This window comes from Doryrhamphus excisus, linkage group LG10 (assembly GCF_037039965.1).
Source record: "Doryrhamphus excisus strain RoL-2023G ecotype Guam linkage group LG10, RoL_Dexc_Guam_v1.1, whole genome shotgun sequence".
Classification (NCBI taxonomy): Eukaryota; Metazoa; Chordata; class Actinopteri; order Syngnathiformes; family Syngnathidae; genus Doryrhamphus; species Doryrhamphus excisus.
This window is the reverse complement of record NC_136366.1, coordinates 5739561-5996466: the sequence shown is the minus strand read 5'-3', so window position 1 is coordinate 5996466 and position 256906 is coordinate 5739561. Positions and strand designations below refer to the sequence as shown.

Below are 256906 nucleotides of genomic sequence, written 5' to 3'. Positions count from 1 at the left end.
CAGGCAAGCACAGGGACGTTTTATCAAGCCCTATCATGACAAACCAACCCGTCAACTCTTCATTTGATCTTTTTTTTTTTTTTTTTTACATATTTAAAAACTTGTGTTAAAAGGCATCAGCTTTACAGATCTAATAGACAAGATCCTTCATTATGCAGGTTAAAAAAGCCCCTTATTACCATACTGGGTCATTTTTTTTCCTGCCCCTTGCCCACATGGCCTCACCCCACCCTCTGCTTAGCTACCTCCGGTCAGGGTCGATCAATACTTCCCCCGTGTACCTTATCACTAATCCAGAACTGGCTGTTTGTCCACAGCCTGCTCTGTCTACATAAAGACTTGGACCGACCATGAATCACCTTAAAATCCTCCCACAAAAAAACACAAACCCCCGCCTGCTGTGAGCTTCTGGACTTTTAACCATTTTGGAAAGATTCTGGAAGCTATATGAGAGCGTGAGACTGTACGAGGACGGGATAGTAGCTGAAGGAACGTGGTGGGAAGAGGACGGCGTCTTACTACGATGAGGTGAAGTATTACTTTTTGTATTAAGACACATAATACAGCATATACAGTATATGTATTATCCGAGGGAACTATAACATCTGTCTGGCAAACACAACTGCAGACGTCCCATCAAGTCTGTTTTTCTTTGTTTTTCTAGTGCTGCCACGGATCACCCTAATTCCAGAATTCCTGAACCCGAGTCCTGTCCTGCGGAGCTGTGGAGTGTGACAATGGTGTTTGTGTCCTGTGTAATCAAACGCCATTATCACACTAAATAGCTACAGCGTGGAAAAAGAAACACTTGTTTCACCGTGTTGGAGCATTCTTTTTTTAATTTTAATTTTAATTATACATATATATATATATATATATATATATTATTTATTTATATTTTTATTATTTAAATGTTTCAGGCTGATTGTCCAACTTGCCACATGTAGTAAGTACAGTGTACAGTATGATGCACACTGCAAAAGATTCAATGTTTGACTAACAGTTTACCAATTTGCTTATTTTAATTAATATGGACTCAAATCTGTCATACAGCATATTGACACCAATGTTAGCTGACACTGACAATAAGACGACACCCTCTTTTTCACGACCTGTTTTTGGAAAAATATCTTTTCAGCCAAAATTAATGTATGATGTTTTTCAATATCGGTAAAATAACCTCTGTGTGAGTGACAGGAAGAAAATCCCTGAAGTTCAATTGGCAGCACCTTTAGGTTAGCATGTGTAAATCTCATGACCCAAATAAACCTTTTCGAATTTTTTTGGGTGGGTCCGGTCTGATATTTGGGTCAATAAAATACTTCCTGAAACACCCAAACTAACCTGGCAACATTTTGGTCTCCTTGTCTTGCAAATTGGGAAAAAATAACATTATGGTGAAGTCAAATATGTAAAAAAATCTATTAATGTTTTGGGAAACCTTGGGAAAACCCTCGTTTGGATAAGCGGTAGAAAATGAATGAATGAATGAATGAATGAAATGTAAAACAATCACGTCTCTAGTCCGTTAATCATCGCAATACTTCCTCACTAAACAGATTGCGAGATGCTTTCACTGACACCCTGAACATTACAACAACTAGTGAGCTGCATCTAATTTTTTCCGTTGTTATTAAAGCACAATTACATGTAAACTGGAAAAGGGCAATATATTTTTAAATAATTTAAACATTTGTCCAAATTACTGGTTTACTAGTGTCTATTCTCTTTAGTTGCTTTAAGTGAACGTGATTAAACGCAGCCCTCATTTACACCTCAAAGCACCAGGGCAGCGGAGCAGGTTTCAGAGTTGTCGTAACATTTGATGTCCAACTAACAATATGGGCTTATAAACGTGAGTAGCCCGATTATTTCTATAATAATTATAGAATTATATAATTTATATAATTAATTCAACGCTATATGATGGTTGCACCGTGATATTGGCGTGTGTTGTGATTCAGTCGCCGAGCTGGTGGCTAACTACTGAGCTAAGTTAGCTATTGCTACTAATGGATATTGTTAGCATGCTAGTTCAGTTTGTTTCGTGTAGTGATTTTTCTACCACTGTGCCGCGGCACACTAGTTGTGCCTCTAACCCTAATTATTATCCAATTATTATCATAAAAAATAACATTTATTAATCATTTTCTGAAAATATGTTATTGTCGAGTGTCCGTGGTGTAAAGACCGGCAGAGCAATGGAATACTCGTCCGTGTGGCAACACGTAGCTGATTGACTCGTTCCTCCAGTAGACTTCGTGATGCATTTGAGGTGGTTCGTGGTGTGGCGCAAGAGTTTTTCAATGTAAAAAAAAAACGTGCCATGGCTCAAAAAAGGTTGAAAAACACTTATTTAGTGTACTGGATGTTACGTTGCTGTGCTAACTGCTATATATAGTTAAAGACAAATTGGCTATTTCAGAGGCCTGTATCAAATTGGTAGCCCTTTTGCATTCATCAGGACCCAGGAAGTAACTCTAGGTTTTCAAAAAGGTTGTAAAACAGAAATGCAAATAAAAACAATAAGTGATATTCTCTTTGTAACGCTTAATGCTCAGTACATTTGTTCTCCAAAACAAAGACGTTATGTTTGACTTCAAGTTCAAAGTTCCTTGCAGTGTGAATGGACTGTCAAAAATGAGGCACCCAAAATGGTGTAACATCACTTCTGTATTCGGCCTTGTCTTCCTTTGTCAAAAGTGTCCTTGAACAACAACAAAGCCTCAACAATGCAGAGACAATTCAGTGTGTGTTGAGGGATGGGGCGGGGGACATCATATTTCCATATAGCAGATTGTCCTTTACATGAAATTACAAGCAACTGTTTTTTTTTTAATAAATGTGTACAAGTAAACCACCCACACTAAATTAGCAAACAACAATATGTCCTCCATTGTATGTTTCACAACCAGTGATGTTTTCCCCAATAAGTTAATTAACAAAGTTCTTTAATTTAATGAACTTAACAGCTTGAAAACATCACTAAAAGTAAAAAAAAAAAAAAAAAAAAAAAGCCAGTCTAAGACATCACAGTTTAACACTCCTGTTAGCCTCCTGTTAGGACTTTGCTTTCAGCGTTGGCCCAAATGTTTTTTTTTTGGCTCCTCCAGGAGGTTGAGGTTTGTTTTTTGGAGCACAAGAAGGTTTTTTCGCCGGTTTAGGCTGCAAAGACGTGAGGCCCAGGATCTCACAGTAGGAGTTACACTGGTGCAAGACTTTAAACTGGTCAATGAAGGAAGTGGAGCAGTTTCCTTTAAAGCCCTTATAGCTGAAAACAAAGAAGGGGAAAATAGTAGAATGACAAAATAATTCATATTATTCGATGTAACACAGAAACACTCACCCTTTCTTACATGTTGCGATTCCCACGTCGGTAAGCTTCATGCCGACGCCTGCAAAAAAAACATGCAGTCATTATTCAGACAGATTATTGTTTAAAACAGCTACAATGCTAAACATGTTCATTCATGTCTTGACAAAAGTCTAAATGAAGGAAATGTCACACAAAGCTTATTTTCCTTATTGGTATAATATTCCATAAATATAACCTGCAGAAAAAAGTCATATTTTTGTTATTCTGTAGGAAAAGTAATGTTTGCCTTTTTAGGCATTTTAGGAATTTTCGGAAAATCAAATAAAAAGTAAATGTATGTATTAATGTTACATTTATTGTCATTACATGAACAGTGGAAAAAGATATGTTTCTCGTTTTACTTGGAAATAAATTTATTGTGTTCTAATGCTCATAATTTTTCCTCAAAAAACTAATAATTATTGATGTTTTTTTCAGAAAACAAATGATCTTTTTTCTCGATAAACCAAATTGACAAATGTTATATATTTAAAAACAACAACCAAAATATTTGTCCATTTTAGGCAAATACCCAAGTGATATATATTATTCTATAAAAAAATTGAGATTTTGAAAGATTTCTTTATTATTATTTTTAAATAAATAAGCCATGTCATGTTTGTTGTTTTTTGTATTTCTGTCATTCATTTCAAGAAAAAAAACATGAAAATAATTAAAAAGGCACACAGTTGTCCCTTACGTGCTTTCACATTCTTATGTCTTATTCTTATGTTTACTGTATATTGGGAAATAGGAGTGTAAATGTGACTATAGGGTTGTTCTTTCACATCTAGAGGGCTCTAATAATCTTTAAAACCCTTGTTCAGAAGGTGGTAAACAGGTTTTCTGTGTTCTATCTCTAAAAATATTCCATATATCAATAATTTATTATGATAAAGTATAAAGTCCTGTCCTGGGTGTTAAGTACAAAATGGCTAGCTCAGTAAAAGAAAGGAGAATGTACATCTTGGTCCCCACCTTGCATGTCAGTGACCAGCAGGTTTCCGTCCGTCCTTTGGTAGACCCAATGCTGGAAGGCACAGCACTTGCGTCCCGCCTCAGAGTCCCGCCTCATCAGGTTGATCTCTTTGCCGTCCTTCACCGAGTACTTGACAAAGTCGCCGATCAGCTCCTCCTCCAGCGTGGCATACGGGATGTTGCTGGACGGGCGGTGAACCAGGTAGATGGGAATGATCCTAGCGGGAAACCATCATTTCAAGGATCATTTTGGTATTTCCCAAATACTTTGAAATTTCGCCACTCACTCTGGAACTTCACCGAAGGCTTCCACAGACTTGGCGGCGACCATGTACTCCTTGATGTACTCCCTGGCGGTGTTCTGAACATGACACTCCTACACAACAAAGGTCAAAAGGTCACTGTTTATTAGCATGTTTAATAACGGGGGGCTATTGTTATAAAGCAATGGAACATTCCATACAAGCACCACATTACATATGGTATTTTTACTATAGTAAAACTATACTCACAAATAGAATCCCATTCACTGTTTATAAAACTTTATTTGTAACTTACGTGACTGAGGGGGTAGAGCCATCCAAACCACAAATAATGATAAAAATATCATATACCATGGACAATCATACGTATGGACAATTCTGTTATCAAAATTGAAATTATACAGATAAAGAATTTGAATTATGTTAATGTAATCAATAATGACATAAAATTATTTTAAAAACTATGAAAAATGAAATTAAAAAATACAAATTAAACAGTCAAAAAATGAAATCTTGCACTATGTCAATAAAAAAAAATATAAAATAAAATAAATCCAGGCGGCACGGCGGACGAGTGGTTAGCGCGCAGACCTCAAAGCGAGGAGACCAAGGTTCAATTCCACCCTCGGCCATCAAATGTTCTCCACCGGGATCCAGAGGTTTTCCAATCGATTGAATTTATTCCAGGCTGCACGGCGGTCGAGTGGTTAGCACAGAGCTAGGGTTCAATTCCACCCTCAGCCATCTCTGTGTGGAGTTTGCATGTTCTCCCCGTGCATGTGTGGGTTTTCTGCGGGTACTCCGGTTTCCTCCCACATTCCAAAAACATGCTAGGTTAATTGGCCACTCCAAATTGTCCATAGGTATGAATGTGAGTGTGAATGGTTGTTTGTCTCTATGTGCCCTCTGATTGGCTGGCGACTAGTCCAGAGTGTACCCCGCCTCTCGCTCCAAGACAGCTGGGATAGGCTCCAGCACCCCCCGCAACCCTTGTGAGGATAAGCGGTAGAAAATGAATGAATGAATGAAAATAAATCCAAAACTAGGTATGTAATTCGTAGAAATCTGACCTTTGTGGTGTTTAAACGAATGGGAAATAATAATATGTAACTGCTTGAAAAGTATTTTTCCAACTGAGAGTGTAATATGTATTTGTTCATGTATTATTGCCTACCGTATACTACTCTATATGCAGGCCTTACCTCCACAGCCAAGCTGAAGTTCCTCTGAACGAGCTCTTCATTGTTCTTGGTCCCATAACTGACGGCATTGTGCACTTTGAGGACGCACGAGTGTCCCGACAGGAAGAGCGGCACCTGACCCTTGTGCAGCTTGGTCCGAAAAGCCCGACGGTGCATCCCTTCACCGAAGTGTGCCTTCTCTGTGACGATGCTGACGGGGTGGTTCTCCCCAAAGTACTGCTCTGACAGGAAGTCCTCTTTGAACATGAGCCTGGAGCACTGGACGTCTTCCTCCTCGGCACCCGTCTCACCAGATGCAGCTGAAGGAGAGAATCGTTTGTCAGGTCGGTACGGTGATGTAAAATAAAGAAAAACTCACATGAGATGGTTGTTGGAGACGCTGGGATGACAATCTCACAAAGTACTGTAGAACAAATTCACAATTTAAAACAACAAAATGCATTTTTCCTTTAAAAAGTATCAAGAATGACAAAAAATACCTTCATAAGTGAGTACATAGTCCAGTGTGATGGAACCATTTGAGCTGCTGAGGCAACACTGGTACTTTCCCAGGTCTTTGTGAGAGGCCTTGGAGATGGTGACACATGCTCGACTTTCGTCCCCTGCACTTCAAAGACACGCATAGTGTCACACGAACAGAGGTCACTGCACGGACGAGCGCAACTCCTTTGACAGAGGTAATGAATCCAGATACCTTTGCTTCACCTCCGCCAGCAGAGCGCCCTCTCTCCTCCACGTGATAACACGGTCGCTCGAGATGGCTGAGAACTGACACCACAGACTGAGACTTTGAGGGTCGCCGCTCACAGACGCCGCCTGGATGGTCTGCACCACCTTGGGCTCTGTAAGTCATGGCGTGCACTTTTATTTTGAAAGGCAGGGGGAGTAGCCATTACTAAACATTCATTCATTCATTTTCTACCGCTTATCCTCACGAGGGTCTAAGGGGGTGCTGGAGCCTATCCCAGCTGTCTTCAGGCGAGAGGGTCCACCCAGGACCCCGCCACATTCATACCTACTCACATTCATACCTATGGACAATTAGGAGTGGCCAATTAAAGCCACGCATGCATGGGGAGAACATGCAAACTCCACACAGAGATGGCCGGGGTGGAATTGAACTCGGGTCATTACTAAACATTTATTTATTATTTTTAATTGTAATTAGTAGGCCCCTACTTCCTTCAGTTTCTTCTGCAGCCCGTTTAGGTGGCAAACGTTATGTAAAGAAACCTTGTCATTTTCTTTACTTACTTCAGAGGTGTCCAAAGTGCAACCCGAGGGCCATTTGTGACAGGCAGCTGCTTTTATTGTCCCACAGCACATTGTAAAAATATTACGGTATTAATAGGGTTAATATTAGGGATTTCTTGTTCTTCTTCAGTACTTTTCTTAAAACTAATGTTAAATTTGCACGGCGGTCGAGTGGTTAGTGCGCAGACCTCACAGCTAGGAGACCCGAGTTCAATTCCATCTCTGTGTGGAGTTTGCATGTTCTCCCCCTGCATGCGTGGGTTTACTCCAGTTTCCTCCCACATTCCAAAAACATGCTAGGTTAATTGAGTGTGAATGGTTGTTTGTCTATATGTGCCCTGTGATTGGCTGGCCACCAGTCCAGGGTGTGCCCCGCCTCTCGCCAAAAAACAGCTGGGATAGGCTCCAGCACCCCCCATAGAAAATGTAGAAAATGAATGAATGTTAAATTGCCCCTCCGGTCTTAATAAAGTGTTTTATTAGAATTAATAAAAGAATTAGAACTGAATTGATGTATAAATGATCTTATGATTTCTTCTGGTACTCGTCTGGGCAGCAACAATTGTTAAGAAACTGTGATTTTCTTCAGTATGACTAGTTTGACTTCCTGTTATGATTTCTTCTGCACTCTGGTTAGGCAGAAAACATGCAAGTTAAAAATAGGACGTTTTGTGATACAAATACATTAAGAAGACAGTTGCACCCATGTAGTGTATTAAAACACAACAAGATATGTGTGTCATATTGTACGCTAACTGGAAAATGTATGCAAACCGAAACCAAACATGCAACGCATATGGTAATAGGTTCCTGTGTAATCAATTAAAAACAAAAAAAGCTTTCACATTTTTACATTCAATCACGGTTTGTTCCGCAGTCCTGTTAGGTAACATTCATTTATTCATTGTCGACTTCTTATCCTCAGGGGTACACCCCGGACTGGTGGCCAGCCAATCACAGGGCACATATAGACAAACAACCATTCACACTAACATTCATACCTATGGACAATTTGGAGTGGACAATAAAGCTAGCATGTTTTTGGAATGGGCTGAGGAAACCCACGCATGCGTGGGGAGAACATGCAACTCCACAGAGAGGGGTGGAATTGAACTCGGGTCTCCCAGCTGTGAGGCCTGCGTGCTAACCACGCAAAGATAGGTAACAAAGATACAAATAATTTCTTACCTTCTTTGGGTGTGCTTGTTTTGTGTTTGTCCACTTCAGGGTGCGCCTTTTTACGAGGCACTCCAACATCCGCCTTTGCAACGTCCACAGTCTTCAACTGAAAGGAGACACCCGGCTTTGTTGTCTTTGTTTCCAAAAACTTTACAAACTTATCCTCAGACAGGCGTCGCTTTTTATTGATGTCTTCATTTAGCCGGCTATTTTTGGTGTGATGCCTGTCTGGATCTGGATGCTTTTTCTCAACACTGTCCGATGTCTCCCTGTGGGTTTTGGCAGGTTTGGTGCCGAGTTTCGCCTCAAATGTTTCAATCCTTCCTTTAGCGCATTTGGCCTTTACGGTATTCTCCGTTTCGACCACAGGCTCGGCTGCGATCTTCGCCGTTGTCGTATTATGGTTGTGTTTCTTTTTTTTCTTGCCATGTGGCTTTGACTTTTCTCCACCAGTGCTTCCGATAATAGCTGTTTTCTCCTCGGCAACCGCAAGAGGCTGATTTTCTCCTGTTTCTTTTTGTTTGGAGGCTGTTTGAGTTGGAAGATGAGGCAAATTTATTATATTAGGAGCAGAACTACCGTGATGGTGGGCGGTGGATTTCTTGGAGCGAGATTTGCTCTCCAATGAGGTCTTGACATTTTTGTGAGGCGTCTTTGCTGCTATTTTCTGATTTACTTTCCCAGTGATGGGATTGTCCGGAAGAGTGCTTGCACCTCGGTTCTTCTCCGAAATAACAGTTGTGGTTGAAAGTTTCCTACAGAGCGCAGTCATCTCCTCGGTGGTTCTCACTTCGTTGTCTCCTTTGGTGGTCTCATCACAAACTGTCCAAAGACTCCACGCTCGCGGGTGAGTGTCATTGAATGCCCTTTTATTTTGATCGCCTTCCAAGCTGCTTCTGCGACACTCCAGGCTGGAGCTGATTTCTAGAGGAGCTACGGGCACAATAAACTTAGGACACCCCCCCTGCGGCACCATCTGGCGCACTCCGTCAAGGTCCATTAGAGTGTCGGACAACATGTTAAATTCCAGGCCCGGCACACCTGACACATAAGGGTTCATCAGCGTGGGATCTGCTGACGCTTCGAGTCCATTACGGTCAACCTCGGCTGAACCGTCGCTTGCATTGACGCACTGATCCCGAGGGACACTTTGGTCCTCTGTCACGTTAAACACTTCATGTCCAGACAGCTGGGGAAATGAAACATAAAGTAACATAAGTAAAATGACTATTGTTTAGATCTTCAGGTCCACCTCAAACTCGTCAGATGTTAATTTATTTAAGCTTCAATGTCAAGGATACTTAACACAAATAAGCCGTTCTCTACCCAATTGTCCATATAAATCAACACATACCTTCTGATTGAGCCGCAAAGGTGACCTTTACAAAACTGTCCATATCCAAGCCCTCGGGCCATTTGTCCTTTGCGCAACTATCTCCGCCGTGGACCTGATCTCCATTAAAAGCTAATGCAGGACCTGTTCTCCGTTCTCGTCCTTTTTAAAGACTACGATACGGCAATGGGTGTGTAGGAGTCGTGTTACAGTCCACAGCTGTCCTACCACCCCCCTCAAAGCATGCTATTATCATCCAACCCCTAGCTATTATTAGATGCCATCTCCGGTCATTGGATGTTCTCCTATACTATGCCCACCACCCACTATTTTGAATATGAATCCATAACATCCCGCAGAATCCGGGGCAAGGGGTACCAGACGAATGGTGGCAATACTTATGTAGATTTTTTTTTTTTACATTGTGTTCACCTCCATGGCCGCGTATGTCGGTATGATGGCGGCAGCCGCCAAGGGGAAGGAGCGAGTTTCCAAAGTGCATAACGGCATACTTGTCAGAGCAGGGTTCATGTTTATGTGTGGTTTTATTAGCGTGTGTGGCGCTGTCATTTGTTGTGAGCTATCTTTAGCTTAAAAGGATCTTTTTTAAGTACAAAATTACAACTAAAAATTTAGATTGGTTTTAAAAGTCATGACATTTGTGCTCCCTATGGTTTGTGCTGAAAATGCTTTGGAAAATGACAAAGTGTATACGACAATTACAGTTGTGTTCAATAATGTTAAACCCCCACTGCAATAATGCATTTTAGCAAGTTTGACATTAATTTTTTTATCTTGTTTACAAACAGATCACAGAAGGACAAATGCAACTTAAATCACAACATTACTTTTTGTAATATTCCAACAAATGTCCTTTCTGCGATTACCACTATGACAAAATTATTCAACCCCTTGGTTACATACATTCTTAAACACCCTTTGGCGTTAATAACATCCTTCAGACATGACAGATAGCTTGACCCAAGTATCTTGCAACGATCTCCAGGAATCTTAGCCCACTCCTCGTGGGCAAAGGCCTCCGGTTTACTGGCATTTTTGGCTTTTCATGCTGAAACTTCCTTCTTCAAGTCCCACCAGATATTCTCGATCAGATTTAAGTAATTGCAATATCCACTCCATAATCTTCTATCCCTTTGTCTGCAACCAAGCTTGGGATTGTTGTCCTTTTTAGATGGTCCAACGTCTCCCAAGCGTCGGTTTTGTCACTGACTACATAAATGTTTGGAGTGTGTGAGCGTATATTTAAAGTTTTCAAGCGGTTTCGAACATGTGCACCCGATTTTGTTGCTGATCAATGTATTTAAAATGGCTTACCTTTTTGTTTGTTATCTCAGGAGGTGTAGGTTGTTCCATCACGTCTGCATCCTCCACTATCTTTAGTATGATTTCTTCATTGTGGCTGTCAAAGTCTTCCTCAAAGAACTGGACAAAGTCAATAAGGTCCACATCTTTAGATAAGGAAGTCCGGGTAGAGTCGTCTTCTGTTTCCTTTTGATCGTGATCTGTTGAATCACCAACTGGATCGTTTTCCGGTAGAAATGTGAGACATCCTTGTCCCGATTCCTCCTGGGTGTTTTTTTCCACCGCTTGATCTTGGACTCCCATCTTGGATTGATCCACCCCTGTTCTTTTTGTATCAGCGCACGGATTTATGTCCGCTAGCGCCTCGGTCAGGGCGTCTATCTCAGCTCCGATCTCAGAGAAGGCGGCAGTGTGGTCTTTGGGTGGGTTAGAGACAATGACACTCCACTCTGACAGAGCGCTGGCCCAACTCTCCACTGAGGACCACCTCTCCACCGGTGGAGCCCAATCTGTGGTCCAGTCAATGCTGTCATGAAAGCCGTAACCTGATACCCGTGTCTCTTCCAGGGATAAGTGGCTCACGGAAGAAGGCAGAACATCCATCTTATCTGGATCCTCGCCAGCAAAAAACTGGCATGCATCCGCCCACAGCTCTGCAGGACTGACGCTCCTCGGCCCTTGTGGGGTGACATTGTTAACCTCAGCGGGTGGCTTAAGTCCTGTCATGTCTGACTCAGAGTCCGGTGTAGGCCATTCTTGAACATGTGTCACGCTCTTGGCTGAATCACACAAGGGAACGCAATGATCATGTTCTTTATCCTCAGTGGGTGACGTCCATCGTAAGGGTTTAGTCTGTGCGTCAGACCTCAGGATGAAGTTTTGCATGTCGCTTTCAAATATATACAGCTCTGACGTAGCTTTTAAGCCCGTGTCACTCTCCGAGCTATCCGACAACGACCTTACATAGGCCGTTCCATGTTGGTTGTAGCTTGGGGGAGAATCCCTGGAAGCCATCAATATCTCAAGCGTGGGTGACTCAGTCCGGAATGGGTGTTTAGTCTCTGCTATCACGATGGGATCACCGTAAATCTCAGATGACGGTGAGGTTAGGCCATGAGACCGGCGAGGCAGTAGAAGTTCTTATGAATCCCACAAGCCTCTAAGACTTTAATCTTTATCTGGGAAAGAAAAATAGCGTGAATCTTGAGTTGAGTGACTTTTTGGGAGAATGGAGGGCGACTGAATTTGGCCTTCTTTGTTGATGAGTGTCAGTTCCATCATGACCTCTTCAGACTTTGTGCATTGCGTTGAATTTTAGCTTCCTGCGAAGTAATGCCATAATGATAACCATCACTTATCTGCAGCTGTACACCAAAACAACTCCAACCACAACATGAAACTGTTCTCCATTTGTACACATCTTGGATATGGATATACTGTCGGTGCACGTACTGTAATGTGAGGAGTGGCTATCTCAAGTAGCATGTTTATCTAAGCCTGTACATATGTCCTCTTTTAGACGCTAAGTGACCGTGAACACGGCTAGAAAGATAACTACTGTTTATCCTGTGCTACCTGTGATTGGTTACAATAGTACAGTTGTTACAGTGACCGTACTGTCAAGGGGTTGTTACTAGCTTATTTAATGATAAAGCACTTTTGCACGATTGGCCTCCATGTCGGTGAAGATATGAGGTGTTGAAAGCGTTGCCAGAGCGCCGTGTTGTCCAAAACAAGACCTTTGATATGTATAGAGTACCGGACAGGAGCTGGCGGCAAAGAGGCTGGAAAAATACCAGAACATCTTCACCCATGGCCCGCATTTGTTACTTGCATGCCTCACTGAAGGGCACCTTGATGAGACGACACGCTACGCAACAACAAACTACCGATCAAAATCCCAGTTAACGGTTAATCTTTGGGACAGTTAATCCTGTCTTGGTGTTACAAAATGATGCCAATCAGTCCTTTGATGTGTCATTCACTGGATGGCTCCGTCTACGTCCTGACATTTCAGAAATAAACCGATAGAGCCGGCGTAAGCGTTTCGGGAAACACGTTTAACGACTTTGTCATTAGATCTCGACAACGAAAAAAAGCATGCTGCAGGCCACAAAGTACGTACCTCTTTCATAGACGTGTGCTTGAGGATATAAAGCTGTGATGCACTTGACTTGAGCTCTTCTGAGGGAAGGGGTTCACCTATTTTTAGGTACCCCCCACTGCCGCTGCCTCTCACCTCGCAAGAGCGAAGAGTTACCTGATAGTGCGGGCATGTGGCAATCCTCAACATCTAATACTCTTATCTATATTTACAAACCTCCATCAATATTGGCCTACTTTGCTGCCAGCCTCTTGGTGTCAACAAAGTGTTTTTGTTTTGGCTAGCTAGCGCGACCACTCAACAATGACAAGGGCGATTTCTATGAAAGTCTGTGCCCGGGTGGCTTATGTCCTGAGGAAGTAGAAATTAAATTTAGGTTCTGGTTCAGGCCGCTCCAAATTCGCATAACAAAAACATCATTCATTCATTTTCTACCGCTTTTCCTCATGAGGGTGCTGTAGCCTATCCCAGCTGTCTTCGGGCGAGAGGCGGGGCACACCCTGGACTGGTCGCCGGCCAATCACAGGGCACATATAAACAAACAACCATTCACACTCACATTCATACCTATGGACAATTTGGAGTGGCCAATTAACCTAGCATGTTTTTGGAATGTGGGAGGAAACCGGAGTACCCGGAGAAAACCCACGCATGCACGGGGAGAACATGCAAACTCCACACAGAGATGGTCGAGGGTGGAATTGAACCCTGGTCTCCTAGCTGTGAGGTCTGCGCGCTAACCACTAGACCGCCGTGCCGCCCCACAAAAACATCAAATAACGGCAAATAAAATTTCATAGTACAGGGAAGTTGTAGCTTACACCTTTCCGGACACAGAGCAAATCTGTTTAGCATGTAATGGCATTTAGATCAACAATACTATCTGCCACAATGGCTGGACGGGACAAAAAAAAATAAAATAAAATTTAGGTTCAAATATGTACAGATATATTTTTATTATTGGTTCCCTCTGCCCCCGATGGCAAATAATTATAACAGTCTTAGTTTGGAATTAACTTACTATGCACTCAATTGTTCAAATGAAATAAAACCATTACCATTAACATGTATAGTCGATACCTGCTAGCTAACAATTTTAGCATGTTTGCATTTTTCCACAAAGTATCCTTTTGGTGAATGGTGTCACCCCCTGGTGGCCGCTAACTGTTCATGGGACTGCACTCGTCAGTGCTGCCAGCACACTGGGGGCGCTGTGGTGGGCGGTCGGTAACTTGAAAGACGTCCCATCGAACAGGAAGTAGTCCTCTGTTGAAAAGCTGAGATGCCAGGAAGGAGAAGAACAAAATGGCGGCAAGGGAGCACAGCATGGCAAAGGTCTTGACCGGGAAATGCTGCACGTGAGTCCCGTCCTCCAGAGTGCTTCCAGGGAATATGATGACAGGCGTTAGGCCTATCAGGGGCTCACCGCACAGCAGCCGAATCAGGATACCCAGTACGGCCCCCAAGATGGCACCATAACTATTGGTGATGTGGAAGAAGAGGACGCAGACGAGCTGAGGGAAAATGATGTTGTAGGATATTTGGATGCCCACGAACCAGAACAGGACCATGCTGGTTTTCAATTTGGTGAATGCCGCCCCGGTCACGCCCACCACCACTACCGTGAGGCGGATCACATGCTGGATCTCTCGCTCGGACGCCTGAAAGCAGAAGAGCAGGAAAGTCACACCCCACCCTCAACTGTCAGATGCCAACACCCGACCTCACCTGCGGTCGCAGGATGTTCTTGTAGATGTTGGATGAGAACACGGACGCCGCGGAAAGCAGGGCGGAGTCTGCAGATGACATCACAGCAGCGGCCACGCATGCGATCCCCAGGATGGAGATGTAAGGGGGGGTGAGGTGTTGCAGCACCATGGGCAGAACCAGCGCCGCCTCCCCCCGCTCCCACGGTGATGGAGAACCGTACGATGTCGCGTTCCAGTCTGGCGGGAAAAACACTCAAGACACTTTAATGCGCTTTGTCCAGATGATAGGAAGTCTTACCTGTGGATGCCGCCACCGCCCCCAGCAGGACGGGAGGTATGCCGAAAATGAGGATGATGAAGGCGGCGATAAAGCACAGACGCTTGGCCATCATGGGAGACGCTACCGACAGCGTCCTCTGGTGGAAGGATTGATACCCAGAATTGCCCAGCGCCTGTCAGATAGATGTGAGGAGGGGCACTTTATGCAGGAAGCTAGACCACATCCACAGGGCGACGCCATCAGGCCTCCACACCACTAGCGTGTGTGTGTGTGTGTGTGTGTGTGTGTGTGTGTGTGTGCTCTTACCGTAAATAAAAAATTATCCAGAAGGATCCAGAAGTTGTTGGCATTCCAGCTGCCAATCCAGGGAGCGTGCAGCGTGTTGTTCATTAGTGTGGAGCCGATGTTGACCACGTGTTGACTCGCCATAGCGAAGGGAACACAAGCCCACTGCACACACACTCTGTTAAAATCTCTCACACACACACAGTTTGAAGCACACCGGTGTACAGACCAAACTGATGAAGATGAGGAGCAGCTGGACGACGTCAGTGTAGGCCACAGAGTAGAGCCCCCCCAGCAGTGTGTATGTGATGGCCACCCCCACCGAGATCCAAACGCAAACATTGAAAGAAAGGTCCAGAACCACACTCATGGTCACACCTGTGTCACAAACACACACACATACACACATTGTTGCTGCACTACAAACCACATCTGACCATGTGTAGTGCATGTTTGTGTGTGTGTGTGTGTGTGTGCACATCACCCAGGCCGATGAGGGTGGAGGGAAGCCAGAATACATCAAGCAAAATCGATGTCACACAAAAAGCCCCCGTCAGAACTTTGCCGTAATTGTGCTGGAAAAGATCCATCATGGTGATGCAGCGTCTCTCATGGAGCGGCTTGGCGAACAAGAGGCTACCTGTTCGAGAGCCACAAAGTGTGAGTCAAACCGTGTTGCATTTGTCCCTGTGGGACACTTCAACTCTGCTGTGTTGTTGTGCTAACAAGTTATTGATTGATTGACAGTGAAATCACCAATAATAAAAGAAGCGCTGTATCCCAGAATCACCGTGGTGGCCCAGGCCACGCCCATGGAGGGGGTGTACACTATCTCTGCCAGGCCCACAATGAAGCCGCCTCCCACCCACGTGGCTGCAGGAGGAACGGAGATGTCACCAAGGTCACCATTTACCATGCTACTGCCCGGAAAGAGCCTCACCCGTCAAGGTGCAGATTCCCACCAACATGCTGATGTGCCGATTGGCCAGCAGTGACAGCTCCAGGAAGGTGGTCGTATGTTTGCGTTTTTCCCGACGGCCCTTGAAGTAAGCCCAGATGCCGATGCCGAAAACCAGCACGTAGAAGAAGCACATGGCTATGGCTCCTGGAATGTTGACGGCCATCTTGGACTTGAAGGTGAACAAATACTCACAAATACTTCACATAACTCACTCAAAGCAAAAATTATTTTTTCATCCGTAACCAAAACTTATAATGTCTTTAATCATAAAATCATCATTATTCTTGCTAATCGGACAACAAAATACACAGACATGTTATATGGGCGGTGATCTAGTGGTTAGCTCGCAGACCTCACAGCTAGGAGACCAGGGTTCAATTCCACCCTCAGCCATCTCTGTGTGGAGTTTGCATGTTCTCCCCGTGCATTCGTGGGTTTTCTCCGGGTACTCCGGTTTCCTCCCACATTCCAAAAACATGCTAGGTTAATTAGCCACTCCAAATTGTCCATAGGTATGAATGTGAGTGTGAATGGTTGTTTGTCTATATGTGCCCTGTGATTGGCTGGCGACCAGTCCAGGGTGTACCCCGCCTCTCGCCCGAAGACAGCTGGGATAGGCTCCAGCACCCCCCACGACCCTCGTGAGGAAAAAGCGGTAGAAAATGAATGAATGAATGAATGTCATATGGGATTCACTTGCAGTATTGATGCATCCTGAAGGGGTCAGATGTACGTGAGTTGCAAGGTGCTTGTCATTCCGATCTTCCAGTGAGGAAAAGTTTTTTTTTTTAACTTTTTTTAAACATTATAAACTTTTTTGAGTCTTTGTTAAAATACATACACAGCACTGCCAGCTAGAGCTAGCTTTATAAACAAGTACATGCTAAATATTTGTATGCTCTACTGAATAAATACAGGGCTGCACGGCGGTCGAGTGGTTAGCATGCAGACCTCACAGCAAGGAGACGAGGGTTCAATCCCACTCTCGGCCATCTCTGTGTGGAGTTTGCATGTTTTCTCCGGGTACTCCGGTTTCCTCCAACATTCCAAAAACATGCTAGGTAAATTGTCCATAGGTATGAATGTGAGTGTGAATGGTTGTTTGTCTATATGTGCCCTGTGATTGGCTGGCCACCAGTCCAGGGTGTACCCCAGCCTCTCACCTGAAGACAGCTGGGATAGGCTACAGTACCCCCCGCAACCCTCGGGAGGATAAGCGGTAGAAAATGAATGAATATTTCTAAATGAACCAATATTGTCTTTGAATCGGCAACCACAAATTATGATACAAATTGAATCGTTATTAAAATGCATCATTACACCCCTCCGTCTTTTGTCAAACAAACAAAAAACAGATTGTGTATACATATATATTCATACTGTTATATTTTGTATCTTCATTTTTAATAGAGGTGTCTGCACCAACTTCACCACAACAAATTCCTAGTATGTGTATGATCATACCTGGCAATAAAACACTTTCTGATCCTGATTAGAAAGAGACTTTCTACTAAGATTTTACAGGCTGGTTTAACCACAGTGTAATACCACAACATCTGCAATTTCTGTCAATCAAAAATGATGTGTAATTGCCCAATAAAATAAAAAGTTATTTTTCCAGTCTTACCTTTGCAAGGTAATTCCGTGAGCTCCTGTTTGGTCTGTAAACCGGTTAGTACAATTTCATGAAGAACACAAATGTTTATCATATTCTTAGAATGAAGGGAGACAATAACCAATGTGCTGCATGAACGCAAATCGATTCCCACATCAAAATATCGATAATTCGCTACTTTTGTCATTTGAGGAAATGTATGTATATCATTAACAGGAACACAGTGGTAGCTAAATGATTAAGATCTTGTCTAAATTATACTTATTTAATGAGATGTATTTTTTATTCTGCTTGTTTTTAATGAGAGCAGCCTGGAGGACATACAGGAAGTTAGCCAGGAAGGTACTGGTGCTTCTGGCTTGGGCGGACCGATGGTCTTTTTTTAAAGACAAATATTTGTTATTCGGCTACATAAAATGTCTAACTTTTACTTTTCTAAAAAAAAAAAAAGTGCAAAATATAAGGGAATACGAATAAATCTACAAAAAACAATTACAACTTTTAGAATTGACAGTTATTTTTCTGCAGTGCACAAATACTTCAAAAAACAACCATCTCAGTCTGGCCGAAAACTGACTTTATCTCCAAGGCCTATCTAACATGTAATGTCCCTCTGATGTACACATTCCTGATCCTATCCATCCTGGTCACTCCCAATGAGAACCTCAGCACCCTCATCTCTGCTACCTCCAGTTCTGCTTCCTGTCTTTTCCTCAGTGGCGCTGTCTCCAAACCAAACAACATGGCATTGTTGCGGCAGAAGTGTATCCAATCATGACATCATCATTTTCTACCGCTTGTCCTCATGAGGGTCGCAGGTGTGCTGGAGACTATCCCAGTTGTCTTCGACATATAATCAAATTATGAAGTATTGAAGGTTGCTTTGTTTTGTTTTTTTCATGTATCTTTTTAGTCCATAATTGTGTTTAATGGTCAGAGTCAAATAAATAACAACACTTTCCATTTTCATTCATTCATTTTCTACCGCTTATCCTCACGAGGGTCGCGGGGGGTGCTGGAGCCTATCCCGGGCCAGAGGCGGGGTACACCCTGGACTGGTGGCCAGCCAATCACAGGGCACATATAGACAAACAACCATTCACACTCACATTCATACCTATGGACAATTTGGAGTGGCCAATTAACCTAGCATGTTTTTGGAATGTGGGAGGAAACCGGAATACCGGGAGAAAACCCACGCATGCACGGGGAGAACATGCAAACTCCACACAGAGATGGCCGAGGGTGGAATTGAACCCTGGTCTCCTAGCTGTGAGGTCTGCGCGCTAACCACTCGTCCGCCGTGCCATTTTGATAAATATAATTAATAATGGTGTGACGTTATGCCTTGATATGATGATGGATACATCTTTATTGGCGTCCATTGTGTGTTTATTTCTACCATATGATTTCACTTCACCGCTTCTAATGTGTGTCCCCTTGTTGCCATGTCCCCAAAAGGTGCGTACGCCAGTGAACACCGTTGAACACATTCTTTCACATTCACATTTATTTGCATAGGAAGTTGCATAGGCAACTTTCAAGCCCCGTTTTTGTGCCTAAGCAAGTTTTAGAAATGAGGCGCTAGCACTTCTAAATCTTGGAATTTGTTGATTTTGCAACTTCGGGCATAGGAAGATAACACTGGTCTTGGGGCAATGCAGGAGTTGAACATTTTCTATGCACACATGGAACCAGTACATTAGGTACACATTCATCTGCAATTATACTGGGCCACACCTCGCAGCTCCAGCTCAGACGAGTCTGTGCCCGTGTTGGCAGATTGGCGGCGCTGCATCTCAGCAGCTACGTGGAAGACGTCCCAGCGGACAGGAAGTAGTCCACTGTTGAAAAGATGAGACGCCAGAAAGGAGAAGAACAAGATAGCAACGAGGGAGCACAACGTTGCGAAAGTCTTGACCGGGAAATGCTGCACGTGAGTCCCGTCCTCCAGAGTGCTTCCCGGGAAGATGATGACAGGCGCAAGGCCGATCAGGGACTCACCGCTCAGCAACCGAATCAGGAATCCCAGCGCGCCGCCCAAGATGGCGCCATATCCGTTGGTGATGGGGAAGAAAACGACGCAGACGAGCTGGGGGAAGATGACATTGGAGGACAATTGGAAGCCCACGAACCAGAACAGGATCACGCTGGTTTTCAGTCTAGTGAGTGCCGCCCCGGTCACGCCCACAGCAACCACCGTGAGGCGGATCACACGTTCGATCTCTCGCTCAGAGGCCTGATAAAAGAGCACGAAAGTCACACCCCATCCTTAACTGTCTGGTTCTCACCTCTCACCTGCGGTCTCAGGATGTTCTTGTAGATGTTGGATGAGAACACGGACGCCGCCGAAAGCAGGGCGGAGTCTGCAGATGACATCACAGCAGCGGCCACGCATGCGATCCCCAGGATGGAGATGTAAGGGGGGGTGAGGTGTTGCAGCACCATGGGCAGGACCAACGGCGCCTCCCCCCGCTCCCACGGTGATGGAGAACCGTACGATGTCGCGTTCCAGTCTGGCGGGAAAAACACTCATGATGCTTTAATGCTCTTTACCCAGATGGTAGGAAGTCTTACCTGTTGACGCCCCCACCGCCCCCAGAAGGACGGGAGGTATGCCGAAAATGGGGATGATGAAGGCAGTGATAATGCACAGATGCTTGGCGGTCGCAGGAGACGTCGCCGACAGCGTCCTCTGGTGGAAGGCCTGATACCCCAGACAGCCCAGCGCCTGTCAGGCAGAGAAAAGGGCCCACCTTTGATTGTTAGTCCTCAGCTTTCTGGAACCCCTCCTGGTAGGGAGGGGCACCTCATGGCAGGCCTCCACACCAACCAGCGTGTGTGTGTGTGTGTGTGTCCACTTGCCGTCAAGAAAAAATTATCCAGAAGGATCCAGAAGTTGTTGGTATTCCAGCTGCCAATCCAGGGAGCATGCAGCGTGTTGTTCATTAGTGTGGAGCCGATGTTGACCACATGTTGACTCGTCATAGCAAAAGGAACGCACACCCACTGCACACACACACACTCTTAGAAGCTCACACACACACAGTTTAAAGCAGACAGGTGTACAGACCAGACTGATGAGGATGAGGAGCAGCTGGACAACGTCAGTGTAGGCCACAGAGTAGAGCCCCCCCAGCAGTGTGTATGTGATGGCCACCCCCGCTGAGATCCAAACGCAAACATTGAAAGAAAGGTCCAGAACCACACTCATGGTCACACCTGTGTCACACACACACACATTGTTGCCACACATCTGACCATGTGTAGTGCACGTGTGTGTGTGTGTGTGTGTGTGCGCATCACCCAGGCCGATGAGCGTGGTGGGAATCCAGACTACATCAAGGAAGAGCGACATCACACACAAAGCACCCGTCAGAACTTTGCCGTACTTGTGCTGGAAAGGATCCATCATGGTGACGTATTGTCTTTCACGGAGCTGGCCAGCAAACATGATGCCGCCTGTTCGAGAGCAACACAGTTTTGACTCAAGTCTTGATGCGAGATGTGTTTGCTTGCTGCAAGACAGTTCTACTCTTATGTTGTTAGCCGGGCTGCACGGTGGTTGAGTGTTTAGTGCGCAGACCTCACAGCTAGGAGACCAGGGTTCAATTCCACCCTCGGCCATCTCTGTGTGGAGTTTGCATGGTTGTTTGTCTATATGTGCCCTGTGATTGGCTGGCCACCAGTCCAGGGTGTACCCCGCCTCTCGCCCGAAGACAGCTGGGATAGGCTCCAGCACCCCCCTGCGACCCTTGTGAGGATAAGCGGTAGAAAATGAATGAATGTTGTCAGCCTCGCTCCTTCTGTGAAGACCAATCAACTGCTCAGTTGCTTCCAAGTTATTGATTGATTGATTGATTGATCAGTGTTTGTGTGGGATGTGTCAGGAAAAGTGGTCACCAATCATAACAGAAGCGCTGTATCCCAGTCCCACTGTGGTGGCCCAGATCACGCCCATGGAGGGGGTGTACACTAACTCTGCCAGGCCCACGATGAAGCCGCCTCCTACCACTGTGGCTGCAGGAGGGAAGAAGACACAGCAGATCACCAGGGGTTGCTACCATGCTACTGCCCGGAAAGAGCCTCACCCGTCAAGGAGCAGATTCCCACCAACAAGCTGATGTGCCGATTGGCCAGCAGTGACATCTCCAGGAAGGTGGTCGTATGTTTGCGCTTTTCGCTCCGGCCCTTGAAGTAAGCCCAGATTCCGATGCCGAAAACCAGCAGGTAGAAGAAGAACATGGCTATGACTCCTGGAATGTTGACGGCCATCTTGGACTAGAAGATGACTGAATGGACACAAAATAAATATTTATATAAAATACCATCGCAGTCTGGCCTCTCTGACTTTATCTCCAAGGCCTCTAACATGTAATGTCCCTGTGATGTACTCCTTCCTGATCCTATCCATCCTGGTCACTCCCAGTCAGCATGCTCATCTCTGCTACCTCCAGTTCTGCTTCCTGGGGTGTTATATGCCAGGGGTTGGCATGGCAATATGGGGACAAGCTCCCATTTCCCACTAAATGCTCCCACGGCCTGCTCAACTTTATAGCCTCTGACATCCAAGTCCGACTTCTGGCCTTCTTGAGTGTCTCAGTTATGAGTCTGAGTCCGGCGAGCCTGTTTCCACTGACGAGAAAGGGGCGAAGGCGGGTCATTGGCGCCTTAAAACTAGTCGCTTCGGGCAGATGGGGCTTGTTAGTCTGGGATGACAGCCCATCTAGGAGAAGGAATCTCTGATTTCAAAACCACCACTACCTTGCGGTGAACCCTTTTCGGGAAAGGCTATGGGAGTAAACCCAGACAGAAAATCAGGAGACGGAGTCCCGAAGGCGGAAGTCTGGTAACACAACGTCATTCCGGCAACTCCTGCGACGGCGTTGGTGCCCAATCTGTATCGACACTTGTCATTCCCTTGAATTTGCCAACTGCGTGGAGAGTGGGGGCTTGCTGCCTGGACAACAGCTCGTCCTCCAAACACCTTGCCCAGGCTACGTAGTTCCACTGGAGAGGACACTCCTGCGTCACTGAAAGGTGCCGACACAACACGGGACATGTGCAGATACCGGTTATAAGCCCAACTGATTAGTGGGAGGGACTATTGTAGTCCCAATGAACTGCTACCGCCCACTTGAAGCTGGGCAGCCCCCAGCCAGTTTGGTGCTGTTCCTCCATGGCTCATTTGCTCCACTGGGTTCATGGAGAGTGGAGTTCTTACTCGAAGAATGGGCCAAAAAACACTGCACCTGCTAAAAACAAAAGGAAAACTTTTGAAGATTCCATGTCTTTGCATAGCTACTTGGAACGTCAGGACCATGTGTCCCACCCGGCCTCTCCCCCCAACATCCAACAGGTTGACGATGCCAGGAAAATGGGTGTCATGTTCTCTCGGTTAGGTGTAGATATTGCATGCTTGCAGGAGACGAGGCTTGCAGGCAGTGGCACCCTTAGAGAAGAGAGCTACACCTTCTTCTGGCGAGGCAAACTCCCTGAGGAACCCCATCAACTTGGTGTGAAGAATACACTGATGACCTCCGTCCAGCCCCCTTCAGCAGGCACGGACCAGTTCTACGGTGCGTTGGATGACCACAAGGCTTGGCACTCGTGTCTACGGACGTAGGAAGATGAACGACAAAGGCCAGTACACTTCCATTCCTATCCTTGACCACCCTAACTTCCTGCACGTCATTCCCATCTCTGTCTTTCCGCCTTGCCAACCTGTAGAGATCCATCTCTCCTCTTGTTTGGCCTTTGCCACCTCGACTTTCACGTTACCGTTCATCTCCTGTCGACTCTCTTTAGTCCTCTCCTTGTCCCATTTCTTCTTAGCTAACCTTTTTTGCTGTACACAATCGATAGTTTCTTTTAGGAAAAGTCCATTTGGCCAAACAGATTTCTCTATTCCAGCTGCTACTGAGTGGAACCTCGTGGAACCCCCATGACCAATAGAACTTCAACATATTCAACACATTCAAGATCCAGTCAATGTAAATGTTTTATTAGTTGCATATACAGTAAACCTCAGATATATCGGACTTGGATATCAGAAATTCGCTCACAACGGACAGATAAAAAAGAACCAATTGTTCTGTAATGCATTTCCAATAAAAATTCATTGCATATATCAGATTTTTTATAACGGATTTCGCCTATTTCGGACAAAATCTCCAGTCCCGTTCCAATTTCCCTCGCATATATCGGATGGCCGCATCGTGGCCTTTGATCCATCTTTGATCCATGTTCACAGCCAAAGCTGAAGATTATAACATCTTTGTATGAATTACAGACATGTACATGAGCATGTAAATGTATGGGAACTTGCCGACTTGTCAATAGCCTGTGACGTCATTATCGTTTGCGTTTACGTTTATCGTTTGGTTTCTAAACCTCGCTAATAGCAACAAGAAGGCATTTCTACAGATTTGAGAATTTTTTTTTTATTTCGTTGTACATGCTCATGTACATGTCTGTAATTCATACAAAGATGTTATAATCTTCAGCTTTGGCTGTGAACATGGATCAAAGAAAGTTCCCCCATGGCATTGCGCGTCCGTGTAATGAATGTGGCGGACATTTTCCGGTATACGCATATAACGGATTTCGCTTATATCGGACAAAACCAGTGGGAACAATTGAATCCGATATATCCGAGGTTTACTGTATGTGTTTTTGTCTTGGTATGAAGTTGTTTGATTGTTAGTCTGTTGTGCATATCGACAGAAATGTTTATTATAATGCACTGTTCCTGTCAAAATAAATACATTTTAAAACCAAAAGGAAAATAATAGGCCTTTTTACAAAGATTTTAGAGACTGGATTCACCACACGAGCATTATCCCACAAAGTTTTGCCGCAAATTCTGCTAATCAAAAATGATGTTGTAGTGGCCAAGTAAAATAGAAAGAAAAAAAGTTTTTATTCAGTCTTACCTGTCAACACAACAGTAATCCTGGGAGATCCTGTTCGGACTGAAAACCAACAGTTGTAGTAACATTGAATGTGTACTTTACTGTATATGCTTGGAGTGAATGGAGGCAGGGCTTAATGTTGCATGTGTTTTGTGACTTCAAAAATGGAAATAAAATATAAATACAGTGCTATTTTAATCATTGGAGGTAATGTATTGCATATCATTAACAGGAACACTGTGAAAAATGACTAAATGATTGACATCCTGTCTAAATGATTTGAATGAGTTGGTGGGACTACCTTTTCTTCCGCCCGGGTAAGTGCGTAATACGAGCAGCCTGGAGGAAGTCTAGATTGGAAGACAGTGCTGGTTCTGCCACTGTATGATGCCCTGGGGGGGGATTGGCGCAACACTAATTCACACACCTAGTTTTTGTTTGGAGAGACAAATATTTGTTGTTAAACTTTATCTAAGATATATATAACCTGTACATTGCCACAAAAAGTACACAATATAAGAGAATAATAATAAGAAATCTGCAAAAAAACTATCACAAAAAATAAATACAAATAAATAAATAAATAATATATTTTTATGCTTCAAAAAAAATAAATGAACAAATGAATGTGAGTGCCAAGATGAAGGATTACCATATACTCAATCTAACCAGAGGGGTATTGCACAAAAGTAGGATAAAGACATCCAGGATATATGAGCAGACGCGGCTTGACTAAGCCTGGTGTGGATGTTTGGGATAAATGCGTGTTCACGGCTTTCTTAAAGAGACCACTAAGTCGATCACAGAATCATCGCTGGAACAATAGATCAGACACGTGTCTTCATTTAGAGCTGCTTCTTCAACAATATGAAGAACGAAAAGCCAGTATACACTCGAAAATATTGTGTCCACATAGATTTAATTTAGTGTTTATTGAGGTGATATAGGGGCTGCATGGCGGTCGAGTGGTTAGCGCGCAGACCTCACAGCTAGGAGACTAGGGTTCAATTCCACCCCCGGCTAGTTTGCATGTTCTCCCCGTGCATGCGTGGGTGTTTTCCGGGTACTCCAGTTTCCTCCCATATTCCAAAAACATGCTAGGTTAATTGGCCACTCCAAATTGTCCATAGGTATGAATGTGAGCGTGAACGGTGTCAATCAAACCTCTGACAGCATTTTGACAAGCAATCTTTATTAGTATTGCAACATAACATTAGGCTTGACAGTAATAAGACCAAATGACCAACAGTAAGACCAACAGTAAAGTCTTCATGTTTTTTGCGTATTTTTAAGAGACATTCATTCATTAATTTTCTACCGCTTTTCCTCACGAGGGTCGTGGGGGTGCTGGAGCCTATCCCAGCTGTCTTGGGGCGAGAGGCGGGGTACACCCTGGACTGGTGGCCAGCCAATCACAGGGCACATATAGACAAACAACCATTCACACTCACATTCATACCTATGGACAATTTGGAGACGCCAATTAACCTAGCATGGTTTTGGAATGTGGGAGAAAACCCACGCATGCACGGGGAGAACATGCAAACTCCACACAGAGATGGCCGAGGTTGGAATTTAACCCTGGTCTAGCTGTGAGGTCTGCGTGCTAACCACCTGACCGCCGTGCAGCCCTTCTGTCTGTTCCATTGTAGTCCAAATATTTAAGTGGGAATATATAATTTTTTTTCTTTTTTTCTCCTCTTTCATCATCATGTAGGATTTTTTAAAATATCTGTATTGTGTCGTACCTATATGACTGAGGTCAATTTTTTTGTATCTTTTTTAACCTTTCAGTGTTTTTGTTGTATTAATAAAAAAGCATTAAAAAACGTCTGGCTTCTTACTTTCATTGCTCAAATATTGTCTTTTTATAAGTGCTTTTGGTTTTTATATATAAACTATGCTAATAAATAATACAAAAACTAAAAGTCAACCAGCAAATGACATGATTACTGTTATAATATTTGGATGATGTGGAAAAAAAATTATTAGCCTGGTCTGGAGCAGGCGAGCTGCAGAGAATAAGTCACCATGGTCCAGGATAAACTTGGAGGCTAAGTTTAGTTTTGTGCAATACGCTTCAGGAGATCGTTTTCTATGCCGCTTATCCTCACTAGGGTCGCTGGTATGCCAGAGCCTATCCCAGTTGTCTTTGGTCAACCATTCACACTCACATTCATACCTATGGACAATTTTGGAGTGGCCAATTAACCTAAGATCCATTTTTGGAAAAAAATAAAATAAAGTAGACTAAGAAAACCCAAACTTTTTAACAAAAATCAATTATTATCTTCTTCTCTTGGTTACTCTCTGGTATTACTATTTCTAATATTATCTGTGTAAACATTTAAAAATAAACTTCAAATGAGTCAGTGCCTCACCGGATGTCACTGCTGTTGAGTCATTTGGCCGCAGGTTCTTATTACATCTCTGAAAAACCCTGCAGTCATGTCACAAACAAACCACAAAATGATTTATAAGACACCAGTCGGGTTTATTCAGGGTCAGCAATATCTTGACCTGAACACTATCAGAAGCACCGACCTACATTTACAACTTAGAATCCAGTATTTTTTTTCCATGAAATTGTATTAATTAAGTCTTAATTTTCTGGCATGGCTGTGTAAGGTACATAAAAGATAAGATATGGTTTAAAAAACTGTTAAAAATGCATAAATATGTTTTTAAAGCATTTAAGAGTAGTAATAGTTCATGTCATACATATAAAATTCAATTGTAAAAGAAAAAAAGACACCCTACTATTTTTTTTAATATGTTTGTTTCTAAAATAACCAAATCTCCATTGTTGGCGTTTGGGTGTAATACCGCGACGTCCACTAGGGGGCGCTGGCAGCGATGGTGGTATAGAATAGGTGACAAAACGACAGAAGAAGAATTAATCCTGAAGGTGAATTTACGTCAAGTCATCTTGGATTGTCTTCCTTATTCTGTACCACAGGTTAGTACAAAGTATTATATAATTTATACTAACGGCTGTAAAGAGTTTAGAAAGTTGCTACGGTAAACAAAATGCAAAATGTTTGTTAAACAATGTGTTGTAGAGCATTTGAACATTAGCGACATGGCTAATGCTAGCAAGCCTTGATAGCATGAAGCAGGCTAATTGAAATATGTGTGGAAACAAATGGGTAATTGTTGATGTAATCATCTTATTATATCTGAAGTGTTGTTATTTTTGAGAGAATAATATATCCTGAAGGTGTTTATATGCGTCAAGTCATCAAGGAGTCAATGCAGAACTCTCTCCTGGTTGTGGAGAGGCAACAGCTGTACTGTGTACATGTACATTTATGTGTTTGTTAGATGTTTTTTTTCTCATCAAATTTTGATTTTTCTGGCCCATATCACACTATTGATAATGGGGATGTTTCTTTAATCACTCACACTGCCATCTTTCAGGTGTACAGTAACATTAGCATTTTTCTCTCTTCTGATTGGTTAATATCTGAATGCGCTTGAATGTATCATCACTATAAAACCGCCATTTTGTTTAACATGCAGTAAATGTACATATGTCCTGTTTGACCCTCAGGTTACACTGTAGTTTGAGGAAAAACCCAGCGGTGTTGCAGTCGATGTGAAGGTGAGAACACAAGTAGGACCAAATATTGAGCAGAAATGGAGAAAGAAAAGCATATTTTAAACGGTAAATTGAGCTTCAAAGCCCTGGCAGATTGCTCTTATTGACGTCATTGAAGACGCCAGACTGAAGACTGAAAAGTGAGATAGTGTGTTTGGAAATGAAGTATAAGCTATAGCCTGACTGCACTACAGTTCCAGTTCTGTAAACTAACTGTTCTTGAGCATTCAAATTTTTCCGAGTTGTCAATATTCATTTTGGCAACACCCTGTTTTCATTCCGCTTAGTTGTTAGGTGTTTTGCAAAAGTTTATAATGTTAGTCACAATTATATTTCATGAGATGATTTGCTTAAAGAGTCAATGATGGCCAATTTACTTGACTAATGTCTACGTGTTGTACATTAGCCACGTTTACATGAGGAGTTTTTCTATTTCCGAATGGAATCTTTCCGAATGACCTTTCCGAAAGCAATGGTATACATGGAAAGGAATATTCCAATCGCGCGTCTACATGCGCCACTATAATCAACCAGAATAGTCAATGGGGCATGCGCAGTAAAGCGTAAACACCAACATCATGTGATACCGACTTCCTCCAGTTTTTCTTTCACTTGTTGGAATAACTCCGTATTGCCAGTTTTTTGTTCTTCCAGTCTTGAAATTTAGTTTGAATCAAAAACAAACATTCCTTAGCAGTCCAGTGCCGATTGCTTGCCTCCATTTTTTTTAAATCGAAGAACGTCTCGAGCTGCGTGTTACGTCATATCTCAGCATTCGCTGAAAGAACGCACCCGGGAACAGGAAAAGATAAACTTGCCAATATTTCATAATTAAGCTAAAATACAGCGGCATGAAAAGAAGAATTATTTTCTTTTTTAATAAAACTGGACTTGTGAATGGCGTATAGAAGGGTTTAGATTCTGTTCCACAGATGGAATAAACAACAGAAGAAGAAAAACACCACAAAGAAGAACGCAGTCTGACAACTTTCCGATTGAGCGGGTACAAGATACCTCAATCGGATTGGGGAAAGGAATATTCCACCCCTGTGAGTCCGATATATATATATATATATTCATTCGGATTGGCACTTTTCTTTCGGAATGAGGTGTATACAAAGGTTACATTCTTTCAGTTTGAGCAAATAACCCGAATGGAATTGGAATATTTGGGTCCATGTATACGTGGCTATTGTGTTGTTTTTTTTATACATTGAGGTCCATTTTGTGGTGAGCTGGTAAAAAAAACCAACTATTTAAAAAACAATTATTTGCATAATTATTTGCATAATTATGCAAATAACACTGCATTTGTAATATATATATATATATATATATATATAAAGTGCATTTGTAATATATATATATATATATATATATTGTGGTTAAGCCATATTCATCTTAATGTAAGCTTCTGAACCAGCATGTATTTTTTTTTTTTAATTTATTGTCCCATCACATCTGAAACATCACGCCCAAACTCAACCTGATGGCAGCTGACAGTGCAACACCCCCCCCCCCCCCCCCCCCCGCCCTAAATAAATGGCTTGTCGCCCCAAATCAACATTTTAGAAAGACACCTCCACTCACATCCAGCACACCACATCGCCCCTACCGCCCATCTCTCCTGCTGCGCCTGGTCTACGAAATTAGAGCCCAAATACAATATTTCTAAGGGTATTTTTCAATCTTACCTGTGAAAGGGAATCTGGTGTGCTCCTGTTCAGACTGCAAACTGGTTTCTAAAATTACATGCAGAACTTGAATGTTTGCTCAGAATGAATGAAGATGATGCCTAATTAATGTGCTGCATGAACTCAAATAGATCACCACCTCAAAATAGAAATATGTTGATATTTCTGTCATTTGGGGTATATCATGTGATAATGATAATGTATACCACAAACAGGAAACAGTGAGAACTAATAAATGATTGAGATCTTATCGAAATGATATGTGCTTGGTGGGAATTACTTTTTCCAATCATGGTTGTTTAGTGGACTATGGTCTGTTCTTATTCAAAAAGTGTAGAAATATAAGTACTACAGTATGTAGTATTCTGGTCAATGTATGGCTGGATTGTGAAGGTAATTATTCATTATATTGTTTTAGTTTATTATACTCATCCTGCACTTTGGCTTGATAGACCCACATGCCCGGATATAGACAACACTTAGTCGTGGAACACATCAGACTGATTAATTTATTTGAACTCGTTTTACTGGTTTAGTTACACACAGACATGGAACAAAGAGTGTCTGTGCAAAGCAGACATACACCCCCATGAGTTACGGGATGGGGGAGAGATCTGTTGCAGTTTTTGCAGGTCAGGAGGTCACCAGCGGCATCCAACTACAGGAGGAGTGGGAGTTCTTCTCCGATTGGACAACATCTGCCGCAGTCCAGGGCGGTGGCCACCAACGGACCTCACCATCCACCGGGGACGGGCAAAGACAAGGAAAGCGATGCAGCAGAGCATAGAGACCAGTGGTAGCAGACACCCAAATGCCCGGGAGAGCATCGGCCCCCTTGGCAGGCCAGACTCCGAGGCGCATGCCCCCCACCCCCACACGCTACCCAGGCCACCGTCCCCACGAGCGAGATCAGGCCCCATCCCAACACACAGCCCGGTCCCCGCAGCATCCACCACCGCAGACTTCAGGCCCCCAGCAGCAATTAAAAATAGGCCTGCACCAAAGGGCTGACCTATGTGTGCGTATGTATCATATGGAGTAATAAAAAGTGGAGGGAAGCTGAGCAGGCCCCCCGGCAGCAGCAGGCACCTGCCACCCACCAAATACGGCACCCCGTCTACCCACCACCACGAGAGACGGCCTGCACCGCCCCCCGGACAGCCCCCCACCAACCCCCACCAACCCCCACCAAACATGTTTCTTCAAATCACAAATTGTCACACAATCGGTCTGAACCAAAAACTACTAAAATATCATTGTCAACATGACCCCACCCCCCAATAACTTAAAGGTACCACATTCTAGCCAGAAGTGCATCCAATTCTACACAAGTTCCCAAGCCTTACTTACTTAACTGATTAAAGTTTCAACACCCTTAACATTAGCAAGCTAATGCTAACAGAGCCAACAGGGGAACCCCAACTGCAGAAGTAAATAGCAACTAATTATTGCAACTAGTTTCTCACAGAGAAATGCAGCTTTCTGATATTTCTTAATTGTTTCCGAATACAAACATTTAAAAAATATTTGTTTAAATGAATTATTCGTAAGAAAAGATTTGTGCCGTTCCAAATATCGTATTCGTGTTCGGCTCCACCCCTATAGCGCAGTACACTAGTTCACTTCTTGGAGCACAGCACACAAAAACATACATCTTTCCCAGAGTTGTTTTGAACGCAGCATAATAGTAGGATTGGACAGTAGTGGTTTGGGGGAGGAGCTATAACTGCATTCAGAGCCCTACCGCATCGTTACAATGAGTATCCTTTTTTTTCTGTTGGTCATAATGAAACGCCAGAGATCCGGCATGTGCCGGAATACTTTAAGCCCTGTCGTTATTGTCGATAAAGAAGATGTTGAATCAAAGCTTGTCCTTGTGGTCAATGGTGGCGCCCCCTGGTGGATGCTAGCTTCTCATTCAGCTTCTGCTGCTCATCATGTGCTCAGAAGCATCGTTGCTGCCGTTTGCACACCGTTGCCGCTGCTGTGTGGGGTCGGCCGTCTGGGCGGTCACATGGAAGACGTCCCAGCGGACAGGAAGTAGTCCTCTGTTGAAAAGCTGAGATGTCAAGAAAGAGAAGAACAAGATGGCGGCGAGGGAGCACAGCATGGCGAAAGTCTTGACCGGGAAATGCTGCACATGAGTCCCGTCCTCCAGAGTGCTTCCCGGGAAGATGATGACAGGCACCCGGCCCATCAGCGGATCACCGCACAACAGTCGAATCAGGAAGCCCAGCACACCGCCTATGATGGCACCGTAACCGTTGGTGATGGGGAAGAAGACAACACAGACGAGCTGAGGGAAGATGACGTTGTAGGCCACTTCGGCGCCCACGAACCAGAACAGGATCACGCTGGTTTTCAGCTTGGTGAGTGCCGTCCCGGTCACGCCCACCACGACTATGGTGAGGCGAATGACGAGCTGAAGCTCTCGTTCGGACGCCTGAAAGCAGAAGAGCAGGAAAGTCACACCCCACCCTCACCTGTCTGATCCCCCCGCCCCGCCTTACCTGCGGTCTCAGGATGTTCTTGTAGATGTTGGATGAGAACACGGACGCCGCGGAAAGCAGGGCAGAGTCTGCAGATGACATCACAGCAGCAGCCACGCATGCGATCCCCAGGATGGAGATGTAAGGGGGGGTGAGGTGTTGCAGCACCATGGGCAGGACCAGCGCCGCCTCCCCCCGCTCCCACGGTGATGGAGAACCGTACGATGTCGCGTTCCAGTCTGGCGGGAAAAACACTCAAGACGCTTTAATGCGCTTTGTCCAGGTGATAGGAAGTCTTACCTGTGGACGCCGCCACCGCCCCCAGCAGGATGGGAGGTATGCCGAAGATGAGGATGACAAAGGCGGCGATAATGCACAGATGCTTGGCCGTTGCAGGAGACGCCGCTGACAGCGTCCTCTGATGGAAGGACTGATACCCCAGACTGCCCAGCGCCTGTCAGACAGACAACAAGCCCCGCCCCCCATCTTCATGTCATTTCACAGCACCCGTTCATGGTAGGGAGGGGCACATCACCAAAACCAGCCCTGTGTGTGTGTGTGTGTATGTGTCCACTTGCCAAAAAGAAAAAATTATCCAGAAGGATCCAGAAGTTGTTGGTATTCCAGCTGCCAATCCAGGGAGCGTGCAGCGTGTTGTTCATTAGTGTGGAGCCGATGTTGACCACATGTTGACTCGTCATAGCAAAGGGAGTGCAAACCCACTGCACACACACACACTCTTAGACGCTCACATACACACACACAGTTTGTAGCAGACAAGTGTACAGACCAGGCTGATGAAGATGAGGAGCAGCTGGACAACGTCAGTGTAGGCCACAGAGTAGAGCCCCCCCAGCAGTGTGTATGTGATGGCCACCCCCGCTGAGATCCAAACGCAAACATTGAAAGAAAGGTCCAGAACCACACTCATGGTCACACCTGTGTCACAAACATACAAATTATTGCTATATTACAACCAAATCTGACCATTCTTTATGCATGTGTGTGTGTGTGTGTGTGTGTGCACATCACCCAGGCCAATGAGGGTGGAGGGAACCCAGAAGACATCGAGGAAAAGTGCCGTCACACACAAAGCGCCCGTCAGAACTTTGCCATACTTGTCCAGGAAAGGATCCATCATGGTGACGTAGTGTCTTGCACGAAGCAACCCACCGAAGATGACACCGCCTGTTTGAGAGCAATACAGTTTGCTTCCCCACCCCTTCCATGAGGACCAATCAGCTGCTAGGATGTGTTCTTCCAAGTTAACAGTTGATTGACAGTGTTTATGTTAAATGTGGTCACCAATCAAAAAAGAAGCGCTGTATCCCAGCGTCACCACGGCAGCCCAGGCCACGCCCATAGAGGGGGTGTACACCATCTCTGCCAGGCCAACGATGAAGCCGCCTCCCACCCACGTGGCTGCAGGAGGGAAGAAGACACCAGGTCACCAGGAGATGCTACCAGGTTCTGCTGGAAAGAGCCTCACCCGTCATGGTGAAGATTCCCACCAACAAGCTGATGCTTCGGTTGGCCAGCAACGACATCTCCAGGGAGGAGGTTGCCCGTTTGGTCTTTTCCCTCCGGGCCTTCAAGAAACCCCAGATTCCGATACCAAACACCATCAGGTAGAAAAAGAACATGGCAATGGTTCCTGGAATGTTTACGGCCATCTTGTACGAGAAGGTGACTGAATGGAAACAAAATAACATGAAATAAACACCCAGTACAAAAACGTCACAGCATACATTCAAGGCAGGAAGTGCCTGGTTTCAAGCAGAAACTTCAACAACAGGAACGAGAACGTGAAAAGAGCTGTGAAAGTGGAGTGCAAGGTCTGAGCAGGAAACCAGTCCGGTGTCTCGAGGACTCACCGGACATGTCATGAGGGAAGGTGGAAGATTGGGGAGCACAAAGACAGGGTTGATGATAGAGGGGCCCATCAAAGACGTCTACCGATTCAGAACCATGATAACAGGTCTGTTGCTGATTGGATTGGGCACTTTCCTGGTGTTTCACGGAATTCGTATGATGAAGGCCCACAGCTGCCCATCGTGAATGATTTGGTGGGCAAAGCCATTCACACTCTGACTGTGACTGCCAATCACAACAAGGATGCCATCTTGGTGAAGATTTCGGCTTTGCATAAGCAGTTGGATCAATGAGAAGACCAGAATGGACAATAGGCTGTTCTGAACTAACCCAAACAATATTCTTAATCTGGATTTCGGCGTCCCCACCACGGCTAACCAAGGTCGAGTTGTGAAAACAACTTCTCCCAAGACATTGCTGCAGCGGGACGCTCTGACCCCTCCATTATTTCTTCACGGACACCTGTTGTTTCTCTTCTCTGGGCCCACCACCGACTTCTCCATGGCAACTGCTATGTATCGCAATGACACCCTGCGAATTGAGCTCCAGGTTGCGCAGGGGAAGTGTCCCAGGCACTCACCCCACCTCCTCATCCAACACCTCGCTATATCCCCCCGGTGCGGGCATGACGGGTGGCTACAGGTAGCCTGGCTGGTCGTATTGGCTATTTTCCTTCGTGGCGCTGGTCTTGTGTCTATGTGTGTGAACAATGTTTTTACTTGTATGTCAAGGTTTTTTTTAACAGTCCCACACTGTGCTCCTTCATTTAAGAGTCTAGTCTTAAGAGTTCATTTAAGCGCCTTCTTGCCCCCCTTCATTGCCCAATCATCCCGTCCTGTCACCCCTTGTTTCACGGCATAGTATGTTGTATATGTATGGACGGATGCACTATTTCGTTTGTTGATAATGATGCAGTTGTGCTCATGTGACTGCTCCAAATCCATTTGGTTTCAGACACATCTCTTCACTGTGAAGCCATCCAGCCTTGTGAGATCTAGAATCCACTTTCTTATTCTTTTCACCAGATCGATCAACATTTCTTCATCCCAGGAGATCTTTCTGTCACAAAGTTCCTGTTGAATGATCTTTCCTGGAAGAATGACAGGTGATATAAATCCCAAAGTCATATATTGCACTCACGAATGAGAGGACCGTGTCCTTTACTTTGAACACGTCTGTCTCTGTGCAACAATTAACTCCAAGGACTCTCTCATCAGGAAATGAATCATGGGTTAAATCCAAATCCTTAACATGTTTGGCTCTTTGTGTCTCAGGTATGATGGAGGCAGTGACCGTTCTGCTGTTGCTCATCCACTTGGTAAGATGAAATCCTCCACACTTGCACACTGCTGTCCTTCGCCATGTCACATGCCTGTGCTTCAGTTGACACTGACAAGACAATCATCTACATAAAGGTTATTAAGAGCCTATGAAGAAAATGTTATTTTCTGAGTGCAAAGTTGGTAAAGATGTGGAGGATGTTGCCCCAAACAAATGCACAACCATCTTGTAGTCTTGCAAAGGTTCACTCAAATTTCCATCTGGCCACAAGACGAATCGAAGGAGGTCACTATCCTTTGGTGGAACCTTGACTTGATGATACATTGCTTCTATATCTGACATCAAAGCAATGTGATCATGCCTGAATCTTGTTAATACTCCAACAAGTGAGTTTGTCAAATGTTGGGCCTTGCGGCAGCTCGGCAGCTCTCTAGCAGTTTTCATAAACTGGACATCTTCTTGTTTCTCATCACAAACCATTTCTGGACAGTCATGTTTTCGGCATCTGCAATAGAAATGCGGTTCACAGAAAAATATCTAGCTTGTTTTCAGATGGAAAGATGATATTCTTTCTCAAAGGGCCATTTATGACTCAACCAAGAGTAGTTGGCACTGCATATGGACCATTGTCTTCACCGGGAATAACATCCCAAGGCTCCATAGCTTTATAAACATCACATCCTATCAAAAGTCCAAAGTCTGCATCAATCTGTGGCAAGTCAACATTGTGAAGATGTGGTCAACATTCTTGGTCCCATGAAACAGGAACGTCTTTATGCGTGTAGATCTCTGGCAAGTCCATGGAAACGGGTTCCTTTAAACCACATACCTCCATCCCAGAAGGTCTGTAGCTCGACTACAACTTTACCTGGCCCATGGTGCGAAGCAGGATCGGAGTTTTCTTGCCTTCAACGTCAAACTCTCTCAACGTTTCAGAACAAAACGTGACTTGGTTTCCGTTGTTCATGAACGCATGTTGCTTTTCTTTGACATGACACATCAGTTGTGGTCCCGGTAGCTCCACAGATCCCACCTGCGACATTTGATGATTCTTCATGGGTGACTGTTTCAGTAGTGTTTCTTTGACTACTGACAACTGTGTCTTTGTCTGTGTCTGAAGCATGCTTAGATGTTTCTTACAGCAGTAGTCACATGAAGCCCTTTTTCTGCGGTCCTTGCTCAGATGTCTTGGCGACAAACATCCGAAACACAAGCCTTTCACCCTTAAAAAGTCACTCTTGTCTTTGTAAGGCTGTTTTCTAATCTGGCTACATTGGTCCAGAATGGGCTGCTTGCAGGGTTTCTGAAAAGACCTGTTGGTACGGCATAAGAGGTCTTTAGCATGCTCAGTTAACCTGAAGTCACACTTGTAGCGAATGTACTTCCCTTTGGTCTTGATACTCTTGTCGTTCTTGAGTTTGCACAAGTCTTTCCCTTGTCCTCAAAATTTTTTATTTCACCAAAAACTGGATCTCTTTCTACTTTAGCTTCTCTGTTTATGAATCCGACCAAGTCGGCAAATGTCAAAGGCATAACCTTTCCACTTCTCTCTTATTTTGTATGGCAGCTTAGATATTACTGTCCTAAGGTGAGCTGGGTTTTCGATTTCTTTAGGCTCATTAATGTCTTGCATTGTATTGTTGCATCCAGTGAATAACTGTGAAGAGCGTTAGCATCATCTGGCTTCTTTTGTGGCCAGTTAAAAGTTCTTTTCATGTAGCAAGTTGCAAGTTAGTACTCCTTCCCATAGTGATAAAACAACAGTTGTTCAACAACACTGTAGCCTTGGTAAGGAATCATGTGCTGGGAAACCTCTTATCAAGTCTCGAGTGAACTGCTCGAGATAGTACAGTCTGTCACCGTCACGGTCAGTTTTGTCATGACTTGTGTGATCAATTGTGTGCCCTCATGAATGACCGAAACTCCAGTGGGTAACCACTGAAATATTGGGACATCTCTTTGCGGCAAGTATGCCAGTTTCTGCTGTTTCACCAACATTTCTGTGATGCCATTCTGCTTCAACATCACTTCACACAAATCAGGATTTTTATTGAAAAGTTCTGTTTCGCTTGGTTGGAGCCTACCTCTGCACTTTCAACTTTTACTCTTGGATTTGGGTTTCCTTGTTGTGGATCGGTCACGTTCAACTCAGGATGTGCCGCTGTATTACTTACTCTTATGACTTGAATATTCAAAGTCCTCCGATGCCTTTTATTTTTGCTGCAGAAGCAGCAATTGCCGCATCCATCTCCAGTTGGTCCTTCCTTACCTTTAATTCACACTCTTCTTTCTTCAACTGTTGTCAATGTTTCAAGGATGCTGCACGTGCAAGCAACACAGCATGCTCCGCTTGCTCCAGTCGTCACATCGATGATATAAAGGAGGCTGTGGATGAAGCTCGAGATGATCTTGAGAACTGCTTGTCACATTACTTCTTGCATCACATGCTTGTACGTCAACAGCAGACAACACTATCTTCTGGATCAACATCATTTTGGAAATGTTTTCTTGCTGTTTTTATCCATTCTTCTGTGTTATTTATGAACTTGATGAACTGTTCATGTTCATTCTTTGGCATTCTTCAGGCAACAGCAATAACACATCCTCATTCATATGGAAAAACTCCTTCAATAGCTTTGTACACTCTATTAATTGTTCATCAATAATGTCTGGACTTTTGTTTTCCACCACAAGTCGATTAATTGTGTTCGTTGATACTGTTAAACACGATCTTCTTGCCTTCACATGCCTTGATAAGTGATCTTTCAAACCTTTTTCTGTTTACTGCCCTCTTTTGGTCAGTTCTGGTACTGCAGCCTCCGGCTCTCTGTGATGCGTCTGCCATTGTGCTCGTTAAACAGCATCCGCTTTAACAGGTGTTCATAAGTAGAGATCTATGACACAAATCCTGCTGACTTTCACAATTAGTGTCATCTGAGCGAGATCAAAACTTCCTTGTTGTCTCCTTTCATCAAAAGCTGTACCTTTCTTTCTTGTGTCCTCCACACTTGATAATGGCGGCCGTCGTCGAACTTTCCGAGCTGGTTTTTTACTTAATGTAGCGGCTATTATTTTACTTGTGATTACTTGCCTGTCCCGAAACCTTACTGCGGTTCTAACCACTTCAACGTTTTGGCATGAGGAGAGGCGTTACTCTATTAGTTTACTTGGTTGAAGTCACACGGTAAACCTCACGGTGCTTCCTTGTTATTCTGTTTATTTAGCGCTTGGCAAACAAGTAGTGTGTCGGTCATGAACGAACGGGTCAAAAGAACTTCTTTTTTGAGAACCTGAATGAACGAGATCACCGCACCTAAAATACCTGTTCAGTCCGTTTTTATTGGCTGGCGTGTCAGTTCACTGTTCCTTTTGCAGGGCGTGACTAAATATATGTCATATTTAGGGTGAATTCTTAAGTTTCTCAATGCACATTTATCAAAATTTTATATACATTTTTATTTTCTTTATATTTTAGCTCTTATTTGTTTGCACTGCCGTTGAGTATTTTATTTTTTTATTGCACAAAGCACATATTTTTTTGCATCAACATTTTTATTTGTATTTTTTAAGAAAAATAAACAGTGTTGTGAACACAAAGACAAGCCTCCTTGGCACTTAATTGTACGTGGATGCCGTAGTTGTTCAATTTAATAAAGTTATTGTCAATCAACCACCATCATTCTCTCGATGTTTGGCAAAAGCGAAAATTATTTCAACACAAAAACATAACAATCCGTGAAATGTGTAACCAGGAATAGTTTGCAACTGTGGAATGGGCAGATTTTGCATTTCCCAGTATGCTTTGCTGTAGTTAAAATGATTACTTTTGACTGCCTTTTTAAGGCGTTACTTGTACAGACAGGATGTAATAGTCAAAGTGCTGCTGTTTTTAGTCATATACGGTGACACTTTTTGTCTGAATCTGGCACCCTTATTTAGCATGGTCATGAATTTTGTGTTATATGCAATATTGTTTCCACTTATTGAATCCAAATTCCAGAGGAAAAGTTTACGGAATCGTGTACTTACTCCGATCAGTCTTAGCACTATTTTCTAACAGTTTGGCCGGCTGGATACAGAATGCCGCCCTGGGTAATTGCCCATGTTTTTCTTCCCACCTGATGAGGGACCATTGTAACATTCTACCTTCCTTCTCGTTGACGCAATTCCATTTTATTGATGAGATCATGTTATCTTCTACTAGTCAAGTGAATCAATTTGATGAGGGTTCAGTGTGAGTAATACCAAAGTCACTAGTTATCCTCAATAAAGTTGATGTTGAATCATAGTTTGTCCTTGAGGTCTATGGTGGCGCCCCCTGGTGGATGCAAGCTACTCATCATGTGCTCAGAAGCATCTGCACTGCCGTTTGCACACCCGTGCCGCTGCTGTGTGGGGGCGGCCGTCTGGGCGGTCACGTGGAAGACGTCCCAGCGTACAGGAAGTAGTCCTCTGTTGAAAAGCTGAGATGTCAAGAAAGAGAAGAACAAGATGGCGGCGAGGGAGCACAGCATGGCGAAAGTCTTGACCGGGAAATGCTGCACATGAGTCCCGTCCTCCAGAGTGCTTCCCGGGAAGATGATGACAGGCGCCAGGCCTATCAGCGGATCACCGCACAACAGTCGAATCAGGAAGCCCAGCACACCGCCTATGATGGCACCATAACCGTTGGTGATGTGGAAGAAGACAACACAGACGAGCTGAGGGAAGATGACGTTGTAGGCCACTTCGGCGCCCACGAACCAGAACAGGATCACGCTGGTTTTCAGCTTGGTGAGTGCTGCCCCGGTCACGCCCACCACAACTACGGTGAGGCGAATGACAAACTCGATCTCTCGTTCGGATGCCTAAAAGCAGAAGAGCGGGAAAGTCACACCCCACCCTCACCTGTCTGATGCCCCGCCTTACCTGCGGTCTCAGGATGTTCTTGTAGATATTGGATGAGAACACGGACGCCGCAGAAAGCAGGGCGGAGTCTGCAGATGACATCACAGCAGCGGCCACGCATGCGATCCCCAGGATGGAGATGTAAGGGGGGGTGAGGTGTTGCAGCACCATGGGCAGGACCAGCGCCGCCTCCCCCCGCTCCCACGGTGATGGAGAACCGTACGATGTTGCGTTCCAGTCTGGCGGGAAAAACACTCACGACGCTTTTATGCGCTTTGTCCAGGTGATAGGAAGTCTTACCTGTGGATGCCGCCACCGCCCCCAGCAGGATGGGAGGTATGCCGAAGATGAGGATGACAAAGGCGGCGATGAAGCACAGACGCTTGGCCGTTGCAGGAGATGCCGCTGACAGCGTCCTCTGGTGGAAGGACTGATACCCCAGACTGCCCAGCGCCTGTCAGGCAGACGACAAGCCCCGCCCCCCATCTTTATGTCATTTCACAGCACCCCTTCATGGTAGGGAGGGGCCTTCACCAACACCAGCCCTGTGTGTGTGTGTATGTGTCCACTTGCCAAAAAGAAAAAATTATCCAGAAGGATCCAGAAGTTGTTGGTATTCCAGCTGCCAATCCAGGGAGCATGCAGCGTGTTGTTCATTAGTGTGGAGCCGATGTTGACCACGTGTTGACTCGTCATAGCGAAGGGAACACAAGCCCACTGCACACACACACACACACACACACACTCTTAGAAGCTCACATACACACACACAGTTTGTAGCAGACAGGTGAACGGACCAGGCTGATGAAGATGAGGAGCAGCTGGATGATGTCAGTGTAGGCCACAGAGTAGAGCCCCCCCAGCAGTGTGTATGTGATGGCCACCCCCGCTGAGATCCAAACACAAATATTGAAAGAAAGGTCCAGAACCACACTCATGGTCACACCTGTGTCACAAACATACAAATTATTGCTATATTACAACCACATCTGACCATTCTTTATGCATGTGTGTGTGTGTGTGTGTGTGTGTGTGTGTGTGTGTGTGTGTGTGTGTGTGTGTGTGTGTGTGTGTGTGTGCGCATCACCCAGGCCAATGAGGGTGGAGGGAACCCAGAAGACATCGAGGAAAAGTGACGTCACACACAAAGCGCCCGTCAGAACTTTGCCATACTTGTCCAGGAAAGGATCCATCATGGTGACGTAGTTTCTTGCACGAAGCGGCATACCAAACATGACACCACCTGTTTGAGAGCAATACAGTTTGATTTGTGTCAACTTTCCCCACCCCCTTCCATGAGGACCAATCAGCTTGTGTGTTGTTAAGTTAACAATTGATTGACAGTGTTTATGTTAAATGTGGTCACCAATCATAAAAGAAGCGCTGTATCCCAGCGTCACCATGGCGGCCCAGGCCACGCCCATGGAGGGGGTGTACACCATCTCTGCCAGGCCAACGATGAAGCCACCTCCCACCCACGTGGCTGCAGGAGGGAAGAAGACACCAGGTCACCAGGAGATGCTACCAGGTTCTGCTGGAAAGAGCCTCACCCGTCATGGTGAAGATGCCCACCAACAGGCTGATGCTTCGGTTGGCCAGCAACGACATCTCCAGTGAGGTGGTTGCCCGTTTGGTCTTTTCCCTCCGGGCCTTGAAGAAAGCCCAGATTCCGATACCAAACACCATCAGGTAGAAAAAGAACATGGCAATGGTTCCTGGAATGTTAACGGCCATCTTGGACGAGAACGTGACTGAATGGAAACAAATAACATGAAATAAACACCCAGTACAAAACAGACACAGACATAAAACATCAGTTCCAAAATATATGAACAAAAAGCCTACAATTGGCTGGCGGCCGGTCCGGGGTGTACCCCGCTTCTCGCCAGAAGACAGCTGGGGTAGGCACCAGCACCCCCCGAGACCCCCGTGAGGATAGGCGGTAGAAAATGAATGAAGTAATGAATAAAGTAAACAATATGAATCGATTCGTGTTTTGTCCACCAGGGGCCCCCAGAGTCAACCGAAACAAGCCAAGCTGAAGATGAAGAAGAAAGTGTCCTGTGATTGGTTGCTTTCAAACTCAGAGCGCCGCTTGACAAGCAGATGTTTTGTTTTGTGCGACTTCGGTTTGCTCTCTAGTGACATTTAATCGTTCTTTTATTGATCAGCGCTCACTAATGTGCCAGGTCGAGCTACCAGGTGAGTGTCTTCTTGTGGAATGTCTTTTCTTGGAATAGAATTAGAATATTTGTCTTTACGTCGATGAAGTGACGCAGAAAGCTCGTGTGTAACTTTAAGCTAGCTGGCTAATTAGCAGCTTCGCGCTACTTTTTAAGTTCTTACATCGTATCTGGATAGACTATAGGCGTAACATAAGCAACGAGTGATCTAAATTTAATTGTATTTTCCTGTTAAGCTACACCAGAGTTTGTTAGCTAGCTCATCTTTTAGCTCAAAGTGTAACAATGTTACCAAACACATATTTTAGCGATGAGAAAAATCTGCTAACGTCATTCAAAATATCATATCTAGTGTAGCGGTCCTACACAGTGGGTTAGTGGTTAGCATGTTGGCCACACAGTCAGGACATCGGGAAACCTGGAGTCGAATCTCCGTTTGCCTTCTCTTTGTGGAAGTTAAGTACAACTTAAATCATATGAAAGATATGTGGTAGATTATGGTACTTTAATATCCATTTGAAGACGAAATTTAATTTAAATTTAATTGTTTGAAACGTTTTTCTAGCATGTAGCGTTTGCATTGCGGTTCGTGTTGGGTGAAAACGAATACACGGCGTCCTGCTGTACTGCAGTTTGAGGAAGATACGTGAAAAACAAGACACGTCACTTTCTTCCCTGGACTATTTGATTATCAAAACGGTGAAAAAAAACCCAATCAGCCTCATTGTTTTGGGCCCTTGTGTGTGTCAGCTCCATTAAGGTGTTGTCTTGTGGCAGCATGATGGAGTCTTGTCAGAAGCATGAAGAAGACGTGCTTGACCAGGTGCTGATGGAGGACACTTCGACCACCTCAGAAGACATCCTGAGCCACTCCCACCACCCGGGTCAGGTACAGAGTCACCCCACAAACAAACAAATGTGATGTCCCAGGAGATGGACACGCATGCTCTGAACCGTGATTTTTTTTTCTACTTCCAACTCTGGTGGTGGTGCAGCCAAGCACATCGGAGGAGAGAGAACATCTTAAGGTCTACCTTCGTATCCGACCCTTCACAGCAACTGAGACCCAGAATGGAGAGTCGCAGGTGGAACCAAAAGTTGCGCTGCTAAAATGTGTTAAGCATGCATGTTAGCATGTTTGTCTGTGCAGGACTGCGTGTCCATGGATCCTCCTGACACCGTCCTGCTGAGGCCTCCCAGTGCAGCTCTCTCGGGCCGTCTCAGCGCCGACAAAACACTCCCATACACCGCTCAGCGCTTCCAGTTCTCTCAAGTGGGTTTCTCTAACTTGTGGTGTTTTTACTGTGTGTACTCTACTATACAAATTTATTTCTTGAAGGTGTACGGTGCAGACACCACGCAGAGGGAGTTATTCCAAGGAACTGTCAAGGATTTGGTCAAACATGTTCTCCAAGGAAGGAATTCTCTGGTTTTCACCTATGGAGTCACCAACGCTGGAAAAACGTTCACATTTTTGGGTCAGTACTGGTATATAATTCCGATGCAGGCCTTATCCACACGTAGTAGGGTGTTTGTAAAACTGCATATTTTAAAATATTTATATGCTCAGGGCCAATTTATGAAAAAAAGGAGCAAGGGGCAGCTCCTCGGCTGCACGTTGCACACCCGTTGCGTAGCCATCTGTAATGTGATTGTTCCTCAAAGGTTAAATTGAACAAACCTTTGCATGCATGGGTTAGTCACCAGTTTGCTATATGTTACATGCTAGCCGCTGGTGGTGGTCTTATATTTTTGGGGGTGGAAAAACAGTTCATCAGTGTCCTAACTGTCTTTATTTAGTGTAAGCCATGAGGCAAAAGCACTTCCCTGTGTAGCACTGTAGAGTGTGCATACAGGGAGGGGGTAGCTGTTTCCCACCACAATTAGTGGCCACATTAGACGTTACCTGTAGAAAACCTAACACAAAGATTTTAAAGCTACTTAACATTGAGAGACGTCTTGACATAACCTCTTTTCTTGAGACACTTGGGACTGTGCAGTCTCTACTTCCGGATCGGATTCGGAATCCAACACATATGGCTGTATTTAAAAAAAAACGACATTTTAAAAAACATATTGTCGTTTATTATCAACTCCTATTAAGTTGGGTTCGCAACTGGCGGCACAAATTGCAAGTCCTTTTTAAGTACTTGCGATTGTGACCAACCATAACGGAGTAGGCGTGCCTGGAATACATTAAAACAGACGGAACTACGAAATCCAAAGAAATCCAGCTGAATGGGTGCAGATTCTGGAAGAACTAGAACGCTTAATTTGCCTGGTTATTTTGTGTAGCTGCTCGATAGGAGTACGCAACTCAATACATAGGCCCGAAAAACTTGCATAATCCATTGGAATTGGATTACAAAATCCAAAGAAATCCAGTTGCATAGATTCTGGAAGAACTAGAATGCTTAATTTACCTGGTTATTGTGTGTAGCTGCTCGATAGGAGTATGCAACAAAATTTGCATAATAGGTCCCCTTCTGTTGTCATCTGACACTGTTTCGAGAATACAGTATGAACATTCAAACAATAAATCATAATAAAATTAAGTCCACCTTTTTGGGGGCGATGATGACGGTTGCTTGCAAAGACCAATAATGAGGGAAATGTTCTCCTCCTTCACATTACCTGCTTCCTAACCTCGTAACTCCAATCAGGTCCGGATGCTGATGCCGGTATCCTGCCAAGGTCTCTGAATGCAATCTTCAGCAGCATGGAAGAGAAGGTCTTCGCCGGGATGAGCGTCAAACCTCAACGCTGCACAGAGTTCACCAAGCTGAGCAAGGAGCAGCAGGCGGAGGAGGCGGTCTTCAAGAACAACCTCATGCAGCAGTTTAAAGACGTAACGTATACCACAGCTTGTTGTGGTCTTGCTGAAGATGTCTCACTCGCTGCTTGAAATGTTTGCTCTCTTAGAGCGAGAAACTCAACAGCAGCCTGGGGCCTCCCAGCAGTAAGTTGCTTCTTGAAGGTAAGTCTCAGTGTTGTGTTGTCCACACAAGAAGAACACAAATTTGTTCATGTTGATCGTCCTCACTGTCCCAGACTCCTACGCAGAAGACAGACTCAGCCTCGCCGTGGAAGCCGACACCAAGTTCTCTGTGTGGGTGTCCTTCTGTGAGATCTACAACGAGAGCATCCACGACCTCCTGGAGGCCATGCCCAGCGGAGCACCCAGGAGGACAGCCCTGCGTTTGTCTCAGGACGTGAAGGGCAACGCCTTCGTTAAAGGTTTGTGCCTAGCCACACATCACGTCAGCCTCTTGTTATTGTGTGGAGTTAACCATCGACCTCCATGCTGCAGACCTGCGCTGGGTCCAGGTGGACAGTGCGGAGGAAGCCTACAAAGTCATGAAGCTGGGCAAGAAGAACCAGAGCTTCTCTTCCACCAGGCTCAACCAGCTGTCCAGCAGGAGGTGACCCCGGCGCCCCTGCAGCTTCCACACTGACTATGAGAGTAGTCTTCAGTTTTAATGTCATCTTCCTCTTTGCAGCCACAGCATCTTCTCCATTCGCGTTCTGAGGATTAAGGACGCCAGATCGCCCCGCGTCCTCGGAGTCAGCGAGTAGGTGACCAGTTGGCGTGGACTGAGCAATATTGAGAACATGTGCATGAAGGTGTGTTGTCACTCGGCAGGCTGTGTCTGTGCGACCTCGCCGGCTCCGAGCGATGTGCCAAGACTCAGAACCAAGGAGAACGTCTGAAGGAAGCCGGCAACATCAACACTTCGCTGCTGATCCTGGGCAAGTGCATCAACGCGCTGCGACACAACCAGCAGTCCAAGTGAGCCCCCGCCTCATTTAACGCTGTTCATCCTCACCTGGAACGTACATGGACCTGGGTGGTGTTCCTCAGGCTGCTCCAGCACGTCCCCTTCAGGGAGAGCAAGCTGACCCACTACCTGCAGGCCTTCTTCTGTGGTCGAGGAAAAGCGTGCATGATCGTCAACATCAACCAGTGCGCCTCCATGTACGACGAGACACTCGGTGTCCTCAAGTTCTCCGCTGTGGCACGCAAGGTGCGGCCTCTTCCCGTCTTCTCATCCTCCTCCCCACACAGGAGCATGTGGCATCAGCCTTTGACCTCTGCCCAGGTTGTACTTCTGCCAAGCAAACCTCTTCCCATCACGCCCCTGAGGACCGACACTGAGATGCCCTTCATCAGCGGGGGCGGCAGGAAGACTGTCCAAAGTTCTCTGATTAGCTGGGAGAGCAGCCTGGAGGATGTGCAGGAAGTTATCCAGGAAGATGATGACGATAAAGTCTCAGTGGAGGGCACTTTGTATCTCAGTGATGACAACTTTGGAGACGTTGAGGATGAAACGCATAAAACGACCTATGAGGTTTGTCATATATTTTTTTTTGTCATATATTTGCATCCAAACACACATTCAATATCTCCTCAATGTTCCCTGCAGCAGCAGGCGGCACTGTTGAAGGAGCTTGAAATGGCGCTGAAGAAGGAGCGAGCAGACAGCATACTCATGGAAGCACAGGTCCGAGAGGAGGTCGGCGCAGAGTTCGCCAAGCTCTTCTCCGAAATGCAGAAGGACTTTGCGTGAGATGTTTGCTTCTTACATGCACTGGAACCGTCTGCTATAGCTGCTATTTCAATGACCTTGTGTGTTTTGATGCAGTGAGCGGCTGGTGAGAGAGAAAGAGCTGCTGGAGGAGCGGGCGGAGAAGCGGCTGGAGATTTTCAAGAAGCTTATTGAAAAGATGTCCACCTTTGGAGAGGGTCCCAATGCACAGAGCGCGGTAAGACAGCAGTTAGAAACCCAGTCAATTGCCTTGCAGATGCCACGGCCATGCTGAGAGATCAGTTGTAGTTAGGAATACTTCCTTGTATGGGCATGTGCTGTAGGCCAGATCCGCTCTTGAACCCTGGACAGAAGTTCTTAAACACTTTTCTATTAGCTCTCCAAAGGCTTTATTCATTTTTTACCAACTCCTATACCCACAAAATTGGAAAGGGGGCTTCGGCAGGAGTCCGGAAGTAGGGTACTTAGAAGCGTATGGGAGTGTGACCGATCTCAGCGGAGTGGGCATGCTCAGAAGCGGGACGTGGGTGTAAAAAATTCAAACAGCCTGTTTTGGAACTTCAAGGAAATACAGCTGTAAGAGATGCAGAGTCTCTCACATCTAGAAAGTTTTCTGTGCAGGTTATTGTGGTCATCTGCTCTATGGGAGTCCACAACTCAATACAAAGGGTTGAAAAGTTAGCATAATCGCCCCCATTTAACTCAAAATCATAACCAAACAACAAACAAAAAAATACACCCTGTCTCTCTTATGGGGAAAAACACTGAAATGAAAAAGGCACACAACAGTAAATAAAATGGATGACAAAATTGTCAGTTTTAACACTGATGTCCTTGTGGTTTTATTAAAACTGGCTTTGTTCCATTTGCATGTAGGAGATGCTAGCTGCTCTTCACAAGGAGACTGCAGGCAACAATGATGTCCTTGTTGCACTGGAGAAGAAGATCCTGGAGACCCTGCAGGAGGATAGGCGTTCTAAGGAGGAGGCCACCACCGCTACAGGCCAGCTGAAGCTCAGTGAGGAAAAGGAGCGAAAAGGCCAAGAGGAAGTAGAGCGGCAAGCCAGAGAAGAAATGCTCGCCGCTCTGCAGGAGGAAAGGAGCAGCAAGGTTACCACGGAGACAGTGAGAGCAGAACAAGCATCCACTCAGGAACAGCTAAACAACACGAAAGAAGTCCAGAGGAGCTCTGACCAGACCACCGTCAATGAGCAGCTCAGACAGGAAGTGCGCGCGCTCCAAAAAAGTCTCTCAGATGAAAGGGAGAAAAGTAAAAGTCAGATGTCAGAGCTCACACGCATTAACGAAGATGTGGCCCGCAAGAAGCTCTTGTTGGAGCAGCTGCAGGAGAAACTGAGCCTCCAGGAAGCAGCTGCCCACCACCAAGCTGAAGAGCAGAGAACGATGCTCCAGGAGCAAAGTGAGTCGACGACAAAGCAGGTCGCAGAGCTCAGTCAGAAGCTGCGACAAAGAGAAGAAACCTGTGAGAAGCAGCTGAAGGAACTGCATGAACAAAAAGCATCATGTGACCACTTCAGACAGCAGCTCGGCGAACAGCAGCACACAGCAGAACAGCTGAAGACCAAGCTAGAAGAAGCTAGCTCCAGCAGATGTTCCGCTGAAGAAGAAGTGAGCAGGCTCAACGCTGACCTTGCGTCATTAAGAAGAAAGGTCACCAACATGGAGGAGGAGGCACCGCCTGCTGCCTCAGATGTGGAGGTCCAGGTGACCGCTGAGCTGGAGAAGAAGCTGCGCGACAAAGAGGCGCACATAGCCACTCTACAGAAGAAGCTGCAGGAGCAGCGGGAGGACGGCGACAGCCAAGCCCTCCAGGAGGCGCGGCGTGTGGAGGTGGAGCGCCGCAGGGAGTTGTTGGCGGTGGCCCATGAGGCCATCGCCCTCAAGGACGCCGAGCTGGAGAAGAGTGCTCAGGAGATCATCAGGTAAGCACCACTTCCTTCTTTGGGGTGCTTGCGTAACGTCGTCATACAGCTTTTTGGTCTCTCGTTTCCTTCCCAGACTCAAGGAAACTTCCAAGCAGGACTCGGACAAAGTAAGAAGTCTGAGCCTGGATCTTGAGAGGAAAGAAGAGGACACTTGTGACCTCAAAGAGAAGCTAGCTGACTACAAGAAGCAGATTCAGCAGGTCCACAAAGAGGTACCGTCCTCAATCTCCTGAAAATGACTTGCTGATCACCACAACGTGACGGTGATACCCTGCAGATCTCCACCATGAAAGACGAGGAGAAGCTCTTAAGACAGAAGCTGTCCGATGTGGAGAAAGCGAAGAAGCAGCTCCAGTTGGAGCTGACCAACAGGGACAGAACCATCCAGCAACTCAAACTGGTCCGTTTGTTTCTGCCCGGGCACATTCTTCCTCATGGTCTGACACGCCGTCTTCCTGTCCTGTAGGAGCAGCCAGCAGAGACCAAGAGTGACGAGACACTGCAAAAGTACCACAAAGCCCGTCAAGGTAAGTCAAGGTCGTAACCCGCTGAGGCTGAGCAGCCCTCAAGGTCAATAATTGTGCTGTGAGCAGAGCTGGAGGCAAAGCAGAGCGTGATAGAGGACATGCGCTTGGCTCTCCTGGAGCAGGAGGAGACTCAGCAGCAGATGGAGCAGGTCCTGGAGGAGAAAGCCAACCTCATCCAGGAGCTCACTGGAGGTAAAATAAAAAGAACGAAAGAGACAGAAAGTGAGGACTGGAAAGCATCAATGTTGTCGTTTCAGAACTCGAAAGAATGAAGGAGCTTTTGAGGCAGCAAAACGATGAAAAGGATGCAACCCATCCCGCTGACGGCTCGTCACATGACCTTGAACGAGCCAATCAGGAAGCTGCTCGGGCTGTGGAAAACCTCAAGGTAACAAAGTGGATTGATATGTGTGCTGGTACAAACTGTGATGGTATTACCTGTCATTTCCGGTGTTTAAAGGGGAACTACACCTTTTTTGGAATTTTGTCCATCATTCACAATCCTTCTGTCAAACACAAACATATATTTCTTTCTTTTTCTGTGCATTCTAGCGTGAGAAAACAAGTTAATATGAGCCAGCTAGCAACAGACGTCATGGGAAATACCTATTGTGACACTAAAGGCCTCACAGCCTAACTGTATCTATGCTGCTGCTGTTGACAGAACGCATTACTATGTGTATCAATGCGCCAAGAAAATAAGCAAATCATCCAAATAGTGCAAGATACTGCAACTATTCCATGTTATCACCCATGTACGTGTGTAAGTGCATGATCACAGCATGGATATCAAACCATGCAACCTCAGTAGAGGTTTATTTAGAGGGCTTCATAGTGGAAATAGGTGTGTCCCAATGGCATGCATTGTTGGCTAGTTTTCTTGTCTTATAATGCACAGAAAAGGGAAAGACCTATTTGTTTCCGTTTCACATAAGGATTGTAAATGAATATATAATAAAATTCCCAAAATAGTGCAGTTCCCCTTTAAGCTGCACACACTAAATGTAGAGAGAAAAACAGACTTGCTCATATATGTATAAGCTTGTGGCACTCGTGGCAAGCACGAGTCCAGGACCAAGTAGCTCTTTATTGTGCAGGAGGCAATCATGAGCTATAAGAAAACTCACAATCTTTGAAAGCCATTGGAAATGACTGGTGTTTACTCACTGCCTTGCGTATTTAAAAGATTAGTAGTCGTCCTGAAGTAAAGGATATGTCACAAGAACATGGCCTTAAATTAGCCGCAGGTTCACAGTGTAATACAAAAAATTCACGTGTCTGCTTCTCTGGTAATTCATGACGGTGGCCACCGTGACCGACATGACTAACCTGAATTACTTGAGACACAAAGCCTGAACACAAATGATCAACATGAGCGGGGGCTAGTCGAGGGAGGGGGATCACACCAGAACAGCACGAATGGACAAGTGTGAGCACTCCCTAACAGGAGGCTTACATTTCGTGTTGGTTAATCTTTAATGTCTTGTGAAAGCTTAAAGTCAACTTGTCAAGACCACACACAGACATATTCGGGCTGTCAAAAATAACGCATTATTAAATAATGACAATTATTTCATGACATTTAATGTCATTAATGCGTGCAATGATGGAATGCCCCATCTCTCAGTTATGATGACAAGACAGACAGACACAGCGTAGCTTCCCCACAGTTGGAACCTAATGCTCTTTTACAACTTTTTTCTGACCTCTACACATGAACATCAGTGCATTCAAACGCTACATACTGTATGCAAAGTATCTCTGACATTTAAACATGTCTCTCAATGCTTGTTTGCAAGAAAAAAAAAAGTTTTGCAATTGGCCTTCAAATTTTGCTCAGGAGTATACTGTCCATGCATGCATGTGTTCAATGTCCTTAACAAGCCTTTTAGTTTGTCAGCATGTCAATGAATGTGGGACCCAGGTTGACTTTTAACATCACCTTACTCAGCATTTTATATGTGACGACTAGAGATGTGCGATACTATAGGCCACCGATAATTATCAGCCTAGAAGCCCGATATGGGCATATATGTATATCGTATTCCCTTTATGAGAACCGATGTAGAGGACTTAGCATGAACATTGCATTTGCGGAGATTGTTGCAAAATGCAGTTTACACTATGTTCCTCAAAAGGTTAGTAAGTCCTACTTCAGTGCGGGAAGGCTTTCATTTCAATGCAGACCTACCAACATGTACAAATTTATAGTACTCTAGAATATGCTATGCTCTCCATTTTGTGGCAAGTACACTCAAAGATACATGAGTAAATATTTGACATGACAGAATATTTTAACAATAATACTTTAATACTTTATTACTTTAATACTACTTGTTAATACTTTAACAAGGAGCGCAACGTGACTATGAACTCACTGGCTTGATTGAAATCGTTGGCAGGTTAATGTTTCACCTAGAATCCTTACTCGCTGTGTCTTCAAGTGTAAAACATCACACAGCAATGTAATATGGAGATAACAACAGACAAGGGCTCCTCCCGCATCGGGTGATGTTCCTCCCGGCCAAACTCTGTGGACACACGGCGGGATAGCATGGATGCTTCTGACCCGGCCATTGCACGTCCACATGTAACCCCCTGTAAGTCGGGGAGGCGTGAGAATTTTTAATTTTAATGCAAACCTACCCAGATGCTTGAAGTAGTTGAAGTACTCAATTTGACTCTTGACGCTGGGATGCTCTCCATTTAATTGCATTTTCCTGCTTCGGTTTCAAGTACAGTCGTACAGTACAGATATGTCAATAAAGATTATTACATTCTCCAGTATTTCAAATCAGGGAGGCGCGGAAAAATGTAGGGCATGGCGGAAAATAATTGAGAAACACTGCTCAATAAAAATCGGAAATTGTGAGTTTGATATCGGATATCCCTACTTAGGACATAATATTTGTACTGAGTACTCTTAAAAGCCCACCCTCGGCCATCTCTGTGTGGAGTTTGCATGTTCTCCCCGTGCATGCTTGGGTTTTCTACGGGTACTCCGGTTTCCTCCCACATTCCAAAAACATGCTAGGTTAATTGGCCACTCCAAATTGTCCATAGGTATGTGAGTGTGAATGGTTGTTTGTCTATATGTGCCCTGTGATTGACTGGCCACCAGTCCAGGGTGTACCCCGCCTCTCGCCCAAAGACAGCTGGGATAGGCTCCAGCACCCCTGCAACCCTCGTGAGGAAAAGCGGTAAAAAATGAATGAATGAATGCATACTCTTAAAAGCAGCATTATTCCCTCTTCAGTCTGAGTGTTGCTAAGTTAGTTTTTTTTAATCATCCCTGGTTCAGAAGCTTACCTTCTGATGGAAAGAAGACTGTAATGACGCTTGCCAATTTTCCTTGTCGTTATTAAAACTGTATGCTCAACAGGGTTCCTAGAGTGATGACAAGAAGAAAGATTGTGTCCAGCTGATGGTGTAACTTGTAGATACAGCCTACCCCAACAAAAAAAAAGCCTTTTTAGACCAGAAAGTTTATTTATTCTGGTCATAGTTTAACTTTTTGCCTTTTCGTGCCAGCTGTGGGAGGAGAAACAACTGGAGGAGCGCCACAAGTGGAAGGAGGAGAAGCTGGCTCTCATTGGCCAAATCAAAGAGGCGGAGGACAAGAGGAACCAAGAAATGAAGAAGTTTGTAGAGGACAGACAACAATACCTGGGCCAGCAGGCCCGCTTGGTGAGCCGATAATTGTCTTGAAGACTCTTCAGCATCAGCATGGTCCTACTCCTCGTCCTCATATGCTTATATTCTTCAGGAGGCCCAGCTGGCTGACCAGGAGCACACCATGGACACCTGGCGGAAGGAGCGAGACGCTCTGGTTGCTGCTCTGCAGCTTCAGCTTCAGAAACTGCTGGACAGCCAAGCTGACAAAGACAAATTGATCCAGCAGCTTCGCCAAAATCGCACAGAGGCGCCAGCAGAGGTCAGTATGACTTGGAGATGCTTTTCTGGATATCTCTTATGTAAACAGTGATAGCTAGTTTGCAGTTGTGAGCCGTTTGTAATGGTAATGGCGTGTTTCTTCTTTTAGGTGAGGGGAAATAGAAAATCCTGTAGTATGAAAGCCTGTTTCCGCCACATATCCCAATGGTCATAATTACTAATATATTCAGTCAAAAATATGAGATCAAGTCAGAATTCATTAGATAATTATGAAATTAAAAGACAAAATAATGAGGTGTATAGTTGTTAGATAATAATAATAATAATAATACATTTTATTTGTATAGAGCTTTTCAAAATACTCAAAGACACTTTACAGAAAAATCGAGTTGAATAATGGTAATGGTTTTATTTAATTTGAACATGCATCAGATTACAATTGAATGCATCACATAATCAGTTCACATTTCCACATGTCCAAAAGGAGTAGGAAGAAGCAAAGCTTATTAAATCCTACCCCTCCATCTGGTACTTTTACAATCAGTAACTGTTACATTTGTTCACTTCCTGCTTTCCATAATACAGTTTAAGGTTTTTTTTTTAAATAATGTACCTCGTACCGAAGTACAAGGTGATATAACCATCCCTGTGTCAATATAGTGATATATATGATATATATAGCACATCATGACTGGTTCAAGACTCTTCATCCTTGTATTTAGCAAACATCAACTGCTAAAAGCAAGTAAAGAGTAAAAGATACGTTAAAATACAACATGCGGGGCGGGGCACAGCAGTAAGGGTATAAAAAATTAGACATTAAAAACAGATTCAAAGAGGTGGGTTTTTAGTGTTTTTTTGAAGGAGGGAAGGTCAGGGCAAGCACGGAGTGAATTAGGGCAAAGAGTTCCAGAGGGTGGGGGCAGCGATGGAGAAGGATACGCGATAGATACACACTGAGGGCCATGTGGCGGAGGATTGCGGTCTTTTTCCCTGTCAGGACGGTTCCCCGCCACCAGAAGTCAATTCCCCGTGAAGCATTCGGCCACAAATATACTTTATTTATATTTGGAGCTTTTTATACAAGACTGCCGAATTAACATTTTATATCGTGATATTTCCCAAAAATATCATGACACATGTTAAAGTCTGTATCGCCCAGCCCTATAAACGTAAAAAGTAAAAATGGCAATACCGAAAGCTGGGATAGGATAGCGAGAATAAGCGTTATAGTAGATGGATGTATGGAAAAGGGAAAGACCGACAAAACTAAGGTCGGGAGGAGTAAGCAGTTTAACAGCTGAGTTTTAAGTTGACATTTGCAAATCTCGACACCAGTAAACGGATGTATAGAAAGGGAAAGTGTTCCAGTATCTGAGGGGTGATTAAAAACCACTGCAAAAGGAAGCTTGTTACGTTCCGGCTCCCTTCAAAGAGCCATAACTTTACTCTTTCACAAAAACACCTTCACTCAGGGCAGAGTCGCCAGTAGAGGTCAGTGTGGCTCAAAGCTTGGAAGAGAACATCTCATCCAGCTGGCTGCTCTCCATCTTTGGGCCACATGTTCACAGTCCTCACACTTCTTTTGATGTGGAATTCATTCACCAGCTGCTGTCGCACTATCAGAAGAGATATGTGGACATCTTTGAATCCTGTCCAAACACTACACTCACTCTTTTTCATCGTCATGTGAGATAAATGTAATAATTATAAAGATAATGTGTATTAGCATCTTCCCTTTTGTAACGTTTTACGCTTTGGAACATTTTGTACCGAGCGGTCTTGAAGGATGTGTCAAAATGTCTCCTGCACACTTTCAATTAGCATTGCCAGCGATTACCTGTTCCAAATGAACAACTTCCCCTTCCTGTCTGTGTTGTCGATGCGGTGCCCTTGACATGACCTCATGGTAATGCACTTAACTCTTCCACTTAAACGTCCTGTCTCAGGGTGGCGACAGCCTGGCGGCTCCTCTGGTGGAAAGAGAAGGTCACAGCTCGCAGCTTAAAGATCCGCTGGAGACTGGCGTGACACACAAAGATCAGCAGCAGTCCACCACTCAGGTCATCACTTTCTACTTTCCACATATGGCTCATAAAAAAAAAAAAATATCAGCCACCTAAAATGCCAGCGCCACAGCTTGTGAAAAGTGCCAAAGGTTTGCCAGAGACCGCCATGGCATCACACCAGCTGCTCCGAGCATGAATAAAGCACGAATAAAGTACACCTTGCTGGGCCACACCAGATGGCTCCTCCCTCTCCATACTCTGTTCTGCTGACATCCAAAGCGGCATATCAGCTGCTCAGAGCATGTGTCCAAACATAGTGCACTTTGCTGGGCCACAGCAGGTGCCTACCTCTGCTGGATCCTCTGGTTCTCCTGATGGTGGTGGTTATGTCATGATGCTTGATTAGAACAAATCAGCAGGCACACTTGGTCTAATCCCATTTTCTTCCAGTCCTCCTTGTGCACAAACTACAGTTGAATCTTAATAAAATCAGTTATCATAATCATATTGGTCTTGAGAAGCATAAAGCTATCTCTAGTTGCAATGTTTTGCAGCGTTTGTGTTGTTTTCAATTGCAATTTTAGTTGATTATTTTAACAGGAACAATGCACAAATATGGACACAAGATTCAGCTACAGGTACTTGACAGAAAAATGATTGGTCTGTTTTTCCTCAGGCACTTGCTAGGGCAGCTAAGATGTTTGTGTGAGAGCACCCAGTAGGCAACCATCCTGGAAAACATTTGGGAAGATGCCCTCTACACTTACCCTCCTGTCAAAATAACACATTTTGCTGATCATTACTGTCAATAAACATTAATTTAACGATAATATATGTGGCGTAATAATTTCAGTGCACAAAATCAAAACAGACAGACTTGAACATTGCAATTGAATGCAGAGCTTTAATATAAAATAAACACTTGCAGAAACATGATGTAAAACAATAGTGGCCTAAAGTATGGACACAAAAAAATTGATCAGTAGAATTATTTCACTTTTGTTATTAAATAACCCAGGCATACTCTGAACCTCGCATTGTTTTATCATCTTATTTGCATCTCCAATTCTGGGAGGAATACACTGTTTACGTTTAATAAGGTGCCATATTTTTGCCGAATTGTGAATGCTTTAATATACACATAACTGTAGTTTGTACACACCTGGAGGTAAGAAGGGCTCAAACCTTGTCGTCATCCAATATACCATACCACTGCTATCAGGAGAATTAGAATGGGACAAGTCACTAGGCGTGGCCCAGCAAGGTGCACTGTATTTGGTCACATGCTCCGAGCAGCCAGTGTGATGCCACTGAGGTCTCTGGCCAATCTTTTGTACTTTTCAAAAACCATGGCTGATAATAATTTATTGACGTGTCCTTCCACAGGTGAAAGATGGCGAGAAAGTCCAGGAGGGTGCGACCCCCAACAGGAAGTCACCACCAGGGAGTGAGACCAGGACATCGGTCAGCAGTCAGGTGACCTGTGATTTGGCTTCTTATGTTTACATAGCTATGCTGGACATCAGTGATTCTTAACCAGAGGCCCGTGGCCCCAAGCACCCCCTATAGGGCCGCAAAAAAACAGTGGACCGTGTTGGCCGCCAGATGGTGGTGCTAATGTGTCAGTTGGTTGTTTAACAAGCCCACAGAAGATCAGAAGAAGACATTCAACTAGCAATGGGGAAGGTTTTAAAACAAATAAATGAAGACAAAAGTGGTGCCAGACCCCTCCTCCACACACACACACACACACACACACAAAAGAACAACATTTTTACATAAATACACTCCTGACTTCAAGTACGGCTTTCTAAATGGAGGAAGCGAGTGTGTGGAGTGGTGTGACGCTATCTAACACTTTAAAAGTCAAATCCAAATATTGGTCTTTTTTTTTATTAATAAACCTGACTTAAGCCTCCGCATTTTTTCTTGCTTGATTTATTCCATGAATTATTAGCAAAAGTTAAGATAGGGTTTTTGCTGTGTAGATAATGACCTTTAACTTCACAGGCCTCCTCCAGCTGCCCCGCTGTGCTGGACTCCTCCCAGATTTCCACGGAGAACGGCAAGGCCAGCCGCTTCCCCCAGCCGGAGCTGGAGATTTCCTTCAGCCCTCTGCAGCCCAACCGCATGGCGCTGCGACGCCAGGGCCAGGACAGCACCGTCACCGTCAAAATCACACGCTCGGCTCGCAAAAGGAAGAGCAGCGAGATGGAGAAGGTAGGACCCATTTCCTCTGATATTCCTCAAATGTGGCTTCCCCTTTCCAGGCATTGCTAGCAAGTAAACAGAGAAGCAGAGTTTGGGGGAGGGCAGAGCACTTATCTGCTTACAGCCACGTCCATATAAGGATGTCCATTCTCTGTGATGTCACAAAGGGGCAGTTTTACCACTTCTTTCGAAACCGAGCATTTTGAGCCATCCCAAACTTCATGGGCTCACTTCCAAATGGGCAAACCTCCTGATCTGAAACATTGGCATGGTTTAACACCAGCATCCAACATTCTAACTACATTTGTAGGTCAGACAAGTGGAAATGCATCATTGGTCCCCTTTCACATTTTGATCAGGAGTGCATTTTCTGATAGATCTGGATCTAAAATTGATCTATTGCTGGTGCATCGCAGTAGTGCATTTATGGTCCGCTATCTCCTTTTAGCACAGGTCACAGACCACCCAGTCATTATACAGTAAAGTCTCGTTATATCGATCGGTTAAACGAATTACTACTTATTACGATACTATTTTCATTTCCCGGCAAATTTCTAGTCTTTTATGATATAATTAGCTCCGTTAGTACGATACACGGTTATTATGATAATCCGGTTACTAGGATGCCCTTTTCATCTCCCGCCAGCCAATTTGGTCTGCTTATATCGATACAAAAGCAGCTTAAATCAATCTTTGCTTAAAGATTTCAATACCAAAAAAGAACACGGCGAACGGCTGCTTCCAGTCAACTTTATTTTTCACACTTCCACCACCAGAGTGCAGAACACACAGCGGAAAACACCCGTCCCTCGCGCCTACCCCTCCGGGTGGCAACACCTTCCCTATCGATAGTTCCGGGGTGAATTATGTCCCGGTAACCGGTAATCACTACAGTGTAAGTTTATTTTTATTTACTGTAGTACAAAAGCATGCTAGATACGCAATCCATGAACTCAAGGAGAAAATTACATGCCATATCAAAGATCCGCCCACTTTTAATGCAGTTCGGCGCAGGATCGGATATATGGATAGTCCGGTTATATCGGTATTTTTTCCGACTCCCGAGAATATCGATATAACGAGACTTTACTGTATTTAAGTGTAAAGTACTCCCATGCTTTTGACATCCTATTGTGAGATCTTTTCCCCTGGCTTGATGCCACGGCCGCCATTTTTTAATTCTGAATGACGATGCATCATTCAGTCATTGATGACGCTGACGCGTTGTCCCACTGTATATCAATATCAGGTATATCTTGATTGTATCTGTTTATTTGTGTTATATTCTACAAGCACATTTCCGTTTGATGTCATTCTTGTATTCAGTATTTTATATGTCCGTTGTGCGTTCTGTGTATGGCGTGAGTGACTTAGTACAGGTATGATACATGTAGAAGGTCTGACCAAACTCAACTTGCACCACAGTCTAGGAGCGGGACTCGAATATACGTATTAAAAAAAAAAGTATATTAAAAAAATATGCACAAATGGGAGAAAAACTGCCATAGGTCTGTGTGAGCAAAACAAATGTTTAACTTCTACTTTTTTTTTCTTCAAGTCTTCTATTTTTAGGAGGAGAAAGCGTCCAACAATCATTGAGGTATTTTGAATACGAAATATGTAATTAGAATTCACCCCATTAGCATCCTAACAAATCTGTAGTACTCATGATTCATAATCATCCATCATCCTCCATCACGACACCTTCATCCTGATTCATGGCCTTACACTCGCCAACAAAGTCGTTATGGTGGAGCATGGTGCATGTGGACCGCGTAATACGCGCTCGTCTACTTAATGCAGAAGGGGTCCAGATGGTACGGTCCACACCGCCACATCGCGTGTGAGTCACTGACGCCTCAACACTTTTTTTTTTTTCTTTTTTGTGTCTCCAAGCTGTCCTCCAATGTTCTCCGCTCTCATTGGCTGTCGCCTCCACTTTCTTGTTACTGGAGCGAAGTGGCTGCTACACAATGCTATGTGACTGACGTCACACAAAAACCCAACAGTCAGAGCCTGTCCGCTGCTGTGAAGTGAACTTTTGAAGATCTTTCTTCTTGGTCTACTTCACCGGCTCAGGTCATGTGATGCCCGTCTGAGCAGGCGCGGCGGCGGAAGCTGCAAACGTGTTTGTCACAGCCGCTGCACAGATGTTTGCATGTCAACATTCTAACTGTGTGCGCGTGTGTGTGTGTTAGCAGGATGAAGTGGAGGCGGAGAATCAAAGAAATACCAAAATGACGCCAACACAGAGCATGCACCAACAAGAGGTGATGAGCAAATGGACACACACACAGTACACTTAAGAGTTGGTGTAAAAATATTCATATTTACATTGATATAATCGAGATGGGCAGATATTCACTTCAATATATATATATATTTTTCCAAACCGGGTTCTGATTCTCAAGACCAACATGGTCCCGATACCTGCTAACTCTTGAATTTAGATGTAACTGTACTTTGTGGAAGTAAGAAGGACTGCCCATGGACTGTGGATGTGTCCAGCAACGTGCACCGTCTTCGGGCACACGGTCTGAGCAGCTCGTGTGACGCCACCCTTCAAACCAGTTGATATCCCGCCTCATCACAAAGAATTTGGTTCAACTCGCAAACAGAATGCCTTCCTCGGAAAGGGAATATAGGTTTTTGGCTTGGGCCATATGTGGATATTTTTAAAATAATGATATTTCTTTTAAGCGCAATATCAAAAACAAGCATATGGTTCATATCTATAGAAACTGGATATGAGGCAGGGGTGTCATGTTTCAAGATGGCGCCGCCCGAGTGCAAGCTAGTTCATGCAGTTCCATGTCTTTTGTGGCGTTTTTGTTTACTAGTGCTTTATTTATTACTTTATTGTCTTTTTGCCATTAAGCAAGTGTGCAGCTGTGCATGTTCATCTCGTTACGTTTGTAGCTTGCCGCTTGCTCCATTGTTTACACACGGGAGTAGCTGTTAGCATTGAGCACCCCCCTTGCAAGGAGAGGCTGCATAGCGGAAGTGAACAGTGAAAAAGACAGTATAAAGGTTTCTGTATAAAGACGGTATAAAACATGTCGTCATGGGAACACAAAATGGAAGCGCTAGCGTCATTAACCCGGCTACAGAGACTACCTTGAGTGCAGCATGATTGAACATTAGATTTAACTTTTTCTATATTTATTCAAAAAAAGAATATATTATTTTATTTCAGTGGCTGTTTAGATATTTACATTTTTAATAACATTTTGCACTCGTATTTGGCTTTTGTGTACACTCACTTTGTGTAAAAAAAAAAAAAAATATGGGGATATATATCAAATATGGATACTCAGCCTAAATATATTGGGATACGAGTTTTGGTCCATATCGCCCAGTGAGCTCAGGTTAAGTTATAACAGACCATTAACATCACAGGCTGGAGGAAAAGGAGCGCTTGATTTGCTCACCTGAACAGTATGGTTAATCTCGCCTCATTGGAGCGGTTTTTGTTTTTTTTTTGCTTTATTTTTTTAAATTATCACTTATGAGCTATTTTTAATGTTAGAAGATTTATCGGTATGATGTCATAATTCCTAATTATCAGCACACTAATTATGATGCACCCCTATATATATATATATATATATATATATATATATATATATATATATATATATATATATATATATATATATATATATATATATAGAGAGCAGATTAAATACATATACGTATTTTTCTTGACGTCTTTTTGAGAGCACACATTGTACCTGTGCAGTTTATGTCAAATGATGACGCAAACGTGATGGGAATGTCATGTGATCAGCAGTCACCCCGTCCAGGTGCTCATCCCTCTCAGAGCAGCATTCGCTCCCGCAAGGAAGGAACGCTGCAGAAGATTGGCGACTTCCTGCAAAGTTCGCCCACGCTGCTCGGCACTAAAGGTTAGTGTGTGTGTGTGTGTTGTTCCATAATCAAGCTAGCAGCGGCAGGCCACACAAAAGCTAACAGCTTTGACAAAGTGTCTGGCCGAGGACGTCGCCTGATGATGGCCCCGAGCAGGGACATTGTCCTGCTGTCCTTCACTTTCCTTTCACTCCTCTTGGCCTTCCTCTACCACTGACCCCTCCTCTTCCTTGATGTTCTACCAATGAATAGAAAGCAATGAAGCACACCTTCCTACTAGACTTTTATTTTCTTGATCTTTAAATTAGCCAAGAAGATGATGAGTCTGGTGAGCGGCAGGAGCGCCACGGACTTCACCTCCTCCCCCTCGACCGCCATCACCTCCCCTTCCTCCATCAGCCTGAAGAACAAGAGAAGCAAGAAGAACAGAAAGCTTCTCCGGCCAGAGATCTCGTCACCCATGGACATACCCGTACACCCGGTGGGTTCGAGTGTGGTGTCATCGTCGCCATGGCGGCACACATACGTGCTGTGCTGTGACTGAGAACTTGTTCTTGCCGTTGTAGATTGTCAGTAGCGGGACGGAGGAGAAGGAAGGAGATCGTGCCACCATGCGGAGGCGTCTTCGCTCCACGAAGGCCAAATAATGGCCTCCTGAAGCCAGGTGCACGTGTTGCGTTTGCGTTTCAGTCAAGTATTTATTATTTCGAAGTAAATAATTAGTACTTATTTCGAATAAGTTGTTCTTTGACCTTTGGGTAGCCTAGCGTAGCACCTACGTGTTCGGCTAAGCTAATCGATGAGTTATACCGTTTTATCCATAGCTGACTAGCACTGACTTTATTTCAATGTTTAAAACGTGCAATTTTTACACAGTTGTGTTGCAGTTTGATGTCAAGAAGGAAAACTTGTGCACTTTAAATTTCCTGTTTGTCGTCCGCCATTCCAACGTTATTTGATGATTAAAATGTTTGGATGACACTCACTTTACTTCCTGATTGACACCATTGCACGGCTTCCCGCATCACGTGACATCAACATGTGATGCAGTGGCCCGCCTCTAGAGGACTCATCATCATTAAACAGGAAGTCGATGCCTTCATGTACAGCCGTGTCATTGACTGCTGTCAGTTGATGATGTCATCAGCCCACCCTCACATGGAGGCTACATGTCTGGATGTAAAACAAAAAGCTTGTTGTCATGTGACTTGTTCATCAGGTGTCCATGTTAGTCATCATGGCGGCGGCGGTGGTCGGACGGCGGGGCGGGGCTCGTACACCAGCTTGAGAGCCTCGTGCACGCCGACGGCAGACAGCTTGCGGTTGATGTTGCGGTAGCGGCAGCGCAGCAGGTTCCTGTAGGTGGCGCGCAGGTCTCGGTTGAAGAAGGCGTAGATGAAGGGGTTGATGAGCGAGTTGGTGTATCCCAACCACAGGAGCGTCCTCTCCAGCCACAGCGGCATGCAGCTGCACGCCACGCCACACGCGAAAGGTCTGGCTGTGGACAGCAGGAAGAACGGCAGCCAGCACACAATGAAGGCGCCCACCACGATGCCCAGTGTGGCCGCCGCCTTCTGCTCCCGTTTGAAGATGGACTGGTTCTTCCTGCCGCGGCGCCGCCACCGCTGCTCGCTGCTCTTGAGGAAGCGGGAAACACGCTGGCCGCACTCGTCCTCAACCTCCTGCTGTAGTTTCAACGCCACTGACACGCAGTCCACTTCCTCTTCCTCGGTCTCCCTTGCGCTTCCCGTTTCCGTGGACTCCTCCTCCCGGGGGAAGGCGGCAATAGTGTGTTTGGCGGCGCTCAGCTTGGCCGCACGGTAGATGCGCGAGTACGTGAAGAGCATGACAGACACGGGAATGTAGAAGGCCATGGCAGTGGAGTAGACGGTGTAGCCCACGTCCTGACTGATGAGGCACACGCGCCCGTCGTTGACGTTCTGGGCCCAACCGAAGAGAGGGGGAAGGGTGATCGAGGCCGACAGCAGCCACACCCACGCCACCGTCTTGGCCATGCAGCGGCCATTTTGGCGAACCGGATACGTCAGTGGCTTGGTGATTCCTAAATACCTGCAGAGAAGTAAAAAACAGAATGTTGTCATGCTGCCATGAACCCCTCCTACTTGGCACCTTGTTCTGGATCTGCACCAAAACTCCACTCCACATCAAAGATCTCAGGTGATTCAATGTTTACTAAGAAACTCCACTTGCTCCACTCCGCCCCTCACACAGGTCAAAGAGATTTTTTTCTTTTCTTCTTCTCACCTGTCGATGCTGATGGCGCACAGGGTCAAGATGGAGGCGGTGCAGCACATGACGTCCATGGCGATGAAGATGTTACAGAACCAGCGTCCGAACCTCCAGCGTCCGCCGCTCAGGTCTGTGACGCTGACGAAGGGCATGACTGCCACGGCGACGGAGAGGTCCGCGGCGGCCAAGGAGACGATCAAGTAGTTGGACGGCTGCCGGAGCTTCTTGACGGCGCACACCGAGATGACCACCAGCAGGTTGCCGCCGACGGTGCACAGCGTGAGCAGCGTCAGAGCCGAGCCGATCAGAACCTTCTCTGCGCGGCCGTGGCTCAGCATGGACTCCCCGCAGCCGGTCCCGTTGGATTCCACCGTATCACCCGAGGCGACAAGATCCAGCAGGCGCGACGTGAGCTGCCCCACCGGGACCGTGGGGTCCGGGGCTACTTTACCGAGCCGCTCGTCGATCATGGTCCCGTTCCCGGCTCCGATCACGACCATCCTGTGGCTCCCCCAGTGCAGTTTAATGCGCTCACGTGGGAGTGGAGCGTGTGCGCGGTAGACGCGCACTTTGCTCACCGTCAACTTCTTGTGCTCGCCGGTGCGCGCGCATTTTCGTATCGAGCAACGGACCCGTGACGTCACCAAGCACATTGCAGCACGTGCAAACTAAAGTTAATCGGGTTCTTCACCAGCACATGCGCACAGGCAGACATCATTTTAAAGCGATGCTGATAATGTAAACCCTCTTACGCCCTGTGGGTAAAACGTTTGCTTGAAAGCGGGAAGTCCAACTGTCAATCATCATGCCCGCAGGTGCTCAGTGCAACAGCGGCACTAAGTGGCTACTGTGCGCATTGCAAGACCTGATTCCTAATACCGTACTTACTGCTTCCATCATGAAGTGAAATAACGTGTGACGTCACGAAACAAAATATAATACCGCACCGTTTAGCGAATGTGAGTGCTAATGTACAGATGCTAATGTACAGAATTGGTCGGAGGCTGGTGTTTTATCGTTTTGAAGAAAATGTACTTTCAACGTCGCCATTTAGCGTTGTGAATACGACTTTTACTGTGAAAGTTCTGTTCAAACAGGAAGTCACGCTTTAAGTCGTCTCTGCTGTCGGCGTGGGCGTGTTTTTTCTAGCGATTGACAAGCACTTCCTGGTTTGCAGCCTCCGTGACGTCAGCGACTGTGTGAATCATCCTTCATTGCTCCTGGGGGGGCCAGGATGCTGACAGCGGACCTCAGAACCGCCAACGAGCACCCAGCGACCTCCGTGTGACCCCCACATACTCAGCCGCGGTGAGCTGCCATCATGGAGGATATCCTGCGGAGGCTCCACAAAGAAGCAGCCGGACACAAGCACAAAAACCTCCGTGACGCCTGCTTGCTAGCCTACGGTAGGTAGGCTAACACCCGGACTCCGTGTATATGTGGGAGCTGTGCAGGGGGCGGGGTGAGGATGGGGGAGGCTTGGTGGTTATCCACCTGCTGCTCTTTAGGAAGGTGGTGGTGGGCGGGTGTATCAATATTTGTATTGTGTGATTCTTTTTATTAATATTGGATAAAATGGTAGATATACATTCATAGGTGACCTTTACATTCTATTGCTAGAATACCTCATTTGTTTTTTCCATGTCAGTGTTAACTAGCTAACTGGCTAACGTCACTTAGCTGTGATTCTTCATGTCATTTCTATCGTTTATTTAGTCATACCTTCCTCCTGTGGAATCTGATTCACACAGTTTGGTTTCATAATGGATTGTTATTCATATTTCAAAAGAAATGCCACTCATAAGCAGATATCACAGTGTTATAATTAGGGACGTTAATCTCTTTGTGGGAGACGCTATACTTTTCTAAAGTGGGGTACGTGAATAAAAATCAACAATTAGAGCCGAGCATTAACAATTACGATTGCGCCTGAACGCCTTCTGGCGCGAGGAGACCGCTGCAGGAAGTAGACACCGTGAAGGTGTTCGTTCCTCAGTGTGCATCATATGAAGAAATAAGTAAGTTTGATCCACCCTCGGACGTCTCTGTGAGGAGTTTGCATGTTCTCCCCGTGTATGCTGGGTTTTTTCCGGGTACTCCGGTTTCCTCCCACATTCCAAAAACATTCTAGGTTAATTGGCCACTCCAAATTGTCCATAGGTATGAATGTGAGTGGGAATGGTTGTTTGTCTATATGTGCCCTGTGATTGGCTGGCCACCAGTCCACGGTGTCCCCTGCATACCCGGCTTATCTTATCTTATCTTAAGCTATGTCAACAATCTTAAGATCAATAAAGCTTAAAATGACAAACCAACTCCTAAACACTTACATCAGGTGGTGGGCACTTACGTCAGGTGGTGGGCACTTACATCAGGTGATGCGCACTTACATCAGGTGATGCACACTTACATCAGGTGATGCACACTTACACCAGGAGAAGCACACTTACATTAGGTGGTGCACACTTACATCAAATGGTGCACACCAGAGCACAGCACTGAGCTGGGAGGAACATGAATAACATCATTTGTTTTTGTTTTCTGCAGAAACTCTGGAGTCCCAGCATGCATCAGCCAAGCTATCCCCAGCTGACCTGCGGTAAGACGGGGTTCTGGAACATTCCATCATTCTGTGGTGTGTCTGAGCGTAACATGAGCCTTCCAACATGAATAAGTGATGAAGGATGAATGACAATGATGTCATAAGAGTGTATTATGGGTAAGACATGGAGTTGTTTGTGTTTGTCTGCAGGGGGCGCTGTCTGCTGCCCCTTCAGATGGCGCTGGAGTCCAAAAACGTCAAACTGGGTCAGACGGCACTGAGCGGCATGCAGGTGCGTAGCTCCGCCCTCAGCTCTGATTGGATATCATGCTCTGTTTGACGGCTCCACGTCTCCATTAGAAGCTCCTGTGTGAGGACCGTTTTGTGGGCGGAATCAGCAAGGAGGCAGAGCCGGTGGAGAAGCAGCTGCTAAGTCAGATGCTGGAAGCGGTCAGAGTGACGCCCTCGCTGCATGAGGACCTGCAGGTGGAGGTGATGAAGGTAAGAAGCTTCATGGCAAGGACCGTGTCTTTGTGGCGTTCCCTCCATGATGTTGTCTTGCTGCGCCTGCAGGTCCTCCTCTGTATCACATACTCGCCAAATTTTGACATCAACGGAGACTCCATTCTACGCATCGCTCAGGTGAAGATACCTAGCTGCTGCACCTTTCATCATGGTTGCCGATAACTATGATGTTGCCATGGAAACCCTATCACCAAGCGGCTGTGACTGTATTGCGTGTGTGTGTAGGTGTGCATGGAGACATATGCGTGCAGCTGTCACCAGCGGAGCATCAACACGGCAGTGCGAGCCACGCTCAGTCAGATTTTGGGAGATTTGACACTGCAGCTGCGACACAGACAGGAGGTCACATGATCACACACACAGAAACACTTGCTGTGATGAGTTCAGGGTGGCTGACAGATGACATGTTTATAAATGCATGATGATGATGGTGTTGTCCTCCACAGGAAGCGGAAGGAGAGGAGCCGGCTGCCCTCCCTCTGCAGAGAAGAGGTACACCCCTCCTCGGCCCCAAAGTGGTACGGTGCACACATTGTTGTGGACGTTTTGACTTACAACACGTGTGTTTTTGGCATGCAGAAGTGTCACCCACCAGCCAGGCGCTGTGTGAAGACGTGGTCATGGTCCTGACATGTTTCTGTGACAAGCTGGAGTCGGTGGACTGGTAAGTGACCAGTTGCTCGTTTCCTGTTTCTTTTACATGTGTCATGTGATGCGCTGATGATGTCACACCACTGTCCTCCTCCAGTAGCAACCAGCTGCTGCAGCTGCTCTACCTGGAGAGCATCCTGTCCATGCTCAGTAGCTGCCCCCCCACTATGCACCTGTCCAGAGGCTTCACCGACCTCGTATGGTACGCACGCAGTACGGGCAGCCATTACTTCAGAGAATCTGCGTCGTAGTGTAATAATACATCTGTCGATGTCATCGTTCTCCTAGGAAGCAGCTGTGTCCGTCCCTTGTGGCCATCATGGGAAACCCAGTCAGCGACAAAACCATCACCTCCCACCACGGCCACGTGGGGGCGCCAGAGGCCGAAAGACTGAGCCTGGGTAAGTTCTCATGCTGTGTTGTTGTCATAATGGAGAACGTTGCGTCCTGACAATGATGACATGCACGTGTGTTTTCCCTCCAGGACCGAATCTGGACTTGGAGACTACCGTCGGAGCGGTGTCCGATCAAGGCAGAGGGTCGGGCTGTTCATCCAGCGCCCCCGCCAGGATCACGGCGGTGGTGCGCACCGTGTGCTATGTGGCGGCCGAGCTTGTGCGTCTGGTGAGCTGCGTGGAGTCCATGAAGCCGGTGCTGCAGTCCCTCTACCACAGAATCCTCCTCTATCCACCTCCTCAGCACCGCACCGAGGCCATACGCATCATGAAGGAGGTGGGGGGGGCGGAGCTGTTGATGCTCGTTGTGTCAGTCTGTAGGAACGTTAGAATCACCATTGATGTTTGTGTTTCAGATCCTGGGAAGCCCACAGAGATTGTTTGACCTGGCTGGGCCGTGCTTGGCCGAGCCTGAGAGCAGGAAGCGCTCCTTCTCCAAGAGGAAGTCTCACCTGGACCTGCTGCGGCTGTCTGTACCTCCTTGATGTTTCGTCTTTGTGTTCTTTAGTCTGCTTCTTGTAAACTTGTAACTTGAAAATGCTAATAGATAAATGAGAAAAATCATCAGTATGACCAAAAGTATAATTGTACCTCCTGTCTTAAATATTGACGTGATCATAACCATCATGATTTGTGTGCTTATGTCTCAGGGTAATGGATGGCATGACAGAGGCATGTGTAAAGGGGGGCATCGAAGCCTGTTTCTGGTCCGTGTCCTGTACGTGTGCTCTGCTGAAAGCGTTGGAGGACCTGTCACGGGGACGGGGCCTCACACCTGAGCAGGTAGGCCGTACCATGTGACCCCAGTGCTGCAGCAGAGACGACCACAGTTGCATCTCCGCAGGCCTGCCTCATCCTGCGGCGCGCAGACGAGCTGAAAGACGGAACGGAGTCGACGCGTGAGTCCATGGAGGTCAACGAGGCAGACTTCCTGTGGCAGAGGCATCTCTTGTCTGAGGGAGCGCCCTGGGACGCCTCCGCCAACATGGCTGCCGCAGTTGAGCGCAGCCCCGATATTAGCATTAGCATCACCACAGACACTGGCCACACCACTTTGGACTTTGAGGCTGGACTGCCGCACCTGAGCCAAGCCCCTCCCGAAGAGCACGACCTCTCGTCGCCCTCTGGTGGTGATCTGGAGTACGGCAAGCTGGAAACAGAAAAGTTGGGAGGAGATGGGAAGGAGCTGGACGGCAAGGGCGGGGCCCAAAGAGGAGGGGCGGTTCCTCCTGATGTGGTCCAGAGAAGCCACGCTCTCGTCTACCCTGACATCACCAACTTCCTGTCTGTGGAGTCCAGGACCAGGGCTCACCATGGAGGAGGCTCGCGTTACAGTGAGAGCAACTTTAGGTGTGTGTGCACACGCGTGTGCGTATGTGTTTAGTGTTTAAAAATGTCATACACGTGTGTTTATGTTGGCAGTGTGGAGGAGCAGGACTTGTCTCGGACCGAGCTCGACTCATGCGACCAGTACTCGATGGCGGCCGAGAAAGACTCGGGTCGTTCTGATGTATCAGACATGGGTTCTGACAATGTGTCACTGGCCGACGAGGACGAGCACACTCCTCGGGAGTTTTTGGGTCAGCGTTCTCTGCGCACGGCTGCACTCTCGCTCAAGCTGCTCCACAACCAGGAGGCGGACCAACACAGCGCTCGCCTCTTTGTGCAGTCGCTGGCAGCACTGCTGCCTCGCCTCCTGGCATTGAGCACCGCCACAGAAGTGGACCAGATGCTTCAGAATTTCTCCCACACGTTCTGTTCCGGACTCCAGGCCGGTTAGTGCATGTGCACGTGCACGGCTGATGACCAGAATAATGAGTGTGCACGTTTGCAGGTGGCATCCCCTCACCGGGAGTGGAGGCGGGGCTAATGCTGAGCTGTCAATCGCTGATGAATGCGGACGGAATCTACCTGCTGTCCTTCTACGCTCTGCTGTTCAACCTTAAACTCTGCAAGTGCAACTTCTACCACCGGAGGGCGCTCCCTCCCGCCCTCGGCCTGGTGAGGGGCCACCAAGCACACCAAGCAGCTGCTGTGTGTGGCATGCTCATGTGACCATGCTCATTTCCTGTTTGTTGTAGAAAGAGTTTGTGCGCATGATCCAGAGCAGCGGCGTGATGGTGGTCCTGTCTCAGGCCTGGATCGAGGAGGTGTACCACCAGGTTTTGGAGAGAGACCTCCTGGGACAGGCGCGCTACTGGGGTGCACAGGAGGAATGCACGCAGCCTCTCATCACCATGCTGAGTGGTACTGCCACACACACACACACACACACACACAAATGTAATGGAAGGCAATTGCAATGAAAACATGCTCCTCCCCTCAGACATTGATGGTCTGGGGAGCAGTGTAATTGGTGGTCAGCTGATCAGGATGTCCAGCCAATCAGCCCTCTCCTGCGACGCAGCACCTGCCGACACTGTCACAGCGGGTAGGTGGCTCACTTGATTGACTGGGCAGGGCGGTTGGCATGGTAACACTCTCCACCATTCCAGGAGGCGCCGTCTTCTCCCGCTTCATCCTGTCTGGAGTGTGGAAGAACCTGATGGACGTGCTGTCCACGCCGCTGACGGGCCGCATGGCGGGCAGCTCCAAGGGCCTGGCGTTCGTACGAGAGCAGAGCCAAAGGGAGCGAGATGCCATTTGTCTCAGTTTGGATGGCTTACGCAAGGCCGCCGCACTTAGCTGCGTCCTCGGTAGGTCACACCCAAACAACGACATCGTTGTGTGATCATGTGATCACGACGTGTGTGTCCTCAGGTGTGGCTGCCAACTGCGCGTCCGCCTTGGCCCAAATGGCCGCCGCTTCCTGCGTGCAGGAGGAGCATGAGGTGAGGGAGGGTGCAGAGGTGGGAGATGCCATCACGCAAGGTGGGGACATCACTCAGGAGGGATCTTTAGTGGCTGACGTGCAACCTGCAACCACCTGATGTGTGTGTGTGTGCGTGTGTGCAGTGAAGCAGCGTCTAGAGCAGATGGCGCGTCCTCAAGGTGTTCGCTTGCACACTGCGCACGTCCTGTGCATGGATGCCATCTTGAACGTGGGTTTGGAGATGGGCAGTCACAACCACGACTGTTGGCCGCACGTCTTCAGGTGTGTGCACGTGACCCCGCAGCACAATAACATGCGTGTGTTTTGGGCCCCCTTCATGATGTGACCCTGCATATGTCCCTCAGGGTGACGGAGTACATCAGCTCTCTGGAGCACAGTCACTTCAGCGACGCCTCCTCTCAGTCGCCATCGCTGCCCACCCTCGCCCAGCGCAGTCAGCAGGCGGCCCCCACGGACGGCATCCTGGAGCCCACCTACGAGCCCCAAGATGAAGCATTGGAGTCTGGCTCCTGTCCGCCAGTCATGAGGCCGCCGACCATCCAGGAGCTGCTCGGTGACGGCGGGAGAGGAGGGCGGGGTCTGGACCTGAAAGGTGGCAGTCTGATGACGGGGCCTGGTGCCGCCAAGGCAGTTTGTACGCTGTCAACGCAGACGGACAGGTGGGACCGAGGAAGAGCAAAAACTAAATCATAACAACTGCTGCTCCACAGCCTTCAGGTGGCAGCATGACTGCAGACTGTATTTAGAAAAGAACACTCACACACACACACACACACACACACACACACATGCAGGATCATGTTGTTATATAAGCTGCTTTTAGGAGTCATTCCAAACATTCCTAAATCTGTCTGATCTTTGCAGCAGATGGACCAAACACATGTCCGACAGCATACACACACTTGTCGTTGTCAAAGTCACAGAGTCAATAAAATGTGTGTGTGTGTGTGTGTGTGTTGCAGGTTGTTTGAGGAAGCTGCCACCAAACTGAACCTGATGGCTCTGGTGGGCTTCCTGCAGCAGCTGCGAAAGGCATCTCAGTCTCAGTTGTTTGATTCCGTCACAGAAACCGGCGACTATTCACTGGCCATGCCTGGTATACACACACACACACACACACACATGCTTTCTTCATTGTTGATTTGCACTCACAAGGTGGTCACATATGATGCCTTCAAGGAAAAGTGCCCCAAATTAGGAAAAAAGTACAGTTTTCCTGCGTGGCCCATTTAGTTTGTTTTTGATTGGCCCTTAGGATATCTTGACTAAAATGAATGAATTATTAATTACTGTATATATTACGGGCGGCACGGTGGTCGAGTGGCTAGCGCACAGACCTCACAACTAGGACACCAGGGTTCAATTCCACCCTCGGCCATCTCTGTGTGGAGTTTGCATGTTCTCCCCATGCATGCGTGGGTTTTCTCCGGGTACTCCGGTTTCCTCCCACATTCCAAAAACATGCTAGGATAATTGGCGACTCCAAATTGTCCATAGGTATGAATGTGAGTGTGAATGGTTGTTTGTCTATATGTGCCCTGTGATTGGCTAGCGACCAGTCCAGGGTGTACCCCCGCCTCTCGCCCGAAGACAGCTGGGATAGGCTCCAGCAACCCCCGTGACCCTCGTGAGGAAAAGCGGTAGAAAATGAATGAATGAATGTATATATTACACTAAAGATATGATGTTTTGTTTCGATAATTGAGCATGTATTTACTTACACCCGTTTGTTGGGAGAAAAGAATGAAATGGGAGAAAAGAATGTTTGGGAGAACAGAGTACCACAAGCTACCCAGCATGCCTTGTAGCAGGGATATTTATTTGTATGCCCTCATGGTGCACTAGTTTGTGTGTTGATGTGTTGTGTTGTGGATTGTTTGTTTTTTTTACCTACAGTTTGGATCCGACACATCTGCGTGCCACAACAGCAAGATGTGTAGCGGGCCACAGTTTGCCCACTGTGCCCATTGTGATTATTTCATTGCGTGTAAGCTAACTTTTATGACTATTCCTATTATTGTTACGTAGGAGAAGCAAAGTCCATATTGGAATGCCACAGCGCCCTCCATCTCTTCCGTCTTGGGGAAGCCATGCTGCGTATCGTGCGGAACAAGAATCGGCCGCTGCTGCACATGATGAGGGCCTGGAGTGTGGTGGCGCCACATCTGGTGGAGGTAAGGAACAGCAGTGGGCCCCTGTTGCTGCCGTGGTAACGGGTTGGTGCTGATTGGGAACATTGACAGGTGAATGTGTGTGTTTGTGTTTGCAGGCAGCTTGTCACAAAGAGCGCCACGTTTCCCAGAAGGCCGTCTCCTTCATCCATGACGTCCTGACCGAGGTTCTGACCAGCTGGGTGGAGCCCCCGCATTTCCACTTTAACGAAGCGCTCTTCCGGCCCTTTGAGCACATCATGCAGTTGGAGCTGTGCGACGAGGACGTCCAAGACCAGGTGACCCCTTTGCTTGCAGGCTACTTAGCAACAAGTACAGAAAAGGTAAAGCGGTCATGCTTGTGGGCAATTCGGTACAGGTGGTGACGTCCATCGGCGAGCTGGTGGAGATGTGTTCTCCTCACATCTTGTCGGGATGGCGGCCTCTCTTCAGTGCTCTGAGGACCGTGCACGGCAGCAAGGTGGACGCCAAAGACTACCTGCTCGGAGATTATTCTGTGGGTGGGTGTGACATGGTGAGCTTTGTGTCCTTTTGGGAGCGCTCTTGGCGTCAACTAGACTTCTTTGGTTGGCGCAGGCGTCAAGTGTCAGGCACCCGTCTTTGACGTCTTTGAGGCGTTCATCAGCACGGACAACATCCAGGTGTTTGCCAACGCAGCCACAGATTACATCATGTGCCTTATGAAGTTCGTCAAAGGCTTAGGTCAGTGCTCTTGGTGCAGCATGGAGGGTGCATGTGGTGCCATGTGACAGGAAGTCTTAACGAGACCTCTCGCTGACCTTGTAGGCGAGGTGGACTACAGGGAGATCGGCGACTGCGTCCTGACGTCCTCTGCCAGCTCGACCGACCTCTGCCTGCCAGCGCTGGACTACCTGCACAGATGTTCTCAGGTGCAACTTCCTGTTTTTGGCTGCCAGCTTCCTCAACATTGGTCACATGACACCCGTGCTGCTCTTCCTCACAGCTGCTGGCCAATATCTACAAGATGCCGTCCAAGCCCGTCTTCCTGGGGGCGCGGCTAGCCAGCCTGCCCTCCAGGACGCACGAGCGCTCAGTGGGCAGCGAGGACGGGATGGACGGCGTCCTGCAGGAGTTTGACGACGACACGGGTGGGGACAGCGTTTTCTCCGGCTGCGGTGAGTCTTCCTCGCACCGCTTTTGATGAGTGACGGCTCCGTGGTGTCCCACAGGTCTGATCCAAGTGTGGATCCTGCTGCTGGAGCAGCTGACAGCGTCGGTCTCAAACTGTCCTCGCCAACACCAGCCGCCCACCCTGGAGATGCTCTTCCTGCTGCTGAGGGAGGTGGCTGCCGTGCCAGGTTACCTTTTTTCCCGCCACCTGCTGTAACTTTCCATCCGTGAACACAGAATGGCTCAAGTCCCTCTCCGCAGGTCCGGGCTTCGCCATCTTCGCAGTGGTTCAGCTGCTGCTTCCTGTGATGTCACTGTGGCTGCAGCGTAGCCATGGCGACTATGCCTACTGGGATGTGGCGGCAGCTAACTTCAAACACGCCATCGGCTTGTGCTGCGAGCTGGTGGTGGAGCACGTCAACACTTTCATACACACAGGTGACGAACCTCACCTATCGTTTTTACATGGCCTCGTCCCAGCCTGAATGACACGTGTGTGTGTGTGTTGTTGTGTGTATCAGATGTAGGTTGTGAGTCTCTCATCAACGTGATGCTGAAGGACGTCTTCAAGCTGCTGGTGGCTTGTGTGTCTCAAGCAGCAGAAAGCATCTCCAGAGTGGGCTGCTCCTGCATCAGGTTACTGTTTCCTGTGTGTGTGCGTGTCCGTGTGCGTGTGTGCTAACATGTATTGTGGTGGTGTGTTGGCTGTAGGTACGTGCTGGTGACAGTGGGTCCAGTGTTCACAGAGGAAATGTGGAGGTTGGCCTGCTGCGCCCTGCAGGAAGCCTTCTCTGCTACCTTAGAACCTGTCAAGGTACACACACACAATCAGTGAAGAAGCACTGTGCATTATGGGTAGTTGAGTTTAACGCTGAACACTAAGCTGTCGAGCTGTATGTGACACTGCAAATGTAAAAGAGTTAAGCAGCTTTACAGCTTACACGCACATCTGTGTGCAATAAGGTCAATGTCCTCACATGTACACACACACACACACACATACATACACGTGCTCACAAAGGTCACCTTGCATGGGAACTGTCCTGAAGAACATGCAGGTAGGTACCACGTTCAAGACACTATCGCTACATGATAGTCTTGCGTGTCTCCAGAAACTTCTGGCGTGTTTTCGGAGCGGTTCCGACAGCTTCTGTGGAGACGCCTGTGAGGTCAAAGTGGCCGCCCCCTCATCCTTGCCATCAGCGGAGGCCGAGTACTGGAGGATCAAAGCCATGGCCCAGCAGGTCAGCCCCTCTTCCAGTCCCAAACCCTGGACCACCGAGGGTGCTCGTGACATGCACGTCTAAGTCGTCTAACCGCGTTGCAGGTCTTCATGTTGGACACTCAATGTTCTCCAAAGACGCCCAATAACAAGGATGGCTTTGAGCACGCTCAGTCGTGTGTTTTGATCATAGAGCTGCCTCATGACCACCTCTCCGCTGGACACCCTCAGAAGAGGTGACCTACACACTCATCACACACACACACTTCCAGTCAAAGCACACAGTGGACACTCCACAAGGCTGCATGTTCAAGCAGGAGGTTGTCTCAGGACAAACGTAGGACACAGTAGATGATCCCTGGCTGGAATAAACTACTGCTGTCATCTCTTTAGTGTTCATGAAGACACGGAATGTACCAATGTCACTAAATGATGTCATTGTTTTTTTCATGCTGCTCACTAGGAAAGTTGGGTAAGGACCACTGTGTCACACACAATGTGTGTGTGAGAGAGTTGCTGTGTGTTTGTGTGTGTTGAGTGTGTGTCTGTGTGTTTGAGTCAACTTGGGTCAGCTTACCCTCTATACTCTGGTTCTCCTGATGGTAGTGAAGTGCTTGTGGTAGTCGCATAGTGGTAGTAGTAATGTCATGATATTAGTAGTACAGTGGTAGTAGTAATGCCATGATATTAGTATTAATGTCATGATATTAGTAGTATAGTGGTGGTAGTAGTAATGTCATGATATTAGTAGTACAGTGGTAGTAGTAATGCCATGATATTAGTATTAATGTCATGATATTAGTAGTATAGTGGTGGTAGTAGTAATGTCATGATATTAGTAGTACAGTGGTAGTAGTAATGCCATGATATTAGTATTAATGTCATGATATTAGTAGTATAGTGGTGGTAGTAGTAAAGTCATGATATTAGTAGTTTAGTGGTAGTAGTAATGTTATGATATTAGCAGTATAGTGGTAGTAGTAATGTCATGATATTAGTCCTTTAATGGTGGTAATAATCATGTCATGATATTAGTAGTATAGTGGTGGTAGTAGTAATGCCATGATATTAGTAATAATGTCATGATATTAGTATTATAGTGGTGGTAGTAGTATTGCCATGATATTAGTAGTGTAGTGGTAGTAGTAATGTCATGATATTAGTAGTATAGTGGTGGTAGTAGTAATGCCATGATATTAGTAATAATGTCATGATATTAGTATTATAGTGGTGGTAGTAGTAATGCCATGATATTAGTAGTGTAGTGGTAGTAGTAATGTCATATTAGTAGTAGTATAGTGGTGGTAGTAGTAATGCCATGATAGTAATAATGTCATGATATTAGTATTATAGTGGTGGTAGTAGTAATGTCATGATATTAGTATTAATGTCATGATATTAGTATTATAGTGGTGGTAGTATTAATGCCATGATATTAGTAGTGTAGTGGTAGTAGTAATGTCATGATATTAGTAGTGTAGTGGTAGTAGTAATATCATGATATTAGCAGTATAGTGGTAGTAGTGTCATGATATTAGTACTATAATGGTGGTAATGATCATGTCATGATATTAGTAGTATAGTGGTGGTAGTAGTAATGCCATGATATTAGTAGTATAGTAGTAGTAGTAGTAATGCCATGATATTAGTAGTATAGTAGTAGTAGTAATGTCATGATATTAGTAGTATAGTGGTAGTAGTAATGTCATGATATTAGTAGTATAGTGGGAGTAGTAATGCCATGATATTAGTAGTATAGTGGGAGTAGTAATGCCATATTAGTAGTGTAGTCGTTGTAGTAATGTCATGATATTAGTAGTGCAGTAGTAGTAGTAATTCCATGATATTAGTAGTATAGTGGTAGTAGTAATGCCATGATATTAGTAGTATAGTGGTAGTAGTAATTTTTAAAAGGTAGATATTTCAAAGGTGTACCATATCGGTACCATATCTGTACCATATCAGTCTTACTCCCGAGAACCAGAAAGATCTCTAACACAAAGTACGACTATTACTATTCTCCTCAAGTAGTACTTCAGGTGTTGTTTGTGTTGCTGCAGGATTCCCTTTAGGACCATCGTGGTCAGCCTGCTGTCCCATCAGGTCCTGCTCCAAAACCTTTCCGACATCCTGCTGGAGGAGTTCCTCAAGCAGCCTGAAGGGCACGAGAGGGCCACGCCCGTCACCCCTGACCCCGGACGGCCCACGGCAGGCTTCCTGCGCTACGTGTCCATGACCAACCTGTGCATCATCCTGGACCTGCTTCTGGACTCGTACAGGTGAGTGTGACACCCGTGCCTGCTTGGCATGGCACGGCACAGCACGGCAGCCGCTCCAGCGTGTGCATCTGGTCCCACAGGACGGCGCGCGACTTTGACACGCGCCCGGGCCTCAAGTACCTGCTGATGAAGGTGTCAGGCGTGTGCGGCGCGGCCAACCTCTACCGCCAGTCGGCCATGAGCTTCAACCTTTACGTGCAGACGCTGCTGAGCGCCATCTTGAGCCAGGCGGACGCCATGACGGCCCAGCAGGTATGGGGGTAGTTAGTCCCGCCTCCACTGCATCTCATAGATATCGATATCTCACTTTCGCTTTTTACGTCAGGTGAAGAGGATGCTGTACGAGGAAGAGGAGGGAAGCTCTGACTCTTCTCGTCCTGGCTCAGCTTCCTCGGAAGACGAAGACATTTTTGAAGAGACGGCACAGGTGACATGCTAACACAAAGCTATGCTAACACACACACTGATGTATATGTGACTCCCTCAGGTGAGCCCCCCCCGCGGCCGTGACCAGCGCCACCAGTGGCGAGCCGCCATGACGTCCCTGAGTGTGGCGCCGGGGGGCGGGGCTGACTGGGCATGGCTGGTGAGGCGTCTCCATAAGCTGTGCGTGGACTTGTGCAGCAGCTACATCCAGATGCACCGTGACCTGGAGAGCGCGCTGGAGGACACGCCCCCGCCGCAGCTGCCTCGGGGAGCGGGTCACGCCTTCTTCCTGCCGCTCTTCCAGTCTGAGGCGTCCACTCCAACGTCAGCGAGGGAAACACCTTCCGAGGAAGGCGGCTTCAGGAGTCAGACAGCGGAGACGAGTACGGCATCGCCGGGAGACACGCCCACACAGAGTCCAGAATACAGGTGAGATGTGGTGTCGTGTGAGCGTCTTTCCGTGTGAGCGTCTCACCTGCTTCCTGTCTGTCCGCAGCTGCACAGGAAGTCTGCCCCAGAGCTTCTTCAGCGGGCGCGAGGCGTCATGGGGCCGGAGAAAGGAATGGTGGGAAAGTGCGGGGAGCAAACTGTACTCCATGGCGGCAGACAGGAGCTTTGGGAAGCTGGTGAGCGACTACAAGCGTAGGAAGCAGCAGAACCTCCTCCACCGCACCACCAGGGAGAGGAGGTGCCCTACGGAGCCCCCACAGAGGCCCCAGCAGCTGGTGGACCAGCAAGGACCCCCCTTGAGGCACTCTGTCAGTGCGGGACCAGAAGTCCTGAGGCAAGAGACCCGCTCCCGTTCCGGCTCCACCTTCAGCTCTCACAGCGTGTCCCTGAGGGACGCCGAGGCCCAGATCCAGGTAAGAGTCACCTTGTTGTCAAGGCAACCGTCTTTATTCACTGGGCAATAAATCTGTGCCTCCGTGTCCCACACTGGCAGGCATGGACCAACATGGTGCTGACCGTCCTCAATCAGGTCCTCCTTCTGTCCGACTCGTCCTTCCTGGCACTCCAGCCGGCGCTCTACCCCAGCCTAAGCCAGCTGGCGTGTCACGTGACCGACGCCCGCGTACGCCAAGCGCTGCGTGAGTGGCTGGGGCGCGTGGGAAGACTCTACGACATCGTCGCCTGAACGGTGAGCCCAACTCGCTCCCGCCACGTTTGTACGCTTTAGCTCCCTGAAAAGACAGCCGGGATGGTCAACACATGACCCAAAGATGATGATGATGATGATGATGATGATGATGAAGATGTCATACGCTATGTTAATATTAATTATCATTTCCTGTATTTCTTGTCTTATTGGACAGTGATTGTCTACGTTATTAAATGTCGTGATGAGCAGCACATTCACTCACTCACACGTTCATTACAGTACAGCTCAGACCGTATTGAGGGCAGACGGGGGGGCGGAGCCTGAATAGGTGACGGTCTGTATGGAGTTCATCATGGAACATTCGAGCTGCTAGGTTAGGGTTAGGGTTAGGGTCAGGGTTAGGCGGGAGGGTCAGGGTTACAGTCAGGGTCAGGGTTAGGGTCAGGGTCTGACTTCATTGCTGGATGTAGCGAACGTTAAGGAACATTCGATTTGCTAGGTTAGGGTCGGGGTCAGGGTCAGCGTTAGGGTCAGGGTCTGACTTCAATGCTGGATGTAGCCAACGTTATGGAACATTCTAGCTGCTAGGTCAGGGTCAGGGTCAGGGTCTGACTTCAATGCTGGATGTAGCGAACGTTATGGAACATTCGAGCTGCTAGGTTAGGGTCAGGGTCCGGGTTACGGTCAGGGTCAGGATCAGGGTCAGGGTCAGCGTTAGGGTCATGGTCTGACTTCAATGCTGGATGTAGCGAACGTTATGGAACATTGGAGCTGCTGGGTCAGGGTCAGGGTCCGGGTTACGGTCAGGATCAGGGTCAGCGTTAGGGTCATGGTCTGACTTCAATGCTGGATGTAGCGAACGTTATGGAACATTGGAGCTGCTGGGTCAGGGTCGGGGTCAGGGTCAGGGTCAGGGTCTGACTTCAATGCTGGATGTAGCCAACGTTATGGAACATTCTAGCTGCTAGGTTAGGGTCAGGGTCCGGGTCTGACTTCAATGCTGGATGTAGCGAACGTTATAGAACATTCAAGCTGCTAATGCTGAAGCTAACAGCACGCCTGTGAAAGTGTGATGTTGGTCGAGAGGGGTCACTTAGTCCAAAGTGATGACGTCTGCTGACACGGCGCCTCGCATTCCTGCTGGTGCGGCAGGAAGTAGGCCACCGTTGAGCTGTCAGTTTTGTGTGGAGCAGATGTGCGGGCACGAGCACGCACAGAGGATTTACGGGTGTTGAGTGTCCACTGCAGTGTGTCATGGTGTCATGAAGCTTTGTGTGCTTTCAGCACAATGTTCACTTGACTATTAGGATTAGAGATTTACACACCAGTGGATCATCCCAAACGTAAGCAGCTTTGATGCTCCCCAATATTTTGGCGTGAACGTCACTTTAAGCCACACATAATTTTGTAGCGGCTTCTGGAGCAGACGAAGCCGCCTGGTGATTAAACAGGACGCGAGCCCAAGACGTTTTAATAAAGTTTGGAGTGGGGGGGCAGCAAAGCAGCTTTGACTCCACGGTGTGTATATGACATGTGACACACTTTCAACATGGGGGGCGTGGCCAGCGTGTAGCGCCACGACATAGCTGTTACTTGTACATTTATTTGCTTAGATATTATTATTATTATTATTATTATTATTATTGATCTACATTCTACCATCAAAGACACTGGTTCAATAATAATAATAATAATAATAAAATGTGAGCATGTCCTCATGGCTGCTCATTGGTTCTCATTGCAGCACTAAGTACAAAAACACGCACCCCCTCCTCCTATCAGGACCAGTGATCCTGACCCCGCCCCTCCCCTTCATGTTGGTGCAGATGATGTGCTGACAGCTGTCAGTGTTCCTCGGTCGCAGATTCGCAGATTGGTTGTTTTTTGAGTCTCCTTGCCCATCTGAGCACGCTCAGTGCCTGAGGCTCCTGAAGCTCCTGGCGTGTCCACCCTCCCTATCCACTCCATTTGGCCTCCCACCATGCGGACTCTGCTGGAGAGCAGCTGGACCAAGTTTGGACCAGCAGGTCGAGACTCACTGGACTGGTGGACTGGGGCGTCTGCGCTACCATCCACTGACAGACAGCCTGCCGTGAGTACATTATGTGCTATGTGCATGTGTGGGTCTATACCAGGGGTGGGCAAACTTTTTGACTCGCGGGCCGCATTGATATGACAAAATTTACGGGGGTATAATAATAATATTATAATAATAATAATAATAATTATTATTATTATTATTATGTGCTTGTGTCCCTTTTTTCAGGAGCACTTTGTAAACAACAGACCATGTCAAAAAACGAAATTGATAAAACCATCAAAAGGTTGGCTCAGGCCATGATGCCAGGTTGTATGTTGAGTTTAAATGAAATACTTTGGAAAGATTGGGCGGGCCGTATTCAAACACTTGGCGGGCCGGATGTGGCCCCCGGGCCGTAGTTTGCCCACCCCTGGTCTATACGTATGTATGTATGTATGTATGTATGTAGTGCCTCATAGTCAGTGATACACAACAATCATAATCCTACTGTGTCTTATAATCATGAGTATTCACCCCCTTGGAAGTTTGACACTTTTATGGCCTTCATAAATCAGCTATGGTCAAAACAATTTGGCTTTTTTAACACTAAAATTTATTGGAAAAAAACTCAAAAACAGACTTCTACAAAGTAATATCCATGAGATAAAAATATATCAAGAAATATGATTGCATAATTATTCACTTCCTTTTGAATAGAATGGTCTAATTCAATAGAGGTCCATCAATTGTTGCCAATAGTCACAATTGTGAAAAGAAGATGACCTGAGCGGTGTGGGGGGTGTTTTCAAGTGATCTGGCATCAAACACAAGCGTCTGAAGGGTCCAGAGACTGCTTGGTCCGTATTCCTGACTCCCACTACATCGTGAAGACACAAAAACACTCCAAGCAACCCAGGGAAAGCGTTATTGGAAGGACAATTCAGGGGATGGACACAAAAACGTTTGCAGGTCATTGAACGTCCTCCGGAGTTCAGGGAAATCAATCATCAAGAATGGAAGGAATATGGCTTGTGTGAATCTACCCGGATCCGACCACCCTCGTAAGCTGAGGGGACTAGTGAGAGACGCCACCAAGACCCCTAGGTGATGGGGAAGCCACTGTTGAAGAGAAGGTTTGCCACAAAGCATGTGGAAGACTCCATGGTGAAGTGGAAAAAGATTCTTTGGTCTGATGAGACCAAAATTGAGCTTTTTGGCCATCAAACAGGACGTCACCAAAAACACACCATCCCCACTGTGAAGCATGTTGATGGCAGCATCATGCTGTCGGGGGGGGGGGGGGGGTGGGGGGGGGGTGGGGGGGTTCTCAGCAGCTGTACCAGGAAGGCGTGTAAAGGTAGAGGAATGAATGAATGAATGCTGCAAAATACACCAAAATGTTTGACCCTCGGCCCCCACTGTTGTTTGATAGAAGCACGGTAACTCTGTAGCCACAAGCTGGAATAAATATTGATGCGAAATGGAGAAACAAAAGAGTATTTAGATTGGTAAAGTTAGCTTCAAAGCCCTGGTAGATGGCTCTTGTAGCAAGACCGAAGTTATTTGGATCTACTGTTGCTGTGTTTAGACTTATCACGGACTCCATGGCCTGCCAGAGACTGGAGCAGTGGGGCTGTGCATTATCTTGCTGAAACATGAAGTGATGTTCATGGATGTATGGCACAACAACGGGCCTCTGGAGCTCATCACGGTATATCTGGGCATTCAAAATGCCATCATAAAATGCACCTGATCCATCGGCTTATGGTGGAGACATGAACATTCAATGCACGAGCAACAGATCTGGTTGACATTCCTGCTGTCAGCATGCTAATTCCACACTCCCTCAAAGACATCTGTGGCTTTTTGCTGTGAGACAAAACTGCACATTTCAGAGTGGCCTTTTATTGTGGCCAGTCTACGGTCCACCTGTGCACTGATCATGATGTCATATCTGCATTTTGATGTGGCACACCAGTGAGGTGGGATGGATTATCTCAGCAAAGCAGAAGTTCTCACTATCACACATTTAGACAGATTGGGAACAACATTTGAAAGAAATATTGTTTGTCTGGAATGGAATTTAGATCTTTGAGTCTATCTCATGAAAAATTGGAGCAAAAACAAAAGTTTTGTTGTATACAAGTATGTTTATAAAGGTAATTCTTAACGTTCTTAACTAATAAAGTGTATGAGTGATGAAAACGTAAAGAGGAACTTGCTGTATTTTCCCATTGACACTTAAAGTAACATGTTGCTTCTAGTGTTTATGTCCCCTCCCGGAAGTGGTCACGTGGAGTACTGCAATAGTCGTAGCTGTGCTTTGAGCGCCCTCTGCTGGCCAACCCTCCAATGACACCACACAGCGCTCACCATCATTACGACGTGTGATTTCAGGGTCCAGGCGGAGAGGCCACCCTCAGCGCAGCATCCATCACCTACATCGCCGTAGCATCAGCCGCCTCCATTCTTCTCTTCCTCGTCGTCATCGGCCTCGTGCTGTGGCGGCGTAGGCGGGGCTTGGTTTTTAGCGGGAAACTGGGATTGGCCAACGTGGTCGCTCTGGAGGACCTCCAGGACCCCGAGAGGAACTGCGAGCTCCTGTCGTCCCTCCGCCGAGGCCAGCAGCAGCGGCTGCCGAGCTCCGCCTCCGAGCAGGACGCCTCAGACGGCGTCTTCCTCATGGTGTACCTGCCCTCGCCCTACGAGCACACGCTCAGCAGGATCGCCAGAGCCGCCAGCACCAGCAGCTCCAAGGACGGCGACCTGCTGCCCCCCAGCCCTGGGCCGGATGGAGGGGGGGTGAGGATGACCACGGGGTCAAAGATAACAGAAGTTGACGAGGCTTTGAACCGCTGAGGGGATTCTAACCTGCGCACCTCGTGTCACATTAACGCAGTCCCGTGGCCCCGCCCCCAAAGACGACACCATTCAATTGTTTTTGGGGGAACCTTTGAACATTTAGACACCAAATAAAACATTACCCCATAAAGGAAGAGGGTCAAGTGGGCGTGTCCACTGCTGAATGAACGTATCCAACGTCGTCATGTTATCATTTTTTTGTTGTCTTATCAAGTCAAGTCAAGTTTATTTATATAGCCCTTAATCACAAAAGAGCCTCAAAGGGCTTAACAAGCAGGCAACAGTAGAAGACAGACAATAGACGACAGACGACATCCCCTGATCTGAACCCCCATCAGGGCAAGGAAAAACTCAAAAACCCATTAGGGAAAAAGAAACCTTGAGAAGGGACCGCAGATGGGGGAATCCCCCTTCTAGGATGACCAGGCTGCAATGGATGTGGAGAGGTTTACATGTGACAGTTAAATAAAAACATAGAGTATAATAGTCCAGGTCCAAGATGTGATGCCATTAGGACAGTTGGGCAGCCATGGGTCTTGAGATGATCACTATCCCTCTGCTGCAGCGCCTCCAAGGTAGGCCACGTCCGATGTCCAATTTCGTCAAGGCAAACTTCCAAAACAGCCTCTCCTGGACCCGCCCCCTCAGCCGGAGGGGCGGTATGGGAGAGAGAAGGAGCGGCAGTCAAAGCAGGCGGGGAATATTTTTAACAAAACGCTAAAGTATAGAAATGAGTCTTAAGTCGGGACTTGAACATTTCTACTGAGGTAGCAGCTCTAATATTAACAGGTAGATCATTCCACAACGTTGGGGCCCGAATGGAAAAGGCTCTAGAGCCTGCATACTTCTTTCTGGCTCTCGGGATAGTCAAAAGACCGGCGTGTTGTGAGCGTAGGTTTCTAGACGGAGCATAGGGTACAATTAGGTCCACCAGATAAAAAGGTGCCAACCCGTGTAATATTTTGTAAACCAGAAGCAGTACCTTAAAGTCACATCTTAAGTGAACTGGGAGCCAGTGCAGGTTGGCTAGTATTGGTGAAATATGGTCACACTTACGTGTCCTTGTAAGAAGTCGCGCTGCAGCATTTTGTACTAACTGTAAGCTTTTGAGACTCGCCATTGGAAGACCAGAAAGCAGTACATTACAGTAGTCAAGGCGAGACGTGACAAATGCATGGACTAGGGTCTCTGCATCAGAAGTTGATAGAATAGGTCGTATCTTTGCAATATTGCGAAGATGAAAAAATGCTGTTTTAGTAACATTCTTAATGTGTTTATGAAAGGATAAAGTCGGGTCCAATATCACACCCAGATTTTTTACAGAGTCACTTTGGGAAATTATACTATTATCAAAACTCAGAGTGGTGTCCTTAAACAGGCGGCTCTGTTTAGCAGGGCCGATAATCACCATCTCAGTTTTATCAGAGTTCAGGAGTAAAAAGTTACAGGACATCCAATGTTTAATATCAATGAGGCAAGCCTCCAAATTAGAGCAGTCGTGCGGGTCAGTTAACTTTAGTGGGACATAAAGCTGAGTGTCATCAGCATAAGAGTGAAAGCTAATCTTATGTTTGCGAATGATGTCGCCAAGCGGTAACATGTAAATGTTAAATAAAAGAGGGCCGAGCACTGAACCTTGTGGAACTCCACAAGTGACATCACAGAACTCTGAAGTCATATCATCACAGACGACACGATGCGTCCGATCCTCAAGATAAGATCTAAACCAAGAGAGTACCGGACCAGTAACACCAACATATGTTTGAAGGCGTTCCAGTAAGATAGAGTGATCGACAGTGTCGAAAGCAGCACTGAGATCAAGTAATAACAATATTGTAGATGTGTCACAGTCCATAGAAAGAAGAAGATCATTTGTCACTTTTGCAAGGGCTGATTCAGTGGAATGGTTTCCCCTGAAACCAGACTGAAAAGGTTCAAAAAGATCACCCAGAGCCATGTGGTCATTGAGCTGTTGTGCTACAATTCTTTCAAGGATCTTGGACAGAAATGGGAGGTTAGACACCGGCCTATAGTGGGAAATACTCCCGGGGTCGAGGGTTGGTTTCTTCAGCATGGGTCGAATCACTGCAGTCTTGAAAGCTGCAGGCACAGTGCCAGATGAGAGTGATAGATTAATTATATTTAAGAGTGAGGGGGCTAAAATTGGGAACAGCTCTTTAACAAGTTTCCCAGGAAGCGGGTCAAGCAGACATGTTGTCTGCTTTGCTGCGCTGACAAGTTTTGTAAGCTCATCCAGAGATACTTCCTCAAAGTAGGAGAAACTAGTGGGACAGAGGCTGGAAGTAGTCCCAGCAGCGGTCATGGCGGTTGACATGTTAAGCCCATCTGGCGGTAGGGTGTCCTTTATTTCCTTCCTGATGAGCTCAACTTTATTTGCGAAGAATCGCAAGAACTCGTCGGCTGAGAAGGGGGAACTACTAGGAGAGGTCCTCTTCTGGGTTAGCAATGCAACTGTGTCAAATAAGTATTTAGGGTTATTTTTATGGAGGTCGATTAGTCTAGAAAAATAGTTGTTTTTTGCCGCAACAAGAGCCTGTTTATATTTAGTCAGACTATCTCCCCATGCCTGTCGGAAGACCTCAAGTTTAGTTGCACGCCATCTGCGCTCCAATCTCCGACAAAATTGTTTCAGCCTTCGAGTTTCAGCTGTAAACCAGGGAGTAAGTCTTTTGGCATGACACTTAAATCTCAAAGGTGCAACAGTATCAAGAGCTTTACATAACACCTTGTTGAAATCATTTGTAAGGTTGTCTATAGGACCCTTATAGGAAGGGAAGGAGGAGACCACTGAGGGCAGTAACTCAGCAAGTGCAGTAGCAGTCGAAGAACTAATATTACGACTGCTAGAGCACTGGTTCCGGTCCAAGCGCTGGCATTGGGTCAAGATTTCAAATGTTATAAAGTAATGGTCAGACACAGTGGTTATGTAAGGGAGGACTGTTACGTTGGAGGTCCTAATACCTCGAATTAAAACCAGATCCAGGGTATTACCACTGATGTGAGTTGGCTCATTAATTAATTGAACAAAACCAAAGGTATCGATTATTGTCTGAAAAGCCACACTAAGGGACTCTTCAGGAGAATTGACATGGATATTGAAATCACCCATGAGTACAATATTGTCTGCGTGGGTTACCAGGTCTGCAATAAATTCAGAAAATTCATCCAAGAAGCCCGAGTACGGACCAGGAGGACGATAGAGAAGAGCTAGATAAAATGGTAATGATGCGGTCGATCGCAAAACGAGGACCTCAAATGTTTTAATTTCAGATTTTGACCACGTGCTGAGGTTAAGAGCAGATTCATGGATGAGGGCAACACCCCCACCTTTCCTATTAGGACGTGAAACCTGAGAACTCAAAAAATTAGGTGGAGATGCCTCATTAAGGGATATAAAATCGTTTGGTTTTAACCAGGTCTCGCAAAGACCGATTATGTTGAGATTATGATCTCTTATCAGATCATTAATGAGCACAGCCTTTGAGGAGAGCGATCTAATATTCATAAGACCAATTTTCGTAAAGGTTGGCTGACTGAGGCAGTTCACTCCCAAAGAATTAATAGTAGTAATATTAACAAGATTGCTCCGTCTAGAACCCATGCCATATTTTGACTTGTTGTACACACGATAAGAAGTCAATACCATAGGGGTCTGATAGTTGTTTGTTGACTCATCACTAGTACAAGAGGGAGGTTCAAGTTTATCACGAGGCCCTACCTCAGTAGAAGGCAAGACAGACTGTGGTGCATTTATGGGTTGTGAATCTGTATGCATAATATGTCGCTTTATTCTACAGAAAGGGCTATGTGTATTGTTCAAGTCCGGCATAGCGCCAGTTAGCCATAACCTTACAGACTCCACACCCATTCTAACAGGCTCGCTAATCACCTGTCCCCCGACTTGTTCTAGTGCAGGATGTCATGTGGGACTTAAACAGTAATCTATATTTCTGGAAAGGGTAAGAGCACCTTCCCTATTAGGGTGAAGGCCATCTATACCAAACAGTCGGGGGTTCCTCCAGAAGGAAGGCCAGTTATCTACAAACTGAAAACCCTGTTCGTTACAGAAGCCAGCCAGCCACCGGTTTAGCGAGAATAATCTACTATACCTCTCATCATTGCCTCTCGCAGGCAAGGGACCAGAGACAACTACTCGATGCCGACACATCTTTCTAGCAAGATTACAAGTCCTTGCTATGTTCCTTTTTGTAATCTCTGATTGCCTCATCCTAGTGTCATTGGAGCCGACGTGTATCACTATATCAGAGAAACTAGTGTTGTTTGCTTTATGTCGGTGTTTGGACCTGTTGCGAGTCAGCTCCCTAAGGCTAGCTTCAATATCGGGTGCTCTGGCCCCAGGAATACACATTACGGTGGCTGGGTTCTTGAGCTTAATGTTACGGGTGATGGAGTCACCTATAACTAATGTGCGGGAGCCAGTAGACTGTGACATAGTGGGGCTTTCTAAGGGAGTAAAACTGTTATGCGTCTGAAATGGCTCACCGCGGTTAGCCGGCCGCTTAGGGCTAATGCTAACCAGACTAGTAGGTTGGCTACAACCTACGCTATCCGGTGTGCCCGCCACATCTATCGTTACGAAATTACTCTGCTCTAGTTGGCGGACACGTTCCTCCAGCAGGGAAAGCCTCTCAAGGAGGAGGGAGCAGGAGTTGCAAGAAGCCATACTCACGTTTCTTGTTGATCGGCGAGTTAGTAGGAAACTTGAAGAGCAACTCCGGTGACACCGCTGGAAGTCCAACTCAACGAGCAAGCTTGGTCGAGTCAGTCGTTTTAGTTTATAAAAGAAGAAAACTAAAATATTGTTTGAGAAAAACAAGTCTAGAAGAAAAGATCTGTTGAAGATCGGAATGAACGGAGCTAGCTTAAACCAACGAGCGCGCGCGCGAGCGGTCTGTCAACACAGGAAGTGACGTCAGGAAGCTATCTTTAATAAAGTTTGAGTAAAACATTATGACGTCACTGACGTACTTGGAGTATTGGCTGTGAGTAAAAGTGCAATATCACAATCATAGAAAACATTGTCATAATCACCGATGTGGGTCCGTCCAACATCTTGTGCTATGACGTCACACGGTGCTAGTTAAAATGATGATCATGACGTCATGTTGGTTGGCTTCTTATGGTTATTTATAATTTTACGTACACTTCCACTAGTCATGCTTCGTTCAATGGTCATTTTAAAGACATAAGACTCACCCTTTCATGTAAAATTACTACAATGAAGCGGATCCATACCGCTGCAAACAAAGGTTCCGCCTTTTGAGTCGTCGGACAATACAGCACGTCGGACCAGTTGATCGCAGAGTGCCGGAATGGTGGATTTGTCCTCAGCTTTTTACCTATAAATTCATTTTAAAATAATATCTGCAAAAGTGTGTTGGAATGTCGGAGGAGAAAGAGACGAACAACAAAAAGGTGAGCGATGAAAGTGACACATCTACTGACGTTAGCTTTGTGTTAGCTGCCTGCTAGCGTCCTTGAGCGTGAAGAGGATAAGTTGTTTTCTTTTTGGTTGAGCTTTTACATATTTACACTGATTGTAGAGTATTAATATTCAACCATTCAGTTTTTTGTCGACCACTTTTTCAGCGACACAACCTACTTGTTTATTTTATTGTTTTGTGTGTGCAAATAAGATATCCCAAGAATAGGATGCGTCTTGTTATGTGAAGCGAGTTAAATAGCCAGTTTTGTAAGGCTAGCCTACGCATGCGCACAGAAGCAAAACAGTTGTCTTTTCTTGGAAGCTGTACAAACAAGTTTTGAGAGCTAAATACAATTCATATGAAGAACAAGCTTAAGTGACATGTTTTCTATTGTTTTTATTTTTGTTGTTCTTATATTCAAGCAATAGCCCTCGCACATTCCTTTCTTTATTTACTTTTTCTTATTTATGTTATTGTTCTGCAGAATTGCACTTTTATGTTCCTGTAATTCTGCTTATACTGTTTTATAATGTTTTGTAATTGAAGTTTGTAAATAATTAGTGATGATCAGAAAAAACAAGTTTTGAGAGCTGAGCATATATGTCCGCCATTCATCCTGCTGAATAGAATACAATCCCATCGAACATATGAAAACGCCACACGTCCCTAATGAAGTGGCCGACAAAGAACAAAACAAAAACATTGTCGTTCGCAAGATCCACAAAATAATTTTTGGGTAGTTTAAAGTGGGTCCCTAAAGGTTTGTGTGTGTCTGTGTTGCACGCATGCAGGGCTTCCGTCTGTTGGGAATTCTGGATGTGCAGAATACGCCGTGCGCTCGAGAGGCGGTTCTTCACGGAGCTGGAGGTTCTGTTGTTGCCGGGCTCGGACACTTTTTGGCAACCAGTGAGTTTGCGCGTGTTACTGTCTCACGTGACCTTCCACCCCTGTCTGGAGTGGGAGCAGACACGTTGTATCGATTAGTCATGCCTGGACGCTCACCTTGCTGACTGTGTGCAGGTCGTGTCAGGAGGTCGTTCGATGTCGGCATGGCGGGCTTCCTGTTGACCACCTTGGCTTCCTGGTCAGTGTTGCTTTCTCTTATAACATATATAAACTTTGTTAAATCTAATTTACCTTTGACAAAAGCTTAAGCTAGTTAAGACACATTGCGGTTATCGTCACTTCCTGTTGAGGTATACGTGCTTGCAGGTGTTACTGTCGGATGAACAACGCCAAGCTGCGAGTACAACAGAGGATGATCCAGGACGGACTGAAGAACAAGGTGGTCTACGAGGGAACAAGTCTGGACCCTGCTGTCAGACCCGGAACAGATGCCTCGTGTGGCCCCTCGTGATCTCAGAAGAGATGGACTTGTTCATGAACACTGAGCTGCTAATCCTTGTTGCCATGGCAACATTTTGGACCCTGACTGAACGTGGAGCGTCTGAAGCTGAGGGATGATTGGACTCTGGCAGGAAGTGATATTTATGCCCATAACAAAGGATAATAAATGTCTTTGCGGACGAAGTCTTTGTGCTTTTCCGACGTGCACGATATGCTGTTCATTGTGTTCTCGCATCTTTAGAAATCATTCTAGTACAAAAAGTAACAGTTTTAATTTACGAAATTCAGCTCACTGAACTGTACACGGAAGTCGTACTAACGCGTGACGTCACCAGAAAATATTTTTTAAAACAACTTTATTCACTCACCGGAGAACGAGGAACAGCGTGACGTTCACTGAGCCAAACAATTGACAACCCGGAAGTGATTCGTCATCTACTTCCGTATTATCCCCTGCGCGGGTTTGGTCGCCATGATGGTGAGCAGACTCCAGAAGCATTGCATCGTAAACATGTCCTCGGCACACTTGCTCAGCCTAGTCCAAAAGACCGGGTTTACAATTTTTCAAGTTCCCCAAAAACAAAGGTATGTGTGATTTTTATTTAAAAAATCTATACTTATAAAACTTTATCACGTGTGTAAATAAACAGGACAGTGGAGCAGACATAGTGGGTATTCTGCTTCGCTAACCCACTAAACTCGCTAACTTGGCGATTTTTTTTGCCGGTAGATATGGCGACATTTCAACCTCCTTTGACAACATATTGTCCCAAAAGTGACTAGCGACAAGTCTGGCGACTTTTCTGGGGTCCTTAGGGATATTTTGGGGCTCAAAGTGACAGCACTGATTTATTATACTAGCTACACCCTACCAGTCTTTTCATTTCATTGCATAACTTTGACATTTTAACACTTATATATTTAAGAAATAGATACAAAAACACGAATTATTGGAACATAACATTAGATTGGTAAGCTCATACACAAATGAAGCCAATCATAGAAAGGGTATTTAAAGCGGCCAATGGCAAGTTGCATCTTCTCTGAAGAGTAGCACCATGGTAGCCTCAAAACAACTGTCACGTGACCTGAGAGCAAAGATTGTTCAACATCATGGCCTAGGGGTAGGATACAAAGCTAGCTCAGAGATTTCAGTTGTCAGGTTCCACTCTGAGAAGAGGAATGCAGAGGAATAAGTACAATGTTGTGGAATGGCCGTCTCAGTCCCCTAAATATTATATTATTATTATACTACTATGTAGAGTTGACAGCATATAACATAACTTCATTTAATAGAGCACTACAACAAGATTAGTGTGAGATTTCGGAAGAATATTTCAACATGATTAGTATGTGTTATAGACGGTTTCATAGAAGCAGTGTTACTATGTAGAGTTCAGAAGTGTTTTGGGATTCAGTAATCATGGAAGTAAATCATTCAAGTGCCTCAAAATAAATAGTTATTAACTATAAACTATGACTACAAATCATCTATCCAGTGAGTAATTACACGTATAGCCCATGGAAAATAATGCAGTATTCACCAGCAATGGAAAAAATGGCGCCTCTGTTTTAGCGAGTCATACATAGATGCTGTGTAAACCAAGTGTCCCTTTGGGCCCCGGTAGGGTGAGGAAACGCTATCTTGTCTGTACAACCGTCCCAAAAGGACCCTGCAGTCTGTCATAGCTACGAATAAACACTTTCACTTTTAGTTGGTCATTTCCAAGGAAATCAATATAGTCCAAAAAATGACATTTTTTTGTCTCTCCCAGGAAGACTGTCCTCACCAGACAAGGCCCATGTGTCCCAGGAACGGGAGGACCAAAGAACAACATCCCAACTTCCCAGGGCCAGGTTTTTGTACTTTAATGTTGTACTTTTGCTGGATATTATCTCGGGTAAAATATACCCGACATTAGTGATAGTGTGGCTAATTTGAACATTGGTGTTCTAGCCTTCCAGTAGTATGTGTTGTTTAGTTGTATTAAGTTATGTTATTTCCATTTCAAGTTCACTGATCATGCAGTGACCGCAAAATGGCGCTAGGCGGCAGTGCAGTACCAAGTCCAAATTGTGTAAAGCTGCAAAAAAAAAAAGGTTGGGGGACTCACAACGGCAAGGCAAAGTTAAAACAAGAAATGTTTAATTTATATTCAAGTTGTAACAGTCTAACACAAGCAAACATTGATGGAAGAAAAAGTAAAAAGAAGCTAAAGGGATTCTTGACTATTGGTGGGCGTGGCTAGGGCGTGGCCAATGCGAGCAAGCAACATGTGTGCGTGCGGTCACTGTGCGTTGGGATGAGCCGTGCCGAGGAAATCGCTGCAACACACAAAAATAGACATAAGTCAAACAGGAAGTGAGGGAGATGGTGGCCAAGTGGTGGTTCGGGTCCTACCTGAGGATGTGAGGCAGCTGGGGGCTCCTGTAGATGAACTTGTGCTTGTAGGCCAGCGACGAGGAGAACGGAACAAACTGGACCCTGTGACCGCTCAGGCTCTTGGATTGGGCCGCCATATTGTACAGCTGCGTGACAATCGGCGAACATGTGACCTGAGCTCATAATCGGCCGTCAGTGACACCCCATCAGCCCCGCCTACCTTCTTGCCAAGGTGGAACGGAACCACAGCGTCGTCCTCGGCGTGCAGGATCAACACGGGACAGGAGATGTGATTGACGCTGCACACAAACACACAAAGCTGTACTTCTTCTCACATCCACTTGAGGCCGCTGCTCCCTCTGAGCCTATGACATCTTGGAAGGTCAAAGGCAACTCACTTGTCATCGCTGGCGAAGCGGATGTTGTTGGCGCTGATGGTGTCCAGGAAGAACCAATCAAAGCCAGGCAGGTGTCTGTACACCTGAAAGAGCAACACTGGTGATTTGGGGTGCAGGATGTCAGGGATTTATGACTTCATACCAAGAAATCCAAACATTCAAAATACCTTCCACAACTGACCATTAAAAAAAAAAAACGCTGCAGTGAGGCAAGCGAATCAAGCGCTCCTTTTCCCTCCAGCCTGTGACATTAGCGCCCTGTCATAACACACACCGCAGTACAATGTATACTGTATGTATTGCCATCCCACGTCTCTACTGCTTTTCTGTCACATTCTCCGTACAAGAACGCCAGATGCATTCAGGCACTGTCACGATCTGCAAGTTAGCCTATGTGACAGTTTAGTTAGTTTCCGCTTCTATGCCTTAGTTCCTATTTTATGCTCTTATTTTGGTAACATTTCCTGTTTTGTCTGCCTGCTTTGCTTTTCCCTTTTCACTCGCACCTGTTGCTATTTGTGTTCCCCTCCTATTTAGTTCAGGTGCGTGCACCCTAGTTTGTTGTCGCTCCCCACGCCACTCCAACCATCTTCGCTCGTGTCCTGCTGCTGTATATCAGCCATTTCTATTAATAGACTTTTAATCTGCACTTGGGTCTCCTACTCCCTGCATACTGGGGTCGTGTCACAATGCCAAAGCCAAGACGTAACAGGCACACCCCTAACATCACAAAAACGGCTTAATAACCCGCACATGTATGTAAACAAGCAAAACATGAATTGGATATTCTTATCGCTTACTTCCTAAATCTTAAGCAATTGAATGAGATTCAAGCGTACGGCTTCTTTTAGCGGCAGCATTGCTGCCCCCAGTGACACAGTAGTTCACTGTGGAACTCTGGATGGCAGGAAAGGACAACCCAAGACAACATACGGTGCGTGTAGCACGAGTGGTCAAACCACCGTTATGGTGGTGGGGGGATAGTTGGGATGGGGAAAAAAAACGCGGAAAACGCAGCAGGAAAAATACACTTCTAATGAAGGGGGAGGCGGAGTTGTGTTCAAGACCCACTGTAAATGATGATGATGATGTTGATGGCTGCGTTGGGTGAGAGATAAGAGTAGATGAGCTAAATGGTGGAGACAGGGACCTGACCATTTATGGACATTAGGGGGGTGAATATACTCCCATCACTAACTTGGGGTCATACTGGTGATTTGCTCTCCTTCATCTGTAACCATTTTCAACATGCAACCATTTCAAGTACTATTATCAAAACAAAATATTTTCTGCATAAAGTGTTAATGCAGATGTAGAGTTTGCTACATTTGAAGTATGCTGAAATGACCTGAAACTATGTGATCCTTGATCATTGCTCATAATAGCAGTTTAAAGTGAGAAATGTTCTACTACTATCCAAGAGACTGGGATTAGACTCATGGAATTTAGCTTGATGGGCATAGTCAGTTCATTTGGAGCTCTTAATACATAATGATATATATCAGCATTTATCTTTCTATTCAAAAATACAATAAAATGGGCATATTTCAGAATTAGTTAATGGTGATTAATCATGATTAATTTGTCCAACAATCTGATTAAAAAATGTAATCAGACCTATAAAAAGTAATCGGTATCATATCTGTCTCGAGAAGCAGAACGTTGTTGGTAACGGTTTGAAAAAGCAATTAGATAAGGTGGTTATGTGACTTCCTGCTGTCAGCAGATGGGGGCGTTACCATAGAGAAGGGGTGACTGCGGGCCTCCTCACGGATGTTGGTGAACGGGCTCTCCAGGATCAAAGCGTCAGGAGGACTTCCTGGAAGAAGATGGTCTTCTTAGGTGTTGCGTGACCACAGCACGTGTGTGGTGTGTGTATGTGTGTGTATGTGTGTGTTACCTCTGTCACACAGCCGTCTAACCAAGTTGGTGGCCACCCTACAAAAAAAAAAACATGTAAACATAGTGGGCTCCAGACAGCGTGTTGCATTCAAGTGCAGTATTACCCAGTGCCCAGCGAGTGTCCCCAAATGTATAGTGGCCGTTTGTTCCGCCTCTCTTTCAGCCAATCATACATGAAGAGAGCGTCTGATGTCATTCCGATCTCCGAGGGCGACCCGTCTGAATCCCCCCAGCCTACACACACACACACACACACACACACAAGTAGTCAATATGAGGGTGTAGATGCGTTGATAAAGTGTGTCTCTCACCTCGGTAATCAAACGTCACCACGTGATAGCCTAACGAACTGAGGACCTGAAAGAAGACAGGTGGTATGATTCAGGTACGCCGACGCCCCTTGCTGGGTCAGCTGTCACCTCATGTGAGGAGGTGAAAGGTCAGGTGTTACCTTGTACAGCTGAACTCTGTGGTCGCCTCCTCTGCACACACAGTCATGAAAACAAGATGGCCAACAGTTGGTTGTGTGTGTGTTTGCATGTGAGCTAGTCACCTGGTCCCTGCGTTTCCATGGAGATAGAGGATGGCTGGGTGGGCGGAGCCAAGCGTGGAGTCAAACCAGTCTCCCGGTTTGTCCTCAGCGTCTCGCCACATGTCAGCAGGAACTGTGTGCCTGACACACACACAGTGTTACGTTGAATACAGGGTGTCCGTCAAGGCTGGACATGTAGAACACACGGCACATACTCAACAATGACTTCAATATTACACACCATAATACACTTAATATATGGAATATATAAATGTGCACTACTTTGCGCTTTTTTGGAAATTAATAATTGGGGTCGACTGCACGGTGATCGAGTGGTTAGCGCGCAGACCTCACAGCTAGGAGACAAGGGTTCAATCCCACCCTCGGCCATGTCTGTGTGGAGTTTGCATGTTCTCCCCGTGCGCGCGTGGGTTTTCTCCGGGTACTCCGGTTTCCTCCCACATTCCAAAAACATGCTAGGTTAATTGGCGACTCCAAATTGTCCATAGGTATGAATGTGAGTGTGAATGGTTGTTTGTCTATATGTGCCCTGTGATTGGCTGGCCACCAGTCCAGGGTGTACCCCGCCTCTCGCCCGAAGACAGCTGGGATAGGCTCCAGCACCCCCACTCTGGTCTACTACTAGTCAAAACATACAGAAATACGTGTTAGGTAGTATTCTGGCCACTAGGCGGCAGGAATGACACCAAAAATTGAGACATTATCCTACATTACGACCCAACTACATTACCTTAAAACTGCACAAAGTCACAAATTCAGCCATGGCATGTCCGACATGATAGTGTGTGTGGGGGGGCCATGTGGAAGTGGTAAATTTTGGCTTCTTAAAGGGGGCCTATTGTGCTCATTTTCCCTTTGTATTGAGTTGTGGACTCCTGTAGAGCAGCTACACACAATAACCAGCACAGAAAACTTTCTTGATCTTCCAGAATATGCACCTATTCCAGCTGTCTTTCCGTGGATTTGTGCTTTCTCACACACTTATTTTTCAATCTCACTGAAACAATACCATAACATTGATGTTTTTCTCTCCATGTTAGCTTGTGATGACTGGTGTGGTAACTGGTTAGTTGGACAGAGCATATGTGGCCAACAGTCATGCCCATAAGGAAGCATGCTCCACTGTGACGTCACAAAGGAACAGTTTTGCAACGCCTTGTGAAACAGAGTGTTTTGAGCCATCCCAAACTTTTTTCAGGGCTCACTTCCGAATGGGCAAACCTCGTGATCTGAAACGTTGGCATGGTTTAACACCAGAATCCAACATTCTAACTACATTTATAGGTCAGAGAAGGGGAAAAACATCATAGGTCCCCTTTAAGTTGCAATGCGGTGTAAACAATGACTAAAAGGACTGGAAAGGGAACTATAGGGATGTTATTTCAGGTCTACAGGGCTCTAATAATGTTAAGAACTGTAGGTTTTCTATACTCATATTCAATTAATTGACATTGGCTCCTGTCTGGTGAAAATTCATTAAACACGGTCGGGGGTGGAACCAATGAAGCGCTATAAACGAGGGACGAGGGTCCAGACTTGAGGGCCACACTGTCCCATCTGGTGGTGACATGATGACTGACCACACTCCGATCTTGAGTCCCCCTTCAGGCTCCAGGTAGAAGTTGTGTGTGTAATTCAGTCCCACGTCTGAAGGTCGTTTCAGGTCCACAAAGAAGGGAATCTTCACTAAGATGGAGAGGGGGTGGGGTCAAAGGTCACATTTTCACCACCATCACAACTTTCAGGATGTCACCATCACGACAGTCACGTGACTCACCAAAGTTGAGGAAGATGAGTTTGGCCTGTATGGACGGACATAGCTTGACGATGAAGGGGATGCAGATGTAGACCACCAGCAGCCACGATGCCACCCTCCTCATCTTGGACATCACACCCATCCTTGACGGCGGCGAAAGACGAGAACGTCACAGAATGTTCCGGAATGAAAGCCGCCACACAACAATGTCATTGAGATCAAAGTTGAAGACGGTCATCACATGACCACCAAGAGAGGAAGTATCTTGTCAGGCGGGAGCTTAGTGGCGTCATGGACACCCGGCTGACTAGAATAGAAGAGCTTAGACTCAAAGAGGACTTTGAGGACTAGTGGGCTTGGATGCCCTGCTGAGCACTTCACTTCCAAACAGGAAGTGACACAAGGAGAAGACACAGCAGGTCCAACCAGTCAGACGACAAAGTTGAAACAGGTCCAGCCAGGTCCAGGCGCAGCTTGTATTAAAATTGACAACAGTCAGCTCTGATTGCTGTTACGCTCTCAACTACGACCTTGACGTGGTAATACGAGCTTTACGAGTACAAATAAAAACTCCAACATAACGTGATAGATTCAAAGCGTCTGACCTCCTGAAAGGCTTCATGCTGTGCTGCCGATCGGGCCCACCCAGCCCATCAACCCCTTCAGAGCCTGTCTGCCTCACATCCGCCTCGACTGGGCTCTCTCTCTCGTGGTCCGCAGTCGTCGACGTTTTCCGCTTCCGCATAGCTAAAAGACCACCATCAAACGTCTCCGAGTGGAAAGCGACCGGCGAGGTGGCGCTGCGGACTGGTCGCCGCCGGCTGACGGAGCTTCATAAAGCCGGGGGAGCGTGCTGCCGAGTCCCCCGCTGCGGACCGCAGCGAGCGTCTGATCAGCAGCCAATCAGAACCGAGGTTACAGCCATGTGACCGCACCGTGCTGCATCCACTGTCCCGAGGGAGCGTCAGAGCAACCGCGATTACCACACAACCGCCAAGGCTGTGACGATGCCTTCAGGATCGTCTAGTTTATTTTAATATCAAAAAATGAAAAAGAACCAGAAACTCTTTACTAGCTAAATAAGCAGCAGATATTTGCTCTATAAATATCACAAATCAATAACTTATGCATGCTGCCGGTGCCTTTCCACTGAAAGTGATACCATGTACTCATGTTCCAGTGTAAGATACACCACAGCTAATCATTACAACACACGAGCTGCGTAAAGCAACACAATGACACAACAACTCAATTGTTTTTGCAGAGGAGGAAGGTAGACATATTGTGTGTCCAGGAGACCAGGTGTAAAGGTAGCAAGGCTAGAAGTTTAAGAACAGGGTTCAAGTTGTTCTATCATAGTGAAGATGGGAAGAAAAATGGAGTATGATGAGTTGGTTAATAATGTCCTGGAGGTAAAAAAGCGTGTCAGATAGCGTGATGAGTCTGAAGCTAGAAATTGAAGGTGTGTTTTCAATGTTGTTAGTGGGTATGCCCCACAAATAGGATGGGAGTTGGAGGAAAAACTGAAATTGTGTTTGGAAGGGAAAGAGTTGTCATTGGGGCAGAATTGAATGGACATGTTGGTGCAGGAAATAGAGATGAAGAAGAGGTGATGAGCAGGTTTGGTATTCAGGAGAGGAACGCAGGACAGATGGTGGTTGACTTTGCCAAGGTTGGCTGTAGTGAATACTTTCTTCCAGAAGAGAGAGGAACATAGGGTGACCTATAGGAGCACCACTGGGGAAAAGACAGGAAGCAAAACTGGAAGTAGTAGAGATGAGGTTCACATTGGGAGTGACCAGGATGGATAGGATCAGGAACGACTTGTCATTGGGGCAGACTTGAATGGACATGTTGGTGCAGGAAATAGAGATGAAGAAGATGTGATGGACAGGTTTGGTATTCAGGAGAGGAACACAGAATGACAGATGGTGGTTGACTTTGCCAAGGTTGGCTGTAGTGAATACTCTCTTCCAGAAGAGAGAGGAACATAGGGTGACCTTTAAGAGTGCCACTGAGGAAAAGACAGGAAACAGAACTGGAAGTAGCAGAGATGAGGTTCTCATTGGGAGTGACCAGGATGGATAGGATCAGGAAGGAGTACATCAGAGGGACATTACATGTTAAAGGTCTTGGAGATAAAGTCAGAGAGGCCAGACTGAGATGGTTGGGACATGTCCAGAGGAGAGATAGTGAATATATTGGTAGAAGGATGCTGCCAGGTAGGAGGCATAGAGGAAGACCAAAGAGGAGGTTTATGGATGTAGTGAAGGAGGACATGAGGGTAGTTTGTGTTACAGAGATAGATGCGTAAGACAGGGTTGGATGGAGATTGGTTTTGGCCCAAAGAGAAAGAAGAAGCCTGACTTACATTACTGCTAGTAAGTCCGAGTCAGTGCCTAACCTGTTATTGGCGGTACACCGGTGCATAGTCGGCATTCTAAAGGTTCCGAAAAATTCCAAACATCTACACAACATCATCATCTGCAGCAATCCGTGGCCAATATTTATCTAATAACATAGCAAAAATCTAAAACCTTTTCAATGAAACATCAATCAAACTAACCAGAGATGACAATTTCCTCAATCTCAGCTGTGTGGGCGTATCCTTTTCTGATGAGACTGTGGGAATAAATATAATTGAATAGAACAAATACTACAATTTGAAATGTAGGTCGGTGTTTCTGGTAATGGTTAGGCCAGCACAATGGGCCTAGCAGGCCCATTTTTAATAGAAACAACTCCTTACTGCACAGCCTGTATGCTATGTTATGTTCTCTTATATCACAATATTAAGATTCAGTCCGACATGTTACATAGTCATGTTTTTAAAACTACTTAAATGCTTTACATTGTCGAGATTTACATACTGTTTTGTGGTTGCCCAGTTGCCATGGCGATGAAGCTTCAGTCAAACTGTTAGCATGGTCCGCACTGTTAGCACTGAGGCTCTTAAAGCGACAGCTACGCTAAATGAATGAGTTCTTCATGGTAGTTGTCGAGTACGAGTTAGCCAGAAGGCACGAATTTGGTTTGTGTCTATCAAATAACGTATTTTTCACGAATGACGAGAAAAAAATGTATCCTTGTCGGATAGGGTTTGTACACAATACGAAAGCGCTGAGGGTGAAGCAGACCTTAAGTTTGTCTTAAAGCGGGCACCGTAACATCACGTGATCACAACACAGGAAGTCGCCCTTGGCGCCAAAGTCAAGCGTCCTTTTCCTTTTCTTCCCGAGTTAATTTGTTCTCATTTTTGGACCGCTGTTTGTTATTAGGGATGTTCTGTGAGAAAGCCGTCGAGTTGATCCGAGAACTTCAGCGTATGAATGACGGCCAGCTTCCTGCATTTAATGTGAGTAACAAAGTATTTTGAAGATTGTGACGATCGTCGACGAAGTTTGACGCTTACGTGCAGAATTCTTAGTCAAAGTGTATTTTAAAGGACGAGTGTCATTGTTGACAACTACAATCCCAAACGTTGGTAAAAGCTCAAAGCATGAATTGATTTTAATAATAATACATTGAGTATTTTCGTTCTTACTGCATAGAAAACTCATTGCCATTAATACAGCCCTTTAAACATGAAATAACATTCTTATAGTAGTAATGTTGCAAAATGTGTCAAATCTAATTAAAGCTATCCGATAAAGCATGACTCCACTTCTCTACCCCAAATATTAAATAAGTTAGAGCAGAATTTATACCGGAAAATACTGCCTTTGCTTTAACACAGAGTCAAGGCAAAAGCTACAAAATATATAATACCGTAGGCTATTTTAAATGTCAACCGACAAGAAATGTACGTTGTTTTTTTATATCTTTCATGGGTATGCCTCACTGTTGTGGGAGAAATAATAATAAAATAATAAAAGACGTTCAAGTGTGCTCCATGTTACTAGTGACACCTAGTGGTCAGTGTAGACTACAATTCATTTACGTTTCATGGGCCTGTGAAAGCCTGGAAATAATGCACATCAAAAGGACGCTTATTCTATTTAAGTATTTTTAATATTATTTTATTGTATTATTCTTTTTATTTTCAACTTTTAAATGTTTTTAATCTTTTATTTGTAACAGCATTGTTAAAGTTTATATAGTTATTATTTTTTTTAAACTTTAATTATTTATATTAGGTTAAAAAAAGATTTTTCTTGCTCAATTTGTACATTTTGGCAATTCTTTTAAATGGAAATTTAAAAGAAATATTTTGAAAACTATTATTTATTGGTTATGTCATATACAAAATATTTTTTATAATGTAAAATATTTTAACATTAAATATATATTTAAATATTGAGTAAAAAATCATACAATTTTTTGCTAAATGCATTTCATTTTATCAGAAGGGTTATGTTTCACTGTCAGTGTAACATTTTTATTATGAATATTGTACATTTTTTAATATATATATAATATATATATAATATTTTAATATTAATATTTAAAATTGTATACATAAAGTGCATCCGGAAAGTATACAGAGCCCTTCACCTTTACCACATTTTTTTACACACAGCTGTATTCCAAAATGGATTCAATACAGTTTTTTCTCCAAAATTCTACCCACAACATCCCATATTGACAATGTGAAAATATTTTTGTTTAAAATGATAAATTCTTACTTCAATGATACAATAGTTGTATACTAAAATATGAGTTAGTACCTTGGCTTTCCAGTGTCTGTTTGATGGTGAACAACACAAAGTGAAAATGATATGAAATGATGAACAATAGATCTGCATTAGAGTGTAAAGAAGTTGGACTCGTGCGCCAACTTTATTGTGTATTGTTGGGTTGCCATGGACGTATGTGACGTCAAAAGTGGAAAATTATTTTGTGCAGGAGGATGGCGTCCGCCAGGTGCTGCAGGAGATGGAGGCTCTGTACGACCACAACCAGAGCGACGTGTACGTGCCCCTCACTCACCCCCACACCCCAACCGACAAAGTGTGATTGATCAGGTGATCTTAATCTCCTAGGAATGAGACCAAAAGTGACCACCGAGCAGATTTGATTCCCTCCATCAGGCTACGTCACTGCTGCCTGCTGCGGAACCAGCGCTGCGTCACAGCCTACCTGTAAGCAACATGCACACGTTCGCCTCTGTGGACGCTCTCGGGTCACGTGACACCCCTCTCTGCTCAGGTACGACCGCTTGTTGAGGATCCGGGCCCTGCGGTGGGAGTACGGCAGCGTGCTTCCCGCAAACGTGCGCTTCCACATGAGTGCCGAGGAGGTGAGTGCCACTTCCTGTGTGAGTGTTTGCCGTCACTGTCCTTGAACGTCACGTCGACTGTGTGCAGCTGCAGTGGTTTGCGTGCTACAAGAAGTCTCTGGCGGCCTTCATGCGCTCTCTGGGAGGCGGCGGCGGGCTGGACATCACTCAGGACATGAAGCCTCCGAAGAGTCTTTACATCGAGGTGAAGCACTTGTCCTTCTTTGTTGTTCTTGAGATAACGGCGCCAAGATTCACGGTCATTGATAAGAGTTGGTAACTTTTCATGCAGGTAAGGTGTGTGAAGGACCACGGTGAGCTGGAGATAGACGACGGGACCGTGATCCTCCTGAAGAAGAACAGTCAGGTCAGCCCTTCTTCAAACGCTCTTCTAGCTTCTCCGACAGGAAGTAACACAGCCTGGTTCTGTCCACAGCACTTCCTGCCGCGATGGAAATGCGAGCACCTGATACGGCAAGGTGTCCTGGAGCACGTGGTGTCCTGAAGACTTCTTTTTCAGACAGAATACTCAGTGACGTGAATAAATAAATGTTTGTACTACCGAGCAAGCAGCAGGTGAGCTTAGTTAGCATTTGCATAGGCAAACGGCATAGACTGCTAAAAAGATCATTTAATGGGACATAATTACCATTACCATAATTCCAGGTGAGTGTCAGAGCTGGTTGCAGCACTAGGAGGTGTCACTCTGACTATCACCAGGACCCAAACAGACCAGTCTCAAGTTGACATTAAAACATATCAAATTGACATAACACTGTTTCTAGAAGATGGCATGTTCTTCAGCAGCTACGTGGCGAGGGACGCTGGCACGATCTCCCTCAGCAGCTTGTTGAGGGCGCCGACCTTCTCCTCCAGCTGGAAGTTCTTCTTCTCTACGCTTTTCTGATGCTGCTCGCTGACCTGCAGCGCCTTCATGAGCTGCGAGTTCTCCACATACAGATCCTTCAGCATCACGCTGGACTTGACGTTCTTGGCCATCTGTTCACGAGAGTGCATGGAAGTCAGGAGGTTCCAGGAGCTGCAACGATGACCTGCAAGAAGACTGACCTGCTCTTTAAGCTGCTGGACTTTCTCCTGCAGGACCGTGCGCACGCCCTTCAGTTTGCTCTCCAGCTCCTCCGTCCTGAGCTGCAGGGCCGCCATAGCTTTCTCGTACTGCTCCTGAAGGCAACACGCACAAGCGGCCGTGTTCATAAACAGTGATGTTAGTGCTAGCCTGTGAGGATGTTGCTAAGCTAGCCACCTGCTTCAGGCTGACATGGGAGGAGCTGTGCTCTGCTTGGAGCTTAAGCTCCTCCTCCAGCCGATGAGTCCGCCTCTGCTCCTCCCGCAGCTGAGCCAGCAGCTGCTCTGCCCGCTCCCTATGCCCCGCCCCCTCCTGCTGCACGAGACCAAGCGCAGCATCCGCCTGCATGGCGATAGTCAGATGCAGTGGACCATGCAACCATGATTGTGATGATGATGATGAAGACGTGCCCTCACCTGACCCTCAGCCTGCATCTTGGCAAGCTTCATCTGCTTCAGTTGGTTCTTCAAGCTCTGCTGGTCAGTCTGTGGAATATGGACAATGATTATGATGACCTTTCACCCCTTCTACTGTAGACTTCATGACGACCTGCTGCTGGAGGTGCTGCCTCTGCTTCTCTTGCTGCTCCTCCTCCATCAGCTTCCTGGCACCGGCCTCCGCCTCCTCGGTCTGCTCAAACCCATCAAACAGGCAACAACGGAATGAGGGGGCGTCGTTCCTTAATGGGCGGCTACAACCAATCACAGCACGCTTCTCACCTTCCTTTGAGCATCTTGCAGCTTCCTGTGCAGGGCGGAGACTTCCTGGGCGTGGCCAAGGTTCTCCTGAGTGACAACGTGGAGCTGAGAGCGAAGGCGCTCCGCCTCTTCCTGCAAGGAGAGCGCCTCCTGCTGGAGCTTATTCACCTGAACAGGAAGGAAACATTCAACGCATGTGACAACATGTGACGTGTTTTTCAGTACCTTCATGCTAAGCTCCGCCTCCATCTTCTGCTGCTCGTCAGCTGCCACTCTAAGCTCCGCCTCCAGCTGCGACAGCTGAGATCCCAAAGAAGGTTGGGAGAAGTTGTAGCGCGTTACATCATCATATTGGACTTCATCTGCTGTGACAGTCCAGAGGCCACGGCCACACCAAGTGGCGATGTCACAGGCTCCTCCTACCTTGTGCCTGCAGGAGCTAAGCTCCTCCTCCAGCTGTAGTCTCTTATGCCTCCATGCTGATTGCTGCTGCTCCGCCTCTTCTTGCACATGCCGCATCTGAGAGCAAAGGGAACGCCGAGTCATTCATTGGTCTCAAACCTTTATTTTGAAATATCCCTCTCACCATGGCTCCGCCCTCTTCCTGTTGCTTGGAGACGACTGCGAGGCGCTCCTGCTCGACACGAAGACGCATGCTTAGCTCGCCATTGTCATTGCTCAGCTGCAAGTTCCTGCTGCTCAGACTCAGAACTTCCTGTCGGTAGTCCGAGTTCTGCCGCCGTCACAAGAGGTCAGAGGTCAGAGATTCGGGCTGTCTGGAGCATGGCGTCTGTTCTCACCTCCTCATGCAGCCGCGCCTCCTCCTGCCTGCTCCGCTCGTCTTTGTGCTGCATCTCCTCCAACTTGGACCTGAGGACCACGTGGTCAGGCTGGTGGGGGTCAGAGGTCATGTGAAGGTGACGCTCACCTCTTGCTGGCGACGTCGTCCTCCAGCTTCTCAACTTCCTGCTGCAGGACGCTCACACGCTCATGCAGGGCGCTGTTATCCGAGACGACTTCTTCGAGGCGCGTCCTGCGGACACACACGTGTCATTTCCATGTACAAACAAAGTGTGTGCTCAGTGGAAAATGGCGGAAAGCAAGATGGCGGCCATGCGAGGTCATTGGGTTAGTGATGGCGTTAGAGTCGGTCCATCAGCAACTTCTACCTGCGTGATCACATGACCGCGGCAGTTAGTCATCGGAGCATTTCGGCGGCCCGTGGAGGGTTAGACGCGGACCTTGGAGCTGCGGTCTCATGCTCCACAAACCTTTGTGGGCTGGCCGGGTCCATCACCTGCTCCAGGACGAGGACCAAGTGCTCCATCTCAGTCAGCTGCTGCCTCATCTTCTTCTTCTCCTGCTCAAAGGCATCCTCAGCGGTCCTGAGTTGGGTCTGGGAGTCCAGCACGGCCAACTGCAGCTGCAGGTTCTGGCCTCTGACCAGAGCCAGCTCCCCGGTCTTGGACTCCAGTTGCTCTCTCAGCTGCTCAACGACACTGGATTTGAGATCATCTGGGAGCAGGTCAGACTGGACCCTGGAACTGAGACTTTGCAGAGCGGACATCTCCTCCTCCATCTGTACGATCTGAGTGGAGAGCTGCTCGGCCATGCGGCTGTAGACATGCTTCTCCTGGCTCAAACGGACCACCTCTTCCTGAAGCTGCAGGACTTGGGTCTGTTCCCGCTTCAGATCTTCCTGCAGACCGTCCACCTGCATGGCCTGCTCCTTCAGATGTCGGATCAACCCGGAGTGGTCCGTCTTCACAGAGTCCACTACCTCCTCCTGCTGGAGGACGTTGTCATCCACAGAAACCGCTGAAATGTTCTCTTCCAGCTCACGGCACCTCTGGCCACAGGCCCGGAGCTCCTCCTCCAACTGACCACAGCGACCTTGGAACGCCCCCATGCTGTCCTCAGACTGGCTGAGCTGCAGCCTGCAGGTCTGCACCTCCCCCTGCAGACTACAGACCTGCTCCCTCAGGAGACGCTCTTCTGGTCCCCTCTGGACTCGCTGCCGCTGGCGCTCCAGGTGGAGCTGGTGGAGGAGACGACGCTGACCCTCGGCGTGATGTAGCTTCACGTGGGAGAGCTGAAGCTCCGCCTCCTCCCTGCTTGCAACAGCACACTTCCTGTTATGCACTTCCTGGACACTAAGAGCACATCTTCTGCTCTTACGAGGGGCCTTTTTTTAACATGTCATATGACCTGTGATACAACCAATGAACAAGCAGGTCAACGCAACAACGATGATGTCATCACCCACCTGACCCGCAACACTTCCTGGTCCATCTTCAGCTTTAGCTCCGCCTCCAGCTGGTCCTTTTCAGCACTCAGCCTCTGGACCAGGTTTCCAATCTCTCTGGCAAAGTTCTGCTCCAAGTCGGCCCGCTCCCGTTGCACCCTGGGAAGAAAAGTCACAACCTGGCTGTGAGCTGCACACAAAACGGTGATGACAGCGCTTCCTCACCTGCGCTCCTGCTCAGAAGACCATCCTCCATGTTGGATCTGGTTCTGCAGTTTGTCCAGCGCTTCCTTCAGTTGCCGGGCTTGCTGCTCCGCTTCCATCTTCTGCTCCTCCAGCTCGTTGATCTCCAGCTGCGGCATCACAGGAAAAGTCACGTGACATGTCACATGACAAGGCGGGCTTGTGTGGCGTTCACCTTAAAGGCCTGAGCGATGTCCTTCCGTTCCACCTCCATGCTCTGCCTTATCCTGTCCAGAGTGCGCTCATAGTAGTTGACCTGAGGAGGAGTGAGAAGAGAGCAAGTCGTCCCGTCTCGTTGTGGTGCGAGTAGTATTTTGGTACCTGCGTCTCCAGCTGGATGTTGAGTTGCTGCACCTCCTGGTTGTGTTTGTGCTTCAGTTGCTCCACAGCAAGTTCAGTGTGAATACTGACGTCTGCCAAGCAAAAGGAACACAGTCAAGTGTGAATTCTTGAGCAGAATAGGACCGATGGGAGCCATGTTGCCATGCACTCCTTCAAAAGGGGATTTTTCACTCCATCATGTCAACGTTTCATGCGTGTAGCTTGAAGGTTCTTGAGGTCACGTTGTTAGCTGGGTCTTTTATTGTGAGTTTCACGCTGGTAAAACAGTGACTAGTGTAGCTACAAACAGCAGGGGGCGCTCATCCGTTCATTACTTAGTGAATTAAATGTTCTTTCAGCCTGCTAAAACCTAAAAAGTAGGTGTCTACCATAATTATCAGGCCGACATCATACTAATAACATTAAAAACTCTATACTCTGGTTCTCCTGACCTCCATATCAGCCGCTTGGAGCATGTGTCTGAATACAGTGCACCTTGCTGGGCCACAGCAGGTGGCTCCCTCCCCTCTATACTCTGGTTCTCCTGGTAGTAGTGATGTGCTAGTAGTAATGTCGTGACATTGGATTTGGACAAATCTTTCAAAATTTGTTCCAGTCCTTACCTCCAGGTGTGCACAAACTAGTTACATCTAATAATAAATTATCAGTTATCGTATCATATCCACCTTTTAGAAGCAGAAAGTTATTGGTATCTGTTTGGAAAGCCAAAAAAAGACACCTTGATGCTTGCACCAAGGCGTCGTACAAACTCACTCGTATCAGCTGGATCCATTTTGGACCGCAGAGGCGGAGACGATCGACGCTTCATCTCGGAATCGTCTGGAGAGAAAATAAACAGAAAATGAAAACAAACATTGCTGATTAAGACAACAACTGAAGCACTCACCGGCAGACATGATCAACTCTGACATTGTGTGTGTGTGTGTGTGTGTGTCCTGTCCGACAGGCTCAGCAGGAACCTGGCATCCTTTGTTGGATTTAAAGCCAACCTTTCAAAGTGTGACAGCAGTGCAGAGGACAACCCAAGTTGAGAATCAAAAGGTGGTGCCACCTGCTGTCAGGTATGTGTACAGTATCCTGAGGATGAGGACGAGGTTGAAGGTAAACGATGAAGAGGTGACCTCACCAGAGTCTGACTCGCTGGCACAGAGCGGTTCGTTCCAGGTCAGTGTGGCGGCAGGCGTCTTGAGTGCGGCGGTGCGTGCGGACTTCCTGTCACTCCTTTGACCTTTAATCAGCTCCAGTTCGGAGCTCAGTTCATCATTTTTGTCCTGTAGCTCCTGAGCAGGTCACAACCAGTCGGCTCGTCATCATGGAAATGTGACCCGATGCCAGGCCTGCGGCTGAGGTGTGAAAATAAAGAGGAAGTCTTACTCTGCACCGTTGCTCGTACTCCTTGATGAGCTCACACAGTCGCTCTTCAGGGTTCGGCCCTGCGCCCCCTGCCTCAAAGCTGCCCAACTGTCAATCAAACCCAAAAGAGAGTAGTTGGAATTAGAAGTCATCATCGGTGGCCAGCAGGAAGCTCATCAATCTTTCATCGCTGACCAGTCACCTGACACCAGCACACATTCACCCGAGTGGCCGTCTTTGTCCAGCAGATGGCGGCAACTGGTCGTGTACCTATCGTACCTTGTCCTGCAGCAGCTGCTCCAAGTCTCTCTGCAGGCGCCCCGCTGAGCCTTCCACTTCAGTCAGTCTGCTCTTGACGTCAGCAAGCTCCTCCTCCAGACGCCGGTTCTCCTAAAACACAACAGCACGTGGACTGAACTGTGCCGTCGGAAGGACGGACGGGCGCCGTGTGATCTGCACGCACCTGTGTGGCACTGTCGAGCTCTTCCTGTAGCCCCGCCTCCTGCATCTTCAGCAGACGTAGCTGTTCACGCAGAAGGCTGCATTCTCGCTCCAGCTGCTGCAGCATGGCATCGCTCTCCTGCTCCGTTTGACTCCGCAGCGCAGCCAGCCTGTCACGGAAGTCCTGCTCCAGGTCTCTGCCAATCACAGAGCTGCTTGTTAGCGCCACACACAAAAAAACAAAAAAAAAAAGTTGTGCATCACCTGATCCTGCTCTGGTTCAGCGTCTCCATGCTGGCATGGCGGTCATCCGCCTCCCGAACCAGCTGCAGGTTCCTGCTGTCGACCAGGTCCAGGTCGGCCTTCGCCTTGTCCCGCTCCTTGCACGCCTGCTCCGCCGCCCCCCTGCAACCACGCCACAAAGACCCCATCTATTGTCCTCATAGCCAACAGAGTAGAAGAGTTCAGACTAGATCCCTACTGCAGGTGCTGGATCTCATTCTTGTAGGAGATGAGCGCCGCCTGGTGGATGCCGTTACCGCTGACCAGCAGCTCGTTATCCAGCGCCAACGTCAGCTCGGCCAGACTCAGACGCTCCTCCAGAGAGAAGTCCAGCATCTGCAACCAGGACCAACACTTGAAAATATTCCAACCTCATGAAATATTCATACCCGTTCAAGAACTCAAGATAAAACCCAGAGCAAAGACCACGGATCTGACCTGCAGGATGTCCCGGCTGTTCCGGATGCCCTCCTCCGTCCAGAGGGTGACCACTCGCTCGGGGCTGGCGCATCCTGAGCCGTCGTCCAGTCGGCTGAGGACTCTGGGACCCAGCGTGGCCGTCAGCAGGGACGGCGAGGTGGAGCGTGGCGGGCGTCCCTCAAAGGCCTCCTGAGGCTGCATGTGGAGCACAGCACAGCGTCAGCCGAGGCCAGAAGCAGACTTGTAATGGCGCCCCGTTTAATCTGGATTAGTCAAACCGTGGGACACCACGTGGCAGACTAAGAACTTTGTCCCATCAAACAGCAGGTCACCTGACCCGAGGGTACTAGCCTAACATGGAGGCTAAATGTCTCCATGACGCACATCACCTGAGCGGAGAAAGAGCCCGTCCTCGCTGTCCTGGCCCACGTTAAAAAAACGCAGGCCGCCATCAGATCGGAACTGCACAACATTGTGACGTCTGTTTGAGCACGTTCACCTGCAGCACATGGCCAAGCCCCGCCCACCTGATTGGCCAAGTGACTGACAGCTGCTGGCTAATCACCTGATTGGATGCTACCACATTTCCATCATCGGGTCACATGGAAGTAGGAGGGGCGATGGAGAGGTAGGAGCAGCTAGTTTGAACAGTTCCATTATTCATTCATTCATTTTCTACCGCTTTTTCCTCATGAAGGTTGCGGGGGGTGCTGGAGCCTATCCCAGCTGTCTTTGGGCGAGAGGCGGGGTACACCCTGGACCGGTCGCCAGCCAATCACAGGGCACATGGAAGTAGGAGGGGCGATGGCGAGGTAAGAGCAGCTAGTTTGAACAGTTCCATTATTTTTTGGAAAATGAGTAAAGCTGCATGGCGGTCGAGTGGTTAGCGCGCAGACCTCACAGCTACGAGACAAGGGTTCACTTCCACCCTCTGCCATCTCTGTGTGGAGTTTGCATGTTCTCCCTGTGCATGCGCGGGTTTTCTCCGGGTACTCCGGTTTCCTCCCACATTCCAAAAACATGCTAGGTTAATTGGTGACTGCAAATTGTCCATAGGTATGAATGTGAGTGTGAATGGTTGTTTGTCTATATGTGCCCTGTGATTGGCTGGCCACCAGTCCAGGGAGTACCCCGCCTCTGGGCCGAACACAGCTGGGATAGGCTCCAGCACCCCCCACGACCCTCGTGAGGATAAGCGGTAGAAAATGAATGAATGAATGAATGAATGAATGAATGAGTAAAGCCCTTTGAACCTAGTTCGGGGAGAAACAAAGCTTTCATCGTGTGTCTCACCATGAGACGTAGAGGTGTCGAGCAGGACACGGGGCCGGAGCAGCGCAGGGCATTCCGGAATTCTCTGAGACCAACTCCGTGCTCCAATTCCTGGCCCGCCGGCGCCAGCGGCTCCTCCTTTCCTGAAGCCGCAGCGCAAGACAATATGTTAGCAGGCAAACTGCGGGTGGCGCTGTTCCTCACACCGCTACTCCTGTTGTCCCGTGTACCTTTAGACTGAAAGGGTGTCTGGGTGACATCCTTGGGACTTCCTGGCTCGTCATCAGACTTCAGGCTCTGCAAAGACAACACATCAATCACGCCGTGTGCGTCCGCCTGTTGGACAGACGCTGGAATCACAGTGTGGATGTTTTGTGTCCCTGTCAGGACAAGTTTGCCTTTGACATGAGGGTGCTCAGCCGCATCACATGGCTGCTGTGTGTGTGTGTGTGTGTGTGTGTCACGCCAAAGAGCTTAGCATAAAACAAGCAGCAGCTGTGGCATCTGTGGGAAAAAAGATGCCCCGAGGCATTTAAACAGAAGTTATTTGCTGCAACATTATATATAACATATTCCATACGGGGGAAGGAATTTAAACACGTTCTCTCCTCAGGGTGGTGCCGGAGTAGAGATGGTTCCTGACAATCAGGAAGTTATGTGTACAGCCCCTCCATAGCGGTTCATTGGTTCCAATTTCCGCGGTATTCAATGTTCATTCATTCATTAATTTTCTACCGCTTTTCTATCCCAGCTGTCTTCGGGCGAGAGGCGGGGTACACCCTGGACTGGTGGCCAGCCAATCACAGGGCACATATAGACAAACAACCATTCACACTCACATTCATACCTATGGACAATTTGGAGTGGCCAATTAACCTAGCATGTTTTTGGAATGTGGGCGTGCAGACCTCACAACTAAGAGACCAGGGTTCAATCCCACCCTCGGCCATCTCTGTGTGGAGTTTGCATGTTCTCCCCGTGCATGCGTGGGTTTTCTCCGGGTACTCCGGTTTCCTCCCACATTCCAAAAACATGCTAGGTTAATTGGCCACTCCAAATTGTCCATAGGTATGAATGTGAGTGTGAATGGTTGTTTGTCTATATGTGCCCTGTGATTGGCTGGCCACCAGTCCAGGGTGTATCCTGCCTCTCGCCCGAACACAGCTGGGATAGGGAGCACAAATCCAAGCCAAAAAGATCAGAAGGGCCGTCCTTGGCAGTGAAGGCCAAAGGGATCAGCAGCGTTTCTAAAAGAGGAATAGTGCCAGGAAAAAAAGCTGGAATGCAACAACGTAGAAGGAGGCAGGCAGACATCTCGGATCTGAACCAGCAGCTGCCAGCAGTCACATTCCTCATGATCCCACTTCCTGAACAAAGCCCCGCAACTCCCAACAGCACCCCCACCCTTGCAGGTACTGAATGTCAGAGCGTGTTTCCCTACCTCCACGCTGTCCAGAGACGTAGATCGGCGTACTTTGGGCCTGCGGACACCAGATGGTGACGAGTTCCCGGTATGGGCATCGGACAGTGGCGACGCATCCGAGTGACATCTCAACGCAACGTCTGGCCGCGAGCGTCGACCGTAACGCTTTTCACCCTTCACAAACTTTGGCTTCACCTCTTCCGGGACAACTACAAAGGCACACACTATCAACGAACATGACCCAGACCCTAATTAGCGTTCATCTGGTCCGGCCCCATACCTGGCTCCAGGTAGCTGCTGTCATCCTCCGACGTGCTGACGTCCAGGGAGCGAGACAGGATGTCCACAAAGTTGTCTTTAAACTCCTCAAAGTTGACCTGCATGGCAACAGTACAGGTGACGTCAATTTCATTTATTTGTAAATTTGTAATGTATTTTGAGATGTCCTTTTTAAATGTACATGCACCCCTGGAGGTAAGAAGGACTGTTGGTTTGTCCTCATCAAGTATGATGACATCACTACTAGCATATCACTACTACCAGGAGAACCAGAGTATAGAGGGGAGCTACTCGCTTGCTGTGACCCAGCAAGGTGCATTGTATTCGGGCGCTTGCTCCGAGCAGCCGCAATGACGCCACGGAGGTCTCTGGCAAACCTTTGGAACTTTTCAGATGTCGCGGTGCTGGTGTTACAGGTGGCTAAGAATGTGCTCAATGGGTTTTGCCCCCCCCCCCCCCCCCCCCCACACACACACACACACTTGAAATGTCTTCCTCACAAAGCAAATGTTTGTTTACAAGTGAGCTAAGGGGAAGTTCCGACTTCATTTGCTCACAAAATGCTGAGTCTGAGTTTTTGTGTCATGATGTCAAATTATCTACACCCTTCCCTGGCAACCCAACACCTCAGGTAGATTGCAGCCCTGTGGGAAACTCTGCCTTTCATCCACTAGGGACTGACGGTGAGGCTCACCCTGGCGTAGGTGCCTCCTCCTCCCAGCAGCGAGTCCAACAGCAGCGGCAGGTGAGCGTCCAGCTGCAACTTCCTGCACAGCGCCGTCACCTCTTCTCGGTCCAGGAAGCCCGTGGATGTCGTGTCACAGCTGTCAAACTCCGCCTTCAGCTGAGCGACGTAGTGGCTTGGCTCCGCCTCCTCCATCCCAACGCATCACGCTGCCGCACCATGAGGTACAAAAGAGCGTGTGTGTGATAACATGAGATTATAGGGGATGATCCAACATGAGATTATTACGCAACAGATGTCATTTGCTGTCAAACACTCTCCCAATATGTCCATCCATCCTTTCTTTTCACTCTCATCTCTCATCTGCTGTACCAACTCGGCATCAGAATCAAGTACCACAATCAATATTTCAAAATCAAGCATCATAACTGTCTTTTAAAACTAATGTACCCCCCCCATATTTTAAAAAAAGAAGCTATCATAAAAAACTAACACTAATAAAAAGTAGCCTTATAAGAAACAACCACTGCAAGGTTAAGAAAATAAACCCTAGCCATCATAACAAACAGCTTTACCAATCATCACTTCTTCATAAACCAACATTATAATAATATATCATTACTCCATCACAGCTAACTACTACCACTAAGTAATACTAATAGTAGTACTGTTAGCAATAACAATAATAAAAGACCACAAATAAATCATACTAATCATAGTCATGACAACAAACTAGCACTAATAAATAATGGTCATAATAACAAATAGTTATAATAACAAACTAGCCCTAATAAATAATGGTCATAATAACAAATAGTTATGATAAACTAGCACTAATAAATAATGGTCAAAATAACAAATAGTTATGATAACAAACTAGCACTAATAAATAATGGTCATAATAACAAATAGTTACCATAACAAACTAGCATTAATAATGGTCATAATAACAAATAGTTATAATAACAAACTAGCACTAATAAATAATGTTCATAATAACAAATAGTTACCATAACAAACTAGCACTAATAAATAATGGTCATAATAACAAATAGTTATAATGACAAACTAGCACTAATAAATAATGGTAATAATAACAAATAGTTCTAATAGCAAACTAGCACTAATAAATAATGGTCATAATAACGAATAGTTATGATAACAAACTAGCACTGATAAATAATGGTAATAATATCAAATAGTCACGATAACAAGCTAGCACTATTAAATAATGACAATAATAAATAGTTATGACAAACTACTAACAGCCATGAAAACAAACTTGTACTAATAACAATGACAACAAAATAGCCATAATAATGTAGCACTGATAAATAATAATAATAATAGTCAATACTAAACAATAAACTAGTCAATGATCTGCGTCAGGGGTCTAGCGGGCTGATGATCTCCATGGTAACGAGGCGCGCGCAGCGGGGACAATGGAAAGACAAAAAAAGGTGGACAAATCAACGTGTCTCTTTTGTCCCTCTTGTCTCTTCTCCACATCCACGACTGTTCAGCGACTGTCCCGGTAAGGACTCCAGACGAGGACGGCATAAGTTAGCGGTTAGCTCGTCCATCCCCAGGCTCTTACCGAAACAAAGTTGCCTTCCTCCGCTTCCGTCCCGAAATAAAACTTCAGGTTTCGTCCATCGTTCTTGTCCTGCAGCACCAGACAGTCCTGCGTGAGTCCGCCGAGACCCGGAGAGACTTTTAACGGACTACACCAGTACGGACCGACGCACCAATTACACCCCCCCTAAAAGAAAAACTGTGTGCCACTTCCGGTCAGTATCCAAAATAAAGTCAGTAGGATGCCGGAGCACCGTACCGCTGTGTTTTGGTGACAAAAGCACCACCCGTCACAGAATATGTTTACATAATCCCGAAATGCAGCTGTCACTCATCATCATTCACCTTATTTTCTGTGTTAAATTTCGACTCTTATATTTTCTAAACTTCCGCTATTCGGCTATTTTAGTTTGCTGTAAAGTGTTGCAATGCAGGTTTCCACCGCTTGAGGAAGCATCATAATTGACTATCGTGGTGTTGACATTTTGTTTTAAACGCATTAAACTTTTATTTTAATGCGAGTAAACAGGGTTGTTGTGCATTATATTTACTGTATATTATATTTAGATTAAACTGTCTAATGCCACACAGTAAAAGCATGACGAGAGCCCGCCCTATCCGGTGGGTGGGATGACGTGATTGGTGGGCAGCCACTGAGAGAAGTCCTGAGGGGGCATGACTGTTGCAATTTGAAAAGTCAGGCAACAAACTTGTACAACCGCAGTTGGTGAGTTTTTGCTGTCATTCTATGAAAACCTAACATTTATTTCGTTGATTTCGTCATATTTAAAGGGTCAACTGTGGGATTTAAGTAGAAAGCGCAGAAAAGCCAGAGTTGAGTACACATATACTGTCGCTTTGGTGCTACTTTGTTGCTAGGTTTTACGCCACATCCGGTTGTCGGCCCCGCCTTAGAGAGATGGCGTAAACCAGCGTGTTCGGAAGTAGAAGTTCTGTAAAATTAGAGAAGAAAGGCCGTATACGGCTACAATTTATACTGACATCAACGTTAAAGCACTGCTGGAACTCGACAATTCCGCTTCAGCTTGCCGGCTAGCTTCTAGCATCCCGGAAGTAGTGCGTAAAATGCGGCGAAAAATTGGCTCTGGAGTTCAAACAGTGCAGCGAAACATATACACGAATGTATTCGAGCAAAGTGATTTGGTGTAAGCACGCAAATTATCATGTGTGATTATGTCCGTCTTTCAGCGACTAATGTCTGCTTTGCACAATAAAAAGTCAAGGCAAAACGCCCCTGACATAACCTAAAGCCTCCTTCTCAGCTAGTGCGCGCGCATGCAGGGATGGGCGCTCAGAACTCTTCAGTGGAGGGCGTGCACGTGGTGGTGGTGGGCGGGGGCTTTGGGGGCATAGCAGCAGCCCAGCAGCTGAAGCATGGAGGCTTGAGCTTCACTTTGATTGACATGCGGGACGCCTTCCATCACAACGTGGCTGCCTTAAGAGCGTCCGTGCAGCCAGGTACGATTCCTCCTCTTGTTGGCATCGCCATCATGTCCTGTGGATGTCCTAAAGCTGGACTCTATAACTCACCTGTGACCCTGCCCAGGATTTGCCCGGAGGACCTTCATCCCGTACGCTGACACATTCGGAGACAGTTTTCTTCAGGGTCGGGTGGAGCGAGTCGACACTGAGCGCCAAGTGGTGGTCCTGCAAGGAGGGAGGGTACCACCTGTAGTGTGTAGCACCCCGTTACACTCCAACACCTAAAGATTCATGACCGTGTACTGTGCTGCAGGAAGTCCTCTTTTCACACCTCATCCTGTGCACGGGAACTGATGGGCCCTTTCCCGGGAAGTTCAACACGGTGGCGTCGTATGAGAACGGCATTCAGGCTTACGAGGACTTTGTCAAGCAGGTGTGTTTGTGCGTGCAAAAAAGACTATTATATCATTAGCTTAGCATGTGTGTGTGTGCGTGTGTGTATCAGATCCAGACCGCTGACTCCGTGCTGGTGGTGGGCGGAGGCTCGACCGGCGTGGAGATGGCGGCTGAGATCAAGACAGAATATCCACAAAAGAAGGTGAGGGCAGACTCAGCCGACTTCTTTATCTCTAAAGTCACCACTTTGCAAAAAGGCATCTGATATAACATTAGTGGTTTCATCAGGTGGTTCTGGTCCACGCCCGAGTCGGCCTAGCTGACCCGGACCTCCTGACCAGCGTGCGGCGCCAAGCCAAGGAGGTTCTTCTGGAAAAAGGAGTGGAGCTCCTGCTGGGTCAGAAAGTGTCCAACCTCTCCAGCCTGACTTTAAATGTGACTCAGAAGAACATGGAGGTCACCATGGAAAACGGAACCACACTGACCACGGACCTGGTCATCAACTGCAGCGGACTGAAGGTCAACTCAGCCGCCTACGTGTCCAACTTCGGTGAGTCCAAAGCAGCACGCCACACAGCACACCTGGACTCCCCAGTAAACTTGTCTTCTCTTGTCTCCAGCTGGAAGTTTGGCACAAAATGGCGCTCTGAGGGTCAACCAGCATCTGCAGGTGGAAGCCTTCTCCAACATTTACGCCGTGGGTGACTGCACCGACGTGCCCGAACCCAAAACGGCGTACCTGGCCGGGCTGCACGCCGCCGTCGCCGTCGACAACATCATCAAAAGTGTGAATGGGAAGCCGCTGACCTCGTACCGCACAGGTAAATGCCGCCTCTCTCCATTGTGTGGCGTCACTTGGTCTGAGCGGCCTCTGTTGCTAGGCAACGTGACCATGCTGCTGGCCATGGGACGGGACGACGGCGTCGGCCAGTTTAACGGCCTCAGGTTACCTCGCTGCCTGGTTGCCATAGCGAAGAGTCGAGACCTGCTGGTATGGAAGAGCTGGAAGGACATGGGCCAGGTGCAACCCTGACACGTACATTGATTGATTGATTGATTGACATTTGCTGTGCACACATGAAACCCGAACAAAGCAACTTCCTTTGCTCATGTTGAATCATTGATCATTAATGAACCTGCTCATCACACAAAGTCACAAACAATCAGAAGAAACTCTTGAAGACATATCCAGCACGGAGCCATCATTTGTCTTTTGAAAACAGGAGGCATCGTGTTACCATGGCAACATGGCAGGCAAACAGCAGGGGCATTAAATGATCAGTAAAGTCACTGGAGGACAATTGGGGGCAGTTAGTTTAACTGCCCCCAATCTGGGGCTCTGTGAAATGGGGTACCTCTGTCAATCATCACTACTACTACTACTACTACTACTACTACTGCTACTGCTACTACTCAACTATGTTCTACTTCTGTCTGCCACCGGCCCTAAACCTGGTTTATGCTTCTGCGTCATCACTTGCCGTCCCTTCCAACGCCAATCCCTCCAATTTAACCCCGCCCACACACGGACCCCTCCAGTGCCGTCTTTCATCTGTTGTGGCGTGCAATTCCCTGGCAAAACATCGGGGGCAGCGTTTGAGACAAGCCAGTGAGCAACCGCAACTCTCACTGACTATTTAGCTGGTTAGCTTCCTTGGTCTCCAGTGAACAAAGAGAGAAGCTGGGTTTATGCTTCATGCATCAGCCAAGTTAGGTCACTTTTGCAACTTTTGCAACCATGCCCCTCCATGCACCTTGGAAATCTTCCAACTTTGTGGACGAGCAAGGTTGGAAAATACAGAATCTTAATGATTGGGCTCATAAAGATCTCCGATATCAATTGTCAATAATTATTGGAGAGAAATTGCTGCTTGGAAGATACGAGAAGAGGTGGTAAAAGAAAGTTGGAGAAATTTAAGAGACCGATATGTGAAGGCAAGGAAGGACGCTAAAGGGAAAGATCCAGGAGGAGCATGAATGCATCACCAATTCTTAAAGAGACGGGTTGGCTATCATCCTTTATCAAACAATGAGAAAGTTTGAAGTTGAAACGCTTTCTACTTCTAATCATGTATATTGTTGTACACATGCTGTAGATGGACTACACCACCCCTATCGTCTGGGAAAATATGCGCTAACATGACGCACCGACTATAAATGTTGCTAACGTTGTCTCTGAGTCAAGCATGCTAAGCTAATCGATACGTTGCAACATTTTGGTTGATTTATGGTGTGGTCCAAAATGCTTTCTGCTTTCCAAAATAAAAGTTCTTCAATGAAACATACAGGAAGCGAATGTAAAAGACAGGAAATGACAGGAAGTGACTAACATTACTCATGCTCCAGGATGCTTTGCAGTTTTTACCGACCCATGCCTTAAGCCCCGCCTACTCGGCCTTGCCGCACCTGCGGGGCTGAATGTATGAGCGATAGAAGAAGTGGGAGAAGAGCAGCAGGTAGCTGAGGTACATGAGTGCCCCACAAGCGATGTTGACCAGGTGGGAGGGGCAGTCGCCATTTTGCATCCAACGGTACACCAGCCCAATCACCGTGAGGCCCGCTACCATCTGCGCCAACTGAGCGCACGTGACCACCACGGCCACAACGCGAGGCACACGCAAACCGGCGGCGCGCGCGGCGTAGTAACTGTACATGAGCGCGTGCACCGTGTAGTTGATGGTCATGAACCAGCCGCCGCCCGCCACCATGTCTTTGTAGGAGTACCAGGAGTAGAGCAGCACCGTGATGTGATGGTACCAATGCAGGAAGAGGAGGCGCTGCTTTCTCAGCACAATGAAGAACGTGTCGCCTGACAACACACACGTCACATGTGCAGTATTCGTGATTACGTGGCTGATGGCAGACATGCAAACAGGAAGTGGGACTCACCCAGCTCGGGCACCTTGCTCAGCATGAAGGCGTAAGCCCAGAACTTGGCGACGGGTCCGTTATAGAAGATCTGGTCACACACGGAACGCCGGAATCCACCGCTGCTCAGGATGTGAAGCATAACGGAACCCGTCCGAACGGCACCCATGATGCTGTACGCACAGAGCCAAAGAAACTGCATGTGATTGGTCGCTCAAGGCCATGTGATCATTCTTTACAGTACCTCCTACTCAGTCACTGTCACCATGGAGATAAAAGTTGCTAAAACAGACTTGAACTCTGACCTGAAGAGGGCTAGGGCAAGTGACCAGACAGCCAACGGTCCCCTCAGGTTCATCTTAGGGCGGAACCTCATGTAGTGCTGCCCTCCAAACACCAGGGCGGCATACACGGCGCTGAGTATGAATGCTGCACCCCTGCAGGGGACCCAACGCACACTTGAGCCACTTTCACAGAGATCAAAGTATCAGAACCGTAGCAAAATTGTCAACCCGGCAAAGTGGGGCATTGCTATGTGTGTGTGTTTGCGTGTGTGATCGTTTATTGCGTAACCCTCACTCCCTAATGCCTTAAGAGCTGCGCTGGACAATGAGTTCAAAGCCCAGGGCTGTTAGATACTCTTTCGGGTTCAAGTCCTGGCATGTGCATGTGTGTGTCTTCACACACATGATGATGATATTGTAAAATATTGTACTTTATTTCGCTCTGATTGGTTGGCTAGGGGGAGGCACGGTGGTCGAGTGGTTAGCGCGCAGACCTCACAGCTAGGAGACCAGGGTTCAATTCCACCCTCAGCCATCTCTCTGTGTGGAGTTTGCATGTTCTCCCCATGCATGCGTGGGTTTTCTCCAGGTACTCCGGTTTCCTCCCACATTCCAAAAACATGCTAGGTTAATTGCCGACTCCAAATTGTCCATAGGTATGAATGTGAGTGTGAATGGTTGTTTGTCTATATGTGCCCTGTGATTGGCTGGCCACCAGTCCAGGGTGTACCCCGCCTCTCGCCCGAAGACAGCTGGGATAGGCTCCAGCACCCCTGCGACCCTCGTGAGGAAAATCATTAGAAAATGAATGAATGAATGGTTGGCTAGGTCACACGTGGGCGTGGCCTCACCTGGATAGACCAAATATGAAGTCACACACATTCCTAGATTGAGTGATTGTGCGATGACACAATCACTCCGAACTTTTCTTGTTCTTTGTGTGCTTCTGCTACACACGTCTCTCATCTAAAGAAAAGATGAAGAATCCCAAACCAGAAAAGAAAGTGATAAAAGGAAAGGAGTAAGACTGCCTGACGTGTGATGATCATCAGAACGGCCATGATGGTAGTGAAGTTGATTTCACTTCTTCAGTCAAAGGAGTCAAAAGGAGTCATTCTCACCAGTTGTTCTTCATCCAGGAGACAGCTCCACGCTGGTCCAAGTGTCTTTCAAAGTCCAACTCTGTCAGCATCATCGTGCGGATACGAGCCAGGACCCGTGTGAGTTCACCTGCTTCCCTTTGGCCGGAGTGTAGACTCCCTGCTGGGGGCGTGGCCTCCCAGACCCACCTGGAACCAGATGGACTGGTTGAGAGAGTGTGTGAAGGGGCATATGGAGATGCCGGATATTATTTATCTAGACTTAACAAGACGCAAACCAAGCAAAAGTACATTCCTGGTCACAGAACTGAACTCGCGGCACCAATTGAGGGGGCAAGTCACTGTTGCTGTAGTACAATCCCAAGTATCCCTTTGAAGCGGTAAACTACAATGTTCTTATCAATTATGGTAAAAGCATTGAGAGATTTGAAGGACTTTATCTTGCTCAGGATATGGGATAATTTAATCACGAATATGAAAAAAAATCTACTAATTTAGGAGATGATAAACATGAATATTTCAAATTATTTTTGGGAGCGTCAACATGTCAACATGACTATGCACCTATAGCCACATTGAAGACCTTGTTTTGAGATGAGAGTAAAACTTCAGTCAGTGCGGTACCAGGATGTAGAGGGCCCCAATGCAGTACCGGGTTTGCCTTGGGGCCCAAAATGAGTAAATACGCCCCCGATTTCAGCATGGGAAAAGCATAACAATTTAAAATGTTGGAATTTCATTACTTCCCTGCGACACAATATTAAAAAAAACGTTGAGCAACACAAACAAATATTGCAACAACGTACATGAAAGATGAATGAATTTAATTTGGGGCCATAAACGGGGGGGGGGGGGCATGTCATGTTCACAGACAGTAGGAACTCACTAAACTCTGCAACACTGACTGCCATGCTCACGACAGCAATTCAGGATAAAGATGGTACTGTAAGCTTGTAAGGACAAGGAGGGGCCATCCCTACATGCAACCATCCTCCCCATGGGCTCATGTCATGTTCACAGACAGTAGGAACTCACTAAACTCTGGAAAACTACCAGGTCATCACGCTATCCCCATCCTATAAAAGCACCAAAGGTTTTTACTGTCTCATGTAATTCTTGTGTTTAGTGTTGTATACTGTATTTTATGTCAATCATTTTTTGTGTACAGTAAGTGACTTAGGTTAATTTAGCTCTAAAATCAAACTTACCAACACTGAAACGACTTTCATCACAATCTAGGAACAGCAGCGTTTCAAACTCAATGAAGGGGGTTGGGATCGTGTTCATAATGCCGCCACCTGCTGGCGAAAACAGGCAAGACATACCAAGGGAGATGCTCAAAAAAACAAAAACTCCGTTCAGTGTCCAATACAAAAATCACAGTTATTAATTTATTAACTTATTCCAACGTCAAAAAATTACCAGCCAGCGAAGAGTGTTATATAAAAAAAAGTTCACACAGAACGACAACATTCACGTGTGCTTGTTTCTTACGTCACAGTGACGTCACAGGCTGGACGCGGAAGTCGGAGTCACCGTGGAGAAGGTAAACTAACCACACCACCTTCCGCCCTTCCCGCCATGTAACACAACCGAGCGGGCCGCCGATCCTCCGGTACCGATTCCCGGTCCCTTGTCGGTAGGACCGGTGACACGGACCGACAGACTGGTCCTGACCCGGAGCCGCCGCGTCCTCATTGTCTGCTCCCGAGGTAAGCCTAACTCCTTGAAGTAGAACTGGACTCGTTAGGTTCCTTGGGTGTTGGTTTGGTCCTGCATATGTTCTGGTTGTGTTGTCATTGAGCTTCTGCAAAGAAAGAGCCTTCGCATTAAAGAATGAAACAGCGGTTAAAACAATTTAGACCTGTTCTGCTCTTCCTCGATTCAGAGCCAAAGTTGTCAGTGAAGCCGAAAACGGGCTTCATGTTTCGGTGTGGACGAGCCGAACTGTAGCGTGGGTGTTTCTCGTTCGTGAAAAGTTCCGTCTGGAAGGAAAACAGCAAGTCTGGTCCCCCAGGGTCCTTGCCAGTTTGAAATCAATTCATTTTCCAAAGGAATTCGGCGTCCATGTCTGAGCTTGACTAGGTTAAAAACTCAAGACGTGTTCACGTGCGGAGAAAATGAGAGTTTTGGGTTTGGACTGATCAGCAAGCAGCACAGATGACCACCCAAATGAAGTATTTATTCAATGTATTTATTTATTTAACAGAAAAGCAGTTATGGCATGGTACATTATTGCATGTGATGGTACCTTACTGTTTATTGCTGTACATGATCTGTACATGATGGTAGATGGTATCGATCCTAGTTAGTTGTAGGACTTACAATCATTTGGACTGAATTAAGAGTTCTTTTTACTTGAAACTTGAAATGCAAAACATGAAGCTTCTGCTCACACTTCAGCTTCTCTAAGTTCAGTACCCGGACCCGGTCTGGGACTGGGCTAGAACTGTGCTGGAGCAAGTCATGATTATGCTGCAGCATCATTTTAACGGCTCATTTTGGGAGGCAATCCGGAAATGATGAAGACTCTGATGATGGTGCATCCCTCCAAGATGGTGTTGTCCGTGTTTATCTTCAGTGTTTGGCTCAGCTGTTGGCCATGCCCTTTCAAGGACAGTCTGCGGGTAGAATGATGGGAAACATCCAGGGAACCAGGAGTGGAAACATGGAGGGAAACACGGACGGAAACGTGGAGGAAAAACACGGAGGGAAACATGGAGGGGAAACATGGCATCCCATGTAGGGGCAGCGACCACACCCTCATGCAGTATGACATCACACTTGGGGGTGTGGCCTGAACAACCGAACCGGCAGGTGCGTTAAACATACCGGACCACGGTGGAATTACTGTCTGCTCCCTTCACCTCACCCCCCCACCAAACGGCCACCCTCCTCCCGGGCTTTGTGTCAGCACTGCCTCTCATTGGCTGGAGGGACAAGCACCAGTGGACGTGATTGGCTGGCACGCCGCCCGGAGGAAAAAGGCAGGGCCGAGCCGATTGATAAAAGGAGGAAGAGGAGGAGCTGAAGCACGATGAGTCGACGGCGTGCACACAACAAGTGTTCAGAGAGACGGCAAGAGGAAGAGGGGGTTACCACGGCAACACAGAGGACACCACCACCAGCAGCAGAGGACAAACAGGTAAGGTGACATCTCCATTGGCAGCAATACACCTTTTAGCATATGTGTGGCACTACTGTGCAGGCCTGTCTGTGTGTGTGCGCACGCACGTGCGCGTGTGTGTGTGTGTACAATCCTATTAGCTTTCTATTTGTGTTGAGGAAAAGTAGGACTAAGCGTCTTCTTATCTGTGTGTATGTGTGTGTGCTTGGTGTGTGTGTGTGTGCATCGCGATGGTCTCTCCTTCAGTCCGCAAAAGTGACCTGGATTGGCTTGTTTGTGAGGCAGTACAGTGAGGTCAAAGTTCAACGATGTGTTGTGTTCACTTGCAGTAGGTACCTTTTGGCTGGCAGTTTCATGTAGCTTTTCTTTGAATTAGTCATATAACAGCAAGGTTCTCTTTTTGGCTTTTAATTGGATAAAGCCCAGCAATCATTTGAACATTGATTGACAGGTGGTGCCACCCAAGAGGGTGTGGCTTCGTCATCTTCCATCAGTGTGTTAGTGAGGGAAGCAGTTGAAGCTGGAAGTAGAATCTTTCAAACGAGTGACCCAGTGGGGTCTTGTTGGGTAGGTAGTCCAACAAGAGTTGATGTCGTCTTTTTCACCTGAACTCATCTAAGGCTGCTTTCGCTCATCTATCAATAGACCAGTCTGCTTCCTGCACCATGCTGGGAACTTCTAAGTAGGCTAAGGTCTAATGATGCCTGAGAGGTTTGTGATTTTGATAAGGTGATTCAAGAACTAGCAGAGTTTTGATTCCCTCTAAGATCCTTAAAACCACCAGAATGTGTCTTGATAGGGATGGAAGGTCTGGCAGCTCAGCCAGGAACCCGTCATTGGACAACATCAGAAAGAACATATAAGACTATATTCTAAATAGTATTATCAGGAAAAGTAACAAGACAGACTACCCTAATTATTTCATGGTGGTGGTATTTCACCTATAATGATGATATGGATGACACAGTTGAAAAGTTCAATAACTACTTTGTCAATATTGGTCCCAAACCAGAAGAAGGGATTCCGAAACAAAGGACAAGCGAGGAAAGGAATGAAACAATAGAAAGGAATCCTAATTCTATGTTTCTGACAGATATACCAAAAAAGGAAATCATCGACATTGTCACAAATTGTAAAGCAAAAACATCAACTGATTGTAATGGAATCAAAATGGTAATGGTTTTATTTCATTTGAACATGCATCAGATTACAATTGAATGCATCACATAATCAGTTCACAGTTCCACATGTCCAAAAGGAGTAGGAAGAAGCAAAGCTTATTAAATCCTACCCCTCCATCTGGTACTTTTACAATCGGTAACTGTTACATTTGTTCACTTCCTGCTTTCCATAATACAGTTTAAGGTTTTTTTTTTTGTTTTTTTTTAATAATGTACCTTGTACCGAAGTACGAGGTGATATGACCATCCAATGACATAATGGGTACCATAGTAAGTGTCAATATAGTGATATACGTATATAGCACATGCTAAATACATCTTCATCCTTGTATTTAGCAAACATCAACTGCTTGTATTGTTTCTTGAATTGGCTCATCGTTGTGCATTGTTTGAGGTCCTTACTCAATCCATTCCATAGTTTGATTCCACATACTGAAATGCTATGGCTTTTTAACGTAGTCCTAGCATATAAGTGTTTCAAATGTAGTTCTTCCCTGAGATCATATTTCTCCTCTCTTGTAGAGAAGTATTGGATGACATTTTTAGCTAATTGGTTATTTTTAGCCTTATGCATTATTTTAGCTGTTTGAAGATGAACTATATCAGCAAGTTGAAGTATTTGTGATTTTAGAAATAAGGAGTTAGTATGTTCTCTGTAGGCGGCATTATGAATTATCCTTACTGACCTTTTTTGCAGTACATTTAGCGAGTGAAGATTGCTTTTATAGTTATTACCCCATATTTTGGCCACACTATTGACCCCTATAAAAACGGTAGTCAACGAGATCGTAGAACCGCTGATGTATATCAGTAATTTATCTTTTCAGACCGGAAGATTTCCCCAAGAAATGAAAAAAGCTAAGGTTGTTCCAATTTTTAAAAATGGTGACAAACATCAATTTATCGGCCAGATGCATTCAATTGTAATCTGATGCATGTTCAAATGAAATAAAACCATTACCATTACCATTACTACCTGCTTATCCACTTTTGGCATGTCCACTTGAACCACTCCAGCCTCCAAAGTGATCACACAGTGATTGACTGTTTGACGAGTAGAACCCAAGAATGCAAGTTTAGAAGCCCTTGACTTTTCTGTCTTTAGAGTTTGTGTCTTACCTTTGATAATCAGTGAAAGCTTTGAAGTCTTGTCTGTTTGGTTTTGCAGCCAATCAAGGCATCCATCTTTGTTATGTCATCATTTGTGTTGATGCTTTTCTTGTGTCTGCTTTCCGCTGCAGATTGAAGAAATGCCAGGCAAACAGTCGTGGTGCTGCAGTTGCACCTCCGACCTGCATCCAAGCCCTCGGGAATTCACTGGAGACCAGTAGGAACATCAGCAAAAGTCCTGAGAATAAGGATATTTTTGGGAATTTGGTTGGCAAAGGTGCCAACATGTCCCAGGCAGGCAAAGTCCTTCACCTGTATGTTGAAGTGAGGTCTGTGCCTGAGGAAGATGGGAGGACTCATGGAATTGAAAATGATGGAAGAAGTCACCTGATCCTTCAGTGCCCAGATGTTCTCCCTCACTCTCAAAGGAGCTCCATCCATTCCAGCCCCAACCGGAGTCCAGACCTTTCCCCGCTCACCCAGCGCAGAATGCTGGACGGATGCCACAGCTCGTCTCCCTCTAACTCGTCTTCAAGGCACTCAGTCAGCCCTCAGGGTCAACACGCCGACGCCATGGAGTCCTGTGCTCACGTCCACCAGGAAGATATGTTACCAAACAGTTTTGAAGATTTGCTCCAGGTGCTCACGTGTGCAGGAACCAGTCCAGGTCCTAGCTGCTCACCAGCACCCATGTCCTCATCGGATGAGTATCCCTATCAGAGACGGGAGCTTACCAACTTACCTCAGTCCTCTTTTGGGAGACTTACTCCATCTTCTACACCCACTTGCGGCCGCAGGACTTGTGAGGTTCTAGATTCAGAAGAACAGGAAAGGAAGACATCAGTGGTGACCTTTGGTTATATTGAGAAATCAAATGTTCATATGATGGGCGGCCGTTGTCCGTCTTTGTGCCAAATCGAGGCTAAAGGTAACCGAAGGGAGGAGCAGTTTGTGCCCGCCCACCTCAGGAAGAGACTAAGTGATCCAGTAGGGTTCAGTGCTCGGGCCGGACAGGGTGAACTTTGCTCCCCACACGGCTCACCTTTCCTGCATCGAGAGGTGGTAGCAAGAGATGCCACACATCGGGCCTTGGAGGAGTTCGGATCGCCGGAACTGAGGCGTCGCTATTCAAGTCGCAGCCACGAGAACAACAGCCCAACTTTACCGCGAAACTATGTGTCACCTACCTGTCACTCGTGGGAAGAGTCACCCGTCCAGCCACGCATCACGCTCACCTTGCCGTCCAATTCTCATCTCCGAGACCTCGACAGGAGAGTCTGTCAGAAGTCCATCAATGGATTGCCGAGAAGCCCCGCTACTGATCATCTGTGCGCACACACTGGCTTTCCGTCCCACGCGGTATCTTCAACTCCAAGACTGCATTCTTGCAACCCTCCGCAGAATCAGCAGTCATCCTGGTCGAGGGAAAACAGTCCCAGACTGTGCAGCAGATTCCACGCTCCTTTACCCGCTGGAAGACCTACAGATATCCAGCATGAGGTCCCAAGGAACAAAAGCAGTCATGTGACCAGTGCTGGTAACGGCGGGAGAAGCTCCTCTGCCATGACATCCGCTGAGATTTCTGTGGGACGGCGAACTCCTTCTCCGACACCGACTCCGACTGAGTCACTGAGATCAGTCAGTCCAAATATCAGAGGGAAATTCTCGAGAACATCCCAGCCGTATTCCGGTCTACAAGAGGAGCTGTCAGTCAGTCCGAGACAAAAAATGGACAAATGCAAATCTCAAATCCGACCAGGATATGTCTCACCTGTCTTGGATCAGCTCAGCTTACCTGAGAGGTCTCTCATCTTAAATTCACACCAGGAACACAGTTCAAAAGACAAACGCCAACACTCCGCTGGAGACCACAAACCTCCATGCTTGGACTACAAGAAACTTGATACCTCACACAAAATATCTGAGGCTTCTTCATCTTTGAGTTGTACCTCCTCACACCAGGAACGAAGGAAGATCAGTCCAGTCCAAGACAGCATGGAAGCCTGTAAGGACAAATCTAGAAGGTTTCATTCTAGAGCCAAAGAAGAGTCTTGCCAAAAGAACGACAATAAAGCAATACAGGAGCACAGCAAATCGGTTCTGGGTTCGTCCAAGACCCGGAAAGAGGACGCTCAGGCTGACAGCAAGGTTGGTGGGTCTCAAACCAGTGCAGACCAGATACTGCCTAAGGATCCAGGTTGGCTGACTGGGAGCAGGAGTCGTGATCTTAAGACCACCAGAGTGCTCACCAAGCTAACTTCTTTGTGTCGTCTCATTCAAACATTTGCTAAAACTCTTACCAGTGGTATTTGTTGAAGTCTACTTCCTGATTGAGAATCTACATCGACACAACTTCATTTTTTACTTCTCCCTCAACCTTTGTCATCCCGCAGTCTGACAGATGTGAAGCCGTGAGTCCATCTTCAAGATCACAAAAAATCGCCCAAGCCAAGTGGGATTTCCTGTTCGGACAGCAGACCCAGGAAGCACGCGGCAATAAAGGTGAAGAAGATAAAGCTAGAATAACAAAGTAGCAAAGCTGCGTTCCATGCGGCGCATGATGGACATGGGAGAGAGCAGATCAGGAAGTGACATCATTCACAGTATTTCTAGACTTCAGTTCAAATGGTTATTCATGGGTGAGTATGCATGACATTTGGACGTTGTCTTGAAGTTGCTCAGTTAAGTAGCGGCTTCAAAGCTTCTAAGCCAATTAGCTGAAGCTCAGCAGCGGTATTGCTAACTTCCCACTTCCTGTTCTTCCACTGTCCACCTGTAGCATGTCCAGCATGTACCGATATTAAAGAAAGACAACAACAACTGAATTGGTGTACCTACACAAAACTGAATTGACATACCTATATTAAAAAAAATAACTGAATTGACATACCTATATTAAAAAAAATAACTGAATTGACATACCTATATTAAAAAAAATAACTGAATTGACATACCTATATTAAAAAAAAATAACTGAATTGATGTACATATATTAAAAAAAACAACTGAATTGATGTACCTATATTAAAAAAAACAACTGAATTGATGTACATATACTAAAAAAAACACTGAATTGATGTCCATATACTAAACAAAACAACTGAGTTGATGTACCTATGTTAAAAAAACAACTGAGTTGATGTACCTATGTTAAAAAAACAACTGAATTGATGTCCATATACTAAATAAACAACTGAATTGATGTCCATATACTAAATAAACAACTGAATTGATGTGCATATACAAAAAACTACTGAATTGATGTACCTATGTTAAAAAAACTACTGAAAAACACAACTGAATTGATGTACATATACAAAAAACTACTGAATTGATGTACCTATGTTAAAAAAACTACTGAAAAACACAACTGAATTCATGTACCTATACTATAAAAACAACTGAATTGATGTACCTATACTATAAAAACAACTGAATTGATGTACCTATACTAAAAAAACACAACTGAATTGATGTACCTATACTATAAAAACACAACTGAATTGATGTACCTATACTATAAAAACACAACTGAATTGATGTACCTATACTATAAAAACAACTGAATTGATGTATATATTAAAAAAACAACTGAATTGATGTACATATACTAAAAAACCAACTGAATTGATGTACCTATACTATAAAAACAACTGAATTGATGTACCTATACTATAAAAACAACTGAATTGATGTACCTATACTATAAAAACAACTGAATTGATGTACCTATACTATAAAAACAACTGAATTGATGTACCTATATTAAAAAAACAACTGAATTGAGTTGCTGTCACGGAGCCGACTGTGACGTGGTTGCATATTTTAGCCATTTTAGCCAACCAACAAATGAAATAATTGATACATCTTATCTTGTCGTCAATACAGGTGTTTTGTCCACCACACCCCAACCTGTCCCCAGCCCTCCCCCCTCTGTCCATCCCAAGCCAGCCAATCAGAGGTGGGGGAGGGCCGACCAAGCTCAGAGGTCATCATCACATCAAAAGGTTCGGAAAATCGAAGTGGAGCTGGTCTCCGCTGACCCCAGAGGCTCCGCCCCCAAGACGGGAGTCATACGGCGAAGCATCAAATACTCTGAGACGGATCTGGACGCCGTGTCGTTGCGCTGCTACCGGGAAACTGACCTGGACGAGGTGATTTGTCTTAATGTCGTTTGTGATGTGGTCTAGAACGTTTTTTGCTGACTTGTATGGATGGACAACACAGGTGATGCGAGCGGAGGCGGAGACAGCCGAGGAGGTGGATTCGGCCTTCGGGAGTCATCGCAGCGTCCGAGGAAACTCCAGTTTCAGTCCTGCTGACGCTTCTCTGAAGGAGGATGAGGAGAACAGCGTGGCGAGCTGGGCCAGCGTCCTCATGCAGGGGGACAACCAGAGGCAGAGAACCGCCGATGACGAGACCTTCAGTCTCCTGCTGAAAGGGTGAGAGGTCACATAAGGTCACAGTAGGTCAAGCTGTACGCTGATTAAGACGTTCGCTTCCTGGTCAGGACTTCAGAGGTCAAGTCTCCAGTGGCTGTAGGCGTCCCCCGCCGGCCCTCCGACAGCAACCTGGACTCCTTCAGTCGCCATTTTGAAAGCATTATGGAGTCTCACCGGGCAAAAGGAACCTCCTACAGCAGTCTGGACAGCGTAGACCTCCTGACTTCTGGATCCACGTCTGTGTTCACCTTTGACCTGCCCACTCTCACACCTGAGATCCAGGTAGGGGAGGTTCGCTGTCCCAAGACCTTGTTTCCTTGTGAGACTGATTCACGTTTGTGCGTCCAGAGTCAGATCTGCGAGAGCGCCAAGAACATCATTCAGCTCGGTTTCGCCCCTTTGGCTTGTCCGGATCCGACCGGCCCCTCCGAGATGTCTCGCTCTGAAATCAGCCTCAGTGCGTCGCGGACGCGAGGGGATGCCAAAGACGACGGCGCTGCTCCAGTCCGGACCAGGTCACAGAAAGAACCGTGGCGGCGCTCCATTCTCAAAGATGGCTTCCAGAAAGCCAGCTCGGTACCGTCGCTCCACAGCACTCCGAGGTGAGGCACCACACACACACACACACACACACTTCTCGGCCATGAATCAGCGTGCGTGATGTACACATCATATATGCCACATCCGTGGGAGAGTGTGGGGGTACTGGGGTGGCCCCCTGGTCCCTGATGTGGGGGGGCTTTTGCAGCTTCTGTGTGTGGAGGAGGTATTAACCTTGGCTAGTGTTTTGGGGGGGGTGAGAGATGTTTGGTGTTTGCAAAGTCATACCAAAATAGAAACTGCTACAGTAACACAGCTCAACCACAGGGGGGCACCAGAGAGACATGAAACTAGTGTTTCCTTCCACACACACACGTTGTGCAGTCAAGGGGTCTCTGTAATCTTAGAGTTTTTTGATGATTTCAAAGACAAGGAAAGGTAGTACCACTACTAGGTACTACTACTAGTAGTACAACTATGGTCATGGTATTATTGGATATATTATCGGTTGAGTCACTATTGTGAAGGAACGGTAGAAAGATGTTTCTCTTCCTACGCTGGGTGTGGACTCCCAAACGCAGATTCCAGTCCAACTTCAACATTCCCAGTTGGAATTCAAACCTAGGAATGAAAAACACAATCCCTCCCAGCAGCCGAGCCAGCGTCTTGACTCCACCCCTGAACTCCCAAACAAACGCCACCGTCGGCTCATGGAGGGAAATTCCACATGCAGGAGGCAAACCTCCCAAAGGGGGTCTCCTGTTACCTTTGACCTCTGGCCTGTTGCTCCTAGAAAGCAAAGCTTAGGAAGAAGATAGAAGATACTTCTTCATATAAAAAATACTTTCCACGTTTCTCTGCGGGAGAGCAAATAGGAAACAAGGTTGGAGTGGAGAGGATGCAAACTTCCTGGAAGCTGGAATCACACAAAGGAGGAGGAGGAGGAGCGGTCCGGGTCAAACAGAGGAGGACACCCAGAACTCCTCCCCCACCCGTTAACACGAAGTAGTAGAGCGCCCGAGAGGGAAGAATGAGAGACGTTGCCGTCATCACCAGGCTAAGAGGATGAAGAACTGAGGAAGGCTTCCCTGCTGCGATGTCATCGCTCGCCGTAGGTCACGTCACAGGCGGCGCGTAACGGTGGGGCGGGGCCGGGTGGACATGGCACGCTACCTGCTGTGCTGGGGGGGCGGGTCTCTGGAGGACGGGTACCTGAATGCCCCCCCCTACCAGGCTGTGTACAGGTCAGCTGATTGGACGTTTGTTTACATTTCTTTGTGCTTCATAGTAATACTAAGTACTAGAGATGTACTTATTTAGTTTTAGTTTTTTTATCGATAACTCTCAAGAGCAAACTGGGTTTAAGAAACTGTACTGGTACTTTGTCCTCATCAAATATTTTGACATGACTACAAACGCATCACTACTACCAGGAGAACCAGCGTATAGAGGGCAGGGTGCCACCTACTGTGGCCCAGTAAGGTGCACTGTTTTCGGGCACATGCTCCGAGCCGCTGGTTCCTGATTCTACGGTGGATGATTACGGTTTTTGTGTACTTTGTGTTTTTAATCTATTTTTAATCTTATCACATTTATCGGTATAATTCCGTCATATCGTGTACTGGTTTCTACTGCTAAAATGTCTCCATTTTTTACTGGGTTTAGTACTACTACTGGTCCGAATGAGAGTTCTACTGAGTTGTACTTTGTGTTCCAGTCAAAGGGTTGCAAAGCCAGACGGAAGGGTGTGTTCCTGTGTCCTGGTGGACTAGAGTCAGTCTTGAGACCGTGTTGCGGTTTTTGTATTGTGGTTTTTGTGTGCAGCAGCGACTCTTTCATTCGGTCGTTCTTTCCTGCTCCTCGTGGCTTTGGGCGCCGCCACGGCCCGCCAAAAGAGCAGAGAAGTATTTCCTGCATTGCATCGCTGGGATGCACGTTTGTGTCGTGATGCGGCGGAAATAAAGCTTCCTGTCTGATGTCCTCCATGTTTGTTAGCGTCTCAGAGTCAGGACGCAGTGTCGCGTCCCTGTGAAGGAAACGCACGGATACAGCTTCCTGCTGTCATTCTTCATGTCTGATGTCAGCCAATCAGAGGGCAGTAACCTCTTCCCTCCCACTTTGCTTCATCATCGTCTCTTTCTCACGTCTTCCATCAACTTGTGACAGTCTCTTTGAGCTCACACTGTTTCCATGGCAACGCTGCCAACACACACACACACTCCCGATGTGGGTTGTAACCTTTCACCCCGTGAAATGAATGAAAGCGTGTATTCCCGGCAGGAGCAACAACAAATAATAATGGGTTTTTTTTCTTCCCTCAGGGAGCGCACGGGGCACCGCCCCCCGGAGCTGCTTTACCCGCAGGCCGACGTGGCCGAGCGACTAGCGCACGGCGGCAGCGACGACGCGCTGGCCAACGGCGCCAAGGCCGACCTGCAGGCCGCCAAACGCCTTGCCAGGCGCCTCTATCAGCTTGACAGCTTCAGGAAGTCTGACGTGGCTCGACACCTCAGCAAAAAGTCAGTGTGTGTGTGTGTGTGTGTGTGTGTGTTAGGGGTGTGAATCTCAGCACTGAGGACGATTCGATACACATCTCGATGCACTGCCAGCGATACCATATTTTAACTATACATGGAATTTTCTGGCAATATGATATGATGCGATTATCATTTAGTTCATATCAATGCAATCCAATATGATATGGTGCAATTTCTTGCCATATGATGCAATTCAACAAAGGGAAAAGTGTAATTCAGTATGGTCCTACAAAAAGGATTTGGCTTTATTCTTTCTAGGCACTTGGCAGTAAATTCTACTAAAGTGCAGTTTGTCTTTTTTACTATGCACCACTTCATCATTCTTTTTGACATCTTAAAACAGCAACAACTTTTCAAAAACAACTATAGAAACTTCCTCGCTGCTGCTTGTGTGCGAACGTCCATGTTGTTTTACTAGTAGTTGTATGTGCCTCACGGCTTCCATTCGTATTCAATACAAAAGGCCAAATAATGATGGTGCATTCATGGCACCTGGGGAACAGCATATGGGGCGAAGTTGTACATTAATAAAACGGGGCTTGCATCAGTCCCACAAACGCATCGCGATGAATCTCGATTTCACCAAATCAATTGCATCCATACCCAGTGAATGAGCCGATGCACTCGCATCGCGCGCATGCACATCAATGTATCGATTAATATTGATTATTTTCCACACCCTAAGTGTACGTGTACGTGCGCACATCCACTGGTGTAATGTGTGTGTGTGTGTGTGTGTGTGTTTCCACAGTAACGAGTTCAGTCGTATGGTGGCTGAAGAATACCTAACCAACTTCGACTTCTACAGTCTGACCATCGACCAGGCACTCAGGTTGGCAGCACATCATTTCATCTCATTTGACCTCATCTCACCTTATCTCATTTCATCTCATTTGACCTCATCTCACCTCATCTCATTTCATCTCATTTGACTTCATCTCATTTGACCTCATCTCACCTCATCTCATTTCATATCATTTGACCTCATCTCATTTGACCTCATCTCATTTCATATCATTTGACCTCATCTCACCTCATCTCATTTGACCTCATCTCACCTCATCTCATTTCATCTCATTTGACCTCATCTCATTTCATCTCATTTGACCTCATCTCATTTCATCTCATTTGACCTCATCTCATTTCATCTCATTTGACCTCATCTCACCTTATCTCATTTCATCTCATTTGACCTCATCTCACCTCATCTCATTTGACCTCATCTCACCTTATCTCATTTCATCTCATCTGACCTCATCTCATTTCATCTCATCTGACCTCATCTCATTTCATCTCATTTGACCTCATCTCATTTCATCTCATTTGACCTCATCTCATTTCATCTCATTTGACCTCATCTCATTTCATCTCATTTGACCTCATCTCACCTCATCTCATTTCATTTGACCTCATCTCATTTGACCTCATCTCACCTCATCTCATTTGACCTCATCTCATCTCATTTGACCTCATCTCACCTTATCTCATTTCATCTCATTTGACCTCATCTCACCTCATCTCATTTGACCTCATCTCACCTCATCTCATTTGACCTCATCTCACCTTATCTCATTTCATCTCATTTGACCTCTGCATCTCATATAAATCAAATAGAATGTGCAGTGTCCCCAATGCATTTGTTTGCATTAGAATAAATTAATTAGAAGAATTTTGAGGTTTACTCACCTTTTTAAACACACTGCTATTACTATGAACATAACTGTAAATATTATTTGACTTTACCTCATCTCATTTCAACACACTTGTCCTCATCTCTTTACATCTAAATTTACCTCATTGTACCTAATCTCATCTCATTTCATCCCATTTGACCTCCTCATCTCATTTCATTTCAACACATTTGACCTCATCTCTTTACGTCTAAATTTACTTCATCTCACCTCAGCACATCTCATTTCATCTGATTTTACCTCATTTCACATCATTTTATCTCACCAAATCTTGTCATTTTACCTCATGTCATTTGATTTGATCTCATCTCACTTCATCTGATTTGTTATATATCTCACCTCATCTCTGATATCATGTCATCTTTACCACACTAATTTTATTTCATCTCATTTCACCTTGTGTTGTGTCACCTCATCTCATCTCACCTTATGTTGTGTCACCTCATCTCATATCACCTCACCTCATTTTGTGTCACCTCATCTCGTCTCATCTCACCTCATTTTGTGTCACCTCATCTCGTCTCATCTCACCTCATGTTGTCACCGCACCTCATCTCATTTCACCTCATATTGTGTCACCTCATCTCGTCCCATCTCACCTCATGTCGTCACCCTATGTTGCGTCACCTCATCTCCTCATGTTGTCACTTCATCTCATCTCATTTCACCTCATGTTGTGTCACCTCATCTCACCTCATGTTGCGTCACCTCACCTCGTCTCACCTCATGTTGTGTCACCTCATCTCGTCCCATCTCACCTCATGTCGTCAATCCATGTTGCGTCACCTCATCTCATTTCACCTCATGTCACCTCATCTCGTCTCATCTCACCTCATGTTGCGTCACCTCATCTCGTCTCATCTCACCTCATGTTGCGTCACCTCACCTCGTCTCATCTCACCTCATGTTATCACCTCATCTCATCTCATTTCACCTCATGTTGCGTCACCTCATCTCATTTCACCTCATGTTGTGTCACCTCATCTCGTCCCATCTCACCTCATGTCGTCACACCATGTTGCGTCACCTCATCTCATTTCACTTCATGTTGTGTCACCTCATCTCGTCTCATCTCACCTCATGTTGCGTCACCTCACCTCGTCTCATCTCACCTCATGTTGTCATCTCATCTCATTTCACCTCATGTTGTGTCACCTCATCTCGTCTCATCTCACCTCATGTTGCGTCACCTCATCTCATTTCACCTCATGTTGTGTCACCTCATCTCTTCCCATCTCACCTCATGTCGTCACCCCATGTTGCGTCACCTCATCTCGTCTCATCTCACCTCATGTTGCGTCACCTCACCTCATCTCATTTCACCTCATGTTGTGTCACCTCATCTCGTCCCATCTCACCTCATGTCGTCACCTCATCTCGTCTCATCTCATCTGACCTCATTTTGTGTCACCTCATCTCGTCTCGTCTCATCTCATCTCATCTCATCTAAGTTTGCCAAGTGAAATTGCCGCATGCCCTTGTTCCTCCTTCCAGAACGTTCCTGAGCAAGTTCACCCTGATGGGAGAAACTCAGGAGCGTGAGCGAGTCCTTGCTCACTTTTCCAGACGCTACGTGCGCTGCAACCCAGATGCGGACACCACGGAAGGTGCTGGTGACGCCACACGTCCCGTAGTCATTATCCTGGTGGTGTGTCCTCATGTCCTCTTGTGTGTCTGGCAGACAGCGTCCACACTCTCACATGTGCAGTGATGCTGCTGAACACGGATCTCCATGGAAACGTGAGTTGTCATTGCACATGTTGACACACACACACGTTGCCTTGTGGGACCGACATCCTTGTGTGTGTGTGTGTGTGTGTGTGTGTGTGTGTGTGTGTGTGTGTGTGTGTGTAGAATGTCGGGAAGAGGATGTCCTGCAGTCAGTTTGTCTCCAACCTGGAAGGTCTCAATGATGGAAAAGACTTCTCCAAGGACCTGCTGAAGGTAAAAGTCACCAATCACGCAGCAACAAACACGCACGACTTGACATTTGCTGTGAGGTGTCTTCTGAACGCAGTCCTGATTGACAGCCGAGGCAGCAGGGGGGGGCGGGTTGCAGCTGCCGTCTCCACGCTCTGATTGGCTGCAGCTGCTGAGAGAAAATGCGCAGTGAGAGAGTGGGGGGGGGAGCATCTCTCCTCAACACTTGAGTCAGACCAGCAGGAAGAGGAGGAGGAAGAGAAGGAAGACTTCGCTCCATTTTCTCATCTTTTCAGCCGTCTGTGAGTAGGTGTGGCCTCGCTTGCCCCGCCTTCTCAGGGCTGTGAAGACACGGGCTGGCGTCACGCAGTCGGATGTTTTAGTCGGGAGACTTGACGAGCGGCGGTGCGCAGTGGGGGTGTGGCCAGCGACTCGTCAACAAGGAAGGTGTCCGACCACCACAAGAACGCACGACTCCTGGTCGGATTCCGACAATCGCATCTTCCACAACTTGACACTCTTGCAGCGGACCGGCTGAGGGCGCCACCGCCTTCAGGACGCCTCCCCTCGCCCCTGGCTGCTTCCTGCCGGAGGCGTCCGCACTTTGTCGCCTTTTAGAGGTCATTCTGTCCTTCACTTTGACTGTTGAAAAAGTTTTTTCCCTGCATTCCATGGAACCATGATCGGCGTCAATAGCATCCACTCGTCCAGCCGCATGCGCTCACGGTCGCTCGGTTCTGTCCGGAGTGGGCGGGACTCCAGGGACTCGGACTGGTTGAGGCATTGCAGGACGCCTCGCGCTCAGGATGAAGCGCAGAAGAACGTGGACAAGAAGAAGCAGCAGAAGAAGAAGAAGAGGAAGAAGGAGGAGGAGGTACAACAGATTCAGGAAAGGCCAAAACTGGAAGACAATTAAAGTCCAAAGGAACACACTGAATTTGTCGTGAAAGGGGTGGAGGGGGGGCAGGGGGGTGTACACTGTAAGAAGTCATCTAATGCTAAGCTAACATGTGACTGCTTTGTTTGCAGACATTGTACACGTCCATCAAGAACGACAAGCTTCAGTGGACCATGTGAGTGTGACTGTTGCCATGGTAACCATTCCCTGTTCATGTCCGCGCTGCAATCACTGGCCAAATGTCTCTCTCACACACACACACACACACACACGATAAGTTAACAACACGATGATGAGTAAGCTAGCACAGTACATTCGACCTTGTCTTTTTTTTCCCTTCTATTGAAGCGATGAAGAGGAGTTGAGGAAGTCCATGTCAGAGTTGGCAGACGGCCGAACAGACTCCGCCTCCCACACCATGAAGCGACTCGGGAGCAGCGGCAATCACCTGGTGGGCGTGGCTCAGCAGGCAGACGGCGAGCTCTACAAGAGCGGCTTCCTGGTCCGCAAAGTCCACGCCGATCCAGACGGAAAGAGAAGTACGCGCCCGCTCATCATCCTTAACCGCCGTCTGCGGTGTCCTCTGTCGACCCCTGGTGGTTTACATGTTGCTAGTGCAACTTCTTTCATGAGTTGTTTCCTCTGTCGTCATCTAGTGGTTAAACGTTGCTAGTGTCACTTGTTGAAAAGGTTATTTCCTGTGTCGCCCGGTCCCCAACGGACCGGACAGGGTCTAATTCCTCTTACTGTGTAAAAACTAAGACAGGAAGCTAAATTAATTAATTTCCACATGGTATCAAATATGAAGTGAAAGAAAAATGGGGAAAATACAGTAGCCAATATTAGTCTATCCCTACAGAGGATGGCACACTTCAATGGTAGGTTCAAGGAATGGTGAACAAAGTGGGACGAATCGCTACTCGCAACAAAAACATCTTTAACTGTATATTATTTATGTTTATAAAATTAATATGCATGTAAATATACACATTTACTTTTAATGTTCCGGGTCAGAACATTGTGGTGGGAATCCCTGATTGAGATCATTCCGAGATGCCATGGAATAAGCTTTCCATGTTGGTTTGTGTTGCAGCGCCGCGTGGAAAGCGAGGCTGGAAGTCTTTCTATGCCATGCTCAAGGGTCGAGTGCTTTACCTACAAAAGGTCAATGTCCCAAAAGTACAGTACCCAAAAAGCCTCAAATGGTCACCTGACTGTTCTCCACTTTGATTGGCTTACAGGACGAGTACCGTGCCGAACGCCAGCTGACTGAGGAAGACGTGAAGAACGCCGTGTCTGTCCATCATTCCCTCGCCATGAGAGCCGTCGACTACAGCAAACGTCCAAACGTCTTCTACCTGCGAACGGCCGACTGGAGGGTGTTTTTGCTGCAGGCGCCGTGAGACCCGACGTCACCACCCGTGTTAGCACGTTAGCATGTCGCTGACATCTTGGATATTTTCGCTGTCAGGAACGCCGAGCACATGCAGTCGTGGATCACACGCATCAACGCTGTGGCAGCCATGTTCTCAGCGCCGCCTTTCCCGGCAGCCATCGGCTCTCGGAAGCGATTCAGCCGTCCTCTTCTCCCGGGATCAGACAGCAAACTGTCGCAGGTTGAAACACGCATGTCTGCATTCGGCGAGGTCCAAGCCAGGTCATGTTGACAAAGGTTGTGTGCTAACAGGAAGAGCAGCTCAAATCCCACGAAGGTCGTTTCAGGGCCGCGGCCGCCGAGCTGGAGGACGTCTTGGCATCCACCGGCCAGAACAAGGTGAAAGGTCGCGAGCTGGACGAGCAGAAGCTGCGTCGGGAGTACTTGGAGTTTGAGGTACCGAGACGCAACCCACATTTGCTTCCTGCCAGCGGCGTCACGGCATGGCTTTTCCCCAACAGAAAACACGTTATGGTACGTACGCCATGCTGCTGAGGGCCAAGATGGCAGCCGGCGATGGCGACGACTTGTCGGCATTCGAAGCGCGGCTCCTTGAGGATGACAGCAGCGGCGGCGGCGGCGGCATCCAGAGGGCACGCTCCAGCCCTACACTGCCGCAGGAAGTGGACAACAAGGAGAGCCGAAGCAGAGACGAAGGAGGAAGCAGGAAGAAGAGCAAGCCGCACTTGAGCGGCCAACAGGCGGCACCGTAAGCGCACCAGGAGCACGTACAAAAGGTCAGGCTTTTCACAATAAAAGTTTCATTTGTGACAGGAAGTTGCCGACTGACGCGCTGACAGACGGGGAGCAGATCGCCATGACAACCGCCTAAGATGGCTGCACCGCGGTGGTGACTGTTGGAGAGACACGCCACGTACGCAAAGAACGTGTCCCACGGTCAGTTGAAATGGAATATTTTGAGGATTGTCCACCCCCGCCCCCTGCAGGACAGGAAGTGAACTGCACCTTTAGGACACTTTATTCATTATTATTATTCACCACGGAAACATGACAACGGAAAGATCCAATAATAATAATAATAATAATAATAATATTAAAATAGGAAGATCATTTTCATCTTACTTTCATGCATTTTGCTGTTTTTTGTGTCCACTTCCTGTGACCTCTGAACTGATGACAAGTCGTGATTCCTGCTGCTCACTGATTGGCCACAGGCGGCTGCTCGTCCTCCACTGGCTGACTGCTGAAGCCGCTGTCCACCGTAGACTCTGATTGGACGAAAAGCCGTTAACACACAACGTCCGTTTACATGCTCGTTAACACCCCCCTCCCCGCTGGCGTCACCTGTGTCGTGCTTGTCGCCGGGACGCTCGGCGGCGCTCGTTAGCAGTCGCGCTCCATCCGTCAGGCCGAGGGACTGAAGAGCTTGGCGTAAACCTTCAAGAGGACCGCCGCCGAGCTGCACACCAACACACCACCGTGATTGGACGTCGTCAAAAAGCCAGCTTAAGAAAACACAGAGGGGCGGGGCTTGACCTGGTAGTGTTGCAGCAGGTGCTGGCAGGGGGCGGGGCTGTCCTGGTACAAGTGAGTCAGCGTCATCATTCCCAGCTTCTCGGCCAGTTTCCTCCACGGAATGTCGGAGCCACTCAGCACGTGGAGCAGGCGGGTCAGTGTCTCCTGGTCCAGACAACTAGACTCCGCCCCTACAGCGGTCACAGGAAGGAAGGTAGGTAACAAGGTAACAAGCCTAATCAGGTGACAGGAAGTGGAGCACCGACCTTGACCGGCGTCGCCTTTGACCTTCTTTCCGAGTGGACGGGAGGACGTGGAGGACAGCAGCTTCCTCACCTGAGCACAGCGGCACAAAGTCACATGACCTGCTCTCTTCCGCTTGACCTTCGCTTACTAACGACCTTGTGACACTTGGCCAGGTCCAGCGGCGTGTGCCCGCCCACTAGTCTCTTGCGACACGTGACTGACGGCGAAGCGGCCTTTGCGACATCTTCCTCCTCATCGGAGGACGAGCTGAAGACGAGCGGCTCGTCGTTCTCCGCCTCCTTGTCAGCGCCTGCACGTGTCAATCAAAGGGAGTGTGTGCGTGTGCGTGTGCACACATTGCACGTGTGTGAGTGTGTGTGTGTACCAGCAGCGACCAGCATGGAGCACAGCGTGTGCGAGTGCACGGCGGCCGCCAGGTGTAAAGGTGTGTTTCCTCCAAACGTGCGCGCGTTCACATCCGCCTTGAGCTGCAAACGACAAACAGGAAGGACATTGACGGCGACGCGTCGCTGTGACGTCACCCGATGGTGACATCAAAGACATCAACGCTCGCACCTCGGTGATGAGAACGCAGGCCGTCTTGAAGAGGTTCTCTCTGACGGCCAGGTGCAGCGCCGTGTGACCGCCCTTCAATTCGGGCGCGTTGATTTTGGCTCCGCCTTCCACCAGCAAGCGAAGGCAGCGCTCGCCGTCCCTGCGCACGGCCAGGTGGAGCGGGTGAAGACCTGAGTGTTGCCAAAAAAACACTTGTGAGATTTAAGCCCTGGCCCGCCGCTGCGTGGCCCCCGCCCACTCACCGTGGTAATCTGGCAACGCCAACAGGTGGGCGTGGCCTTCCCCGAGGTGAGCCAATAAGGGCCGGAGCGTGGCGCTGTCTCCGGCCAGCGCCGCCAGATGCAGGGGGCTGCGCCCGTCTTTGTCCAGCCGGGTGGGGTCGGCCCCCGCCCTCAGCAGCATCTCCGCCACCTTGGCCTGGCGGGTGATGACCGCCAGATGGAGCGGCGTCTGCAGCCGGCACAGAGCGATGTGTCAGTCACGTGACAGTCACATGACCTGAACTTGTCGGGGCCTCGCTGGCCAGTTAGCCACCTGCTGCAGGTGGTTGGTGGCGTTGATGACGTGCGTCTGCTGGTTTCTAAGCAACGTGTCAGTCAGCTGTTGGACGACGCCTGTCTGCTGATAGATGACGGCCAGGTGCAAAGGACTGTGGGGAGGGGCGGAAAGGGGCGGGACATTAGAAGGGAAGCGGCGAGCGAGAGCGTGCTCTTTAAGCCGGACTGACGTGTCTCCGTTGGTGTCCCGCATGCTGCACAGGTGTCTGTGGACCTCCACAAGGACCCGCGCATCACCGCTGGTGCAATACTGCAGGAGGGCGGCGGCCGTCTGCCGGGCGCCGCGAGATGCTCGGGCGTGGAGGGCGGCGACTGTGGGGCGAGAAAGCAGGTCGCACGTGAAGAGGCGTGACCGAGGGAGGACTCCAAGGCAGGTGATGTGTTGTACCCATGTGGGACAGCTGTCTCTGCGACTGCTGGGGGGCGGAGCCTGACATCTGGGCCCCCCCGCCTCCTCCGCAAAAGCCCATAAAGTTTCCTGGAGGGAAAACTCCTCTTCCTCCGCCCCCCGCCGCACCGTTCATGTGTTGATTGAAGTGAAAGCCTGAAAGTAAGGGACGTTACGAACCGTTTTTCCGACAACAAGCTCAGTGCCTCACCTTCGCCCCCCGCCCCTCCCCCTCCAAAACCACCAGCTCCTCCTCCTCCTCTTCTTGCCCCTCCCCCTGGCCAGGGTTCATGGTGTGGGAGGGGCTTCTGCTTCTTCCTCAGCACTTCCTCTTTGTCTGAGAAGGAAGAAGAAGGCGGCGTGAGAAGAGGCGTGCCAAGTGGGTGAGGGCAGACGGTGGGCGGAGCCTGTCACCCTGCACGTGCGGGATGTACGTGAAGTGTTTGGGGTCGCTGCAGTCGCCCGCCTTCTTCCTCTTCAGCTGCAGGAAAACGGTCACGGGACGCTCGATCTCAGCGCTGTGATAGGGCGGCGTTTTGAAGACAATGGCGTACTGAGGAGAGAGAGAGAGAACAGCGGTCACGTGACTACTTGCGGTCATGTGACTCTGAGCCTGGGGGACCACTCGCCTGCTTGTGCACGTCCGTGGGGGCAAAGTCGCCGAAGGCCTCCCAGCCGCCCTCCTCGTCCTCGTAGAAGCGGATCTCGATGTCGTCTGCGGCGAAGAAAAAGCCCGAGCTATTGAGAACGAGAACGAGCATGTCACATGGTCTCCGGTCACCTGACCTTTCTGTACTTTGTCGCACAGCAGGAAGATCTCGTCTCCTCCGAGCACAGAGCCGCACGTCGTGTCCATACGAGAGATTTTCAGGTTGGACGCGTTGGGAGACTCTGGAGGGAAAGTAAGACGCTGTGTGGGCCGGCGGGTCAAGATGGTGGCCGACGGTGGGTGTGTCTTGTGCACTCACTGCTGTCGTAGATGGCGTTGGACACGACGGGCTTCAGCGCTCGGCTGAATCCGCCGTTGCTGTCCTTGAGGAAGGCGGTGAACTTTAACCTCACGATGTTGAGGTCCATCACCTTGGACAGCTCCTTGGCCTCCTTCAGCACCGCACTCTCCTCCGATTCTGAAGGGCGAGCGAGGGGGCGTGGTTTGCTGTCATGTGAGTCTTGGAGGTCTTGGTCTTTGAAGTGCATGAGTGCACACTTGTGTACTTAGGCTTTGAGTGCACACTTGTGTACTTAGGCTTTGAGTGCACACTTGTGTACTTACACTTGGTCTTTGAGGTGCATTATTGCAAAGTTGCATATTTACATGCAAGTGCACACTTGTGTACTTATACTTGGCTTTTTGAATGCATTAGTACTTACATGTAGTTCACAATTGTGTACCTACGCTTGGTTTTAGTGCATACATCCACACTTGCATACTTAAAGGTAATCTTGATTGCTCAGGTGCACACTTGCATACTTAAACTTGGTCTTGATAGCTTCAGTGTAAACTTGTGTACTTCCACAAGTACACCATGTGAACTTAGTGTAAGTGCACTGATGCAAGTGTTCCATTTGAGACACAACATCAGCATGAGTGGGTGTGTGTGAGTCACCTGTCAGGTGGGCGTGGCCTCCTCTCTGTCGCCTCCACTCATCTCGCAGCCTTCGCGTCAAAACCTCCACGACGCCTTTCTTGGTCACATGGAGGATTCCCAAGTTACTGAAACTACAGGAAGCAACATGGTCACCAACTGTGACATGCGATCCCACACGGGACGCTCTGGCGAGGGCGGCGGCACTAACGAGGCAGTCAGGTCGTTGGGACCGATGTCGAGCGTGCACGTGCCGTTCTCGTTGCAGTGCCGTCCCACCAGACTGTGCGCATGCACGCGGGGAGGCTCAGTGTGGGTGACCAGCTGGACCTCCACACGGGCGTGACCCACATAGTTGTTGATCTGACACACGCATAACACGTTGAAAAAAACAGGAAGCAGAAGGGGGAAAAAGTGTCAACGAGTCTGACCTTGACTGTGGGGTACGTTCTTCTGTTCTTCTCGCTGGACGCTCCCGGCAGACCACCGTGGGACGGACCCTCACACTCATAACGAAAGCGAAATCCACGCTGAAGAAAAACACAAGATGTCAATAGGGTTTTGTGAAAAAAGGGGAAGTCATTTTTTCTGAACATACTGCAATTTTATGGGGGGAGAGTGGGACCATAACCCCCCTCCCCCGCCCTAAAAACAAAAATAAAAAATTATTGCAATGTTACCAAAAAAATTTAGTACTTTTGTGAGCATTTTTATGATGAAATACTGCAATTTTATGAGGAAAGAGGTTTGACTATTACTCCCATAAATGTGAATTTGACAAGAAACAAATCTTTCAAAAGGTTTAACATCAGAAACATTTAGGAGAAATTGGTTGCAACTTCTCCTTTATGAAAAAAATTGTGAGAAAAAGTTTTTATGATAAAATTTTACATGGAAAAAAGTTGAAATATTACCTCCCAAAAAAAATCTGAACATTAAAGAAAATTATTGCAATTATACACAATCAAATGTAAGGAAAATCAAAAAAAATCTTGAAAAGCTTTAATATAAAAAAGTCATACATTTACGGAAAATTTGTTGCAATTTTGCAACATGAAATCTGCAATTTTTATGTTAAAACATTTTAATTTTGAAGTTTAAAAGTTGTCACATGACCATGTCACATGGCCATAATTTCAACATTAGCTCGTTAGCTCGTCACCTGTTTGGGTTCCTCGATGATTTGGATGTAAGGGCCGTGTGCTGGAACACACAAACACACACACACGAGGTCAGGACGGCGATGATGTCATGACGGCGAGGGGCCGAGGGTGGTACCTGTTTCAGGTATGTAGGCCTCAGTCTTGATGTCCACAGGAGGGATGTAGTCATACGGCATCAGGTTGAACTGCAAGGCGACATAATGATGGCACACGCCGTCATTGGAGCGTCGCCGGTGCTTTCAGACCTCCATGAGCAGCACTCACCTCACTGTTGTCGTAGACGTTCATGAACTGCGCGTCTGTCATCCTGCATGTGCGTACGAAGGAGGGGGGGGGGTGACAAAAGTTTCACTTTCAAATGACGTGTACTTCCTGCAAAATGCCAGAATAGGAAAACCCCCAGAATTCCAGAAGAGCAATGTCATCACAGCTTTTTTGTTCTTTTGGGGTCCATCTTTTACTCTGCGCTTTACTCCACGTGTGTGACCTTTGACCTTTGCTGCTTGATGGCGTGACCTCTGACCCCCAGGTCATTGTTGCAATGAGGTCAACCTGACGTCGCCACGGTAACCACTCACTCGCATCTTTCTCCTGACACACGTGGACACGTTTTTTTTGTACGGTTATTGATAGCTTAAATATTAGCTTATTGAGGCCGCACGGGCTAGGGTTAGCTCAATAGCATCTTATTAACACAAATACTGTCGCGTTGTTGACTGTTTGGTTCAGGCGCGAAGATGTTTTTTATACGTTATTGAAGCGTTAATGAGGAGGAGTAGTGTTTGTCTGAAGTTATTGACGAATCACTGCCGAGTTACTCGCGAGTTGCCAAACTGCGTGGTGGTGAACGTTAACAACACAAACACAAACATTTTACTGAATAAACTGATCGACAGAGACGAAAAGCAAAAAAAAAGACAGAAAAAAGTACGTTTACCTGCCTGCAGTTGTCTCAATCCTGACTGTTGGAACTCTTCAAGTGTCGCAACAGAAACAGCAGGAAATCATATCGATGTACTTCCTAAGACTGCTTTCAAAATAAGTGTATTCAGGCTATGATAACGACTTTGTTTATATTTGTAGCGATATTGTTGATATTGCATGAAGCCACAAAATTCGTGTTCCACTTACGACGAATCGGGTTTTGGGCGAGTCGTCTGCTTTATTTTTTGCTTATTTCCATGTACCCTGTTCAGCAAAAACGTGTGCACTTTGCAGGGAGATATTTTAAAACTCAAAACAACTAGTATAAGTGTTAGACATTGTAAAAATGCTCATCAAATTATCAACAATCGTTGCTGTCAAAGGTTCCAGGTTCTTATTTTGAAAGGGTAGCTGGAAGCAGGGATCCTGACAATTACAGCAGTCTGGGAGCAGGCCCTGTGGTTGCCGTGGTAACCAACAGCCTGTCAGTCAGTGCGGAAAGCCCCGGAGATGGCGGGGGAATTCCGGCCTCACGTGGCAATCCCAGCGCTTTGATTGGTGAAAAAACTTTAGTCCCTCCTACCGGAAGTTCTCTCGCTCCTTCTTAAGTTCCTTAGTACACAGTGGTGAACGTATGATACGCAAGAAAATGACAACCATCGTGTTTCATAGCTATTTAAACTGTGATATGTTAAGCAGTGAATAGATGAATTATTGTATGTGTATCCAAGTGCCTTTACTGTTTATATAAACCAGCGAAGAAATTAATGATTGTGTATCAAAGTAAATAGCCACAAGGGGGCGCCAGATTGATGTAATGACTTTTGTTTGTTTCTTTCTTTTTCCTGATTATGGAGTCGCCACAGCGGATCGCATTAAGCTAAATAAAAGCACTGAAGTCAACTTCTAGAAACACAAACGCACAAAGCGTCAGTCTTTTATTTCGGAGAAATATATATATATGTGTGTGTGTGTGTGTATACACATGCATACATACACATTTACACAAACCAGTAAATGATTGTGTGTGTACAAAAGTTAACTGTTTGACTGGGCTGGTGGAGGGGGATGATTGACATGAGAGAGCAACTTCTCCTTGAAAAAGACATGACAAAATATATTTATGGAAGTCATATTAATATTATATGATCCTATCCAATAATAATAAATTTGCTTTTGTCCCTTTTTGGTGTTTTTAAGACTTTTTAAAAAACAAAACAAGTTTCATTCCACACACACACACGCGCGCACACACACACACGTAAAGCCAAGTCGGGCGGACAGCTACGTGAAGATGAGTCCCGCCTCACTGTAAACTTTAAAGACTTTCTCGATGGCGTTGACATAGGCGGCGGTGCGCAGGTCCAAGCCCAGCTGGTACTTGTTGGCTGTTCTCATGATTTGCTGCCAGGGGGCGGAGTTAAAGCATGATCAGAAATCAGTACAGCGGTTCACCAAGTCACATGATGCATTATAAGGTTAGAGGTCAGGATGTAGCGGCGGTGCGAGTTACCCTGGCTGAGCGTTCCATGGTGAAGGCCAAGCCCGAGTGAACGATGTCCTTCTCAGATGCCCCCTATAGCACAGCAACATGTGATATACAACATGTGACCAGCAGGGGGGCAGAGCGGTCTTGGCGTCGTGTACTCACAGAGATTCTCGCTTGGAACTCTGATGTGGGAACGATTGGAATGGCGCCGCCGTGTTTCCCGAACTTCCTCTCCAGACTTTCCTGGACCGACACTGCGGAGAAAAAGGACATACGCGTTTTCGACTCTTCCCCACGCCGGTACATGTGGGTGGAGCTTACTCACTCAGCAGGTGGTAGTTGGAGTCACGCTCGTATTTGAACGTCAGTCGGCCGTAACTGACGTGGTTGAGATTTTTCAGCCACTCGAAGTAGGACACGGTCACACCCCCGGCATTCAGGTACATGTCCTGCAAAGTGAGGGGGGGCAGAGCAAAGGTTAATACGGCGACATCACTCTCTGCATGTTTGGAAATCGGGCGGAGTCAACAGACCGGGATGACTAAGATGTTCCTGTCCAGGAAGATGCGGTCGGCCTCAGGCGTGGTCGGGCCGTTGGCTCCCTCTGCGATGATCTACAAAAACAAGATGGCCGACACAAGACCTGTTTGTATTTGAATGGACACCACTATCGATCGACGAATCAAAGGCTGTGAGTGCAAAACCTTGGCTTTGATCTTGTGGGCGTTGCCTTTAGTCAGCTGCTTCTCGCTGGCAGCGGGAATCAGGATGTCACAGTCGGCCTCCAGGATGCTTCCCTCATACGGCGTGGACTTCGGGAAGCCCACCACGGTCCCGTTAGCCTGTAGACACGTGGACTTTGTTTTCAGCTCACTGTACAGTAGTTCTTCCTTTATCACGCTTTATTGGTTCCAGACCCGGCCGTCGGATTAGTCAATTTCAGCAAAGTCGACATTAATAACGGAATATTTTCATAGTTATGTCATAAGATGGTTTTTTTTTTTGTAAATACGGGTTTTAACATGATTCGAGCCCCATTCATTCATTTTCTATACTGCTTATCCTCATCAGGGTCATGGTGGTATACTGGAGCCTATCCACTTCAAGCGAGAGAGTACTGGTGGCCAGCCAATGGCAGGGCACATCTAGACAAGCAATCATTCATGCCAATGGACAATTTGGAGTCGCCAATTAATCTAATCCCTGACCTAACCTACGCAGTGGGAGAACATACAAACTCCACACAGAGATAGATGCATAGCGGAGAATCCAACCCAGGTCTTCCCATCTCCTGACTGTGTGGCCCTAAAACTCCTGTTATACGTGTTACGGTAAATGTGTCCCGATAGGAACAGGTGAACGGCTGTGTGGAGGACAGGAAGTGACTTTGGAGGTTCAGGGTTGAGTTTTAGCTTGTCATGAGTTACGGAGCCAACAATTAGTCCATGCTGTTATTATGATTATTACGTTATTGTGTCAAGTTGTGAGATCATTTCAACCTGTAATAGATGCCTTTTCCAGCCATCACATGACTGCCATTCATTTGACACTTTGTCATATTTTCACGCATTTTCGCCCCATTGACCGCCATTCATTTCACACTTAGTCTGATTTTCAGACATTTTTCCCCCATTGACTCCCATTCATTGTCTCACCGTGTGGCTAATGTAGACTGCTACATTACAATACATCTCTACAACCAATACAGACCAGTTTGTAGTCCTCCAGCTCTTTGGGATCGATGCCTTCCGGGTTCCAGATGCTTCCGTCAACTTCTCCGACTCCGATGCACTTTGCCCCAAAGCGATGAAGGTATCTCATAGAGTGTAGGCCCACGTTACCAAAACCCTGAAGCAGAAGAAAGGACTCAACTTGGAGGCTAATGCTAATGCTAATCGCCTTGTCATGTGCAGGTAGTTCCTAACAAAGGGACACACAGACTTCTTTTCTACCTGGATGACGAAGGTCTTGTCCTGGAAGCCGGGGCAGATTCCCAGCTTGCTCATATATGCCGCCTCATTGACAAAGTTCTCGATGCCATGGAAAACTCCTCGTCCTGTGGCGGAAATCCGACCGTGGATCCCTCCCTGGCTGATGGGCTTCCCGGTGACACAAGCGTGAGCGTTGATGTCCTAAAGACAAACAAAGATACTTGTATATGTCCCAAATAAGAAATGTCCCTCCGTGGACTCACATAGTGTCCCATGGTGGTGGCGAATGTGTCGGCGATCCAGGACATTTCCCTCTCTCCGGTACTCATGTCTGGAGCAGGTACGTCTATTCCGGGTCCTGCAGAAGACAAACAAGTCCTGGACTTCCTGTATGCGTGTGCAGGTGTGTCTTTTTTTTTTTTTTTACTGACCAATGAAACCTTTCTTGGCAAGCTCCAAAGTGAACCTCCTGGTGATCTTTTCCAACTCGTTGTCCTGGAAATGAGTCATGTGACTTTAAAGAAGTCGGCCATCTTGAGTGCTGTTGGTAACTTACTGAATAGTTCTTGGGATTGATCTTCACGCCAGCCTTGGCGCCGCCAAAGGGAACATCTAAAAACATCCCGTGATTTTAAACAAGCGATTTTGTGCATCTTCACCACGCCAGTGTCATCGTACTTACCAACCACGGCGCATTTGTACGTCATCAGCGACGCCAGCGCTTTGACCTCGTCGACAGACACGTCCATGCTGTATCGGATCCCTGGAACACAAAGTCACATGACCACAGCGGGTCGAGGTTACCCTTCAAGTTGACATCAATGTATCACTTGTGTTCTGGGAATGCTGGGAGACATCCTAGTGTACACAGTCGTCACATGTCTCGTGCTTTCTTCTCATGCATGCACGCACGCACGCGCTCACACACACACACACACACACACACACACACACAAGACCAGAGTGTCAACATTCCTGATCAGGGTGTTAACTTAACTTGACTCAACATTCAAACAGGTACAGACACACGTATAATAACAGTGCATGCACGCACACACAAAACATGGCGAGGTCCACGTGAGTGGCCAGTAACCCACAGTTGTCACCCGACCCGACCCGACCCCCCCCCCATCCTGACCTCCTTTGCAGGGCGTCCTGTGCTGGCTGTGCTGAGCCCGGCAGCCCTCCACCACCTCCCACTCTCCGTTGTCTCTCTTTATGGGGAAACTGACGCTCAAGACGTGGTTACACGGCTTAATGATCCGCAGGATCCCACGGACCCTCTTCCGTTTATTCTCGTCACTCTCACGAGTCTTCAGGTCTTCCACTAGCTTGTCCTCAACGATAGCGGCGCCGCGGTCGAAGAAACCCTCCACCATAGTGAAGAAGTTAGGGTCGTCGTCCCGGTCCACGGCCTGGGAGTAGTCTCGGTACCGCAGCCGAGACGACGACGCCGCCGGGAGAACCGAGTCCACGGCGCCCGGCCAGCCGCTCGTCCCCCGGGCGAGCAGCCCTACGAAGTTCCGGTACATTTTTATGATTTTAAAGCTTGTCAAACAACTTCAACAAAGAAGAGAGAAAAGTCACAAAGTCAGCGAGGAAACGGAACAAGGAAACTCCTCCCCCTTTTTCTTCATCCGACTCTCCCTCCTCTTCCTCTCTGTCACACCGCACCTGGACGTTCATTCAACATCTGGAGCTTGGAGCTGCCGTGTTAGCTTAGCATTAGCTTCCAAGGCTAACTTTACCATCACACTCTTTTGTGTAGGAACTTTTAGCGGTAGCTTAGCTTTGAGGTATCTTAACTTTAACTTCACTCTGAAATGTGAGAGTATCGTATTTTGAGCATTTACCGTGGCCTAGCTTAGAATTAACATTATCGCTAACGTTTGTGTAGCTTTGACTAGCATTAGCTTTGAAAAGTGCGACGAAGTGACGTCGACACCCCCCTCACACCAAATGGACATTTCTCACAACTAACAAGTTATTTTAGTCAGTATGTTGTTATCTTTCATATTAAATGTGATTAAAAATAACCCTTGTTGTAATTGCATTAAAAATGTACATGTGCGTTGTATATTGTTCTTACAGTGAGACCAGAGATACTTCCAGAACTTTGTCCTCTCAGGATGTGTGAGCGACCAAAGATCCATGTCTTCTTAGGGGCACCTCCCTCCACGCCTGGCCCAGCCTCAGCATCTAGCCGTGCCATGGAGAGGGATGGGGGACCATCCGGCCGCTGGCGACACCTGGAGCTCACCTGGCGTGAAGGCCGGCTCCTCCCTGCCGGTGAGGCACTTGGAACCAACACGTAATATTGTATTCCTAACTCTCATCTATCATGCGGTATTAGGGTGTACTATCATTATCGCTCTGAAATGAGGGAATTATGACAACTGATAAATGCAATAACATAAACATAGTTCTCATAACCGATCAAACGTACCCATACTGTGTGGGTGAGCAAATCCAGCGCTATTTTTTTCCCGCCTGTGATATTAACTTCTCCTGAGCTGACTTGTAAACAAACGTTCGCTTTCTGAGGACATTTGTGTCCGAGTTGTATCAAATTCTTTGTGATGAGGGGTAAAAACCCCCATCGAGCCCCCATCGGTTTTGTAATGCGGAACGTTATTGATAGCAGTCTGAAAAAAAAGATATCATGCATCTCTAATATTTTTCTTTAGATGCAGAAGAAGAAGACCAAAACAACACTAAAACCACAGATCAGGATGGTCCAGACTCAAGAACTGAACAGACCACAGAGACATTTAAAAGACATCAGCCAAACTCCGATGAGGAAGACCAGTGTACGGTCTCTGTTCACGAGTATTTGGACTCATGTTTCCCTGCCGCACACCGAGAACAAACTGGAGAACCACAGCCCAGTACTACAACCCAATACCTCGCTACCTGGACTCTAAGTCAAGCGTTAATTCTGAGAGGTTCCCAATCAACCAGCAGCCTCTCTCAGAGCCCACAAAAACACACCCAAACATCACCAGAAGACTCCTCCAGTACACCGGACCTCTTCAGTCCGTCACCACTGTGGTTTACTGGAGGTTCCGATGAGCTCTTCAGTCCGGAGCGGCGTGCCGAACAAGGGGGCGTAGTCCTGGAGGCCACTTCACATGGAGTGCTGTGCTCCCAGGAGGACAGCGGTTCGCACTCCAGTCCCAGACATAAAAAAACGCGTCTCGCTGAGGACGTCAGGACGGAGGCGTCAGCTTCAGATGGAAATATTGCAGCTGGGCTTCATGGTTCCACCACGCTTCTCAAACAGTGCGCTGAAGTGGGGGTTCGGTATCGGGTTCTGGTCGCTGTCGTCCATCCGTGTCAGCTAAAAGAAGTGAAGGTGAGTTGTTGACGTTCATGTCCCCTAATCTAACAGAGAGATGCAGAATAGTACAAAAATTAAAGGCTGTTGTTGTGCTTCTAACATTGAAGGTGAAGTCTGGACCATCCACCGGGACCCTGGTCCCTCTGGCCACCATGGTTGTGACTGACCAATCAGCCATGGACATGAAGGTGGTCCTGTGGCGGCGGGCAGCATTCTGGGCATTGACAGTCAGTGTTGGAGATGTTGTATTTATCACAGGTACACAAACATGAAAAGGCAAGGGTACTTGATACTTGAAGACCACCTAGCCAATCAAGAGTTTGAAGTTTTTTTTCAGGCCTGCAGTTGCACGAAGACACCTGGAGGGGAGAGAAGGTACTGCAGTCCACCTTTGGCAGCAAACTGCTTAACTTGGGTCACATTGGTGCCCCCAACTGTCCCCCAGGTAGCAATTTACAGCCCTACCCTACACTCAAAATTAGATTAGATTAGATTCAACTTTATTGTTATTGCTCATGTCACTTGTACAGGACAACAAAATGCAGTTAGCATCCAACCAGAAGTGCAAATTTATAAATACCTTATTAGTAAGTAAATATAGAAATAGAATAGAGCTGTAAATGGACAGATCTATGTACAAACTATAACAGGCTGTGACTATGATACAGTGCGGATATATATACAGGAATATAAATGACTATAATATGGCTATTGCAGATTATACAGATTATAAACAGTATGCACAGTGTGAATGTGACAATATATAATAACGGTAATATGTACAGTAGTGCAATGAAGTGACTATGATACAGTGTGGATATATATATAGGGATATAAGTGACTATAGTATGGTTATTGCAGATTATACAAATTATAAACAGTATGATCTATGAATATAATCCATGTTATCCTCAGCAACTTTCTCTCTTTCTCCCCACATTAGGCGGTCATCAGGTTCATGCTCGCTTTGTGGCGTCTCTCTGTGACTTTCTTCGAGAGCGGCGCCCCCTGCTGCTGTCTGTGCCGCCCCGGCCACCTCAGGACCAGAGGCGGCTGCCATATGCCTACCTCTGGGCGCTGAAAGTCAACAAACTGGTTCACGCCCTGCTGCGTGTCAAGCATGCACACATGAGCACAGGTGACGTCAGATGATGGTTTTGGTGCTCGCTTGGGTTAAAGGTCATCATTCGTGATGTATGTTGCAGAGTGGCGAGGAGAAGCGGAGTCCTGCTGCAGGTCGGCTCTGGAACGTCAGGTTGTTGTGACCGTGGAGCAGGCAAACAGCCAGCAGGGGGCACTGCTGCTGTGGGGGACAGCTGTAGACTGGCTGCCACGCTTTAGGAAATACAAAGGTTTGGTTCTTGTTTGGACCACTGAAGGCTTTATCTTGACAAACCTGTTCATCACCTTATCGATTTTAGATGCCGTCTGGGATGTCCGATTCCTCCTGGTCAGGGAGTGCTTGACATCTGATCTTCCCGAGCTTCACACCACCCCATGGAGCTCCATACGGCTTGTGGATGACACCGACCGCAGGCTGCAGGACTTCATGTGTGGAACTTCCAGCTGTGTGGATCTGGACCTGGATACGCTGCTCTCCCAGAGCTACTCAGGTGACCGTAAATAATGTGCAGGACGCCAGGATTGAGCATGTCTGTACAGTAGGTATCAGAGTTGTTATGATATGCTGTGATGTGTTTTTGCACAAATAAGTTCACAGCGGAGGACAACCTGGACAGTAAGCATTCTAAAACTGTGTCGTCCCTTAGGAGATGTGCTTCTCAGAGTCCAGGTCATCAGCTTCCGCTTCCAGCCTTCACACAATGCACCACAGCCGACCCTCCACTGCTTCACGCCGCCGCCTGACATCCTAGCAGCGCTTAGTGGCGACATCACATACTCGGGCTGTGGCCGCTGCTCTGCTGAACTCGACACGGACGCCAATGGAATTTACGGTTCTTGCTACCCATGCCTGCCCTACACAGCCGTACGTCGCTACTACAGGTGAGTGACATGATCATGTCAGAGGCGGCAAAAGTCTTTGACTTGTGTGAAATTCTGTGTATGTGTCATCAGGCCAGGGGTGTTGACAGTGAGTGGGCAGAGCAACCGTAGCGTGTGCATTCAGGTTCCTGCTCTCGCTCTTCAGAAGATTCTCGACGCTCCGCCTGATGAGCTACACAGAAGCTCAGGTGAGGCCTAAACAGTCAACGTTGGTGGTCTCTCTCTCTGTCTGGTCTTGAAAGTCTGCCTCGTACCTCGATTGGCTCTCAGCTCCAGGTTCCGAAGTGAAGCACATCGAGGTGGCCGCACAGAGGCTACAAAACCTCCTGAGCCTTCCCAGGAAAACCATCACTGTCACGGTACGCAGCCTCTTCCTGCGTGATGAAAACAGCGTGCCCATCAGTCAGGAGCTCACACTGTTGGACCTGCAGATCTCAAGAACGTGACGGGTCACTTAACGGACCTGATAGACCACTTCAGGTCAGGTCAGTTGCGGCCATTTTACAAGATGGAACAACAAATGTGGAGATGATTTTTTTTATGTTGCTATAGCGGCTGCCCGCCCTCATGAGATATAGAATATCACCCAAAAATAGAAAAGCAGAAGTGGAAGACTATTTTTGGAAATCCTTTATTTTAAATGATCCTCAGTGATACATTCTTAGTCCACAGTGGGACAACAACAGCCAAATAAGAAATATGTCAAAATAAAGTGAGGCACTTGATTTCTCCACACTGACACCTCGGACCAGTAAGAAGATTTAGGACGCCTTGGTTGATTGATGAGGACGTCTGCTGAGTTCTACTTAAAAATATTAACAAATTTCTGTAGTCCTATGAGAAAGAAAGGCAAGTTAACTTTGAATGACATCACCGCAAACAACATTGGACACCAAATGTTTGGTAAAAGCTGAAGATTTACCATCTCCACTTTCCTCCTTTTTGCCAAGAGACATGAGGTCTCCAAGAACCCCTCCTTTGTCGTCATCGCTCTTGCCGCCAATGAGACTTCCAAAATCCAGTCCTTTTTTCTCCTCTTTCTCCTGCTCTCCTTTTCCTCCTCCCATAATCTGATTCACGACATCTTCTGCAAGGTCTTCTGCAAGACACATTTTGTACCACATTGCCTTGACATCTTGGTACTACTTAAAAAGTAGCCAGTTGACAGAAAATAAACATTTCCAAATATTTACTAACCTACTTTGTCTTTAACCACCGTGCCGATGATCTTGTTACGCACCTCGTCTGGTAGAAGTTCCATGTTTGATAACGAGTTGGAAGGAGGAAGGTTGCTCTTATAGTGACAAGTGTTCACAGAACAGCAGGTGACGCCCTGCTGAGGAATCAGGTGGGGCCGTTGGCAGTCACAACCCAACCGGTGATACAGGTTGACAATGCGACCTTCTGGGCTCTTCACATGTTCTTCATGCACGCTCACATGTTTGAAAGACCAAAGATCTGGTCCCACGGCAACACAGAAGAGTTTAAGCAATCTTTTACACCGAGCATTCATCAAGGTGCTTTGTACACCTGATAAATATGTTCCTCTTACATCCAACAATCAGAACTGGAGAAAGACCCAGGAGGAGGACATTCATTGAATTCAATTGATTGGAAAACCTGTGGATCCTGGTGGAGAGCATTATACAGACTCATGCTCCTGGGAGTCTCTGCACAACCACCCCAAAGCGCATAAGATGCACATTAAATATACTAAATCAACCAGACATTTATTTCCAGGGTCTCAGCCACGGTAGCATAAAATATAAAACAAAATAGACAATAGACATTGTACGCTTGCTTTGTTATTGCACACAACTTGATATGAACAGAATGTTTGTCACATTTCCAGTCTGTCTTGGATCTAGCCTCGAGCACACTTTGCTCTTCTACAGCGTACGCAGTTTCATTGTGCTCTTGGGGGGGGGTGGGTGTACATGCAGAAGGTTCTAAGGCAGAGACTCCCTAGGGTGAAGGGACAATTTTCAGTGGGTTGCGGATTGGTTCTCAGCGGGTCACAGATCTTTGCCAAAGAAATCATAGGAAAATAATCTGGGGTTGCGGATACATTGTCAGCAGGTTGTGGCGCTTTGCCAAAGAAATCATAGGAAAAAACCTAGGATTGCATGTTTGGATCCGGGGGGTTACAACTCTTTGCCAAAGAAATCATACAATCATACAAAATAATCTTGGGTTTCAGATTTGTTTTCAGTGGGTAGTGGATCCATTTTTGGGTCATGGAAATCATACAATAATAATTTTTAAAAATCATACAAAAACAACCTTGGGTTGCAGATCCTGTTTCAGTGTGTTGTGGCTCATTGCCAATGAAATAATGCGAAAATAATCTTGTGCCTTTATTAGTCACATGGGCGTAACGGGAGCAGTGGGGCCCGTGCATGCCTCAGCAGCAGCAGCAGCTTGGGATTGCTGTGCTGTAGTGGCCGGGGTGTGTTGTGGTGAGGCTTGGTCTCGCTCACGGGGACCGGGTGGCAGGCAAGGAGTCTGTGGACGGGGGCGTGCGCCTCGGGATTGGGTCTGCTGGGTGTGCGTTGCTCTGCTGGGCAGTTGACCGTTTGTCACTGCTGGTCTTTGTGCTTCGCTGCTTTCCTTGTCCCTGTCCTGGGTTGGCTTTGCCTGCCCCCATCGAGACAGTGGGTTTCTGGTGGTGGGGGCTCAGCCTACTGCTTCACATTGAGAGGAGCGAGATGAGGTGGCTTGGGCATCTGGTCAGGAGGCCTCCTGGACCTCCCTGAGGAGGTGCTCAGGGTACGCCCGACCAGTAGGAGACCTCCCAGGTACACCCAGGACTACTTGGTGAGACTGTCTCTCAACTGGCCTGGAAATGCCTCAGGATCCACCAGGAGGAGCTGGACAAAGTAGCTGGATAGAGGGAAGTCTGGATTTCCCTGCTCAGGCTGTTAGATAGACCCGGATAGATGGATGGTTTCTCGTTGCTATAACGACTGCTCACCCTTGTGAGATCAAGCTTATACTCTCAGCATGAAATATGAGACATGTTTTAGTTGTGTACATTATATTTATAATTCCATCAATTACAACATGATAGCAGTCATTCAAACTCATCTGTCGATGTCTAAACAAGATTCAACAAACCATTCTTGACTATGAGCTGACTGAGCTACCTTAGCTCCATGCTAAGTTAGCATGTCTATGAAACCCTGTGGCGGGCACATGAAACTACAGCCGTCCTTCATTTATAGTGGTTGATTGGTTCCAGACCTGACTGTGATAAATTTAATATCAGTGATACAGTATTCAATGTTAATAAATGGAATATTTTCGTACTTCGAGCATAGAAAACCAGTTTTTAAATATTTTTTTAACATTACAAATAGGGATGTCCGATATTGCCTTTCTGCCGAAAACCGATATGCCCATACTGTCCACCTCTCAATTTCTGAGACCGATATCAACCGATACGGATATTTTTAACATGACATATCTCCTGTGGTGGAATAACTACAGCATTTTTTTAATGTCGGTTTTCATGATTAGGAAAAAATTGGGACCAATGTCGACTGATATCATATATTTATGCTGATATCCAGCCGATAATTATCGGACACCCCTAATTAAAACTATTAAATAGACATGAAATGCCAGAAGTCACCTTTACACTCATGTTATTCATTGTTTACGACACTTTGCTCAACTCTTACACTGTAGGGATTCCTGACAGCCGCTAACTAGCCAAGCTAACAAGCTCAAGAGCTAACCGGTTAGCCTCAAATGTATTTTTTCTAAACTTAAAAAGCCAAAAACTCACCACGTCCGCACAAAATGGGAGGAGAATTTTGTTTTCACTTGGGACACACCGTGGCTGACTTCAGTGTTAAGGTACTGTGACGTAAGGTAATGTAATTAATGCCTTAAAGTAATGTTCTACTACACATCACTTTGACTAACAATAGACCATAGTCGACCGCCAAGCAGCCATTATTCATTCATTATTTTCTGAATACTAATACTAATGTTTATTGTTTAGGCTAGCTGAGCTGTCAGAGACCACCTGACAGTACAAATGTTCTTTTCAGTCAGCTGGGATTCCAGCCGCTCTGATGAAAAGTGGTCCAAAGGTTGGTGATGTTCTCGTCTTCTTAATCTCCTTTGGATGTTTCTTCTGCCACGCTCATCAGATCATCAAACAAATCTGCACCGAAAAACCAAGGAAGTTAAGGAAGTTTGAATTCACATGTGAGGGAGGGCTTGATTTGGATGATCATAAAAGTATAATAGCCTGTTCCCGCCACTATCCCAATCATATCCCAGTCATACTCCTGAGATAAAATAATCCAAATTATGAGGTAAAAAGTCAAAATTATCAGCTAAAAACAAATCATAATTATTAGATCAGAATTCTCCATTTTGAATTAAAATTAAAAATTTAGATGAAAAGTCAGAATTATGAGATAAAACATTGAAATTACGAGATAATGTCCATTATGAGATATGAAAGTCATAATTATGAGATAAAAGGTCAAAATTCATAATTTTGACCTTTTATTTCATGGCTTACAATGTCAAAATGATGACTTTATATTGTAATTTCAACACTATCTCATAGTTCCGATTTATGTCATAGAACTTTCCTGTCTTGTTATTCTAATGTTTTATCTCAGAATTTTGACTTCTTATCTCATAATCATGACTTTCCTATCTTAAGTATTTATCATGACTTTTGTATTTCATAATTTTGACTTTTTATCTCATAATCATGACTTTCGTATTTCATAATTTTGACTTTTTATCTCATAGTGATGACTTTCCTATCTTAAGTCTTTATAATGACTTTCATATTTAATAATTTTGACTTTTTAGCTCATACCTTTGACTTTTTTCTCACACAATCATGACTTTTTATTTCATAATCATGACTTTCCTATCTTGGGTCTTTCCATCATGACTTTCGTATTTAATAACTTTGACTTTTTATCTCATAATCATGACTTTCCTATCTTAGGTCTTTTTATCATTACTTTCGTATTTAATAACTTTGACTTTTTATCTCATAATGATGACTTTCCTATCTTAAGTCTTTATAATGACTTTTGTGTTGAATAATTTGATAATCTTATATATATAAATTATATGTATATATGTATATTTTATTTCTTTCAATGGCAGAAAAAGGCCTCCTTATAAAAGCCATGCTTCTTACTGCCCTGACCTGCAGAGGTCGCTGTCTGCTATAATCCCCACGTACCTCCATCACTGAGATTGACGCCTTGTTGTCCTCCTCCTCCTCCTTCTTGCCAACTCCCTCCTCCTCCTCCTCCCCTCTGGCCTTCCTGCTCATTGAACAATCCTTTGAAGCCTGATGGCTTCTGCTTCCTGTCGTCATCGTCGTCTCGGTCAAAAATTTTGGAGAAGAAGCCTCCCTTGTCGTCATCGTCTTTCTTCTTGTCATCACCAAACGAGAACATGCCTCCCTTGTCCTTGTCCCGATCGTCGTCTTTCTTATCTCCTCCAAACAGGGACAGAAAGCCTCCTTTGTCTCTGTCTCTGTCTTTGTCTTTGTCTTTGTCCTCTATACCCAGGGCGCTCTTCACTGCGTCCTCCACCATGTCACCTGCACACAAAGTGTCACATGCCAAAAGCGTTTGACCCTTTCCTCCACATGCAACCACCCCGACATCCTTGCTAAGTTGTGTAACTTGTGAAACCAAGACCCTCGTCCTGGTAAGATCACAAGTGCCTCACTGTGACCAAAAGGAGGCACTTGGAGGAACATTTCTTCAACTCACCCACTTTGTCTCCCACCATCGAAGCCAGCATATCCATCTCACAGTTCTTTGTGTGTGTGTGTGTGTGTGGTTGCTAGCGTCCGTACAGGTGAGGCTCTTCTTTTAACCACAGCTCACTTTGTCGGCAGAATAAAAAGTAGGCGTGTCCAGACTGGGCCAACCTGTTTCACCTGTCTAGGCACATGTTTTTTTTCACATCAACACTCTCACTCAAACACACCCTTTTCAAATGCCCCCAGAAACCTTAGAAACTAATGAATTTGGTTGAAGTCACAGCCTCACCCTTGTTTTCATTCGTATGTTTAACAGGGTGTGCTTTTGTTTACCTGCTAAAGCTGTTCTTTACTTTTTATAAGCAGTCTTGCCAGAAAAATAGGAATTAGCATAGCATATCGCAAACAATATGAAAGCAGAAGTGGATGACATTTGGAGGTAGCATTGGAATAATTTATTTCAAATGATTCTTTATGATACATTCCCAATTCACTGCGGGACAAACTTTTCCGTCAACAATAGTCAAATAAGATGTATGTCCAAGAGGAGTTGCTTGTTTTCCCCACATTGACAGCCAGGAAGATTTGGGATGTGAAGCCTCACTTGATCGGGGCCGATGTCTGCTGAGTTGTAGTTAAAAAAAATTTCCAACGAGTTTCTGTAGTCCTGTGAGAAAGAGAGGCAAGTGGATGTTGAAGTTTGGGTGATGTCATTACTTTCATCATGTGTTGAGTAGGGATCGACCGATATGGTTTTTTGGGGGCCGATGCCGATACCGATACCGATTTTTTTTCCATTCCCTTAGCCGATGGCTAATTTTGCTTGGGCCGATATTTGTGGCCGATACTGCTTTTGATCCCTCAATTTACATGAAGAAATGACCATGATAACAAATATTTATTGAAATGTAAACACTGAACACAGTAGGATTCAACTTTCTTAAACACACATTTAAACTGCTGACTGCTCCTCCACAGCGGTGGAAAAAAAACATCGACGAACCCAACGCGCATATCGGCCAATACCGAAACAAGGAAATAACGCAAATATCGTCCGGCCGATGTATCGGTCGATCCTTAGTGTTGAGTGGTTGGCGGGTGCCATTGGACACCAAATGTCGATGGAGTTGAGACTCACCATCTCCGACAGGTCCTCCTTTGTCGTCGTCACTCTTTCCGGCAAACGACAGGAGGTCTCCGACAGGTCCTCCTTTGTCGTTGTCGTCATTCTTTCCGGCAAACGATGACAGGAGATTTCCGACAGGTCCTCCTTTGTCGTCACTCTTCCCACCAAACGACAGGAGGTTTCCGACAGGTCCTCCTTTGTCATCTTGAGCCTGCTCTTTTCCTCCCGTAATCTTATTCACAACATCTTCTGTAAGATCTTGTGCAAAGTCACCTGCAAAACAAACTTGACTTTGACTTCTTGTCCACATTGCCTTGAGCTGTAGTTGCTTTTTACAATGTTGTGACACTTGATTAGAAAACGCGTTTATTCAAGCGCTTTACCTGCATAAAATTGCAAGCATGCATTGATGGTACTCACTTGACACAAAATGTAAATTTGCCAATATTTACTAACCTGCTTTCTCTCCGATAATTTTGGCGAAACCCTGGTCACGCAGTTGATCCATGCTTGATGACAGACAGAGCGAGGAAGGTTGCTCTTATAGTGACAAGTGTCCTCCCAACAGTAGGTGACACCCTGCTGAGGAATCACACACCAACCGGTGGTACAGGTTGGCTGTATGAACCTCCGGGCTTTTCACATGTTCTCCAGACACGAAAGACCGTAGAGATCTGATAAGCGACAACACTGGAACGTTTAGGAGCATATTTCAAGGTGATTTGGGCACATGAGAGAGGTGTTCCCGACCCAAGTGGAGGAATAAATTAATTCATTTTCTACCGCTTTTCCTCACAAGGGTCACAGGGGTTGCTGGAGCCTATCCCAGCTGTTTTTGGGCGAGAACTGGTCACCAGCCAATCACAGGACACATATAGACAAACAACCATTCACACTCACATTCATACCTATGGACAATTTGGAGTGGCCAATTAACCTAGCATGTTTTTGGAATGTGGGGTAAAACCAGAGTACCCGGAGAAAACCCACGCATGCATAAGGAGAACATGCAAAACTCCACACAGAGATGGCCGAGGGTGGGATTGAACTCGGGTCTCTTAGCTACCCACTCGACCGCCATGCAGCCTGGAATAAATTCATTCATTGATATTCTACCGCTTTTCCTCACAAGGGTCACAGGGGTTGCTGGAGCCTATCCCAGCTGTCTTCGGGCGATAGGCGGGGTACACCCTGGACTGGTGGCCAGCCAATCACAGGGCACATATAGACAAACAACCATTCACACTCACATTCATACCTATGGACAATGTGGAGTGGCCAATTAACCTAGCATGTTTTTGGAATGTGGGAGGAAACCGGAGTACCCGAAGAAAACCCACGCATGCATGGGGAGAACTTGCAAACTCCACACAGAGATGGTCGAGGGTGGAATTGAACTCTAGCTGTGAGGTCTGCGTGCTAACCACTCGCCCGCCGTGCAGCCCAAAATAAATTAAATTGATTGGAAAACCTCTGGATCCTGATGGAGAACATTTGACAGACAACCACCCCAATGAGAATAGACATTAAATACAAATAGGACCAGACATTTATTTTCACTGTCCCAGCCACGGTAGCATAACATCGTACCCTCGCATCATTATTGCACTTTAGTTGGCCACATGCACACAACTGGAGCGCACTTAGCTACTCTTTAGTGTACTCAGTTTCATTGTGTTCTTGGGGGGCGTATGCAGAAGGTTCTAAGGAAAACCTTGTGCACAGTCGAACACATCTTTTTTGTCCTGCGCGGTCTTGGCGCGCCCATCGTCAACGTCAGCTGCCTCAGTATGGCATCATCAAAACTTGGCTCGTCAGAAAGTAAAGCCTCCACCAACATCTCTGTGGAGTGAAACTCTTGCTTCAGCTCCTCGATGACTGCCTTCATGACCTTGTTGACGCTGTAAAGGTTCTTGTCAGTGATGCCGCGCAAGTACTTGTCCTGCAGCACTTTCCTTGAGAGACGCTGGATGATCGGCAGGGTGTCGACAGAGTGAACGACTCTCATGGTTCTTTTTGGGACACACGTGAGCAGCTGTACGATTAGGACTGACACCAGTGAGGCCACCATCTCCTCCTGCATGGAGGCTGAGCGGACCGGAGGAAACGAAGCACCGTCCACCTTGTCTGAAGCCGAGCTCTTTGACAGGGAAGTGTCTGTATCATGAGTCTTCCCCTGTGCAGAGGGTGGGCGCAGTGGCGATGGCCAAGCAACGCGTATCACACCAGAGAGCGAGGACTTTTCTGGTGTGGCGTCCGATTCCATCTCTTTCTGCATGGAGCTTGTTGGAACCTGTGAGGGCAGAGCTTCTGACCTTCCGTCGGACACAACCAGCTTTTTTTGTTGGATCATGGTTCCTGTGATGAGTGTGTCGATGTCCTTCAAACAACCGTACACCTGATCTGCGTGTTTTCCCCTCATTATCGGTTCCATTTTGAGCCAGAGGAGAAGTTGCTGAACAAACTTTGTGGAGGTATCCTCCACGATCTTGTGCAGAACTTGAATATTCTCAGGTTTTTTGTTGTCCACCTCCAAGATGAGCGGGTCTGAAAAGCGCCTCCACACTGACGCTGACTGGACCGTAGTTCGGTTGGTGGTCATGTAATTGTAGATTCTGTCAGCCAGTTCTTGTGAGAACGTGTCTGCTTCGTGTCTGAGCCTGTCCACGTCTATACTGGCATCCCCTTCTGGTACTGCCACTTTATTAAACACGTCCTCAAGACCCGACTGGATTCCCTGGAAGCTGAGCACCGTATCCGTGTCAGAAGATTTAGTTGGCATCGCACTGTTGTTTAAAGACATCTCTTCTTCCAAGCGCATTCGCATGCAGCGGCAGCGGACCTTCTGCAGCTCAGATGTTAGCTCGCCAAACTTCTTTTGGCAGAAATCCAAAAAGTTGCGTTTGCGAGAAGATTCATTGCTGCTTGTCGGTGATAAGGATTCAAAGAACTCACAGAGTTGATCCTTTATAAGCCCTAAATCGAAATGAGGTGTCGACGTGCGACTGTGGCCTTCTTCTGCTGGGGTGGAATAGTGCAGGTCGTTAATGATAGTCTCAACAATTGACGCTGCTGTTCTCTTGAGGTCACGAGTTGTACTGCTCGAGAGGGACCTGTCCTCGCTGTCAGCCCATCTTTGGAGGATATTTATCACCGCCTCTTTGGTTTCCTCACGGTTGTATATGCACACGTTGCCGCATTTTGCACCATTGATGGATTCCTGGCTCTTCTGTTGTCGCCGACACGGCCTGAAGCACTGCGTGTATATCGCCATCTTGCTCAGATAAACCTTCAGAGCACCACAAGCCAGCAGCACCATCTTAGCCAGCACTTCTATCTTGGTAAAGGTCCCTGGGATGTAAATGAGCGGCGCCAGTTGACTATCGGTGCTGGTGGCTGTAGACAACGTCTGATTGACCCTTTGAGATATCTCCTTTTTGAACAAAGAGTCCAGTTTTTGGGAGCTCTTGCTCGGCTGCTCCGGGACGCTGAGCGCCGAAGCAAATGCAGTGCTCAGTCCACCCTCCACTTTTAGCTTCATTTTTTTCTTGCCCACGCTCTGTATACGTTGCTTAAACTCTGGGATAATAAGACGAATGGTGTCTGCGCAAAGTTTCTGCGTGATCTCTGTACACATGTCGGCCAGGACCACCTGCGTTGCCGAATCAATGGTCCCAGTAGCCAGCATGCTCCATTGGGCCGGCAGAATGCGGTCAAAGTGTTTCTCCACGATCGGGAGGATGACCTCTGCTCTGATCGAGTAATTTTCCTCCAAGTCCATTGTAGTATTGACTTACTGAACGCTAGCGTTGCAGCAGCAGTTCTCACCGCTCCATTTGCTGTGGGGTAGATGGGGGATTACGACTTTGTGACATCATGAGGCTTTTTATCAGAGAATGTAAGAAAGTCCGGTCGTCATGACCACATAGTTATGACATCGCAAGGCTTTTGTCCAGAGGATCAAAGATCCTGTTCACGCCTTCATTACCGCATGTCACGGCATGGGACTCGGTTATTTTGGGATACCGTACTGTCAGAAACCGAATATTGGTAAGCAGCCTGGTCCAGCCAGTCCAATGTTCGACCGTGGCTTGAATCAGGGTTTGCAGAATTCAGTTAAAAGCCCAACTGTCACCTCCATGTCCAGAGTGACTCCTATGCATAAGGAAGTGAGGTTTACCAACACCCTTTTTGCTCAGCTGCACCCGCTGGCATCTGCACCCTGTTGATAAAGCCCACCCTGTGGTCAATTTGGGCAAAACCACTTTGAACATCATAACGACTTATTAAAAAATAGTTATAGGGCACTAATTGTTGAATAACATTCCAAAACATTATGGTGCCCAGTCAATACCCATGTTTGATTTTGAAAAATCTACAGAGAACCAGGTGGCGTCTGATCTCCCTGACCGTCCTGGCCGATGTTAATACTGTCTTGTGCTTCATCTGTCTGCAAATGTTGGGACTGCCGCCTGTTGCCTTTGATTTATATTTGGGACATATTGGCATAATAACTTTTTAATGGATGTAATCGCTCTCTTTAAGCCTTGGTGGCCCCTATTTTCATGCACTAGTTCCTTGCAACTGGGAAACCTCGTAGGGAATAGGGAAACCTATTCCAAAACAACGCAACAAAAACCTGAGGGCCTTGCCATAGAATATCTATTTAGATACTCTATAATCCTATAATATAGTAATGGCCAAAGATATTGGCAAAAATAGTTACCCTTGGGTACATTTTTGCTTTGTTGGTGTTTGTACACATGGTGTGATTTTTCCTAAGATGTTTTTTTCATTAGAAAATTTAAATTTAAAATGTATTCCAAGGGCAACCAGACGGCAAGGCCAAATTTCCTCCCGATAGGACATAAAAAGTCTATTCCCAAAATGTGCTATAAAACATGGTATTTTCCTTTCCTTTTTTGATCAAATATCTCAAAAACTTCATTCATTTTTACCGCTTATCCTCACAGGGGTGCTGGAGCCTATCCCAGCTGTCTGGCGGTGTCCACCCTGGACTGGTGGCCAGCCAATCACAGGGCACATATAGACAAACAACCATTCACACTCACATTCATACCTATGGACAATTTGGAGTGGCTAATTAACCTAGCATGTTTTTGGAATGTGGGAGGAAACCGGAGTACCCGGAAAAAACCCAGCATACACGGGGAGAACATGCGAACTCCACACAGAGATGGCCGAGGGTGGGATTGAAAAAGCTGTGAGGTCTGCGCGCTAACCACTCGACCGCCGTGCAGCCCCATCTCAAAAACTTCATGATTTATATTATTTTATTTCATTTTTGTATTATTTCAAACCTCTAAATGCTCATTTATTGAGTTATTTTGCACATGATAATGCTAGTGGACTTGGGCTGTATGTCAAAGCCTTTGACTCTACATAAGATTAGTAGATCTGACAAGTAGGAAATAAGACTTTTTGTCCTCTCGAGACCCCAAAGGGTTTAAAAAGACACCCAAATTATTATTAGTATTTAAAGCAGGACACAGAAAAGCAGGGGATTACTGAGCCGCAATCGGGATGGGATTAACTGTATTTCATCCAGCCTAAACTCTTTAGTTTTTGTGTCTTCATGGGCGCAGTGGTGACCATCTCCTGCGCCGACGATGGCTGGTGAAATGAGGCCCAAGCATAATGTTGCGGGAAAGTGTGCTTGTCTGATTCCTCATTTGCAGGCGGCGTTTTTGGCCAAAAGTCGTCCCTGTCCTGCAGACATACAATCGGGATTTTTTGTGGGATCATGGTTCCTGCGATAAGCGTGTCAATGTCATTCAAGCAACCATAGACCTCATCTGCATGGTTCCCTCTTGTCACTGGTTCCATTTTGAGCCACAGGAGTAGTTGCTGGACAAACTTTGCGGTTTTGTCTTCTATGATCTTACGCAAAACTTGGATATTCTCAGGTTTTTCTTTGTCCACTTCCAAAATGAGCGACTCAGAGAAGGACTTCCAAACTTCTGCTGATTGTCCAGTAGTCCGGTTGGTGGTCATGTAACGGTAGATTTTGTCCTCCAGTTCTTGTGAGAATGCGTCTGCTTCGTGGCGGAGCTTGTCCACATCTATGCTGGAATCCGCTACCGGTACCGGCACTTTGTGAAACACGTCCTCAAGACCTGACTGGCATGACTGTAAACTGAGCAGAGTATCAGCGTCAGGATTGAGGATGTGCGGCACACTTCCAGGAAGGCAGATCTCTGTTTCCCAGCACATTCGCATGCAGTGGCACCGCACCGTCTGCAGGTCAGAGGTCAGGTCGTCTAACATCTTTTGGCAAAAGTTGAAAAATCTGGGTTTGCAAGATGATTCATTGCTGCTTGTCTGGGATTCAAAGAAGTCGCAGAGTTGATCCTTTATAAGCCCCAGATTGAAATGAGGCGTAGATGAGCGACGGTGGCTCCCTTCCGTGGCTCCAGCGTAGTCCAGGTTGATGATGGTTTCAGCGATTGATGCTGCTGTTTTCTTAAGTTCACGAGTTGTTCTAAGTGAGACGGACACGTCTTCGTTGTTGGTCCATTTCCTGAGGATCTTAATCACCGTCTCTCTGGTTTCTTCCTGGTTCAATGTACGCTTATTCCCGCACTTTGTGCCACTGAGAGACTCCTGGTTCCTCATTTGCCGCCGACACGGCCTGAAGCTCTGCGTGTATACGGCCATCTTGCTCAGATAAACCTTCAGAGCACCACAAGCCAGCAGCACCATCTTAGCCAGAACATCTATCTGGGTAAATGTTCCTGGGATGTAAAGGTGTGCCACCAGCTGATTGTTGCTACCGGTGGCTGCAGATAACGTCTGATTGACTCTTTGAGAAATCTCCTTCTTGAGGAGAGAATCCAGCTTCTGGGCATGAACGCTTTGCTGCGCCGGGACACCGAGTGCTGACGCAAACGAGGCACTCAAACCACCCTCCACTTTTAGCTTCATTTTCTTCTGGCCCTCACTCGGTGTAAGCTGCTTAAGCTCCGGGATAATAAGTCGAACGGTGTCCGTGCAAAGTTTCTGCATGATCTCTGTGCACATATCCACCAGGGTGGCCTGCGTTGCCGAATCAATGGTCCCAGTAGCCAGCATGCTCCACTGGGCCGGCTGGATGCGGTCAAAGTGTTTCTCCACGATCGGGAGGGTGACCTCTGCTCTGATGGAGTAATTATTCAAATCCATTGTTGTGTTAACTTAGCATCTGCTTTGGCGTTTAAGCAGCAGCTCTCTGCTCCATTTGCTGCTGGGCAGACAGGCTTTTATGGCTTTGTGACATCATGAGGCTTTTTATCAAAGAATGCAAGATCTGGCTTTATGGGGTCTGACATCATCCTTTTCAGTTGTTTCCTTTCATTCCAAAATGGTCAACATGGTCCTGGAATGGAAACGCTTTTGAAAAAAGTAAATGAGGGGCTATCCGCAGGTCAAAAACGGCCTAGTAGTTTAGCATTTCAGACACACGGAAACAACATTCCGGCGGGGGGGAGTGGCATTTATTACCTGACAGCTTCCAGAATGGGAAAATCTGATAAAGCCAGCTTGTCCGTTCCAAGTAGGCGAGCAAATCTGCTGCTTATTGAAAATGATGACATTGTTGTCGCATGGCCGGAAGTGATATTTAACAAGTGAACATAATGGGCTTTATTTTTGTAGACCATGCTAAAGGTGTGTGGCCGGTGCACTTTGCAATATTTGTGAGCAGCACAGTCTGGTGCACCCACGCCTCCGTCCCTCCCACGGGCGCAAGTGACAAAGAGGGAGAAGTCATGAGAGGGTTTAACACAGCCGAGTGTCATTTTAACCAACCAAATGAACGCCTCTCATTGCCTTGAAGTGCGGAAGGCCTACTGGACTGCGCATCAGAGATCACCATACGTGTCAGGCACCGCATAGACCACCTTTTTTTCTTCAGGCAGTCGTCTTTCATCCAGTCATCCACAGTCCACGATTGCTTTTCCTTAGCCCATTGTAATCTTGTTGTTTCTGTTTAGGTGTTAATGATGGCTTTTGTTGAGCATTTCTGTGTGGAAATCCCATTTCTTTTCGGCGGTTTCTTACAGTTGGGTCACAGACATTGACTCCACTTTCTGCCCATTTGTTCCTCATTTGTTTTGCTGTGCATTTTCTGTTTTCAAGACATTGCTTTAAGTTTTCTGTCTTGATGCTTTGACGTCTTGCTTGGTCTTACCAGTATGCTTGCCTTTTCCAACCTTCCCGTGTTGTTTGTACTTTGTCCAGATTTTAGTCACAGCTGACTGTGAACAACCAACATCTTTTTGCAACATTCCGTGATGATTCACCTTCTTTAAGTAGTTTGATAATCCTCTTCTCTGTTTCAATTGACATCTCTTGTGTTGGAGTCATGATTCATGTCGGTCCTCATGGTGCAACAGCTCTCCAAGGTGTGAGCACTCTTTCTTAACTGCAAACTAATGAGCAGTTTTGATGATGATGCGGGTGTTTGTTTTGGAAATGGAATTTTACAGGGTGATTCCATATTTTTCCTACTGCTTGATCTTAAAAAGAATTTGTTTTTGACTATCACAATGTTTTTTTTCTTGATTTCTTTTAGTGTTTCTTAAAGCCAGAAAGTTGCAGTTTTAAATGACTTTAGTTTTGTGGCATTTCTGAAATCTGCTTTTTTCCTACGAAATTAATCAACTGACTGGTGATTCCATCATTTTTGCCAGGGGTTGTAATTCCAGTGCGGACAAAATCCACACCACTGGTGTGTAACACCCAAAACTAAACTCTAAACTCTGCCCCACCCTTCGCTGTATGTGTAGTTGTTTGTGCACCATGATTCATGCAACAGGAAGTTGTTACCAAACAGTAGAATATGTTTCCATTTGTTTTACTTTCTTTTTCATGCAACACAAAGGAAGATGATCTGTGGTTGCTCGAACCAAAATGAAACCAATTTTCACAGCACAGTTTCCACTCAGTCACACGCTAGACGTGCTGAAGTTCCAGTTTAGCCATGTACGGAGAACGGAAGGAGCCCAGGTATAGACTCCCGTCATGCTCGTGGACCTCACTGATGTAAGCCGCAACCAGCCCGTTTGGGTCGTGGAAGCTCCGAGAGCAGACTCCGCCATCGTGGAGCTCTGCCACAAGGCTGTAACGCGGGACAAACTTCATTAGCACTTCCTGGCTGAAGATCTGGTGGAGAGGAGACAAACAAGTCAACACAAACGTTGCTGTCACTACTTGGCCTGCCGCTGGGAGGAATGTTTACCTTGAAGAGTAATTTCTTGATCCAGGGTCTCTGAGACAGGAAGTCCAACATGGAGAAACCGGGGTTGGGACGCACTGCAGACATGGCCACCCAGTAGCCGCCGCTGGAGCTGGGCCGGATGTTGTCAGGGAAACCAGGTAGATTATCCATGAATGTGTCCATGCCACCTTTGTTTAGACCCGCCACATGGACTCTGATGTGCAAGTCAAAGTCTACTAAGTGCTGCTAATTGTACTACAGTGAAGAAAATAAGTATTTGAACACCCTGCTATTTTGCTATTTCTCCCACTTAGAAATCATGGAGGGGTCTGAAATTTTCATCGTAGGTGCATGTCCACTGTGAGAGAGATAAACTAAAAAGAAAAATCCAGAAATCACAATGCATGATTTTTTAACAATTGATTTGTGTGATACAGCTGCTAATAAGTATTTGAACACCTGAGAAAATGAATGTTAATATTTGGTACAGTAGCCTTTGTTTGCTATTACAGAGGTCAAACGTTTCCTGTAGTTTTTCACCAGGTTTGCACACACTGCAGGAGGGATCTTGGCCCACTCCTCCACACAGATCTTCTCTAGATCAGTCAGGTTTCTGGGCTGTCGCTGAGAAACACGGAGTTTGAGCTCCCTCCAAAGATTTTCGATTGGGTTCAGGTCTGGAGACTGGCTGGGCCATGCTAGAACCTTGATATGCTTCTTACGGAGCCACTCCTTGGTTTTCCTGGCTGTGTGCTTCGGGTCGTTGTCGTGTTGGAAGACCCAGCCACGACCCATCTTCAATGCTCTGACAGAGGGAAGGAGGTTGTTCCCCAAAATCTCACAATACACGGCCCCAGTCATCCTCTCTTTAATGCAGTGCACTCGTCCTGTCCCATGTGCAGAAAAACACCCCCAAAGCATGATGCTACCACCCCCATGCTTCACAGTAGGGATGGTGTTCTTCGGATTGTACTCTTCATTCTTCTTCCTCCAAACACGCTTATTGGAATTATGACCAAAAAGTTCTATTTTGGTCTCATCTGACCATAAAACTTTCTCCCATGACTCCTCTGTATCATCCAAATGGTCATATGCAAACTTAAGACGGGCCTTGACATGTGCTGGTTTAAGCAGGGGAACCTTTCGTGCCATGCATGATTTCACATCATGACGTCTTAGTGTATTACCTACAGTAACCTTGGAAACGGTGGTCCCAGCTCTTTTCAGGTCATTGACCAAGTCCTGTCGTGTAGTTCTGGGCTGATTCCTCACCTTTCTTAGAATCATTGAGACCCCACGAGGTGATATCTTGCATGGGGCTCCACTACGATTGAGATTGACCGTCATGTTTAGCTTCTTCCATTTTCTAATGATAGCTCCAACAGTGGACCTTTTTTCACCAAGCTGCTTGGTAATTGCTCCGTAGCCCTTTCCAGCCTTGTGGAGGTGTACAATTTTGTCTCTGGTGTCTTTGGACAGCTCTTTGGTCTTCGCCATGTTACAAGTTAAAGTCTTACTGATTGTATGGGGTGGACAGGTGTCTTTATGCAGCTAACGACCTCAAACAGGTGCATCTGATTCAGGATGATACATGGAGTGCAGGTGGACTTCTAATGGGCAGACTAACAGGTCTTTCAGGGTCAGAATTCTAGATGATACACAGGTGTTCAAATACTTATTTGCAGCTGTATCACACAAATAAATTGTTAAAAAATCATGCATTGTGATTTCTGGATTTTTCTTTTTAGTTTATCTCTCTCACAGTGGACATGCACCTACGATGAAAATTTCAGACCCCTCCATGATTTCTAAGTGGGAGAAATAGCAAAATAGCAGGGTGTTCAAATACTTATTTTCTTCACTGTACATTAGCCACGTCATCATATGCTACTAAAAGGTAAAAACTAGAGATGCACGATATCTATTTCATAGTAGTTTGTGGGCGTGGAACGGTGGACAAGTGGTTAGCACAGACCTCACAGCTAGGAGACCAGGGTTCAATTCCACCCTCGGCCATCTCTGTGTGGAGTTTGCATGTTCTCCGGTCTCCGGTTTTCCTCCCACATTCCAAAAACATGCTAGGTTAATTGGCCACTCCAAATTGTCCATAGGTATGAATGTGAGTGTGAATGGTTGCCTGTCTATATGTTCCCTGTGATTGGCTACCAGTCCAAGGTGTACCCCGCCTCTCGCCCGAAGACAGCTGGGATAGGCTCCAGCACCCTCTGCGACCCTCGTGAGGAAAAAGCGGTAGAAAACGAATGAACGAATGTAGTTTGTGGGTCAGAAAAGAACACACTTGGACACGTGCTCCGAGCTGCTGGTGGAACACCACAGAGGTCTCTGTCAAACCCTTTGCACTTTTCAAAGGCCGTGGGTCTGGTGTTTGCAGTTGGCTAATAAGGCTTTTTGTGTACTTAATGGGTTTTTTCCTCATTATGTACTCATTATAATATTTGGTGCAAGTGAGTTTTTTTATTGGTGAGCAGTCTGGTTGTTAATGTCACAGGCAGGAGGGAAAAAAAGGAGTGCTTGAGTTGCTCACCTGCACAGTATGGGGAATTCATTCATTCATCATTTTCTACCGCTTATCCTCACGAGGGTCGCGGAGGTGCTGGAGCCTATCCCAGCTGTCTTCGGGCGAGAGGCGGGGTACACCCTGGACTGGTGGCCAGCCAATCACAGGGCACATATAGACAAACAACCATTCACACTCACATTCATACCTATGGACAATTTGGAGTTGCCAATTAACCTAGCATGTTTTTGGAATGTGGGAGGAAACCGGAGTACCCGGAGAAAACCCACGCATGCACAGGGAGAACATGCAAACTCCACACAGAGATGCCTGAGGGTGGAATCGAACTTGGGTCTCCTAGCTGTGAGGTCTGCGTGCTAACCACACAATCACCGTGCAGCAAAATGATCAACTAGTTATTTTTCATAAGTGATTTATTGTTTTGACATCATAATTCTCTCTTATCGACCCTCGTGCAGCCCTAGTAAAAACCTCAGGGGGGGTACCTGCGTATTCGGGCCATGGTGGTCTCAGCCACCAGGACGGACTCCTCGTCAGGCAACAGCTGGATGCCGTTGGGGAAGCGAAGGTTCTCCATGACGACGCTCAGCTCTCGACTCTCTGTGTCATATTCCAACACTCTGAAAGGAAGTAGAACGACGTGACTCTTCCGTGACTTCATGAGCGTCAAAAGTCTGAAGGTTTGCTATACCGTCCGTCGGCCGTGGCCTCCATGATGAGATGCAAGTAATCCTTGCGCTGCCACTTGCTGCTGGAGGAGGTGAAGTAGACCTTCTTGGCATCCTGCGTCACCGCCAGGTCATTGATGAACATTAACTTCCTGCCGGCAACCACCTGACCGCCTGCCACCAGCCGTGTGGACTCGCCTGGAAACAAAAGACCACACGTCCTCTTCTGCTGTCACGTGACGCCCTGCTCTGATGGGCGACTCACCTGTGGTGGGGTTGACCTCGAACACGCCCAGGTAGGCATCGGCTACAAACAAAGTCCCGTTTGGTCCCACTCGTATCCCCAGCGGTCTTCCACAGGTGATCTCGTCCTCTGTGGACACAAAGGGAAGTGAATATTAATAAAATTAAAGATGAAAAAGCGATAGTTAAAACAGTAATTGAGATCTAGTTAAAACAGTAATTGAGATCTATCAGTCTGGAAAAGGTTATAAAGCCATTTCTAAAGCTTTGGGACTCTAGCCAACCACAGTGAGAGCTATTATCCGCAAATGGCCAAAAACATGGAACAGTGGTGAACCTTCCCAGGAGTGGCCGCCCCACCAAAATGACCCCAAGAGAGCAGCCAAGATTCATAAAACATACAAAGAACCGCAGGCCTCACTTTGGTCCCAAGACCAAAACCACTGCTGAACAAAAAACTAAGTCTGGTCTCAGTTTTGCCAGAAAACATCTTGATGATCCCAAGACCTTCTTGGAAGGTGTGTGTCCCATTACATCTGGCGTAAAGTTTCATAAAAAGAACATCACAGCAACAGTAAAATATGGTGGTGGTAGTGTGATGCTTTGGGACTGTTGGGGCTGCTTCAGGACCTGGAAGACTTGCTGGGATAAATGGAACCATTAGTTTCTAATTAGTGTGACGTGTGTTTTTACCACACGGCAGTTTCCCCAGCCTGGTCACCGTGTGGATCCTTCGACCAATCAGCTTCACAATCCTCCCATCAGCTGTTCCACTAAAGAAAACATCTGCACACAGGAGAGATGTTTACGTTTTACGTTGCGCTGCATCACAGCGCCACAATATTAGAAACAGTGATCAAAAATTGGCTGACCTCCAATGTTGGCAATGGACTCGGGTCCCTCAATGAGGTCCTCAAAGAGCCTCTGAGCGTGTCGGAGCTTCAAGTTTGCTTCCCAACAGCCGGACATAAGCGGAGGCTCCTTCAGCCTGCCAAACAAAGCAAAAGACTTTCACTTTTTCTTCACTTTCTCAGCTAAAACAATACAATAGACATAAAGGCGGGGGGGGGGCTCACAGGAGGACTTCTGGCTGGATGGGAGACTCCAGGATAAGGATGATGACGAGCAGAGGAAGAAACAGGAATCCGCCCACAGACAGCAAAGTCACCTGAAAGACCCGCCCACTGTAGGTGCTGGAACAGGAAGCGACAACAACAAGGTTGTTTTACCTGTCGGAATATGCTAAATAGCATCATGTGACATGGCAAGAACAAGTAGGCATGCCCTTTGCAATTTCATGGCTATCCATATATTTATTATAAAGTGTCGTCCAATATAATACACAGCATTTTTTTTAGCTTTTTGTGGTTATTGGGAACAACCAAAAGTGACCTCCAAAAAGGAATCAGGGCTTGGCGGTGTGGACTACAGCTACCTAGGACTGATGAAAAAGCCCTCAAACCTTTGTGGCGCTTTCTCCGCACAAAAACAACAGACAAGTGCCAGCTGGAAAGTTGCCAAGGGTTGCTAAGTTGTTTCAAAGTCGGAAACAAGCTCGGAAGCTGCTTTTTCATTGGGCAAGCCGGGGCCAAAACGGAACTTGCATCCAGTGTGTCAATACAGAAATGGCAGTAGGTTGTTACTCAACGTAACCAATTTAACAAATACACACAGCAACTAAGGCTGCACGGTGGACGAGTGGGTAGCTAGGAGACCTCACAGCTTGGAGACCCGAGTTCAATCCCACTCTCGGCTATGTATGTGTGGAGTTTTGCATGTTCTCCCCGTGCATGCGTGGGTTTTCTCTGGGTACTCCGGTTTCCTCCCACATTCCAAAAACATGCTAGGTTAATTGGCCACTCCAAATTGTCCATAGGTATGAATGTGAGTGTGAATGGTTGTTTGTCTATATGTGCCCTGTGATTGGCTGGCTGGGATAGGCTCCAGCACCCCCCGTGACCCTTGTGAGGATAAGCGGTAGAAAATGAATGAATGAACACAGCTACTACTACTACTACTACAAGTTGTTTACTGTTGTTTATTAATCATTTTGGTGGTTGTACTTGTATAGTTGTGTAGTGAAGTAACCTCTTGTTGATTTCACGTTGGTGCTGGTCGGACTTACACTCATCATTGATGGAAAATAGGGGGCCCCCATGATTTGGTCTGGCCCACGGGGCCGCAAGTTTGAGACCGATAGCTAGTCCACAAGAGAATGGCTTCGCAGAAACCAAATCAGAGCCCAGAATTCAACTTGACAGAGGTCTGAGCTACAGTCACAGGACCCCCTTGGCTGGGTTTATTGCAGTGGGGCGACAGGAAGCTCCTGGTTGATTCACAAATCCATTCGGAAAACCGTGAGATTCCAAGATGTTCACATGCTTCTTCTTGCTTGGCTGTTGTAATTCATAATTCAAAAGACATGCTTTGTATATATATATATATATATACGGTTGTGGGAATGTTAGCTACAGGAAGTAGAAATACAACCATCATTTCTTCTTCATTCTGGGCTTCCCAAAACACGGCAAAGCATCCAATTCGTTTCACAATAAAACAGACAAAACCTCTATCCAGTCATCCCACATGTATCTGCAGAAGGGCTCCATGGACAGTTAGCTAACATGCCAACACCGTCTTAGCTTTATTGAGGCAGTCAAAGCGACTTCCTGGTGTTCCCTCCTATCAAGGATTCTCTCTTCTTCCCCAGATCCTGGATGAGGATCTCTCTGGGTCCAATTGGGTCGAGTTGCTGGTTCGGTATCTTACCCGGAGCCCTTGTGAACGTGTTCCGGGAGTTCGTCGGTGATGACTTGGGCTCGCTGCTGCCGACGGAACCGGAGCCCCGCCGTCTCATTCATGCTGGACAGGGAGCCTTGTCCCGGTTCGGCCCAGTTGTTTTGGTTCAGAGGAGACGGAACAGGAAGACGCAGGTGACCCACTGACCAGCTTCCGGTAATACTTCAAAATAAATCACGTTTTGAGAAGTGGGCCAATCTGTCCATGTTTTTCCAATGTTCTTTAAAACAGTGTCAATAAATTATATTCAAATAGAAATGTTTAAATTTTAAAACACTGCAGTTGATTCAGGTATCAACTCTAATAAAATATTTATTATCAAAAGTCGCCACAAAACACGTCACACTGCCATCCAGTGGTCACAACAGGCTACAGCGATTTAATAATACGGTATTTCATGACAGTATAACATCAAAAATAAACGTTGATGCTTCGAAGTGTTTCGTGTATAGTTAATGTAATGATTAATGTAAAATTGTGCAATTCTGAATTGATGAATGAACTCATCGTGATTAATCACTTTTAGCAATTATGTGTGAAATATGCCCTTTATTCTTGTCACTTATACAGAAGTACAAGCGAAATGGTGATTGAAGAAATATGTTACATGGACTATGTATTCGCCTTTGTTTTTAGTTGGTGATTATTAGGTGTCAACACACAGCCCAGACGCCTCTCTCGCCCCTCCCCTCGGTTAACATCCAATCACTGTTAGTATGCCAATGACCTATGATAAGGGCACTGTGGTGTCACGTGTCCAAACAGGGCGGAGCAGCCAAGGAGATGAGGAAGAGGGAGAAGGGGAGCAGGCCTGGTTGTGCTGGTGTGCTTGTTTCTGGTGGAATTATCACTCGTAAACTTTAGATTTTTGAGGGGCAAGCTGTTCATTGGGGGGGGGGGCATGCCTTGCCCCAATGTAGAGTCGACCCCACACCGAATTAGGAGTTACAAAGTGAGTGATAAGAATATCAACTTCATTCTTTGCCTTCCTGTTTATTTAGACGCATACACACGCATTATGAAGCTGTTTTTTGTGATGTTCGGTGTGTCCCTGAATGCATCGAGCCTGCGTTTCAATTACTTGCCGCCCTTCACGTGCTATTTTTTCCCCAAAGAATAATATGACGTCAAACGCACGGAGACGAAACCGACGCCCAATTCCATCTGACTGCTGATTTCAGCTGTTGTCTGAACGGCAACTTAGCACACACCCTGGATTTGTGGAGCCACAAAATAACATTTGATTGGATTATTATTGGATTAAGAAAAACAATACATGACGTCAGCGAGGCCGTTTCACACGGAAAGAAGCTAAGTTCCGCCCACCTCCCACGTGACGCCATAGAACCCCAATAAAGAATTGTAAACTTGTCAACGAGGACTTTGTGCTCATGCTACTACTGACCCCTAGAGGGTAGCAGAGTAACACTTTATGTTATGCTCATGATGGCCATCCAGTCATCCGTTTTCTATGCCGCTTATCGTCACTCGTGTCGCGGGTTCATCCCCAGTCGAGGTCAGCAGGCCCCCCGTTTCCACTGTAAACAGTGTGGACTGGGCACTGCTTCCCTTTTCTGAGGCGCCGGATGGTTTCCCAGAACCTCTTCGAGGCCGACCGAAAGTCGTGCTCCATGGCCTCACCGAATTCCTCCCACACCCGAGTTTTTGCCTCGACAATCGCCGAACTCGACCTTGACCTCGACTGGGGATGTAGTCGGACGGTGGAAGGAATACTTTGAGGCCCTTCTCAATCCCACTGACATACCTTCCATAGAGGAAACAGAGTCTGAGGACACATACGTGGACAGTGCCATCACCGTGGCTGAGGCATATGGGGTGGTTAAAACGCTCCTCAGTGGCAAAGCTCCGGGGGTGGACGAGTTCCGCCCAGAATTCCTCAAGGCTCTGGATGTTGAGGGACTGTCTTGGCTGGCACGTCTCTTTGACATTGCGTGGAAGTCGGGAACAGTACCTTTGGATTGGCAGACCGGGGTGGTGGTCCCCCTTTTCAAGAAGGGTGACCGGAGGGTGTGTTCCAACTACAGGGGGATCACAGTGCCATCACCGTGGCTGAGGTATCTGGGGTGGTTAAAACGCTCCTCAGTGGCAAAGCTCCGGGGGTGGACGAGTTCCGCCCAGAATTCCTCAAGGCTCTGGATGTTGAGGGACTGTCTTGGCTGGCACGTCTCTTCAACATTGCGTGGAAGTCGGGAACAGTACCTTTGGATTGGCAGACCGGGGTGGTGGTCCCCGTTTTCAAGAAGGGTGACCGGAGGGTGTGTTCCAACTACAGGGGGGATCACACTCCTCAGCCTCCCTGGGAAAGTCTATTCCAGGGTGCGACCGTTGGTCGAACCTCTGTTACCAGAGGTCCAATGTGGTTTTCGTCCTGGTCGTGGAACATTGGACCAGCTCTACACCCTCACAAGGGTGCTTGAGGGTGCATGGGAGTTTGCCCAAACAGTCTACATGTGTTTTGTGGACCTGGAAAAGGCATTCGATCGTGTCCCTCGTAGCGTCCTTTGGGGGGTGCTCCAGGAGTACGGCATTGGTGGCGCGGTACGACATGCTATCCGGTCTTTGTACAAACGGGGCAGGAGTCTGGTTCGCATTGCCAGTAGTAAGTCGAGCCTGTTTCCGGTAAACGTTGGCCTCCGCCAAGGCTGCCCTTTGTCACGGATTCTGTTCATTTTCATGGACAGAATTTCTAGGCGCAGCCAAGGTGTTGAGGGAGTCCAGTTTGGGGGCCTTAGAATCTCATCTCTATTTGCAGATGATGTGGTTCTTATGGCCTCTTCGGGCTGTGACCTTCAACGTTTACTGGGACGGTTTGTGTGAAGCGTCTGGGATGAGACTCAGTACCTCCAAATCAGAGGCCATGGTTCTCAGTCGGAAAAGGGTGGAGTGCTCTCTCCGGGTTGGGAATGAGGTCCTATGGTCATGAGCTTTGAGTAGCTTTGGGTACCGTAGGGTAGCTGGACTCACCCTAAGAGATAGGGTGAGGAGCTCAGCCATCCGGGAGGGGCTCAGAGTAGAGCCGCTTCTCCTTCACATCGAGAGGAGTCAGTTGAGGTGGCTCGAGCATCTAGTCCAGATGCCTCCCGGACGCCTCCCTGGTGAGGTGTTCAGGGCATGCCCAGCCGGGAAAAAAGACATAGGACACGCTGGAGGGACTATGTCTCACAGCTGGCCTGGGAACGCCTTGGTGTCCTCCCGGTGGAGCTGGAGGAGGTGGCCGGGGACCGGGAAGTCTGGGCTTCCCTACTAAGACTGCTGCCCCCGCGACCCGGACCCGGATAAGCAGAGAAAAATGGATGGATGGATGGATGGTGTCGCAGGTTCATGATTTCGTGTGAAATTGTTCCTGCCACCAATAAATAGCGATTGATTATAGTTCGATTGATTAAGTTCAATTCTAGTTATTAATAATAATAGTAAGGCGGCACGGCGGTCGAGTGGTTAGCACGCAGACCTCACAGCTAGGAGACCAGGGTTCAATTCCACCCTTCACCCTCGGCCATCTCTGTGTGGAGTTTGCATGTTCTCCCCGTGCATGCGTGGGTTTTCTCCAGGTACTCCGGTTTCCTCCCACATTCCAAAAACATGCTAGGTTAATTGGCCACTCCAAATTGTCCATAGGTATGAATGTGAGTGTGAATGGTTGTTTGTCTATATGTGCCCTGTGATTGGCTGGCCACCAGTCCAGGGTGTACCCCGCCTCTCGCCCGAAGACAGCTGGGATAGGCTCCAGCACCCCCTGCGACCCTCGTGAGGAAAAGCGGCAGAAAATGAATGAATGAATGAGTAATAATAATACAATTATAATGATAATGACATTAATTAATTCAATGATTAATCGACGGTCCACAAGGGGTTCCAAAAATATTTTTGTCTTTATTGTGCAGCAGCTGCCGCTACAATGATTAAAAAAAAACTTTTTTAAATATCACAGACAAGACCAAAAGTAAACAAAGTGACGATATAAAACACTTTATCAATACAATCAATAAATAAACATTTACTACAATTAACGACAATGAGACGGTCCAGTCGTCCCACGGCTCGCCACGCCCTGCGTTCACATTCTCGCTCTTGGTTAGCATTTAGCTGCTCGAGGCTAACTGCTTAGCATGTTAGGCTCATGTGCAAATGTGGAGGTTGCCACGGTAACGGAGGATGCCATGGCTCCACGAGGGAGCTTCCTGCTTGGGGCAGACCTTCAGGTCCGTTCATCGGCTCTGCTGCCGCTGTGCCGCCGCGGTGGCGGCGAGGACGTGGGCCTTAGCGAGGCGCTGACTTCCTCTTGCGGCTGTTTGGAGGAGCTGGATAAGTCCATCGCCACCTCCTCTTCCATCTCCGTCTCCTCTTCCTCGTCCTCCTCAAGCAGCTCCTCCTCCCCGGTGCGAACACGAGCAGCCTCCCGGGCCTCCCGAGCAGCCTCCCGGGCCTCGGGGGCGTCGCAGAACGAGTCGGAACGTTTCGAGTCCAAATCCGGAGGACTGGAAGTGGGACATTTTTTGGACATTTCCAGAGACTTCTTGTGCATTCCTGTAGACAAACAGACATCATCATTGGTTTTCACGGGGCTTCCAACGTGACAACAAGATGGTAAGTGCTGTATGGTTAGTTTCTTCACGCTGTGATGTTGCTATGATATGCTGTGATGTTACAAATGGCATGTGCGGGTGCGGGTGTGTGCGTGCATGCGTGGCACTGACGTGCATGCGGCTCACCGAGCAGCCATGGCGCGCACGAGCCCATCATTCCGTTCTTGGCGGAGTTGAGGATGGACTCCGGGAGCGGGATGGAGTGGCGTACCATGGCGCCGTACAGACCGTACTCGGCCATGACGCTGCTGCGACCCCAGCACTTCTCACGCTTTCGCCACTTGGCTCGCCGGTTCTGGAACCACACCTGCTGACACGTACACACAGGTGTTACAATCCCGTTTGTCATGTCAGGCCTGTGAATTCTGCCTAGCAACAATTGAGGGAGAAGACGTAATGACGTCACACCTGTATGCGGTCCTCGGGCAGCTCGGTCTTGACTGCCAACATCTCTCGCGCGTACACATCCGGATAGTGGGCCTCGTGAAAGGCTTTCTCCAGCTCCTCCAACTGGTGGGACGTGAACACGGTCCTGGGGGGGGGGGGGGGGGGGGGGTCACGCCAAAACTGGTCAGACTATTAAGGACTCGGGGAGCGGAAGGAAGAGCGGACATTCTCCTCACCTGTGTCGACGCTTCTTCCTCTTCTGGGAACTTCCACAGGTTTTGGACTCGTTGTGGTCTGACAGAACCTCCTCGTCTGCACCACAGATATTATTATTATTAATATTATTGAATGTTTTCACCGATGACGATGACGTCACACCCACAGAAAGCCGTCTCGTACCGGAGAAGGCGTCCCTCTGGGCCTCCAGGCTGTGCAGGTAGTGGCCGTCGGGCCGGGCCTGGAGGAGGGGCAGGTGTCCGGGCAGGAAGCACGGCGCCCCGGGGGGCTGCTGGGCCGCTAGGCTGCACAGGAAGCCCAGACCCAGCGGAAGTGAGCCGCCCGGGAAAGAGAAGCCGCCCCCTAGGACTCCTCCGCCGGCGCCCTGAGGCTCCACAGCCGCTGCGGAACCCGATCCGGGCTGTTGGCGCGCAGCCTGCAAGTCCGACTCGAGTCCCAGCAGGTCCGTGATGGCGAAACCTTTGGACCGGAACCCAGAACCGTGAAGTCTGGACTTGTCACTCCCGAAAGCGGAAGACAACAACTTGACTTTGGAAGTCTCCTCGCTGACGTCCTCGCGAGCCGCCATGAGGACGAGGAGATGACGATGACGATGATGATGATGATGATAACGAGGAAAACTGGGACGGACCGACCAGGACCCTCCGGGTCAACGGGCCACATTTATGGGCCTCCGGGCCCAGGGGATCAAGACGACCGCCAATGAGTAGCGAGCTTTCCCCGAGGGGGCGGGGACTGATGTGTCGTGTCAATCTGTGAGGATTAATTGCACCAATTTGAATGTTTCAATCCGATCAGGATTTTCTCTGAAGAAGACTTTTTAATTTGTGCTCTTTATCTTTGAGTGACCACAAACAACAATCATGATGATAATATCACAATGGAACGAATACACGTCATTCCAAATAGCATACCATCGGAAATCATCCTGACCTAGCCCAATAACATAACGATATCGATGTCGATAACGATAACTCGTTGCTAAATTATTGACAGCACACAATACGTCAATAAATAATGTGATGTCATTTATTAACAATGATAAGAACAGCACAAATATAATCAAATATAATGTTATGATTTTATGAATGTTATAAATGTTATGGATGTTATGAATGTTATAGCATCATCATGGTCAATCCAAAATGAGGGAATAATGGCCCTGTCAAATAATTGTTGTTGTTATTGTTGTTACTGTTCATGTTGTTATTGTTAATGTTGTTACTGTTCATGTTGTTATTGTTAATGTTCTTATTGTTAGCTGCATGGATGGGAACGTTTTCTAATGTAATAATACTAAATAAAAAATACAAACCATAAAAATATATAAGTGGCAGATGAAATATAATTAATTCATAATAATATTAGTCTATATATATAAATATTTACTAAAGAAGGGAAACGTTAATGATATGCTTATTTTTCTGTTGTTAATTATTATTGTTTTTATTTAGTTTTATTCTCATTATATCATTATTATTATTATTATTATTATTATCCTGAGTGCTATTATTATTATTATTATAGTTACTATATTATTTCTATTTAATTTTAGTCTTGTATTTGCGTGTCTTTTTTCGATTGTTCTGTGATTTTTATCTTTTTTGGGTTATCTTTTGATTGTGGAGCTGGACTGGGTGGAGTTGGGGTTGTTTCTGCTTTTTTCTTTCCTTTCTTAATTAGAATATATATATTCTTATCATACACACACTTATGTATACATATACATACATGTTTATTAGATTATATAGGCAAAATGGTTTAATTAGTCTCATAATTAGTCTGATTTAATTAGTCTCAATGTTATCATTCATTTCTTAATTTGTTCATTCCAAATGATAACATTTTATTTAAATCATATCAATGAAATATGATGATTGAACATGAAAAGAATTACAGACGAAATAGTCATATCTTAACCGAAAACTAAAACTAATAATTCAAAGTACAGCATTAATATCGTTTCAGTAATTAGCAACAAAGTTCTTGGACGTCCAAGAAGATAAAACGATAACCAAATGAGCATGTTAAGGATGATAAACAAACATTTTAAGAAGACAAATACAACAATAAGAAGAATATGAACAACAATAATAATAAACTGGAAAATACATGACCTTTCATGACATTCAAATCAAAATAGAGAATATTCATTCAAAATAGGAAACATATTTCATAGCAATAGGAGAAGAAGAAATACTATTTTTTAACAGAAACGTTGCGGTGAAAGTTCGCACTCATTTTCGAAGGTGTTTTTATTCTTTAATCCTCATGTCTCATTTTGGCTCGGAGGCCAAAAAAGGGGCAAAAAGAGATTAGCGATAAATGTAAAAAAACAGCCTTAAATTTGCTTTAATTATCTCTGATAAGAAGATTGCTCTAATTGCTTTTTAAAACCATTTCTACACACACAGTCAATCCGCCGGGATTAACCGTAATTCGGCCATCAAAAAGACGGGATTGACGTCCCGTCTCCTGGCACCGGCACGATGCTCACACCTCAGCGGAACCTTCTTTCCCACCGGGGGGGCCCAAAGGTCTCCTTCTCGGATGAGGTGCTACAACACGCACACACACACGCACACAGGCCTGGATCGTGGATCGTCCCCGAGTGTTGAAGTGCAGATGAAAAGTTGTTTGGAGCAGATGACGAGGTTATGTTGACGTGTAGGATTATGGCCATTATTTCAAGAAGCACACTGATTGTGTACGTTTTCGATAATCTTCAGATTAAACCCCTTTTTTTTATTCTCTTTTGCCTCGTCTGATCTCTTCATCCTCCGCCGCCGGGTTGCCATGGTTACCCTTTCTCTGATGACACCCGTGTCACAGTCAGCGCTGGTGCGCACGTGCTGACGGTAAACTTGATTTGGATGAATAACCTCCGACTTTTAACAGTATGTATTCTCTCCTTCCTTCTCACCAGTGATGGAAAGTTACTGACTCCTTCCTTATGAGTCACTCGTTCAAGTGAGTCGGGTATTCGATTCACTTGAGTCCCATGTCACAGAGCGCATGCAACTTGCACAACAACTTGCACCCGTGAGGTAGGTCTTTGTTTTTGTTTTGTCTTTGTGGAGCATCTGTGAGTAAGCAAAAGTCAAGTCTTCACCGAACACCCAAGAGTCACTAAAAGACAAGTTAATGTTGAGTACTCAAGAGTCACTAAAAGTCACGTTTATGTTGAGTACCCAAGAGTCACTAAAAGGCAAGTTTATGTTGAGCACCCAAGAGTCACTAAAAGGCAAGTTTATGTTGAGCACCCAAGAGTCACTAAAAGTCAAGTTTATGTTAAGTACCCAAGAGTCACTAAAAGTCAAGTTTATGTTGAGTACCCAAAAGTCACTAAAAGTCAAGTTTATGTTGAGCACCCAAGAGTCACTAAAAGTCAAGTTTATGTCGAGCACCCAAGAGTCACTAAAACTCAAGTTCATGTTGAGCACCCAAAAGTCCCGAAAAGACAAGTTCATGTTGAGCATCTGTGAGTCACTAAAACTCAGGTTTATGTTGAGCACCCAAGAGTCACTAAAAGTCAAGTTTATGTTGAGCACCCAAGAGTCACTAAAAGTCAAGTTTATGTTGAGTACCCAAGAGTCACTAAAAGTCAAGTTTATGTTGAGCACCCAAGAGTCACTAAAAGTCAAGTTTATGTTGAGCACCCAAGAGTCACTAAAACTCAAGTTTATGTTGAGTACTCGTGTGTCAATAAAACTTTGTTGGCCACAAACATGAGTCTTTGTCGAACACTTTTGGGTCAGCAAAAGTCAAGTCTTTTAAATATTTGAGAGTTACTAAAACTCAAGTTTATGTTGAGTAAAACGTGAGGGGCACCCATGAGTCCATGAAACCGAACACCCATTAATCCATGAAACTGAACACCCGTGAGTCAGTGAAACTCCAGTCTTGGTCGAACATTTGTGAGTCAGCAAAAGTCAAGTCATCGCAAACATTTGTGAGTCAGCAAAAGTCAAGTCTTCTCAAACATTTGTGAGTCAGCAAAAGTAAAGTCTTCTCAAACATTTGTGAGTCAGCAAAAGTCAATGCTTCTCAAACATTTGTGAGTCAGCAAAAGTCAATTCTTCTCAAACATTTGTGAGTCAGCAAAAGTCAAGTCTTTGTAAACATTTGTGAGTCAGCAAAAGTCAATGCTTCTCAAACATTTGTGAGTCAGCAAAAGTCAAATCATCGCAAACATTTGTGAGTCAGCAAAAGTCAATTCATCGCAAACATTTGTGAGTCAGCAAAAGTCAAGTGTTCTCAAACATTTGTGAGTCAGCAAAAGTCAAGTGTTCTCAAACATTTGTGAGTCAGCAAAAGTAAAGTCTTCTCAAACATTTGTGAGTCAGCAAAAGTCAAGTCTTCTCAAACATTTGTGAGTCAGCAAAAGTCAAGTCTTCTCAAACATTTGTGAGTCAGCAAAAGTCAAGTCTTCTCAAACATTTGTGAGTCAGCAAAAGTCAAGTCTTCTCAAACATTTGTGAGTCAGCAAAAGTCAATTCTTCTCAAACATTTGTGAGTCAGCAAAAGTCAAGTCTTTGTAAACATTTGTGAGTCAGCAAAAGTCAAGTCATCGCAAACATTTGTGAGTCAGCAAAAGTCAAGTCTTCTCAAACATTTGTGAGTCAGCAAAAGTCAATTCTTCTCAAACATTTGTGAGTCAGCAAAAGTCAAGTCTTCTCCAACATTTGTTAGTCAGCAAAAGTCAAGTCTTCTCAAACATTTGTGAGTCAGCAAAAGTCAAGTCTTCTCCAACATTTGTTAGTCAGCAAAAGTCAAGTCTTCTCAAACATTTGTGAGTCAGCAAAAGTCAATTCTTCTCCAACATTTGTTAGTCAGCAAAAGTCAAGTTTTCTCAAACATTTGTGAGTCAGCAAAAGTTAAGTCTTCGCAAACATTTGTGAGTCAGCAAAAGTCAAGTTTATGTTGGGTCAGTGAAACTGTAGTCTTTGTTGAGTACCTGTGGGTAATCAGAATCAGAATCAGAATTGCCTGTATTGTCATTGTATTGCATACAACAAAATTTGAGTGCAAAGTAAAAAAGTGTAAAGTAAAAATAAGTAAAGTAAAAGTAAGAATAAGGAAAAGCATCAAAATAAAACCAGGAATAACAATATACATATAAAAGTGGCAGGTGCTGTTCAGAATAAATGTAAATATACGTACATGAAAAACAATAACCTATACAGTAACAAAATGTGGAATTGCAGTAAACAAGTCCAGCATTGCACATTTGAATCTTATTGTACATAAGGAGTGTGTGTTTAAGTAGTGCAAGTGTTCAAGTACATTTTATTGTCATCAGTCCTAAAATTGGCTGGACGGCAGGACATGTCAGGGGAAGGACTTGGCGAGTGTGATGGAGTCGTTTGTTAAATGTCCAGTACCGATGATGCAACAACTGAAGGAATAAAAGGCTTGCCCGTGCTGAGTCTGCAGCAGTAGTCATTTTGGAGGGAAAAGTGGGCGTGTCTCCCTGAGGGCGGTTTAAAGCCATGAAAGCAGCAGAAGGTGTGACTGTTATCTGTCACTCACTGTGATTGACAGCGTGACTTTCCTGTGTCCTGTTTTCTTTTTTTTTAAACCATGGGATCGTTGGACGTTCATGCCTTGTGAAACGATCTTGTGAGGTTACGTCGGTATATCACAGTATCTATGACGACAATGATGGGCATTGATATGATAGGCAGTGATATGCTGGGAGGATGTGGTGAAGAAGGAAGTTGCTCATCTCATCCGCGTGCGGCCTGAAAGCGACAGCAGCAGACGCTTCATTGTGTCGCCTCCTCCATTGTTGTCAACGGCAACAATTGTCTGGACACGCGTCCGTGAACACCCCCTTCACTGGTCCCCCCCCCTCCCGTGGCCCCCTAGGGCTCCAGCGACAGCCTCCCGGTGGCCCACTAATTATTCATAAATGCACATTTATGCAAATATGTGGACTAGATTAACCTAATTCAGTCATGTAAACAACTTGTGGGTCAGGATTAAAGTTTTCAATTAGAGTCTGCAAGTCTGGAGCACATTTACCTTTTTATGCCCCCCCCCAGACCCCCAGCCCCCCTGACCCTCATTTACATTTGTCTATAATCTGGCAAGCCAGACCAACAAGCAGAGAAAGCTACAGGCTGTTGGCCATTAGCGCTAATGGCTAATGACGAATGGCTAATGGCTAATGGCTAATGACTAATGACTCCTGCATGAATAGCGGCTGTCTGGACGTTTTCTTTAGTGGCGTGTCATGTGACGTCCTCCTGTGACGTCATGTGACACCGTGCCGCACACGTGCCGTGTTAAGAGTGGCCAGTGGCGGGGAATGTTCCCGCTTCGTCCTCCTCAGTGGCCCCATCTGCTCGCACACTTTCTCGCACCTTTGACCCTTCACCCCTGGTCAGAGGTCAAACACTGACCCTGGTCTCCAATTATTCTCAACACCCTCATCATCATCATCGAGCGTAAATCATAGCTGGGATAGACTCCAGCACCCCCGCGAACCTTGTGAGGATAAGCAGTACAAAATGAATGAATGAATTAATGTTTAGGGTTTTTTATTGAAATTGTAGGGAGTATTATTTAGAGGTATGATTTATGGTGTATAATTTGGGTGTTAAATATATATGTATATAAAATTAACACCCAAATTAATTATAAATATAATTAATTATAATTTTACTCATGTTTTAACTGTGTATTGACGAACGGATGTTGTATTTTAATGTATCTTTTACTCTGTTTACTTGCTTTTATTCAACTCCATTCTTCTGTAAAGTGTCTTGGAGTATTTTGAAAAGCACTATACAAATAAAATGTATTATTATTATTATTATTATTTAATTATAATAATTCATTATAATAAATAATAATTATTATTCCACATTATAATAATTATATATAAATAATTATATATGATATAATTAATTAATTAAAATTTATATATAATTAATATAGCCTATATTAATTATATAGGATTATATATATATTACATATATAACATATAATATATATATATAATTAACCCAAATTATACATATATTAATTATACGGCCATAATATATATATATACCGAACACACATTAGTGTTAGTGTTTTATATATATATATATATATATATATATATAAATGTATCTATATATACCGAACACCCATTAGTGTTAGTGTTTTATATATATATATATATATTATTTATTTATATTTATTATTATTATTATTTATTAACACAATAACATAATTCAAGTTATACACCATAAATCATACCTCTAAATAATATATACATACATATAAATATATATAAGTATATAAGTAACACCCAAATTATATATTATATCTATATTATCTATATTATATGATATTATATCTATATTATATATATATTGAATGACTGAATCAGGGTGTATCATTTGGCTATACTGAGGGTGTATGATGGAGGGCGCCTGATGTGGGTGTATTATTGAAGAGAAGGTGAAGGAGGATTGCGCATAGAAAGAGAGAAAAACATCTCTTCATGTTCTCTTGATCTCATTGTAGCCTGCAATCCAAGTTAGCGGGGATTATCTCCGTGAAAGGGCATTAAGAGGCGGATAACTCCGCTGGGAGGCCGTTAATCTAGCAGCATGTTAATGAGTCTTGTCGTGGATTGCTTAAATTAAAAGCAAATATCAACAGTCATTTGGCTAAAGGAGGCCGAGCGCCCGCCTGGCCTCCATAATCGTGCATTAAGTGATTTGAGTGGCGGCTCGTTGCACTAATCGCGTCATGGGAGGGAAAAACAATAAAATTAACAGGTTATCAGGAAATGAAGGCGGCGGCGGGAAGACAACACGGAACAATTTAGTCATTGTCTCAAATTAACTTCAGTGTTTCACAGACAACCCCCCACCCCTTCACCCCCCCACCTATACTGTGTGTGTTAATAGGAAAGCTGGTGTCAATCAAAGCAATGGCGGCCATGCTAAACTTACATTAGCGAGGTGTGCTCCGCTAGCTAACTAGCTACGGCGCTAAGCTATAACGTCGACCACAAAGCAACAAGAACGGGGAGGTCAGTTTGCCGCCGGCGCCGCAGGAAATGATGTGAAAGTTTGATTTGATTAAGTTTGCGCTAAATCAGCTTTGCCGCCACTCCAATCATGTCATGTCATTGAAAAGGCAATCTCATCCAACGTTCCTGATTTGTCAAATATGTTTTATGTCTGTCTGCGGCCACGCAGCAACAACATGATTAAAGTCAGACACACACGCACACAACAATACACAATACACAATACACAATACAAGTTTGCTAATACGGGCTTTATAAAACATTGACACGGTGTGTGTGTGTGTGTGTGTGTGTGTGTTGCTCTTTGCATGCCATCTGCACACACGTGACGACAAAGCTACAATCAAACCATCTTAGCTTAGCGCTAACAAGACCACGATCACGTGTCCACATATCCTACGCAGTAAACACACAACCTTCGCTATATGTACGCTGCTGGTCATGTGACGCAGCCAGCTAGCTTACGTGCGACTTATCAAACATCAATCATGGACGAATCAGCAGTCATTTTACAAAATATAGTCAATGGTTATGAAAACAAGAGTTGTAGATGATTTTACAAAAGCAACGGCGTGATATCGGGACTTATTTTAGTAGCATTCACGAAAAAAGACGTTTTTAAAGTCGAAATGTTATGAGAAACAAACAACACAAAATGAAGGTGGAAATAGAATAGAACGAAAAGAAACAAGAATAAAGTTAATAGAAATATTTAGCATTTGGACCAACTTCCTGGTTCAAAGGTTCAAATTTGCCAACTGTTGGTCGCCTGCTAAAAGAAACAGACTGTCAGTTGACTGTGCTACACATTTCTTCAGGTGTCGGGTAGTGAGGTTTAACCATGATGATACCATGACAACCCTACTGGTTGGCATCCCTTACATGTTGTCAGTGACAGTGACCAGGATGGATAGGATCAGGAAGGAGTACATCAGAGGGACATTACATGTTAGAGACATGTAGTGACAACAGAGTAGTCACATGGTGCGTCATTCCCGACAGGATGTGCTGCAGGGAAAATAAACATTTAATCATGAAGGCTCATTATGTATTTGTAGCCAACTTAGTCATTTTGATATTAGGCTAATGTAGCTAATATAGATACATACAGCATGTGTTGTCTTTATTATAAGGCTTATATAAGGCTTTTAATTTTTTGCGGATCCAGACATATTTGTTTTTTGTTTTTTTGGTCCAATATGGAGGGCTGCACGGTGGACGAGTGGTTAGCGCGCAGACCTCACAGCGAGGAGAGGGTTCAATTCCACCCTCGGCCATCTCTGTGTGGAGTTTGCATGTTCTCCCCGTGCATGCGTGGGTTTTCTCCCACATTCCAAAAACATGCTAGGTTAATTGGCCACTCCAAATTGTCCATAGGTATGAATGTGAGTGTGAATGGTTGTTTGTCTATATGTGCCCTGTGAGTGGATGGCCACCAGTCCAGGGTGTACCCCGCCTCATGAGGAAAAGCAGTAGAAAATGAATGAATGGTCAAATATGGCTCTTTCAGCATTTTGGGTTGCCGACCCCTGTCCTAGGCCATGTTGTTGAACAATCTTTGCTCTCAGGTCATGTGACAGTTATTTTGAGGCTATCATGGTGCTACTCATCAGAGAAGATGCAACTTGCCACTGGCCACCTTAAATACCCTTTTTCATGATTGGCTTCACTTGGGTATGCAGGTCAAGGGTCAATGAGCTAAAGTGGGCTTTGAGTTTGACTCCCCTGCAATGAGTTCATTTTTCTCTTTCAATCTTTCAATCCTATCCACTTATATGCATTTCTGCAAGTCCAACTATCATAATAATAATAATGTAAAACTTTAGAAACGTGTTTGGTGGCTTTCTGGAATGCATTCATTGGATTTTTATGGCTTCTTAACAAAATCCTAACTTCACTTGTCAGCCAACATTCACTTCCTGTGGAAGTCTTTTGCCGGAGCTAACCAAATGGGGAAAATAACCCCAACGAGCACACAAAAAATCTTATCAGCCAACTGAAGCGCCATAGCGTCACACTACTCGGAGCATGTGCCTGATTACAGTGCACCTTGCTGGGCCACAGCGGGTGGGTGCTCCCCCTCTATACTCTGGTTCTCCTGGTAGTAGTGATGTAGTAGTAGTAATGTAATTATATTGGATCAGGACAAACCAGCAGGTACAGTCCCAGTCCTTCTTATCTCCAGGTGTGCACAAACTATAATTTACTCTAAATGTTTAAAAAGTAGAAAAGCCCTCAGATTGAAAAAAAAAGATATGGTGCATTTCGAGTAAATGCACACTGAAACAGTCAATAGTGTTTTTGTTTATAACATCAGCATGCACAAGGAAAAGATGATTACCTGACCTGAGGGATCATTTTTGTTTCATTCCATAATGATGCAGCCTAGCAAATATAATAACATTTATGGGATCATTTCATGCAATTGTCTTTATTTGGGGGATTTACAACCAACCATTGTGCTATTATTATTATTATTATTATTGTTGTTGTTGTTATTATTAATGACATTTCACACACCATTGTTTGTATTTTCAATTCATTTGATGAATATTTCTTTAAAAAGTGAAAATAGGCTCCTTATAAAAAATGAGATGTGTGGAATTTTAATGACAGCAAAGTGACTGACACACACGCACACCGGGAACCCTAGAGAATATGAAAAGCACAGATGAATAATAATAATAGCAATAATAATAATAATAGCTGCATCAAACAGTGTAATCTGCCTCTTAGTGGTCTAATCCAGCGCGTCCGTCTTATTGCTTGGTGTTTTTCCTGTGGAATGAGATGGCGTTTAATCGACTTTGGGAGAATTAGTCTTTCCTTATTACTGTCGCGGTTTTTACAGGACTTTCCTGGAAAATCCCATTCAACACGCATTTTAATTTCATTGCATGTTGAGGGGCATTGTCAATAATCCAATAACATTAATCATCATTTCTGCTTGATTCGCTCCCAAAAGGGAACGGCCGGCCTTGCGTCACCCTGCCTCCCGGTGAAGCCTCATCATGCATGCTGAGAACTATTATCTACCTACCGTTATCTAGCTTTCTATTTGGTGACACAAACATCTCACTCCAGCCACATACACACTCAGCATATGTTTGTACAACGCTTGGCAGATTAACACCAATAACGTATAGCTCCAGTTGCGTGAGTGTGCATGTTGTGTTGCATCAAGACATGAAATAGTTGAATGAATGTAGCACAGTTCATTGGTGCCTTTAAATGGATTTCCACGGTATACGAGTATATTTTCGTAGATAGGGCACAGAAAACCTGTTCAGGGCTTTCTAAATACATATCTGTCTCAGACCAGGGGATGTGGTCCATCATATATAGTCGTCTCCTGTTGCCTGCTTGTAAAGCCCTTTGTGTCTGTTTGTGATGAAGGACTATACAAAGAAGCTTGACTTGACTCTGTTCCTTTTTCCATTTTATTTCATGCAACAGTGCAGGCTTTGTAATAGAATAGTCATAAAATGGGCATATTTGTGATTAATCATGAATAATTCATTTGAAAACCATGATTAATCTAGTTAAAAAATGCAATAATTTCACAGCCCCAATTTATATTGGGGCAAAACTTTAAATTATTATTATTTATTCAAAATTATTTAAATTATTTGTGCAATTTACTGTTTACGCTGTACATTGTTGTTCATGTTGGATGAGATCTATTTATTCTCCACATTATTGTTATTATTATTTATTGTTATACAGGAGCTAGGCAACGACATTTCGTTGCAATTTCACTGCTGTGTTATTGTGCAATGACAATAAAGGAAGTCTATCTATCTATCTATCCATCTATCCATCCATCCATCCATCCAAATGTCAAATGTGGTGGTGACTGGGGATTATACATGTCTGACTGCCGGAAAATAGGCACACATGCACAGACCCGGGTTGCGTACTGACACTTCAAAAACCAATAATGTACCACTTCCACACGGAATGGGAGGAGAACCTTTTTCCACTCTATCATGTCGGGCATGCCATGGCTGACTTCATGCAGTGTTGACCTAATCCATCTTCTCATCCTCATTAGGGTTGCTATGCTGTACACCCTGGACTGGTGGCCAGCCAATCACGAGGCACTCACATTCATAGTTATGGACAATTTGGAGTCACCTCATTTTTGGATTGTGGGAGGAAACCCACCCACGCACGCAGGGAGAGAATATGAAAACTCCATGCAGAGATGCCCAAGCTGACTGTGTGGCCGAGACGCTGTGCATGTCTCAAAGTTTTGTTTCATTACTGCCACCTAGTGACCACAATATCACAATCGCTTGTATTTCAATGTTTTTACTAATAATAATAACCTGCCTGCTCCACACTGCTGACTGTCGCCCGAGCGTTCAACGCAGCTCTTAAGGCTAAGGGAACTTGAGCAGACATCATGGCGACATCACAATCAGACTTCCATGCAGGACGTCCCAGAGCACAAGCAATAGGTCACATGACTTCTTCTTGGTCTTTGACTTGTGTAGCAGACAAAGTGTGTCCATCTTGTCACAAAGTCAATGCCACAATTCTTCCTTATTGTAGCTTTAATGTGTGCGGCTTTCCTTCACTGAGCTGCTGGTCATGTGACCGGTGTAAGTAGGTCATGTGATCCCATCAGGGGGATTATTAGGGAATCATTGGAAGGATTTCTGGGGGATAATTCAGAATGTCGGGATCATAATTGGTAGAAGATTCCACTTTCATCTTGAGCGTGGATTAGGAGACATCTGGAGCGAGCTGCCTTATTAGATCCTCTTCATTTAGCACTTTCCAACTAAATCTACTCATTCCTCTTCATCGGTTAGCACTTTCCAGTAAAATCTGCTTGTTGGGACTTGGTGTTGTTCAGGAACACTTCTCTCTCTTCCTCCGGGTTGACTTATCCTTTACTCAACCGAATGAAACTAGGGAGACATGGCCAAAATGGCAGCATTAGTGGACCAGGGCCCCAAGCACAGGGGGGGTTTGTAAAGTTTTGACGATATAGATTTAAAAAATGTAAGTACAGTACTCCCTCGTTTATCATGGTTAATTGGTTCCAGACCCAGAGAAGTGGGATTCCTTATTTACAAATCAAATATTTTCATACGGCATACAAAACCTGTTTACAACCTCCTAAATATGTGGTTTGACATTATTAGAGCTCTCCAGACAAGAAATAACACCCCTATAGTTATCTTTACACTTGTATTATGACCTTATTCATCACTCATCAGCTTACATCAGCTTTACTACTCACTACTACTTTTACTCTTCATTCTTATTAAGATAGTCGTAAACAGACTGTACTCATTTATCACCCAACAGTGTGTTTGATGGTACAGAGAAGGGAATATTTGCAACCAGCTCAAAATTACATTTTTTTCAAAGCAAAAATTCTAAGAACACCACCACCGGCAAACACATTAGCCATAGTTAGATATACAAAAAATGTCTAGTCTCCACTTTCCACTTCCACACTAGCTGGGAGTTTTATTTTTCTAAATATCAAGTCAGACACGCCATGGCTGACTTCCTACAGTGTTCTGTTAATGTAATGTAAGGTAATGTGTCAATGTTTTGTCATTACTGCCACCTAGTGACCAGAATAGAACGTATCGCTTGTATTTTAATATGTTTTGACTGATAATATACAATAGTCTACCACGAAAAGATATAATTTATTAATTAATTTCTGAAAAACGCCAAGTAGCAAGGGAGGACGAGTGTATATAATTTTATGTGCCAGGCCCGTCCGCGTGACGTCATTAGTGCGCGACCCCGGCGTTGGCAGCGGCAAAGAGAAGGATGAAGCCAAACCAGAAGAAACGATGATCTTTTTCAACATTGACCGCACACCTGCTACTAGTTCCTTCACATCAACTGACTAAGTAAGTCATTAACGTCTGACTGGGTATGGCGAATACGTTTGTGTTTGTTTCGACCATGTTCAAACAAAGTAATTCGCTGCTAGTTTCGTAGCTACATGCTAACCGGTTACGGCTCAGCAAGCCGGTGTATAATTGGAACTTTGCTTGAATTCGCTTTTTATGTTTTGTCTTCACGTGACAAAAGTTTGTGTTTCCAACCTGTAGTCACATTTGAGGAAATGACGCTTCCATTCCTCAACAAAAGAGCCAACTAAAAACTTAACAGCACTAAAGTTTTGTCGTTTTCAAAGTTTGTCAAAATGAATTGTGAGTAGCCCAGAATAATTCCATTATGATTTAAGAACTATTAGCATTTATCTTTCAAACTTGACACTCAGCAAGCAGCTAATTTTTGCTTGGCTTGTTGCCAGTGAGTTTTGTGTTGGTATTTTAACTTGTTTGTCTACTTTCAGGATGAAAGGCAATGAAGAGAGCAAAGCTGTTTGGAGTCGTCTTCACTGCCGTCTTTGTCCTGGCCTATGTCTTCTTGGTCAGACGCCATTACGCCACCATCACGCCTCACGCTCATCAACTGCCGCCCCACCTGCCTTTTCGCTTGGAACACTTTCAGTATGGCATCATGTTTGACGCCGGCAGCACTGGCACCAGAATCCACATTTTCAAGTTCAAGATGGACACTGGAGGTCTGGCAACTTAATTGCTTTGCCTTGTCCAAAGTTTGTTTAGTAATTATTTTCTTTTCCCAATGCTCCTCTGCTAACATGCTAAGGCTAGCAAGTAGCTCAAGCGTCATGGTGATCGACTAATCCTCTTAAATAAAACCATGCAGGAAGCCAGAGACAGGAAGAACCAGTTAACCCCAAGAGAGAAGAGCAGAATCATAGAACATGGCTCACGTGTGGAAAAGATGAACAACATTAATTAGCATACACTAAGTCAGGGTTGACATGCACACAGACTCATTAGAGCCGTTCACGGCTTGTCCTGCATTTGGTGTGCTGCCCGCGTTATCGCATTTCGGCGCTAAGCTGAATCACACTGGCTGAGTGCTCTTTTGGCTCCTTTGTTAGCGTAAACGCTAACCAGATGAGCGGCGCTACCTCACGGCCTGTCGCAGACTGGATGTCTTCAAATGACAGTGACGGTAAAGATCATTTTGTAACTCTTCTCCTGTAGATGCGCCCGCTGTGGCCCGCGAGACCTTCCGAGCCATCCAGCCCGGACTGTCCGCCTACGCCGACCATCCTGACGAGGTGCTGCTCCAGGACCGCCATTATGTCTAAACTCTGACGTCAACATGTACATCTCCGTTCTGTGTCCAGTGTGCAGCTGGTATTGTGGGGCTACTGGAGCTGGCCGAGTCCACCATCCCGCCCTCCTCATGGAACGCCACCCCGGTGATTCTGAAGGCCACCGCTGGCCTCCGCCTTCTTCCTTTCCAGAAGGCCAACAATCTTCTGGAGCAGGTGAGAGAGGCAATCACATATAGTCCTCCATTGCTGTGCTGCAGTCATCAAACCAACTTACCTGGAATTTGCCCTGTGTCCAGGTGAGGGCCCTGTTTGACACATCACCCTTCCTGTCCCGGCAGGACAGCGTGTCCATCATGGACGGCACTGATGAAGGTACAATCCCAAAACAGAACATAAACAATGAATCTGTCAATCAACTAGCGAGGAACCTGCTGCTCCCAATGACCACTGCACATATCAAAAGCTCTTATTTTGTGCCCCCCCCCCCCCCCCCCCAAAAGTCCAACCTTTGGGTTATAATAGTGACAGACGGGCCATTAAACAATTAGCTTGCAAGCATGACGTATAAGAGCTTTATCCGTATCAATCTCATCAATTTCATAGATGCATCATTCAATGTTGTGATGTGCCTTATACACTCCTGAGCAAAATATTATAATATTTTGCACTCAGTAGAGCTTCAAAATGAAAAAAGGAGAAACATGAATCTGACAAACATGCAGTGTTGTAAGCAGTTTATTGCCAAGAAGCATTCAAGGGAAATAGGATCTTTTGATCAGCTGATCAAAAGATCGCAACCTTTAAAAGACTAAATGTCAGCAAAATGTGGATTGAACAGTTTAGTTTAGTTAGTACAGTCATGATCTCTGGATGGCAAAGGCCAAAAAGCTTTCTCTCTTTGAAGGCGGTGGGATGGTTGAGCTGCATAAGCAAGGCCTCTCGCAGCACGCCATTGCTGCTGAGGTTGGACGCAGTAAGACAAGTAGTAAGTAAGTCATTGGAACTTTTTCAAACATCCCGAGGCTCATGGAACAAAAACGTCAAGTGGTAGACCCAAAAACAAGCCAGAGGATCCCATTGGCTGTCCGTCAAGACAAAAAAAATTTAATTTATTAAATTAATTTCTACTGTAAACATTGAAAAATAGTTATTGCTCAATTGATATGGTCAGCATGGAACAGAGTGCAACCAAAAGCTAATTATAAAATATTCAACCAAGACAAAAATGGTCCAATATGATGGTGTGTATTATTTATACATATCCAGCATCCACATTTTTACCAGATTGGCCTTCTGAAACACAAGGTGCTTCAGTTGTGGTTTCCTGCTGCTTATTTTACTCACCTGTGCAGTTTGACCAAGGGGTCAGTCGTGGGGGGAGGTGGCCACCAAATGGTCCGTGTCAGGGATGACAAGTCTGTGTCGGGCTGACATGTAGTTTGTGTGTTCTAACCGCTTGGAAGCTAGCCCAGATATAATCCAATCCTTTTTAAAGTAGTTCATACAAGCAATTACGGCCATGTGGGATAATGTCCCGCTTAATCTTAAAGGGGGCTGGGGTGGGAGGGGGGCGGGGACGCAGGCCGATTATTTGCTGTTGATTTCTGAGGCTGAAATGTTTTCTCCTTCTCTGGGAAGGCCATAAATGTCTTTTAATGATTACTGAATTAACTTCTTATGCAGCCCTACTTTGGGTCGGGGGGGGCTCTAATGGACACGGTCCAAGCATAACAGACCCTTTTAGAAGTCTAAACGGATCACACAAGCCTTATTATCGCGCTGAGATTTTGCACTTCTTGGTGGGAATGCTTATCCCGGCCGGAGATTACCCAATGGAAGCGACTTATTGTTAATGCAGATGTGAGCTGTGGGGGCTGTGGGGGCTGTGGGGGCGGCGTGCTAAGTGCCGGTGTTTAGCTCGCTGAACCAAAGCGCCGTGCCGTACGTACCGTGCTTGTTTGTTTTGTCCAGGCTCCTGTGATCGTTTGTGCCGAGCCCTTTAATCACCCACTTGAGCATGTGCACCAGGTCAGAGGTCGCTGGTAAAAGGCGCTAATGCACGGAGCGGCGTGCACGTTGACCCCCCTTAAGCCCCGCCTCTGACCGCATCGCTTGCCGTCTTTATCGCTCACTGTGGACGCACGCTTGTCACGGACTCATCAGTCAGCTGACTTTCCTTGCAACATTCCTCCTATGATCTTTCTGATTGTCATATGATGGATTCTTTGTCCGCACAGGAATTTCTGCATGGATCTCCATCAACTTCCTCATTGGTGAGAATTCCAGCCTTTGTGACATCATCAGAACTAAAGTGACTTTACATCCACTCGCCCCCCCCTCCGTCCTCCAAATGTCCTCAATGTCCCTGGGTCTCACACACACACACACACACACACACACAAGATGCCATTGTGTATGTGTGTGATTACAGTGGACAAGGAATAGTGATTACCTGTTATTGGATTATACTTCAGCACTCAATTTTCCTAATCTGTCTCATGTCCCACAACCCTGCCCCCCCCCAACCCCTCATCTCTCTTGTCCAGGTTCCCTCCACCGCGTCCACTCGTCCACAGCGGGGATGTTGGATTTAGGCGGAGGGTCGACCCAGATCACCTTCAGCCCCGAGGGCGAGGTGAGGAAGACGTCTCCCGCAAAGTACCAGCATGGCTCCCATCTTCCAGGCTCTAATCTGGAAATGCCACGCTAATCCCAAATAAACACTCTCACATCAGGAAGGGGGAAGTGCGGGGTGGGGGGGGGCATTCCTATTTAGGTCAGGCTTCGTACACGAGGGATTGATGAGCTTCTCGTCGTGTCATCACGTCATCTTCATCCCGCTCCTCGAGTGGAATATGACCTCGTCGAGGTTGGTGAACTTTGACCTTTTCAGTCAGCGGTCTTTGTTGTTTGTGTGCAGAGAAGCATTCAGACCTCCCCCATGGACTACATCAGGTCCTTCACCGTGTTCAACATCAGCCGCACCCTCTATGTCCACAGGTGAGCCACGTGTAGTCCCTTTCTGACTGGACGTTACCTCATTAAAAGGTGGGCGGGGCAGACTTGATGATGAAGGCATGTTGGTGTTTCAGATGTTAAGAGTTGCCTTCTCTTCTCTCTGCAGTTACCTGGGGTTGGGCCTGATGTCTGCTCGGCTCGCCATCTTAGGAGGCGTCGAGTCCCCGCCCTGTGCGTTTGTTTCCATCAGGACCGTGTGAATGTAGCTTGTTGTTCCAAGAGATGGCATCGTAACTCTGCTTGTTAACACCCCCACACACACTCTGGTCTGGTCTCTGGTCTCCCAGAGAATACCACGATGCAGCTGGAGGCTTCAGTGTTGCTATACAGCTGGCCCTCGCAATACCACGCTTTCATTATGGCTCCCTCGCTATATCGCCTTTTTTAAAAAGTCATTAATAAGTGCGGAAATTTGCAATGAATTAATAATGAATTAGTGGTTAGCGTTCTGGACTTGGGAGCAAACGCCCTGAGTTGGAATCTCCACTAGTAAGCCTCCTTGGTATTCATCAGGAAGGGCATCCAGAATATAAAGTGCTCAAGCCAAAATCAGTCTGGAGATAAAAGATCCGCTGTGGCCCACTCCGAAACCAGGAAAAAGCCCAAACAAACAATGAATTAATTATCTCGTTTTTCATAGTAGATGATGATCAATTATTAGTCAAAACATTTAGAAATACAAGAAATAATTCGTATGGCATGCACTTCTGGCGGTCCAGGCTGGAACCAATGAAGTGTGACAAACCAGGGCGGACTGTATATGCCACAGAACCTCTGCTAATGTGTGCTTGTGTGCCTGTGTGTGCAGTAGAGGGCAGCACTGAGCTGTCGAGCCCCTGCCTGGCTGCAGAGTACTCTGGCAGGTGGGAGTACGCCGACACGGTGTTCACCGTGCGTGGACAAAAAACAGGTACAGTCTTCATCCAGTTTTCATGCATTAGCGGGGTGCCTTAAAACCTGCACACCTTGGTTAAATGTCAACTGACAGCAGGACTGATATAGAATATTGTAATGCTGTTGGACTGCACTGGGCACCAATAACAACCTTCATTTGGGCCCATGATGGTCATTTGTATTAGGAGTGGGTGTGTGTCTGTCTCAAGTCCTCATGGAAAACCCTGAAAGTGTGGCCGTCAGAAGCTCACCAGTGTGTTTCAGGAGAAGACCCTTATGAGGCATGTCTGGCCAGAGTGGAGAAGATTCTGGATGGGAAGGTGAGCATGGCGGAGACGGGGGACATGGACTTCTATGCCTCTTCTTACTACTACAACCGTGCGGTCGACTTGGGCCTCATTGGTGAGCGTACTTCCTGTCGTTAGTGTTTGACTGAGATGTATTCACACGCCTTAAGCCCGTGTGTGTGTTCATCCAGACGAAGTCGAGGGAGGAAGTGTTCAAGTGTCAGACTACATCGGAGCAGCTAAAAGAGGTGAGGTGTCTCCATCTGGTGGTCATAGCATGATGTCACGCACTGATTGTCTTGTTTCTTAGTTTGCAGTGAAAGGCCTCGCAATTCTCCACATGATCCTTTTCTCTGTCTGGACTTGCTCTACATCTCAGTCCTGCTGCAGAAGCTTGGCTTCCCGCCACACAAACATCTCAAGGTGAGGAGGAACATGTGGTCATGGTACGTTGTCTGCCATCCATCAATCTTGAGTGCTTGACTTCAGATCTGTGGAAGTGTTCTTGAAGCTCATCATCAAAGTCCTGTGTGTGTGTGTGTGTGTGTGTGTGTGTGTGTGTGTGTGTTACAGTTAGCTAGGACCATCAACCAGGTGGAAACCAGTTGGGCTCTTGGAGCAATATTCCAGTCCATGGAGATCCTGCAGGCCACAAACAATTAAAACCTGCAGCCAGAACCCAAAAGATCCTCCATATTATTTATCACCAAGGGTGCTCCTGGTGTTTGTGCCTTCACATCAAAGAATGAGCTGACCAGCAGATTGTTGACACTTCTTTCTGGACCTTCTCGTCCACAGCCAACGACAGCAAGTCCGATTGTTTGTCATTGATTGGTAATGTCTGGCAGCTCTCTTGTTGTACACTCAAAACATGGTGCTGCCTGTGCTTGACAGTGTGACCTGTCAATAATTTTTTTACAGTGTATGCTTTGATAATAAACGTTTTTTAATGCTGCTAAAACGTTGACTTGCAATGAATGACTTTCCTTAAGCTGCAGCTGTTTTGCTAAACAGAATAAGATTTTAAACAGGTTTTAAAAAATATTTTCTCTTCACTGTCACTTAATTGGTGCCAATAATGCACACAGGACATTTTCATTAGGCCACAGCGTATTCGATAAATACAATTAAACTAAAGTAAAAATGAAAGGGTTGGTCCTCATAATGCTAGTAATAGCTGTCACTTATGTCTTGCCTATAATGGTATAATAAAAATTGTGTATATTAAGAAATATATTTTTTAATGTTTCATTTTGTATCCTATTTTAATTATTTTTAAAAAATATTTATCTTTTGCATCACACTGTGCTTCATTCAAAGAAACATTTTATACAGATCGTCCTCATTCACAAGCCTCGCTTGGAGCCTTGAAAACCTGCACTGTGCACATGTGGCCAGAGGGGGCGCGACTCACCTCTTAGCATCTCCAACGACAAGAAGCCACACAACGACGACGACGAAGAAGAAGCAAAACACCAGAAGAAGAATCTGTAAACAGAAGAAGAAGTGGCGTCCGCCGAGGTTGACTCTCGCGCGCCGATGCTTGTCTTAAATTCGCTTCCGGTTGCGGACGACAAGCAAACTAAGGATACTTCAGCGAGAAAAAGAAAGAAGGCGTTCGGCCACGAGGTCAAGGTCAAAGTGCGTGGCGTGTCAGGTAAGACCAGCCAAGTGAAGCCTCCCACCCACACCCCCTCGCCCCTCGTCACCCTGACCGCCAGAAGGCCCGAGCCGAACCGATGGGAGTCCCGCAGCTCTGACAAGCATTTAGCAGAGTAAGAAGTCCAATAAAAAAACAACGGATTCCTGTCAAAGTCACAAGTTACTGTGTTGGCTTGACAACCGCCAATAACGTCACATAGGACCGGAAATACATACATGGCCGATTTGACCACTATACTATTTGAAGAAAATGTTCCAAAAACGTCTTGGGCTTTCAGTCAAGACGACGCAAAGTCGCCGATAACACAAAACTATTTTATTTGTAAACGGGATAAGGTGTGGCTCGTCAACAGAAGCCATTCGTCCGAGTGAAAATGAGCAATGAATGAGAAACAGAAACCACACGAGTTGTGGTCAATGCTAGCTGCAACTAGCAAAGGTTGCTTCCTCATTTCATGAATGAGCACACGCCGCGTGCATGTTGATGTCAGGAGTTAGACGTGGCCCATCTAGTCAGCCAAACATGGACGTGCATTTTGCCTCATTTTGGTCATTTCAATGTCTCATCGGTCTTTCAGTATACAAAAACTAAAATTTGGATAACAAAGTTTTTTTATTAGGAACATCACGTGTTACATGACATCCTGACGTCCTTGCAAATGTGTTCCAGAAGATAGTGGAAATTAAACACAAAGTTTGGAAAGCTAACATGTCCTCTTCATGGTGTCCCCTCAGTGACCATGGTGGGCGAACGCCGCAACGGGAACCTGCTGGTCCAGATCGGCCCACGGCTACAGGCCTATCCCGAGGAGCTGATCCGCCAGCGTCGCACCCATGACGGTCAGATTGAGTACCTGATTCGCTGGTGCCTCGCTGCCGTTGACAACGGTTCCGCCTCTGGGGGCACCAACTGCAGCGGTTCCGGCGGCGGCATCAGTCCCGGGGCGGGCGGCTCTGTCAGTTCAGTGCCCAGGGAGGTGAAACCTGAGAACGTTTTGATGTGGATGTCCATGGAGGATGTGTACGCCAACTGTCCCGCGCTGCTGGGCAAGAGGAAAGCTGACTCACAGCGCCCCCTGCAGCCGCAGGAGAAGCAAAGCGAGGAAGAGGGCAACGTGGCGGAGGGGACGTTTGACGAGACGGAGCTGCTGGACATGAAGGAGGACGTGAAGAATCTGGTGCGCCGCGCCAGGAAGCAGATGGCCAAGAAGAGCGAGCTGTCCATCAGCATCACGCACACCATCCACGTGCTGAGCGCCTACGCCAGCATCGGCTCGCTCGTGGGCGTCTTCAAGGAGACGGGCGCCCTCAACTTGTTGATGGAGCTGCTGTGCAACAAGGAGACGCAGACCAGACGCAGCGCCGGCAAGATGCTGCGAGCGCTGGCGTCCCACGATGCAGGTGATGCTGTCACCATGGTAACACTCGGGCCACGTGGAGCAAGATAGAGCATCTTGTTGTCTCTGTGTTTGTTCCTCAGCGTATGAAGCTGCTGCTTGCAGGTCACATGACCCGCTTGCCGTCCACACAGGTGGCGTCGATGAAGTTAGGCCTTTTGTGTTGACACTTTGATTGGCTCCACAAGACACTGTTTTCTGGATTTGCGCAAAAGTCATGTGACACTTTCTAAGTCTTTCCCATTCATTTATTTGTGGCAGCCCACCACAATAAAATTTGGACCGCCACAGAACGATTTAGATTTTTTAAAATTATTTTTCAGCGGTCGAGTGGTTAGCGCACAGGCCACAGAGCTAGGAGATCCGAGTTCAATTCCACCCTCGGCCATCTCTGTGTGGAGTTTGCATGTTCTCCCCATGCATGCGTGGGTTTTCTCCGGGTACTCCGGTTTCCTCCCACATTCCAAAAACATGCTAGGTCAATTGGCCACTCCAAATTGTCCATAGGTATGAATGTGAGTGTGAATGGTTGTTTGTCTATATGTGCCCTGTGATTAGCTGGCTACCAGTCCAGGGTGTACCCCGCCTCTCGCCTAAAGACAGCTGGGATAGGCTCCAGCATACCTGTGACCCTCGTGAGGATAAGCGGTAGAAAATGAATGAATGAAAATTCTTTAACCCTCATTAACGTGTCACTTAAGTGCAAATGTAGTTGGTTGTTCCAACTCTGTCCGCTAGATGGCAGCGTTACCCTGCAGCCTGCCGGGTGTCATCCACACATCCCCACTGGTTGACAGTGGCTGAGTCCAGCATCGCCTGCCAGTGTGCCAGTCTGTTGTGCACATACCTCGTACACTGTAACGCATCTTTTCACCAAGATGGTGGTCATATATATATTAGTGCACATGCACATGAAGCCCAGCAAACATCAATGTGTTCTTTAATGGTCTGTTACATTTTCGCACGTCTATCGCTTCACGAAAAGGCAACTTAACAAGATTAGGGCCGTGCTCTTACCAAATGCACATATTTCACCTTGTGGCCGTTTTTTGCTTAAAACTGCAGCAGCAGTCTAGAGGTTCTCTTCTATTGTGGAGTTGCATTGTCACCTCTTTGTGCATCCTTGATAGCAAATGAGTTAAAGTGGCGGTGTTAGAGGAGGTTAAAAAACATGAGATCATGTGACATGACGAAGTTGACTTTAGCCTGTCCTCACACATACCCGCCACCACAGATACTTTGCGGTCCTGTGGGAACACTGACATTGTCCTCCACAGGAAGCCGAGCCTACGTGCTGCTGTCGCTCAGTCAGCAGGACGGCATCGAGCAGCACATGGATTTCGATAACCGCTACACACTGCTGGAGCTGTTTGCTGAAACCACGTCTTCCGAGGAGCACGGCATCTCCTTTGAGGGCATCCACTTGCCTCAGGTAACCTGCCGTAAGAACCAAAGCAAACATTAGCCCTGGCTAGCATGACGTAACGAGAGCTTTCACGTGTCTCCAGATTCCAGGGAAGCTGCTGTTCTCTCTGGTCAAGCGTTACCTGTGCGTCACCTCGCTGATGGACAAGCTCAACACGGTGGGCGTGGACTCGGGCACTGACAGACAGGAAGCCGGCTCCTCCCCCGCGTCTTCCTCGTCCACCTCCTCCTGCAGCCAGCAAACGGAACGGCTTCGTGTGCAGTGTGAGTTTGAATTCACCATGGCCATGGCCAACTTGATTTCGGAGCTGGTGCGGGTCATGGGCTGGGATCGCAAGGTGTCCCAGAGCTCCGCCCCGCTCCACCAAGGAGGTGGCGCTTGCGTGAAGGACCACGGTGCGGATGTATCTCTGCCCATTTGGAGATCCATTTTCCAGCCTCGCTGCAGCAGCTCTCCTGTGACGCTGGGCGCCGCCCGGGATGCCAGCCCTCCTGGCGCCACGGCCCCAAAGAAGAAGTCAGGAAACGGCTTCAAAAGCCGTTGCGACTTCGCCAGCCGCTCGGCTTACGTCGAGTACGTCCAGGATAACCTGAAGAGCGGCATGGCCGTCCGCATGTTGGAGGACTACGAGGAAGTGAGTGCAGGAGACCAGGGAGAATTCCGATACAGCAACGACGGCTCTCCACCGGTTCAGGTGAGGCTCATGGTCCACTCACAGGGCGAGAGAGTCACCTGGACTGACAACCCGTCCCCTGTAGGTGTACTGGAATGCTCTGCGCAGGACTTACTGGGTGCACTGGCACATGGTGGAAATTTTGGGAAGCGGCAGCAGTGGTTCGGCTGACAAGGAGACCCTGGAGAAGGCCTCATCCCTGACAGAAACCATCAGACTCACCACAGGTAGAAAGCAACGTCTGTCTGCTTTTTCCGCCATCGTCTTCCTGTTGTTCTTCTCGTGCCCTCAGCCAGCCAGACCATCTTCTCCAAGCCCCTCGGCGGCCTCTACTCGCTCCCGTACTTGGCTGACAGTCCGCAGGCGGATTCGGCAGCTTTGAGTCGTGCTGAGTGGTGGGAGGTCCTCTTCTTCATCAAGAAGTTGGAAGCGAAGGAGCAGCAGGAAGTCAACCACCTCCTCTTGCTCAGCCTCGGCGACCAGGTGCGACTCTATGCCGTCTACTCAGTATCTGATCTCTGATTGGTTGTCTTTAAACTCAGGAGACGGAGCTTGATGACGCCACACTGATCAGCCTACTCGTCCCAGGAGATGTGGCCAAGAAGGTCCTTCACTATCTGAAGCAACATCTTCCCTCCTCCTGCCTCAGCGAGCTGCTCTGCTCTCACGCCTTCTGCAAACACTACCTGAAGCCAGGAGGAGGAGCATGTTTGGACGATGAAGAGCTGCCGGGTGAGGAAGCCGCTGCCTTCTCCGTGGGACCGTTCAGCTCGGAGCGTTCCTGCGGCCTTGAACATGTTTGCGTTGCAGAAGAAGGAGGAGCCCTCATGTGCTCGTCCTCTGTGATGGTCTCCAAGAGAGCCAAGAAAGAACTTCCTGACGAGTCGACCTGCGGCAGCCCCGAGATGGAGAGCGAGTTTCCTCAGGAGGATTCCAGCAAATATCCTGACGGTTTGGAGGAGATGATGAAGGGTGAGTCTGGTGACATTTGATTCTGGTCCAGGTTTTGACAAAGAGAAGAATTGTTGATGAGACGAGACGTCCTCTTCAGTCTTCAGCAGTCCTCGTGTCCTGGGCAAGAAGACAGTGCTGGAGAAGTTGGGGGAGGTGGTGGACATACTCAGGAAAGGAGGCTTCAGATGGGACATCGTCCAGAACCTGGCTGGCGTCATCTTCATCACTAGGCTGCTGGAGGACAAGGTGACACAGGAGAAGAACTATATGAGGAACGAATCTGTCCAGGGTGTACGGTGAGACAGATGTTGTGTTGTCTTGGGAATGTTCCAAGGTTGTCCTCGAGACATTTGACTTGTTATCTTCAGGGACAAAGTGCTGAAGCTGCTGGTGGAGCTTCTGGGCTCATCCTGCAGAAACGTGGTTGCATGCACGTTGCGGCTCACACACATGCTCATGCTGAGATACGAGTGGAGGGTTTCCTTCGCCACTGAGGGCGGAGTCAAAGCCATCCTGACGTGCATGCAGGAGCTCTCCAACGTATCACATGTGCAGCAGCTGGCACTGGCGGTGAGGAACCAGCAAACACACGCACGGCAAACATGGCGTCCAGGGCTTCATGTGGCTTGTCTTCAGACCCTGAAGGTCGTCACCGGCGCCAGTAAACACGACCTGTGCGGCAGCAGCAGCGTTCCCGCCCTGTCTGAGTCCGGCACTCAGATGATGCTGGAGATCTTCGCCAGCATCGGCTCGGCCACGCCAGAAGGCTCCACGGGCCTGTTGGCCACCATCCCCGCCGCCGTGGAACTCATGATGAAGACCAAAGGGTGAGTGCGTCTTCAGGAGCGGCGAGGCGGGAAGGCATTCCATTAACAAAGCACGCCACGCCTCCCTGCAGCTGTACGCCGGCGGTGCGTAACGGCCTTCTGGTCATAGTCATGCTGGTCTCCAACCACAAGAGTCTGGCCGAGCAGCTGGTGTCTTGCGACGTCACCGCTGTCCTAAAGAAGTGCCTGATGCTGTCCCAGACCGAGACCATGCTCGCCATCATTGCCCTCAACCACATCTTCATGGTGCACAAGCTGGAGAGCAAAGGTAGGCGTCCTCCTGTCTTCGCCGCCCTCGCCTCCTGAGGACAGTCTGAGGTTACAGTCTTTGTCCACGGTGCCCATCAGATCGTCCTGAGCAGTTGGACCTGAAGGACACACAGCTTCAGATGTTGGTGCTGAGCTTGAGGGAGGTGACGGCCACTAAAGAAGTCATCCTGACTTTGGAACAGGTGCTGTTTGACCCCTTTTCCCAGCTGGAAGACCAGCGCTACCAGGTATGTGCACACACACACACACAGTTTTGGATGAGAGAACAAGAAGTTCCTGCTGGTTTTTCTTCTGGGTTGGAAGCAGAACTGACTGATCTTTTGTGGTTTCAGGTCACACAGAATCGAGACACTTTTCAGGACCTGGTCCGTCTAATGGAGCAGCTTCGAGCGGACCGTGCGGTCCAGCTGTCCATCCTCAGGTAGGACACCTGGCATGGTTATGCGCCCCCTACCAATGCCTGCTAACTTGTTGAATATGTTCTCCGGCTCTCTCACGCCAGGATCCTGAACAAGTTTTTAGACTGCTACCAGGAGGACGCGCTGCCGTGGCACGAGAGCATCGAGCCCTGCCTGGCGTCCATGGCGGCCTTCTTCAGCGACAATGAGGTGAGGACCAAGAGAGGAGAACATGCACACAGAAGGTGTGTCTGACCATCTTGTGCACAGGTGCTCCAGAAATTCATACGCTTCCTGTACCGCCTGGCGTCTCTGAACAAAGACTACGCGGTGGTCATGTGTCGCCTGGGAACCAAAGAGGCCTTGCTCAAGACGCTGGACAAACACGGCGCCAACCTCCCGCTGTTCGCTGAGCTGCGAGACCTGGTCAGCGACTGCGAGAAGTACGCCAGCCTCTACAAGAAGATGACCACCAGCGTCCTCGCTGGCTGCATCCAGGTACCAGGGACACGCCCCCTTATTTTTTCGCTTCCGAGTGTGTGTGCGTGTACCGTGTTAGCACGGGAGTAGACAAGAAGTCCTGCGTCAGACTACTTCCTGTGTGCTGGTAGATGGTGTTGGGTCAGATCGAGGAACATCGTCGCAGCCATCAGCCAATCAACATTCCTTTCTTTGACGTCTTCCTCCGAAATCTTTGCCAAGGTGGGTGCCTGATCGCTCAGGTGGGATCCGGCTCCGCACTCATGTTCTTCTTCTGCTTGTCCTTGACCTGTGCTCAGGTTCCAGCGTGGAACTGAAGGAGGAGAAGTGTTGGGAGAAGGTGGAGGTGTCGTCCAATCACCATCGAGCGAACAAGCTAACCGACAAGAATAGTAAAACTTACTGGGAGTCCAACGGCCCCACCGGCTCGCACTTCATCAACATCTTCATGCACAGAGGCATCGTCATCCGGTACGCCACGCTCATCGCTCATGCTGCATACCGTCTTCTAACGCAAGCATGTGTGTGTGTGTGTGTAGGCAGTTGGCCATCCTGGTGGCTAGCGAGGACTCCAGCTATATGCCGGCCAGGGTCCTGGTTCTGGGTGGAGATGACCCGGCCAACATCAGCACAGAACTCAACACGGTAAGGATGAGTTTTCTGTTACACACCAGATCACGTGACCACTACTCTTAACCTGATGTGTAGGTCAACGTGACGGCATCAGCCAGTCGAGTGGTTCTTCTCGAGAACATGACCAGATTCTGGTCCATCATACAGATTCGCATCAAGAGATGTCAGCAGGTCAGACGTTGAGCTCATGTCACAGCAGGTGTGTCCCCCAACCCTCAACCCCGCCCCTCTCCACTGACCACACCTCCTCTGTGACAGGGCGGCATTGACACACGGGTTCACGGTTTTGAGGTTCTGGGGCCTAAGCCAACGTTCTGGCCCGTCTTTAAAGAGCAGCTGTGCTGTCGGACCTTCTTGTTCTACAGCACCAAGGCTCACACGTGGTGTCAGGAAGTGATGGACGAGAGGACGCAGCTGCTGCAGCTCTTCAATAAGTGGGGCATCTTCTCAACAGTGTCCTCACCTGTTGCTGCTGCTGCTTTACTGTGTGTGTGTGTGTGTGTGTGTGTGTGTGTGTGCACTCAGGCTTAACAGCGCCCTCAAACATGAGCAGATGTTTGCAGACCGGTTTCTACCAGATGTGGAAGCTGCTGAAGCTCTGGGTCGAACCTGCTGGGAAGCGCTGGTCACGCCTATCGTGCGCACAATCACCATCTCGGGTAACAGCGCGCGTCCACCTGCCATCCGCGTCTACCATTGCGCTCTCCTTTGTTCATTTATTCCCAAGCGTTTCCTTCCAGAGTCCTCTGGCTCCAGCCCGTTGTCGTGGCTGCTCAGCGAGTACCTGGGCAACTCTGACTCCGCCCACCGCTGCAAAGGCAGGGCAGCTGTCTTCAACTCTCGCGTGAGACGCCTGACGCACCTGCTCGTGCACGTGGACACCAGCCGACCTGACGGAGAGGAGCTGAAAGCGCCCGTCAAGCCGAGTGAGCGTATAGTCAAGCTCGTTTTACTCATTTGAATATTTAAGGAGTCCCTTCGTTACGTCTGCTCTGTGTATGTCCTCCAGATGGGAAGGAGGCCAAAAACAAAGACGCTGCAGTGGCTTCTTCTTCTCCTTCGTCACTGAAGCCCAAAGTGAAGAGCAGCAGCATTGCCGACATCGCCCTCTGTTGGCAGGAGGTGGTACAGCAGCAGGTGAATGCATGAGATTAGCAACTAACAACTAGGTGTGCACCATACTTATTGGGCCCATATCAAGGAATTATGACATTCATTCATTCATTCATTTTCTACTGCTTTTTCCTCACGGGGGTGCAGGAGCCTATCCCAGCTGTCAAACAACCATTCACACTCACATTCATACCTATGGACAATTTGGAGTGGCTAATTAACCTAGCATGTTTTTGGAATGTGGGAGGAAACCGGAGTACCCGGAGAAACCCCATGCATGCACAGGGAGAACATGCAAACTCCACACAGAGATGGCCGAGGGTGGAATTGAACCCTGGTCTCCTAGCTGTGAGGTCTGCGCACTAACCACTTGAATGCCGTGCCGCCCGGAATTATGACATCATATCGACAAATCATATTTTTAACAAAGCCTCAATGAGGTACGATGACCTCTCACCTCACTGCACAGGTGAACAAATCAGGCACTTTTTTTTTGTACACAAAGTACACAAACTAGTACACAAAAATTTACTGCTTCCTTTCGGTGCTTGTTGTACCACATGCGGTGAGCGGGAAAAAAATCACCATCAAACCCACAAAAAGAGACCTCCGTGGTGACCCACCGCCTGCTCTGAGCATGTGCCCGAATACAGTGCACCTTTCTGGGCCTTGCCAGATGGCTCCCACGGCTCTACACTCTGGTTTTCCAATTCCTAGTAATGTCCCGATCTGTCTACTGTAGGGTTCAATCCAAATGTAAAACAATAAATATAAAAATGGTTATTGATACCATTTTGATCTTCAGAAGCTTTTTTTACATCAAATTTGTACTGTACGTCTGTACTACTACTACTACTTATAATAATAATACTGCCTAAAATCATTTATCTTCAATGTGCAGGTGAAGACGTTTCTGGAGTTGAGCTGCGATCATCCTGACTTTGTGGAACGTTACCGGACTTTGTACCTGCGGCTGAAGAACGCCATGGAGGAACTGTTTGGGCAGCAGACCGCCTTCGTCCTGGCCCTGCGACACGGATTCTCTGCCGCCTTACTTCAGCTGTCCATCCTCAGAGCCATGCACGTAGGTTCAGACCCATGTTTTTGCACTGCATCCTTAGCTCGCTGCGGAATGTGCGGAATCTCAACCCATGGCAGGTGAGCGAGAGATTTGCTCAGTACGTGGACCAGATGCTGCAGAACAGCACCTCGGTTTTTGGCAGCATGGAGACTCTGGAGAAGCTGCAGCAGTTTTTGGAGCCGATGCTGTTCCTGTCGGGATTGGAGCTCGCCAACACCTTTGAGCATTTCTACAGGTGAGTGCACCACACCCTCCACACGAGGTGCCGAGTGACCATCATGACGGTGTGCAGGTACTACTTAGCCGACCGGCTCCTGGGGCGGGCCAACGTGTGGTTGGAACGTTCGGTGGTGGAGCAGCTGGGCTCCTGCTTCCCCAATCGCTTCCCTCAGCAAATGTTGAAGAACCTGAGCGAGTCGTCCGACCTACAGCAGGAGTTCCACCTGTACCGCCTGCAGCAGCTGGACCGCACGTTGCACACCCAGCAGGTCCCACCGGGCAGCATTCTCGCAACACGAGAACCTGAACGACCACGCTGACCTTTTCTCTCAAGAGTGTCTTCTTTGTGTCGGAGCACAGATGGAGGAGGAGGAAGAAGAGGATGGGTGGGTGGAGTCAGAGGAGGAAGCAGACATCAAAATTCTGGTTCTGTCTCCGCGCTGCTGGGCCATCTCTTCGCTCTGCTTCTTGGAAGAACCTTCACAACACTTCCCGTCTGAGCTCTGTTCCTACCTGACCCGCTTCACCGACTTCTACACCCACAGTGAGTCCTGCCAACCCCACCCAATTTTGTGATGAGCCGGCCAAGCTATGACTTGATGACCTGCCGTGCGTCTGCGTGTAGGTCAGTCCATGTACAGCGTGAGTCACTCCAAGCCTCGTCGGCTCCAGTGGACGTGGCTCGGTCACGCTGAGCTCCGCTTTGGCTGCTGGACGCTTCACGTGTCCACACTGCAGATGTTCATCCTGTTGCACTTCAACACACTCCAGGTAACACACACGCACACACATGGTGACACGCCTAGATTGTAACGCACAGGTGTTACACTGCAGGAAGTGGATGTGGCTTCTGTGCTGAAGGCGTGCGGCCTATCCAAAGACATTGTGCTTCATGCGCTGCAGCCTCTCATCGATGATGGGGGACCGCTCAGCTGCAGCCATCCTGAAGACCCATGCCAAGGTCTCTAACACGCACACGCACGCACACACAAACACAGGCTGTGTCTAATCGCACTTCCTGTGCAGGTGTGTTGCACTTGAAGCAACAGCTGGCGTCTGACAACCAGGGGGACGTGGCCATGTGTGTCCAGCTGCAGCCCAGACAGACCTATCTGAACGTGGACGAAGACGCGGCCGCCACGTTGGAGAGGAAGAGGAATGTCATCTACTGCGTGATCGTCAACATCCTCAAGCAGGAGAAGGAGATGCACATCGACAACCTGGTCTTCAAGGTCAGCTTCTCTCACACTCATCACTACGACGCACAGGGTTGGGGCTGGGCCCTGACTCCTCCTGGTTGCCGCAGGTGCTGGACTCCTGTCAGAAGCGGGAAGCGGTCCGGTCCCCCGGTCCTGGTCCTTTCAGCTGCAGCGCCGGGGATGTTCTCTCCTGCATCATGCACGTCATCAGCAAAGGTTGCGTGCGCCGCAACCCGGACAATCCTCACATTGTAGACTTCCTCCCAGAGGACCCGTCCACGCCGCAGAAAGGCCACGCCCAACTTTCCTTCAGCAAGACGGAGACCACCTGTGTCAGGTGTGTTGTTTGCGGGAGCCATTTTATTTTTACTCTTCTTCTTGTTTTAGTCATTTTTAAGCGATAGTTTGACTTCAGATTTTTGTCAACAAAAACTAGTACATTTGTGTGTTTTAGTTGGAACATTTATTTGAGTATAATTTATTATTCATAGGGTAGATGCTAGGATGTAAGCTCTCGATTTACCCTCACCTAGTAACACACTGATGAATAAGAAAAGACCAACAGTAAAAGCACTATAAATAAGAAAAGACTGCATTGGGTTGGGGCTGCACGGTGGTCGAGTGGTTAGCATGCAGACCTCACAGCTAGGAGACCAGGGTTCAATTCCACCGGTTTCCTCCCATATTCCAAAAACATGCTAGGTTAATTGGCGACTAAATTGTCCATAGGTATGAATGTGAGTGTGAATGGTTGTTTGTCTATATGTGCCCTGTAATTGGCTGGCCACCAGTCCAGGGTGTACCCCGCCTCTCGCCCAAAGACAGCTGGGATAGGCTCCAGCACCCCCCGTGACTCTCATGAGGATAAGCGGTAGAAAATGAATGAATGAATGCATTGGGTTGAAAGTGATCATTCAGAGGCTAATATGAGCTCATAAAGACTTATTCATGAAGCCATATTACCAATATCAATGAGTCATATTTACTACTGAAAGGTTCCATCTGCAGCCACTAGGTATTTACAAACAGCCAAAAACAAATGAGAAAAAAAAAAACAAAAAACATTTGTTCATTCATATGAACAAATGTGAACATTCAAACATATGAACATTCAAACATATTTGAAAAAACAAAAAAAAAAAAGAAATAATTAAAACATGCATCACATTACTAGACTTAATACACGGGACTAAACAACATTTTATGTTACAATTTCAAAACATGCAATATATCATATGGCAACTAAATAGACTACTTGCTAGACTACTAACATTTTCCTCATGACATGGGAGATAACACTTGCATGTTCACCTTAAAATGCTATAATAATAATAAATAATAATATTTCGTCATGAAAAAAGGTTCATCAACCAAATAATTTTGTCATCGTTGATGAAAAGAACACTGGTCAGGTGTGACCCTGGAACGCACGTGCAGCATGTAACCACGTTTCTCTCTCTTAGCTCGCCAGCAACACCGCGGCTCTTTGAAGACGGGGTTCTGGACACGGTTCTCTTCTCCATGGGTCGGACCATGACGCAGGACGAAGTTCGTCAGCTGATGAACACAACAGTCCAGCAGGTCCAAACAAGACTGATCCTGTCCCGATCCAGGTTCGCCAGTCTTTGATCACTTTGGCAATGTGGCGACTCTCCAGGTGGCGGCGACTCTCAGTCTGGACCTGGATCGAGCTGAGCACCTCCTGGTCCATTGTAACTGGAACGCTGACCTGCTGGTGCAGCGCTACACCGACGACCCCGACGCCATCATCGTAGCGGCCGGGCTGAAATGTCCGAACCCTCAGCCGCCGCCAATCGCCGGCTCCACTTGCCCCGTGTGCCTGGTTCCGTGCCGCGCTGGGCCAGAGCCGCCGCCCTCGCTGAGCTGCATGCACTACTGCTGCAGGGTCGGAGATCACATGATGCTGGTGGGATCCTGCGGTGGTGCGTGCGTGTGACCTTGTGTTGTTGTTGTTGTTGTTGTTGCAGTCGTGTTGGCAGGAGTACCTAAGCGCCCGTATCGAGCAGAACCTGGTGATGAACTGCAACTGTCCCATCCCAGACTGCCAGGCCCAGCCTACGTCTCACTTCTTCCTCAGCATTGTTTCTGATAAAGATACCGTTGCCAAGGTAACGCCCACCCTGATTGGCATATTGGCACATTGTGCACATGCTCATTGTGTTGTCACGGCGGCCAGTACGACAAGGCGCTACTGCGAGGCTTCGTGGAGTCCTGCTCCAACCTGACGTGGTGCACCAACCCTCAAGGGTGCGACCAGATCCTCTGCAAGGAGAACATGGGCAGCATGGGGACGTGCTCCAAGTGCTGCTGGTCGTCCTGCTTCAGTTGCAACTTCCCCGAGGTCAGAGTCGGTTGCGCACGCCAAGGCGAGTGAACACAGTTTCAGGAGTTTGTTCTGGGCGCAGGCGCACTACCCGGCGAGCTGCAGTCACATGTCCCAGTGGATGGACGACGGGGGTTTTTACGAGGGCATGAGTGTAGAGGCTCAGAGCAAACATCTGGCCAAGCTCATCTCCAAGCGCTGCCCCAGCTGCCAGGCTCAGATCGAGAAGAACGAGGGCTGCCTCCAGTGCGTGACGCCCCCCCCCCACGCCACTCCTCGCCGCCGCCACGGCCGCAGCTGTGCTTATCGTGCTTGTGTTCTGTGTCCTCAGTATGACCTGTGCCAAATGCAACCATGGCTTCTGCTGGCGCTGCCTGAAACCGTGGAAGCCCACACATAAAGACTACTACAACTGCTCCGCCATGGTGGGTGGGCGCCGAAACGTGGTCTCTCCCCAGAGGCAAAGTTGATGGATGACTTATTTTCCTCTTCTTTCAGGTAAGCAAAGTAGCGCGTCAGGAGAAGAAGTTCCAGGATTTTAACGAGAGATGTACCTTCCAGCACCAAGCCAAGGTACAAGCCCCGCCTCCTTCATTTTAGCCAAGTCAAACACGAGCCGCTTCTGCTACGAGTTGTTGCGCCTTGCAGGACTTTGCCATCGGCCTGGAGAAGAAGGTGTCATCCATTAACGAAGCTCTGCAGATGAAGTCTCTCACCTTCGTCATCGACGCCTGCAAACTTTTGGCGCAGGCCCGCAAGGTGATCCCGGCGCCGGCACGTTAGACTCTTCCGAGCCGCCGCTTGACTCTTCTTCAACTTTTGGTTGGGCTGCAGGTGCTGGCCTACTCGTGCGTCTACAGTTTCTATAACCAGGACAGTGACAAGATGGACGTGATGGAGCAGCAGACCGAGGCTTTGGACCTGCACACCAATGCCTTGCAGATCTTGTTAGGTGAGCCCGCGGCACCCTCCCCTGCTGCGTGCATGCATGCGAACGCTTCCGTTGATGTGAGCGCTTCCTGTTTGTCAGAGGGGACGCTGCTGCAGTGCACCGACTTGGCCTCTTGTGTCCGTCTGCTGAAAGCGGAACAGCTCAACACGGGACTAGAGCTGATCCGACGCATTCAGGAACGCTTGCTGGCCATCCTGCAGCACTCCACGCAGGTGAGCGCCAAAAGGCAAGCCGGCTCACTTGAGTCGGAATACAATAGGAATGGTAATGGTTTTATTTCATTTAAACATGCATCAGATTACAATTGAATGCATCATATAATCAGTTCACAGTTCCACATGTCCAAAAGGAGTAGGAAGAAGCAAAGCTTATTAAATCCTACCCCTCCATCTGGTACTTTTACAATCAGTAACTGTTACATTTGTTCACTTCCTGCTTTCCATAATACAGTTTAAGGTTTTTGTTTTTGTACCTCATACTGAAGTACGCATTATTTAATTTTTTTATTTTATTATTTTAGCTGTTTGAAGATGAACTATATCAACAAGTTTAGGTATTTGTGATTTTAGAAATAAGGAGTTAGTATTTTCTCTGTAGGCGGCATTATGAATTATCCTTACCGACCTTTTTTGCAGTACATTTAGCGACTGAAGATTGCTTTTATAGTTATTAGCCCATATTTCCACACAATAAGTAAGATATGGCAGAACCAGAGAACAATAAAGAGTGTGGAGTGATTTCTGATTGAGAACAAATTTTGCTTTGTTCAATACTGAAATATTTCTGGCCACCTTATGTTGTCTATTTGTAATATGAGGTTTCCAGCTCATATTTCCATCTATTGTGATCCCCAGAAATGTATTTTTGTTCACCCCGTGGAATGCCATCCAAATAAAGTGTGATCATTTAGACAAGGATTCTGTTTATCCTGTTGCATGTCCTCTTTCGTCATGCCGGGAAAAAGTGTTTCAGAGCGCTTTGTTACCGTGGTAACCGTTTCCCGTCTCGCCTTTAGGACTTCAGGGTGGGTTATCCGTCCAAAAGCAGCCAGGAAGCAGAACTGACGCACACCTGCGACTTGGCCAACCACAACGACGCCAACAAAGCGTGAGTAGGACCTGGAACGCTGTCACATGATCAGCCCTTGAAAAACAAACACCTTTGTCCTCAGGTCCACGTCGGACCGAGCGTCCAGCTCCGGAGACTCTGACAACAACAACTGCGCTGGCGAGGGGGGAGACGAGGAAGCGGAGGACGAGGATGACGAGTACGATGAAGACTACGTACCCGAGTGGCACGAGGACTATGATGATGAAGAGATAGACGAAGACGACTTCTTCTCCGATGACGATGAGTCTGAGAATCTGGAGAGGGACTTCAGCCCCTTTGACTGAATCACGTCGAGTGCAGAACTCTCCAGTGACAAAGTCAGGCCCTGCCCCCCCCCTCACCTGACCACCCAACAAAGATGGTCGCGGCCTGTCAGGAGGCCGTCCCACGCATGAAACGATGCAGCTTTGCTTGCTTCTCGCCACAGACTTGAGAGTACACCGGCCACCTCCCACCTGACGCCCAGTTTGGAATATCGAGAGCGGGCTGGTACATCCTGGATGGTCTCTTATCTCGCTATATTTGCTCATTAGTTCTCAAGTAGCTCCACAAACATCCTTGGAGGAAGTCATGCCGTTTTGGAACATGGGTCACCGGGCTGCTGGTCTTGGTCCTGAAAGTCTTGGAATTGGAATTGGAATTGGAAGATTTGCTCCAGGTTTTTGGTGACAAGAATGAATGTCAGAGTGTTTATTTGTTGCCATTTGTTAGGACCGTGAAAGTCTTTGCTCTGTTTGTTGGTTTCTATGCAGCGTCATCGAGGGGAGGGGGACGGGGGGTTGCCGATCAGCCCTTAATGCTAACGCAGACAAGTTGTGATGCTAACAGAACTTGTATTTACGTTGTTGATGTTCTCACACGTCTCTGCTTTCTTTGGAGTCCAGCGACTCCCACCAGCAAAATCAATAAAAAGCTTTTCTGACTAAACTTTATTTTTTTAATTCAAGCCTTTGTGGGTATGCCTAATTATTTGACACGGTTATGGATCAATTTCTGTTGTGATTTTAATTTTTTTTTTAGCAAACTGTCTTCAATGGAATAGAAATGAATGGAAATTTATTGACGGTCCCTAGTCCGAACAAGCAGCGGAGAGGGCGGGACTTCCGTGTGAGCTCCCCGCAGCAGGAGAAAGCAGCCCGGCACAGTGAGGGGAACCACCGTGAAACTAATTTCACCACGGTTTTGAGGGTGGCGCTCAAGAGCACGAGCGCGCTCGTGCCTGCCATCGAAGAAGAAGTAGAAGTAAACGCACTCGGTCGTCTTCCGAGTTTATCTTCAAAGTTCTCAAATTGCTTCAAGTGAAACTTATCTAGAACAACCAGTGGATGTCGTCTCTCCCACTGCCAGCAAAGGGAAAGGTTTAATTTGTTGATGATTTACTCTCAAGTCGATCGTCTTTTGTTAGCCAGCTAGCTTGGCAGTCGACACGACGTTGGTTTGGATCTGACACAATGGGTCGAGGGCGACCGCACATGGGTCCGACCGGGATGGACGGACCTTCATTTGACATGGGTCCACCCCCAGGCTGGGGTCCTCCACCGCCGGGTGGTTGGCCCCCGCCGCCTGGAGGATGGGGCCCGCCGCCGCCAGGCAGCTGGGGTCCACCTCCTGGCGATTGGGGTCTGCCCCCGCCCGGTGGCTGGAGCCCTCCACCACCCGATGACTGTGGCCCTCCACCACCCATTGGTTGGGGACCCCCACCACCCGACGACTGGGGACCCCCACCACCCGGCGACTGGGGTCCTCCACCACCTTGTGGCTGGGGTCCTCCACCGCCTGATGAATGGGGCCTGAACATACCCCCGCCACCTGGCTGGGGACCCCCTGATTGGGACCCTGAAATGCCTCCTCCGGGTTGGCATCCACATGGTCCTCCTGAGCCGTGGGGACCACCTCCTGATCCTGTTCCCCCAACTGACTCTGTTCCCATGACCTCAGTTCCTCCTCCAGGCTGCATGCCTCCCTTTGGCTACCCAGGATTGCCCCCAGGCTGGACTGGGGAGGTGAGTGTTGCTTGTGTGACTTGATGCTGAAGACAGGGACCTGTGACCAGGGACCTGTGCTAGAACGAGTCCAAACGGCTCTATACTGGTGGTGCAGGGCGTGACTTGTGTATCTTGTCTTCAGGTGCCACCCAGCACGGCGCCGGATCAGCCAGAGTGGGTGAGTGTCGATGCAGCCTGTTGCAGTTGGATGACCTCTGACATTGATTTCATTTGGCAGCTCAAAGCCTTGATTCTAGCCCCGCCCACTGGCACCAGCCCAGCTCAAAGCGAGACCACCTCTACGGCGAGCACAACAGTAGCCGACCCCGCTCCTAAAGCCGAAGTGCACCCTACCAAGACCACCAAGCTCTTACACCTGCTAGGAAAGCGTGAAATAGAGAAGTAAGCAGAAGCGTCAGTCATGTGATCGGCTGTCAGGCGCCATCGCTAAAGCATCTTTGTTTTGTCAGGCCTCCCCCAGGCAGGTCCACTGGAATCATCTCCTTCATTGGGGTGAGGGGCCACCTGGGGTGACACCAGGTTCATTGAGGAGAACTCACCTGACACCATGTTTGACACGAGCTGTGTTTCAGATGTTGTTTGTGCTCAACAGCCCACATGCGGTTACATCGAGCGAGAAGACGACCAGAAGTTCAGCTTCAACTTCAAGGTCTTCTTTGGAAACCCCAAAGCCATGAAGCCCGGCGTCCACGTCCACTTCACTGCCTGCAAAGGGAAGGTGGGAAACATTGCAGCTCACAATGCTGGATGTGAGTTTTTGAACGTGACGTGATGTTTCTGTGCAGAAGAATCACATTGCCACAGACGTCAAAGTGGCTCCAGGTGGAACGGAGCATGTGGATCCGGAAATCTACGAAGCCGTGGTCTGTCAGCCCATCGTGGAACCACAGGTAAGGTCTCGTCGAGAGTCCGCATTCTCTGACATTCTTCCCGCGACTGAGCGCGAGTGTCCCCCGCAGCCCGGCGAGCGCCAGTTCCCCGGTCAGGTGGACGTCAACATCCAGCCTCTGAGGACCACCCTGACCTTTGACAGGAAGGACAGCATGGTGACACTGCTGAAGAACGACCAGGTTCTCATCAACCTGCTGACCGATATTGCCACGGAAAAAAGGCGCGCCACCAACATCCGACCCAAAATTCCCGGCACTTTTGAGTTCACCAAAGAGACCCGGGAGACGGTGAGAGCGGCATCTGCTGATGTGCACGGAATCGTCGATTATAGCCGATGATAATTACTTCCTCTGTCACATTCTGCAGGGCGTCATCATCCGTCTCAAGGACAGCGAAGGTATCATCAAGTCCGAAAAACACGGCGAACTCCCATTCAGCGCCAAGGAAAATTTCAGCGACATTGATTTTACCGATGACGATGTCAATGAGGAAGTGGAGTTCACCTTGCACGAGGTGATAGCCCCACCCTTGGCCTCTTGTAGCTTTATTTGCTCAGTCATGAGATGATGATTACCCTGGAATATTTCTCCTTCCATCAGCTGCGAGCGGGTAAACGGGCTATCCGCATCCGCCGTGTGAAAGAACAGCTACTTCTGACGCTCTGTAGCCCCTCCTCAAGGGACACAACCACCAACACCCTTTTGAATTCTGCCATGAAGGCCTCAACCGAACTGAAGCTGCAGCCCCACATGTGGCTGGACCCTGAGCTGTATGAGGGTGTTGTCAGCCAGCCCATCATCGAACCCAAGGTAAACAACGTCTCGGTGTCTTTTTGCGGGCGGTGGGGGCGGGGTGTTACTTTCCCGGCTCACCAAATTAAATGAAAAGCCATATCATGAAATGGCACATGTATTTATTGGTAACAATCTGGCTAACTGTTCTAATGGGATGTCAAACACATTGCGACTAAATCATTCATTCATTCATTTTCTACCGCTTTTTCCTCACGAGGGTCGCGGGGGTGCTGGAGCCTATCCCAGCTGTCTTGGGGCCAGCCAATCACAGGGCACATGTAGACAAACAACCATTCACACTCACATTCATACCTATGGACAATTTGGAGTGGCCAATTAACCTAGCATGTTTTTGGAATGTGGGAGGAAACCAGAGTACCCGGAGAAAACCCACGCATGCACGGGGAGAACATGCAAACTCCACACAGAGATGGCCGAGGGTGGAATTGAACCCTGGTCTCCTAGCTGTGAGGTCTGTGCGCTAAGCACTCGACTACCGTGCCGCCCGCTACTAAATCAAACAACAATAAACAAACTCTAATGGCTGACGTTTGATGGGCAAAGTAAATTCAAATGAAACTGCGTACAATGGTGGGCATTGAACGTGTTTGCTACACGGCAAAGGAAATGCTGCTCTGTAAGGGTCCGTCACCCTTTCACCCCAATGATGATGTGACCCAACAGCTCGTCTTGAGTGGCCCCGTGAACTATAAATATCATTTTTGCACATTTACCATTTACCAAATTGACTCAATCCATCCATTTTCTATACCGCTTATCCTCACAACGGTGTCAACTGCATCGGGCTTCGCAGCTGTCAACTTCCTTCTGCATGTGTGCTAGCACTTGTAGTTAAAGATTGGACTTCAAAACTTGGCTGGACGTGGCGAGTCCTTTTTTAAAGCCGCTTTTCCAGTGTTGCATCAGGGACCATACACGGTATTAGCAACTTTCCTCCATGAGGAACACAACAGGAGGGGGCACACATGGCACACATCCCTCATATTGGAGTTTGTGCCAAGTTTTAATGCTCTGGATTGGAAGTACCGGCATATTTATTATTATTATTCCTTGCCCACTTCTTCCACCGCAGACACACTAGCCTGTTAGCTGTTGACAATCTGAATGAATATATTATCGTATTCACAGGGGTTGGAATATTCCTTTCCGTAATCCGATTGAGGTATCTTGTACCCGCTGAATTGGAAAGTTGTCAGGGTGGGTTCTTTCAGCGCATGCTCAGCTGTGACGTAACACGCAGACGTCTCTCGGGTTTTGAAAATGGCGACGAGCAATCATCACTGGACTACAGCGGAAAGTTCCTTTTTGATGCAAACTTTAAAAAGAACTGAACGTTCAAGTTGCTGCTTTGAAAAAAAAAGAGTAGCAACTGTCCCAACAACCGTTCACACTCTCAATCACACTCTCGTCCGCCATCTTTGATGAATCACGTGATGTTGTTTACGTTTTATGCGCATGCCCCATTGACTATTCCGTTTGATTATAGCGGTGCATGTAGACAGGAGATTGGAATATTCCTTTCCATGTATACACTGTTTTCTGGTACGTCATTTGGAAAGATTCCATTCGGAAAGAGGAAAATCTCCTCATGTAAACGTGGCTAGTGTCTATCAGGATTTTTTCCATAATCCGATTATTATTCTGGAGCCATTTCTTACTGTGCAAGATAAAATGGTTGACAATGCCTAATATAGGGTGATGCCCCCTGTTCTTTTAGGGGGGTTAATCCCCGGAAAAACCATTGCGTCCCCAGGAAAAAGGGACCTGAAGTGGACTTTTGTGCTTGAGTTTGACACCCCTGATCTCGCGTGACCTCGACTCAAGAACGCCATTTGTCTTGCAGCCCAACATGGAAGGGTACCCGGGCCAGATCAACGCCAACATCGGCACCATCCGAACCAACGTGACCTTCGACCACAGAGACTGCGGTGTGACCCTGCTGAAGAACGACCAAGTGCTCCTCAGCCTGCTGGTGGACTTGAATACCCGCAAGAAGAGAGCGGCCAACATCAGACCCAAGATCCCGTTCACCTTTGCCCACACCAACGAAAAGCGAGAACTGGTAAGAAGGCCGCCCTTTGGCCCCACATTTTGGACTCTGTGTCCCCAACTTGTCATTGTCCTGCCAGGGCGTCATCAACCGCCTTGGAGACTTCGAGGGCGTCCTCACCTCTGAGGAGCACGGCGAGCTGCCATTCAACCTCAGCGAAAACTTCAGCGACACGGAATTCGGTGCAGACGACATCAGCAAGGAGGTGGAGTTCACGATGGCGCTGGTGAGTTCTCCCCCACAGACAACCCCGGCTAAGCGGGAGATTGGAAGGCTGTGAGAATGTTTGTGAGCAGGTCTGGGAGGAGAAGAGGGCAGTGAGGCTTAGGAGGACCAAGATGGTGGAGGACCGAATTTTGACTGAGAAGAAGAGGCAGGAAGAGGAGGCGGAGCAAAAGGAAACGGACAGGAAGCGTAAAGAGGCTGCGGCAGCGGCACTTGCAGCGGCCAAAGACAAGGTGAGAGATCTGGTGTAGCAAACTGTTAGCATCGGCGTGTACGTAGGTCAACGCTGAGGGGGTGTCTGACCTATATTGCCACAGTGGACGCCGCTTGGCTTCAACGTCCAAATACCTCACACGGCCGACGAAATTAGCAAGGAGCGATTTGACGGCACGGTCCTCAAAGTCCCCCCAAAGCAGATTAAGATGGACCCTGACGATGAGGAGCAAGGCGGAGGAGCCAAGATCGGACATATAAATCCCGACTTAAAGGTGTGTTGTCTCTGGACGGCTGCTCGGCACCGCTCAAATGTCATAACGACCCGTCCCCTTCCTGCAGGTCCACATCAAAAAGGAGAAACTGGACGAGAATCAGGAGGAGGAGGAGGAGGTGGGAGGCAGAACCGAGAGCCACGTCCCGCCCACTGAAGAGCTGGGGCGGCTAGTGATGACCGTCGACGGTCAGCAGAAGCAGCTGAACTTCGGTACAGCCGACCTGATGACCAAAGCCACCATGTTGGAAGGAGACAAGGTGATGAGCACTTATATATACAAGTTTGTGTGCACTGTGCTGACACCGCTGGGGGGGGGGGGGGGGGGGGGGCGTGTCTAGGTGCGATTCAATGTGGCCACCAATCAGGAGACCAAAGAAGAACGTGCCGCCTTTGTGGAAATTCTTCCCAGCTCATTCGAAGAGTCCACTGAACAACGAAGACAAGTGAGACATTTTTGTCAGCATTTTTCCACCTTATGATTCCCCGAGCTGACCGTGTGTGTGTGTGTGTGTGTGTGTGTGTGTGCAGGGAATTGTGATCGAGTTCACTAACCATTCAGGAATCATCAAGTGCACACAGAACCCTCAGCTCTTCTTTTACATGTCTGAGGTGATTGAGAAAAAAAAACTGGAGCTGAACGAAAAGGTCGACTTTAGCGTCATCCCGGTAAGTCGTCTTATTGGTGTTCAAAATGGTGTGTGAAGCCCTGCCCCCATGGTCAGTTTGACTGCAATGCATTGGAACCAAAAACAGCAGCCAAAGGGCATGTAGCGAAGTCGTATGCAAAGGAGCAGAACATCCGCCATTTTGGTAAGCAAGTGAGCTGGGCAGGGTGCAATGTATTTGCCGGCTCTGAGTGGAGTGTAAAAGGAAATTATGTTCAGTTCGTACACGTTGATGAAATGAATGTTATACATTAACCAGAGTGAATATGTACTGCACACCCATTTAGGTACATACATACATATATACTCAACATGAGGACCTTTACTTATATAAATGTGTAAGAATCCATTGTATCGCACAAACACGACCTCCATGTACATGTCAGTAATGAGCATAATAGGTCCCCCGACATTGGTGAATTTAACTAGCCACTCCAGCAAACATGGCGTCAATAATTAATACTTTACACCAGGAGATGGTGGACATCTCAAACATTTGTGGGCGTGTTTTGTGTAGGCGTTAATACATGATCAACTACCACGTACTAGCAGTAGTGAGTTCGCCGTCACAGTCCACAAGCAGCATATACTGATGTTGATGGTTTTTGTAGCCATGTTTGGGTTGCAGGAGGGGACGGCGGCGTAGCCGGTGTATCAGTGGGAGAGTCTTCTGCTTACCAAAATGGTGGCTAAGCTGGCTCATGGTGTGCTCATGGAAATAGTCGTAGAGTAAGAGGTCTTGCACAGCGGGCTCTAATGGAGTCCGACACGGACCTGATCTTCGTGATGCTTTCCCTCAAGCCTGGGCTTAACTAGGAGTTTAATGATGGTCCTGAATAAGATGATGTCATCTGTCATTGTGTCTTCCAGCATGAATTTGCGGAGGGTGGGAACCAGGCAATCAGGATCAAACGTTACACTGAGAGTGCTTTTTTACCTGCACGGAAACTGTGTGCTGCTCCCGCGAGTAAAGGGAAGGTGAGTTCACTTGGACCCCGGTTCGAGTGATGTTGTGACCATGCCTATTATGTGTTATTCTATATGTTATTGGGGCACTTAAAGGATCCTGACATCATTTGCTGCAATATGTTAGAATATGTTGATGGCTACATTTCTTGACACCGGCTGATGCAATCCGATGGTAAGTCGATGTTGTTTTTCCCCATCAGATGACCATCAAGTTGGCGGCAAACTCTTCAAAGTCAGAGTAAGCGATGAGTTAGTGATGTTGATGTTCTGCTTAGTTGACTAGTGTATTTTAGTACACCACTAAAATGTACTGTACCATACTAAAGTATTGAAATACATTTTTTTTTCTAATCAAGGAAAGAGATCCTCAAGACATACAAGCTAAAGACTGTGGTGAAAAATTTGAGATCCCAGGGTAGCACTTCAAGCAGGCACGGCGGCAGCAGGAGTCCAAGTAGAAGCCGTAGTCCCAGTCCATCCAGAGACAAATTTGGACGTGAAATCAAACGGAGACGCAGCAACAGTCTTGACCGAGACCGCAAAAGCAGCAGATATCGACGAAGTACCAGTCGGGAAAGGTCACGACGACGTACGAGAAGCCGAAGCAGGAGCCGAAGCAGGAGCCGCAGCAGGAGTCGAAGCAGGAGCCGAAGCAGGAGTCGAGAACGATCAAGCAGGAAGAGGAGTAAAGTCAGTCGAGAGCATGAAGGAGGATACAGGAGGAGGAGGGAGCCGAGCCCTCCTCCTAGAGGCCGGGGGGGCAGAATGGATGATGAGCTGGCAAGAAAGAAGCGGGAACTGGAGGAGCTGAATGAGATGATTGCCTTCAAGAAGTCACTGGTGGATCCCAGAGGACTGGACCCTGGACAGAGGACGTGCATCGACTATGATCACGGCAGGATCGCCAACCCCGAGTTCAAACCCGTCCAGTCTATTTTGAAGAAACGAGCAGACGACCTGGACTACGCCCACCATCCTCCTCCACCTTATAAAAGCCCTTTCTATGGCGCACCGTACCACTATGCTGATAGCTACAGTAACCCCTACACTCGAGGTCCATATGGAGATCCTTCCTACACTGATCGGCCATATCAAGGCCAGTCATACGGGAAACCACCGTACGAAGGCCCTTCAACCAGCAGTCGCCGTTACACTGACCGCTATGACGTTTACGAGGAAACTTATGATGATCAATACTACGACACTGCTTATGCACACCAGCTCGATCAAGGTCCACGTCATGACGCAGTCAAAAGGACTCAGTCTACAGAACCCTGTGGTCCTTCGGTTCGAGGTTGTCTGGTTGCTTCTCCCACAGAGGCATTGAATAAAAGCCCATCCCCAAACCGGAAAAATCCAACCCCACCATTGGTGGAGAAGCCACCACTTCATCGCTTTCTGGACATGCTTAAAAAAAACACTGAGAAGATGCCGGAGGTTGTCGCAGCCAATGACGAACTTCTGCCACACGAGCGGGCGCTTGAAGACGGCAAGGGTTTTTCTCGTATTGTGGGGCTGGCTCAACGGCCCTCCAGCTCCAGCGTGGCGTCAGAGGAGGAAAAGGCATCACCAAGCACAAAACAAGCCTCAGTGGAGCAAAGCAAGAGCGAGGCGGAGAACTACAGCAAGATCCAGACTCTGCTGCGTACAATTGGCCTGAAACTGACCAACGATGACATGTCCAAGCTAGCCGGCCGCACCCAGGACACGGGCTACTGCTCCAAGTCCTCTTCCGCAGACCGAGAATCGTCTTCAACACACCATGAACATCATCAAAGTGGAACTTCTTCAGTTGAGTCGAACCGCATTCCTCCCCCGTCCCCTGCCAACCCACCCACTTTAGAGCCTGTCAGGAGGAAGACGGCTATCTCGGAGTATGAAGAATTCCTCGATCAACAAGAGCTGGAGACACTAAAAAAGGCGACAGAACAACAAAATCTTACAAAGAAGATGGCAAGCACACCTACACCAAAACCTCCCCCCGGCCCCCCACCTGCACACTACCAACATCCATCCCCTCCATTAAACTGGCCCCCCCTCGATATCATTTCAACCCTCAAAGCGACCCCCAAAGTTCCTCCTGCTGCTTGTCGACTTCCTCCCGGACCGCCCCCAGGCCCTCCTCCTCGACGGCCTCCTGGACAGCCTCCTTTCATCGGCAAGCCCGCTGTAGCTCCGCCTCCTGGCTCCGTGGCCCAGGTAACACAGTCATCGTCCTCGACTGTGACTATGATGAGTAGTACTGGCGAGGACCAGCCCACGATCTCTTTGACAGTGGACAGATGCCTAAAGGTCACCGAGTCTGTCAAGTCTAAATCAGCTAAATCAGTCCAGTTCAATTTACCGTCGGGTTACCAAAGCTCATTGGACCCCGGCGATGACATGAAGACCAAGCAGCAGGAGAAGGTTAGAATTACCAACAACTTGAGGACTCGTAGCACATCCTTTCTGATGTGTGCTCGTGTGTGTGTTTCTGTTACAGTTGGACTTGTACAGCCACAAGGTTTTGGACAAGCGAGAACAGCAGTTCAAGGAGATGCAAGCCCGCAAGAAACAAAGCGAGAAAATGACATCTCCAGGTATTAAACATCATGATCCTTTGAAATATTTTCCCAAAACCCCCAGCAGCACGGTGTGAGTGGTTTTGCTTACACCAAGCATGACCTGAAGCAGACGTAAGTCCCCGTTGGGTGAGGGAGGCTATTGCTAGTGGAAGAAATAATTCTAATAGTTCTAGCATGTCAAAACAGGAAGACATTGGCGTGGCTTTGTTACGTTTGCTAGCCATCCCAGTCGCATTGAAATCGAATAGATTTACAGTCAATGGCACGGAAGCTTCCAAAGCGGTCTTAGGTTTTCCTTCCGAGCATTGCACGGAACAAGAAGTAGTGGTTGATCCCGAACAACTGCAAGTAACTGCTCTTTTTCTCTTCATCAAGTCTTGCTATCCACCCTAACGAGTAGCGAGTAAGTTGTCGGTTCATCTGTCGTCGCTAAGGGTACATGCACATAAGCTTTACTTTGTTCAAGGTTAGCTAACTGCATTCATAACAACATCGTAATAGCTAGCTAGTTAGAAGAAGTGTGTCTCATTGTTCCAAATACTACTTGCTTTTCACAGTCAGTACTGCCTTCCAGGTGAGTAAATACATAGTTGTCCTCGTTGGCAAGACATTGTGAGCTGTTGTGGTCCCTGGATCTTCAATTGATGAACAGAGCCGGAACAAATGTGAAGAACTCACAGTACCACCATGATGTTCATATCGTCACACAAGACTAGTTTGGTCTTCATCGGAATGTGCGTTTCTCGTGTTCACCATTGTAGCCCGAGCAGTTTGCTACAAATCAGCTTTCTAGAACATGGCTTCAAGAGGCTTAGGGTGCACTCGACTTAGTCATTAAATGATCGTCTGAAGTCTGAAAATGTATTTTTTTCTCAGCTAAAGTTCAATCACAAACGGCTTGTGGACTGTTTGGAAAAGGGTGTAGCTAAGGTTCTTGTTCTCTGTTTAAATTCTAATCTCTATGCAGATCTAGTATCTGTGAGGCCCCTGATTGCACGCCTCTGTCTAGCATAGCAATACATTATTATAAGTAGCTATTTGATGAAAGTGTTGACCTGATCGCTGTCCGCCGAGATTGATGCTAGAGCCGTGCACAGGTCCATGCATAAGCCATGTTCACGAAAGCTTTTACCGAGAAACCCTCTTCACGCCTAGACTTTGGCCAGCACAACGTTGAACGTTTTTAGCTTGTTAAGCTTTAGCAAGTCAGCATTGTCAAAAGGTGTTGCATTTCTTCTGTGGTAAGTCTTGAAGGAGTTGGGGTAAGTAAAGTGGACATATTGTTCTTCAGGTAAAGTTGGCGACACTCGAAGCAGCCAGTCAGTGACAAGTTGAGGAACCAAAACGGTCCTCCTTGCTCGTGTATGTTAATGTGAATGCAGAAGCTAGACCACTGTTTTGTACTCCAGGGAGAACAGACCACTTTACTCAGTCGTATGCTAAGCTAACGTAACCCGAAGCAGAGGTTTTGATGGTGGAATATGTTCACTGACACGGGATGACCAGTTTTATTGCTACAGTCTTTTTTTTTTTAAGTGATCGTATGTGGCCAGTTTCTCCAGCTCCCGGGAGACCACCCATTCCAAGATGCTTTAAGTGTTATGTCTTGCTCAGACTATGGAAGCTACATGCACGAACGCGCTTTAATAATGTTTGTTGTCAGCTAATGATAGCAATTTCACAAAGCTTTAGGAGTATAGCATTAATTCATGTGTCATTCATTGTATAGCCTATTTGAGACTGAGACTGTCAATACTGTTCTTCAATACCAATAACCATGAGTGACAGCTATGGGCACCGCTTGTTCATTTGTTCAACCATTTTTATTATGTTAATTCCGTAAGTGGCAAAATTGTATATTTTTTTCTGTACAGTCTATTAATTGAATCCCCATTTATAAACGTGGTAGCCAGCTTTATGGGGACGTGGAGCTCCAAGCTAGCCCAAGTAGCTAGATGCGTGTGAAAGCTAGTGGCTAAACAAACTGACAGAAACTTGCATATAAGCACTGAGGTAGTGTCATACTAACGGCACTATTATGCGATACTTGCACCCTCACCACCACAACAACAACAAAGTGTACTGGACTTGGCTCTGCACTCCGTATCGTAACATTTGATGGCTGACAGGAAGCTAGATAGACTCGGGACAAATATTGCTACACAAGTCTAGCTAGAAAAAGCCAGACGACCTGTTGGTTCTTTTGTGTAATGTTGCAGAATATATAAGAATTGATGGAATGTATGTGTTTATTGCGTCGTCGTTGAATATCTATTGTTATGAATGTGGCGAGATGCAATGCTAATGAGCTAAATATGGCCTGATCATTTGAGCGGGCTGTTTTGATTGTTGTTTTGCTGGTAAAAATCTGATTAGTCAAGGTATGTGTTCATTTAGCCCTTTTACCGTTTGCATGGAATGTTAAACACTTGCTACATGTTCATATTTAAGTCACTTTACACCCGCAAGCGGGACTAGATAGCTCGGAGTGTCCGGCAGTTGATTCCCTCTCTTAAGTCATTTGTGCAAGTAGCTGGAGTGCCGTGACTGATTCATCCACCGTGTTCCCATTGGCAGGCACACCCGTCAGCAGTGAGCCCAAGAACGTTTGGATTTGTGGCCATTCGCTGGTGTACTGGGCAGAGATGCGGGCCAAGTCTCCAGAGGTACGTATGCAGCTGGGCATGGACCCCAGCAAGGTGGCTGTCTGGTGGAAGGGGGTCCAAGGCATGACGTGGCCTCAGCTGCTACCCCAGCTCCACCAGCTCCAGGTCACCTGGCCCGACCCCGACGTCCTCATCATGCACCTGGGCGGCAACGACCTGAGCACCGACAGTCCCACTAACCTGCTAGCCTCTATAAAAAAGGACTTGACCTCCATGAGGACCATCTTCCCACGCTGTGTCCTCGTTTGGTCCAATATCCTTCCCCGTAAGGTGTGGCGCCACTCCGACGACGCCCACGAAGTCGATCTAGTGCGGAGCATGGTCAACCGCAGAATACAAAACATTATCTCGGAGTTGGGTGGCATGTCTGTGGCCCATGACAACATTCGCTGCGGCCCACACGGTGGTTTGTACCGACCCGATGGCATCCATTTGTCCCACAAAGGAATCGACATGTTCAATTTCAACCTGCAGGATTTTCTGGAGAAGTGGGACGCGGAAGCGAACACCACTTCCGACTGAGGAAACGGGGAATGCTTACTTCCTGTCTTAGCTTATTGTTTTATTATTATTTGGGTTGTTGGGGGGGGGTAGCCTCATAAAGGAAAAAACATCTGTATGCTAGAAATAAACTGAACAAATAAAATCAATAAACTCCGTTACAAGTTATATTTGTTCAATTAATTGCAATTTCACATTTTTGTTTTACTCATCACATATTTTGTGTTCTGCAAAGCAACTTTAGTGGGTTCGTCAACTGTCCGTCAAGGTAGCTCTTTTTGAAAGCAGCTACTGTATATCACCGTGATAACTTGGGCTAAACTCATAACCTGGTCCGGACCAACCAAGTTATATCCAGGCTTTCAGTTTAAAATGGTCTATGAAAGTTTTCCCTGATATTGTCCATCTAGAAGTACGATAGATATGCAATATGAAATAATAATTAGGCCAATGTTAGCAGTTGTATATGTCACAGTAGTCCTTGCTTGAGTACTCAGCCCGTTAATCTTTTATTACAATGTTTGCTGGAGGAATAAGCACTCCGAAGCATCAATAAAGTGGAAGAAAATAAGGGTTTAATGTAACAACGCAAGATGGAGGCTAACGAATTGTCTTGTTTAAGGTCTGTCCGGTCTTGTCGACGGAAAATGCCGAATGATGTTTAGCGTTTATGACTTGTAGAGACCACTTTGTTCCTGCAGGGGGCGCGATGCGGTGCGAAATGCAGACAACGAAGAAGAAGAAGGAGGCACACACATACACACGCTACATTTTGTTGTTGTGGATGTTGTTACCCATGCCCACTTTTATTTAAACTACGTTCTTCTGGAATTAAAACCGTCTGCTACTTCGTCGTTCACCTGGAACCCACTCTCCGGGAAACATGTTCCACGGTCGGCCTCCGCCGAGAGGAACTTTCGATGGCCGCGGCCCGCCGCCATCACGGCCTTATCCACCAGCAGGCCACGAAGATGACAGGAGTCGAATCCGACCTCCATATCACTCCGGGTACCACGACCACGGACACGCGGACTACCGGCGCTCACCTCCGCACCACAGTTACCCTCCCAGGCCCTCAGGAGGCTACCGAGATGGAGGGCATTGGTCCGGTGCCCCGCACAGAGAGGTGAAGCCCCGTTCTTTGAATCGACTGTGCCGATTTTCTATATACATTAACATTATTTCCGGTGTTTAGTAAATATGTGTATACAACCACGTCAGATAATGATTATGTATGTTTGATGTGTGTTTCCTTATTTGTATTTTTCTGGGGGGTGGGGTTGGGGTATCCAGCGGTCCCATTCACCCCGGCAGACGCTTCCGGTTAACCACAGCCTCGTCATCACCGTTGGCAACGAGCTCACAGGCTCCTCCCCCTCACGGCATCACGACAGGTAATACTTGGAAGAACTCTTGGTGCCTTTTGAAAGAAGAGCGATTAGAGTTCAAAGGTAAGGGTGTCCGATAATATCGTCAGACAGATATTGGCGTACTCGATTACTTTTAATCTAGTAGGTTTCCACCATGCCTGACGTGCTGAATGAGCCCACTTTATCATTTGTATCAGTTCAGTTTCATATTTTGCCCTTGACTTTGTTCTTATACGGATGCTAGCACCCCAGAATTGTGATTTTGATAAGATCCAACTCTTGAGTTCTTCTTACCTCCAGGTCTAAAAAAAGTAAAGTTAATCTAAATGTGATTTATTTTGCACAAATTCTGAAAAGCCTAATTGTAAAAGAAGCATCATCTGTTCATTTATTACACAAGGAAAGTTCTGGAATGGAATGGCCTTTATTGTCATTATACAAGATGTACAACGACATTGGAGAGCTTCTCCTTTCAGTGCAGTAGTCAAGTTAGAGTAAAAAAGATATATACAAGATATCCAAAAATATACACATAATATTGCACAGGAGCATATGCAGGCGCAGATATATTAATTTTAGTGCAGTGATAAATGGGTCATAGTGCAAATAATGAGTGGTGTATACAGATGAGTAAAGTCACATATGAGTGTATTGTAATGGGTTGTTAAATAAATGTAGATCAAATAAATGTAGATGTATATCTAGATGTATATGAAGGTTCATTTTGGGTTTCCATGGGAATATGGCATGGAAGAGTAAGTTGGGCATGTGTGGTTTTTTCCACTGATTTTGTTGCATGCGTTTCTACAGAGATCATCATCGCAAGTATGAGCGCAGTCACAGCAGAGACCGGAGTCCGGACCGGAGCCGAGCAAAGAGCCGTGGTCGCAGCAAGAGCCGTGGTCGCAGCAAGAGCCGTGGTCGCAGCAAGAGCCGTGGTCGCAGCAAGAGCCGTGGACGCAGCAAAAGCCGTGGTCGCAGCAAGAGCCGTGGTCGCAGCAAGAGCCGTGGACGCAGCAAGAGCCGTGGTCGCAGCAAGAGCCGAGCAAGGAGCAAGAGCCGCCATCACAGCCGCAGTTTAGATCGCAGCCGGGCTAAGAGCCGCGGACGAAGTAAGAGCCGCCCTCGCAGCAGGTCCAGGTCCAGAGGGAAGAGTCGCGGGCGCTCTTCAAGTAAAGCACCAAGCCGGGCCCGCAGTAAAAGCAGAAGGCGGAGAAGTCATAGCAGCTCCAGCAGCTGCAGCAGCTCTGAACAGGAGCGGCGAGGCGGTGTACGCAGGATGGAGCTGGAGGACACGTGGAGTCTGCCCACCAAGTCCATTTTGAAGAAACGCACCGATTACGAGGATTCCCCATCAGTCAGGGTGCGTCACTGAGCACACGTCGTTGGTTATCTTCTTGCTCAAACACAGCATGGCATGATTGCATACATCAAACATGGCAGCCATTTCACCCAAATATCATATCAACATGCTAATGTTGCCAAATTACATAATTATGCTAGCGTTGCTGCGTCAACATCACATCACTCCTATTTTAGATTGTTCTGCTTTCCTATTGGCTCCTGAACGTGACATTGTGCTCACCGTGTGCTCATCTCGCTCCCTCTGTTGCAGAGCACAGACTCCCCCAGAAGCGTGGAGACCTCCAGCATGTCTCACATGGCTGAGCAGCTGTTGCAGGCCTTCCGAGGCATGGAACCGGCTGCCGTGGTGTCCATGTTGTCGGAGATGCAGTCCGACCCGCAAATGGCTCAGCGTGCCAACATCAAGGAGATCCTTAACCTGCTGGATCCGGTCGTGAGCGAAAGAGCAAAGAGTCCAGACAAGATGGCGCTCGACATTGACGACGAGGAACAGTTTCTGTATGGAGAATCGGAGGAACCCAAAACGCCTGCGCCTCCACCCCAGTCGCCTCAAAACCACATATTTGATCTTTATGGGGACGTGACAGAGGAGGTGCTGTATGGTGATCTTCCGCCATCTACCGCTGCCACCGCCTCAGTGTATGACATCCCTCCGGTGGCTTTACCTCACCAAGCTCCTCCCACCACCTGCCCGCCCTCCAGCCTCAAACCCAACGTGGGCCAGGTGTTGCCTCAAGCCCCTCACCTGGAGGACGTGAAGGATAAGCAGGCTCGAGATGATTTCCAAAATATCCAGAGCTTGCTGAAAACAATCGGCTTAGACCTCGGCATGACCGAGATCACTAAAATGGCCGCCAGGACCAAGGAGAGACTGGAGGGAAATAAGCCAACACGCAAGACAGCGACACAGCGCAGACGCCACTCGTCCAGCAGCTCAGACAGCAGCCGCAGGAAGCGCAGCCACAGCAGCAGTAGCAGCTCTAGCTCGAGCAGCGACGCGAGCGACCGCCTACTGGCCAACTGGAGCACTAATGGCGGCCGCAGCGACACCACTGCCCCCACCACACCCTACCAAGATACCAAACCCGAGTGCAGCACCGGGGCCCCGAAAGAAGTGGAGCAGCAAGTGTCCGACAGCACTGCCCCGCTGCCTTCAAGGGTGCCTGTCCCATCCTACCCCCCACCTCAAGTCCACAACATGATGCCCCCAGGATACCCGCCGCCGGGGTACAGCCAATACAGCAACTTTGTGCCCTACCCGCACCCGCAGTGGCCACCCATGTACCCGCCCCCTGGCATGACTCTGCCCCCGCCGCCCAACAACAATTTCCACCCCAACCTGCCGTTCAACCAAGCTTACAGCCAACAGCCTCCTGAGTCTAAAGTCAAAGGTCAGTCCCAGTCTTTGTTAGGTGTGAAGCGGTCCAGGTCCTAACCTTTTCTTCTTCAGGCGCCAGTCACGTGTCAGAGCGAGAGAACAATGAAAGCCAGAAACAAAAGGTGGGATTCTCATCATATTTGGGACGTGGGGGCCTGTCACCTTTGACCTTTCATGCTTGCGTGTTCAGGTTCTGGAGGAGCGCGAGAACCTGAAACAGGAGCGGGAATTGCGAATGAAGAAGAAGGAATACCTGATGAAAGAACTGGAGAAGCTCCGCAAGCAGCAAGGTTGTACTGCACCGGCGGCCATGCTTGCCACGTGACATCAACTGACAAGGCGGCCATATTTGTTGTGCCTTCAGGTGAGCTGCTGAGGAAGAAGCGACGGGAGAAAGACGGCCACAAAGATCCCCTGCTGCAGGAGATCGGCCGCCTGCAGGAGGACGTCATCAAACAGATCTCCAACCTCCGCAAGGAGCATGAGGCTGCTGAGAAGAAACGTAGCGAGATCGAAAAGGTGGCGCTCATCCTGGGCCTGACACCCTCGGACCGCCCCCGCGGGTCATCTGACACGCGGGAAGATGACGTGTCGCAGTCCCGGAGCAAAAAGCAGGAGTCACAGCAAAGTCCTACGCAGGAAGAAGATGGCGGAACGTCCCAGAAGGTACGTCAACATCTGCTAGGTGTCAGCATGCTGATGAGTACAAAGGATCTCTGTCCTTGAGAGTGGCGGTTGCCACACCGCCCTTCCCCCCCATAGCAAGAACTGGACTGTTACACTTTGTTTCTTAAGATTGGCCACAAGGAGCAAGCGCATTGGTTTTGTCCTGCTCACTAACAGGCTCTTGTGGGTCCTTAAATACTTTCTGTTTTTAAGGTTTTAAAAAATTTCAAAGGGGAGTTGTTCAATTTAATATGGGACCAACATTTTACGAGTAGATCCCAAAAATATTCGGGAAAAAATAAATACATGACATCAGTGTCCTCCACTCCTAGAGAGTGACTGACAGAGATGCCACCAGGCATGCTTTTTCGCTTCTGAACACGCCCATACGCCTCACCGCTCTCCTGGTACGCACCCCGCCAGACCGGGGCCCAGTCAATGAAACCTCAAGCTGCGGTCACGTGGATTGTTGAGGCTGACTGTCGTAACGCCCGGACCAGCTCCCCGTTGTCTCCTCAAAACACCATCGGTAGCCTGCCATGGTGACGCCCGCACACTTGGAGCCGACGCCACACCCGAGTCAGACAAAAACAGCAGCCTGAAGTGCGACTGTGACTCATTTGACAAAAACAACAAAAACAAAAATTAACAGAACAAAATTGGATCAATAAAAATTTTGAAATGGAGAAAAAAAACAGACCAAAAGACAAAGTGAGAAGAAGAATGTTGACACCAGCAATAAAACCAAGCTCTGTGTGTATCACTTAACAGGCCTTCCTGTAAGGTGTCAAAATGTATCAGGTGGGTGAGATAGGTGCAGGGGGTTCCATGACTGAGACCGGGGAACTTGGGCTGACCGCTTCATGAGCACTGGCATAGTTGAAGAACTTTGAAACTACAGGAGGAAAGGCGAGCTTGGCAGGTTGCCTCTTCCGAGCTGCTTTCACGTCGTTGAGCCGGTGCTACATTTATTGTTGGGTTTTAAAAACAATGTTTCAAGGTGATTGCTCCAGTAAGTCAGTCTTGTCCTTGCACAGGGACGGCTGCAGACCCAAAAACACCAGACTCTCTTTACATCAGCACTTTGCATGTCCAGCAGGTGACAGGAATCCAGCTTGTTGTTCGCCATCATGGTGTTCATGCATTCAAAGTAAGACGCTTACATAAGACACTTCAAAAGACTTTCCACTTTTCTGACTTATAAATGTAGTTAGACATTTTTTAATGGGACCACAAATGGGAAAAAATGTAATTGAGAAGAAAATTAGGAACAATGTGAAATTTCTAAACATAATTTCATTATTGAAGTCAAACAACGTACACAGTAATGCACATGTGTACTGGTACTTATAATAAGTCCTACATCTCCCTGGGACTATGTATCACACATGTACTACACATACAGTTGCATAACATGACTGACATCACGTCACATGACATTACATGGCTAATGTGCATGGTCCGTACATTTTCATACATTTTGTTGGTGTCAGAGTTGGGCAAAATGGTGATTTTTTTTGGCGGGGGGGTAACTTTATGCATTTTTGTTTCATTTTTCCACTGTAATATTTTCTTCCGGGCTGCAACAGCAATCGAGTGGTTAGCACGCAGAGCTCACAGCTCGGAGACGAGGGTTCAATTCCACCCTCGGCCATCTCTGTTTGGAGTTTGCATGGATTTTCTCCGGGTACCGGTTTCCTCCCACATTCCAAAAACATGCTAGGTTAATTGGCCACTCCAAATTGTCCATAGGTATGAATGTGAGTGTGAATGGTTGTTTGTCTATATGTGCCCTGTGATTGGCTGGCCACCAGTCCAGGGTGTACCCCGCCTCTCGCCCGAAGACAGCTGGGATAGGCTGCAGCAACCCCCGCAACCCTTGTGAGGAAAAGCGGTAGAAAATGAATGAATATTTTCTTCCTACAATATGCTGTTCTCAGCGCCATAAAAAAATGAGGGCTGCACTTTGTTTCACCGAGGGGGGGGGGGGGGGGCGTGGTTAACAAATAAGTGGATCTATTCTGTGTTTTTGTGGCACCATCAGTAGTGGTGCGCAAAACCGTTCATTTCAGTGAACTGGATCATTCCGGTTCATTCAGTAAAAAGATCCGCTCATTTCGGCCGATTGGTCGTTAGCCTGTGATCTCCCCCATGTGCGTAGACGCTGTCAGCCGTGTCGAGTCAGTTTGTTCGTTCAATCATTTGTTCACGTTCGTTCCGACTCAGCAGCGCAACAACACATGATGATGTACCTTGAAGTATTATGACAGTGCTCCGGATCCGAGCGTCTCAGCTTCCCGTTCCGGTGATCATCAGGCAGGATGCCACAGCGGATACATGGCTCTTGTGACCGCTTGTTGATGAGTGAATGCATGACAAAAGAAACAGACGGGAATTCGGAGCGGACTTACGAGGCATACAAAGGAAAAATATTTATTTTAGCGCATGAGTGGGACGGCACCCACGTCGTAGAGAATAATTATCTTTCTTGCATCGCTGCACTATGCATCATGACACACCTTGTTAGAATAGAATAGTCCTTTATTGTCATTTTTTAAACAGGTACAAGTTAGCTCTAGGTCAGCGAGTGCACCTGCACGCTGTCCCCCACGCAAGTTAGCTTGTACGGCTCCGACCTCAGTGTGTCCGTGTGAGAGTTGCAAGAGACTAGGAGATTTCTATACAGATGCGCCCAAAATTTGACTCTACTTCTGTCGACTTTCTACGGACTTTCAGGAGCAAAATGCGAATGAAAAGGTTGAAAAAGTACTCACGAAAAGTACTAATGATGAAAACATCAGGCACAAAGTGGTTGGAGTTCCTGATTCCTTACCAGCAAAAGAAAAATGTAATCACACTGGACTGTTTTGGGAACATAGCCCAGTTTGCAGCTGGATTAGCCGACAAATAATAACAATAATACATTTTATTTGTATAGAGCTTTTCAGAGTACTCGAAGACGCTTTACAGTGAAAAAATGAAGTTGAGTAAAAACAGTGGAAGTCACATTAAAATACAACATTCATTCAGGCACCACATCGAATCCAGTCTATATTCATGTGAACGATATGTTTGTTTTTGATGCTTAACAGAAATATCAATATTTTTAAAAAGTCAATATATCGCCGACTGCAAGTTGTGCTTCTCAGTCCCACTGACATATCTTCACTTGAGGAAAACGTTTGACCACATTACCAATGTAGGAAACCTAACTCTAAAATGCTAAAGCTACTTTCCATTCAGAGACATCTTGAAGTAAGCTCTTTTCTTGACAAACTTGGGACTGTCCCGTCTCTACTCCCAGATGGGATTCGGGATCCAACACATGTGGCTGGATGTTAAAAGCCCACATTTTAAAAAGATAAATCACCATTTATTATCAACTCCTATAAAGTTGGGTTTAGCAGCTATCTGGAAGTCCTTGTGAGTGCTTGGGAGTAAGACCAATCACAGCAGAGTGGGTGTGCCTGGAGGCAAGCTGTGTCTGGAATAAATTAAAACAGGCCAATTTCGCGGGAAGCACTGAATCCAAAGAAACACAGTTGGAATAGGTGCAGATTCTGGAAGATCTACAAAGCTTTCTGTGCTGGTTATTGTGTGTAGCTCCTCTAGGAACTCAATACAAAGGGAATATGTACAAATATGTAGAAATGCACAAGTTAAATTCCATCCATCCCGGGGTCCCGTCGTGGGGGCAGGACCCTAGCAGGGAAGCTCAGACGTTCTCCCCAGCTACTGCGTCGTAGGCCTCCGCGTTCCCTGAGGCCACCTAATTAAGTAGACACCATGTTAATATATTTTTTTAATCTTCAAAAAACGGTTCCTTTCTTCATCTGATTTGTGCTGGCGTAAATTTGTAAGACTGACAGGTAAGAAACATTTTTTTTGTTTGTTATTATTAAACTTGGTTTCATCCAACGAACCTGCATGTTAACACTCCTCTCTCTTTTTTTCTTAGCAAAACGTCTCGGAACCCAACCAGCCGTCTGTCATTTCACCTTCTCCGCCCCCTGACCCATTTGAGTACTACGATGCTGGGAATCACTGGTGTAAAAACTGTAACGTCACCTCCGGCTCCATGTTTGATTTTTTTACACACTTGCACAGCAAAACGCACTGGAAGGTTAGTGCGTTCTTTTCCTCAGATACTCTCACTGACTTAGAAGAAAGAGCGGTTAGCATGCAAAAGCTAGCAAAGCATGGTAATGATGATGTGGCCAGTCCATGTTAGATGTTCTACATTTAGGACCATGATGTTGCTAATGGTCAATTGGTGTTTTAGTGCTATCAGTCACAATAGCACACATCTCGTAAATGGTTGCAACTTGTCACTGTTAGTGAAGTAACTTTGAATGATTTGACGTCCGTCTCCCACCCAACATGTTTGCTGATAATGTTTCTCGGTCCAGACACTGGACCCTTACGACAGGCCTTGGGCTTCATTGCCATCGGAAGCTGTGAAGAAAAGGCCAATAGAAGAGAAGCAAACAAAGCCAGCCAAAGGTACTTGGATTGCACTTTTGTCCTACGAGACGTCTCGATCCATCGTTCTTGTGTGAGTGTGTCACAAAGCCAAACCTTCACCATTTTTAAATTTATTTGTGAGTGAAGTCAGCATGGGCCAAAAGCCTCCCGGCTGCTGCATTTTGCCACTGTAGCTAGCGTCTCCTTATGGATTTCACATGTGCGACATGTCTTGCAGGTTCGGAGTTCTTAATTCCTGTCCGAGGATTTTTCTGTCTGCTGTGTAAAAAGTTCGTTGGAGACGCCATCTGTGCAGAAGAGCACACCACCACTCACTTTCACAACGACTGCTACAAGGTATGAACGTTTGTCGTTTCCCAGTGGCGCTCATTTAAGCGATACCGACTAGCGACTGTGACGCCTTAGCTTAGGGAGCTAATGTCGAAACAGATAGTTAGCGACCAAGGCAGAAAGTGTGTTCATGCGGAGCCTTTTTCCCCTGATGCCGCTACACGGACTAAGGCAGTGTAGAAATCGAAGGGTAAAATAAATGGTTTTATTTCATTTGAACATGCATCAGATTACAATTGAATGCATCACATAAATCAGTTCAAAAAGTTTAAAAATAAAGGTTTAATGGGACGTTGGAGTGGCTTTAGCTTAGACGCTCACAAAACCAAGACTTTGTTTCCCTGGGTAGACTTTGTTGCATGTTGTTAAATTAAATTATGTCGTCTTTCCAAGTATTCTGTGTCCTCCTTGAGCAGTTTGACATTTTACTTCCTCCCTTCCCTCCTTTCTAGAAAAAAATGTACGAGAATCCAGTGTATGAGCAAAGGAGGAACTTAGACCGTCAAGCCGGACTGGCCTCCGAAGTGACTGGAAAGAAACGCAAACATGGGGAGGACAAAATGGGCAGAACCAAATCCAAAAAGGAGAAAAAAGATGAAGAGGAGGTTCAGATCGATGATAGGTTGAAAGTTGAAAAGGAGGAAGAGAAGCCGAAAGCTCAGAAGAAAGAGGAGGAGCTTAGAAGCAGCAAGGCTCGAGATGAGCGCAGCCCTTCTCGTGGCAAGAAAGGTGAGGATGAAAAGTATGAGTCCAACAAGAAAGAAAAGCACTATTCGAGTAAAGAGGACGAGGAGAGGCCTAAACACAGCAGAAGATTTGAGGAGGAGCATAGTAAACAAAGCCACGAAGGCCGCCGATATCGGCATCACAGACAGGAAGAGGATCACTCTGACAAATGGCGATATAGCAAGAGAGACGAGGACAGGCACAAATCGTCCAAGTATTCTGAGAGTCGATCCAAACATGAGAATGAACGAGAGGACAGGCAAGCAGAGAAGGACACTTTGAAAAAATCTGAAGGCACACCCGAAGTCAACAAGCCACCACGGGCCCCCTGCGAACCGCCCAAAATCCTGTCTGGACCCAGTCCGGCCATGAGAGCAAAACTCCGCAAACAGAGTCTGGAAGCCACCAAGTCCATTCCCGTGATCTCGCCAGCTTATTTTGGGAAGTTTACTTGGAGGAAAAAGGAGAGTCAGATGGTTGCTGAAGCCCAGAAAGTGGCCGCCCAGTTCATCAAGGAGGATGAAGAAGCTGCCAAATGTAAACCCGCCGAAGACCCCTTTTCAAAGTCTATGGCTGTTGCGAAGGAAATTGCCCAGAAGTTAAAAGATCAAAGCAACACGCCACAGCCATGGGTGTCAAGAGGTGACAACCGATCACAAGTCCGACCCAAACCCCCTGCCCTGACCCCAGTACCAAGGCCAACATTCCTGTTGCCAAAACCTGCACTGTTCATAAGACCCCAGAGCCCAGCTGGTCTACTGGCCACTCCTAACATTAGACCGATTTTCCCAGTTTCTCATATAAGGCATTGTCCTCGTCCCTTTATGCCTCGTCCGGTCTCACCTGTGCCTCCGTGTGTTCCACATTTTTCTAGTCCTGCCCCACCATTCCCCAGACCAGTTCCAGCTGTGTCTCAACCCGCCCTGTTGGTCCCCAAAGCAGCTTCACTTGTGTCACGTCCTGCCTTGTCAGTTTCTAAAGCAGCTCCACCTGTGTCTGCATTGCCACCCAGTCCTGCTCCGCCGGTGTCCCGGCCAGAGCCATTGCTTGTTGACCCGGCTCCCCAAGTATCGAAACCCAAAACGGCAGATGAACCATCTGAAACACCAACAACAGCAAACATGGAGCCAGACGTGGCAGCTCCAGGTGTCCCTGAGAGTGAGCAGACACGGGCTGTGTTTGTCAAACCTCCACCATTGTTCAACAAGGAGGATGGAGCTCAGAAGTCCGAGAAACCAAAAAGTAACCTGGCTGCTGCTAAAGCTCAGGACTTATTTGGCATCTTGTACAGCAGTCTGGATAAGCCAGGACCCTTATCGTTGACAAAGTCAACTACAGTCAACAAAGGTTACAGTAGTGGTGAATGTTTAACAGAACAAACTCCTCAACCTTCCAAGAAAACTGAGCAGACTGAAAATGGAATGCCAGGAACCCTAGAACCCCAGAGCCAGTCAGATATTTCCATTAAATCTGTATGGTCTTTGCAGACCGGCCCCGACTTAGGACCAGAGGGGGTTCAGAGCCGACACGTTTATGAACCTGCTATGATAGAACCCACATCTCAAAGTCAGCATGAAGTACAACCAGTTTCTGAATCCAAACTACATGATACCCCAGTCCAGGACCTTCCAGAACCACACCAAGAAACACATCTAGTAACCGAGCCGACATCCACGCCTTGTAATAGAACTCGAGGAAAAACTGCTCAAAGGAAAACCCCTCCCCGTCTCACCCCTGTCCGTCAAACCAGATCCCAAACGAGGTCGCAGACCAGACAGCAGCATTTTCAGGGACACTCTGATCCAGAGCCAGATTTGGGAGATTCTGACTTGAACATCTCCGAGTTCTCGGATCATGGCTCTGGGTCACATGAAGATGGTGAATCACCAAGCAAAAAGAACCCTCAAGTGATGGCAGGAACAGCCGAAAATGTTGACTTAAATCTTTTAGACTCCCAGTTGACCTTGAATGAGAAGGGTCCAGAGTGAGAATCGCCGATGGTGATTTCCCAGATCATGGATCGACTCGATCCACTTGGACTTTAGTCTGTTTAGAATGGTTTGTATCTCAATCCAAGGTTCCATTCAAGACTTTGCCCTGAGTTCGCAGGGATTGGTCCAGTACTGACGGAGGCCCATTTTGCAGTTGCATTCATATTAATAAAATACATTCTTCATTCCAAAGTATTAAAGTACTGTAAGATTTCAATGAGCGCACCCCCCCCCTAGTTGGGGTTCACTGTTTAATATTTCGCAATGGCTTTGTCCTGCTGGTTGTAGATTTGCTTCAGCTAAATTTCACTAGTGGGCTCAGTTGAGGAGTTCTGACAAATGTTGGCGCACCCCATCCACTTGGTCCAGTCTGTCATCTGCTTGTCTTGTAAGTTTTTTTGTTTTTTTTATTAAAAGTTCCCTTGGGGAAAACTGATGGACTTGTGAGTTTTTTTATCAACTAACAACACCGTTTAGGTGCATGGTTTTTTTACGGCGCCTTGGGAAATTGGACCTTACATTTTGTTGAAAATCTTCAGTCATCATTTATCACGAGTCCCTGCTGTGGAAACGATTTTGATATTTTTAGTTCATAATCATATACTTGGCATCAGCAAGTCATGTTAGAAAATGCTGATGTAATTATGTGGGAGGGTGAAATGTTGGAAAAGGAGCTGCAGTTTCTCGTCTGGATCTTCAGGTTGCAGGTGTGTTGTTGGGAAGAGGCCTGACTCGTCTTCGTCATGCTTGCGGCCAATCAGGAAAAAGCTTTCACGGGTCTCTAGGCAGATGATCGTGTCAGCAGCCAATGAGGTGGTCGGACCAAGGGAGCGGGGACTGACAGTGTCAGCGTCAGAGTCCCGTGGAAAACATCAGTCTCCGTTCGAAATCCCGCAGCAAAAGATGCCGAACAAAAGCAAGAGAGAGAAGGTGAGCTGTTTAATGCTTTGGCACCTGAAAAGAGCGTTAATTTTGATGGGTGTGTCCGCGGATAATTTCACCCACCTTTTTACCCATCTGGTTGTGCTAAGCTAACCGCTAGCTAACTGCCAGCGGAAACATGACTCTGTTTTCGGATGGTACATGACATAAACCCGCTCAACAATTAGCTGGCTGAACATTAAACTAACTTATGTGATGATGCTAACCAACCAAGTTAGCCATTAGCTGCCAGGTGAGTGTTGATGTAATTTGATGTTATGACGTCACTCCCAACCACACCGCTGTAAAGACATCGTTAGAACATCGCTATAATGCTCCATCTATTATTTGCTGTCTGATAAGGGTTTAGTTTATAGCGTTTTCGGTCATTCACCCACAGCATGGACTTGGACCTTTTTATGAAGAGCTCATAGTGGCTCATAGCTCATAGTGGCCCTAAAGTGATAACATTATTCATGGCCTCCTCCCCAAGTTTAAGCGACATTTCTCTTATGTGTCAACAGGAAACAAGCAAATGTACCAAAAGCAGTCCAAAAAGCGCAGACGCTAACGTCAGCACCAACAAAGATGTTTCCATGGACAGCGCTGCTGATGAGGTGAGTGGACACCGCTACATGTTGTGTTCCTTGGGCAACTTGGTGTGTTTACGTGTCGGCAGAGCGTCGGTCAGCGTCCCGGTGGCAGCGTACCGCCTCCCACTCAGCTGCACAAGATCAAATATTGTGGAGGTCCTCAAGTGGTGAAGAAGGAACGACGTCACAGCTCATCTCGCTTTAGTGTGAGCAGGAACAGAGAACTCCAGAAACTACCTGCTCTCAAAGGTACGAAACATCCTCCCAAAACCTGGTCCACTCCAAAACTCCTGAAACTGAAAAAATTATAGTGAGAGTAAAAAGTATCCCTTTTTACTCTCCCTTGTTGTTTTGCCCATTAATAAGGATATATATATGTATTCTAACAAGGGGCTGCATGGCGGTCAAGTAGTTAGCGCGCAGACCTCACAGCTAGGAGACCAGGGTTCAATTCCACCCTCGGCCATCTCTGTGTGGAGTTTGCATGCGTGGGTTTTCTCTCCGGTTTCCTCCCACATTCCAAAAACATGCTAGGTTAATTGGCGACTCCAAATTGTCCATAGGTATGAATGTGAGTGTGAATGGTTGTTTGTCTATATGTGCCGTGTGATTGGCTGGCCACCAGTCCAGGGTGTACCCCGCCTCTCGCCCAAAGACAGCTGGATAAGCTCCAGCACCCCCCGCGACCCTTGTGAGGAAAAGCGGTAGAAAACGAATGAATGAATGTATTCTAACAGGAAGAGACACAATATCAAAAAGAAAATAACTTTAAAGAATAGGGGGGATAGACTGACTTTGGGCCTAAACCTTGTCCACTTAGGAACTATATAGGTTCCATCCATAATCCCGGTCCACTCAGAAACTGCTTAAACTGAGCCTAAACCTGATGGACTAGTCTACAGTGAGGACTGAGGTGAACTGGTCTTCAGGCTGGTCTATGATCATCTTGCAAACACCAAAGTGGAATGAGATGCTTCCTTCTCATTGGCCCAACAGATGCTCCAGCCATGGATCGTGATGAACTCTTTGTGCAGAAGTTGCAACAATGCTGCGTACTCTTTGACTTTGTGAGCGACCCGCTTAGCGACCTCAAGTTCAAAGAAGTCAAGCGAGCGGGGCTCCTGGAGATGGTCGACTACATCACGCACAACACGGACGTGCTCAGCGAATCCATCTACCCGGAGGCCGTCATCATGGTGATCACAGCCTTGTCCTAGCGTATCTATGCACCCTATACAAATACTGTATATCCTTTACTACTGTACATTTACACTGTATGTACTGGCATCATTACTATCATTACATCATTACTAGCATCACAACATCATTTTAATATGAAATGTCAATTCAGCAGAGCCTTGTATAAAAAGCTACAAAGCTTAAGCCATATCATGAAATAGTCTCAAATGGTAAAGCACATGTAGTTAGGTAACAATCTGGCTAACTTTTCCAATGGATGTCAGCCTCTGCACACATCGCTACTACATCTCCAACCAACTGTCATGGAGGAAGATGTAGCCACCCATGCCATTCCAACTGCATTTGGAAGATATTTTGATCACATGCTCTTATTTTGTAGGACGGTTAAATGAGCACATCGGCATATATATTCCTAGTCTACTTTTTAAAACAATGTTAAAGTCTGGTCTCGTTCTGGTGAACCCAAACTTGTGTAGCGTTGTTCTTGTGCCACCTTTATAGCGTATGTAGAGACAAACCTGAATGTTATTGTTGTCTCTTTGCAACAGTTTTCAGTCAATTTGTTCCGAACTCTTCCTCCGTCCTCCAATCCGACCGGAGCAGAGTTTGACCCTGAGGAGGACGAGCCAACGCTGGAGGCTGCCTGGCCACATCTGCAGGTGCTCTCTGTTCTGGTCCAGACAATGTTGGTGGGCCTTGATCTGGATTGAGTTCAGTTCTTGGAACACGATCACACTGTGTGCATCAGATGACAAGAAACTGGTCCTAGCATACAGGTCCATGTGGTCCCTGCTGTTGTCTTTTGTGTTTGACTAATTGAGCTTCTTTGCGTTTTTGTGTCTGCAGCTGGTTTACGAATTCTTCCTTCGCTTCCTGGAGTCTCCAGATTTCCAACCCAACATCGCCAAGAAATACATGGACCAAAACTTTGTTTTGTCGGTAAGATCTGAACGTCGAGACCGGGCCTCTACAGGTCCGACTTGGGCTCCGAGGTCTGGCCGGGGGTCTCTTTGACTCTTTGACTGTGACTCTTTGCAGCTGCTGGAGCTGTTTGACAGCGAGGACCCTCGTGAACGAGACTTCCTGAAGACCATCCTCCACCGGATCTATGGCAAGTTCCTGGGTCTTCGCGCCTACATCCGTCGGCAGATCAACAACATCTTCTACAGGTAAGAAGCCTCAGAACCAGAGCAGTACCGACACGGTTCGTCTGACAGTTGTTTGTGGCGTCAGGTTCATCTACGAGACGGAGCATCACAACGGCATCGCTGAGCTGCTGGAGATCCTGGGCAGGTACGACACAGGCGCACCTTTACGCAGGTACCAACTTTGACCTGCGTGGCACCGTGTTGCAGCATCATCAACGGATTTGCTCTCCCGCTCAAAGAGGAGCACAAGATGTTTCTGATCCGAGTCCTTGTCCCGCTTCATAAGGTCAAGTCCCTCAGTGTCTACCACCCACAGGTCAGAGCTGAACCGCTCCTAAGCTACTTCCTGTTTCCTGTTTGGGGAAAACAAAATGGGGACATAATGTGTGTGTTCTGTGTCACAGCTGGCGTACTGTGTGGTCCAGTTCCTGGAGAAGGACAGCGGCCTGACAGAACCGGTGAGTCCGCTATTGTTGTAGTAACCCAACTTCCTGTGCCGTGCCCTGACCTCTGATCTCTCAAGGTGATCATGGGGCTGCTGAAGTTCTGGCCCAAGACTCACAGTCCCAAGGAGGTGATGTTCCTCAACGAGCTGGAGGAGATCCTGGATGTCATTGAGCCAACAGAGTTCATCAAAGTCCAGGAGCCGCTCTTCAGACAACTGGCCAAGTGTGTGTCCAGCCCCCACTTTCAGGTACCCCTAACATCACTACCAGCACCCCCACTACTGCCCGCAATCCATGCTAGAACATGAGGAACCATTCATTCATTCATTTTCTACCGCTTATACTCACAAGGGTAAAATCACCGTAATTGCCTTTAGAACTATAAATAAACTAGATTCTGGGGTTCTTAATTTACATTTAATTTCATCAAAATTAAGTCGTATAAATTAAAAATAATATTTTTTCATTCATTCATTTTCTACCGCTTATCCTCGCGGGGGGTGCTGGAGCCTATCCCAGCTGTCTTGGGGCGAGAGGCGGGGTACACCCTGGACTGGTTAACAGATGATGTTTATTCTATGGCTCACACTAATGTGACTGATGGGAGTAGCACACTATTTGCACTTCTATGCTCTAACTCCGGCTGCACGGCGGTCAAGTGGTCAGCACGCATGCCTCACAGCTAGGAGACCCGAGTTCAATCCCACCCTCGGCCATCTCTGTGTGGAGTTTGCATGTTCTCCCCGTGCATGTGTGGGTTTTCTCCGGGGCCTCCGGTTTCCTCCCACATTCCAAAAACATGCTAGGTTAATTGGCAACTCCAAATTGTCCATAGGTATGAATGTGAGTGTGAATGGTTGTTTGTCTATATGTGCCCTGTGATTGGCTGGCCACCAGTCCAGGGTGTACCCCGCCTCTGGCCCGAAGACAGCTGGGATAGGCTCCAGCACCCCCGCCACCCTCGTGAGGATAAGCGGTAGAAAATGAATGAATGAAGGCTCTAACTCCAGAAATCTTCTGTCTATTAATATTGAATCCTAAATGAGGGAAGGCTGTATGAAGAACGCTCATATCAACTATACTTTGACTTCAAAAATGAACCAAACAAGAGTCAGACATTAGTGCAGTTTTTTCAATTCAACTTTTGACGAGCTTGATGCAACCCACCAGTTGTCAATAACTGATTTAGATGTCATGATCATGATGATGACAGGTGGCAGAACGTGCTCTCTACTACTGGAACAACGAGTACATCATGAGCTTGATCAGTGACAACACGGCCAACATTCTTCCCATCATGTTCCCCGCTCTCTACAAGAACTCCAAGAGCCACTGGAACAAGTAACACACACACACATTCATTATCATTGGCTCATCTTGAGACCCTACAGCATAAGTTTCCCCATGTGGTGTAAACCAAGAATAATAGGAGTGTAAGACTGTGTTGTTTAATTTGCACAGGGCTCTAATAATGTAAAAAAAACATATTGGAAAGCCATAAATAGGTTTTCTATGCTTTAGCTACAAAAATATTCTTTTTATTAAAAGTGACTCCTGCATAGCGGGAATTCAATTTTCACGTTCAGGTCAAGAGCCAATGAACTCATTCAATCACAGCCCTTTTTCAAAAGCCATCCCTCTCAGTAGCGTCGCTTTCCCGGTGTGTCAGGACCATCCACGGCCTCATCTACAACGCTCTCAAACTTTTCATGGAGATGAACCAAAAGCTGTTTGACGACTGCACTCAGCAGTACAAGAGCGACAAACACAAGTGAGACTCCACACAGCTCAGCTGCTCTTCTACGCTGACCCTGACTTTGGTTCCTTTGTGTTCCATGTTTTGTTTGCAGGGAAAAACACAAGATGAGGGAGAGAGAAGAAGTCTGGTTGAAACTGGAAGACCTGGCGAGACACAATCCTCAGGTACACTCACATGTCTCTGTTGGACATTCTGCTCTTTACTGCATCATAGTACTGCAAAAATACTTGTTGGCCTCAAGGTGTCCGTTCTCTGTTTGGGCATCTTGTCTGTGGGTGTGTGTGAGTTGACCTGGGTGTACCCCTGTCCCTCACCCCAAGTGGGATCCGTAGTACCGCATGATCAAAGAAAATGAAGTCGTGTCAAGTAACCTCAAGGGAAACTGCACTTTTTGTCAAATTTTGCCCATCATCCACAATCCTTATGAGACGTTTCTGTGCATTCTAAAGATATAAAAACAGCTAAAAAGAGGCAGCTTTGTATGCAATAATTCCGCTTTCAAAAAGTGCCAACAATGCTCCATGAACAGCGGTATGAAAAGGTTTGGCCACCCCTGGTCATGTTCCAGATGTTCCTTTGTAAATAATTGGTTGTTTAGATCATCCATTCCAGGTAAATATATCATATTGCAGGCCAACACAGGGATAGATGTGAAGTCAAATGAAGTTTATAGGATTTACAGAAAGTCTGCAATCATTATGTAAACCCTTGTTGTTGTATTGATTTGAAGAACTTTAACACTAATCATTGGAACACTACATTAGATTGGTAAGCTCATTGACCCTTGACCTGCCATCATGAAATATGAGAAAATACAGTAAGTATTAGGTGTTATCATGGCTGTGAATATTACTACATGGTCACAGCATGGATGTAAAACCTTTTTTTTAAGTTTTTGGGCAAAATTCCAAAAAGTGCATCTTTCCTTGAAGTAACAACTCAAAATGTGCCAGAACATGATGATAAATGAACTCTTCAACTCATTTTGCATGTTGGCTTTTCCTCAGAGCAACAAACTCCTCCCTCTCCGCCCTGGACTCCACCCACAAGAAGCGGTGAGTGGTTTTTTTATATATAGTCGTTGCTGTCTCATTTGGAATACTTCAATAAGTATACTCTATACAGTAATCAGTGTACACTTGAGTTACAATAACAATCACAGTATTTGCTAGCGCCTTTCCATCGCTGTGGGTTGTTCCTTTACTGCCATAATTAGTTAGTCCCGCCCCAAGATGTCAACTATTGAGGGTGGTCAGTGCCCATCATGTATACTCATCGTTTTCAGTACAACATCCGAGTACTGTTCAGTGTGAATGCACTTATGCACTCAAAAGACTTAAGTGTGTAGTTCCTGTGCTGAGTGGTGTGTGCGTGTGCATAGATGGCGTCCTGCTCGGTAAGCGGGGATGCAGACGTCCTGACACTGGAGGACATTCAGCTGCTGAAGAAGACAGTGGCGAGCCAAGCAGCGCTGGTAAATAGATTCGTCTCGACACCGGGAGGCGGCAACGTAACCGCCGTTTGTTTGTGGTCAGGTGGTGAAGGACGCCAAGAAGGACAAGGTGGTGATGAGGAGGAAGTCGGAACTCCCGCAGGACGTTTACACCATCAAAGCTCTGGAGGCACACAAGAGGGCTGAGGAGTACCTAACAGCCAATCAGGAGGCTCTCTGACTGAGGGAGGCGGTCCACGATGCCGCCCCCGTCCCCATCCTGGCTTTGAGGCCATCGTGGAGGAAGTTGACCAGAGCGCCATCAGGGCGGAGCTAGATGCAAGCACCTGCTAAGCTCCGCCTCCTGGTGGCAGAGATGCTCGGCCTGCGACTGCTCGGCAAGCTTGGCGAGCGCAAGGACGGACGGTAGGCCACACCCACTTGAAGCCGTCTCTGCCTGGAGTCGACTTCAGGTGCTTGTGAGGCGCCAAGTGTGGTCACATGACGCCAACGAATCAAGTTAGCTGTGTGAAGCTTTGAGATCTGGATCAATTGTGATTACTTCACCGTCACTCCACCAGTGGGCGGAGCCAGCAAACCAGCCGTCAATGCTGCTGCCCCTTGTGACTGGGACGTGTTACTACAACTTTGATGTCCAATAGATGTCACATGACCTCCTTTCAACATTGTGATTGGTCCGCACATGAAAGCTCCATGAAATACAAAAACAGATCCTCCTGGTTTGTAGACTTGGTGTCCGCATGGAACACGGCAGCATCGATCAACACATCCTCGATATCGTTTGTCCGGCACATTCTATAACATGCAAAACTAGTCTTAGAATATTGTTTTTCTTTTTAATATCGATCCTCCTGATCATCACCCAATGCAGGACTCTTACCTGCCGGGCTCATCACACACATGCACAAAGATAAAAATACATACTGTCGAGACAAGTCAAATAGGGATTTAAGGAATGATTTGACATTTCCATCACGACACAAACAGCGTGACTCGCCAGGGCGTTCTGGTTGTGGCGTTCAGGTGTTGTTGCAGTGCGTACGCTGCATGGCGGCGATGCCGTGGCGGCTATGCAGGGTCCGCTGAACGACGTCCCGCCACTGGTCGTCTGAGATCTCCCGGGCCCATGGCGGAACACCTAGCGACGGCAACGCCACCGCCGCCATGGTCCTTTTCACCAGCTCCACATGAGCTAGGGGAGCACACAGGAAGTGACGTCAGGCTAATTATTGAGTATTGTTGCTTCATTAGAATTCATTCATTCATTCATTTTCTTCCGCTTTTCCTCGCGGGGGTGCTGGAGCCTATCCCAGCTGTCTTCGGGCGAGAGGTGAGGTACAACCTGGACTGGTCACCAGCCAATCACAGGGCACATATAGACAAACAACCATTCACACTCACATTCATACCTATGGACAATTTGGAGTGGCCAATTAACCTAGCATGTTTTTGGAATGTGGGAGGAAACCGGAGGCCCCGGAGAAAACCCACACATGCACGGGGACAACATGCAAACTCCACACAGAGATGGCCGAGGGTGGAATTGAACCCCGGTCTCCTAGCTGTGAGGTCTGCGCTAACCACTAGACCAGGGGTCGGCAACCTTTACTATGAAAAGAGCCATTTTACCCAATGCCCACTGAAGAAAAATAGCCTGGAGCCGCAAAACATATAGTATGTTTAAAACAACATTGGAGGGAATTTGGGGGTATCAAAGTAGTTCAGATAAGAAAAGATGAGTTGGAGTACTCTTGCTAGTTTTGGAGATAAACTTACATAAATGTATGTGTAAACTACTGTAAACGTAAAAACAAGTTCCCATGCCGCTGTTTTTAAATTATCTCGAATTTATTTTTTAGATTTGTAGGTAAGTATTACTTGTTTTTCTTCATGTACTGAACTGGATAGCAGTCAGAACTCACTCAGGATGCATTCATGGTCTCAGACAAAGTTGGATTTTTTAAAACTCATTACAAAAGACGTGCATTTTCCCCACTCGGGTGTTAAAAATATTCAAGCATCGCAAAGGGAGCCACAATAAAGAGGCTGAAGAGCCACATGCGGCTCTGGAGCCGCAGGTTGCTGACCCCTGCACTAGACCATTAGAATTCAATAATTTAAAAAAAAAATGGTATACCAGCGTCCATGGGGATAGAGGCGTGGCTTCTCTCTGCTGCCGCCCCTTCTGGGTCATCCTCCTCGTCGCTGTCAGGGGGCGGTGCTTCAGGGAGGTGCAGGCCCATCACCTGCAGGTAAAAAAACTTAAGACCATACAGTATGTGCGTGGTTAAATGCTAAGAAACATGGCTCACCTCCATCCTCTGCTGCAGGCTCCCTCCGAGGGAAGGTGCCTCCCCCCCATCGTCCCCGTCCTGGCTGAGAGGCTGGTACGAATACCCTCCTGCGTTGTTGGCTTCATCTTCCTCCAAATCCACCTGTCCCCCGGCCTCCTCCTCCTCGCCACCGCTCCACACTCCCCCCGCCGCCAGGGCTCCGTCGCATGGACTCTTGTCCTCGTCCTCAGCAGTCGGAAAGACTCGCTCAGGTCCCATGGCGGGGACCAGCACTGCAGACATCAAACATCAGCTGTCATACACTATTCTACGTCAGGGGCGAGGCAAGCATAAGGCGCATGTGCAACTGTTTCTTCGAAACAAAACAGGTAAGGAAAAAAAATGTTTTGATCAACATAAAAGAACACACAACAGGAAGATGTCTTCTCTTCCCTCTAGCTTCCCCAGCCTTGCTCAACTCGACTAACTTGTCGTCTTTGGACTGCTACGTCCACTAGCTGCCATCAAGTATTATCCAGAAACGCGACACGTCGTTTACTGACATGATTCACAGTTGTGTACTTTAAGTTCGAGCGCCTCACCTGGCTGGAAGTCACCTGTTTGTGCGTGACGAGCTGCTGCACCAGGCTAGCATGGACGCTAGCTTCAAGGCGAGCGGGGTGGGCGGGATTTCCGGTGACGTCATAGAGTGTCGTCGGCACTGACCAACCGAAATTCTAAACCTTTGAGGCAGAAACGGTATAAACGACATTACTAATATCGTTTAAATACACAAAATGTTTTCATACAATTACACCAATCACTACAATTCGATGAAACCATGTGCCGCAGCAGCTGTAAAGATTGTCTATTGAGGAGGATGACTTTCGCCATGACAAATTAATTCATGATGTATGTTATACCACTTTGAAACATCACGTTCTATCAATGACATCAAATGAACACAAGTACATTCCTCAAAGTTAACACACACAATTAGCCAATGAAACAT

The 256906-nt window shown here is 46.9% G+C and overlaps 29 protein-coding genes and 2 long non-coding RNA genes across 61 annotated transcripts; 14 read left to right on the top strand and 17 right to left on the bottom strand.

Moving 5' to 3' along the window:
- Window positions 1-2356: 2356 nt before the first annotated feature.
- Window positions 2357-12111, bottom strand: alpk2 (alpha-kinase 2). Its single transcript, XM_058064170.2, has 10 exons — window positions 10900-12111; window positions 8241-9420; window positions 6493-6640; window positions 6278-6405; window positions 6157-6201; window positions 5799-6097; window positions 4621-4709; window positions 4334-4551; window positions 3347-3395; window positions 2357-3271 (listed from the first exon to the last, which is right to left on the bottom strand). Exons 1-10 carry the CDS (start codon window positions 11899-11901, stop codon window positions 3061-3063), a joined length of 3369 nt encoding a protein of 1122 aa, XP_057920153.2. The 5' UTR covers window positions 11902-12111; the 3' UTR covers window positions 2357-3060.
- A 1842-nt stretch (window positions 12112-13953) lies between these two features.
- LOC144901154 (high affinity choline transporter 1-like) lies at window positions 13954-16389 on the bottom strand. The gene is made up of 8 exons (XM_078794329.1): window positions 16206-16389; window positions 16022-16138; window positions 15750-15905; window positions 15495-15643; window positions 15287-15430; window positions 14999-15152; window positions 14720-14937; window positions 13954-14652 (listed from the first exon to the last, which is right to left on the bottom strand). The coding sequence occupies exons 1-8, from the start codon at window positions 16387-16389 to the stop codon at window positions 14152-14154; spliced, it is 1623 nt and encodes a 540-aa protein (XP_078650455.1). The 3' UTR covers window positions 13954-14151.
- Window positions 16390-19340: 2951 nt separating this feature from the next.
- Window positions 19341-22260, bottom strand: LOC131104317 (high-affinity choline transporter 1-like). Its single transcript, XM_078793933.1, has 8 exons — window positions 21933-22260; window positions 21745-21861; window positions 21148-21303; window positions 20915-21063; window positions 20707-20850; window positions 20419-20572; window positions 20140-20357; window positions 19341-20080 (listed from the first exon to the last, which is right to left on the bottom strand). The coding sequence occupies exons 1-8, from the start codon at window positions 22114-22116 to the stop codon at window positions 19556-19558; spliced, it is 1647 nt and encodes a 548-aa protein (XP_078650059.1). The 5' UTR covers window positions 22117-22260; the 3' UTR covers window positions 19341-19555.
- Window positions 22261-31728: 9468 nt separating this feature from the next.
- LOC131110092 (high-affinity choline transporter 1-like) lies at window positions 31729-38826 on the bottom strand. The gene is made up of 9 exons (XM_078794328.1): window positions 38677-38826; window positions 34029-34229; window positions 33845-33961; window positions 33572-33727; window positions 33330-33478; window positions 33118-33261; window positions 32840-32993; window positions 32561-32778; window positions 31729-32493 (listed from the first exon to the last, which is right to left on the bottom strand). The coding sequence occupies exons 2-9, from the start codon at window positions 34210-34212 to the stop codon at window positions 31969-31971; spliced, it is 1647 nt and encodes a 548-aa protein (XP_078650454.1). The 5' UTR covers window positions 34213-34229; window positions 38677-38826; the 3' UTR covers window positions 31729-31968.
- Window positions 38827-39301: 475 nt separating this feature from the next.
- Window positions 39302-41856, bottom strand: LOC131110062 (high affinity choline transporter 1-like). The gene is made up of 6 exons (XM_078793932.1): window positions 41667-41856; window positions 41377-41525; window positions 41153-41296; window positions 40880-41033; window positions 40601-40818; window positions 39302-40539 (listed from the first exon to the last, which is right to left on the bottom strand). The coding sequence occupies exons 1-6, from the start codon at window positions 41812-41814 to the stop codon at window positions 39976-39978; spliced, it is 1377 nt and encodes a 458-aa protein (XP_078650058.1). The 5' UTR covers window positions 41815-41856; the 3' UTR covers window positions 39302-39975.
- A 766-nt stretch (window positions 41857-42622) lies between these two features.
- Window positions 42623-62747, top strand: kif20ba (kinesin family member 20Ba). Of its 10 annotated transcripts, none has more exons than XM_078793931.1 (31): window positions 42631-42781; window positions 43513-43651; window positions 43758-43847; window positions 43913-44035; window positions 44102-44240; window positions 45426-45610; window positions 45685-45739; window positions 45814-45999; window positions 46073-46184; window positions 46263-46334; window positions 46406-46552; window positions 46625-46787; window positions 46863-47111; window positions 47190-47326; window positions 47406-47526; window positions 48186-49252; window positions 49329-49467; window positions 49533-49655; window positions 49722-49782; window positions 49849-49974; window positions 50040-50170; window positions 53314-53469; window positions 53549-53716; window positions 55626-55739; window positions 57072-57161; window positions 57696-57905; window positions 60095-60166; window positions 61687-61804; window positions 62075-62247; window positions 62333-62466; window positions 62499-62747. In XM_078793931.1, exons 2-30 carry the CDS (start codon window positions 43541-43543, stop codon window positions 62411-62413), a joined length of 4719 nt encoding a protein of 1572 aa, XP_078650057.1. In that variant the 5' UTR covers window positions 42631-42781; window positions 43513-43540; the 3' UTR covers window positions 62414-62466; window positions 62499-62747. The 10 variants fall into 10 exon arrangements, with proteins under 10 accessions (XP_078650051.1, XP_078650057.1, XP_078650056.1 ...); XM_078793930.1 differs by having other exon boundaries at window positions 47187-47326; XM_078793925.1 differs by having other exon boundaries at window positions 42623-42781; window positions 43540-43651; window positions 46863-47326.
- Window positions 62500-64581, bottom strand: LOC131110082 (5-hydroxytryptamine receptor 7-like). Its single transcript, XM_058062767.2, has 2 exons — window positions 64032-64581; window positions 62500-63836 (listed from the first exon to the last, which is right to left on the bottom strand). The coding sequence occupies exons 1-2, from the start codon at window positions 64514-64516 to the stop codon at window positions 63002-63004; spliced, it is 1320 nt and encodes a 439-aa protein (XP_057918750.2). The 5' UTR covers window positions 64517-64581; the 3' UTR covers window positions 62500-63001.
- Window positions 64582-65164: 583 nt separating this feature from the next.
- arfgef3 (ARFGEF family member 3) lies at window positions 65165-81306 on the top strand. 6 transcript variants are annotated; one of them, XM_078793918.1, is made up of 43 exons: window positions 65165-65422; window positions 66564-66615; window positions 66769-66850; window positions 66919-67059; window positions 67132-67200; window positions 67309-67425; window positions 67530-67575; window positions 67663-67747; window positions 67832-67936; window positions 68023-68135; window positions 68219-68466; window positions 68546-68658; window positions 68840-68972; window positions 69034-69539; window positions 69612-69964; window positions 70024-70190; window positions 70271-70436; window positions 70516-70620; window positions 70685-70885; window positions 70950-71060; window positions 71145-71283; window positions 71367-71681; window positions 71985-72118; window positions 73051-73196; window positions 73292-73471; window positions 73552-73693; window positions 73770-73895; window positions 73980-74083; window positions 74158-74302; window positions 74384-74512; window positions 74586-74762; window positions 74846-74960; window positions 75036-75138; window positions 75437-75568; window positions 75652-75782; window positions 76010-76018; window positions 77607-77825; window positions 77906-78077; window positions 78151-78252; window positions 78313-78680; window positions 78748-79114; window positions 79195-79389; window positions 81177-81306. In XM_078793918.1, the coding sequence occupies exons 1-42, from the start codon at window positions 65338-65340 to the stop codon at window positions 79384-79386; spliced, it is 6645 nt and encodes a 2214-aa protein (XP_078650044.1). In that variant the 5' UTR covers window positions 65165-65337; the 3' UTR covers window positions 79387-79389; window positions 81177-81306. The 6 variants fall into 6 exon arrangements, with proteins under 6 accessions (XP_078650044.1, XP_078650046.1, XP_078650045.1 ...); XM_078793920.1 differs by lacking the exon at window positions 81177-81306 and having other exon boundaries at window positions 65166-65422; window positions 66922-67059; window positions 79195-79601; XM_078793919.1 differs by lacking the exon at window positions 81177-81306 and having other exon boundaries at window positions 65166-65422; window positions 67835-67936; window positions 79195-79601.
- Window positions 81299-84424, top strand: LOC144901054 (uncharacterized). The gene is made up of 2 exons (XM_078793923.1): window positions 81299-81442; window positions 83768-84424. The coding sequence occupies exons 1-2, from the start codon at window positions 81332-81334 to the stop codon at window positions 84227-84229; spliced, it is 573 nt and encodes a 190-aa protein (XP_078650049.1). The 5' UTR covers window positions 81299-81331; the 3' UTR covers window positions 84230-84424.
- A 5090-nt stretch (window positions 84425-89514) lies between these two features.
- cox20 (cytochrome c oxidase assembly factor COX20) lies at window positions 89515-91230 on the top strand. The gene is made up of 4 exons (XM_058059443.2): window positions 89515-89689; window positions 90492-90606; window positions 90721-90784; window positions 90913-91230. The coding sequence occupies exons 1-4, from the start codon at window positions 89657-89659 to the stop codon at window positions 91055-91057; spliced, it is 357 nt and encodes a 118-aa protein (XP_057915426.2). The 5' UTR covers window positions 89515-89656; the 3' UTR covers window positions 91058-91230.
- Window positions 91231-91493: 263 nt separating this feature from the next.
- On the top strand, window positions 91494-104030 carry gins1 (GINS complex subunit 1 (Psf1 homolog)). Of its 2 annotated transcripts, XM_058059397.2 has the most exons (9): window positions 91498-91632; window positions 92823-92904; window positions 101318-101394; window positions 102885-102949; window positions 103022-103120; window positions 103188-103278; window positions 103346-103462; window positions 103550-103624; window positions 103694-104030. In XM_058059397.2, the coding sequence occupies exons 2-9, from the start codon at window positions 92850-92852 to the stop codon at window positions 103760-103762; spliced, it is 648 nt and encodes a 215-aa protein (XP_057915380.2). In that variant the 5' UTR covers window positions 91498-91632; window positions 92823-92849; the 3' UTR covers window positions 103763-104030. The 2 variants fall into 2 exon arrangements, with proteins under 2 accessions (XP_078650042.1, XP_057915380.2); XM_078793916.1 differs by having other exon boundaries at window positions 91494-91632; window positions 103550-104030.
- Window positions 93172-98930, bottom strand: abhd12 (abhydrolase domain containing 12, lysophospholipase). The gene is made up of 13 exons (XM_058059299.2): window positions 98645-98930; window positions 98061-98182; window positions 97864-97969; window positions 96284-96403; window positions 96182-96212; window positions 96042-96087; window positions 95835-95964; window positions 95729-95766; window positions 95568-95647; window positions 93829-93911; window positions 93651-93729; window positions 93449-93576; window positions 93172-93372 (listed from the first exon to the last, which is right to left on the bottom strand). The coding sequence occupies exons 1-13, from the start codon at window positions 98782-98784 to the stop codon at window positions 93336-93338; spliced, it is 1140 nt and encodes a 379-aa protein (XP_057915282.2). The 5' UTR covers window positions 98785-98930; the 3' UTR covers window positions 93172-93335.
- ninl (ninein-like) lies at window positions 102598-115803 on the bottom strand. Its single transcript, XM_078794327.1, is given in 30 exon segments — window positions 102598-104256; window positions 104326-104439; window positions 104522-104686; window positions 104761-104834; window positions 104836-104974; window positions 105064-105342; window positions 105466-105561; window positions 105629-105775; window positions 105843-105912; window positions 105971-106075; window positions 106314-107153; window positions 107309-107446; window positions 107513-107640; window positions 107706-107786; window positions 107852-107943; window positions 108626-108691; window positions 108999-109152; window positions 109247-109333; window positions 109505-109615; window positions 109689-109863; window positions 109931-110071; window positions 110148-110284; window positions 110387-110563; window positions 110758-110925; window positions 111662-111783; window positions 111871-111937; window positions 113082-113272; window positions 113344-113440; window positions 114037-114236; window positions 115625-115803. Coding segments are annotated over 29 exon segments (4539 nt in total). The 5' UTR covers window positions 114223-114236; window positions 115625-115803; the 3' UTR covers window positions 102598-104064.
- aifm2 (AIF family member 2, ferroptosis suppressor) lies at window positions 111045-118762 on the top strand. Of its 3 annotated transcripts, XM_078793913.1 has the most exons (8): window positions 111045-111180; window positions 114017-114251; window positions 115551-117081; window positions 117170-117285; window positions 117359-117478; window positions 117551-117643; window positions 117730-117991; window positions 118062-118762. In XM_078793913.1, exons 3-8 carry the CDS (start codon window positions 116907-116909, stop codon window positions 118472-118474), a joined length of 1179 nt encoding a protein of 392 aa, XP_078650039.1. In that variant the 5' UTR covers window positions 111045-111180; window positions 114017-114251; window positions 115551-116906; the 3' UTR covers window positions 118475-118762. The 3 variants fall into 3 exon arrangements, with proteins under 3 accessions (XP_078650039.1, XP_078650038.1, XP_057915312.2); XM_078793912.1 differs by lacking the exon at window positions 111045-111180 and adding an exon at window positions 112822-113459 and having other exon boundaries at window positions 114017-117081; XM_058059329.2 differs by lacking the exons at window positions 111045-111180; window positions 114017-114251 and having other exon boundaries at window positions 115023-117081; window positions 118062-118262; window positions 118323-118761.
- Window positions 118763-118825: 63 nt separating this feature from the next.
- Window positions 118826-121877, bottom strand: LOC131108422 (very long chain fatty acid elongase 6-like). Of its 2 annotated transcripts, XM_078793914.1 has the most exons (4): window positions 121715-121877; window positions 120615-120746; window positions 120331-120482; window positions 118826-120250 (listed from the first exon to the last, which is right to left on the bottom strand). In XM_078793914.1, the coding sequence occupies exons 1-4, from the start codon at window positions 121786-121788 to the stop codon at window positions 119829-119831; spliced, it is 780 nt and encodes a 259-aa protein (XP_078650040.1). In that variant the 5' UTR covers window positions 121789-121877; the 3' UTR covers window positions 118826-119828. The 2 variants fall into 2 exon arrangements, with proteins under 2 accessions (XP_078650040.1, XP_078650041.1); XM_078793915.1 differs by lacking the exon at window positions 120615-120746.
- A 2634-nt stretch (window positions 121878-124511) lies between these two features.
- psda (pleckstrin and Sec7 domain containing a) lies at window positions 124512-145986 on the top strand. 2 transcript variants are annotated; one of them, XM_078793921.1, is made up of 20 exons: window positions 124512-124838; window positions 127243-129259; window positions 129505-129613; window positions 131000-131265; window positions 131339-131553; window positions 131622-131835; window positions 131902-132155; window positions 134415-134612; window positions 135382-135462; window positions 137816-137928; window positions 138003-138061; window positions 138176-138265; window positions 139271-139314; window positions 139488-139678; window positions 140233-140303; window positions 140381-140538; window positions 140611-140755; window positions 140827-140970; window positions 141036-141283; window positions 141353-145986. In XM_078793921.1, the coding sequence occupies exons 2-20, from the start codon at window positions 127397-127399 to the stop codon at window positions 141369-141371; spliced, it is 4482 nt and encodes a 1493-aa protein (XP_078650047.1). In that variant the 5' UTR covers window positions 124512-124838; window positions 127243-127396; the 3' UTR covers window positions 141372-145986. The 2 variants fall into 2 exon arrangements, with proteins under 2 accessions (XP_078650047.1, XP_057915116.2); XM_058059133.2 differs by having other exon boundaries at window positions 124523-124838; window positions 141349-145986.
- nfkb2 (nuclear factor of kappa light polypeptide gene enhancer in B-cells 2 (p49/p100)) lies at window positions 141490-147585 on the bottom strand. Of its 2 annotated transcripts, XM_058059193.2 has the most exons (23): window positions 147504-147585; window positions 146831-146873; window positions 146682-146751; window positions 146566-146606; window positions 145835-145933; window positions 145615-145766; window positions 145425-145537; window positions 144786-144944; window positions 144604-144708; window positions 144447-144532; window positions 144232-144370; window positions 144029-144154; window positions 143818-143973; window positions 143600-143741; window positions 143407-143521; window positions 143115-143322; window positions 142873-143042; window positions 142682-142784; window positions 142452-142606; window positions 142317-142386; window positions 142072-142241; window positions 141880-141994; window positions 141490-141803 (listed from the first exon to the last, which is right to left on the bottom strand). In XM_058059193.2, exons 2-23 carry the CDS (start codon window positions 146870-146872, stop codon window positions 141733-141735), a joined length of 2607 nt encoding a protein of 868 aa, XP_057915176.2. In that variant the 5' UTR covers window position 146873; window positions 147504-147585; the 3' UTR covers window positions 141490-141732. The 2 variants fall into 2 exon arrangements, with proteins under 2 accessions (XP_057915176.2, XP_078650048.1); XM_078793922.1 differs by lacking the exon at window positions 145615-145766.
- On the top strand, window positions 146486-157451 carry shld2 (shieldin complex subunit 2). Of its 5 annotated transcripts, none has more exons than XM_058059260.2 (11): window positions 146486-146690; window positions 153002-153221; window positions 153598-154265; window positions 154358-154508; window positions 154588-154695; window positions 155194-155388; window positions 155456-155602; window positions 155672-155863; window positions 156020-156254; window positions 156327-156442; window positions 156525-156739. In XM_058059260.2, exons 2-11 carry the CDS (start codon window positions 153131-153133, stop codon window positions 156698-156700), a joined length of 2079 nt encoding a protein of 692 aa, XP_057915243.2. In that variant the 5' UTR covers window positions 146486-146690; window positions 153002-153130; the 3' UTR covers window positions 156701-156739. The 5 variants fall into 5 exon arrangements, with proteins under 5 accessions (XP_057915243.2, XP_057915258.2, XP_057915252.2 ...); XM_058059275.2 differs by lacking the exon at window positions 146486-146690 and adding an exon at window positions 152060-152436; XM_058059269.2 differs by lacking the exon at window positions 146486-146690 and adding an exon at window positions 152060-152902.
- LOC131108321 (glutamate dehydrogenase, mitochondrial-like) lies at window positions 148395-152582 on the bottom strand. The gene is made up of 13 exons (XM_058059294.2): window positions 152049-152582; window positions 151593-151673; window positions 151467-151522; window positions 151342-151405; window positions 151174-151268; window positions 150932-151111; window positions 150690-150827; window positions 149684-149821; window positions 149513-149593; window positions 149305-149428; window positions 149142-149233; window positions 149004-149066; window positions 148395-148894 (listed from the first exon to the last, which is right to left on the bottom strand). Exons 1-13 carry the CDS (start codon window positions 152440-152442, stop codon window positions 148775-148777), a joined length of 1626 nt encoding a protein of 541 aa, XP_057915277.2. The 5' UTR covers window positions 152443-152582; the 3' UTR covers window positions 148395-148774.
- Window positions 156873-157597, bottom strand: LOC144901055 (uncharacterized). The gene is made up of 3 exons (XR_013629242.1): window positions 157452-157597; window positions 157177-157353; window positions 156873-157088 (listed from the first exon to the last, which is right to left on the bottom strand). It is a non-coding gene; the product is annotated as an uncharacterized LOC144901055 (long non-coding RNA).
- Window positions 157598-159274: 1677 nt separating this feature from the next.
- On the bottom strand, window positions 159275-162142 carry LOC131108468 (uncharacterized). Its single transcript, XM_058059429.2, has 3 exons — window positions 162023-162142; window positions 161482-161847; window positions 159275-160428 (listed from the first exon to the last, which is right to left on the bottom strand). Exons 1-3 carry the CDS (start codon window positions 162057-162059, stop codon window positions 160376-160378), a joined length of 456 nt encoding a protein of 151 aa, XP_057915412.2. The 5' UTR covers window positions 162060-162142; the 3' UTR covers window positions 159275-160375.
- Window positions 162143-162447: 305 nt separating this feature from the next.
- LOC131108313 (uncharacterized) lies at window positions 162448-163752 on the bottom strand. Its single transcript, XM_058059285.2, has 3 exons — window positions 163598-163752; window positions 163154-163414; window positions 162448-162682 (listed from the first exon to the last, which is right to left on the bottom strand). The coding sequence occupies exons 1-3, from the start codon at window positions 163647-163649 to the stop codon at window positions 162651-162653; spliced, it is 345 nt and encodes a 114-aa protein (XP_057915268.2). The 5' UTR covers window positions 163650-163752; the 3' UTR covers window positions 162448-162650.
- An 8090-nt stretch (window positions 163753-171842) lies between these two features.
- On the top strand, window positions 171843-180050 carry LOC144901056 (uncharacterized). Its single transcript, XR_013629243.1, has 3 exons — window positions 171843-172516; window positions 175525-175861; window positions 178519-180050. It is a non-coding gene; the product is annotated as an uncharacterized LOC144901056 (long non-coding RNA).
- On the bottom strand, window positions 171980-178759 carry apmap (adipocyte plasma membrane associated protein). The gene is made up of 9 exons (XM_058059298.2): window positions 178578-178759; window positions 176885-177001; window positions 176681-176796; window positions 176502-176594; window positions 175831-175938; window positions 175589-175763; window positions 175383-175517; window positions 172380-172572; window positions 171980-172303 (listed from the first exon to the last, which is right to left on the bottom strand). Exons 1-9 carry the CDS (start codon window positions 178667-178669, stop codon window positions 172094-172096), a joined length of 1239 nt encoding a protein of 412 aa, XP_057915281.2. The 5' UTR covers window positions 178670-178759; the 3' UTR covers window positions 171980-172093.
- A 2419-nt stretch (window positions 180051-182469) lies between the features above and the next one.
- Window positions 182470-184492, bottom strand: vsx1 (visual system homeobox 1 homolog, chx10-like). Of its 2 annotated transcripts, none has more exons than XM_058059314.2 (5): window positions 184001-184492; window positions 183838-183913; window positions 183623-183746; window positions 183341-183521; window positions 182470-183155 (listed from the first exon to the last, which is right to left on the bottom strand). In XM_058059314.2, the coding sequence occupies exons 1-5, from the start codon at window positions 184404-184406 to the stop codon at window positions 182827-182829; spliced, it is 1116 nt and encodes a 371-aa protein (XP_057915297.2). In that variant the 5' UTR covers window positions 184407-184492; the 3' UTR covers window positions 182470-182826. The 2 variants fall into 2 exon arrangements, with proteins under 2 accessions (XP_057915297.2, XP_057915289.2); XM_058059306.2 differs by having other exon boundaries at window positions 182471-183155; window positions 183326-183521.
- Window positions 184493-197571: 13079 nt separating this feature from the next.
- On the top strand, window positions 197572-204286 carry entpd6 (ectonucleoside triphosphate diphosphohydrolase 6). Of its 2 annotated transcripts, none has more exons than XM_058059297.2 (14): window positions 197572-197758; window positions 198211-198441; window positions 198935-199011; window positions 199081-199224; window positions 199308-199383; window positions 201249-201284; window positions 201558-201646; window positions 201932-202011; window positions 202136-202200; window positions 202838-202939; window positions 203188-203325; window positions 203402-203458; window positions 203521-203633; window positions 203784-204285. In XM_058059297.2, the coding sequence occupies exons 2-14, from the start codon at window positions 198222-198224 to the stop codon at window positions 203871-203873; spliced, it is 1287 nt and encodes a 428-aa protein (XP_057915280.2). In that variant the 5' UTR covers window positions 197572-197758; window positions 198211-198221; the 3' UTR covers window positions 203874-204285. The 2 variants fall into 2 exon arrangements, with proteins under 2 accessions (XP_057915280.2, XP_078650037.1); XM_078793911.1 differs by lacking the exon at window positions 197572-197758 and adding an exon at window positions 197934-198064 and having other exon boundaries at window positions 203784-204286.
- Window positions 204287-204670: 384 nt separating this feature from the next.
- On the top strand, window positions 204671-220894 carry cul9 (cullin 9). Of its 2 annotated transcripts, none has more exons than XM_058064534.2 (43): window positions 204671-204867; window positions 205608-206273; window positions 207547-207701; window positions 207778-208389; window positions 208454-208595; window positions 208661-208851; window positions 208911-209340; window positions 209420-209618; window positions 209691-209892; window positions 209959-210149; window positions 210221-210417; window positions 210498-210646; window positions 210752-210840; window positions 210922-211027; window positions 211088-211315; window positions 211429-211519; window positions 211597-211768; window positions 211837-211942; window positions 212006-212101; window positions 212189-212364; window positions 212456-212589; window positions 212671-212856; window positions 212940-213067; window positions 213945-214127; window positions 214202-214359; window positions 214417-214612; window positions 214704-214887; window positions 214969-215114; window positions 215178-215304; window positions 215370-215575; window positions 215650-215879; window positions 217006-217123; window positions 217200-217448; window positions 217531-217671; window positions 217740-217904; window positions 217969-218132; window positions 218218-218311; window positions 218385-218459; window positions 218535-218645; window positions 218721-218838; window positions 218917-219050; window positions 219854-219945; window positions 220010-220894. In XM_058064534.2, the coding sequence occupies exons 1-43, from the start codon at window positions 204750-204752 to the stop codon at window positions 220230-220232; spliced, it is 7878 nt and encodes a 2625-aa protein (XP_057920517.2). In that variant the 5' UTR covers window positions 204671-204749; the 3' UTR covers window positions 220233-220894. The 2 variants fall into 2 exon arrangements, with proteins under 2 accessions (XP_057920517.2, XP_078650036.1); XM_078793910.1 differs by having other exon boundaries at window positions 204854-204985.
- Window positions 220895-221109: 215 nt separating this feature from the next.
- Window positions 221110-233958, top strand: LOC131119764 (uncharacterized). Its single transcript, XM_078793906.1, has 21 exons — window positions 221110-221951; window positions 222076-222111; window positions 222172-222335; window positions 222404-222446; window positions 222547-222672; window positions 222740-222844; window positions 222914-223132; window positions 223212-223358; window positions 223445-223654; window positions 225504-225722; window positions 225790-225936; window positions 226007-226168; window positions 226253-226423; window positions 226491-226682; window positions 226764-226868; window positions 226954-227091; window positions 227961-228068; window positions 228260-228297; window positions 228416-230465; window positions 230542-230638; window positions 233201-233958. The coding sequence occupies exons 1-21, from the start codon at window positions 221400-221402 to the stop codon at window positions 233809-233811; spliced, it is 5640 nt and encodes a 1879-aa protein (XP_078650032.1). The 5' UTR covers window positions 221110-221399; the 3' UTR covers window positions 233812-233958.
- A 451-nt stretch (window positions 233959-234409) lies between these two features.
- On the top strand, window positions 234410-254278 carry ppp2r5d (protein phosphatase 2, regulatory subunit B', delta). 3 transcript variants are annotated; one of them, XM_058064744.2, is made up of 18 exons: window positions 238425-238569; window positions 246802-247031; window positions 247547-247639; window positions 247702-247864; window positions 248612-248811; window positions 249364-249474; window positions 249662-249754; window positions 249854-249984; window positions 250049-250108; window positions 250171-250279; window positions 250368-250421; window positions 250487-250657; window positions 251623-251750; window positions 252079-252180; window positions 252260-252332; window positions 253176-253223; window positions 253550-253642; window positions 253704-254278. In XM_058064744.2, exons 2-18 carry the CDS (start codon window positions 246891-246893, stop codon window positions 253839-253841), a joined length of 1908 nt encoding a protein of 635 aa, XP_057920727.2. In that variant the 5' UTR covers window positions 238425-238569; window positions 246802-246890; the 3' UTR covers window positions 253842-254278. The 3 variants fall into 3 exon arrangements, with proteins under 3 accessions (XP_078650033.1, XP_078650034.1, XP_057920727.2); XM_078793907.1 differs by lacking the exons at window positions 247547-247639; window positions 247702-247864; window positions 248612-248811; ... (11 more) ...; window positions 253550-253642; window positions 253704-254278 and adding exons at window positions 234410-234916; window positions 235084-235184; window positions 235971-236523; ... (1 more) ...; window positions 237976-238025; window positions 238094-238193 and having other exon boundaries at window positions 238268-238569; window positions 246802-247026; XM_078793908.1 differs by lacking the exons at window positions 246802-247031; window positions 247547-247639; window positions 247702-247864; ... (12 more) ...; window positions 253550-253642; window positions 253704-254278 and adding exons at window positions 234410-234916; window positions 235084-235184; window positions 235971-236523; ... (2 more) ...; window positions 238094-238193; window positions 239607-240538 and having other exon boundaries at window positions 238268-238569.
- On the top strand, window positions 239624-246537 carry LOC144901052 (uncharacterized). The gene is made up of 5 exons (XM_078793909.1): window positions 239624-239719; window positions 242528-242692; window positions 242979-243072; window positions 243272-243390; window positions 243837-246537. Exons 2-5 carry the CDS (start codon window positions 242648-242650, stop codon window positions 246096-246098), a joined length of 2520 nt encoding a protein of 839 aa, XP_078650035.1. The 5' UTR covers window positions 239624-239719; window positions 242528-242647; the 3' UTR covers window positions 246099-246537.
- A 165-nt stretch (window positions 254279-254443) lies between the features above and the next one.
- Window positions 254444-256621, bottom strand: mea1 (male-enhanced antigen 1). 2 transcript variants are annotated; one of them, XM_058064763.2, is made up of 4 exons: window positions 256497-256621; window positions 255934-256187; window positions 255759-255867; window positions 254444-254813 (listed from the first exon to the last, which is right to left on the bottom strand). In XM_058064763.2, exons 2-4 carry the CDS (start codon window positions 256171-256173, stop codon window positions 254641-254643), a joined length of 522 nt encoding a protein of 173 aa, XP_057920746.1. In that variant the 5' UTR covers window positions 256174-256187; window positions 256497-256621; the 3' UTR covers window positions 254444-254640. The 2 variants fall into 2 exon arrangements, with proteins under 2 accessions (XP_057920746.1, XP_057920745.1); XM_058064762.2 differs by lacking the exon at window positions 256497-256621 and having other exon boundaries at window positions 255934-256197.
- Window positions 256622-256906: the final 285 nt, after the last annotated feature.

Excerpts from the sequence above, each read along its gene's own strand:
- arfgef3 (XM_078793918.1), top strand. The coding sequence starts at position 65,338 with ATGGAGGATATCCTGCGGAGGCTCCACAAAGAAGCAGCCGGACACAAG. Across the intron at positions 68,136-68,218 it reads GGCCGAAAGACTGAGCCTGG|GACCGAATCTGGACTTGGAG; the intron begins GTAAGTTCTCAT and ends TTTTCCCTCCAG. Across the intron at positions 79,115-79,194 it reads ACGCCGAGGCCCAGATCCAG|GCATGGACCAACATGGTGCT; the intron begins GTAAGAGTCACC and ends CCACACTGGCAG.
- vsx1 (XM_058059306.2), bottom strand. The coding sequence starts at position 184,406 with ATGGCGGCTCGCGAGGACGTCAGCGAGGAGACTTCCAAAGTCAAGTTG. Across the intron at positions 183,522-183,622 it reads TGCCCGAGGACCGCATACAG|GTGTGGTTCCAGAACCGGCG; the intron begins GTGTGACGTCAT and ends ACGTGTCAGCAG. Across the intron at positions 183,156-183,325 it reads GCTCGGTGAGCCGCATGCAC|GAATGCACAAGAAGTCTCTG; the intron begins GTCAGTGCCACG and ends GTTTGTCTACAG.
- gins1 (XM_078793916.1), top strand. The coding sequence starts at position 92,850 with ATGTGTCCCAGGAACGGGAGGACCAAAGAACAACATCCCAACTTCCCA. Across the intron at positions 101,395-102,884 it reads GCCAGCTTCCTGCATTTAAT|GAGGATGGCGTCCGCCAGGT; the intron begins GTGAGTAACAAA and ends TATTTTGTGCAG. Across the intron at positions 103,121-103,187 it reads CGCTGCGTCACAGCCTACCT|GTACGACCGCTTGTTGAGGA; the intron begins GTAAGCAACATG and ends CTCTCTGCTCAG.
- shld2 (XM_058059226.2), top strand. The coding sequence starts at position 153,040 with ATGTGTGAGCGACCAAAGATCCATGTCTTCTTAGGGGCACCTCCCTCC. Across the intron at positions 155,864-156,019 it reads GCTCTCCCAGAGCTACTCAG|GAGATGTGCTTCTCAGAGTC; the intron begins GTGACCGTAAAT and ends GTCGTCCCTTAG. Across the intron at positions 156,443-156,524 it reads TGAGCTACACAGAAGCTCAG|CTCCAGGTTCCGAAGTGAAG; the intron begins GTGAGGCCTAAA and ends ATTGGCTCTCAG.
- LOC131119764 (XM_078793906.1), top strand. The coding sequence starts at position 221,400 with ATGGGTCGAGGGCGACCGCACATGGGTCCGACCGGGATGGACGGACCT. Across the intron at positions 222,336-222,403 it reads GGAAAGCGTGAAATAGAGAA|GCCTCCCCCAGGCAGGTCCA; the intron begins GTAAGCAGAAGC and ends TTGTTTTGTCAG. Across the intron at positions 223,655-225,503 it reads AGCCCATCATCGAACCCAAG|CCCAACATGGAAGGGTACCC; the intron begins GTAAACAACGTC and ends TTTGTCTTGCAG.
- alpk2 (XM_058064170.2), bottom strand. The coding sequence starts at position 11,901 with ATGGCTTCCAGGGATTCTCCCCCAAGCTACAACCAACATGGAACGGCC. Across the intron at positions 6,202-6,277 it reads CTATGTACTCACTTATGAAG|TACTTTGTGAGATTGTCATC; the intron begins GTATTTTTTGTC and ends TTTGTTCTACAG. Across the intron at positions 6,098-6,156 it reads GTCTCCAACAACCATCTCAT|CTGCATCTGGTGAGACGGGT; the intron begins GTGAGTTTTTCT and ends TCTCTCCTTCAG.
- LOC131104317 (XM_078793933.1), bottom strand. The coding sequence starts at position 22,116 with ATGGCCGTCAACATTCCAGGAGTCATAGCCATGTTCTTCTTCTACCTG. Across the intron at positions 21,304-21,744 it reads CAGCGCTTCTGTTATGATTG|GCGGCATCATGTTTGCTGGC; the intron begins GTGACCACTTTT and ends GCTCTCGAACAG. Across the intron at positions 21,064-21,147 it reads CACCACGCTCATCGGCCTGG|GTGTGACCATGAGTGTGGTT; the intron begins GTGATGCGCACA and ends TGTGTGACACAG.
- LOC131110082 (XM_058062767.2), bottom strand. The coding sequence starts at position 64,516 with ATGGTCGTGATCGGAGCCGGGAACGGGACCATGATCGACGAGCGGCTC. Across the intron at positions 63,837-64,031 it reads TGCGCCATCAGCATCGACAG|GTATTTAGGAATCACCAAGC; the intron begins GTGAGAAGAAGA and ends ACTTCTCTGCAG.
- apmap (XM_058059298.2), bottom strand. The coding sequence starts at position 178,669 with ATGAATGAGACGGCGGGGCTCCGGTTCCGTCGGCAGCAGCGAGCCCAA. Across the intron at positions 175,764-175,830 it reads CGAGGTCAACCCCACCACAG|GCGAGTCCACACGGCTGGTG; the intron begins GTGAGTCGCCCA and ends TTTTGTTTCCAG. Across the intron at positions 172,573-175,382 it reads ACCATGGCCCGAATACGCAG|AGTCCATGTGGCGGGTCTAA; the intron begins GTACCCCCCCTG and ends CTTGCACATCAG.
- abhd12 (XM_058059299.2), bottom strand. The coding sequence starts at position 98,784 with ATGCGGAAGCGGAAAACGTCGACGACTGCGGACCACGAGAGAGAGAGC. Across the intron at positions 97,970-98,060 it reads ACTCATCTTCCTCAACTTTG|TGAAGATTCCCTTCTTTGTG; the intron begins GTGAGTCACGTG and ends TCTCCATCTTAG. Across the intron at positions 95,648-95,728 it reads TAGACGGCTGTGTGACAGAG|GAAGTCCTCCTGACGCTTTG; the intron begins GTAACACACACA and ends ATCTTCTTCCAG.
- entpd6 (XM_078793911.1), top strand. The coding sequence starts at position 198,222 with ATGAAGAGAGCAAAGCTGTTTGGAGTCGTCTTCACTGCCGTCTTTGTC. Across the intron at positions 202,201-202,837 it reads AGGCGTCGAGTCCCCGCCCT|TAGAGGGCAGCACTGAGCTG; the intron begins GTGCGTTTGTTT and ends CTGTGTGTGCAG. Across the intron at positions 203,326-203,401 it reads GGTCGACTTGGGCCTCATTG|ACGAAGTCGAGGGAGGAAGT; the intron begins GTGAGCGTACTT and ends GTGTTCATCCAG.
- LOC131108321 (XM_058059294.2), bottom strand. The coding sequence starts at position 152,442 with ATGTACCGGAACTTCGTAGGGCTGCTCGCCCGGGGGACGAGCGGCTGG. Across the intron at positions 151,112-151,173 it reads CCACCACCATGGGACACTAT|GACATCAACGCTCACGCTTG; the intron begins GTGAGTCCACGG and ends GTTTGTCTTTAG. Across the intron at positions 148,895-149,003 it reads CCATGGAACGCTCAGCCAGG|CAAATCATGAGAACAGCCAA; the intron begins GTAACTCGCACC and ends GCCCCCTGGCAG.
- ppp2r5d (XM_078793907.1), top strand. The coding sequence starts at position 234,674 with ATGTTCCACGGTCGGCCTCCGCCGAGAGGAACTTTCGATGGCCGCGGC. Across the intron at positions 235,185-235,970 it reads CCCTCACGGCATCACGACAG|AGATCATCATCGCAAGTATG; the intron begins GTAATACTTGGA and ends GCGTTTCTACAG. Across the intron at positions 238,570-246,801 it reads ATGGCGGAACGTCCCAGAAG|GTTGCAGGTGTGTTGTTGGG; the intron begins GTACGTCAACAT and ends CTGGATCTTCAG.
- mea1 (XM_058064762.2), bottom strand. The coding sequence starts at position 256,197 with ATGTCTGCAGTGCTGGTCCCCGCCATGGGACCTGAGCGAGTCTTTCCG. Across the intron at positions 255,868-255,933 it reads GCCTGCAGCAGAGGATGGAG|GTGATGGGCCTGCACCTCCC; the intron begins GTGAGCCATGTT and ends TTTTACCTGCAG. Across the intron at positions 254,814-255,758 it reads CTCTATCCCCATGGACGCTG|CTCATGTGGAGCTGGTGAAA; the intron begins GTATACCATTTT and ends GTGCTCCCCTAG.
- LOC131110092 (XM_078794328.1), bottom strand. The coding sequence starts at position 34,212 with ATGGCCGTAAACATTCCAGGAACCATTGCCATGTTCTTTTTCTACCTG. Across the intron at positions 33,479-33,571 it reads CTCCACCCTCATTGGCCTGG|GTGTGACCATGAGTGTGGTT; the intron begins GTGATGTGCACA and ends TTTGTGACACAG. Across the intron at positions 33,262-33,329 it reads TCCTCATCTTCATCAGCCTG|TGGGTTTGCACTCCCTTTGC; the intron begins GTCTGTACACTT and ends GTGTGTGTGCAG.
- LOC131108468 (XM_058059429.2), bottom strand. The coding sequence starts at position 162,059 with ATGGATATGCTGGCTTCGATGGTGGGAGACAAAGTGG. Across the intron at positions 161,848-162,022 it reads GATGGTGGGAGACAAAGTGG|GTGACATGGTGGAGGACGCA; the intron begins GTGAGTTGAAGA and ends CTTTGTGTGCAG. Across the intron at positions 160,429-161,481 it reads CGTCAATCTCAGTGATGGAG|ATTTGTTTGATGATCTGATG; the intron begins GTACGTGGGGAT and ends TTTTCGGTGCAG.
- LOC144901154 (XM_078794329.1), bottom strand. The coding sequence starts at position 16,389 with ATGGCCGTCAACATTCCAGGAGCCATAGCCATGTGCTTCTTCTACGTG. Across the intron at positions 15,431-15,494 it reads TCCTCATCTTCATCAGTTTG|TGGGCTTGTGTTCCCTTCGC; the intron begins GTCTGTACACCG and ends GTGTGTGTGCAG. Across the intron at positions 14,938-14,998 it reads GGCGGTGGCGGCATCCACAG|ACTGGAACGCGACATCGTAC; the intron begins GTAAGACTTCCT and ends TTTTCCCGCCAG.
- LOC144901054 (XM_078793923.1), top strand. The coding sequence starts at position 81,332 with ATGCGGACTCTGCTGGAGAGCAGCTGGACCAAGTTTGGACCAGCAGGT. Across the intron at positions 81,443-83,767 it reads CCACTGACAGACAGCCTGCC|GGTCCAGGCGGAGAGGCCAC; the intron begins GTGAGTACATTA and ends GTGTGATTTCAG.
- cul9 (XM_058064534.2), top strand. The coding sequence starts at position 204,750 with ATGCTTGTCTTAAATTCGCTTCCGGTTGCGGACGACAAGCAAACTAAG. Across the intron at positions 211,520-211,596 it reads CCTCCGAAATCTTTGCCAAG|GTTCCAGCGTGGAACTGAAG; the intron begins GTGGGTGCCTGA and ends ACCTGTGCTCAG. Across the intron at positions 212,365-212,455 it reads CTGCTGCAGCTCTTCAATAA|GCTTAACAGCGCCCTCAAAC; the intron begins GTGGGGCATCTT and ends GTGTGCACTCAG.
- psda (XM_058059133.2), top strand. The coding sequence starts at position 127,397 with ATGTCCCAGGCAGGCAAAGTCCTTCACCTGTATGTTGAAGTGAGGTCT. Across the intron at positions 129,260-129,504 it reads ACGCTCAGGCTGACAGCAAG|TCTGACAGATGTGAAGCCGT; the intron begins GTTGGTGGGTCT and ends GTCATCCCGCAG. Across the intron at positions 134,613-135,381 it reads GCTCGACACCTCAGCAAAAA|TAACGAGTTCAGTCGTATGG; the intron begins GTCAGTGTGTGT and ends GTGTTTCCACAG.
- LOC131110062 (XM_078793932.1), bottom strand. The coding sequence starts at position 41,814 with ATGTTTGGTATGCCGCTTCGTGCAAGAAACTACGTCACCATGATGGAT. Across the intron at positions 41,526-41,666 it reads CTCCACCCTCATTGGCCTGG|GTGTGACCATGAGTGTGGTT; the intron begins GTGATGCGCACA and ends TTTGTGACACAG. Across the intron at positions 41,297-41,376 it reads TCCTCATCTTCATCAGCCTG|TGGGCTTGTGTTCCCTTCGC; the intron begins GTCCGTTCACCT and ends GTGTGTGTGCAG.
- aifm2 (XM_078793913.1), top strand. The coding sequence starts at position 116,907 with ATGGGCGCTCAGAACTCTTCAGTGGAGGGCGTGCACGTGGTGGTGGTG. Across the intron at positions 117,286-117,358 it reads TGGTCCTGCAAGGAGGGAGG|GAAGTCCTCTTTTCACACCT; the intron begins GTACCACCTGTA and ends ACTGTGCTGCAG. Across the intron at positions 117,644-117,729 it reads CAGAATATCCACAAAAGAAG|GTGGTTCTGGTCCACGCCCG; the intron begins GTGAGGGCAGAC and ends TGGTTTCATCAG.
- LOC144901052 (XM_078793909.1), top strand. The coding sequence starts at position 242,648 with ATGTTTGATTTTTTTACACACTTGCACAGCAAAACGCACTGGAAG. Across the intron at positions 242,693-242,978 it reads ACAGCAAAACGCACTGGAAG|ACACTGGACCCTTACGACAG; the intron begins GTTAGTGCGTTC and ends TTCTCGGTCCAG. Across the intron at positions 243,391-243,836 it reads TTCACAACGACTGCTACAAG|AAAAAAATGTACGAGAATCC; the intron begins GTATGAACGTTT and ends CCTCCTTTCTAG.
- LOC131108422 (XM_078793914.1), bottom strand. The coding sequence starts at position 121,788 with ATGATGCTGACAGAGTTGGACTTTGAAAGACACTTGGACCAGCGTGGA. Across the intron at positions 120,747-121,714 it reads TCCTGGATGAAGAACAACTG|GGGTGCAGCATTCATACTCA; the intron begins GTGAGAATGACT and ends GGTCCCCTGCAG. Across the intron at positions 120,251-120,330 it reads GAGCAAGGTGCCCGAGCTGG|GCGACACGTTCTTCATTGTG; the intron begins GTGAGTCCCACT and ends GTGTGTTGTCAG.
- nfkb2 (XM_058059193.2), bottom strand. The coding sequence starts at position 146,872 with ATGACAGACGCGCAGTTCATGAACGTCTACGACAACAGTGAG. Across the intron at positions 144,709-144,785 it reads CAACGCCATCTACGACAGCA|AGTCTCCCAACGCGTCCAAC; the intron begins GTGAGTGCACAA and ends CTTTCCCTCCAG. Across the intron at positions 144,155-144,231 it reads GTACATCCCGCACGTGCAGG|ACAAAGAGGAAGTGCTGAGG; the intron begins GTGACAGGCTCC and ends CTTCCTTCTCAG.
- LOC131108313 (XM_058059285.2), bottom strand. The coding sequence starts at position 163,649 with ATGGATCAACTGCGTGACCAGGGTTTCGCCAAAATTATCGGAGAGAAA. Across the intron at positions 163,415-163,597 it reads AATTATCGGAGAGAAAGCAG|GTGACTTTGCACAAGATCTT; the intron begins GTTAGTAAATAT and ends TTTGTTTTGCAG. Across the intron at positions 162,683-163,153 it reads AGGAGGACCTGTCGGAGATG|GACTACAGAAACTCGTTGGA; the intron begins GTGAGTCTCAAC and ends TCTTTCTCACAG.
- cox20 (XM_058059443.2), top strand. The coding sequence starts at position 89,657 with ATGTCGGAGGAGAAAGAGACGAACAACAAAAAG. Across the intron at positions 90,607-90,720 it reads CGGACACTTTTTGGCAACCA|GTCGTGTCAGGAGGTCGTTC; the intron begins GTGAGTTTGCGC and ends GACTGTGTGCAG. Across the intron at positions 90,785-90,912 it reads TTGACCACCTTGGCTTCCTG|GTGTTACTGTCGGATGAACA; the intron begins GTCAGTGTTGCT and ends ACGTGCTTGCAG.
- kif20ba (XM_078793925.1), top strand. The coding sequence starts at position 43,541 with ATGATGGAGTCTTGTCAGAAGCATGAAGAAGACGTGCTTGACCAGGTG. Across the intron at positions 43,652-43,757 it reads ACTCCCACCACCCGGGTCAG|CCAAGCACATCGGAGGAGAG; the intron begins GTACAGAGTCAC and ends GTGGTGGTGCAG. Across the intron at positions 44,241-45,425 it reads AAAAACGTTCACATTTTTGG|GTCCGGATGCTGATGCCGGT; the intron begins GTCAGTACTGGT and ends AACTCCAATCAG.